Source organism: Tursiops truncatus, chromosome 10 (genome assembly GCF_011762595.2).
Source record: "Tursiops truncatus isolate mTurTru1 chromosome 10, mTurTru1.mat.Y, whole genome shotgun sequence".
Lineage (NCBI taxonomy): Eukaryota > Metazoa > Chordata > Mammalia > Artiodactyla > Delphinidae > Tursiops > Tursiops truncatus.
In genome coordinates this window covers 5,637,291-5,866,989 of record NC_047043.1, presented here as the reverse complement: position 1 = coordinate 5,866,989, position 229,699 = coordinate 5,637,291, and the positions used below count along the sequence as shown (strand labels likewise).

The 229,699-nt window shown below is 41.7% G+C and overlaps 2 protein-coding genes and 1 non-coding gene across 19 annotated transcripts; 2 read left to right on the top strand and 1 right to left on the bottom strand.

Moving 5' to 3' along the window:
- The first annotated feature begins 76,623 nt into the window (after positions 1 to 76,623).
- On the top strand, positions 76,624 to 105,550 carry EEF1E1 (eukaryotic translation elongation factor 1 epsilon 1). 8 transcript variants are annotated; one of them, XR_012334316.1, is made up of 6 exons: positions 76,624 to 76,756; positions 80,312 to 80,512; positions 86,488 to 86,583; positions 101,500 to 101,605; positions 104,153 to 104,354; positions 104,595 to 105,550. XR_012334316.1 is itself a non-coding variant. In XM_019945199.3 (4 exons), the coding sequence occupies exons 1-4, from the start codon at positions 76,670 to 76,672 to the stop codon at positions 92,171 to 92,173; spliced, it is 525 nt and encodes a 174-aa protein (XP_019800758.1). In that variant the 5' UTR covers positions 76,625 to 76,669; the 3' UTR covers positions 92,174 to 92,777. The 8 variants fall into 8 exon arrangements, 1 of the variants encoding a protein (XP_019800758.1); XR_012334318.1 differs by having other exon boundaries at positions 101,500 to 104,354; positions 104,595 to 104,703; positions 105,210 to 105,550; XR_012334317.1 differs by having other exon boundaries at positions 101,500 to 104,354; positions 104,595 to 104,703; positions 105,119 to 105,550.
- Positions 93,959 to 94,031, bottom strand: TRNAE-UUC (transfer RNA glutamic acid (anticodon UUC)). The gene has a single exon. It is a non-coding gene; the product is annotated as a tRNA-Glu (tRNA).
- Positions 105,551 to 108,051: 2,501 nt separating the features above from the next.
- On the top strand, positions 108,052 to 228,745 carry BLOC1S5 (biogenesis of lysosomal organelles complex 1 subunit 5). Of its 10 annotated transcripts, none has more exons than XM_073810302.1 (6): positions 108,058 to 108,366; positions 112,758 to 112,840; positions 129,680 to 129,809; positions 135,951 to 136,066; positions 144,873 to 144,940; positions 146,215 to 146,376. In XM_073810302.1, the coding sequence occupies exons 1-6, from the start codon at positions 108,246 to 108,248 to the stop codon at positions 146,231 to 146,233; spliced, it is 537 nt and encodes a 178-aa protein (XP_073666403.1). In that variant the 5' UTR covers positions 108,058 to 108,245; the 3' UTR covers positions 146,234 to 146,376. The 10 variants fall into 10 exon arrangements, 9 of the variants coding, with proteins under 9 accessions (XP_073666401.1, XP_073666403.1, XP_073666402.1 ...); XR_012334314.1 differs by lacking the exons at positions 144,873 to 144,940; positions 146,215 to 146,376 and adding exons at positions 162,010 to 162,262; positions 164,388 to 166,338 and having other exon boundaries at positions 108,059 to 108,366; XM_073810304.1 differs by having other exon boundaries at positions 108,071 to 108,366; positions 136,008 to 136,066.
- Positions 228,746 to 229,699: the final 954 nt, after the last annotated feature.

The following is a 229,699-nucleotide window of genomic DNA, read 5'->3' as shown; positions in this document are numbered from 1 at the left end:
GTGGTTTTGCATCTCTTGCACCAGCAGCTCTGGAGCTTCTCTGCACCAACATTCGGGACCCAGAGAGAAAATCTCGTTTGGACGTTAGCAGTCAGAAAACACGATCAGGACAACACAATAGTGGCAGAGCTTCCGACAGTGGTGTGTACAAACCCCATAGCTCTGCATGGAACAATTTTGTCCCCACCAAGCAATGTGAGACAAGGGAACTCTTTTTTCTTTAAAGCCGAACTTTTTTTTTTTTTTTTTTTTTGCTATACGCGGGCCTCTCACTGCCGTGGTCTCTCCCGTTGCGGAGCACAGGCTCCGGACGCGCGGGCTCAGCGGCCATGGCTCACGGGCCCAGCCGCTCCGCGGCATGTGGGATCTTCCCAGACCGGGGCACGAACCCGTGTCCCCTGCATCAGCAGGCGGACTCTCAACCACTGTGCCACCAGGGAAGCCCTGAACTATTTTTTTTAATTTATTTATTGAAGTATAGTTGATTTACAATGTTGTGTTAATTTCTGCTGTACAGCAAAGTGACTCAGTTATACCAATACAGTTAAGTCCCCTACATACAAAGTTTCAAGCTGTGAACTTTCAAAGATGCGAACATGCATGCCAGCCCCTGTCTGCCAGCTGTTGTACTGTACTAGTGTACTTTTCAAGGTACTGTACTATAAGATTTAAAATGTTTATTTTTTGTGTTTTTTTTATGTACATATTATTTGTGTGAAAAGTATTATAAACCTATTACAGCACAGTACTATATAGCCGATTGTGTTAGTTGGGTCCCTAGACTAACTTTGTTGGACTTACAAACAAATTGGACTTAGGAACGCGCTCTCGGAATGGAACTTGTTCATATGTAGGGGACTTACTGTACATACATTCTTTTTCATATTCTTTTCCATTATTGTTTATCACAGGATATTGAATATAGTTCCCTGTGCTATACGGTAGGACCTTGTTGTTTATCCACCCTATATGTAATCATTTGCATCTGCTCATCCCAAACTCCCAGTCCATCCCTCCCTCACCCCCCTCCCCAACAAGAGAATTCTTTCTGCCCCAGGCACCTCCCTTTGCTAAGCGGCACCGTCTTTAACTTTTAGTTAAATCCCATGTTCTCCCAGATTTTATCCACCCCCATACACCTCAGCCTGTTCCCCTCAACCTGGTGGAGATGATTTAAAACTTAAATTTAAGAGAAAAAGCAGATGTTTTAGGATAACAAGGGAAAGTTATCCTCAAATATGCCTGTGATGCTATAAATGGAATTAAGATAAGCTTCTTTGGGCAACTCTGATACACTGGTCTCATTTTGCTGGAAGAAATGCTGGGGAACACGCCCTTACTCTCATGTACAGGGAGCAGGGCAAGGGTGTGTGCTGCTAGGCACCCTCAGAGGAGGGAGCTTGTTGAGACCCCAGCGGCAATCTCCATGGCAACCAGAAGTCTCCAACCAGGGATTCTCAAACTTCAACGTGCATAGGAGTCACCCAGGACTACCTTGCGACGAGGCAGCTTCTGATTCAGCAGGTCTGGAACGGGGCAGAGACCGGTGGTCCTCAAACCTCACAGGAGTAGTGGGGACCTTCTCCCCTCCATGAAGCTTGAAGCCAGACTAGCCTTTGTCCAGTAAAGGCAAGGAAGAGCAGAGCTAGACTGAGGCTAAAGGATTATATTTAATGCAAATCAGTGATGTATTATAATTAGAAGATTCTCAGTCACTTTTTAAAATCTCTGTCATTACAATATCATCTGTATAATAAATAAGAATTTTTAAATCTTTTTAAAATTTTTTAAACAACTTGAAAAATGACTGACGATCCCAAGGTGCTGTTTCAGCCCCCTCTTTCTTTTTCAGACTCTTCAATATTTATCCATTGGCTTCTTTACTTTCAAACTTGAACAAGGCTAGAGTTTTAATTTTTCCCCTGATTAACAATTTATTTTATCCTTTAAAATTATAACACAGTAAAACTGTTTTTTTTTTTTTGGTTTATAGGTCTCTGAATTTTAATACACGAATAGATGCGTTCACACACCACTACAATCAGGGCATAGCCCCCCAAAAAATTTGGGGCATTACCCCCCAAAAAAAGACTTATAGGATTTTGGTTCCCAAATTTCTACAGCTTTTTCATCTTTCCCCCTTTCTCTAGTTCCTCTCTTTGCTCCCAGGTTGGCAGGCAATCTTATATGAGTTTGATTTTTTTAATAAAAGTAAAATGATATTAAGTTTTGAGAAAATGTTCAGAAAATTCACACTCTTCTTGAAGTAACAGGAGACAGAAGAGGGTTGACACTCTGAGGTTCAGAACGACTGTGATGAAAGGAAGGTCACTGAACCCCGAGTGGGAAGCAAACACATCCCCCTGACTTGAGCTCCCTCTGGACCAATTGGGCGGCTGCGTGTTGCCCATGGACCTTCCTGAGGATGGAGATTCTCATCAACGTTCTCTTTGTTGTATTGCCGAGTCAACTCAGAAGAGAGTGCAGGCTGTCTCAGAGCCCTCAGTGACCTGTAAGCTCTGATCCTCAAGGCTGGAGGGCAAAGCACCCTGCTAAATGCGGGCGGCATTGGAGGGCCCCAAAATAGGCCACTGGCAGAGGCGGAAAGGAGTGAGCTCATTTATGCTGTTTCAGCGTGTAGGGCACTGGAGACTGTCGAATCTGTGTCCCACAAAAAAAGTTTCAAATCACAGAAAAAACTCAGATCCTTCCATGATTCATATTAAATACAGATAAAAGAATAAACCTGCAGGAGATGACAAAAATGCTATAATCTGGGAGGCTATTTCCAACCCCTGTAAACTTTTAACTCCACTCATGCCACAAAACTGAAGGTCTTGGAATATCGCCTTTGATTTACAGAAGGAAAAAAAAATGATGACATTACTGAAAAGACCCGTCACTCCTGTGTCTCCTCATGTAGTTCAATGTTAAGTACTCTACAAAACTGATTCCTTGGTGGAAAGTGATTCTGTAATTCAATCGAGAGATCTTGCTAATGTCCCAGACTGCAAGAACATAGCTTAAGGGTTTAGGTTTAGCAGGAAACCTTGCAAACCAGAGACGGAATTAGAGCCTGCCTCCTCAATCAGGGATGAGCGAGGGTGTTGGCAATGTACTATTAAATAACGAGTAAGAGTTTTAAAAGGAAGTGTAAGAATTGTAAGGTTAAGTTGGTCTAGAGATGGAAGGTTGGAAGGTAAAGGATAAGACGAGACAGGACACCAGATGAACAAAAGGTGAAGGTTGGTAATCGGATGATTAGTAAACAGGAACAGAGTAGACCTTTCTCTCTACTTTTGTGTATGTTTGAAAGTGTCCAAAATAAAAAGTTTAAGAGAAAAAAAAAAAGATGCCATCAAAAGGACTGTGATGGGAAATTAAGGCTTCTTGAAACTCATGGAATTTGTAGATGTTTCTCATTTTTGTATCAAAGGTAAATATAAATAAAAATGTGATGACTTCTGTAAGATTACAGGTCAATTAATCAGTGCAAATGGGAACTTTTTGTAAAGGCAGGAGTAAGACACCTTCTCAGTGCAGTAAGTGAGCTTTCTTGTGCGACGATGTCTGTAAAGTTTTGTCATTCGTGTATTATTCATACACACATGCACACACAATATTATATATACATACATAGTCAGACTTCTGAATGGAAAATTACGGTGGTGGGAACACTGACTATTCGTGTCCCAAAAAGGTCATGGCAGTATTTCTTCATGCATCAGTGTATATCAATAGTATGGCTCAAGAATTTCTATCTACGTCACAAGCCGTTTCTAAGCTCTAGCTACAGTTATAATCAGTTGGGGACTATCTGAAAAAATACTCACGACCTGATACTCATCCAGACCAGTCAATTAAGTTCTCCAGGTTTCTTAATGTATCCAGAATTGAGGGCTACTAACCTACTGCTCTCAGGAACACAGCTAAGGTCTAAAGGACAAATTGTCTTCAAAACTCGTCAGAATAGATCCAGCGGATCAGGACGGTGGAGTAGGAAAACTCTCAAGCTTATCTCCTCCCACAGACACACTGAAACTACAGCTACATATAGAACAACCACCTCTGAGAAGGACCTGAAGGCTAGCAGAACGGATGTGCTACAAATAAGGATGTTAGAAGAGGCCACCTTGAGATGGCAAGGAGGGCAGAGAGTTGGTCTTGTCAGTATCCACACCCCCGGTGCTGCAACCCACAAGAGGGAGGGGTTTCACAGCTGTGGGAGGCCCCCTGAGGAGTGAGGGATCTGAGCCCCACATGGGTTCCCCAGCCCAGGGGACCTACATCAAGAAGACAAGCCCCACGCAAAAATAAATAAATAAATAAATCCAAAGTTTCCACTTTAGGGCTTCCCTAAAGTGGTGCAGTGGTTTCTGCCGATGCAGGGGACACGGGTTCGTGCCCCAGTCCGGGAGGATCCCACGTGCCACAGAGCGGCTGGGCCCGTGAGCCATGGCCGCTGGGCCTGCGCGTCCGGAGCCTGTGCTCCGCAGCGGGAGGGGCCACAGCAGTGAGAGGCCCGCGTACCGAAAAAAAAAAAAAAAAAAGAAGACAAGCCCCCATAACTAACATCTGGCTTTGAAAACCAACGGGGCTTCTGTCTGGGAGAACCGGAGGGCAGTGGGAAACGGAGACTCTGCTCTTGAAGGGCTCAGACACAAACTCACCTGTGCTGGGTCCCAGGGCAGGTGCAGCAGCTTGAAAAGCACCAAGTTAAAGATAAAGAGAGAAGCTTAAAAGCACCGAACACAACTAGTCACACACAGGGGAGCCCCATAAGATGATCAGCTGATTTTTCAGTGGAAATACTACAGGTCGTGGATAAAGAAGATGTGGCACATATATACAATGGAATATTACTCAGTCATAAAAAAGAACAAAATAATGCCATTTCCAGCAACATGGATGGACCTAGAGACTGTCATACTGAGTGAAGTAAGTCAGACATCTATCATATATGTATCATGTATTGCTTATATGTGGAATCTTAAAAAAATGGTACAAATGAACCTATTTATGAAACAGAAATAGAGTCACAGATGTAGAAAACAAACTTATGGTTACCAAGGGGGAAAGGTAGGGGGAGGGATAAATTGGAAGATTGGGATTGACATATACACACTACTGTATATAAAATAGATAACTAATAGGGACCTACGGTACAGCACAGGGAACTCTACTCAGTACTCCGTAATGACTTATGTGGGAATAGAATCTAAAAAAGAGTGGCTATATCATATGTATATGTATAACTGATTCACTTTGCTGTACAGCAGAAACTAACACAGCATTGTAAATCAACTATATGCCAATAAAAATTAATTTTAAAAAAGGAAATACTACAGGTCAGAAAGACTGGCACAGTATAGTCAAAGTGCTGAAAGAAAAAAACTTACAACCAAGAATTCTCAACCCTGTAAGGTTATCGTTCAGAATTGGAGGAGAGATAAAGTTTCCCAGACAAACAAAAGCTAAAGGAGTTCATCACTGCTAAGAAGGCCTTACTAGAAAGTTAAAGGACTTCTTTAAACAGGAAAGAAAAGGTTGTAACTAGAAACAAGAAAATTAAGAAAGAAAACGTCTCACTGGTAAAGGCAAACATATAGTAAAGGTAGTGGATGAACCACCTACAAAGCTAGTATAAAGGTTAAAAGACAAGAGTGGTAAAAATCATCTATACCTAAAATAGTTCAGCAATACACAAAATAAAAAGATGTAAAATAGGGCTTCCCTGGTGGCGCAGTGGTTGAGAGTCCACCTGCCAATGCAGGGGACACGGGTTCGTGCCCCGGTCCGGGAAGATCCCACATGCCGCGGATCAGCGGGCCCGTGAGCCATGGCCGCTGAGCCTGCGCGTCCGGAGCCTGTGCTCTGCAACGGGAGAGGCTACGACAGTGAGAGGCCCGCGTATCGCTAAAAAAAAAAAAATGTAAAATAGGTGGTCAAAAACATGGCGGGGAGAGGGGATTAAAGACATAGTTCTTTTAGAATGCACTCAAACTTCAGCAGCCATCAACTTAAAATAGACTGCTATAGCTGAGCAGTATTCCATTATATAAATATACCACACCTCCTTTATCCATTTATCTGTTGATGGACACTTAGGTTGCTTCCATGTCTTGGCTATTGTAAATAGTGCTGCAGTGAACACTGGAATGCATGTATCTTTTCAAACTAGTGTTTTTGTTTTTTCCAGATACAAACCCAGGAGTGGGATTGCTGGGTCATATGGTACTTCTATTTTAGTTTTTTTGAGACACTTTCGTACTGTTCTCCACAGTGGCTGCACCAGTTTACATCCCCGCCGACAGTGCACAGGGTTCCCTTTCCTCCACAGCTTCGCCAACATTTGTTCTATGTGTTCATTCTGATGATGGCCGTTGTGACCACCAGGTGTGAGGTGATGTCTCACTGTGGTTTTGACTTGCCTTTCCCTGAGGATTAGCAACGTTGAGCATCTTTTCACGTGCCTGTTGGCCATTTCCTCTTTGGAAAAATGCCATTTGCTGCAACGTGGATGGACCTGAAGAATATCATTCTAAGCGAAGTAAGTCAGACAGAGAAAGACAAATACTGTATGATGTCATTTATACGTGGAAAATAAAAAATGTAACAAATAGGGCTTTCCTGGTGGCGCAGTGGTTGGGGGTCCGCCTGCCGATGCAGGGGACACGGGTTCGTGTCCTGGTCCGGGAAGATCCCACATGCCGCAGAGCGGCTGGGCCCGTGAGCCATGGCCGCTGAGCCTGCGCGTCCGGAGCCTGTGCTCCGGAGAGTGAGAGGCCCGCGTACCGCAAAAAAAGAAAAGAAAAGAAAAGAAAAGCAACAAACTAGTGAATAAAACAAAAAAGAAACAGACTCGTTGATATAAAGAACAAACTAGTAGTTATCAGTGGGGAAAGAGAAGGGGGAGAGGCAATCTAAGGGTAAGGGAAAAAAGGGTTTTTATGGGATTGTATGAACTCATGTGTGTGAAACTTCTGAAAATTGAAAAGCCCTATAGAATTTTAAAAACTGTTTCATTCGATCAAATAAATAAATAATAGAATATTGGCAACTAAAAAAAATAGACTGCTATATAAATAGGTTGCTATATATGAACCTCATGGTAACCACAAAGCAAAAACCTATAACAGATGCACAAAAAACTAAAAAGAAAGGCATACAAACACTTTATTATAAAGTAAATAAGTCATGGGGAAGTAATGTATAGCTTAGGGAATACAGTCAATAATATGGCAATAACTTTGTATGGTGACAGATGGTTACTGGGTATATGGTGGTGATCAGTTCGTAATGTATTTAAATGTCGAATCACTACATTGTACACCTCAAACTAATATAATACTGTAAATCAACTATACTTCAATTAAAAAAAAGACAAAGTCAAAACTCGTCTGGATAGGCCATCAAGATTACCCTATTGTTTGGATAACCTCAACCATCTATGCTAAGTAAGGAAGTGTCGGCCGTGGAGAAGTTAAATTACAATGAAAATCATGGTATGCTCAATTGTAATTAGAATAAAATGAAGTAAGCTGGATAAAAATGTCCTGAACTGTGGTAATTGGCCAATGGTGGGTCAGTGCTGGATTGGGGACCCACTAGTAAAGAGTAGCAGGAGGGGAACCAGACTATGCTAAAAACCATTGGAAAATTCACCCAATGGCTAACTGAGCAAACTGTCCATTTTAAACCTCACCCTCCAATCATTCTTTATGTTACCAACAACTTCAAGAAACTCCTTGCCCAGAACTTTTTTCTAACTCTGCCAAGGCATCCCATGCCTCTTTTTCCCTATCCTCAGTATAAACTCTTCTTATATTCTTATGAGATGTTCGTATGCTCAGGGGTGTCTGATCTTGAATGAACAGTCTCATCTACCGCATAATATCAGAGGGGAAGACAAGGCATCCTGGCTTTGGACTAGCCTGATTCCAGTGGCGATTAGGTCATAAAACAGTATTAGTTCACCTCTATTCCATTAGGGCTCCCAAGGATCAGTTCTTTCCCATTCTAAGGACTCCAGGAAGGACCGTGTACAGGTAGTACCATCACAGCTAAATTTAAGAAGTAGCTGGAATACCTTAGCAGACAGTAATTTATTTGATCCTTACAAATCCAATTTATTTGATCCTGTTATACAGGCAGGACATGAATTATTATTCATACTTTACATATGATCAAACTGAGGCTCAAAGAGATTATGGTTTACTCACTTTCATGCTGCCCGTCAGAGTACAGACAAAGCTGATTTTCTGATTGTTAATCAAGGGCCTGTTCCACAAGATCAGTTGCCCTCCACTGTCACTAACGATCACATACAGGTATTGAGCAAAGCATTACGCTGGATGCTGCGAAAAAGACAAGAGCAAAAGGTCCCCATCCCTCAGCAGCTTGAAATCTAATTGCGAGAACAAGGCATTTCAATTTTTGAACAAAATGAAAGAAAAAAACTATAATACCTGTGTTAAATGTTGGAAAATAGATAGTGAAAGACAGTACAGGCAATAAAAGCTGCAGGACCTGGTGTTTCAAACTGAACAAAAGGAAAGATTCTTTTAACAAATACTTCTTCGCAATATTTATTGAGCACCTACTACGTCTCAGGCACTTTTCTCTAAGATCGAAGACCTTTTACTTTTCTTACCTAACCTCTCACAGCATTTGGAGAATCTGGGTGGGAAAGAGACTCCAGAAAGCACCCAGATGACTTTGGGGGGGGCCTGGGGTGCAGAATTGATGGGGCCTTCCAGGGCCGGTGAGTGGCACTGGGCCGGGACCCAGGACGTCATGCCAAATTACACATGGCCAGATGGGCCTCTCGTGCCCCTACCCCACCCCTGTCTTGTCAAGCAATCCGTACTTTGATAAAACCACTGATAAAACATTCATGGGACCAGATTAGATTTTAAATCTAATGAGCCGTGAAATGTGTTGTGTCAGCTCCAGCCATCAGAGGCCGTGTGACCCATTCTGCTTTGTAGCCATGCTGACCCATCAGGCTCTGGAGCATATTCTTCTGGTTTTTACCCTTTCAAGTCACTGGGGGAAAAGAAATCTCCCTGCCACTCCTTCCGGCTTGTCTGCCTGCCCACACACACGTCTTTTATTTTTCTGTTTTAGTGGGGAGGTTTCTTCCACACATCCCAATCTAAGCCAACTCCCAAACAGAACAGCTGATGAGGGATATTATTTTTAAGAAGAACTGTGTTTATTTTAATAAAATATGTTTTATATGATTTGTTTCTTAGTGATAATACTTACTACACAGAAAGTTGCATGCTTCACACTGGCCCGGAGCTGGTTTTGTTTTTTGGGGGTTTTTTTAATTTAATTTTTTTTTCATTGAAGAATAGCTGATTTACAATGTTGTGTTAATTTCTGCTGTACAGCAAAGTGACTCAGTTATACACATGTATACATTCTTTTTTTTAATATTCTTTTCCATTATGGTTTATCCCAGGAGACTGGATATAGTTCCCTGTGCTCTACAGTAGGACTTCGTTGTTTATCCTGAGTTGGTTTTTAAGTTAATGTAATTAAGTCCAATTAAATTAACTTAATTTATTCATGTGATGAAACAAATGCTATCTGTCTGCCTACTATGTGCCAGGAATGCAGAAAGAAAAAAATTGATTTCTTTATTCCATAATAATTTTTCAAGGCAGTTATTATTCAATCCATTAAAGCAAAGATTGAAAGAGGTTGATATCTGCCTTGGGTGTCATTACCCCATTTTATCTTTACCTCCCACCAACTCAGTCTAGACCCTCTGTTCTGCCAGGCCAGTCTCCTCACACACAGCCCCTCGACCCCCAAGTCCTGGGCTCCGTCACCCTGGCTGCAATGTTTTCTTGGCCACTCCATCCTCAAAGTTCTGTCTCTCCTCTGAACCCTCTTCTACAGCAGTCGTAGGGATAATCGGTACCATTTCTTCCAAAGGTCGTTTGCAGGAACTTTGACAGCTGGTGTCAGATGCTACATTTGGTGCCACTCCCAGCGTCATGCATGCAGGTGACGGAGTGACTGATGGACTGTTTGGGAGCAAATCAGTCTCCTGTATTGTTAGAGAATCTAGAAAGAAAAGGTAGGTCCTAGAAATGTTTGTTTTCCAATCAGTCCATTTTTATAGCCTTACCTTAGGAGGTAGTGATTTAATCTTTCTCCTTTGTGCACTCTGCACAGTTTGGCACACTTGCCCCAAAAGTTAACCATTTTCATGTCTTGAACAAAATGTAAAACCTGAACTTGGTGATTCCAATTAATGAGAGGCTGTTCTTACTAAGAAAATCAGGGATTCTCTATCCAGGAACAAAAAGCTGGTAAAAGTCTTGAAATCCACTGAACAGACCTGCAATTGCTTACACTGCCCAGTCCCTTGTCACATCTCAGCTACAATCAGAGCTGAATTGTCTTGGTTCCCTTAGAAATCGTCAGCTGACCCCCCGTCGGATGCGCTAACATGTACGCAGGGTTAGGTAAACCAGGACCTGGAAGATTTCTGCACGCTACTCTTTGTGCAGCAAAACTCGACATGATTTTCACGATCTTAACTCACCTCTCCTTCTCCCTGCCCCCAGAACTAATCTATATGCTAATTTGCACTTGATCATGCCGCCCCACAGTATGGTAATTGCTGTAATGTTTTCCAGGGAGAAAAAAAAGTAGAAATCCATCTCTGAAGTCTGTGCATTCACAAGAACCTCGGCACAAATGGCAAGTAAGAAAGCCTGAGCTCACGTCGGTGCTTTGCTCATGGAGGTCAACGTGAGATCGTTCTAGAAGAATTGGAGATGTTCTCCTAGGCTACCCTACTTTGAAATGATCCCCAGAAGTACCGTGTGTCTGCAGAGGCAGCAACCTGCAGCCCATCGTAGATGAGTCAGGATGACTGCCTTCCCCATCCTGAGAGGGTCTCTAGATTTACAAGAGACCTAAAAGCCCTGACTTCACAGTTCATCCTCTGAAGGGTGATGGCGAAGTTGTCCAGGCTTCCGGCTTCTCCACATCATCTGTATCCGCTCAGGGGTCCCTCCCTTCTTGCCCTATTTCACGCCATGTGCCCTCCAACGCTATTAAGATATCAAATGCGGGAGTGACACCAAGAGAGCCCTAATTAAACAGCAGCAAAGAGGGCCCTCGAAGGAACAGCCTGAACCCAAACAAGAGGAGCCTGGGACTGGAAACGGGGAAGAAAGACGATGGGGGCTTGGAAATCAGCTGGGTTTAAAGCAACCGGTTTGTTGTGTGTATTTAAAGGGCCAGATGACACAAAGAGCTCCCTGTGCTGTCAGGCCAGAGACCAAGCTCGGATGCACCAGGATGGAAGGGATAATACTCCCTGAGTCCTGTGACCAGCATCACATTGTAATTGGCCTCCAGATCACTTATGGCAATTAGGGAAGTAATATGCTTCTGAATAATTATGAATAATTAGGCACATTTATGAATAATTACATTGATAATAACTATCCAACTCATTCCATTTTAAAATTGTAACTCAGTCGTTATGCATTGGGTAGTCATTCCCTCCATCCTGCCTTCTGCATATCCCTGACCTGATCCACCTGCCAGTCTTACAGGGTCTGGAGCTTCTCTCCAGGTCAGCGTTGGTTACAGCAACAGCCTGGTCCTGGACCCGCCCTGGGGACCACAGAACATACTGGTGGGCAGAGCTGGAGCTTCATAACATTGACTTGAAAGAATCTGAACAGTAGAAAGCGGCAGAAAGGACATAAGGAAACACCTTCCTAAAACACTGGAGCTTTGCCAACTCATGACTCATTTATCAACGTGCAAATGACTTAAAAGTAACAGCCTGGAGCTCACTGCTGTTTTCAATACTGATGGTAAAAAAGAAGCTGTTGTTTCCACGTGTCACTGTAAAGAACACCAGTAAATTGTACAAGAGCCATCTTTTCATAGTGTCTTCTTATCGGAGCACTGGGCTGCTTAGAAATCAGAGGTCCAAACTAGAAGACGGAGTCCAAATCATGCGTGCTTCCGCGGGCTTTAAAACAAAATGTGCACTTGCTTTCTTGCTTTATTCTTTACCCCCTCATGTCCCACTTTCACTTTTTCTTTTCTTCTTTCTTTCTCTCTCTCTCTCTCTCTCTCTCCCACCGCCCCCTCGCTTACACCTTTGCCAATTTTTCTATCACCTTCAGACCTCTTTCTGTTCCAGTCCTAACAATGACAATCATAAAAGTAAGCTTGTATTTTCCCGATTCCAAAAGTAATATCCGTTAACTCAGAAATTTGGAAAGTATCAAGAGCAGAAATAAAAATAGAATTTAAAAAATCAATAATCTCAACACCTGAGAGAACCAATATGAACTTAGTATTCTGAGGTTTCTTTTTCCATGCATATTTTGCACAACTGAGATGTTACAAAAGCAATTTTGCATACTGAAATTGTCTTTAACATTTTCCATAGTATTTCATTTTCCATATTATTCAACAATAAGCATTTTCCATGTTATTAAAACTTATGTTTTAAAAGTTTCATGTTTGATATGACCAAATGAAATTACATGCAAGTGTACATGATAATCATTCCCTGACATTTAGGGTACCCATGTTTCCCATTTTTGCTAGTTTGCCATATAATCTTGTGGGGAAGTCTTTTGTTCTTATCTCTCATCCTATTATTTCCATGTTCCCCTCCTCTTCAATTAAGACTTGACATGGGTGTACGGAGGTACGCAGCTCCAGAAACAAGACAGTGGAATAATGTCACTGGTTCAGTGCACTGCCAGGCTTACAACATACAATCTTTTTAGGGGTGAGGAACATTAATAAGTATTCTGCAGTCTAACTCTAAACAAAACTTTTTATGCAGAATTAACAATAATCGGATTCCATCTCGGACCTACACCAAGGGGGCTTGGTACCTGAAATACCTTCTTATGCATCCTTTCCTGAGACTTGATGACAGAAAAATGGAGGCATAAATGACATCTTGCTGAGCTTCCGGAAGAGTCATTTTCAGAGGACGGTTTCAGATGCATCAGAATTGCCAGGTGAGCTTTGTGAAAATAGATTTTCCTGGAGTCCACCAATTGATATTCTGATTCAGTAGAGTCAGGAGTGAGGATCGAGCTGGGGAGGGAAGCAGGTGGCAGAGATGAGGTACCGTGTGTGTTGTCCCAAGAACCTTGGACTTCAGTGTAGGAGCAACATGGTTCATGAGTGGATGAGTGACCTGGACAAGTGGACACAGGAGAAAGGTGAACCCAGTGCCAACGAACAGAGTAAACTGAGTGGTTGTGAGATGGGGCAGGATGAGGGACAAAGAGAAGGACAGAAGGACATTGGACTAGTGGGACTACTGTGGTGACCCAGAAATCTGGTCAACCATTGATGAGACTGTGAATCGAGGTAGGACAGTGGGAGTGGGAGAGTGCAACAGGAGATGGATATGAAAGTCATATACAGCAGAACTAATAAGATCGTGTGAATGTTGAATGTGAGAGTTAAAAGACAAAGCTAAGGTGACTCCCAATTATCCGGGTCGGATAGAAATATGCAGGGGGAGCAGCAGTTGGGCGTCGTGTGGTAAGGGGAGGGGGAAGGGTGGTATTGAAGGGCCATGATGAATCCACTTGGAAACAATGGTTTCCCAAAGAAAGAGGGAAATACTGTTCAAAAATAATCACTTTCTGAAGTTGTTGTTTGGATATTTAATCATGAAAATAAAGGTTTTGCTTTCTTCCCCACACCCCCGCCCCTTGTGAATGTTTTTGGACTGCAGTGTGACCACACCCCAGGAATGAAAAGCCAGTGGTCTAGGTGGTTGGCCTTTCATGGGGAAGCCAACCAAGAGAGGCGCTCTCGTAGTACAGATGCTTTGCGTCACTTGCTTACTCGACGGTCTGGAGAGTAATCAAGCATCCCTGAGACTCTCTCCCCAGGTAACCTGAGGACAGAAAAAGCCGGACATCTGGTCCAAGTGTACCCCAGTTGTAGGTCTTTGCAAGTGTTCTCCCTGCAGAGTAGGACACCTGTAGTTCCTTGCATGAGGCAGCTCTACACAGATTCCAGGCCCCAGTCTCTGTGTCCCAGCAGCATTTCCTGTGGGCTTTGAGGGGAGTTGACATCCCAAAGGATTTATCGGCTGTCCTAGGAGGAAAGCTCAAGGAATGCTCATTGGGATATATTAATCCAAATGTTGGAAGAATTGATTGCTATACTTTGAGTACATGGGCACACTAACTTTAAAGAATTATCAACCAGTTTTTTGGTTTTGTCTTTGTCTGGACGTTTTATCTCCAAAGCACTGGCTAGTTTCCTATCATAAACAAAGAGACCACCAGATATTTCAAAGGGCACTCATGGGAGGAAATCCTGGTAAAATTTTTCAGTGGAAAAACTGTATCTCAATTCCAGTATCTTTTCTGGGTGGAATAAATAGAAAAGACTGAGAAATATGTCTTGATATTACAAAGCATTTAAAAATCATGGTTATGAAGACAATTTAGCAACATAGGAAGATGCACAAAAACAAGCTAGAAAATTAAATATTCACTATGAATTCAACTATATATATATATATATATACATATATATATATATATATATATATATTTTTTTTTTTTTTTTTTTTTTGCGGTACGCGGACCTCTCACTCTTGCGGCCTCTCCCATTGTGGAGCACAGGCTCTGGACAAGCAGGCTCAGCGGCCATGGCTCATGGGCCCAGCCGCTCCGCGGCATGTGGGATCCTCCCGGACCGGGGCACGAACCCATGTCCCCTGCATCGGCAGGCAGACTCACAATCACTGCGCCACCAGGGAAGCCCTCAACTATATTTTTAAAGTGTAAAACAATGGGAAGAAATATGGCGAAATACTAACAAAGATTCTGTTACATTCGTGATAATACTTTTTTTGTCTATTTTACAGTTTATCAAATGGTCACGTCCAATAAACAACAGCAACAACTAAATAAATAAGTAAACAAAGAAACAAACTCTGCTCCAGATGGATGAGGAAAAACTAAGAGGAGGGGGAAAAGAAACCCAGAGAGGTCAAGGGTGCTACCCAAGGTCACACTCTAAATCAGTCGAAGGAGCTAAAACTAGAGGACAGAATTAGCCGTGAGAATCACTCCCTCCCTTGATCCAGCCATAAGAAAAATGCAGCCTACGAGGACTAGACTGAATGCCCCTCACTCAGCTCTCGCCTTGGCTGGAGGCCCCTGCTTCAGCAGAAGCTCTAGAGGCAGCCCCTGAATCAGTCGTGCAGAGGTCTAGCTAGAACGGAGGCCTTTCTTTCCTTAGCAAGGAAGGCAGCACCCACTGCGTGAGCCGCCACTACGCACCATCAACCTCCTGAAAACAGCTTGAGTCTGATGTCTCAGCGAGCCCCCCACCCTCCCTTCCCTCCTGACTTCTCCCTCCACACAAAGAGGCCATTATCTTCTTGTTTTTTTGAAGGAGGTATTTGGATAATGATTCTGCTGCCTAGCCAACCCTTCCTCCGCCCACTTTCCCGCTGCCAGCTAAATTCTAATGATTGATGGGGGCAATACTTTGAAATTTTGAGATATGGGGGACAGGAAGGGAGAGGGAAGGAGACACAGTGGACAAGGAAAGGGGGGCGGCAGTGCTGAAGCACCAGGGACATTAGAACATGTCAGGGCTGGTAAATGATTCATTGAGGTAATGATGATAAACATTTATCTCTGAGCATATATGTGCGTTTTACCTAACGATCTCAAACGTCCATAAGTGAAGAAAGACTCGGAATAAATCATACAAACAGGCCCTAAATGAGAATCCCTTAGGAATGGGATCTGAATTGTAAATGCCTGCCGGAAGCTCACGCAGCAAATTACAATAAACGGAATGATATTTTAAGCAGCTTGGTACTTAAAGGGTAGAGTGTGGAGTCCTGAGGATTTCCTTCTACTTTCAGATCTCTCTCTGTGGCTGGTTGAGGCTTTGCGATGCTCTCTCTCGGGCACTTCTGTTGCGGATTCTAAGCTGAGCTGGAGAGAGATTTCCACCTGTAAACCTGTAAGCTCGTCAGTAGTCCAGGCTTCCTGTTGACCCAGCTGAGTTTCCCTTCTGTCAAGGGCCTTTGCTATCCAAGGGTAAAGCCCACGATTTGTATTTTCTGGACAATTTTACTGAGTAAGAGCCAATGAAGCCAGGGTTTGAGGAGTCAGAGAACATGGTGCAGCCCTGAACCTTTAACTCCAAAGGTTTATTTGAAATGCACATGCCCATGATGACACCTTAGTGACTTACATGTTTTACTTCTGCATTCTTCACTTTGTCTATTCCCTGAGCCTTTGGAGACTGTGCACCTGGAGACATTCTCAGGGCAGTAGCCTCATAGTGTCCCCTGAATTAGTCATTGAAATGAGCCATGGGCTTCCCTGGTGGTGCAGTGGTTGAGAGTCCGCCTGCTGATGCAGGGGACACAGGTTCGTGCCCCGGTCCGGGAGGATCCCACGTGCCGCGGAGCGGCTGGGCCCATGAGCCATGGCCGCTGAGCCTGCGCGTCCGGAGCCTGTGCTCCGCAACGGGAGAGGCCATAGCAGTGAGAGGCCCGTGTACTACAAAAAAAAAAAAGAAATGAACCAGATCTGGCTCAACTAACACCATAAAGTAATTGCATTCTTAGCTACAGTTCAGCTCTGATCTTTGTTCTGTATCATAATCCTTTATCATCAACATCAAGCACATTAAAGAGAATGTTTTAATTGCATCGAAGTATAGTTGAATTACAACGTTGTGTTAATTTCTGCTGTACAGCAAAGTGACCCAGCTATACATATATATACTTTTTCATGTTTTTTCATTATGGTTTATCACAAGGTGTTGAATAGAGTTCCCTGTGCTGTACATAGGACCTTGCTGTTTATCCATCCTGTATAAAAGAGAATTCTTGTGTAATGACTAGTAAGAGTGGCCTTACATATTTTGATTTTAGGGGTACTAGGAAGGCTACTTTGAGCCCCAAGTTATCTCCTCCACTGGCCTGTCACCATGTCTGGATTTTGCTCACAAGACACAGATTTCTTTAGGGAAAGTGCTATTTGAGTCTACAGAGCAAACAGACTGGCAACACATCAGAACAACTTGGAAAGTTTTTATAAAAGATTGTTTCTCCACTTTATACCAGATCTATTATCTCTCCCAGGATGTGGTCTAAGAAACTATACTTTTTGAACCCCAGTGTGTAATTCCAACGTGTAAACAGGTTTGGAAACTAGACTTCCCCACCTCCAAAGTGTGGGTGAATGTTATTTATCTAGGATTCCCTATGGCCAGCTAATGTGCTCAGGACATAGTATGCTTTCAATACATGTTTTGAACTTAACTGAGAGAGGAAACGTCCGTCAATAACATTTTCCTGGGAAATAGCATCATCCAATTGCTCTCTTTTGCAAAAGAGGGAGGAAGATGCCGTATGAGTGTCTGGGAGGGAAGGAGAAACTGGAAAGGACAGGCAGAAAGGGCGAGTCAGAGCAGAGAGAACGGGAGACCAGCACCGTCTTACGTGATACTTTTGTCCAGAGTTTCAATGGCCTTCATGGTAAACATCACTTGTCAACTAAAATTTAAGACAAAACACAAGACTAACCATTTTTATGTTCACAGAGACAATGAATAAGCACAGTCTTGTGCATATACATTTTCAAACATAATGGTGTCTATGGGCCACACCTGTGCCGCAGGCTAATGTCTTAAGTTGGGCTCCCCCAGAAGGTGATTCCCTCCACTGCTGATTTGCCTGATGACGCGCACAATATAGGAGACTTAAAATTATTCAGCCTTGGGCTTCCCTGGTGGCGCAGTGGTTGAGAATCTGCCTGCAGATACAGGGCACACGGGTTCGAGCCCTGGTCTGGGAGGATCCCACATGCCGCGGAGCAACTAGGCCCGTGAGCCACAACTACTGAGCCTGCGCGTCTGGAGCCTGTGCTCCGCCACAAGAGAGGCCGGGACAGTGAGAGGCCCGCGCACCGCGATGAAGAGGGGCCCCCGCTTGCCACAACTAGAGAAAGCCCTCGCACAGAAACGAAGACCCAACACAGCCTAAATAAATAAATTAATAAACTCCTACCCCCAGCATCTAAAAAAAAAAAAAAAAAAAAAAAAATTATTCAGCCTCGTCGGATGCTTGATCAAAACTCCCAGTAGACCAAGGGTCATTTTAGATACATAAATAATTTTTAAGAATTAGAATATACGATAGTCAAACAATCCCTTCTATCATTTTTCTCTGAGAATTCAAGGTGGTTCTGAATTTTCCAATAGCTTGTGATCGTCATTTTGAACGTCACTTATTTTAGGGAGATTCATCATTTTTCTGTGATAAAGATTTACAGATGAAAAATATTGAATAACAGAGAGCTTCTCTAGATGAGTAATAATAGTAATAATAGTGAACGTAGCAATGTTATACGGTGACACGGACATGCCAAGCTTGTAACTCATTTTCTCCCCGCAATCATTCTAACAGACTTTTCTATGCTTCGCTTTCACACTTGAATAGAGATTTCAAGAGACCAGGAAGCCTGCCCAGGTCAGGCACCCAGTAAAAGGCAGAGACAGGAATTTGAACCCTGACCTATCTATCTCTTTACCCACAAGCTCTATTATTAAAGGCTCATGAGCTTATAGCAACGTTCAACTTGCCAAGAACTCAAAAAAGAAAAAAAAAAAAACACTATTGATAAACAAGTAGAAAAATGGCCCATTTTACAAGAGGAAAACCACAAGGCTAAAACTTTAAAATATTTTTTCAAAGAAAAAACAGCTAAAAGAAAACCAGGTTCTACTTGAAACAGTGTAAACAAATACTTTATTATCAAGACATTGCAAACATAATATATTATGGACTCTATTTGAAACTGATATGGAATTTATAACTTTATTTTTTGTTATCAAACTGGAGGTGAAAGAGTGGTCAGCACTCTTCGAGTTTATATTTCTAATACAATGGCTAAATTTCATTTTCCTGTAACGTCTATCTTCCTATATTCAGAGGCTGGTGGAAGAAGATGAATTATGATAGGATTGGTAGAACTCTGAGCAATGTCAAACAAAACGTCTTATGCGTTGTTTCAGTTTTAACTGTACGGCATCTTATAGACTTTGGTCTCCACCAGAATGATCAATCTGTCACTCAAGTTAATTTTCAGAAATGTGTTGACATAAGTCTTACTGTAAAAAGAAAACCAGCTTCCCTTCCTCCTGCCACCAGGATTCCGAGTCTTATGTCTTGGCCTTTTTGCATGATTAATGTTGTTCTGAGAAACCTACAGAATCAATAAGCATTTTCTGCAGCAGAGATATCTACATCCCCAAAGAGGGTTGCCTATTTAGTTTCCTACTCAATCTACAAAATGCATTACCCTTTGGAATGGAAGAGTCAGGCATGGCTGCTTGATGAGAACCAGGAATTTTGTTGGGATTTTCTTACCCTTTTCAGTGTGAAAGTCCTATGGCTAGGAGGACCCCATTAGTCTCCCGGGTGGCCTGGGAGACTAACCACGCTTACTCTGGTTTACACACACCCCTGAATGACCCAAATTAAACATTGGAGCGATCTGACCCTTTGGGGCTTCTATTTTGAAGTCTTCTTAAAAGAACAAAACTGAGAAAAGAAATCTCTCTTCCTCTCTCTCTCTCTCTCTCCAGAATATAAGATTCTCTGGACTAGACAGCATCACCTCCAAGGGTTTAGAAATCTACCTTGTTGTACCAGACGTCATTCCCTTAGATTGAGAAAAACCCTCTTCTCTACTGAGGCCGTATAGTTTGACTCCCCTGCTGAAGAGGCAGGGGAGATGTATATAAACACAACTGCTACAGATGAACACAACTGTGTCCAACACACAGGAGTCCAGCAAAGCACAGAGTAACAGAGCAGCAGGTGTGGAAGAGGTAAGAGAGGAGCTTGTCTGGAATTCTCTTCTCTCCCACACCGTTACATAGAATTGTCATCAAAGAGAAAGTCTTGTCCTCACATCTTTTCAAGATGTGGGCTCCTTTCTAAGAAAAATGAATGAAATAATTTGGAAGCGAGATTCAAAGGTATAAGGGGGAAAAAGGAACTCCCCACAAATGTCAAGTACTTTGGCTCCACCCACCTCCACTTCCGCATACTCAATCCCACTACCCCCGTGGCCAGGAGGTCCGACCTTGAGTAATATCCGACACAGAGCCCCTGTCTCACTCCATGTCACTCCGGACCCAGGGAAGGATAAGGAAAACTGGAGGAAGGAAGGCACAGAGGAGCCCTTTGTCTAGTGCAAACGGGATTCTTGTTGGGATTCTGGCCTCTTGAGTTGGAGCTGACTCGAAAAAGAAAGCAAGACGAGGGGATGCGATCTGATAAGCCGGGAAAAGACTGCCAGTTCACTCAGTCTCAGTGAGGCTGGGGCCAGAACCTTGTCAGCCCGTTGGATTTGAGCTCAGAGTTGCAAGAAGAGACTTTTCCTGGGTGCTCAGTTGGGGTCACCAGCTCAGAGAGGAAGAATGGGAAGCCTAAACTTTCTTAAAGAGGATGCCATGGGGCTTCCTGCTGCACAGCAAGGATTCCCAGATCAGCAAGTTTCTAAGGCTATTTGTGGTACAGATCTTCAGTGAGAATTTTCTGTGCCTGGAAAGAATGAAAATTAGCAGTCCAACCATGTCATGGAAACAACCTGGGACATTACTTAATAGATCTAATTACATGAGAATAATTTCATTAGCACCAGCTTTCACTTGAATATGCTACAAATGGTCCCCAAAAATGTGCCTTTCCTTCCTGGAACCTATCCATAATGAGATTCTTGTGGCTGACGATTTACTCCATAAGACAATTCCAAGGCATCCAATTTTAAGTTAAATGAACACATTAAGCAACCAGACAGTACTTCTTGGGTTTGTAATTATCGTTATTTACAAAGTACTCTTATAACCACCAGGATAATGTCACTGAAGTCATGTGCAATGCTAGAGAGAGGATCTAAGTGATGGATACCTTTGCAGAGGCCAGGGATCCTGACTCCCTGTTGACCACCCACGTCTCCCAAAGTGGGAACTAGGATTAGGATGCAGGAGAGCCCTGTGCATCCTCCTGGGCCCCTCACAGGGCCAGGGAAGCACTTTCTCTCCTTAGGGTGCGGTGACCTGACTTTCCTGCTGTGGACAGGCTCCAAGTGAAATCTGACCAATAAGGCTTTCCTTCATTTCCTCCTTCATTTCCTCCCTCCTCCTGCCTTTCCTATCTTCCTTCCTTCTTTTCAATCTCTCTCTCCCTCTCTCTCTTCCTATTTTCCTTTCCTTCACTTCTTCTCTCCTCTTACACACTCCAACTCTCAACACACCAGCAAGTAAACATTCAATAATGAATCTTGTACGTATATATGATGAAATATTACTCAGCCATGAAAAAGAATGAAATAATGCCATTTGCAGCGACACGGATGGACCTAGAGATTATCATACTAAGTGAAGTAAGTCAGACAGAGAAAGACAAAATCATATGATATCGCTTACATGTGGAATCTAAAAAAATGGTACAAATGAACTTCTTTACAAAACAGAAATAGAGTCACAGATGTAGAAAACAAACTATGGTTACCAGGAAAGAAGGGGGGGAGGGATAAATTGGGAGACTGGGATTAACATATACACACTATTATATATAAAATATAATAACAACTAATAATGACCTACTGTATAGCACAGGGAACTCTACTCAATGCTCTGTAATGACCTATGTGGGAAAAGAATCTTTAAAAAGTGGATGTATATGTATAAGTATAACTGATTCACTTTGCTGTATGCCTGAAACTAACACAACATTGCAAATCAACTATACTTCAGTAAAAGTTAATTTTTAAAAAGATACAAAAAAATAATGACTCACCCCCTGATAATATAAGCATTCTGATTTGAATTTCAACACTGTCCAGAGTCTCGGGATATTCAGCTAAGCGTTATTTACGGAGAGTTAGATCATCCCAGAACACCTTCAAGACTAACCAATAAATACGTAAAAATACAGCTTCGGCAACATCAGATTGCCAGCCTGGGAAGTTGGCATTAAGGTCATTTTTCATTAACTTTCCATGACTCGGCAGAACCGCCATCGGCCCCTTCTATTACCAGTGTCCCTCTGTGTTTTATTTTTCTTTTACACCAAGTGCGAGCACGGTCTCTATAAATTGCTACCAAGTCCCTAATTACTTAACCATATCCTGTATCCAGTAGCACTGAAACGCCATTCTATTGGAATCAGCAGGAAGGGGACTGCTGTTCCAGATGAAAGCAGGCCACCAATAAAACCTCATTAATACCTGCAGCTTCAGAGGAAGAACACGAGCTGCGGCCATGCTTCAAAAATATCAAGAGTACAAGATGACAAAGGAAGCTCCCTCCCCCTCCCCAAACCCACCCCCAAGAACAGATAATGTTCTATCCAGATTGAGTGAGAGAGAAAAGGCATCCCCAGAAAGAAACCCAAAGGGGAAAGAATGCACTGAATTTGGCCTTTTTCCCCCCATAAGTTTTCTGCCACCATAAGCATGTTCATTCCCACACTGGTAGAGAATAAGAAAGAGAGCTTCAGGTGAAAAGTTACCTACATTTATAATGTCAGGCACTGGGCCTGCCTAGGTAAAAGGTAAATGGTAATTTTATCATTAGCATGCCTGACCCCTTGGCCGCCCCATATCTCACAGGAAACATTACGAACAGCTCACCTGTCAGGACGCAAACGCTTAAAGGTCAATGAGCACAGAAATCTTCCAGAGCTCACAGCTGAATTGCTGACACCTTTTATTATTGCCGCTTAAATAAATGATTCAAGGAACAAGACAAGGAAAGACTGGCTTCATGGGGAGATTTCCATGATGGATTCTTGGGGGTTTTGTTTCAAAACTCTATAAAAAGACTTTGCTGTGCCTTGGTATCAAGGGGCAAGGCAGGCCTCGAGGATTCATAAATATTCCTGGACTTGAAGGATTTTCAGTATTCCTCAAGATATACCATCCATCTGTAATGGAATTTGGCAAGGAATTTCCCTTCCTGTTTCGCTTTTTATTCTACGTGAATTCGACATTTTATCGTCCTTTCCAGTAGCAGTAGGAGGGCAGATAGTAAGGATGATTTTCACAGCACCGTGTGAACATTGCGCAATTCGAAAAGCAAGAGGGGTGAATGGAGATTTGAAAGAGTGTTCCACTTCTTAATTTTTCACAATTAAAATCATAGGTAAAAATATGTCATTTAAAAATAAGAAAAAATTTTAGGGCTTCCCTGGTGGCGCAGTGGTTGGGAGTCCGCCTGCCAATGCAGGGACACGGGTTCATGCTCCGGTCCAGGAAGATCCCACATGCCGCGGAGCGGCTGGGCCCGTGAGACATGGCCGCTGGGTCTGCGCGTCCGGAGCCTGTGCTCCGCGGCGGGAGAGGCCACAGCAGTGAGAGGTCCGCGTACCGCAAAAAAAAAAAAAAAAAAGAAAAAGAAAAAATTTTAAAAATAAGCATGGCAGGGACTGCCCAGGAGGTCCCGTGGTTAAGACTCCATGCTTCCAATGCAGGGGGAACAGTTTGATCCCAGGTTGGGGAGCTAAGATCCCGCAAGCTGCACAGCGTGGCCAAAAAAAAAAAAGTAAGCGTGGCAGTTCCTCACATGGTTCAACATGGAGTTGCCACGTGGCCCAGCAACACATACCACTTCTGGGTTTCTACCCAAGAGAATCGAAAGCCGAGGCTCAGACAGATACTTATACACCCACGTTCACAGCAGCGTGATTCCCAGTAGCCAAGAGGTACAGCTCAAGTGTCCATTCGTGAATGAATGGATAAACACAATGTGGTATGCACATACAATGGAATATTATTCAGCCTTAAAAAGGAATTAAATTCTGATACGTGCTACAACGTGGATGAATCTTGAACACGTTATGCAAAGTGAAAGCCGTCAGACACAAAAAGACAAATGTTGTATCATTCCGCTTGTATGATATGTCCAGAATAGGGCGCTCTGTAGGGACAGAAAGTAGATTAGTGGTAACTTAAGACCAGAGAGGAAGGAGGGAATTAGGGAGATGATCGCTCAGGGTTGGGGAGCACCTCCTTGGGCTGATGAAAATGCTCTAAAATTGGATGCACAATCCCTTAAACATAATAAAAGCCTGAAATTGTGTACTTTAAGCGGGTGAATGGACAGTATGTGAGTCCTATCTCAAAAGTTTTTTAAAAGAAAGCAAGATATATTTGGATGGAAATGCTAATGTTACTGATGAGATAAAGGTAGAATTGACAGATAAAATACTGGTCTTTTTTATTTGCTAAATCTCATTACCCTAAGTTGTTCTAAGTGCTGCCAAAAATACCTTGAAATTATATTCATAGTATTGCCTGTTTGATTCATTCTCCACGTGGATCAGAATTTTCTTCCCTGACCCTTAGAATTTCTCCATTTATTGTTAGTAGAGAACTGAGAATCCCTCTGAATTTGTGCCTACGTAACAATCGCCAGCACGACTACACAGGTAGACAGACCATGGCAGTCACGTGTCACGGAAGCCAGATCAGAGGGATGGATGTTTCCAGCTCTCCTCCAAGGCTAAGTTGCAGGCTCTGGTTAGGTGTTTTCCCTCTGCAAGTGTTCCTGCTAAGCCATAAAAAGTTGTGGTTTCCAGCCTTCTTGAAGTTCGGAGGAAACTTAGCTCCTTTTCACTAGCCCCACCAAGGAAGGAGTGACTTATCTGAATGGGGAGACTGGGGACGGTGTCCTGAGCATCTCAGCCCCCTCTGAGCTCACTTTCTCAGTCTCACCTGCCTACAACCCATGCAGTCTTCCCCAAGTAGAAAGCAGCTGCACCTGCCAGGATGCCTGTAGCTCCCCAGGTGTCCAGCACACAACTGGCTAGTTAAACCCATACAATTCAAAGAGGAGAACTAGAAAACTCCTTCTTGCTTTTTACTTGCAATAAAGCTGATACAGTGGCCTTTATCAGACCCCTGTGTCTCACCTGGTTCAGAACCAACATGGGAAAGGATAGTGACCGCTTGTCACCTCCAAAACCCAACAGACCTTACTGGTCAGGCAAACTAATCATCACACCTCGAGTAGTCCCCCACCTTGTATTTAAATAAAACCTTAATCTCTTTCAAGCTACTTTATCACAGCCACATTGCTGGAGCCTGAGGCCATGCTAAGAAAGAGATCACCAGAATGCCAAGTGAAAGATGGGGTTGGTCATTCCGAGGTTTATTTTTCAAGCTTCAAAGGACCATAAAAATGGGCTCAGGGAAAGAAAATACACAGAAGGGAAATCTAAAAATGGTCTTAAATATAAAGTTATTAAAAATTGATTTTTATGGAGGCCAGAATTTTATCTTCTAATTTTATCTTGAAAAACTGACCTAAAGCAGAAGGAAATACCAACTGTAAACCTTCCATCTGAGCACCTTTCTGCAAACTTTCGAGAGGATCTACTGGCAGCATCTACCTTCACAGACGTCAGTGGCCGTTTCACAGTGCATCACCTGGATGCATTACAGTCTAGATGACTTGGGGGAAGGATGGCATGCATGTGGCTTTTTTTACGTTCTTTTTTTATTGAAGTATAGGTGATTTACAGTGTTGTATTAATTTCTGTTGTACAACAAAGCGACTCCCTTACACCTATATATACATTCTTTTATATATTCTTTTCCATTATGGTTTATCCCAGGACATTAAAGATAGTTCTCTGTGCTATACAATAGGACCTTGTTGTCCATCCATTTTATATGTAATAGTTTGCATCTACTAACCCCAGACTCCCACTCCATCCCTCCCCCACCCCTCTCCCCCTTGGCAACCACAAGTCTGTTCTCTATGTCTGTGAGTCTGTTTCTGCTTCGTAGGTAGGTTCGTTCGTGTCATATTTTACATTCCACAGATAAGTGATATCATATGGTATTTGTCCTTCTCTGTCTGACTTACTTCACTTAGTGTGATAATCTCTGGGTCGATCCATGTTGCTTCAAATGGCGTTATTTCACTCTCCTTTACGGCTGAGTAGTATTCAGTGCGTGTGTTTTTAAGGGAGCAAGTGATCCCAGCCCGAAAGGCATCAGCCTAAGTCTTCTCAGGGATTTTTCCCCCCAGAGAAGTTGTTCTTTGCTCTACTAACTGCTTCACCCTCACCTACCAGACCATCCCATGGATATTATAACTTCCTCTGGACCCTCCCATCAGCTGCGCTTTCTGTCTCCACTTTTCACACAGGTCATTTCCAAAACTAAGCTGAAGACTCTTACCATCCCCATGATTGCAGGGTCCAGAGGAAGACTCTACTCCAGCAGGAGATGGCGTTCTAGGCAGGTCTCATCCTATCCTTCTTCCTCTTCCTCCCATTCTTCCCCACTTCCTCCATCATTCTCCCCTCTCTCCCTCCATCCAGCCCTCCACTCTACTAACCCAAATTCCCACACAACTTATGTTGTTCCCCAAGAACCATTTGTAAAGAAGCTACGGGATGAAGTGGCAGTTAAGACAAGATACTCCGACAACTTAGCATTTTACCCCAAATTCTTACAGCTGTTGGGGGTACCAACAGCTTGCGAATAAAATGAATTTTTTATAGACCCTCTCAAGATTTTCCTCATTCTGTTAGCTGTGCAACTGACCACCAGGCACCAAGAAATGGGAGACCCCGTTTGTAAGCAGCATGGGAAAGTTTGGGCTCTTGTAAAGTTCTGCGGAGTACCCAAGGCTGAAATGCCAGGATGGGCCTCATCAAGTTCACTTTTCTCTCTCCACACCCCCTTACCTGGGATGATAAGGAAGACGCGTTAAGACTTCATTGGGCTGGTGTTTGAGTGGATCTGCTTGTTTTTGACATGTTACGGAGTGCTCTCAAAGAAGCAGGCAAAAATGTTCCTCACTCTCTACTAAGCTTGCTAGTTACCGTTGGAATCAACATGCAAAGCAACAAACCACTGAAAAGACACGACCAAATCTGAGCATCATTAATCCTGAGCAATGAAGATGCCATTGTCATCTGTCCGAGGGGTAGGATAGTCCCAGCTAAATCTGGGGTTTATTCCCCACCTGTCTACAAGGGCATCAGAACCACTTAGATAACTTCTAGAGAATGTCAATACAATCAATCGATTCAGTCAAATTTCGAACAAAAATTTATCAGTCCAACTAGGCAGCATGTAGATCAAGGGAGAAAACAAGGTCTTCTCTTTTTTAATCACCAGTTTTCACAATAATTGAACATACTTTGATCTTTATTTTATCTCTTCTGTTTGAATGAATGAAATAAAAGTTATCAGAGATTATTCCATGCTAGATGAAATAAGTTTCACCTATTATTCCATGCTGAGAATAAGTTTCCTAATTCAATTTTTAAGATCAGATCAAATCATATTACGGCCTATCTCCCTATAATCTATCTCTATATAACCCAATGATCAAAACCCCTACTTTTCTATATGTTATATTTATAGCTGTGTAAATATATGTTTGTATACAACTATTTGAGCATGGAGAAAAATTAAGATACATTCTAGGTTGTAAACATCGGTTGGGGTATGATTTGGGAGAAAAAGAGGCAGAGAGAAGGATTTGTGAGTCAAGCAAAAAGACAAAAGAAAAAATGAGCTCACAAAATATTAACGTATGTGATATCATTCCATTCATATAATTTTAAAGTTTTTAATTCAATTTTTTTAAATGTGTATAATTTTAAAATGAAACAATAATGCAAAGGAAATTTTTAAGGAGAGAGACTATGGCCTTTCTATATTTGGGTACAATTCCTGTGTTCCCCCCGCACCCCCTATTCCTGCCATCACAGAATTTGTAGGACTGAATCATGATCGCTTCTCCACTTGCCTTAAGAACTTCTCAGTGTGTCAGTAACATGAGGGTAGGGGCTGTATTATATTGTTCCTCTAACACACCATGAGGAGACAGGTGGGTTATCCCACTTAACTTAAAAAAGACCGGAGAATGATGTCACAGAAAGATTGTGAATTCTAAGAGCGCACCACAGATCAGTAACATAACATACAAATCTGAAAATTTTTTTTCTTTCCACCAAATGTGGAGTGATTTTTTCCCCTTTTTTATTGAAGTATAGTTGCTTTATGGAAAAAATTTAATATTTTTCCCTTTTCTAATTTCAGATCTGATGGAGATATTACCGTCCTGCTTTAAGAAGCAAATGACTTGATAATGCAAACATGAGCAAAAAGTCCACATCACTTCGCTTTGGACCGGTTAAACTTTCTCGTCTTTTCCCCCTTAGTACCGCCATTGTCTGGTGTGATAAAAAAGCTCAGAGGTGAACTCTTCCTCTGAACATAGAGTAAGAAGTCAGATTTTCTATTTCATGCCACCATTCCTAACTTCATCATTCAGGGTTTGTGCACTAATCTTAATACAGATGAGAAAAGAATTGTAGTAGCCCTCCTTCATTTAAAAGAACTTGCTGAAATAGACTCACAGACATAGAAAACAAACTCCTTTTTACCAAAGGGGATTGGGAAGGAGACAAATTTGGAGTTTGGGATTCACATATACACGCTACTATATATAAAGTAGGTAAACAACAAGGACCTACTGTGTAGCACAGGGAACTATACTCAATATCTCGTAAAAACCTATAATGGAAAAAAGAATAGATAGGTAGATAGATCGATAGATAGATGATAGATAGATAAATAGATGTATAACTGAATCACTTTGCTGTACGCTTGAAACTAACACAAATTGTAAATTAACTATACTTCAATTTAAAAAAAGAAAAAAAGAACTTCTGCCAAATTGTAATCATCTCTCAATATTGGTTGTGGGTGTCTATTTAATGAGAACCTCCTTATAATTTTTTAGCACATTGTTAATTCACAAGAATTTATATCATTAAGGTCATTGAACTCTGTTATTTCCTATCAGCTATTAAAGAGAATGCTAATAATTTAAATTACTCCATGATCCTGCAAAAAGAAACAAAAAAAGTTGATGTGTCTCATTTCATTATATTTTCATTCTTTTGCCTTTTTAAAAACTGGACATCTTTATCTTCCATTAATTTTTTCAAGTTTTCAGTTGTTGAATTTTTCTGTGTAAAAAGTTACCATTTGATTGGGAAAAAAACTTTCAAGTTAAACGAAAAATTTTCCCAAAACATTCATGATATTGTTTTATTTCATGCCATAATTATTTAAAAGGTGATATTTATACCTCCACTCCCCTGGTCATCTTCCCTCTGTCAGGAAGTGAATGCAACATCATAAACACAGTTCACAGAAGCAAATATGTTTAGCTGTGTCAGATTCCATTGCTTTCCAGAGAGCTTCAGACGAGGAACATAAAAAAAGGCGACAATTTCAGAAGCCACTAAAATTTTATACTTAGCTTTGTGAGTAGGATTAACACATTTTAGCAAAACTCCATAAGAAATGCTGGCTGCTCTGCTGTGTGTCTGTCACAGCCACGAAAACTCCCAATATGTTGGCCTTCCTCATAAAGAGTAAGTATATTGTAAAACCGTTTACAGCCACTATAAAAATGTTTTGACTATTTTACCGAACTACCTGAGCAGGACACATGAAACTAGTTAAGGGGGAAAAAAAAAAAAGATTCGCCTTTCCAGTCAAGCTTTCTAGAATTCAGGGGAGGGTGGAGAAGAGGAAAGGCCGTTTGCTATTAAAGTGGCATGAGCATCGTGTCTGCTATCATGTCTCATCAGAACGGAGTCTCCGTGGTGGTGGGCATTGTGCAGTGTATGCAGACATTAAACTATAATGCTGTACACCTGAACTTGATAGAGTAAAAACATTTTTTATGTCTCTTTGCTTCTCATGGTTTATTTCCAACAGCAACTATAAGGGATCCAGCTCCTGGCTCCCATCTGAGAGAAGCCAAACATTTTACTGAGATGGTGTCCACACTACTATCTCTCGAAAGGAATGTGGAAGCCAACACTCCATCTAGGACACTTCCAGGGATGTTCTAACCACATCCTGAGCCTTAAGAAGGTGTCCCTTTCTCCAGAGGATGCAGCCCCTCTCCAGCCCCGACAGCCGAGCATCCTCGTGAGCATCTGGCCGACCTTGGCCTCGCACATTTCCAGCCTTATACAGCTCCTCCTACGCCTTTCCTATCCCATACGCTTGTGTGTTTACCAAACAGACTCTATTCTTAGTGCCAACCAGGAATCCAGAAGCCAGTTCTTATTTCATGTATATGGACTGAGAGCCAGTATATACAAGTGGACAATGTCCAGACCATATATAAGAATAGCACTGCAGCAATCAGCCCAGGACACCAGCCTGCCATCTGTAAGAGACTCATAAGAAATCAGACTGGGGGCTTCCCTGGTGGCGCAGTGGTTGAGAGTCCGCCTGCCGATGCGGGGGACGCGGGTTCGTGTCCCGGTCCGGGAAGATCCCACATGCCGCAGGGTGGCTGGGCCCGTGAGCCATGGCCGCTGAGCCTGCGCGTCCGGAGCCTGCGCGTCCGGAGCCTGTGCTCCGCAACAGGAGGGGCCACAACAGTGAGAGGCCCGCGTACCACAAAAAAAAAAAAAAAAGAAGGAAGGAAAAAGAGGGAGAGAGAGAGAGGAAGGAAGAAGGAGGGAGCGAAAAGAGAAAAAGAAAGGAGGGAAGGAAGGAAGACTTTATATCAGTTCTATTTTCTATATAAACCCTCCTCTCTTTCGGGTACCATTTCTGTTCACACGTACCTAATAACTCTGCAGTCAGATTACAGTGTGTATAAATTGCTCTTATTGAACCAAATGTGCCTACTTCCCCCAAATCAGCAGGATATCAACCCTTTTTCTCAGCACAGCAGAGGGTCAGATGTATTTGGTTTGAAACCCGACTCCACCTAGTGCTCGGCTTCTGAACTCCCTGAACCCTCACTTTGGCATCTGTGGTCACATGAGAACAGCGACCCCCACTCAGAGGGCCATTAGTGTATGATTAAATGAAACAAGTAGGTAAAATTCTGGCATATAAAGGGCAGTCGATATGTGTTCATTTCTTTCTCCACTCTGATTTTCTCACTTGATGTAGGCTTCCAAGGTCAGAATCCAGTAGCCCTGGTGGTGCAGGTCCTGCCTCACTGCAGGCATCCAGTCACACAAATTAATGATAATGTTTCCTCTAGAGGAGCTCAAAGCTTAAAAGCTTTGATATTTTTGATCAACACCTCCAAAACAGGAAGCTACATTTTTAGGCAAATCCACCTCCGAGGATGAGGTGAGGCTACCTGACCTCCGAGAGGAAAGCTTGGCTCAGGGCTGTAGTCTTAGAAGCCCACTTCTCCCTGTGGACTTGATGTGTCGCCCCCCTTCCTTCCTTCCTTCCTCCCCTACTCCTCTCTCCGTGTGGGGACAAAGGCGACCCAGACACAGCTGGACAGATACAAGCCTCCGAAAGAGCTCAGCATTCCAGGGAGCTAAAGGACAGTAAAAGCAAAAATACCGCCCGAGGTGAGGATAACAGCGAAGGGCTGTCAGGGCATGAAATAGGCTGTTCATGTGATTTCCAGAGAAGAGAGCCCAGAGGCTCAAAGAACAGCTTCTCTGACCTCGCCCCTCTCCTGGAGGACCTGCCGCCTCCCGGCTTTATTTACAGTGGCTGCCAGCAAAGGAAAGGATGAAAAATGGTTTAGGCAGTTTGGGGGGTGGGAAGGGAACGTGTGAGGAGGCAGAAGAGAGCGGAGAGAGAGCAACAGTGGAGAGAAAAGGAATTAAACTTTCATTAAATCAGAGAAGGGGGAGCTCTGCTAGAAAACCATTTAAGTGAGGCCATGAAGGCTCCAGAGAGAAGCTTGAAGTTAGTTTGAGCAGGCAGTTCATCCAGCGTCCTTTCCAAATTCTCTGTCCATAGAATTAGCTCAGCGAGGCAGAAGGACCGAGGGCTCAAAGGAGGCGTGATCACAGGTCAGTGAACGCTGGCATCAGTCTCTCTGACATTTGCACACCTGGGAGCAGAGCTGCAAATACGCGAGCAGCCTTCTTAGAACCCTGAAGAAGTGCACTGTGAGATCTGTCCGCTTCCATCCTGAGCACTGCCTTCCTGCCGCTCTACCCGCGAGAGGGGTGCGTGCAGCTCAGAGCCCACCCATCTGGCTCAGGCTAAGCGGACTGCATCTTCAGATGCTCCCCAGGAAGTGATACGTGTGGGAGGCTCGGGAGGCGGAGACAGCAAACCGTTTCACTCGGATTCTGAGCGACACTTGTCTTTTGAGTGGACCCTGCAGGGAAAGCGACCCTGAAGTTGTCAAGGCAATGCCGAGCGAAGCCGGAGACTCACTAACCTCCAGAAACCCTAGGCAAGGCCCTGCATCGCCTTTTGAAGTCTGCCTTGACCCGATAGAGTTGAATCTTCCCTCTTCTGTGTTCCCATACCCTGTAATCCATACCCCAATTATATCATAGATCACGTTTATTATAACCTGTAGATTTGCATATCTGTCTGCCCAATAGACTGTGAGCCTCTCAAAGGCAAGGCGTATGCCTCGTTCAATGTTTTACCCTAGAGTTTAGCACAGTGCCTGATACGTTACAGATATTCAGTAAATGTCTGGTGTATAAATGAATTAAATCCAACAAATTCTAAAAGAGAGAGCCTCTTCCTCAGTCGGTCCCCACTGACGCCAAAAGTGATAGGACTGGGCTTCCCTGGTGGCACAGTGGTTGGGAGTCCGCCTGCCGATGCAGGGGACACGGGTTCGTGCCCCGGTCCGGGAAGGTCCCACATGCCGCGGAGCAGCTGGGCCCGTGAGCCATGGCCGCTGGGCCTGCGCGTCCGGAGCCTGTGCTCCGCGGCGGGAGAGGCCACAGCAGTGAGAGGCCCGCGTACCGCAAAAAAAAAAAAAAAAAAAGTGATAGGACTGAAGAGGCCAATAATTAATCCACCTTTATATTTCCACTTTATATCTTTCGTTATACTTATTAAAGACTCCCAACGTAATTTTTAAAAGTAAACTACAAATAGCAACAACTTTTGAAAAACAGGTAGCAGATTTTTTTCACTTAAATTTATTTGTGCAGCTCCAAAGCAGCTGGGATTCCTAGAACTTAAATCAAGAGTCCCAGTGTAGGAAGATGGGTGAAACAAGTAAAGGAGAGTAAGAGGTACAAACTTCCAGTTATAAAATAAATAAGTCACGGGGATGTAATGTACAGCATAAGAAATACAGTCAATAATATTGCAGTAACTTTGTATGGTGACAGACGCTAACTAGATTTATCGCGGTGATTATTTTGTAATGTGTAAAAATATTGAATCACTGTGTTGTACACCTGAAGCTAGTATAATATTGTAAGTCAATTATACTTCAATTTTTTTTAATTCCAAAATAATTTTCAAATCCGATAGTCCCTACTAATTTTCTAAGGCTGGTCTTAAAACTACAGAGTCCTGGGTTCCGCTCCAGCCTCACTGCGTTAGAATTGACAAGAGAAGGGTTTAGGAATCTACACGTTTTTAAAAAGACCAGCTGGCAGGGTCATTGTTAGGATCAGATGCGAAGCTATGAAAAAAGTGATAACGTGCTGGAAAAGTGCCTCAACCCTAATCATCCAGCTTATTCAGAAATACACCTTCCTCTGGCTCCAAGAGAGCATAATCTCTCCAAGCTGAGACTAAATGGGCATTTCGGTGCCTAGCAATACAGTCGGGAATCCCCCCCAAAACTTGCAAATGGAATGGTTTCCCAGTAGGCAACCCAGGAGCCATGTGTGGGGTTGTAAATCTCATTAACACAGAACAGGGACAGCTGAAGAAGGCCAGTGAGAGGTCCCACCCTTCTAGAACCTTCCCGGGGCCTCATGAGCACCACCTGCCAAGCTGAGAAGTGAAGGACCAACTCTGCCATGGTGGAAAGTGCAGCATCTGTGCACCCGCAGATGTGGGAGAAAGGGGAGAGGTCCTTTCTGTGTTCTCTTTCCACGAACTGGTCATCTTAGACACAGTTCTAACTGAATCATCCAGTTCGTTATCTCACTTAGTCTGGTTGGAGAAAATGTAAAACACGGTGCTCATGCTTCTCTCTTTGGGTTTCAATTGCATCCCATATAAATGGTTGATATTGTGAAATTAATCCCTCCAGCTTTCGTTCTCTGTGCAGCTCTCCACAGGCTGTGTCAACTGCTTGCTCCTAGGTTTGCCTGCTTACGGCTGACACCCTGTCACGTTGTGTGGGTTCTTCTGTAATGGCACCAGACGTTCCGGTTCTGAGAAAGTTGTTTTCATGGGACAGTCAGAGCTGCACTGGCAGCTGGAGGGACCAGCAGAGCTCAGCACAGCAAGGGCGACATTGCACGGGACCAGGATGTCTCAGGGAGGGATAAAGGTAACTTGCAGACAAAGATTCTAACAAGGTTAGTGTGTGAAGAATAATTTTATAGTGACTAGGCTTGCCAGATTCAGCAAATAAAAATACAGGGCACCCAGTGGAATTTGAATTTCTTTTTTTAAAAAATATTTATTTATTTGGCTGCACCGGGCACACAGGATCTTCATTGCCACGTACGGGGTCTTTAGTTACGGCATGTGCGATCTACTTCCCTGACCAGGGTTCAAACCCGGGCCTCCTGCATTAGGAGCACGGAGTCTAAGCCACTGGACCACCAGAGAAGTCCCAAAATTTGAACTTCCGATAAACGTGTAAATATTTAGCTTGGGTATGCTCCAAGCCATATTTGGAACAGACTTATACTAAAAATTTATTTGTCTGCATTTTATCTGGACCATCACGATAGTCACAGTGAGCTCTCGCTATTTCTTTTCCTGGCGATTCTCAGGCTTGGCCACCCTTTAAAAAAAAACTAAAGAAATTTGAAAAATCTTGATGCCAGACCAATAAAACAGAAGAATCCTTAGAGGTGGGACCCAGGCTTCTGTGTTTTTAAAACTTCCCATGGGACCACTGTCAGACTTTTGGTTTTTAGCTAAAGAAACTGTAAGAGGGATAGACTAATCATTGCTGAGAGTTGTGTTTTGTTTTGTTTTGTTTTGCAAGCTTTCTTGAATTGGGATAAAGTTTGAGCATCTCATCGAATTCCATCTTACCAGGAAGGTATGAGCTACGATGTCTTCAATAAATAAACACTGATCGAGCACGGCGCATGGCACTAGAGAAGCAGAAATGGACAAGACACGGTTCCTGCCATCCTGTAGTGGACTTTTATCAAAAATCTTCCCAGGGAAAACTCTTTCCTTCCAAGGAAGAGTTAGGAAGTTCAGAATGGAATCTGAAGCATGATAGAATGATGTCCCCATGTATTTGTGGACACTCGATTTATGATAGAGATGACACGGAAGAGCAGCGAGAAAGAAAAAGAAGGAGAGAGAGAAAGAGAAAGAGAGACAGAGAGAGAGAAAAGAACAGAAACTGTCACTTATACACCAAAATCCAGCACTCCTCCCTTCAGTCTGGACTGGAATGGCCTCAAAGGAAAAGGGAAGCAGGGATTGTGCAAGGAAAAGAGAAGAGAAATAAGTACCTCTTGCTGTCTCTGTGTCTAAAGAGGTACACGCAGCTGATCCCTGAAAAACACCCGGATGTAAGTTACTGCTTAGCTGGGGAGCAGCCATTTCTAGAAATGGTCCTAACTCTCTCAGACACTGGAGCAACCCTTCCTGAATGATTGCTTCTCTGCACTAATGTTGCCTTCACAGCCTGCAAAAGTGCAGCTTCCGAGAAGCTCTCACTTAACTAGGGCTCTTATGGGAAGTATGCCCCAACTCAAGTTACACTAATATGTATAGGGGTTTTGTGTAGCAGCTACTCACATGATAGGCTCTCAGAGGTTGTGGTCAGACAGACACACACCCTCAAATATCTCCTTGCGTCTAGCAGATGCCTCAGATTAGACTTCATTTCTCCAGCTGAAGGTTTGGTCAATTCCGCTCAAGTTTAATGCCATATTCGAGAGTAACATTTTTAGCCTAACATTTTAGCCTAAAATTAGCCGAACGTTTAGCCTGTATTTCTCACCAAGAATCATGGAGATGAAAGTGTTCCTAGAAATTACACTTCCTAGTTCAACCCTTTTATTGTATAAACGAGGATGTTGAAGCCCAAAGAGGTGACAGGGTTTCCCTGACACCTACCCCAGGACCAACTTGTAACCAACCCAGCACCAGTCTCCTGATTCCCTCCCACGGCTTTTTCTACTGTGAATGTCTTGGCTTCGGTGTAAATAAATTTAATGAGATATTTCCTAAGAGCAGAGTGAGGGAGATGGCAAGTAAGTGGGTATTGGATTCCTGAAATAGGTAGAGAGTCACAGAGAGAAAATGAGTAGACCCAATTCACAAATTTTGCCTAGGGCTAGACCTTTATACATTTAATATATGATCATAATAATAATAGATCCACTCAGTCGTTCTTTTCTTCCAAGGGACTAAATTCGCCAGTTCTTTTCGATGGTCAGATAGGAATGATATTTGAGGGCAATGACATTCCATATACATCATGCCCTTGACGTCCCAGGGTGCATCTTCCTTGAGGGTTTTAATTCTTTAGCTGACTTCTAGTCTACTCCTGATTCTCACACCAATGACTTACACCCAAGAGTGTATATCTATTATAATTGCTACCTAAAGAGAATAAGAATTACAGATAAGTAATTTTCTTTTTCTAATCTAACCCCCTGGAGGCATTTTAGCAGCTAATACGGGTGATGACAGGCATTTCTGCTATAATTTATACAATTTCATTTTTCTTAATCATGGGTTTTAGTTCTCTTACGTCACCCACTTGAAATGGAAGCAGATTTTTTTTTGTCACTGCTTTTACATGTGTAGGCTCTCTTGCAAAGTGCTTAAAATGTCCACACGATTATGAGAAATTTGGATTAGCATCATTTCTGAGAAAGCTTTCCTCTAATTACTTGCAAATCCTCTTAAAACAATTTATAAGGCATGAATTTAGGTGCTTCCATGGGACACCATATTTTCAGTACTTAAGAATACATGAGAAAAGTTACTAAGTGGGCCTAAGGTCCACTTATAAACCGCTATTTGCCTTGGCAAAGAAATTGGTGATTAAGAATGTATGTTTAACGTAATTTGTGTGGTACAACATAGAAGAGAATTTAGGGAATGCCTGGTGTGGGTTTGAATAATTCATTTTTGTGGTTCTCATATCTAGCACAATGCCTGATGCATAGAAAGATGTAAGTATTGATAATTTGCATGTAATATAATTAAGTGGTCATCAAATAAGGTAGTATTCTGATCATACCCTTAACCTTCACACCCACTCCTTCAAAGCCAATTCAGTTCAGTCAGCCTGACAAATCCAAGACAAGTTAGTGTTCTCCAATCAAGAGAGTCCAGACCTGCTACAGCCCAGGATCATCTGAGACCTAGAACTGGGGACGGCAGCACCATTAATGGGTCATGAGATCAATTTAGTAGCTCAGCAAACAGGATTTTGTTGGCGTGGAATGCGATAGCATAGAACGGAATAGGACAGATTACATCTCACTCTGGTAAGAGAAAGTACTGGTTTGTAAAACTCTGATTCCCTGAATACAATCGAGCTAGGTTATGTTGTAAAAGTATTTCTTCCTGTGGTTCAAAACAAGTTGAAAGCCACTGTTGTAAGTTGAATGGAAGCACCTGAAAAGATTAGCCCACATCCTAATCCCTAGAACCTGTGAATGCTACGTTATTTGGAGAAAGGGTCTTTGCAGAGATAATCAAGGTGAGAATCTCAAGATGAGGGCATCATTCTGGATTATACTTGTGGACCCAAAATCCAATGACAACTGTCCTTATAAGAGAAAGGCCAAAGGAGATTTGAGACAGAATCAAGAGGCGGAGTCAGTGTGACCATGGAGGCAGAGACTGGAGTGATGTGGCCACAAGTCAGTGAACACCGGGAGCCGCTAGAAGGGGAAGGAATGGATTCTCCCTGGAGACTCTGCAGGGAGCAGGGCCCAGCCGACACATCGATTTCAGACTTCCGGCCTCCAGAACTGTGACAGAATAATTTCTGCTATTTTAAGCTGCCCAGTTGGTGGTAAGTTGTTAACAGCAGGCCACAGGAAACTAATACAGCCGTTGATCTAAAAGACGCAAAGCCCTGGGTTTTTTCAACAACTCTAGAGCCAGCCCTGTCCCATCCCAGTCTACACAGAAACCCCAAAGTTACCCAGAGAAATAAGTTCATTCTTTGGTTACGCAAAACTCACCAATAGGGCTTCCCTGGTGGCGCAGTGGTTGAGAGTCTGCCTGCCGATGCAGGGGACACGGGTTCGTGCCCCGGTCGGGGAAGATCCCACATGCCGCGGAGCGGCTGGGCCCGTGAGGCATGGCCGCTGAGCCTGCGCGTCCGGAGCCTGTGCTCCGCAACGGGAGAGGCTGCAACAGTGAGAGGCCTGCATACCGCAAAAAAAAAAAAAAAAAAAAGAACTCACCAGTATATTTTTTTAAGCCATGGCCCTTTATGAGAAACATAAAAATTCAAGGCCCCACCATCTGATCTAGCCCAAGGGTGGGAAAAAGAACCATATACAATCAGTCACCAAAGCCAAATAAAGACAACCGTCAACCTGCTTGTTTCAGACAAGGAAATTGTATCAAGCTTAATTTACTGTACAGTAGGTGTTTTGTTTAATTTTCCTAATATAAATTTATAATAATAGCTATGCTTTTTCAAACTTAAAGAATGTATTAGAAAATCACTATTTTTCTCTCCTTAGTCACTAGAGCCAGAAACGGAATTTGTCAAGAATGAGGAAAGATGGCTCCTTTAATAACAATATAATTCTTACTCCCCCTATACTCTTTCCAAGATTGGCCAAAAGAAGCGTTATTTCTAGGAATGTCTGGATATCAATCACCATAGGGCATGCTATCCACTGTTGATCTCACCCCTGGGCCCCGAGCAACTGTAAGATATCCAAGCTATATGGTACATACTTTAATTGGAGCATGCTAAAATGGAATTTTAAGTGTTTATGATGAATCCATATTTGTATCAGCGGTAATTAGCGCTGTGAACTGCCAAGGACCTACCCTAGTTGTAAGCTCCTGGCTTTCTTTGGATCTTTCCCAGATTTACATGAGGACTGCAGTGCATGTCGTTTCGAGGAACCAACACCTACTTGAAAGACGCAGGAGGCAAGACAGTCCAAATGTCATTGGTTCACTTAGTCATCACTATCTTTCCATCGCCTTGTTAATGACTCTTTGCACTCGTTAGGACACCTAGCCTAATGCTCTGTACATAGTAGTCACTGCATAAACATATCAAACCCAATTGAATTATATATTCTGAGATGATAGTATGAACTAAATATTAGGGATAATTATCAAGTGGGGGAAAAATAGAAGTGGATGTAAGATTAATTATGGCAAAACCATCAACCAGCTCACTGCATGTCTGGCTAGCGTGCTCTTTTCCCCTTATATCTAAGAGAAAAATCGAGATAAACAAGATTTTCAAACCATCATAGGCCTCCCTCAATAATAGGTTGGTTGAACTTCAAAGCCTCTCACCGACCCTAATCCCTCCATCCCCAGCAAGCCATGGCAAATTGAAACTCACTGAGACTCTGAGGCCTCATAGAGACAAACCACCCTCCATCAGGGAAATGTCACCGCTGGTGGCTTGTTCTCCTCATACTCGTGACACTGTCTGTAAAAGTGATTTGTGGACATTAGGATGGCTGTAAAGACGACATGAGAAACCCTTAGGAGTGAACTAAGACAAAGAGGAGGAGAGGGGGCCGGTAAGAGCTAAGGAGTTAGTAGGGGCAAGGGACAGTCACTCTAGTCCAGGAGGAAGCCACCTTCCCAGATGGCAGATATGAGTGAAACCATTTTTTAAATGACTACTCTTTTGACTTTTTAGACAAATAGCAGGAGATAGAACAGTGCAAAGTTACAGGAACAGACAGCCCTGAACTTGAAGATTGTACCCTGGATTCAAAGATTAAAGATGAACTCGAACCTTGAACAGGTGAATTAATTTCTCTAAGCCTCAGTTTTCCTTTCTGTGAACTTAAGACCACTGAGCTTCAGGTTGTTATTATTATTCATTGAGCTAACGTCTGTAATATGCTTAGCACAGTCATTGACACTGCACTTGCCGAAGCGTTTGTAAATGCAACCCTGTTCTTAGATATCCTGGGTTCAGTCTATCCTAGTGGCATCTAGGAAAAGTTGTATTATTAAGTTTTATCTGGACACAAATCAGCACATTTCTTCAGTGAGGATGAAGTGGCTAAACCGTATTTTCTCCAGCCCAGCCGACACACTGCCACCAGCTTCCTGAACAAAGAGCTCTAACACTGCCTTTCTTCGGCTCAAAACATTCTCAGGGCTTCCCTGGTGGCGCAGTGGTTGAGAGTCCGCCTGCCGATGCAGGGGACATGGGTTCGTGCCCCGGTCCGGGAAGATCCCACATGCCGCGGAGCGGCTGGGCCCGTGAGCCATGGCCGCTGAGCCTGCGCGTCCGGAGCCTGTGCTCCACAACGGGAGAGGCCACAACAGTGAGAGGCCCGTGTACCGCTAAAAAAAAAAAAAAAAATTCTCAGAGTCCCTCACCCCTACCCTCCTTCACCCTCCCCCTCCTCATTGCATTAGAATTTCATTCAAGACAACATGGCAGGCTGGAGAAAGTGTCCCTCGGCTTAAATGTCAGTCCTGCCACTTAGTAAGAGGCCATCTCTAGCAAGTTCCTTAAGTTCTCACTGCCTCAGTTTCCCCATCTGTAGAAAAGGAACAATAACACTTTACAAAAAGGGAAAATAACACTTATTTGGGGACAGCTGTTTCAGGGATTAAAAACTAGGACATCCTCAAAAGCAACTATCAACACCTGATCTAAAGCAAGCACTGGATGAATTTTCACGCTTTCGCTCTGTTCCAGCTTCACTCCGCATCACCCGCCTTCCATCCCACTTTCCACTCAGACTGAGGGCTCCACTTCAACCTCTCATCACCTCTCCTTGGCTTTGCTTGCAGGATGCATTCTGCCTGGAGTACCCTTTTCCGTTCCTCAATATCCACATCCTGCCCGTTCCTCAAAACTCAAGTTAAACACCGTCTTTCCCACAAAGGCTTGCCTCTACCCAGAAGAAATAATCACCTCCCCTCTGAGCTTCCTGGACGGTGGCCTTTGGCCTTATTGAAAACCTTCACGTTGTCTTAACGATCATTGCTCTCAGTTCAATCACCCCAGTCTCTAAGGGCAAAGTATCATCTGCATCTTCTTCCTGGGCACACCTCAAGTGCTCGAAAACTATTTGTTGAATGAATGAATCAATAAAAAATTATGTGCATAGAAAGAAAAATTTATATGAAATATCTATGCTTAATTGATAAATGAGAAAGTGGGATGAGCTATCTTCACGGAAGCAAAGATTCTGCCTTCCACTTTCTTTGTGTGTGTAATTAAAAGAATTGCATGTGTTTACAAGCAAGTTTAAGAAGGTTCCCAATGCCTGCCTTGAATATTCCCAATAGTTTACGACCTCTCATTTCCTGTAAAACAGCAAATGAATTTAACTGTGCAACTTTCCAGCGTATGACAGCTTTGGGGCTTTGTGTAAGAGAAATCAAAGCAATCAGTTATTTCATTAATTCAACAGTGGAAAATGTCAAAATATCACCTGTCTTTGCATACACTAGTGAATTGAATGAACTTTTCTCTTCTAATGTGTTCGGGGGTCACATAAACAACACTTCAAACACAACTAAATATCCAGTTTTCTGAAAATTTATCTCTATGATTTCCTTAAATTTTGGGGGGTTTTATAATTTTTTTAAAATCTTTAGCATTTAAAAAATGAATAAATGTGACTATATCAAAGTTGTGAATCAAAAATAATACTTTTGCGTCTCCCACCCTCCCTATCCCACCCCTCTAGGTGGTCACAGAGGAGATATGGGGATATATGTATATGTATAGCTGATTCACTTTGTTATACAGCAGAAACTAACACACCATTGTAAAGCAATTATACTCCAATAAAGATGTCTAAAAAAAAGAAAGAAAGAAAAGTAATAATAATACTTTTTCTGGGACTTCCCTGGTGGTCCAGTGGTTAGGACTCTGTGCTTCCACTGCAGGGGGGGCGTGGATTCAATCCCTGGTCAGGGAACTAAGATTCCCACAAGCCTCACAGTGTGGCCAAAAAAACATGTATGAATTTGCAGAATTTTTAGTAAGTGGAATCATGGGAATTAAGGAAAGTAAGCACTATAAGAATCAAAATGAACAGACCATTCTACGAAGAAAAGCCAGAATCAAGTTTTAAAGAATGTGACATGGGCGCGTGGAGCACTGTGGAAATGTTTTTCATGTGATTGTGGCGGTGGTTACATGAATTTATTGATATGTTAAAATTCATAGAACAATCACCGAAAAGGAGTCAGTAAATTTTTTTTTTTCAGCAGCGCAGAGCCCATGTTTCATTTAATTATTTCTGTCTTTGTTCATTTTCTCTCAGTTTTAGAACTCACATCCTAGGCTCTCCACTGGCCACTAGAGTGATACTTGTCTTTTTTTTTTTTTTTTGCGGTACACGGGCCTCTCACTGTTGCGGCCTCTCCCATTGCAGAGCACAGGCTCCGGACGCGCAGGCTCAGCGGCCACGGCTCACGGGCCCAGCCGCTCCGCGGCATGTGGGATCTTCCCGGACCGGGGCACGAACCCGCGTCCCCTGCATCGGCAGGTGGACTCTCAACCACTGCGCCACCAGGGAAGCTCTGATACTTGTACTTTTAGAGGTTGAGAAAAATAGCTAATATCCATCTTCGAGTGTTAAACAAACACTGAACAACATCTTTAAGCAACTGAAAGAACGTTCCTCTAAATTAAGCACCTGAAAACGACATTCCACGCTTGGTCTGTCCTGGTTCCACTACTGATCTCTTCCAAGTTTTCAGAGAAGTGAACACCCAATAAACATTAACCACCAGACAAAGACAAGCATTTCTCTGTTCCAGAATATGCCTCTCGTCAGCTCTCCCTAGGATATAATCAGACCTACATTTAATATACCTGTAACAATAGCAAAGCACCTCCAGGTTATGATGTGAAAAGTATAAGTCAGAAATCATTCCAGCTTTATTTATTATGCTGTCATTTACTGTCGTGTGGTAAAGCCCAAAGAATCTAATTCCCTTTGCTACTGGGATTGTAGCAGCGTGTCTTTTTTATGCAGATTTCATCTTCGAAAGACGCTTAAGCAGGCTCTCATTGTTACCCGGTGTCACTGATCTGGTCTCCCCACTGAGTTCTCACGTGAAAAAAAGTGAATTCAACCCAAGATGTCTTACTGGGACCTTGTCATCTCTTTTGGTGTCTGTCTGAGATAAATTGAAATACAGTGTTGTTTATGTGAATCTGTTTACATCTATCCTTTATTACATACATTTTTAAACTTACTTGTGTTATTCACATGTTGACATCAGTGCCATGCCAGACCATATGAGGCAAAAGGAAAACTTAATAACACTGATCCTGTTTAAAATTTTGATATTTTGTTCATCCTGGATTTTTTGGCATTAATTCAAATTTTTTAAGATGTTGCCTTAGAACATTATTTATCTTAATTACTGAGTGTTTTGGCAGCTCCTAACATTTGCAGCTGAAGAGAATGCCTCGCTCACCTCAACCTCGTCCCAGTACAAAAAATTTAAATGGAAAGTAATGGAATCACCTTAAGAAAAAATTCACAAGACTGAAAAATGTAACTTATTGATTCTGCCATTCAGAATTGTGTTTTGCCAATTGTATTCATTTCCTAAGGCTGCCGTTACAAAGTATTACAACCTAAGTGGCTTAAAAACAACAGAAATCTGGAGGCCGGGAGTCTGAAATCAAGGTGTCGTCATCACCTCGCTCTCTCTGAAGGCACTGGAGAGCGAGTCCTTCCTTGTCTTTTCCTGGCTTCTAGTTGGGCCGGCAATCTTGAGCATTCCTGGGCCTGCAGCTGCATCATTTCACTTTCTGCCTCTATCATCACATGGCTTCTCCCTCCGTGTCTTCCCGACATCTTCTTAGAAGGACACCAGGCCTATTAAGGTCCTACCCTTCCCCAGTATGACCTCATCTTACTGAGCCAGTGGGGCTTAAGCCTTCAACACATCTTTCTGGAGGATGTAATTCAACTCCTAATACCAACCAAAACAGGTGATAACTCTTCTTGGAAGAGTTGGCCTGCCCGCATATCAAGTTGCTTGCATGGGATTGGTGTGGGGTATGGCCATGTGTTGTGACAAAGAAAGGTCTCTCTAGCCACCTGATGACCCCACCCTGCTCTCTCCATCACCCAATACCTTCCCTTCAGAACCCTCCTACTCACGTACTCCTCCTCTACTCTTACCTGTTGCCTGTTAACACCTGTCCCCTCTCACTCTGTTCTTACCTCCAGCACAGCTTCCTAATCCCCTGCCTCTTCTCAGTTCCACTCCATATCCATCTGCCCCGTGGATGAAGAGCCTGTGGCCTCAATAGCCCATCAGTCTTTGACCAGCTCCATCCTGTTCTCATTCAGTTCATCTGAGCCTCCTATTCAACTCATCTGCCTAAACTTTGCTAAAGTTGGGTTGCGGAAAACTCATGTGAGATTCTCATGCCTTATATCCATCTTCTGATGGCTTATTTTCCTACTTCCATGGGGAAAATTTCCAAAACTCCTAATGCGAGCTACCATCAGACTCAAGATTCCATGAGGGATGCAGGGAGCAGGAAAAGAGAGAGGGTTAAGACTTAGAAACTCAGCATTTGCCCATCAACCCCACACCCTGGCTTTCCATTCTTACCGGACAGCCACCACCTTTGAGCAGTAAACCATTTGTTTAATCACTTCACTTTTTCCTGACTGCTAGCAATGAAATGCTGCACTCTCTAAAATAATTTCCTGACTATTTGCTAAGATTCATCTCTGACATTTCATTAAATATGATCATTTAACTGTACAAGTACAAATGCATTTTTAATTTAGCTTACTGCAGATATTACAGATGTGGGGAAATGAATTCACATTGCTCTAGGACAAATATATCATTCATACATGCATGCGACAAAAGAACAAATTATTAAAAATTACTGAAACTTCCACGAAGATTTATATTTAACTTTCCCATTTTCAACCTCTGTGTGACTGTGAAAACAGATAGCATGTCACTCTGTCAGCCATGATTCTATGAAGAATGTGTGGGTGATCCCATAAGGATCTCCATCAATAGCCTTGTCTCTGTCATTGACACTCTGTGGCAGGAAAAGAGCTGCAGACGGTTTCAAGTGCAAAGTTAGGAGGTTAGCAGTCTTATCACTGAAGCAGTAGGTAATGTGCCTACCCTACAAAAGCCAAACAGCAATAGGATGTGTGCCTTCTCTGCCGTGTGCTGTAAAGCCCGTCATAACAAATGCCAAAGTTTTATTTCATAGGAAAGTGCTCAGATGTGAACTGACATTCTTGAATGTCTTCCTGGGATCTGTTGTCATTGAATTCAAAGCTGACTGACTGAGGAAAGAGCGAGCTTGGTTTGGGGCCTTGAGCTATGAAATCAAGAACTGACGAGTCATGAGCTAACACGTACTATCTCATAGGGTGTCAGGTGTTCCCACAGAATGTCCTTTTATTACTGTGGAAAGAAATAGGCTCCTTTTCAAAAATCTTTATGATATGTTTTGGACAGAGGACAAAAGCAATATAATAGAGGTTTGAAGCAGTTACCTAGAAGAAAATGTATCCCCAAAGTGGCAGTGAGAAGCTTGTTATTTCCAGATATCAAGAAACTAAAAGAATTCAAATATCCTTCACATTTAAGACACCAATATAATAAAAATAGTAGTGTCCAAGACATCTACTAATTACTTTCCAAGTCATCTACTAGTGATAAGATTTGAGGTTTGGATGGGACCTTGGACATCATGTGGATTATACCGAATTCAGTTAGCGTACAAACAAGAAAAAAGAGGCTCAAATAATTCGCATAGACACATACGAAATTGGTAGCCAAACCCAAACTAAAAGCCAGGGCACCCAATTTCATCATCACGTGATCCTCAAGGAATTTCTAAAGGCCAGGTAGGCAGGGAATGTAAGCCTCCCTGCTATGAGGATATTAGCCAGCTGAGCAATTAGCCATCAGCTGAATGACCTGCGGCTCACCTGCCCACATGGGCAGGGATATGAAGGGTTAAGTGACCATAGGGCGTTAGAGGAATTTGCTTCATCAGACCTGTGGGAAAAAAAAAAATCTAACCTCACAGACATCCGCACTCCCAGTTTAAGCACTCTGTTAGCTGATGTCTCTGATGGTTAATTTTAAGTGTCGATTTGACTTCGGGGCATCCAATATGCCATGGGGTGCCCAAGTATTCGGTCAAACATTATTCCGGGTGTGTCTGTGAATGTGTTTCCGATGAGATTAACATTTGATTCAGTAGACTGAGTAGAGCAGGTTGCCCTCTCTGATGTGGGTGGGTCTCATCCAATCAGGTGGCAGCCTGAATAGACAAAAAGGTTGACCCTCCTCTGAGTTACAGGGAATTCCTCCCGCCTGGCTGCCTTTGAACCAAGACATTGGCTTTTTCCTGCCTTCAGACTCAAAGTGAAATATGGGCTCTTCCTTCAGTCTCAGCCTAGAACTTCATCATTGGCTCTCCTGCATCTCCAGCTTGGCAACGGCAGATTTTAGGACTTATTCCTATAATCCCATGAGCCAATCCCTTATGATAAATCTCTTTCTCTATGGAAATGCATCCCATTGGTTCTGTCTCTCTGGAGAAACAACAATGTCCCTGTAATCTTTTTTTTTTAATATTTATTTATTTGGCTGTGCCAGTCTTTAGTTGCAGCAATGCGGGATCTTTAGTTACAGCATGTAGGATCTTTAGTTGTGACATGTGAGATCTAGTCCCCTGACCAGGGATCGAACCTGGGCCCCCTGCATTGGGAGTGTGGAGTCTTAGCCACTAGACCACCAGGGGAGAACCCCGGCATCTTTAAATTTCACATCTTTTATAATTGCTTTTTTTTTAAACATCTTTATTGGAGTATAATTGCTTTACAATGGTGTGTTAGTTTCTGCTTTATAATTGCTTTTTTTAAATTTCCAACTCAGGAGAAACTTTAACTCAGGCAAACATTGTAGACACCCAAAGCCCAAAAGCGGTTTCAGAAATAGAAAACTTGCATGCCAGAGTTATTGGATGATGGTTCTAAAATTGATGCCACATAAATATCACAGATAAAAATCTTCTCACTGTGTCACAATAAGAAGGCTGTCATTTCCAGGCTCAGTTTACCGTGAAGCTGACCATCGCAATCATCTTCTTTTCCCAACAGAGGTGGTTTTGAAATATCACAGTGAGTGATCACACCACTTGCAGGATGCCTGGCACTGCCTCGGTCATTCACATTTCGTTTGGACTTTCTCTCTTCTGATGAACCAAAAGTCCTTCTCCCTCACCAAGCTGTGAAGGGGGATGTTTCTAGGCACAGTGTGTTAAAATACAATTGGGGAGAGGTGGTGGCCCCCAAGTTCTCTTACTTTTGAGTGGTGGCAGCATTGCCTTGCTGCGTGATGAAGCAATTAGGCCAGCCAATAAGTGCTCTAATTCCTGTGATCCAGGCTTGTAAAATCCCACCATTTACAAGCATTATTATTCTGCTTACAAGTGATGGCACTGAGTGAGGCTGTATGCCTGTGAAGTTTCTGCTCGTCCACAGTGAGGGGGAAAGGCTCGCGTACCGCAAAGAAAACAAAAAAACAGGTAACTATTTTCTTTTCAGGAAAGAAAAATAATAACGACAATAATAATAATAATAAATAATCCAATTCCAATTTGCATCACAGTTTTCCTCAAATCTTTTTTTTTCATTGAAGCAGAGTTGATTGACAATATTGTGTTAGTTTCTGGTGTACAGCAAAGGGATTCATTTATATAGACATATAGATTTTCTTTTTCAGATTCTTTTCCATTATAGGTTATTAAAGGCATTGACTCTAGTTCCCTGTGCTATACAATATGACCTTGTTGTTTAGGTAAAAGGTAACAATTAAATGCTGTTGCTGGGCCACAAATAAGAGATGTGCCCACTGAGTTCTACAGCGTGTTGGTACTTATGATAGACAGAAATCAGCAGGAGAAGAAAAAATTTTCACTTACCCCGATCAAGTCAAATACCTTGTCATGTATCCACGGCTATATTTGATCACCAAAGAAATGACTGGCCCAGTCTTCTCATGACTGTTGTCCGGGAATCAGCCAAACAAAATAATCCTACTTTCATAAAAATTACTAAGATAATTTTTCTTTTTTTTTTTTTGCGGTACGGGGGCCTCTCACTGTTGTGACCTCTCCCGTTGCGGAGCACAGGCTCCGGACGCACAGGCTCAGCAGCCATGGCTCACGGGCCCAGACGCTCCGCGGCATGTGGGATCTTCCCGGACCGGGGTACGAACCCGTGTCTCCTGCATCGGCAGGCGGACTCTCAACCACTGCGCCACCAGGGAAGCCCCCTACTAAGATAATTTTAATACAGGTGTTAGTACAGCTGAAATACCCTATAGCGAGCAAGACATCTGTTTTCCTTTTTTAAAGTAATTCCTAATATAGTGTCGCAACTCTTCCTTAATTCTCTCTCTGACAAACTGGAGGAGGGGGTAAAAACGTTCTCCTGACCTGCTCTGGAAGAGGCACACAGCATTTGTAGCTTTCCTTCACTTCTCATATTTTTTTAAGAAGTGTTATATGTAATAGCAACGTTTCAATTATTTTTGCAATCCAAGCTCTTATTTATTCTTCACCCAAAAGTTCATATTTTAGTTTATCATATGTGTGAATCTTAGTTGCCTTAAGTTGAATGACTTAGAGAGGCAAGACCGTGTACATTTAATTCCATTTTTATGGTATTCTCATGCCACTTCACATATACACAGGTACCTAATGGCAGTGGAAACAGGGAGAATGCTGGTGAAGATGATGTTGATGAAGATGATGATGAGGATGATGAGGATGAGGATGAGGATGGTGGGGATGAAAATGCTGATAAGGTTCACGGTGATGAATGATCAATTCTTCCTCTCCAGCATCTTCCACAAGCCATTTTTCTATGGCCTTCAAATGTCTTTCCTCCTCGGTGACACCAAGTTTCTCTAAAAGGCTTTAACTGGCCCTTCAGGATGATTTGGGATGAAAGAAAAGGAGAAGTTTTCCATAGCTCAGAAAAACTCTTGCATTATCGCAAGGAAGTTTGGCAATCAAACATCAGGTGGGGTAAAGGAGAAATTGCAGAAGAAAGATAAATCGTAACAAGCCTCAGATGACCTCCTCTGAGTAGAAGGACTGTTAAAATAGAACAGAGACATAAAGGTAAGAAGGTGAGGTTTTGCCAGTAAGTGTTCGAAACTTGAGTGTATCTGCGGAGATGCTGACGACACCGTCCGACAACAATGCTCTTGGCCTGAGAAGGCAGGGCTGGGCTACCTCTTCCCATCAGGCTGGTCAGAGCTGATTAGCCATGACAGGCAGCTCTGAATAATTGCTCTAATTGCTTCAGTGAGCCCTTTACCTCGTCCTAAGAAAGGAATCATGCCTCAGCCAGCTTCAGAGGCCAGACACCCCTAACCTGACATCTCTAACAAAGATGCGTTTATTTCCATGGAAGCATCATTTGATGTTGTTCGCCAGAAGCAGAGATGCGAGAGTTCAACCGAGACCTCAAAGTTGGCCGTAGGTAAGGCCCTTGTTAAATGGCTCGGGAGTTTGTATTTGCAGGTTGACTTGGTGTGATGAACAGTTAGTGGAGACTGCTAATCCCAAGAAGGGCAAACATATGTCACCCTGAATTGGGTTGTGGATTCCACTCTCCCGGAGAGCAGGAGATAATGAGTGCAGTGTGTCATCAAAACTTTTCATGTCAACTGTAGAACACATTCTCTCTAAATAGGAAACTGTCAGATCCGCTTAAAGCCGTGAGTGACAGGGACCTCTTTCCAGCCTATACCTTCTCATTGGAGATGCCAACTTACTTTAGACGGCTAAGTGGTGAGAGGCTTCACTTGAGTCTTGGTCTCTTATGCATTTGTTTGTTTTGCTACAAAATGAAACATAAATGATAAAACTTCTCAACCCTTGAGGAAATTTTCTGTGGCCTTCCCTAATACTTGAGCATTTTTACCTCACTACTCAGATAATTTCTACAGAAGACAAAATAATTTCTTCTGAGTCTAAGCGATGCGTTACCCTAACTGTCCATCTAATGGCAAGGAATTTTCATGGAAGGAAGCATTGCATAAAAATATCTGTAATGTGTTAGAGACTACGGGAGCTCAAAGAGGTCAATCAAAGTAATCTTTTTGTGTAATGAGATCACCCGTCCATTCACCAATGTGCAGACTTCTCTTTATTATGGAATTTAGCATATCTTGTTCGAGATAATTATTTTTGTACCAGTGCCACCACATGAATTTGAGGTCCAAGAGGGCTGGAACCAGTTTGCTCACTGTATAATCCTAGTGCCTATCCTAGTACCTGGCAATCAGTTAAATTAACAATTAACTAAAGTTGTGCTTTTGAACTAATTTTCTTATTATATTGATACCATTCCTTTACGCTTTTTTATTCTCTTTCTTTCTCCCTTCCTTTTTTCCATTCTTCATTCACTCTATTGCATTTACTATGAGGTTAACGTAAGATTTTCCTTGAGTATGTCAGAGAAAAAAAGTGAAAGAGAATGGATATTTATTGAGGGACTTACTATATGTTTGGTGGGTGCTAATTTTTTTCCACACAGTATCTCATTCAGCACTCACCAAAAATACTGAGAGGCAGCTAATATTATCTCAGTTGAGGAACTGGGGCTCAAAAAAGTAGGGACTTTCCCCTATGCCTACTCAAACTCCAAATTGCATAAGCTTTTCCCTGTACCAAACTGTGAGAAAAAAATAGGAAAGTTGTTCAACTGGAGTAAGGTAGAATATCTTCTAAAAATGTTTCAAAACTTCACCTCGATGCCAACCAACCTGAGAATTGAGTACAAGCTGATCACACACCCTGCAGTCCCCTCCCTCACACTGCCTTTAAAAACCTTCCCTGTATATATATAACTGAATCAATTTGCTGTTCACCTGAAACTAACACAATGTTGTTAATCAACTATACTCCAATATAAAATAAAAAGTTAAACAAACAAACAAACAAACCTTCCCTGAACCCTTCTACACTGTTGGTGGGAATGTAAATTGGTGCAGTCACTATGGAAAACAGTATGCAGTTTCCTCAGAAAACTAAAAACAGAATTACAATGTGACCCAGCAATCCCAGTCCTGGGCATATAACCAGACAAAATTATAATCAAAAAGATACATGGGGCTTCCCTGGTGGCGCAGTGGTTGAGAGTCCGCCTGCCGATGCAGGGGACACGGGTTCATGCCCCGGTCCGGGAAGATCCCACATGCCGCGGAGCGGCTGGGCCCGTGAGCCATGGCTGCTGGGCCTGCATGTCTGGAACCTGTGCTCTGCAGCGGGAGAGGCCGCAGCAGTGAGAGGCCCATGTACCACACACACACAAAAAAGATACATGCACCGCAACGTTCATTGCAGCAATATTTACAATAGTCAAGACATGGAAACAGCCTAAATGTCCATTGACGGATGAATGGATAAAGAAGATGTGGTATACATATTCAATGGAATATTACTAAGCCATAAAAAAAGAATGAAATAATGCCATTTGCAGCAACATGGATGGATCTAGAGATTATCATACTAAGTGAAGTAAGTCAGACAGAGAAAGACAAATACCACATGACATCACTTATATGTGGAATCTAAAACAAGACACAAATGAACATATCTACGAAAGAGAAACAGATGGAAAGAAAACACTCCCCAGAAGGGTGTTAGCAAAGGGAAGTGAGGGCAGGGTGAACCTTAATTTGAATCTTGTTTTAGAGAACAGACTTGTGATTGCCACGGGGTGGTGGGGGTGAGGAAGGGAAGGATTGGGAGTTTGGGTTAGCAGATGCAAAGTAGTAACAAAAAAACCCCCAAACCTTCCCTCAAAGCCATAAGGGAGTTTGGGTCTTTTGAGCATGAGCTGCCCATTCTCCTTGCATGGCTCCCTATAGTAAACGCTGTACTCTCCTTTATCACAACCTGGTGTCAGTAGATTGGCTTTGCTGTGTGTCCAGCAAGCGGACCCAAATCCAGATTGGGTAACACTTGCATGGGGCTGTGTGTTCACTGTGGCTGGCATGACAAGATTGCTTCCCATTTGAACATGGTCAGGTCTCAGATCCCACTGGAGCATTTGGTTGACAATCTGACAGTTATCTCAAGAAAAGGACATTAAAAAACATAAATTGACATGAAGTAATTGCATTTTTTCTTCAGCACAGAAAGACTGCCTGGAAACCCCCTGCAGCTGCAAGACACAAAAGTAACATGAGCTTGTGCTTCTACATAAACCAATACCTTTTCATCGGGATTTTACTCCAGTCAGTGCCCAGTGCTCTGACTTCCACGCTGTGTCACGTGGGGAATGCACAATGTCATAAGCCACTCCAACAGGGAATCTGATGAATTGATTGCAAGATATTCTGCCTTTTGAAGGAAGCAGTTGGCTGTATTCATCTATGGATGAGAACCCTAGGCAAATTCCATTAACGTTTGAAATGATATTAATGTACCTTCTGTGCATACGTTGAGTGGCTAAAGCTGATTGAGTTCAGCAAGAAGCTAGAAAGTTTGGACTCTCACTTATAATTCATATGCCATGACTGTGCAGGGTTTTCATTTTTTATTTTTTTTATGTATACACCCAGTATTCATAAACTGCTTCAAATAGATTGGCAATAATAAATAAATAAACAAATAAATTAAATATCTAAAAATTTGGAAAGTGGAAAGCAAGCTTTCTAGGGGAAAACATGCTTCTCTATGATATGGGAAAGTTGATTCTTTGGGGGCATTAGTTAGTAACTTTCCATTTCATACTTAACTATAAACCTCCCTCTAAAGAACTTAAAGAAACCATTCAATCTCCCTTATAAATCTAGGTAATTATAAGTAACATGTAGCAGTAAGTGTCATTCCTCTAATTTACTTGTTTACTTACTGGGACTAGTGATGTTTGTAGGAAAGACAACTAAGCCTTTCTCCTTAGCATAAAGAATCATCATCCAAAGTCCTCTTTTCTGATTCTTTCAGCATCAAATGTTTTGGCCTCTTTTGTGTCCGCCTTCTCTATTTTTCTGATCAAAGTACCAGTTGTGCAGACCTTGCTTTATAAACTTACAATTACTGCTATCATAGGAACTACACCCATATCACATGATCAAAGCCCATTTCTTTAGCTGCTACTTCCTTCAATAGCTATTCCATCAGCATTCTAGAGACAAAACAACACAGCATGTTACTAGGAATAAACTAGATAACTAATGAGAACCTACTGTATAGCACAGGAAACTCTACTCAATGCTCTGTGGTGACCTAAATGGAAAGGAAATCCAAAAAAGAGGGGATATATGTATACGTATAGCTGTTTCACTTTGCTGTAAAGTAGAAACTAACACGACATTGTAATGCAGCTATATATGTAATGCAACTCCAATAAAAATTAATTTTAAAAATAAAATAAATTGGGCTTCCCTGGTGGTGCAGTGGTTGAGAGTCCGCCTGATGATGCAAGGGACACGGGTTCGTGTCCTGGTCCGGGAAGATCCCACATGCCGCGGAGCAGCTGGGCCCATGAGCCATGGCTGCTGAGCCTGTGCGTCTGGAGCCTGTGCTCCAGAACGGGAGAGGCCACAACAGTGAGAGGCCCATGTACCGCAAAAAAAAAATAAATAAATAAAATAAAATAAAATAAAATAAAATAAATTTAGAAAAACAGCATAGCATGAGGATGCATGCAAAGGAACAAAAGAGCACGAAATATCAATAAGAAGGAAGCATTTTATAATCACTACCGAGAACCAACTCATATAAGATAGTAATGAATAACATGCAGGGAATTTTAACTAACAGGCCTCCAGAGCATACACTGATACAAGTAGATGCCAGGATCTAAATATTACAGCTCCTTAAATAGGACAAATATATTGATACATGCTACTTAAAAAAAAAAAAAAGATTTTGTTTGCTTGAGTTTTGCAGACTTTTACTGAACTTTCTGTTCAGTGTCACGAAATGTCATAATTGTGTCCGCCAAGCTCCTGTAAACTGGATTCAGCGATTCCCACTCATATCTTGCACAGAACTTGTAATCAGATCAGTTCAAGTTGATAAGCATCTTAAAGCTAATTGTCCAGGTGCTAAATTCATCTCCATCTATTTATTGCAAAGCAATGAGTTAATGCATCTTGTTGGGGGATTCTTAACATGTCTCCCACTGAGCTTGATGAGGTTGAGATAAAAAGTTGGAGAAGGGAGACAGATGGGGCCAAATACAAGAAGAGATCTGAGAGGGAAGTTCCCGGGGACAGATCTCTGTCTGGAGAAAGCCATCTCTCCTTTTTCTCCTGGCTGCCTTCTTATCCTCAGTTTTCTTATGTTACCTAAAAGCCTGGGAAGCATCCGTTTCCACCCAGAAATCACTTGGATGCCGAAAAACCAAATTAATTACTGTTTTCAGGTTTTCCATTTCTATGGAAAGTTGAGATATTTTTAAATCCCATGTTTGGCATAATATTATTTTATGACATAATAGACACATTCATCAGACCAGGTTATGCTGGGTAACAAACTGTCCCCCAACCTCAGTGTCTTAAAGTATCACATGTGCCTTCTGATCATTTCTATTGTCCAAAACATGTCACATGAACATGGGGAAATTATGATTTCACCCCCAGAAGGGCTGTGCATATTTGTGTATAATAATAAGATCTACCACAGTGATGGACCACTTGATAAAATTTTAAATGTATGTGTTTTAATCTTTAAGTTGAGATTTTTTGGTATCATAATTTATTTTTAATGGAGTGTGGGTATGAAAGAGTCCATAGAATATACTGAATTTCTCATTAAGTTAAAATAGAATATATGCCTTTGAGAGAAAATTTTAGTGTATATTACCGATTTCTATTTTTTAACAAAAAAAAAAAGCAAGTCCGCATAATGATCTTGGATGCCCACTTATGGCATAAAAAAAGGATTTTGCTGTGCTAGTCGTATCTTTCTTCTAACAAATACCTGGATGACTGTAATAGACCCCTCTGAGCCATCCTCTGCAGCACAGCTGAGTCACCTGCTCAAAAGGCAATCTAACTGGATCATTCCTCTGCTTACAAACTTCCGGTGGCTTCCCATTGACCGGCTGCAGTTACCATGGTTACTGTGGTTTCTCCAGCCCATCTGATGTGGTCCCAGCTTCCTCCTCAGCCTCATCTTTTGATGCTTCCAGCTCCACCTAAGCACACCTTACCCCTACCTTTAGTTTCTCAAATAAGCCTGCCACTGGGCCCCTCACATGCTGTTCCTCGTCTGAAACACACACTCCTCTTTTCCACCCCCAACTCTCAAAACCCTCTCTGCCTTGGCCTGGCCGACTCCTTCCTACACATCCTTCAGGTTGTAGTTTGAGAGAAACTTTTCACAGGAAGCCTTTCTCAGGAACCGGAGACTAGGTTCAGAGCCTCTGGTTTACATACCTCTAGCACTCGGTAATAAGTGCTCTCCCACCGCACTTAATACACTTTAGGCTAATTGCTTGTTTAATTGTTCAGCTCCTTCAACAGACTCTTAGGTGAAAGTACTGACAGAACCAATGGCCCATGCAGGTCTGGGGTCAGTTCAAAGAGATCTCAGAATTCAGGGACCACAGCATCCCCCAGCAGGCCCTGGGAGGATGCCCGAGACCCATGCGGGACCTACCATACTTCAGCAGATCCCTCTCAAGGTAAAAAGTGACCAAGGAGTGGACATCTCAGCTCCCAAGAGGATTCATGAGCGTTTCCCTTCATTCACATGCCATCCTGAGCAGAGTGAGTGGGAGGAAGTCTGTCAAAGGTCACTGTCTGAAGGGCCGTACCATCTTGGCCTTCTTCATATATACCCCCAGCACCAAGCACAGACCTAGGGCGTGGTCCTCAGTAACTCTTTGTTAAATGACTGACCCTATGAATAAATATCAGGTGACAGGGCTTCCCTGGTGGTGCAGTGTTTGGGAGTCCGCCTGCCGATGCAGGGGACACAGGTTCATGCCCCGGTCCAGGAAGATCCCACATGCCGCGGAGCGGCTGGGCCCGTGAGCCATGGTCGCTGAGCCTGCGCTTCCGGAGCCTGTGCTCCGCAACAGGAGAGGCCACAACAGTGAGAGGCCCGCATACTGCAAAAAAAAAAAAAAAAAATCAGGTGACAATTGTTAAACCCCTATGAAATACGCAGGGCACATATCATTTGGCCAATGAGGAAGCTGAGCATGAAAGAAGTTAAGGGATTGCCCCAAAGTCACAAAGGACAAAAATACAGGGGCTCCTGGTTACTCCTGCAAACCAATTCTGTCCAGCTGGATGCCTCTCTTAACAGACTGAATGTTTATATCCTCACAAAATTCTTATGCTGAAGCTCTAACCCCCCACTGTGATGGTATTTAGAGGTGGGGCCCTTGGGAGAAAATTAGTTTAGATGAGATCATGAGAGTGGCATTCCCATGATAGAATTAATGACCAGAACTAACTCTCTCTCTCCATCTCTCTGTCTGTCTGTCTGTCTGTCTCTCTCTCTCTCTTTCTCTCCCTGCCATGTGAGGAGATGACAAGTAGGCAGCATTTTCCAAGCCAGGAAAAGGACCCTCCTTACCAGAAAGTAACCAAACCTGCAGCATTTAGACTTCCCAGCCTCCAGAACTGCGAAAAATAAATGTCTGTTGTTTAAGCCACCCCCCTATGGTATTTCGTTATAGCAGCCTGAGCTAACTAATACAGCCTTCAAGTTTACCTTTAATTTACTTGAGTTATCACCACGTGATATAGCACCATATTTCATAGAATCTAAAACGTTATCTATTGGCGACATGCACCTGTATTTTGTGTGTATCACTAAGGGGAAAACTACTTCCAATTCCACTGGGACACAATGCTTCCTTATCACATACAAAATAATTTTTTGCTCATTAACAGAGCTTTTTTAGACAGAATTAGGCATAGATTTCATCATGGATCCTCTTTGCCCAAACATTTTTAATAAGTGAAATAAATCAGTTAAGATTTTCCTAAAACTGGGACTTCCCTGGTGGCACAGTGGTTAAGAATCTGCTTGCCAATGCAGGGGACATGGGTTCGAGCCCTGGTCCGGGAAGATCCCACATGCCGCAGAGCAACTAAGCCCATGCACCACAACTGCTGAGCCTGCACTCTAGAGCCCACGAGCCACAACTACTGAAGCCCACGTGCCACAACTACTGAAGCCTGTGCTCCGCAACAAGAGAAGCCACCACTGTGAGAAGCCTGCGCACCGCAATGAAGAGTAGCCCCCGCTCACCGCAGCGAGAGAAACCCTGCGTGCAGCAATGAAGACCCAACACAGCCAAAACAAAAATGAAAACAAAAGAGAAAAAAAAGAAGAGTTACAGTGAACTGATTTTTCTTCCTTTCATTTATCTGTACTTTCTAAAATTTTAACATGACATTATTATGTCATTAATTTTATAATAAAAGTATAATATCTGCACATTTGCTTTCTTTTTATGTAGTTGAAGGCTAAAGCTATCCATACGGCAGAGGAAAAGCCAAATAATTCAATTATTTTTGCATTAACCCTATTTTCAATAATTTAACTTTTAAAGTGTCTTGGTATAAGGTTTCTTAAAAATGCTATCTACAGCCTGAGGATCCATGGAAGGAGACCACATTAAGGTACTTTGGGATCCACCATAATCTCTCTCTGCAGCCGAGGCCTGGGCCCTGGCTCTGTGGGCTTGTGCAGACTTTGTTCTCCCAGGCTCCGTGGTCTTCAGGGAGGCTCCCTGGACATCCCCAAATTCTCTATCATCTCATGGTTCTGAAGAGGGGAACTACAGGCCATCAGTGAGTCTATCCCATGCTATTCAAAAATGCATAAGGAAGTTAAGGAAATTGAGGGATATATTTCAGTCAAATAAATCAGCATCCCAGACTGCTCAACTTCAATCTAGACCAGGGAGGGGGTGGAAGGGGTGTTATGGGCTGAATCATGTCCCCCTCCAAATCACATGTCAAGGCCCTAACCCCCAGAGCCTCCAAATGTGACTGCATTTGGAGGTAGGATCTTTAAAGGTGATTAAATTAAAATGAGGCCTTTAGGGTGGGTCCTAATCCAATCTGACTAGTGTCCTTATAAGAAAAGGAATTTAGACATAAAGGCATACACCAGGGATGCACACATGCACAGAGGGATGGCCGTGTGAGGACACAGGGAGAAGACAACTGTCTACAAGCTGAGGCGGAGAGAAGTCTCAGAAGGAAGCAATCCTGCCGACACCTTCCGACACCTTGATCTTGAACTTCCAGCCTCCAGAACTGTGAGAAAATAAATTTCTGTTGCTTAAGGAACCCAGTCTGATATTCTGTTATGGCAGCCGGAGCAGACCAATGCAGGGGGTACACAGTAAGTGACCCCATGTCAGCAGGACTCTTCTTTTAACACTTTATTTTTTGTTTGTTTTTAGCAACTTTATGCACTTTTATGACTCCAAACAAACTGCTTTGTATGTACATATACGGTTTTTAATTGAAGTACAGTTGATTTGCAATGTTTCTTGTTAATACAACCTTAAGCTCAGGAAGTTTCATCTGTGGCCTCTGAGAGCCTGTGCATGACAGCAAGTGGTGGCGTAAGTGCCTTCTACCTACGGATGGTTCCAAGGTTCTTTTCTAGCTCTTACTCTTAACCTTCCCCCCCCATACCACACCTCCAGGATTTGCTAAAACTTTGTGACCAAGAGACTGATTTGAAATCTCAAGTCCAGCTGGGACTCTGCGATGGCCCGAACAGATCAAGAGTAGGCACAGAAAAGGATACAGGGAATAGGAGGTCTAGAAAATAGCCCACCCAATTAATCCCATTTATAGATACTGTAGTTCTAAGTTAGTTGTACCTAAGAAAATGAAAGTGAAAGCTTATAGCACTGGAAAAAGAAACTGACAGATTATTAGCCTGACACTCACCATTTGCGAAACAGAGATAATAGATTCATTATCTCGAGTCCCGCCCCGCCCCCATCCTTAACAGTGTGGGTTTGATTGCCCTCTTGCCTACAGGTAATACTCCATCAAAATTAAATCTGTCAGCTAGTTCTCAATTTTATAAACTACACAGGCAGGGGAAGAGAGGAGGCTGGGCGGAGGCTGGCGCTGGGTCTGAGGGAGGTTGTCTTTCCCCAGGCTACCAGGACGCTAATCCAAAGTCCCTCTGAACCAAGGGTTTGGAAATACGCTTACATTCACGGTCCCATAGTGACATCAGCTGGTCAGTTCCCAAACAACAGCCTAGCCAGGGAGGAACAGGCCCAAAAACAGTCATCTACAGCCAAGAATCACTGGGTAAATGTATTTTTTAAGCAGCTGCACAATAGCTAGATTTTCAAAGTGTCTTTTACAATGATTCTTCCAAATATGTAATATCGATAGCTGATGGTAAGTACAAATTTAGAAGTAAGCTTTCAGAAATGGGAGTTTAAAACCTTCCAGTGGCAACAAGTACGATAATCAACCCCAATAAAGTATATGCATTTTGTAGATCATGAATGGATTTTAATTTTGAAATATAAGGTCGAAACCAAACACAGTTTGAGATGGATTCTCAGACAATATTAAGACGTAAAGTGACTTTTTTTGGAGAGTTACAGCTATGCCAATTAGCCCGGGCCCAGCATGAAGTACAAGAAGATTAACAATTCAGGAGAGTGGGCATAAGAAAGTACAGTCAAGTCTATGTCAGTTAGACCTCTTTTGTTGGGTCACCAGAAGGAGGGCTTTGGGTAGGGATTTCAGCATGGTGCTCATAATTCCATAACCCTGTGGTTTGCACTTTCTTTTAACAATACAGGAGATTCTGCGGTTGAAGCCAAACAAGAATGCAGGTATAGAAGATTGAGAAGGGGGTGAAGAAGGCTCTGAGCATCATGCCTCTACTTCACAGTGGGGAGCAGAGCAGAGATGAAGACGTATCCTTGGGATCCACAGAGCACAGTTTGAAAGCAACTGTCTATAACCTAATGGTCTTCTGAAGAGGAGAAATCGGAGGACCAAATATTAAACGAGATAATCTAGATGCTCGGGAAATGATTTCTTTCTTAATTCAAGGTAAACTCATTTTAAAGCTAAAGGAAATATTAATATATTGGTAAAGAAAGAATAAGAAGGTTGATTAAAACTGAAGAAGCCTTAAAAATTTAGATATTAGAATTAGATATTGGCTGTTGGAATGTATGATCACAAAAACACAACCAATTACTCAATATTTCAAGTTGATTTGCTCACGTAGAGAAGCTCTTATGTGTAACTACTGCCCACAATAACAAAGATTTCTTACTCATTATCCGTATCAGCTGTAGGTCAGCAGTTGTTCTATGTGCCTTGTTCGTTCAGATTCAGGCTGAAGAAATGCCCCATGTCTGGGGCACAGTAATCCTGTGGCAAAGAAAAGAGCTAAGACCAAACCATTCAATGGCTCTTGAAGCTTCCGCTCACATTTCATTGACCAAAATAAGTCAAACGTCCACCCCTGACATCAGTGGGGTAGAGAAGTATAATCCTCATGTAGGGAGGCACTGCAAGCCACATGGCTACAGACAGGGCTGAATAATGCTCTTATAGAGAGGGCAGAAAACAACCAGGGACAATAATACAATCGACCAGTCCACTAAACTCCCAGTGACTAGCACAATGTCTTGTACAAAGTAGATGCTCAATAAATGATTAAAATAGTTTGTGAAATGACAATGTTGGCCATGAATTCACATTAAATGTAGATCAGTCCATCTGTTCTGCTGCAGAGTTTTTCTTCCTTGGAGTGTTAACACAGTGATTTCCACTTTGCTACCGTAAATATCCTACTAAGAATGAATCTCACCAACATCATGTTGAGCCAAAAAAGCCCAGATGCCAAAAAATACTAACAGGCGAATGGATAAAGAAATTGTGGTGCATCCGTCCAGAGAACGACTACCAGCACTAAAAAGGAATGACCTAGTGATACACACAACAGCATGGGCGAGTCTCAAAATAATTACGGGGAACGAAAGACAAAAAAAAGAGTACACTCTGTATGATTCCATTTATAGAAAATTCTAGGAAATGCAAAGTAATCCATGGTGACAGAAAGTGGTGGCCTAGGGAGAGGAGAGGTAGGGCTGGGGGAGAGGGTAGATAAGGGAACTTTGAAGGCGATGAACATGTTAATTATCTTGATTGTGGTGATGGTTTCATGGGTGTATTCATCTGTCAAAACCCATCAAATTGTACACTCCAAATATATGCAATCTACTGTATGTCAATTATGCCTCAATAAAGCATACAAAGTACTTTTTAAGGCGTGCTTACCGGGCTTCCCTGGTGGTGCAGTGGTTAAGAATCCGCCTGCCAATGCAGGGGGCACGGGTTCGAACCCTGGTCCCGGAAGATCCCACATGCCGCAGAGCAACTAAGTTTGTGTGCCACAACTACTGAGCCTGCGCTCTAGAGTCTGTGAGCCACAACTACTGAGCCCGCGTGCTGCTACTACTGAAGCCCATGCACCCTAAGGCCCGTGCTCCGCAACAAGAGAAGCCACCGCAATGAGAAGCCTGCACTGCAACGAAGAGTAACCCCCACTCGCCACAACTAGAGAGAGCCCGCGCACAGCAACGAAGACCCAATGTAGCCCAAAATAAGTAAATAAAATAAATAAATTTATTTTTTTAAAAAAAGCGTGCTTACCTCATGATTTATATGAAGTTCAACAACAGGCAAAACCAATCTCTGGTGGTTACTCTTAGGCTAGGCGCTGACTGGAAAGATTACAAAGGATTCAGGTGATGTTACCTTGAGCTGGATGCAAGTCAGTTACACAGGTGTGTTCTATTGGTGAAATTTCACTGAGATGTATGTTTATGCCGGATGAGCTTTTCTGTAGGCAAGTGATATTGCAATAAAAAGTTTTTAAATATGTCACTATTTTTAAAATACATACTGATCATCTTAACAGTATTAAAGAAAGCCATCCTCATAGACAATTTATGACAGAAAAATAATAGTTATGTGATTGCCTTATTTATCACCTCCTTTGGAAATTCGAGGGCTGTGAGTGGATTTTTGTCCTGCAAGTCTCCATGACTGAGGACAGACCACAGAGACTAGAGACTCGTAGACTGTAGACCCTGGGAGGGAGCAGTCACAGGGACAATGGGGGCAAGTGTCAACACAGTCACCACGAGACCAGTGTCTGTCCACAAAAATGTGCCAATGCTGACGCTTCTGCTCTCTTTTGTGTCCCTAATTCTAATTACTCTTACCTTTATTGTCATCTTAGGCAGGGATGCAGGGAGATGCCACGTATACACACAAGGGGTTCACGTGTACCCAAGAGCAAGCCAGCTATGCCAAAGCCCCACCGATGGGATAACACGATTGCAGACAGCTGAGCGAAGATAAGAAATGAAAATTCCTAAACATTTTTATGAACCCATCTTTTTCACTATTTAATATATTTTTTAAAAAAAGAAAACCTTATTCCCATTGACCGATTACTTTAATGAATAAATATAATGTGCTGTCAATGGTTGGACGGTTGAAGTGGATTATATTTCCCTTGCTGGCAAGCATGGTCTTAAATAAAAACGAATTGAAGTTTCAACAACCCTCTGCCCCCCAAAAAAGAGAGAAAATCAGTCTGAGTTTCAAATGACTTTGATCTTTGTGTTTATTTTATAAATTACTACCTGGTCCCTATGAATGTCCCTATGGATAAAAAACAAATCCAAGTGTCTCCAATTGTGTGTTTAAGTAATTTTAAAAGACAAATTTTCAAAATGCCATTGATCTATGGTAAAAACTAGTACTCTCTTCTCATGCATAAAACTTTAAGATTCCCCACTAAGCTCCAACTAATCAAAGAAAAATGAAAATAACCATAACCACTTATGATCACTATTTAAAATGTGAAAAAAAAGGAGACGAAAAGAACGAACTGAAAATCGAATTCCGCATCAAACAGCCACTCTACCCCGTGCTGTGCTACAAACCACATAGATAAATAAAGACCTGATTTGGGTACGAGAAAGTGGGGTGCTGCCCTAACTAAATCCTAGAACATATGGCAGTTTTCAGGACAGAGTGTTGGTAGAAGGCCTGAGGGCCTTCAAGAGACTGTTGGCAGAACCCTGATGATGGCCCCCAGGAGGCTGTTGGTGAGCTTAAAGGAAAAGAAAAATGTTCTAGGAAACTAGAGGAAAGGGGATCATTGTGATGCCGTAGCCGAAAATGTAGTAACACTCTTGTTGTGGGAATGTGGAAATAGAAAATGTACTTCTGGAAGGGATAATCTAGCTAAGGAGACGTCCAAGCATAGTATGGAAGGTGCCACCGGCCTCCATTTGCTGCTACAGAAAAGGCGAGTAGAGAAATAAACTCAATAAACTAAAGAACTGCTAGATATAAAGGAACCAGGGCTTGCTAGGCTCAAAAATAAAACTTTCTCATTCCCAGCCTTTCCAGGTAGCAAACAGTGCTAAGATTAAGAAATACCTTTCGGACGAAGATCAAATCCAAAGTATGTCAGGAAAATATGGTCTAAAAATGAAGCCAAAGGTGTGATTGTAAAAGTCTTTGTTAAGATCTCAGAAGGCAGCACCCATTTCAAAAAGAAAAAAAAAGTCTAAGGGTCTTAAAGCCACTGTTCCTTGGCTGCTTTCCAGGGAATCTAAGCTGCAGAAGGGTTTATTCAAGAGATTTCAAGTGTTTCTTTTAGCTAATGGAATGGATTTCAAATCAATTCACCGAAAAACCTGTGAATTTTTAAAGTTACGTTAGATTGAATTGAGAGCATAGACGGTACAACATGAAATGATGCCTTCAAATGCTCAAATTTCTATGGTTAGAAACCAGATAGAGAAATTATTCGAACGCTTCAAACATGGGCCACATTTTAGGGAAAGGAAGGGTATTTCAGAGGGTGGAGGAAAGAGCCGCAGTGAATCTTTCCCAGGCGTTCGAATTGAGCCCTAATCATGGAACTGCCAACACATGCCCAGCTGGACTTGGGAATTGTTACAAACCTGTAACTGCTGTGTGCCTTCACCTGTTTTGAACAGAAATGTCTAAAATGGTTATCCCATGCCTATCCCATCGTTGGGTGTTGGCTAAGTGGGGTCCAGATAACTTAGCTCACAGGTCTTTCTGTCAAAAGGAACAGTTCTCAATGAGTTGTTCCAGAAGAATAATGTTCAAACATCCTCATCTTCACCTGGACCATATTTAAATGACAGGATACTGGACACTGACTTGGAGCCTAGTGTCATAATGGGATGATGCTTCCGGGCAAGTATAGTTTCCATGTAGGAAGGACTTGCATTGCTGTGACCAGAATGCAATCTGTGGAGACTCCAGCAGATTGCCTTTTCCAAAAATAACTGCAGCAATAGTTTTGGTCCCACATGGTCTTCAGAACCTTGCAACTACTCTTCAAGAGGTAGAGTCTATTTCCCCTGCCCTTGAATCAGGGCAGCCTTGATCAATAGAATGTGATGAAAGTAATACTGTGAGATTTCCAAGGCTTGGTAATTTTAGAAGGAAATTTTTCAAAATATCATTGATCTGTATGAAAGCTACAACTCTCTTCTGATTCATTGTAGAAACGAAATGTCATGCAGTGGAATTTCCAAAGTGGATTCTGCTTTTGACAAACACTCGTAACCAATATCATAGTTTCCTGATAAAAGGGAAAGACTCAGTTGGCAAGTGATTTTTTTCCTTTTGCCCTTCTTCCTACCTGGAATGCAGATGCAATGGAGACATGGCAGCCACCTTTCAACCATGAAGACAAGGGCAACATGTTGGAATAACAGAACAGGAAAACAGAAAGAGCCTGGGCTTTTGGAGGCATGGTAGGGTGGCTATGTACTTCCATCAGCTGCTTGCAGACAGACTTCTTCTTATATGAGAGACTGAAACCCTGAAGAGAAATGGGCTGGTTGCAAGATGATAAATAGTCACTACTTTGCTGCCTTAGTTTTAGGGGATACTTGAGAGAGGGTGAGTCTATGTTGAACCAGAGAGAGAATGCCCTCCCTCCAAAGGGAGCAGCAGCTACTCAACTCCAGATATGTGTCCCCAAGCAGGAAAGGATGTTGAGTGTTGCCAGATTTTCCTGTTCTTAAAGGAAAGCCAGAAATCTGGATTTCTATGTAAAATTTCTTGATTTTAAATGTCGGCAACTAATTCAAGTTTTTGAAGCTGTGTAGTTCAACATCGTGCTGGATAAACAAACACATCTATAGACTGAGGAAGATTCACTGGCTGCAAATTTGTGGCCCTGTCGTTTCAACTACACAGCTTACACTAGGATGAAAGTTTGGCCTTAGGAAATGGATAATTGTATTTGCTTTATCAACGACTCATCGAAAAAAAATGGAGAATAGAGACGTGTAGTGGCCAACCTGGTGAGCATTGAACTTGGAGCCCTGGTATCTCCCTTGAACTACTCCCTGGAATTAGCGATGCAAAGCCAAAATGTACTGTCTTCCTGGAGCCCTTCTCCCTGGAATGGTGTTCTAGACTGAATAACTCAGACTCGGGGAAATATGCTGGTCAGAAGAGAAGGACCAATCTCAGTGACTATAGGATGGAGTTTTCTGGCAGGTCGACGGACAGACACATCATGGAAGTTTAAAAAAGAGGGGCACCTTTGCGAAATTGTATAAATGTGCGGATGGAAGAAATGAGATGAAGATCTGGGAATATCCATGAGGGTACCCTGAGCATCCTTCTGGGATAGGGACCAGTTCTTGAACTAAATGAAACAGTCAAATTTGGAACATAATTTGAGGCTTCTTTCTCTTGTAATTCCCTGTAGTTGCCTTGACCCTTTAGGAGATGTATAAGAAAACAAAGGAAGCGGGCAGAAATGAATGTGGAGCCTCTCAGTGCCAGGAGGCGGCCGCTGTCTTCAGGGGGCGTGCGGTGTCCCCTCCCGGCTCCCTGGACTGGAGTGACGTTGTCCATGGGAGCTCCTATCTGTGCACAGCAGTCACCTGCAAAGTCCCCAGCAGCTGGTCAGCCAAAATGCCACTGCCCAGGTAAAAAAATAAATCTTTACCCCTCCACAGGCACAAGGAGAGCAAGGGACACTTATCAAGGCATCATAACCAGCAGAGAAATGAATAATAGGTCCACTCCAAAGCTGGCAGAGGAGATGAAGAGGGTCAGTGGCCAAGAGGACAGCTCAGGAGGGGCACACATCAAAATCTTCTCTTTCAATTTATACGGAGAGACTGGCCCTTCAAGACAGGGAGGCTTAGCGTTACCTATAAAATGGAATCGTGGGACCTCGGGCATTATCCAGTCCATCAGTTTCTACATCCATTTTTCACAGTAGCACTTCTCTTCAAAAGAAATTGTATAATTGTTGAAGCTGGGTGACTATGAATAGGAATTTATTATATTATTCTCTCTGCCTGTGTGTATGTTTGAAATTTTCCTTATGAACTCCTTTTAAAGAAAGAGTGCATTGAAATTTAAAATACGAAACAAATTGAATGCATGCAGTTTAAACACCACCAAATTATTCTGTCAATATTCTGCGTACTTGCTAAGAACCATTTCCTAGGAATTGTTGGCAGATGATCCGTCATTGCTTAAATACCTACGATGACAAGGAGCACACTCACTTGGGACAGAGTTGGATGGCTCTGCTTGTGAGAAATCATGTTGAAATTGATCCAAAATTGGACCCCTTATAACTTCAAATGAGAATCGGACAATTCCTCCACTAACAAAGTATATTTATCCTTTTTGTTTTATTCAGTGTGGTTTCTAATAATCCCCCCCAAACTGACACAGTTCGGTATTCAGTATCACAGTCTTATATGCTACAAAGTCTGCTAGAGAGCTGCTAAGGGCTATGTTTTTCCATCCTCTGGGTTCAAAAAGATGTGAGCAAAATACTTAAGTAAAATTAAGATACCTACAGGCAAAACCTGACAAAGTGTTTCACACTGTGTTGCATAATAGATTGAGATTCTTTTTTTTAATATCATGGCACTCCATATCTTCACCTACCTGTCAGCTCCACATCATTTGTTATTAATTTAACACCAGAGAGCCTGGAAAGAGCTTCAAGCTAGTGAGAGCACACAAATCAGGAGCAAAGACAGCAAACCTCCTTGGAGGTTCTTGTTCACAAACTAACGGAGTTTAAAAAATGCCCCTCAATTTGGAGGATGCTTGATATGAAATCAAACGAAGTAGAAACGTGAGTTTCAGTTGCCTAATTTAAACCAAAAACTGAGAATAATACATGGGCAGCCAGGTCATCTATGGAATTCCAAGCAGCACTGGAGGAGAAATTCTTCTCTTTCTGATTTTCTTTAGCATGTCAATTGCATGGACCTATTCCCAGCATCCTCTGATTCTAAGACAGGGACATCCATGGGCATCTCAACAGGATGAGTCGGAGGAAAACATGTGTCTGGTTTGCGGACTGATTTTTACAGCAGTGCTTCCTCACTAAGAACCTCATCTGGCTTTCCACTGAAGCTTTGTATAAAACATGCTCGTCCTATATTAATCAAAGTCCAGTCTCAGGTGAGTAATCTTCATTCCGATACATGTCCAAATGCCATCACAAAAGAGTTAAAGCAAAATGACACTTGAGTGTCAAGTGCATGAAGAAGACGTTCCTCTACTAAATTTCCTAATCAAATCCCATCTCCTTAGGCCGGTGTGCATACATACCCATATCTGTCAAAAGCCAAGGAAAAAATCCAAAGAATGACACTGACTGTAATGTGACAGCAACTAACTAGATGCTCATCAAACTTGTTTCCTCTTCTTCCAGTAGCAACCAGGATGCTTGCAGGAAACAGAATCCAACTCTGATGATTCAAGAGACTTTAAATGAAAGGACTATTTACAGAGGCATGGAAAGGATTGAGAAAACGCAAAAGGGTTGCTGAGGCACGCAGGAACTAGCGAGAAGAGAAAAGTATGACAGCCCCGAGCTTACCAAGGACTCTCAGATAACACAGGCTGTCTTCTGATTATCCCACAAATACGAGATGGACTCCCTCTCAATTAACAGGTTGGCTGTCTCAACGGATGCCACGTCTTCAGGCACCGAGAGAACTTGAAAGAAAGTCTGTTACCCACACGCAAGGGACTCTGGGGAGAGAAGAATAGGTTCAAGCCCATCTGCAATGGCAAGAGCAAAGAGCAGAGCGTGAGTCTGGTCTTCATCGTGCCTGGGGGCTAGAAGAGGGTTCCCATGGCCAGGCTGGGATTGCGAGTTTCAAACTTCCTTTTAGTTTTAAGAGCTCAGGAGGTGTATGGGGTTTTCTTTGGTAAAGTACCAGATTTTGGGGGTGGAGAGCGGCAGTGGTGGAAGCCTAAATGCTATCAATTGTCTAACATCAAAAACAGAGAACAGACTCGTGGTTGCCAAGGGGGTGGGGGAGGGCTGGACTGCGAGTTTGGGGGTGATGCAAACTATTACATATAGAATAGATAAACAACAAGGTCCTACTGTAGAGCACAGGGAACTATATTCCATATCCTGGGATAAAGCATAATGGAAAAGAATATAAAAAAGAATTATATATGTGTATAACTGAGTCCCTTTGCTGTACAGCAGAAATTAACACAACATTTTAAATCAACTATACTTCAATTAAAAAAAATTTTTTATACATCAAAAACAGTTAGATTCTATTGCACAGCCAAATAAAGGAAGGGAACAAAGTATAAAAACTCCAAACTCAGGAATTCCCTGGCTGGCCATTGGTTAGGACTCTGCGCTTCCACTGCCGGGGGTACAGGTTCTATCTTTGGTCTGGTCGGGGAGCTAAGATCCCACAAGACATGCAGCAATGACTGATAAATCCTCCAATAACGAGGACGATGAGGAGGCGGATGCAATGAGATGATAAATGGCCACTTTCTGAGCCCAAAGCTGGTGGTTCAGGAAATCGGTGAACGAGGGACTGGGGGACTGGGGCGAGGAAGTGATTCTTCCTTTAGTAAATTTTTCCTTCTAGTAGTTTTCTGAGTCATTTTCATTCGCACAGACCTACCCAGCAGGCGTGGATTCTCTGCTTTGGGGATTTTCACATTTGCTTTAAGGCAGAATGCTACCACGTCCTCGCAGTGTGCATGTTGGTCTCGGTGACCCATTGACCAGCATCATGTTCATTTTCTCATTCAGCCAATGAAGTGGTCAAGGGCCCACTCTGTTCGGTCTCTCGTGCCAAGTGCTGATGACTCAGTAATAAACGGGACGCCGTCCACATCCTCAGCAAAAGCTTGCAATGGGCACAGAGGGAGAAGAAGGCAGTTTCAATACAGTGGAGCACTTCTTATGTGAGGAGCATTCCCAAGGCTGCTGGGAGAGCTCAGGCTCAGCCCCAAGAGAGGACCTGGGGCGGGGCGGGGGTGTCTGGGGAAGGAGCATAAGAGATACTATAGTGAGTTCAGTGCAGACACGTTGAGTTTGAGGCGCCTCAGAGACTTTGGAGAAAAGCCTTTTTTTTTTTTTTTGCGGTACACGGGCCTCTCACTGTTGTGGCCTCTCCCATTGCGGAGCACAGGCTCCGGACGCGCAGGCCCAGCGGCCATGGCTCACGAGCCCAGCCGCCCCGCGCCATGTGGGATCCTCCCAGACTGGGGCACGAACCCGCGTCCCCTGCATCGGCAGGCGGACTCTCAACCACTGCACCACCAGGGAAGCGCAAGACTTTTTTTTTTTAAGTGAAGTATAGTTGATTTACAATGTTCTGTTAGTTTCTGGTGTACAGCAAAGTGATTCAGTTATACATATATATACATTCTTTTACATATTCTTTTCCATTATAGCTTATTATAAGATTATTTAATATAGTTCCCTGTGCTGTACAGTAGGACCTTGTTTATCTGTTTTATGTGTAGTAGTGTGTATCTGTTAAGCCCAAACTCCTAACTTATCCCTCTCCTTGCCCCATCCCCTTGGTAACCATAAGTTTGTTTTCTATGTCTGTGAGTCTATTTCTGTTTTGTAAATAAGTTCATTTGTATCATTTTTTTAGATTCCACATATAGGTGATATCACCTGATATTTATTTGTCTTTCTCTGTCCAACTTACTTCACTTAATATGACAATTTTTTTTTTTTTTTGGCCATTCCAGGAGGCTTAGTTCCCCAACCAGGGATTGAAACCGGGCCCTAGCAGTGGAAATGCTGAGTCCTAACCACTGGACTGCCAGGGAGCCCCCCTAGTAGGATAATCTTGAGGTCCATCTTTGTTGCTGCAAACGGCATTACTTAATTCTTTTTTATGGCTGAGTAATATTCCATTGTATATATGCACCACATCTTCTTTACCCATTCCTCTGTCGATGGACATTTACGTTGCTCCCATGTCCTGGTTATTGTAAATAGTGCTGCTGTAAACATTGGGGTGAATGTAACTTTTCAAATTAGAGTTTTCTCTGGATATATGCCCAGGAGTGGAATTGCTAGATCATATGGTAACTCTATTTTTAGGTTTTTAAGGAACCTCCATACTCTTCTCCATGGTGGCTGCACCAATTTACATTCCCACTAGCAGGGTAGGAGGCTTCCCTTGGAGCAAAGACTTCTTAACGCAGCTGACAAGACGCCTTCTGGGCTTCCCTGGTGGTGCAGTGGTTAAGAATCTGCCTGCCAATGCAGGCGACGCGGGTTCGAGCCCTGGTCCGGGAAGATCCCACATGCCACAGAGCAACTGAGCCTGTGCGCCACAACTACTGAGCCTGTGCTCTAGAGCCCGCGCACCTAGAGCCAGTGCTCCGCAACAAGAGAAGCCACTGCAATGGGAAGCCCGCACACCGCAACTAGAGAAAGCCCTCACAAAGCAATGAAGACCCAATGCAGCCAAAAATAAAAATAAATTAATTAAAAAAAAAAAAAGAGACTCCTTCTGATCCAGCACCTACTTGCTTGCCCAGCTTCCCTCTCCCCTACTGACCCGGGACAGTTCCTGCAAGAATCGCGTTCTCCTCAATTTACAGCCTCTGTATGTGCAATCCCCACCCCACCCCCACCCCTAGAACTTCCATTCCATCTCACCCCTCACCTGAAAAACACCTTTTCCTCCCTCTGGTCTCAGCTCAGACACCTTGACCCCCCAGGGAACCTTCCCTGACCTTCCCCAGTTCTCTGTGCTCCTGCCCTTCTCTCTGCTTCCTGCTCTTTGCCTCTCACATGATTCTAATGGTCTGTTTTCAAGCTTCCTCCCTCCAGACACCCTACACCTGAGGGATCGTTTGTCCATGTGACCCTACCGCTTAATTCAGTGCCTGGTGCATAATAATGACTTAAAGAACCCTTGGGATAAATGCAGGACAAACGTAGATATGAGAGGTACCTGCAACAAAGAAATCAAAGCACGCATTGCACATGTATCACCTTATTTAGCACGCGGTTGATGGCAATGAAACCTGGGTTTAAAATCCCAACATCTTCTTCTAAAATAAAGTTCCCCTAGAACTGAACATTTTCAGATAGGCGCTGCTGAGAGCAATCTGATACAATCACGGTTTCTGGCATATGCGGCTCATTTTAACAGATGCCGATATGACATACAGAAAGCTGTCAGGCCTGCTCCAGAAAAGAAAATCAGCTGGTTTGTGTTCCACTTGACAAATTAATTTCCTTTGACATTTAATTTGTATCCCCAGGTACTGTGGATTTAAAACTTGACTAGGACAACAGCAGATTAGAGAAGTGTTCCATTTGACAAAATCAAATCATCAAGTTATTTTTATTATGAGCAAGGAGGTCTTCGCATGGATATTTCCAAGTCAAATATGCAGATCATCTAAAAATACGCATATTGACTATTGTAAGTAAAATACAACATTTCTCCTCATTCTTATGCCTAATATTGAGTGAAGGAAATACAGCATGCGTCAGCTCACCATAAAAACAGGGAAAGGAGGACTTCCCTGGTGGCGCAGTGGTTGAGAGTCCGCCTGCCGATGCAGGGGACACGGGTTCGTGCCCCGGTCCGGGAAGATCCCACATGCTGCGGAGCGGCTGGGTCCGTGAGCCATGGCCACTGGGCCTGCGCGTCCGGAGCCTGTGCACCACAACAGGAGAGGCCACAACAGTGAGAGGCCCGCGTACCGCAAAAAAAATAAAAATAAAAAATAAAGTACCAATTGTGGGCTTCCCTGGTGGCGCAGTGGTTGAGAGTCTGCCTGCCAATGCAGGGGATAACGGGTTCGAGCCCTGGTCTGGGAAGATCCCACATGCCGCGGAGCAACTGGGCCCGTGAGCCACAACTACTGAGCCTGCGCGTCTGGAGCCTGTGCTCCGCAACAAGAGAGGCTACGACAGTGAGAGGACTGCGCACCGCGATGAAGAGTGGCCCCCGCTTGCCACAACTAGAGAAAGCCCTCGCACAGAAACGAAGACCCAACACAGCCAAAAATAAATAAATAAATACATAAATTTATTTTAAAAAATAAAAAACAAATAAAGTACCATTTGTATTGTTTTGGATGTGCTCGTGTAAACGACATAATGTGAATTTTGCTTTGTTAGCCAATTCGAAAACCCTTTTCTTTTTATAGGTCAGTTAAACCCATATATATTTATTAATATAATCGATATACTTGGCCTCAGCTCTGTCATATTGATTTTATGTTATATAAATTATATACACTTATGAAGATTACAGTAATCCACTTACGTGTTCTGTTGTTTCTTTTTTTGCTTGAGTGTTCTCTTCCCCTTGGCGTTTAGGAAAGTTAGTATTTTTGTTCTAAGGTTAGCTTTATATAATAACTCTAATCCCCTCTTCTTTGGGATGCTGCCTATCAGTTACCATTTATGAACAATATTAGAGTTCGCTAGTAATCTTTTATTTCACCTTCTCCCCTGTTCTTCCAGCATCTACATGGAAACAACAGCTTTTTTTCTTCTAATTAATACCAGTAAGGCAATCACAAGTTGTTTTCATTTCCATGTGCTCTTTACACAACATTGTAAATCAACTGTACTTCAAAAAAAAAAGAAGAAAACGTGAGTAATGCTCGGAAAGACACCGTGCATGGAGATGCCCTCTTTGAGGGAATAGCTGGTAGCCAAGGCAACCAACTTCCAAAGGCAACAGTGAGAGAGACGCAGTTTCCCAATGATTTTAAGGTCATGTTCCTGATGCGGAAGTGGCATTGGTGCTGGTAGCAGCAGTGGCTGCAGAAAAATCTAATTTCTTATGTTTGTAGCAATACTTTGTAGCCATGACATCAGCGGTAGAACTTTCCTCATCAGGCCACTTCTCCAGCTTGGTTTTGGAGAAACCTAGCTTTGAGATTGTTCCTGTAGGCTTCCTAACATTATTGTGAGCTTCCTAATATCCTTTAAATTAATCAGAGTAGATACTGTCCTTTGCATCCAAAAGCCCTGACTGATAACTGGAGGCCACACATCTCCCATCGTTGTGAAGGACTGAATGAAATAACTTATGCTTAAAGCACCTAACACACAATAGTGCTCAGCAAGCACTAGTTTCCTTCTGGATTCCCTATAGAGGAGAATAATGTACACAGAGGCAGCCAAGCTAGATCTTGTCCAAGTTTCTGAAATAGATTTGCATTCATGAAAGATATATTCAGTTACCTTTGTCTGGACACTGAATGTCAAAGCCTCACATGTTTCTTGGAATCTTTTTAGCCTGTAAAATCAGAGAGCAAAGGTAATAAGCTTTACATGCAGGACTGGCTATATAAGTCATTGGGCCCAGTGCAAAAAGACAAGGCAGGGCCCCTTTTTAAAAGCTATTAAGAGTTTCAAGATGGAGACTGCAGAGTGTTATACCAAGCACAGGGTCCTTCTAAGCATGCCCTTGAAAGCAACCCTGTCTACGTGTACTTCTCATCCTCTTTCTCATACGTTGGTATTAAGACTAGAGGGTATGACAGGAACATCTAGACCCCCCCTCCCTATGGCCACCCCCAAAGTCTGTTCAAACAAGCAAGCATTTTATCTATACACCACAGGTGGCCACAATAAAAGGCCCTTCCAGCCAACAGTACAAAACTGCATTAGTAGCATAGTTACATTACAAATTTACAATGACAAAATTACATTAGTGGTACAAAAATACCTATTCACTTTCAGGCAAAAGTCTCGAAGTATTGAAAAAACTTGGATGTCAACACCAAAAGGAACCAGAGAGGATATCTAATCCAAGCCCATTGTTTTATACTTGGGGAAACTGAGTCCCAAGGGGGTTAACTGCCTTCCCAGAATGACACAACTTGTCCATGCTAATCAGAAACCAGAATGCCTGACTCCTGAAATCTGGTTTAAATTTGCCCTTTTTTATGTGACACCACCTGCTTTCCTTTTCAGCTCAGAAGCACTGCAGTGGTCAACCAATTTTATTCCCCAGTCATGCACATCCACAACAAAAGGAGGAATACCAGGGAAGAAAAGGAAATTCAAGGTTAAAAACCTTCAAGGCCCGCCCCCTGCACACCAACTGTCTCGACAGGCCATGCTCTGACATTAATTCTTCTCTGAAGAATGGAGTAATCCTCTCCCCTTCTCCACTCCACTCTGGGAGACCTTGAAGCCTGATCTACGGTAGCAAGACCCATGCACTAGAGAAACTCTTGCATACGTACACAGGAGACTGATCAAGGATCTTACGGCAGCAGTGACGTAAGGGCAAGAAATTGGAAACAACCTAAATATCCATCAAGAGGATGACGGATGGTGAAACCATGACAGCTCTTGTCTGAAGTGCTGAGTAGCAGCTAAAAAGAATGAGGTGTGTAAGTGGCATGAAAGAAGTCTCCAACACATTATTGAGTAAAAGGAAATTGCCAAACGATACATAGGGTATGAAAAAAATCAAGGAGACACCCAAGGTACCATATACATGTGTGTACATGCCCAGTAAAAGGTCTTGAAAAATCCACTCCAAACTCACTGCAGGGGTTGCCAGTAGGATACAGAATGGGATCGTGGAGAGTCTGATGGTCATAATTTCAAGCCTCAACTTGAAAATGCCGGGTTCAATCCTGCCTCTAGGCTTTCACACTGGCTGTTCCTTTTGCCTTGGGACACTCTTCCCTGGGGTTTTTGCATGGCTGGCGAGTTCTCTGTTAGGTTCCTGCTCAGTTTTCCCCTCCTCAGAGGTGTCACTGATGCCCTGTCTAAAGCAACCATCCCCAGGCTGTGGGTGAGGGATTGAGAGAGACTTTTCATTGTATACTGTTTTGTGCCCTTGAATTTCAAACCAAGTGAACTTCTCACCCATTCAAGAAATAAATAACAATGTAAAAACCTTCAGGACTTGAAGGGCAGAAATAAACTTATAACTACTTTAAAACAAACAACTTTCTTTTAAATTACAAAATCTATCTATAATATTTCAAATCGAAGTGCATAAATTAAAAAGTGATATTCCACCCATATATCCAATCTTACTCTCCCAGAGTTATCACTTTTACCATTGGGTGCATGTCTTTTCTGATACTTTATATTGGAATTCAAATCAAATCTCAGAAATATAATGCCTATTGGAATTAGATAACTGTACAGATGTTTTTAAATATTTTATTGCAAGCAAAACGTGTAAATAGATGAGTGAATTCTCTCAGAGGACTGGCCTTTTTGGAAGGAGTGAAATAGTTATTCAACTCTCTGTATAAGGAAAATAAACAGATAATAAATGCACAATAATCCACTTATACTGGAATATCCTTTGTCTTTTGTTTATGTCGACTTGGCCAAATTTTCTTTTCTTTACATTTATGTCTGCTGCCGTAATTAACTCTTTAAGTATTTTAGGGTAGGGAAGGTGTCACACAGTGACAGCATTCCCCACTAAACTATATCTCTGACTTAGTGATGAACTACCTTGTGTTTCCTTTCCATTTCTCTCAGACTAATACACACGTTGTTTTTTCATTCTTCAATGTGGAAATCATTTTTCATAAAACTTCTGGAAATATTCTAAGTTCAACATATACTACCCATTTTCTACTTTGAAGATGTTAGAATATCTTAGGGAGAAAGCGTTTTGTGCATTGTTTATTTATATACCAAAAGCTACATAAATTGTATCACTATCACACACAAATTAAACATAAATATACATAAAACACATACATATATCTACATAAATTATATCGCTATTATATCTTTTGGTATTGCAAATAAAGATCATTAAAACTAGTAATGGCTGAATGGGCTATACAAATTACTTGACACTATCTAACACACCCAGTGTTCTTTGATAATCTTTAAATTCAGAATTCTACTGCTAGCCCTGAACTGGAGCGCTGAGGTCTTCTAGTTCCTTCTCCAGCTGTCACACCACCCCCGACCCGCCTTCGGCCCCGCCCCTCACTTAGCCCCGCCTCTGCGCACGGCGCACCTTCCACGCCCCCTCCGTTCAGCCAGTAGCCGCTGACGTTTGTGAGAGTAGAACGTCCCTCTCAGCCAATGCAGGAGACCCTTGCTGACCTGGTCCCGCCCCTGCCGAGAGCTCGGCCGGAAGATGGCGGCGGCCGCTGAGTTGACGCTGCTGGAGAAGTGTCTGGGGCTGAGTAAAGGGAACAAGTACAGCGCTCAGGGCGAGCGCCAGGTGAGAAGCTGAGGCAGCGCGGAGGGGGAGAGGTGGGCGGGAGCGCGGCCTGCTGAGCCGGGGTGGGACCGGGCCGGCGGGCGGAGGCGGCGGAGCGAGGATGCCACGCGTCTCCTCCCCACAACGTGTCTGCGCCGCCGGCTCTCCAACTGCGGCCCTGGCTCCCGGAGGGAGGAGGGGGCACCTGCTCCTCTCGGGCTTGGCCTGAACTTTTCCTCCTGCGAAGTTGTCATCATCATCCCATTCTGGGAAAGCGAGGGGGTCCTCAGAGAGCCCTCGGGTAGACCGAGCTGGAGGCCCCGCGTGTGCGTTCAGTGACAGCATTTGCTGTAACAGTACTTTTCATTCAGAATTACGCAGCGACTGCGGAGAGCAAACGGCGTGCCGAGTACACCGTGTTAGGCCGGGGGATACGGAGGTGGTCGAGGCGGACATGCCCCTCCCCTCAGGAAGCTTGATTTTTAGCTAGGTGGACAAGCATTGCAGCTGTGTTAGTTACAGTACTGAAAAGTGCTGCATTGCAGCGTAGACGTATGAGAGATCACGTAGTGAGTCCTGGCGCAATCTGGGAGATTCGGTTTTTCTGAGGCCTTGTGAGGTCAAGTTCAGTGTGCAGCGTGCAGAGATCGAGGGGGGAAGTTCCGCGGTTGGAGATTGCCTGGTGGGGTGTAGGGACTCGGATTTCTGAGGGCTTTGAAGGACGTTTGTGTTTTATTAGGTGGGTGGTTGCGGTGGAGGAATCAATGTATCAGAGGAAACTGTAGGAAGACAACTTTGGATTATGTACGTTTTTTGCCCCTTTGAGATTTTTTTCTAGATGATACTTGGTTTTTGTTGGGACTTTTTCTGTTCCTCATTTGGTCCATCTTAAAATCTTGTCTCCAGAGCAGTCGTATTGTAGTTTTTACACGTCAGTTAGATTGAAGTCTGGAAAGGATAACATGACTTGCCTGAGACCAGCCCACTGATGCGTGCAGAGTAGGCACTGGAGCCAGAGTGGCCGAGTGGCCAGCTTGTGCTTTTGCCTCTGTACTCCTGCTGATTCCTCCCCTTCTGCCCCTACTCCCTGGTTTGCTTTCTATTTTTAGGGGACGTTGCCAAACACGAGTCTTGCCTTCAGAGAGCTTATGATCCAGTATGAGAAGTAGTCATCGACAGTTCATGTTAATCAGAACAGCAGAGCTGCTAAATGGAGGAGAGCGTTGTTGAGTGTGGAAGAGAAAGTTAATTCTGACTCTAAAAATGAGTTTGTAAACTATGTGAAAAGCTGGTGTTTGAAGTGTGTAAGACCAGTAAATTACGAAAGATGGGGTAATTGGGGGTAACAAGTAGAGCAATAGGGTGGATGATGCAATGCAAAGTAAACCCAGAGTTGTAGTTTGAGGCCCAATTGTGAGGGCTGTGGAGTTCAGAGTGTGGTTTCTTATTTTATTTTAATTAAACCTTTGTTCTCCTTTTTCTTTCTTTTTTTTAAAGCAGAGGACAGCTATTGAAGGTTTTCGTTGATGTGTTTGGGGAAAGGGATGAGGATATATGGTAAGATTTATTCATTTTGGGGGGAAGACAACTGACAGCAATAGCCAGCAATAAGGCATCGCTGCAATATTATCGATAATAAAAATTTGAAAACAATCCAGGAATCCAGCTCTAGGAGAGTGGTTATTAAATTATGTACATCAGCACATGGGAACATTATTCATGTAGCCATTGAAAGTGATCACTTTGAAGACCATGGAACCGTAAGGTGAATGTGAAGTGGTGTGTGTCCCGTGACTGCAGCTGCATGAGGTTTGTCTACTTAGGCTGCGTAAAGGAAGGAGAATGAACTTTCCAGCCAAATGTACTTTACTGAAACCCTGACTCTGCCGTTACAAACCTGGTGACCTTGGTTCTTTATCTGTAAACTAAGGAGGAAATTACTTACCTGTCTTAAGAGATATAATGATTAGATGAGAAAGTAACCGGAAATTTTTTGAATTCCTGTGATGGGATTGTGGATAATTTGTTTTTCAAAATAGTTTTCTAGAATTGTCATTTTACCCCCACAGTCAGCAGTTGTGAGTCCTTTTCTTTCCTCTTTCTTTCTCTCTTTTCTCCCTTTCTCCCTCTCCCTCTCTTTTTTTTCTCCCTCCCTTCCTTCCTTTCTTTCCTCCCTCCTTCCCTCCTTCCCCTCCTCCCCCCACCCCCTCTCTCTCTCCCCCTTCCTTCCTTCCTTCCACCCTTCCTCCCTCCCTCCCTTCCTCCCTCCCTCCCTCCCTCCCTTCCTCCCTTCCTTCCCCTACCTAAAAGCACACGCATCTCAGTGAGTTACCTGCCATAAAATGCACACAAACACAGTCAAGGAATGGAACACTGGCAGCATCCCCAGTGAGTTGCTATTGTTTTCTTTTAATGCGTTTTTTTAAAGGAGGTTATTGGTGATCTTAGAAGTAATGGTTTCATTTGAGGGTGAAGGCAAAAGTCAAAGTTCAAGGAGCTAAGTAATGAATGGAAAGTAGCTGGTGAGGAAGTGGAAAGCTGAGACTACCTCTGGTTGCTTCCTTTACCGTTTAGGAGGTAACCTTTGAATCTGTATCCATAAAATGTTAATCTCCCCGTATACTTCACATGGTCTTATTGACCTAGATGTAAGTGTGAAAGGGCCCTCAACAGTGAAAATCGCTATCCGAGTTCAGTATGCTATTTGAACTGAACAGATGGCTGAAGAGAGCAGCCGTCTTCCAGGGGAAATATTCTCTTTTGATTTCCTGAGGTCCTTTAGATTGTATACTTGTTTATAATTGATCAGTCTCCCCATTGGTGATACTTTCCATTTTCTTTTAAATTTCTCAAAATGCTTCGCTTAGTTGCGCATCAAGAACAATTAAATTAATTAGCAATTTCTTATAATCTGAGCCTTCGGATTGCTGTTACAGTAGGGGAAACTTAGAAAGTAGGATTGTTTTTCAGGTGATTACCTGAAGCCCATACTTTATTATTAGACTTTTATAATCAGTGACCTCACTCTAAATGACGCCAAAATGGATGAATATGCAATCCATGGCAAGGAAATCACCATCGCAGTCCACACCTAGTTAATGAGATAACTATATTAGATCACATATCACTTAAACCAGGATAGAACTCATTTGGTGGTTCTAGCTGTATCAACATGAATTCAGTGTTCACTATAACTGTTTCTTACTTTTGTTATTACAGAAGTTGGGTTTATTTAAGCATGTTCATTCACCTTGCTAAATAAGGTATGGGTAATCTTGATCAAAATTAATGTGATATTATTAGGATTTCCATTTTCTCTTTTTGTACATATGTAGTTATAAATTATGCAGAAGCATCATTACTAATTTTTGCAATGTTATTACCAGTTTCATAGCATCAAGCATCTATTATCAAATGTAAATTATGTAACTCTTATTTTCCTGACTCATTTGTAGGTAATTTAATATCTTAAGGGTATTTGAAAAGACAGTTTGGGAATTAGCGATTACTTAGAACTTACAGTCGTGATGGTATTTGTTTTTAAAATTTATCTGAAGAATTTTTTTTCTTTTTAAGATTCCAGTTCTTCAGACGAACAATGGTCCAAGTCTAACGGGATTGACTACCATAGCAGCTCACCTAGTCCAGCAGGCCAACAAGGAATATTTGCTGGGGAGCACCGCAGAGGAAAAAGCAGTGGTTCAACAGTGGTTAGAATACAGGGTAACTCAAGTAGATGGACACTCCAGTAAAGACGACATCCGCACTGTTCTGAAGGTATCGCCACGTCTCTTTATAGGCTGAAATGTGTGAACTCTTAATAACAGGATGTCTCTTCCCTGAGATTCAGTAACTGAAGTTGTTGGCTTTCTTTACTTGTTTCCTTCTGCCTCATGTTAGTCTGTACAAACTAACAAGGAGCACCTTGTTACATAGGTACCTCCTTGCCTGGAACAGCCTCTGCCAGCCCCTCAGCTCACATACCCCTTCCTCAGCTCGTCCTTGGCTACTCTCTCTCAGACAGATGCACTTCCTTGTTCTCAGTGATTTTCTTTCCTAACACAGCACCCTGTGTTTTTCCTTTGCAGCACTAATCATAGTTAATAATAATAGCTTTGTATGATTTTTTAATGTGATGGCTTGATATTCATTTCCCCCACTCTGCAGTCCTGATTCCCTAACCAGTAAAGTACTTTCTTAAAGCCAAGGGGGAATCAAAGTTTTGGGGGTTGTAGTTTGTAAAAATCTGTCCCTTTGATCTGAGAAAGCCCACATTGCCCGCCTTTGAGACTGATTGCTTTGGGATTTGTATTTTCTTTCTAAAGAGGTCAAGTTAGAATTAAAGAATCTATTGATATAAAATATAAACCAAATATGGCTCCAGAATCACTAAGAATAAAAAATCTTTATAAATAAAATTATTTTTGTTAATTATATAAAAATAAAGCATTGTTTTGTTTTTTTTGTTTGTTTTTAAGCTTAAAATTTGAAGGAACCTTAGAGATCACCCAGACAACCACATGTCATTGTAGGAATCCCTTCTGTTTCCTAATTTTATTCCAATTATAATATAAATTGGTAATATAAGTTGTACAAGAAGATCTTATGGTACTGAAAGTTTTTCATTTATCATTCTGGGAGAAATGGTTTAAACTGTATTCCTGACAGATACCATCAATAGAACTGGTAGAAAATAAATTTCAGGTCTCTTTCGTTTATAGGTCTGTCCTGATCAACTACTCTTTTTTAATATCCACGAGTGGCAGCGCTCCCAAAGGAAAGCAAGCATGTCTTCCCTCTAAGTGAATGGGAGCTTTCAGGCAAATAAGAAGTAAATACAACTCTCTCTTACAGTTTTCCAAAAGAAAGCATTAGTAGTAAAGTATTTAATTCTGAAGTATTTCATTGAAATTGGGTGTGTAAGTTCAAAAGTCGTATTCAGAGATTTGGTATTAGGAGCTTAGAAGTATAAAACATTATGTCTGGGATATGTCAGTATTATTATCTGAAATCTCAACTGGGAGAATCCAGCTGGCGATATGACCATCTTTGAAATGTACAAGGCACTGGATGATTTGGGTGGTCGCCCTTGCTCTGCCACTGTTTGCTCATCTGTCCCTACAGTGATGAGTAGGATACGGTCCTAGGGGCTGATGATACAGTGACCCACTAGGCACAGCCCCTGCCCTTACAGAACTCAGACCAGTGGGGGAGACAGATGTGTGTGTGATTTGGGGCTAGATGAGAAAGGGTTGTTTACTGTTTTACTTTGCTTTTTGCTATTTCATGATAGTGTTTTTATTTTAAAGGCAGTATCCGTTGTAGAACTTTAAGAAATATAAGTAAGCAAATAAGAGAAATTTCAAACATTTGTGGTCCCACCATCGAGCGAGAACTGTTAGCAACACTTATGTTTGGTCCTCAGGTAGTGGACTGTTGACTCCCTTTTGTGTTCTTCACATGCTTTTTCTTTTCTCATATATATATGTGTGTTGTATTTTAAAAACGGGCCACTCTTGGACACTGTAACTTGTTTTTTTTTGTTCACTGACAGTATGTCGGGAGCATCTTTTCAAGTCCGTAAATACTCGCTTATACGGTCTCTGATAACCTGTTAGTACTCCGTCACATAGCTGTGCCAAGATTTAGTCTGTCCTCACGTAGTGTTGGATTGTTGCTGAATATTTTCACACATTCCCATTGGTTTCCTTAGGCAAATCCCTACAAGGGAAGTGGTTGGGCCAAAGCTGTATATGTCTAAGGCTATGTTGCTCCTCTGCCTTCCAGAAAAGTGTATTGACAGTGGCTTCTTCCACAAAACCCTTGCTGCCCTGGGTGTTACCCCTTTTCCTTCTTTACCACCCCAGTTTCATAACCAGAACAAACCAAAAAGTGATCTCTTTGTTTACTTTGCACTTTTTTCCTTGACATATTAATGCCGTGGCATTGTTTTCATAATGCTTATGAGCATCTTCATTATTTTTAAAAATTTGCTTACATGTATTCTTTGCCTGTTTTCATACTGGGCTATTTCCGTTTTTATTACTTATTTTTTAAAATTTTCCTACTAAGGATATTGTGAAAGGATTTCATTTACTTGCAAAAGTTCCATTTCAGAGTTAAAACCACAAAGGCTCATAATTAAGGTGTAATTTCAGAAAGCAGGCATTATGATACACTAACATTTGGATCTAGATGGAGGATATATAGTTGTTTATTATACTGCTTTTTCAATATTATTAGAAGGTTTAATAATAGGTAATTAAGAGGAAAAAGAAAAATCAAGTGGAACTCTATAGAGGGAAATATTTTTTAAAGTTTGGCAATGGCATCAGAAAGACTTGTTTAAAAAAAATGTAATGAACATCAGACATTAGTTCTGTTCCCTGAATATTTTGAATGTGTGAAATTCTGTTTTGAATTTCAGAATTCAGTTTCTGAAAAATTTCTGAATTTCTGAAAAATCAGAATTTAATTTCTGAAAATTTTGATTTAGATCACTAATCAGAAAGATATTACCTATTCATAGTTTTTGAAACTCCATTTCAAAGTCTTTATAACTAAAGAGTATAACTTTAAAAGAGTCTTTATAACTAAAATATAGATATGGATTCTATTTTAAGAATATATATACTATACAAAGCAGTGTTGAATTATTGTTTCAGACCTTTTTAAAAATGCTTAACATTAATTGTAGATATATTTATTTTATTCTTATGCTTTATTAAACTTGTTTCATTTGAAGACATTTGAAGAAAAACCATCTCCATTAAGCAGATTATTATAGAGTTTAAGTGGTAGCCTGTAATATACCAGTGTATTTTACCCTCTTTACCCAATTTTATTTTGATTCTTATGCATTTGCTTCCCTGTTTATGTCCGTGTTCCTTTATGTCATCGTCTGTACCACCCCTAACAGTCCCATATTCAAATACCGTTCTGAAAATTACTGTCTTTAAGTGAAGGCATGGGCAAACTCAAAGAGATCAGATTCAATTCAGCAAACATTTACTGATTACTGAACCACTATGTGCCAAGCATTTGGCATATGATTTGAGAATCAAAACAGACTTCTCTCTCTACAGCTTAAGAAATTTTTCTAGAATGAATGCTGTTGACCTCTGGGGCAGTATTTTATAACTAGTCTTTAGAGGAGCCTGTGAGAATATCTGATATTTATAAATCTTTCTCTGAAGGTGAGATGAATCTTTTGTCTCCTTTCATGTGAATGTAATTTAATGTAAATTCCTGTGCTGTTAAACTACATGTTAATTTCGAGAGGGACCAAAAATATGTATATAATATATTTTCTTTTGTCTAGATTTTTTCTTTTCTCAGGAAACTAATTGATTTTATTTATGCTGGTCTATCAGACAATACTTCTGATTTAGATTAGGATCCTTTAAATTTTTTATTTAATTTTTTTAACATGTACTTAAATTTTTTTTTCCTTCAAAAGTGCCTCTGAGCTGTTTAGGGAGCTCAGTGCTTAACCTTTTAAAAATTGATGGTCATTGTCTGAGGAACAAATGACAGAGAACTTTCTGTAGCTTTAAATGGTGTTTAAAATTGGAGTCTTTAGGGTGTTAGAAAAACTAGATATCCAACTGCAAAAGAACGAAACTGGACTCTTACCTTACACAATATTTAAAAATTAACTCAAAGTGGATCCAAGTCCTAAACATAAGACCAAAAACTGTAGAACTCTTAGAAGAAAACCTGGGGGGAAGGCTTCAGGTCATTTGATTTGGCACCGATTTCTTGGGTATAACACCAAAAGCACAGGCATCAAAAGTAAAAATAGATAAATTGGCCTTCATCAAAATGTGAGGCTTCTTTGCATCAGTAGAAAAAATCAACAGAGTGAAAAGGCAACCCATGGAATGGGAGAGAAATATTTGCAAATCATATATCTGGTAATATCCAGAATATATAAAGAACTACAACTCAACAACAACTAAGAACCCAGTTAAAAGTGAACAAAGGACTCAGGTAGACATTTCTCCAGAGAAGATATACGAAGCTAATAAGCATATGAAAAGATGCTCAACATCACTAATCATTAGGGAAATGTAAATCAAAACCACAATGAGACACCACCTCACATCCATTAGGTTGACTACTACCAAAAATAAACACCAGAATAGCAAGTATTGGTGAGGATGTGCAGAAATTGGAAAACTTGTACACTGTTGGTGGGAATGTAAAATGGTGCAGCTGCTATGAAAAACAGTATGGCGATTCATCAGAAGAGTTAAAATAAAATCATATTTACCGTATGATCCAATAATTCCACTTACGGAAATATACCCAAAAGAATTCACACTAGGTCTCAAAGAGATATTTGTACACCCATGTTCATGCCAGTGTTATTCACAGTAGCAGTTAGGTGGAATCAACCCAAGTGTCTGCTGACAGATGAATGGATGAATAAAATGTGGTCTATACATACAGTGGAATGTTATTCAGCCTTAAGGAAATTCTGACACATTTTACAACATGGATGAACCTTGAGGATATCATGCTCAGTGAAATAAGCCAGACACAAAAGGACAAATAGTATATGATTCTACTTATATACAACGTATAAAATAGTCAAATCCATAGAAACAGAAAGCAGAATGGTGATTGCCAGGGCCTGGGGGATGAGGGAAGGGGGGAGTTGTTTAATAAGTACAGAGCTTTAGTTTTCTGAGATGAAAAAATTCTGAAGATTGATTGCACCACAGTGTGAATACCCTTAACACTTACTGCATTATGCACCTAAAAATGGTTACGGTGGTAAATTAAAATTTGATTAATTTTACGTGTTACATGTATTTACCTCAATTAAAAGTTAAAAATATACATATATTAAAATGCAACAATAATTACAATAATTATTAACAACATTAATTTAATTAATATTAATAAATAATTAATATGATCAATATTATAATTAATAGCATTGATATATTAATATAATTGATATTGATTATACTTATTGTAATTAATAATTATATTATAGTTATTATAATTATAATAAATTATAATTCTCTTAAAACATAGGAATTGTTGGGCTTCCCTGGTGGCACGGTGGTTAAGAATCCACCTGCCGATGCAGGGGACACAGGTTTGAGCCCTGGTCTGGGAAGATCCCACATGCCACAGAGCAACTAAGCCCATGCGCCACAACTACTGAGCCTGCGCTCTAGAGCCCGTGAGCCACAACTACTGAGCCCGTGTGCCACAACTACTGAAGCCGGCGTGCCTAGAGCCCATGCTCCGCAACCTCAATGAGAAGCCCGCACGCCGCAACTAGAGAAAGCCCGCACGAAGCAGTGAAGACCCAACGCAGCCAAAAATAAATAAATAAAATAATTTTTTTTAAAAAATAGGAATTGTTGAGGAGCTTTTTATATGTTAATGGAAAAAATAAATCCAACATGAGCATGATTTACAAAATGCTCCCCCGCAAAAAAATTGGAGTCTTTGAAATGATCAGAGATGGCTGTGAATATCATTTTCTAATGTTTTCTTATTTTTTTAAAATAAGGCTAATAATATTTACCTTATTTTTAAAAATGAGTTGATTGTTATGGGATTTGTGATTTTGAGTGAATTCAAATCTATTATTGTCAAAGATTAAATTTATTAAATTAAATGTCAGTATTGTGTTTTCTAATAGCCTTCTAAATGTTTCAAGTCAAATGTATAGTTAACTTTATTATTACTGATTTGTAAATTAATATTTTTCAATTTTTTTTCCCTAGGATCTTAATTCATATCTTGAAGATAAAGTCTACCTTACAGGATATAACTTCACATTAGCAGATATCCTCTTATACTATGGACTTCATCGCTTTATTGTGAGTATTTGAATAGTTATTGGTGTTTTTGTCTGTGATGTTCAGAATGATTTGTTTTGTCTTGAATTTAAATCAAGTTTGAATTTTCAACTTATCACATGAAAGTGAAAGGAATTATTTTTATACAAGGTACCTTATGCAAATATTCCTTCCATGGATCCATCACACATAGGAGCTTCCTGTTCCTTGACCTGCTTGATTCCTGTTCTTGTTCCTGTTTTTCTTTGGGGCTCCTTCTCTTGCCACCCTTTGTACTCGCTTGTCATCCTCACCTGGACCCCACCATCCCCTTTCTGCTCCAGCTCTACGCCTCGATTTCAGTACTGCACCTTCTGTGCCATCTCTTACCCTAGCTCTTAATCTTACTCCCTAGTTCCATCATTATCCGAAGTAACTCAATTCCTTCCCTCTTTCCAAACCTGTACACTTTCTTCCCCATCCAGCCTAGATCCCCTTTGTGTAACTCAAATCCCCAACTCTTGGTCAGTCCAAATATGTGCCTTCAGTCCTATCTCCTGGCTGAGCTATATCAGAGAAATCACACACAAGCTGTCATTAAGAAGATGAGCATTTCTCCCCTCTAATTAAAAAAAAAAAGATGACAAGGAAGTGTAACTCTTGCACACCAACGTGTATATTTACCTTCTTCCCTCTCTGGCTTATACAGGTCATGCAATAGGGAAAGGAAATACTCGGAGAAGGAGGGAGCTTGTGTGGAATTTCTTTGCCAGCAGAGTGGACAGGGTCCTAATGCACAGCACTTGTAGCACTGGCTGCCAAGCTGTTTCACTGTGAGTCTAGGTGCCCACAAGGGCGTATGGTCTTCAAGCAGGTTAGAAGAGTTTCATTCAATGCTGCGTGTGAAAACTAGACTTCCAGGGAGTTCCCTGGTGGCCTAGTGGTTAGGATTCCAGGCTTTCACTGCCGTGGTCCGGGTTCAATCCCTGGTCAGGGAACTAAGATCCCATAAGCCACGCAGCTCAGCCAAAAAAAGTAAATAAAATAAAACTTAAAAAAAAACTAGGCTTCTGTTAACAATATTCAATGATCTCTGCCTATTTATATTCCCTATTTTGACATGTATATCCTTTTTATATTTAGTGATTAGAGTATTTGATTGAGTATCTCATGCTTATTGTTTTCCAAACAAAATTGAGTGAAATGATACGTAAATCACTGTTCACCGTCCCTTTGGGTTCATAAAATGAGGCCATAACCAAAGCAGCTCTCCCACCCTGGTCCACATGCAGGCAGATTATGGCAGAGAAGTAAACACCTTCTCAAGGAACGGGCCTCACAGACGAGGCCTGTGCTGTGACAGCGTTGCCCTGCGGTGTTAAATGACATTCCTGTTGAGTGAGGTGTAAATATACCCAGGTGAGAAGAAAAGTGATTACTAGGTGTTGAGTTCGGGCAGAGTAGACGGGAGGTTCAGAGTGGCTTCCTGCTTGTGTTCATCAGACAGTTCTAGCGCTTTGTTTGCCATGGCAGTGCATTTATTTTTGCCCTCATACGTTCCTTCATTTACTTGTTCACGTTATTAAATACTTAATATCTAGTCAGCACGATCAGCGCAGTATACAAAGCAGCAGCCAGGGAACCTTGATGGCATCAAGTAGTCCTGCTGTGTTTGGTTTCAGTGTGAGCCCGATTTTAGCGATGGCTGATACTCTGAGATCTGGTCCATCTTAATTCCCTCTGAGCAATATTACATTGTTCTTCCTTTGTTAAACTGCCAGTTACTGTGGCCGTTCATTATCACCCCTGTGACTCATTGCTTTCTTAAAGTGATTTCTTCAGTAGATAGCAGTCCCTGCGAACAGGCTGTTACTCAAGATTATTAAAATCCTTTGTAAATATGTGCTGCTTGACTATAAGATTGTTATCAATGAGATACATTTGTTTCCAAGTTCGGAGCACCAGTGGAGGTGTCATTCTTTTAGAAAGAAAGGAAAAGTAAAAAGAGCTGCAGCACAGTCCAGGAACGCAGGCCATAAAGAATGTCCCAGGGGCAGCATGGTGCCAGTTGGAAAGGTAGCAGACCAGCATTTCACCCTGGTCTGGAATGGGTCACTCAAAGAGTTTCTCACATGTCTTCATGGAAAATTAGTGACTAAGAATGTTATCTGTTTGGCTTTAAAGTTCAGACTAGTTGTAGAGTGCCAGTATAAATAAGAAGGAGTGATTAGGTAGAAGAGCCAAGCACCACTGTAGACTCGCTGGCATTCTGACCAGTAAGAAGCAGGAAACGGTAACTAGAACAATCGCATCGTGTTTCCCGTTGTAAAAAAAAGAAGAAGAAGAAAAAAATAGTCAATTAGAAAGGAATGATGGAAAACCAGTTTTAAGTAAAATATTTGATGGGGATCCCATCCCAAAAGTTCTAAAAAAATGTAAGTTTGGTGAGGATAAAATCTTTCTGTTTGTTTGTTTCTGTTTACAGTATGTTCAGAAATAGAATGTCTACCAAAAAAGTAGTGGCGGTAACAAAGCGAGGTCAGTCATAATTTTCTCAGACTCGAGGGGCAAGCTCCAAAGTTTAAACCAGAAGGTTAAGCATAACCTGATCCGTCTGAAAAAGTGCTGCATTTCTAGCAAAATGTTCTGAGGGAAAATGAACAAATTTACATTGTCTAAACTAGATCATCTAGTTAAAAATTATCGGAATAAATTAGGAAATGTTAGAAGAAACTTTAGAAGTTCCTGAAATAACAGTTATTTTGTGCTGTGGGTCTGTTGTAATCCTTACACTAGAGACCAAAAAAGTGAAATTTTTAAGTTGGAGAATATCGATTTTGCCATGTGTTGTAGTTTGTTGCTGTTGTTAAAATCTTCAGTGATAGGCCTGGTGGCAGCATATGCTAGGCCCGGTGATACCAAATGCTGTTCTGAAGTGTAAATAGTAAATAGACACTGCCCTTTTTCCCTGTGTCAAAATCTGAGTGAACAACTTGAACGTAGATCAAACAAGCATCAGTACTTTATTGTTCGGAAATGCTTTCTTGGTGCATTTTAATTCATTCTGAAAAATAACATCTCACAAAACGGCTGAGTAGAGACTTTTTAAAATGAAAGAGTTCTGAAATTAGTCAAATTTGTAAGCAGTCAGATTGGATTCATCATGTATTTCAACAGCTGACATGAAATCAAGTTGCAGTGATACTTGCTACTTCTTGCTTTAACTGTCAGTAAAGAGGTTTGTTGAAGTTGGTTTTGAATTTTATTTACATATGTAAATATGTACGTATGTATTTATGTATGAAGGGAGGGAAGGAAGGAGGAAGGAAGGAAGGAAAACTCACCCCCACTTCCTGTTAGAGTTGCAGCTATGTTTACTAGTAGTTGAACTTTTTAAAAATCTTGTATTTTCTTTAGAAGTCAGTGGTGAAGTTCACCTATGGTAAAGATTTAGAAAAAGAACAAAAAGTTAGCTCTTTTACAAAATGTGTTTTACCTTTTGAAATATGGACTGATACTCGGTTTATTCCGCAATTGTTGTTTAAGTGCCTTCTATGTACAGTACAAGATAGTTAGGAATAATATGATTCTTTACATGTGAAACCATGAATTCTCTTTTAATAAAAGTAACTTTTACACTAAAAAAAAGACTTTCTTGACCAATTTTCTTGACTATTGTGTTAATTTTTTTTTTTTTCTCGATGCGCGGGCCTCCCACTGTTGTGGCCTCTCCCATTGCGGAGCACAGGCTCCGGACGCATGGCTCACGGGCCCAGCCGCTCCGCGGCATGTAGGATCTTCCCAGACCAGGGCACGAACCCGTGTCCCCTGTATCGGCAGGCGGACTCTCAACCACTGCGCCACTGTGTTAATTTTTTAATCTGCTTGCCATGGCCTAACTGTGTTATAGGTGAACAGTCCTAGTCACATGTTTCTGATAACTGGATGCAGCCCTCCACCCCCGTAAACAAGATGAGTGTATTTTTGTAATTTGCTGTAGCAGCTTGCTGTGTAGGATTTAGACCAGAAACTTAAATTTTACATAACAGTAGCAGTGAGACCCCCCTGCTAGTAAACTGGTCCTACAGAGATAGACATTTGACACCAAAGATGTTAACAGATCAGATGTTGATACAGTTGTATCCTAATGTCATAAAGGAAAAAAGGAAGGCAGGATGACTTCTATCACTTTCTCTTTTTAGACTGCATTATAGTAAATGTGAAATGAAAATACAAGTTCAATTAAACATTTATTGAGAAAATGCTATATGTCTACCTTTTAATTTTATTGCTAATAATATTTTACATTCTGTAATAATTATTAGATACCAGAGTGATTTGTCCTTCAGTGTTGTTGACCTGGTGACTTAGCAGAGTGTTTGCCTGTAGGCACAAGTATATGCTAAATTCTGAACAGCCATCGGGCATCCATCGCTATAAGTGCCTTCCAACAAGCAGACTGCCAATGGGTTTGAAGTAGTGAGGGTGACTGAGATTTTTGGTGTGGATGAACATTCCTTGTCAGTTTTACGGAGACTTGCAATATGTTAAACAAATGAATTAACAACAGGAGAAGGAACTACACTAATCTTACCTGGTCCATGGCCGTCCTACTGGCTTCTTCTTACCTGACACCTCTTCATGATTCTAATCCAAGATTTGGCTCAAAGAAAAGGTTTCAAGTCACCTACTTTGGGATCTGAGCCCAGTGAAATGATAGGCACCCACTGTTTTGATTGCATCTTTCCCTAACCAAATCTCTGGGCATACTTGGAGCTTGACAGTAAATTCTGTGAAGTACTACATCCTCTAAAGATTGAGTGCAGCTTTATTGCAAACAGAATTCAGAAGGTCTGTTGTTCATCTGAGACATACACCCCAGAAACAGCCCTTCCTTCTTGTATTAAGCAGTAACCCCCTAACATTAAATGAGTCAGTGTCTTCTTCAGTAAAAATTTCCCCCAGAGTTTAGTAGAAAGAAGCAGTTGTCTACACATACATATACACCAGCCATCTACAAATATATATATATATATATATATATATATGTATTTGAGTTTACATTGTATTCCCTTGTTAAGTATGTTAGATGCCAATAAACCTTTCTTATTTTAGGTTTGCGAAAAATATTGGAGAAAGAACCATGTCTTAGTCTCTCAGAAGCTATTCTCTTCCTTTATTCTATTTTCCTTTACAATAAAGTAAAAAAACAAACTTTAGTCCTCCAGGTCCTGTGTTAATGTAAATTTTTCATTTGTTGAAAACTTCAGATTTCGCCCCTAAGCACATCTGGTTTTGAACTGAACATGAAATCATTAAACAAATGGTGGGCTCGTCCAAGTGGCTGAAGTGGTTCACTCCTATCTGAATATGTTGGCTTTGAGAACTGTGGGGGTTTTTTCCCCCCAATTTCTATCTCCTACTCAAATGGTATTAATAGTTGCACTTATGTAATGTCTGTGTTGTGTGTGTGTTTTTAATCTCTACTTAGGTTGACCTGACAGTTCAAGAAAAGGAGAAATATCTTAACGTGTCTCGCTGGTTTTGTCACATTCAGCATTATCCAGGCATCAGGCAACATCTGTCTAGTGTTGTCTTCATCAAGAACAGACTCTATACTAATTCCCACTAGAAGCCATCTGCGCTGTACAGAAGAGTGATTAAGATATTTTAAATGGAAAGTGTATTCTGGACCAGAGGACTGACATGAATTGATAGGCAGCCATTCTTTATTCATTGAAGTTGGTAGAATTTTTAAAGTATAAACTTGTGTCCCAACATTTTATTTGTTCTTTAGTTGAAATTTTGCAGTTTTTTTAATGTAAAACTTCAAGTGCTGTCAAAACTTGAGATCAAGGTATCAATTATCTTATTTTTAGAGATGAAATTTATTTTAATAAAAGTTGCAAATCAGTGGCTTAATCTTAAAAAAAATAGTCATTCTGATGGTTGACAATATTTGGCTATTTATTGACCTCTTTCATCTTATAAATTAATTTTACCCTTCTGAATATTTATAGTAGTTTGTTTTTTAAGAACTAGGGTAAATTGTGCCAAGGAGACAAAAAAGGGAAGACAGATGGATTTGTTTTCAAATATTTATGTGAGCCAGTAAACGTGGTTGAAAAATTGAAAAAGTCATTTTTTTGTTTGTTTCTTTCCTGCTGTCGGTATTCATTGAGGTGAAACTACTGCACTGCCCTAGAGGGAAGTGGAATAAAACACATTCCCTTGAATTCATGGTTCTTTTGTTGTCTTTGGGCTCATTGGAATATGCAGTAGCTAAAAAGCAATGGGAAATTCCCACTATCCCACTAATTTTGGACTTGGTAACTACTAGATTTTTCTAAACTAAAACCAACATAGAAAGGCTGCTGTTGACATTCTGTGTAAAGAACGAAGACTCATACTGTATTAAAACAAACCTATACAGTTTATAACTCTTAGTGGCTGAGTAAATAAATAATCAATGATTGAGAGCTAAAGAGCTTATATTTACAAATAATAGGAAAAATTGTCTTTGAACACTTCACTGTTAATGCTGTGCAACATTTTGGTGCTAACTCTGAGTCTCAGTAGAGTACAATTCAAAGCTCAAGTGCAAAGAGCAGAGACTTGGGAAGGGTCCATCCCTTTGGCCCAGTCCTGCTTTGATCACATACTAGCTGAATGCATGACCTAAAACAAATCAGTTAACCAATTTTCTTAATCTCTAAACATAAAAATAAAATGTAAAAGTAAAGATAACTCTAAATGTTGAGGATTTGTGGAGACAAACAAGCCTAACATACAGCCCATGGCTGTCAGTAAAGGTTTCTCTTTGTAAGAGGCCCCCCACTCCCGCTTTTGTTCTTCACGTTACTGAGTCAAGAGATTTAATAGGCCAAGGGTATTGAGTATATTGTGATAGATCAAGACAATTTTTACAGGATTGGATTTCACAATTCATTGCTATTGGGAGCATTTTTAATTTTTACAAAGTAGCCTTTATATTAGAAACTCTGAACTTGTGTTTGCATGTTCAGAGACTAAAGGGCTCAAGTTCCCCTTGGGAGTTAGTACGTGTGCCACAGAGGCAGGCCCAGTCTGACTTCTCATGCATGCCGCTGCCCCCCGCTGGCTCTGCTGTAAGGCTTCCACCTTAAAGTCCACTGCTGCAAATTACTCCTTCCCCTAACACTTCTCTGGTCTCCCCTAGACCGGGGAGGTAAGCAGGATAGACAGGATAGGCAAGAGATGGGCTAGCCAGTCCTTCCGTCCCAGCCATTTCACTCTTTTCCTTCAGTGTAGGTCAGCTGTGAGGAAGCGGGGGACAGAGGATACCGGATACCTCTTTGCCAAATGTATCCTCTTCCCACTTCCACATGGTGAGTCTTTTTTTTTTTTTGGCCACGCCCCGTGGCTTGCTGGATCTTAGTTCCCTGACCAGGGATTGAACCCGGGCCCACGGCAGTGAAAGCGCCATGTCCTAACCACTGGACCACCAGGGAAGTCCCCCTTGTGAATCTCATATCTGCTAGTCAGTCCTTCATTGCAGAGCATATCATTGCTTCCATAGGTTATCACCTACTACGTGCCAGGATGATCTTGGAAGATGCAGGGGTGGCAGATAGAGAAAATCCTGGCTCCCGTAGGCAAAGGTTAGATAAGGTTAGATGTTCTCAGCGTCTAAATCGAAACAGTTCATTTCCCCTTAGAAAGGCTGCGGGGCGTCCTGGGTCATTTCCATCATGTACTTCTCTACCTGAAATGCCCTATCTTTCTCACTTGATGACCTCTTCAGTATTCAACTTTGTCGTGTCCTGGAAGTCAAGTCCACGCTGACCAACCCATCTCCCCCTGCCTCCCATCTGGCACTGACGTCATTGTGCTATTTTTGATCACTAGTCTCTTCCACCAGATGTTTAATTCCTTGGTTTCAGAGACTGTCTTTTCGCAGCTGTCCAAACAATAACTGACACATAACAGTAAATGCTCGATGTGTGTTGAAAGAATGTAGTATTAAGTGCATTTTGAGCTAACCAAGAAAAGTGTAAGTGTGAATTGCAGTTAGGTACAGATGTATAGCAGAAAAACCACATAACATTAAACTGGGTTGTTTCTTATGTGAAAGAAGACAGTCCACAGTTGGTATTAGGCATCTAGCTGCTTTCCACTTGAAGGACCTTTCCGGGAAGCCCTATTCAGCAAAATCTATTTACATGTCTTTGGCCATCCCAGCTGGGAGAAAGGCCAGAAGTGGAGTCCTTTAGCACACACATTGCCAGCCAGAACAAAACTTGTGCTATGAATGAGGAAGAAGGAAGAAAGGATACAGCTAGGTAGGCAGCTAGCTATCTCTATCACGGTAAGTAGTGTTTAAGTGGGAAAATACTTTCTGAATGCTAAATAATCCAGTTGTAAAATAATTTTTGTGAGTAAATTGTTGACGTTCCATGGATCATCAGTTTGCAAAGAATTCGAATACCATAGAATAAATACTTTTCACTGATCACGGTTTTCAAGGTTCACAAGCTATTTTAGGATCCTGCAATACTGAGTTATGAGGATCTGTGAATGCACTTTTAATAACAGCGCTAACAGCTAAACACTTCTTGAGCATTCAGTATGTGTTCGGCACCACTCTAAGTGTTTTAAGTGAATTCACTCCTTTAATTCTTATCCCCTTTTGCCAGATAATGAAACTGAGGCACAGATTGGTTAAGGAACTTCCCCGGGTCACAGCCAGTATCCAGGGGTTGGGATTCAGTCGAGTGTCTGGCTCAAACTCAGTCTGTAAGCACCAGTGTGCCTGGCAACTTCTGCTTAACCAACTTGTGAAATTCGTTTTTGCCAACCTTAGAAAAAGCTGCCCTAGGCATTGGATAAAACAAAACTGTACATAACTTTGAGAATAAATTAGATGTTTCCACAGTTCTGGATATACTAAATATGCCTGACTCGTACACTTTAAATGGGTAAATTTTGTGATATGTGAATTATAGCTTAATAAAGCAGGCTTTTGCTGTTGGTTTTGGCTGCACCACGTGGCATGTGGGATCTTAGTTCCCCAACCAGGGATCCAACCCACGCCCCTGCATTGGAAGCGCAGAGTCTTAACCACTGGACCGCAAAGGAAGTCCTAAAGCAGCTTGCTTGCTTGCTTGCTTCCTTCCTTCCTTCCTTCCTTTCTCGCTCTCTCCCTCCCTCCCTCCCTCTATCTCTCTCTTTCTTTTTCTTTCTTTCTTTTTGAGTCAAATACATTAGCCTTACCGTACATTAATTACGAGACCTTGGATAAGTCACTGCATGTGAAATTCCTCTTATGAAACAGAGGTGAAGATGACTGATCTCATTTAATTTGCAATAAGAAGGTATAAAAATTACCTAGCACAGTGCCTGGCACACACAAAGTGATCAGTGAAGGACAAACTGCTATGGAAGATTGTAGAATCATAACCCACAATTTTGTAAAGTCGAATTCTTAACTAATCCATAAGCCTCTTCCCACCGGCCATCTCTGAGGCACCTGCTCAACAAGATCAGGTAAGATAACTAGGCAGAGCATCTTGTGGTTTTAATATTCAGTTGTTTATTTACTTTGGCTGCGCCAGTCTTAGTTGCAGCATGCAGGATCTAGTTCCCTGATCAGGGATTGAACCCGGGCCCTCTGCATCGGGAGCACGGAGTCTTACCCACTGGGTCGCCAGGGAAGTACCCATCTTGTGATTTTGGTAAAACATCAATCCATTGTATTACTCACCAGCTTAAAAATCTCTGGTCCTCATATCTTTCAAGCCATTGAACAAAGGGTGCATACTATTTTTCTTTTTTTTTTTTTCCCCTAAAAGATCAACGAAACTCCTCTAAAATAAAGTGTATGCCATTCCTTCTGAAAAGCAGATGCCCCTTTTCACCATTTCCTTTCTGTAATTCCCAGAAGCCTAGAGCACTCATCATTCAATAATCCCTCTGGGGCTTCCCTGGTGGCGCAGTGGTTAAGAATCCGCCTGCCAATGCAGGGGACACGGGTTCGAGCCCTGGTCTGGGAATATCCCACATGCCGCGGAGCAACTAGGCCCGTGTGCCACAACTACTGGGGCCCGCGTGCCTAGAGCCCATGCTCCTCAACAAGAGAAGCCACTGCAGTGAGAAACCCACTCGCTACAACTAGAGAAAGCCCACGCACAGCAACAAAGACCCAATACAGCCAAAAATAAAATAAATTTTTAAAAAATTAATAAATTTAATAATCCCTCTACATTCAATATCTTGTAATAACCTATAATGAAAAAGAATATGTGTATATGTATAACTGAATCACTTTGTTGTACACCAGAATCTAACACAACATGGTAAATCAACTACACTTCAATTTTTAAAAAAATAGCCCTCAAATATTTCTTTAGCACCTACTGTGTGTCGACAGTCGACTAGGCCCTGTGGACAACACAGGTACACACTTGCCCTCATAGGGTTTCCAATCCAATGGTCTGTAAACAGATTCCTGACACAGCAGGTAAAGCATCCTTGGGAAGGCAACCAGCTGCTCAGCATTCTTTGAAAGTAAATAAAAATAATCAGATACCATTTACTGAGTGTCTACTGTGTCTGGGCTCTGTACCAGACACTTTACAACCTTCACATTATCTCATGTTACTCTAGGAGGTAGGGCAGAGGCAGAGACTAACCCACATGCTGACCACCCAGTTAGACCATGGCTGGAGTGAATGGGAACTGTACAACTGCAGAACTGGAGGACATCACCCATCACCATTTTATGCACTGGGGTTTGATTTGACGGCCGTGACTAGGTACTGGCCCTGTCTCCCTACGCCCTGTGCAACTTTCAAGAACAGGTCAAAAATTCCAAGTAGGGAAGGATCATTCTTCAGTCGAGGATACACAAATTTTCCACTAATTACAATAAATAATGGTTTTAAACCAAATAGAGGGGAATTCCCCAGGGTCCAGTGGTTAGGACACTGCAGTGGAGGGCCTGGGTTCAATCCCTGGTTGGGGAACTAAGATCCCACAAGCCACGGCGCTGCCCCCAAAATAAAAATCAATAAGTAAACAAACCAAATAGAAATAATAGAACTGGAAGCAGTATCAAAAGGCCATTTGTGGGACTTCCCTGGTGGCCCAGTGGTTAAGACTGCACACTTCCAGTGCAGGGGGTGTGGGTTCGATCTCTGGTCAGGGAACTAGGTCCCGCATGCATGCCGCAACTAAGACCCAGCACAGCCAAATAAATAAATATTTAAAAAAAAGATCGTTTGTCTTTCGGCCCACTTATACCCAAAGCATCCAAGATGTCACGAAGTGATTTGTGGAGTTCCGTCACAAGATGGTAGAAAAAGTGACCTAACTTAAACTCTCCTCCATCCCCATCCAGATTCAGCATAACATTACTGCATGGAGGTTTTTAACAGATGTGTGGGCAAGCTCATTTTTACTCCCTGTTAAGCATATAGGTCCCCCATTGGCTCCCCCAAGTTAAACCTGAATCTGTAGTCACCACAGTCTGTAATGGGCACATTAGGTTTACCGCAGGGACCAAGGTAGGAAGGTAGGAGTGGAGAGAATGGGCAGATCACCCGCTGCTGGTGCGTCGTGTGAGAGCCCTGCTAAAAGTCCTTCCAGCATAGCTTCAAGACGTGTTGATAAAAATTTAAGCAGAGATATTGTTAGGAAAGAATAGAACTCTATTGCAATCAGGTACACGTACATCACACCGAGAGATAAAATACACAACCCTTGACGAGGAGTCAAATTAGAATGATGGTGAAGTACAGCTTTTTCATTTATGTATGTTTTTTTCTATCAGTTCACTTCATTCCTTTAAAAAAAAAAGTCAGATGTTACACAAACTTTAATATTAATCTAGCTTTGGCAGAGATGTGGTGGTTTTGTGGATTCGAGCATTTAGCTTTTTAGCTCCAGAGAGCCATATTTCTTCTTTCTCTCCATGATGAGATAACCTGCTTCTACCCATTACCAGGGCACTAAATTTGAAATTCTCCATACACCTGAGTAGGCTGCTACATATCTGGCCATCTTAATTTTAGTCTTGATTTATTGAAGCTGAATTACATTCCCAACTCTTCCTGGAGCTCTGGGTGAATTTTATTGAAAAAGCAGTGGGGAGAAATTTGCTATCATATATCGCTCTTGCTGGCCAGAGCCTTTCGATACACAAGGGGATCTATCTGCTCCATGTCTTGTATGCTGGATTTATAACACTGAAGCCCAGCTCTAGGGTTACATACAGGCATATCAGAGATGAGATGGGGAATTTGATTTTGTAATAATGATTACTTGTTGCTGGAGCCCATATTCCTGCAGGCTCTTCCTTTATTCTCCCTGCCGCCGATGAATAAAACTAATTCCAACTGCTACCTTATCTAGCAAAACTCATCTTTCACTTACGAGAGAGGCCAAAAGAAGGGAGACAGGAAGTCAGGAGAATTTGAAATGCTGGCCATTTTTGCTATTATGTCTCAAGGGTTTCTTCTTCCATTATCGTGATTCCTTTAGGAATATTTTCATCTTTTAAACTTTCGTTTCTTTGTGGGGAGAATGAAAGCGTCACATGTCTTCCAGCCTGGCGAGTTCATTTGATGGCTCATCTGTGCTGTCTGTTCCACTTCAGAGAGGCTGGGTCCCTAGGGCTAGCCGGTTGTATTAGAGATCCTGCGGACTTGGCTTGCCATTTCTGCTAAGGGTCATCGGTCCTCGCGGTCTTGCCATGGATAATTTTTGCCTTCCCGAACATCATCTGCTTGAGAAATTTGTGCCTGGCAGGCCTGTCTGTCCAAGTTAAGCTTGAAATACAGTAGCCACACAACTAACCTGACAAAGCATCGCTCTACACAGCAAGGCCCCAGGCCTGCTTTGACCAAGACCACAAACTTCCAGCCATCTGATTACAAATTCCAGAGTTTCTTTGGTGCAGTCCATGAAACAGTCTGTTCATGCAACGTGGGTTATCCTTCCTCCACTGCCCCAGTTTTCCCAATCTCCTGCAACACACACACACACACACACACACAGATACACACACACCCTTATCTTAAAAACCCTTAGAAATGCTTCACCCTCTGGTTGACCTTACCAGTTCCTGACTGTTCGGCACTTGACTTGAACCCTGAGACTTAGATGAAAGAAATGTAGAGCTGACTGTCATTGTCTGAAGTTTGAGGCACGTGTGACAGACATTACATGAAAGCAGTGGTTCTCAGACTTGAGCATGAGTGGTAATCACCTGAGCCTTCTCAAAACACAGATTGCTGGGTCCCCGTTGGAGTTTCTGATTCAAGAGGTCTGGTGTGGTGACCCCACCATGAGAACCGTTATACTACACCTGTCCGAAGCTTGGGTGACGATCAGACACAGAGCAGCTGCGCTCATCCAAAAACTCTTGCTCCTGTCTTTTTGCGTAGCTAAGTCCAGTTTTCTGGAGGTGGGCCTCGCCTGGTGATGGAGCATCCTGAGTTCTGATTGGTTGGCTCTGTCCCAGGAGTTTCTCTCTGTAGCAGCTCTCGCGGGAAAGCACTGCATGTTCTCCAAGTGATGGAGCTACGCTGGAAGCAGCTCTAAGAAGCATCAAGCAGGATTCAGTCCAAGAAGGATCAGTCCAGGACTGTAAAGTCGTTGCCTAGTCTCTGCCAATGCCAATACCCAGCGCGTTATTTCATACCACACAGCCTCTGGGCTTAGCATGCCAGAGGCATTTCCAAAACTTCATATGATTAACACACAGTAATATTGAGTATTTTACCCCAAAAGACTGTCTAATCTTTTCCCCTCCTTTATTTTCATCAGTTTCTTCCATTTTTAATTTTTTAACCCACTTCAAAAATAGGTTAGACAGGGCTTCCCTGGTGGGGCAGTGGTTGACAGTCCCCCTGCCGATGCAGGGGACACGGGTTCGTGCCCCGGTCCGGGAAGATCCCACATGCCGCGGAGCAGCTGGGCCCGTGAGCCATGGCCGCTGAGCCTGTGAGTCCGGAGCCTGTGCTCCGCAACGGGAGAGGCCACAACAGTGAGAGGCCCGCGTACCGCAAAAAAAAAAAAAAAAAAAAAAAAAAAGGTTAGACAAAAAAGGATAAACAGTAACGCCAATAGAAAATATTCAGAGGAAATCTCATGAAGTGGATTTGATAAAAAGCAAAATAAATTTAGGAGCGCACTCCCTCAGCTATGCTTATCCATCATGGGCTTATACTAAGAAATGAGTTTTAATTTTGTTCTCAAGAGGCATGTAATTAAATACACATTTTATTTTTATTTTCTAACTTTTATAAGGTTCAATAAGGAGTTAGCAAATAATTTACCCTGAAGTCAGAAATTTACATCTTCTAAATTAGCATTATTTCCATGTTTTAGATGCCTTAACTCTCAAGAAGCACAATAATTGGCAAAATCCCTTTACCGTTCCATGGTTTAGAAGTGTCTGATACTGAGAGTCTCTAAAAAGGGATCAAGCATAGAGCGCTGTGCAGGGGAGAAGAGCTACTCTTAAGACAGGAGAAGTGCTTTGTGTATGATCCCATTTAGGTGATGTTTTTGAAATGACAACGATTTAGAAATGGAGGGTACATCATAGGTTGCCAGGGGATGGCGTAGGGCAGGGAGGAATGTAAGTGTGGGTACAAAAAGGTGCCAAGGGGGATCTTTGTGGCTCTGGAGCTGTGCAATATCTTGACTGTGCTGACAGGTACATAAACCCACACATGTGATAAAATTATATAGGACATAATACACACACACAATGAGTACAGGTAAAACTAGGGAAATCTAAATAAGATTGATGGACTGTATCAATGTCAATATCTTGGTTATGATATTCACATTTACAAAATGTTACCAGTGGAGGGAAATCAGGCAAAGTGTATGACGAATCTCTGTATTATGTCTTACAACTGTATGAGAATCTACAATTATCTCAATAAAAGTTTTATTTAAATAATACAGGAAACGTCTTATCAATCCAGAGACAACTAGAGATAACACAAGCCCTTCAGGGAGATTCCACGGGTCAAAGAGCAAGGACACAGAGCAGCCCGGACCCCAGCCCAAGGTATCTGTCAGGAGGGCTCTGCCACTGGAACTTTTCTTTCAGTTGCTCTTTGCTGTCTGAGCTGCAGCTGAAAGATTTGTGTAAAAGAGGAGAAAGAAACAGAGGTGTACTCTGGACCTGACCATCCCAGAGAACAACGCAACGCAGTACTGGGCGGAAGAAAACAATCAAACAGCTGGAACGTGTATCTACAGGCTGTAAGCAACAGAATTGCAGGAAAGTCATTGCATAGGGATTTAATATTGTCCCCTCTGGTAGATGTCCCCTCCGTGAGGGGAGGAAAAGGCTGGGTCAGCGCTATATCCCAGCCCTTAGCACTGCGCTTGGCACACGGAAAGTGCTCAATCCATATTTGTTAAATGTGTTTGAATGAGGAAATGAAAAGGCCAGTTAGAGGTAGTATGGCTTCCCTCTTCCTTCTCTCCAGATCACCCTCCCCTACTTTCTCTTTATCCACCACCTACACTTAAACACGTACGCAGGGACCAGGCTGTTTCTGCCCCAAACCAGCTGGGCATTTAGCCTCTCTGCTTCAGCCTCTGCACCTGTCAAATGAGGAGAATAATAATGCTACCAACTTCAGAGGACTGCCATGAGCCCTAACTGGGTCAGCACGTACAGAGCACTTACAACATTAGCTGGCCTGTCATAAGTGCCACGTAAGTGTTCGTTCAATTGCAGCAAGTTCTGACACTGACTCCCGGAGTTAGCCCAGACCTCATAGACTCCAGAAGGCTCCACAGCTCTGGCGGTTCCCAGGCGACCTGAGCTTCTGGCCAGCTGTCTACAAATGTCAGGAGGTCTCACTTTACCCTTTCAGGTTCAATAATTCACTAGAATGACTCACAGAGCTAAGGAAAGTGCTGTGCTTATGATTACAATTTTATTGTAAATGATACAAGTCAAGACCAGCCTAATGAATAGATGCGTAGGGTGAGGTCTGGGAGGGTCCCAAACGCTAAGCTTCTGGGTCCTCATGTTTGCCTCACCCTCTTGGCACATTAAAGTACGGCTACCAACCAGGAAGGTCACCCGGGCTGTCCGGAAGGTTTTTACCGGGGTTGCACTGTGAAGACATGGTTGATGTATCATTGCCTGAATGACTGAACTCAATCCCCAGCCCGCCCTGCTCGCCAGAAGTCAAGCTGATATTACATGGCTCAAAGCCTCAACCCTTTAATCACGTGGTGGTCTTTCATGCATGGCCAGCCCCCATCCTGGAACCATCCAGGGACCCACGTGAGTGAGCACTTTAGCATAACTTCCGGCCCACCAAGAATAACAAAGCCACTCCCCTCACTTGGGAAATTCCAAGGATTTAGAGGTTATCTTCCAGGAACCAGGGATACGGATCAGCCAAGTTCTTTGTCATACAAGAAAAATAAAGTATATTCAACTCATTGAACAGGCAGAAGGGGCAAGGAAAACATTCCAGGAAGGGGGTGTCTAAAAAGAAAGAGGCAGGGCTTCCCTGGTGGCACAGTGATTGAAAGACCGCCTGCCGATGCAGGAGACAAGGGTTCGTGCCCCGGTCCGGGAAGATCCCACATGCCGCGGAGCGGCTGGGCCCGTGAGCCATGGCCGCTGAGCCTGCGCGTCCGGAGCCTGTGCTCCGCAACGGGAGAGGCCACAACGGTGAGAGGCCCGCGTACCGCAAAAAAAAAAAAAAAGAAAGAGGCAGAAATAATGTCTGGCACAGTCATGACACAGTGGAGAGACCACATCGCCACCCCACCCCACCCCCAGCTGGTGGAGCTCTGCTGTTTTAGAATGCACCAGCCTTGAAGTCCATAGACCAGGGCTCTGACCATGGTTCTGCTATTTGATAACTATGGTACCATGTTGTGGGAGTACATTTACAGATCATTGTAAGCCATGTGAAATCCTTTCTATAAGAGGTGGGCATAATTTACACACACACACCTACCTTAGTGGATTAAAACAACAAAAATTTATTATTTCTCATAGTGAAACTGCACAATTCAGATTGGGACGTGGAACCCACTGTCTTTTAATTGAAATCACACACCTGGTCTCAGGACTTAATGAAGCTCAGGTTCTTTATGTCTCAGCATAGAAAGAATTCAGTGAGAGACAAAGTGATAGGTAAGAAATGAATTTATTTAGGGAGATACACATTCCATACAATGCGGGCTGTCTCAAACGGCTAGAGTGGCCCTGGGAGAAAAACATTTCACAGACGGTGTGGGCCATCTCAGAAGTTGAGAGGCCCCAAAATATGGGGTGGTTAGTTTTCATGGGCTGGGTAATTTCATAGGCTAATGAGCGGGAGGATTATTCCAACTATTTTGGGGAAGGGGCGGGGATTTCCAGGACTTGGGCCACCGCCCACTTTTTGGCCTTTTATAGTCAGCCTCAGAACTGTCATGGCGCTGGTGCGTGTGTTATTTAGCTGATGTATTACAATGAGCGTATAATGAGACTCAAGGTCCCCTGGAAGTCGAATCTTCCGCCGTCTTTGACCTAATGGTTTCTAGCCAGTTTTTGTCATATCCTCGGTGGCTATGTCATTCTTTTTTTTTGCAGTACGCGGTTCTCTGTTGTGGCCTCTCCCGTTGCGGAGCACAGGCTCCGGACGCGCAGGCTCAGCGGCCATAGCTCACGGGTCCAGCCGCTCCGCGGCATGTGGGATCTTCCCGGACCGAGGCAGGAACCCATGTCCCCTGCATCGGCAGGCGGACTCTCAACCACTGCGCCACCAGGGAAGCCCTATGTCCTTCTTTTAGAGGTTGTGCCCTGCCCCCTTCCCTCCTGTTTCCATAACACTGTGGGTTGATTAGGCAGTTTTCTGGCTTCATGTGGTGGTATCCACTCCACTGCAGTTCATGGGACTGCGTTCAGCTGGCTGATGGCTGGGCTGAAAGACCCAAGAAGGCCTCCCTCACACTTGGCGGCTAGGGGGCCTCCGTTCTCACCTATAAAGCCTCTCTCTACAGGGGATGTCTCATCTTCCCGTGCTTCTCCACAGCACGGCCTCTCCCCAGCAGGACAGCCTAGACTTCCTGACAGGAGCAAAAGCAGAAACTGCCAGGTGACTTAAGGCCCACCATGTTCTACCCATCAAAGCAATTCACAAGGTCAGTTCAGACTCCAGGGGAGGGGAAACAAACTCCGTCTCTTGATGGGCAGCAAGGGAGGAAACATGGCAGCCATCTTAGAGACCCTCCCACGTTCTCTGATCCTTCGCTTCTGTATCTGAAAATGGGTATTTTAATATCTATCCTAACTAGAATAATGAGAAGATGGTATGTTATGTGTGATGACATTTTATAAATTGTAAAGCGCCAAACACGTGCAAGACATTATAGTGGTGGCAAATAAAGGTGAATTGGGAGAAAGAGATTATACAGGGCTTTAAAAGGAGATAGAGGTGGTTATTGAAATAGTATTTATTGAGCATTTGCTGTGCCAAGCACTGTTCTAAGTACTTTACAGGTATTAACTTCTTTAATCATCACTTTATAATATGGATATCTTATTGCTATTCTGTAGAAAAGGAACATCAGGCAAGTGGCACAGTCAGAATTTGAACCCAGTTCTGTCTGATTCCAAAGTCTTAACTACTGCACCTGGAATTTGTAAGGCCGGCAGGTCCGGGGAAGGGCCCAGGGAGCCAGACGGAACCCCAGCCAAAGTGGCTGATGCAACCGACACCGGACATTGCCACACCACTCCGCCCCGGTCTTCCCGCTCCCCGAGGGGCGGAACCAACGGCTCTGAGGCTGATGCAACTGACACCTGACATTGCCACAACACCTGAGAGATTACCAAAAAAGGGCTGCTTCACACAGCAAGACCTCCCCTGTGTCCACCCCTATACATTTTGTTAGCGCCCGCACCCCGGGCGAGACTTCTCTGGCCCCTTTCTCTCGGACCAGTGAACCTCTTCCTGGAGCGTTCCCAAATAAAGCTTGTTTAAGCTCTCCTCCGTTTTTGGTGCCGTTCCTTACAGAATTCTTATATCATAATCAACTGGCAATTGGGTACGGGGAGGTAGCAGCGACCCCAGAACTACTGAAACAGAATTTGGGGAGGCAGAACCCAGAATCTGCAATTTTAACAGCCATGTTAATGTGGGGGGACTATCAATCTCACTGTACTAGAGGGAGCCTGAAGCCGAATCTGGCTTCTGTACCCCGACACCAAATTAAATCTTGGAGACAGAGTTTTGGGTGAAGTAGAAGAGAACAGCTTTATTGCTTTACCAGGCAAAGGAGGCCACAGCTGACTCCTGCTCTCAGAACTGTGTATCCCAATCTAGAGGGGATAGTGAGAAGTTTTATAGTAATGATTCAAAGAGGGCGTGATCAGCTCGTGGACATTCTTCTGATTGGTTGGTGGGGAAGTAAGTGGGAGTCAGCATCGTCAACCTTCTGGTTCTAACCGGTCTGGGGTCACCGTGCTTATTATGGTTAATTTCTCCCACCTGGTAGGGGTTTCAGTATCTGAAAAGGTATTGTTATGTATCCCTGCCCCAAGGCTGCACTATTATTTTTTTTTTTTTTGGCCACACTGCGTGGCTTGCAGGATCTTAGTTCCCAGACCAGGGGAACCTGGGATTGAACCCCAGGCCACTGAAGTGAAAGCACCGAGTCCTATCCACTGGACCATTAAGGAACTTCTGACACTACTGTTTCTTTTCACTGTTCCTCCCTTGTCTCCGCATCCCCGCCCTTCCCTAATTAGCAACTGTTTGAACCTGCTAGTTGGAACTCCGGGAAGGTCATGGAGGCTGAATGAAGCCTATTTTCTGTAATCGAGTAATGAGGGACACAGAATTTTGTGCCCAGGAGCCCCACAGTGTCCTGTTCAGTATCAAGTCTTCCCAGGTTTTTCAGTAGTTCAAAGAAACTAAGCTTAGAGAAGATTTAGTCTGGCAGATGCAGAAGAAAACTTGAATACGAAAAGTGCCTAGAAGTGGGGAGGATAATGAGGGGCTTTAAAAATAATTACGTTTTCTAGAGGTTAATGCCAAAGCGAGGGAAATAAAAGGTTAGAAGCCAGACCCAATAACATGCAATTAACCAAGTTCACATTCTACTTATGAATTCATCTATTTTATGCCTCTTTGTTCTTCCTGTGCTAGAAAACCCCAAGTTCCATCTTCACCGCACCCCACATGACTTACACAACATTTCAGGTCTGAAGACAAAATATACCTCCTCTGGGAAGTCGTTGCTGGCCACCTCCTGCCCCCAGGTGTCCCACACATGTGCTGCACTTAACTTCATCCTATCACATACAAGGCCCTAGACTGTAAATGTTGGTGACTGAGAGACCCTTGAGGGTAAGGACAGTGCAGGAAGAGAGGAGGGAGAAGGGAGAGATTAAGAGATGATTCTTAGAAAGAACCGCTGGGTGAACACAGGAGATGACGGAGTCACTGAAAAGTTGCACCGTCTGTCGTTTGAACAGGCACAAATATTAACGCAAGTTCATGTGCCCGACGAAACGTCCGCGTTTGGAGCAGAGAAAGGTTTATTGCAAGGCCATGCAAGGAGACAAGGTGGCTCATGTCCTAAAAAGCCTCCTGCACTCTGAAGGGTTTCGGCAAAGCATCTTTAAAGGCCAAGGGCAAGGTGGGGGGAGGGGTCTGCAGAATATGCGATCAGATCGTGCACAATACTCTGGCTGTTGATGAAGGAACAGGGTGGTGTCACAGGTGTTAACTTTATCAGTCCTTAGGCTCCGGGAGGCCTGGGGCTACGTGCTCATAGTCATCAAGTAGTTAACATCCTCCATTTGGTGGGGGTGGGTTCACATCTTCGAAACACCTCAGGAAAATTTCATCAATTGCTATTATCTAGGTACTTCCGAGAGGAGCTAAAGCAGAGGCTATGGGGGAAGGCCTGTGCCAGGAAGGGAATGACAACTTGTTGAGAATACAAGATCAACTCTAAGGAGTTTACCAAACAGTAGCACTAGATACAAATGTCAGCACCAGATTTGTCTCTTCATGGCTACGAATCAAAGCAGCCTAGCAAATTATGGTCCCTTCCATAATTGCATGCATCTATTTTATCTTAGCCCCTATAACAACTGGTTGAGATTTTGTAAATACAAATGCTAGGAACAGACATTTTTGCTCTTTACATGGGCATGAATGAGTCTGAGAGGTGATTTGGGCAAATTACTTAATCTCTAATCCTGTTTCTTCTTTTGTTAGAAAGAAATGACAAAACTGTTTCCCGCAGTTGCCATGATGAGCAAATGTGGCAAAGCACGCACGTCAACAACCTCCATTAAATACTGGTGGCAGGTAATAATATAGATGATGTATTTACCCCACTATTATTCATATTCATCTATGACTAGATCCCCTCTCCGCCAACCTCTCTAAATCACGATAAATTCCAGCAGGTTTAGGGAGGAGTAAATTTAGCTCTAACTTTCAAACACCTTCCTATTCCGGCAGCATCTGCCCTAACCCAGCATGGCGGCACCGGCTTCTTCAAACTCACATCCCTGGCCACACCATAGTGGCTTTATAGGAACCGGCCGCTGGGTAGACTCAGCTTCCCCGATGCCCTTTGATGACGCCTAAACCCCGCGCGGGGAAAGCGGACTGTGTAGGTTTGCGCAGGCGCAGCGCGGCCGCGGGTGGGCGGAGCTGGCCGGGATGAGCGGCGGAGGGACGGAGACCCCCGTGGTTTGTGAGGCCGCCTCGGGCGGCGGCGGCGGCGGCAAGAAGAAGGACTCGCTGGGGACCGCGGGCTCGCCAGCCCATCTCATTATCAAGGGTACGGAGTACTAGGGTTCTCGGCTCGGTGGTCCCAGCGCAGTCCCACCTCCCAGGCGGCGTCCTCTGACCCGGGGCCGAGCCCCAGGTCGACCCCCGGCTCCCGGGCGGCCTGGCGTTTGCGGTGGGTGGGTGGGGGAGGGGTCTGCGCATTGACGCCTGTTTCCCCGCGCCAGGTGCTTCCCAGTAACAGCAAATCGCCCTAGCCCCTCCTGCTTCCTCGTAGAAGCCGCAGCCGAGAGCCGTCGGGCTGCCCTCTCCCCTCCCCCAGCCCGGGACCCTGCGTGGAGCTGCCGTGGACGCGGGCTCGCGACCCACGTGTGACGCCCTGAGCTTGGGAGTCGGGAAGAGCCCGCGCACCCAGGCAGGCCGCTTAGGAGGTGTGTGCCTAGGTCGTTCGCTCTGACCCTTTCTGCTCCTGGGTCGTGCAAGGTGGAAACGAGAGAACATGAAGGCATCTTAAAACACCAAAGGCCCCCAACACGTGTACCGATGTCCACTCGTCCCGTCTGCTTTGAGCTGGGAGAAGGTTACAACCTAGCTACAGCCCTTATTCTCACAGAACCTGAATTGGTTTGATTCTCCAAACTCTCAACAACTGTTTCGTGCAGGAAGATCTTTGCCAGTTAAATACCGCACCGCCTCGTCTCCGTCCTCTCTTAACCCCTCGCTTCTGCCGGCAGCCCTACCGTCTTGCAGTGTTGAAGCCCTTGTAGGATTCCGGCGCCCCTCAGCGCTGCCCAGGGAATGGCATCCTCGTGTTCATGCCTATTGCATTTTAACCGTATCTGTCAGGTTTGTGTAGAATTCAGGGTGTCTCAAATCTAGTTAGTAGTGTGGGCGTAGTGCATGGGTGTTAGCCCTTAATTATAATTGTTTACATGTGCAATCTTAGTGAACTATTACTTAAATTTTTTTTAATTACGGTAAAATACATGGAATATAAAGTTTCCCTCAAATCATATTTTAGCGTACAATTCAGTGGCATTGGTACGTTTCACGTTGTTGTGAAACCGTCACCACCATCCAGCTCCATAACTATTCCATCTTCCCAGACTGCAGCTGTGTACCCATTGAGCACGGACTCCCCAGTCTCCCCTTTCCCCCGCCCCAGCCCCTGGCAGCCACCATTTTGCTTTCTGTTTCTGAATGTGGGTACTTTAGGTACTTCATATAAGTAAAATCGTGCATGTGGCAGAATTTCCTTCCTTTTTAAAGCTGACTATGATTCAAATATTTCATTGTATACACACACACACACACACACACACACTCCACATTTTGGGTATACATTCACCCATGGATGGACACTTGGATTGCTTCCCATTTTTGGCCCTTGTGAGCATGGATGTACAAATATCAAGTTGTTGCTTTCATTTGTTTTGGATATATACCCACAGCTGAATTGCTGGATCAAATGATAAATCTGTTTGTAACTTTGTGAGCAGCCACTCTGCTGTTTTCCGTAGTGGCTGAACCGTTTTACATTCTCACCAACAGTTCACAGGTGTTCCCATTTCTCCACAACCTAAACAATACTTGTTATTTTCTGTTTCTTTGGTAGTGGGTGTGAGGTAGTATCTTGTAGTTTTGTTTTTGTTTTTTAATATTTATTTATTTATTTTGGCTGCGCCAGGTCTTAGTTGCGGCACATGGGATCTAGTTCCCTGACCAGGGATCGAACCCGGGCCCCCTGCCCTGGGAGCTTGGTGTCTTACCCACTGGACCCCCAGGGAAGTCCCAGTAACTTGTAGTTTTGATTTGCATTTCCCTAAGGTTAATCTTCTTTATGTGCCTACTAGACGTTTGTAAATCTTATTTGGAGGAATGTCTATTCAGGTCCTTTGCCCATTTTTAAATCAGGTAGTGTGTTTTGCTGTTGTTGAATTATAGGAGGTCTTTTTCTATTCTGGATATTAGCCACTTTACAGCCATGATTTGCATATATTTTCTCCCATTCCATGGGTTGCCTTTTCACTCTGTTGATTTTGTCCTTTGATGCACAGAAGTTTGTGATTTTGATGTAGTACTTTTTTTTTAATTGAAGTACGGTTGATTTACAATATATTAGTTTCAGATGTAGTACTTTCTTTAAAAGAAGGTAATTCAAAGGAAGTTTTTCAGGTTAATTCAAAATTGAGTTATAATTGAAAATATGTCTAGAACCTTCTTGGGTTTTTTTGTGGAACGATTTACTATTTTCAGTATGAAAATCTGTTTTTAGTTCATCTTACTTGAAGACTATCGATTGTGAAAATATACGTGTCGAGTTTTATTGCCAGGGTCTAGGGAGAGGGAAATATATAAATAAATGATTTCAATACTTAGGCCCCAGGTCTTTGAGGTTTTCTGGGCTGTGGTTGGCTGTTAGGAGATGGGGAGCTTCCTGGGGCATGGAGTGTCTGACCTGAGTCTTGAAGAATAAAGTGTTAGTAGTTGAGAAAAGCGGGCAAGGATATTTTGGACTTAGTTTGGAAGAGCATGAGCAAAGGTGTGGAGGCCTGAGTCAGCACGGCATGTTTGGGAAACTACACGTGGGAATCAGACCGGAGAAGAATTCTTGCCTTTTAAGGAGATTGGACTTCTTGTTGAATGTTCCATATTGTTATGGAACAACAATAAGTACAAGAGTCATGTGGTTAGATCTGTGTTTTAAATAGAACACTCAGGCAGGTACAGTGGATCCTCATCTTGCAGGGTGCCCATTTGTGAACTTGCCTACTTTATAAAGTGAATTTGTAACTGCAGAATCAGAGAATACAAAGGGCCTACTGTCCTGCAGATAAGCAGAATTGACTGTACATGGAGTGGGTTGAAGAGGGGTGTGACTCACTCTGTTGAAACAGTCCAAGACAAGCAAGGATGGAACAGAAGGGGTGGATTTGAGAAGCAGTGAGGTGACAATGGTGACGATGTGGGTGTTATCAGAAAAACTTACTCTGCAGTAAATTGTTCCTTATGATGGGCAAAGAGATCCACATACTACATTAAAGGTCTGCAAATTCAGGGCCAGAACTTCATTAGATAATGAGAGATCTGCAGTTTACTGTGTTTTTTCTTGTCTCATAGTCTGTTGAAGTGCTTATTTCTGTCTTTTGTGTGAAGAGATTGTCTAACTCCCACGTTAGAGTATGCACTTTGGAGAACAAAGGATTGTATCTTTTGTCTTGTTAACAAACAACAAAAGAGTGCTTTGCCTGTAGCAGGGCTAGGATTGAGTTTATGTGGAAATATGTGGCTTACCTTTACATTATTAAACTGAGAGAATTTGTTTGTAATCCTTGGGATACCTGCAACTCTGAATTATTATAATGTGTTTGTTTTGTTGTTTTAATGTTATTACAAAACCAGCTTAATTTCTGTGGTCGTGTGTGTTTCAGAATCTTTTTTCCCCTCATCTCCACATCTTAAGTTCTGGAGCGCAGTCAGGGTTTCAGAAGTGGTGATTATCCACTTCTGAACAGAATTGAATTCTCCAAAGACTAAGAAAATTCCCATTACATCAGGTCACAGACGCAGATATCCCAAGATCAGTGTAATGGCTTCTCAGTCATATAGAAAAATGTATGTTAACCCTCTGTGGATGATACAAACAATTTGGTCTCTGAGATACTCACTGGAGTAGAGAGGAAATTTCAGGACAATATGGTATGTGGTGTGAGAGCAGAATATACCCCGGGATGACTCACCAAAAACAGTTAAAATTCAGAACTTTTTTTCCTTAATTATGACTTATAGTGACTTACAATGAACACTCACCACCCATATTAATAAACACACATGAAGAGCCCCATCGTGCCCTTTGCTCTCATTGCACGGCCCTCCCTCCTCTAAGGTAACCGCTGTCTTGAATTTGGTGTTTATCGTTCTCGTGCATTTCTTTATAGCTTTATGGCTTCTGTATATGTCCCAACAGGAAGTGATTTTGCATATTTTGAAAGTTTATATAAATGGCTTTATCCTTCTGAAAGTTGCTTTTTTGCTTAACATTTTATTTATGGGATTTATCCTTGTTAATAAATGTAACCCCACTGTATTCATTTTCACTCACTGATTTGTAATATCCATCCTATGAGTATGTTAGGTCGTTCCCCCTTTTTCTTTTTGACATTATATTCATGCTGTAGTAAACATTATGCATTTCTCTTTCCTTTGTTTAAGAGTTTTTCTAGGGCACATACTTGGGCATGAAATTGCTAGGTATACGTCTTCGACTTTATCAGATATCGCCAAATTGCTCTCAAAAGTACTTTCCCAATTTACTGACTGGATAATCCATAGTCTGAACTGGATTTTAACCTTCATACGTTTATGGGGACAGGAAGAGTAAAACAAGCTAGAGATTGTGCCACTTAGCGTGGATTGACCGTGAGTTTCATTTTGTCTTTACAGATCTCGGAGAAATTCATTCAAGGCTGTTAGATCACAGACCAGTTATCCAAGGTGAAACCCGTTATTTTGTGAAAGAATTTGAAGTGAGTATTTGAAACCTATTTTGTAAAAAGACTGCCCTAATTGTTAGTGTGTTAATATACGGAAGGGAAATTCCCTAGTTTTAAAATCTATGATTTCTGTTCATGTGTTCATAAAATGTACAAAGCATTCAGAGGCATTGACATGAATGGAGGGAGCACGAGAGTAGGCAGCAGGTGCCTTGGGCTCCAGTTCTGGTGCCTGCTCTGGGGTGTTTACTGTCTGTTGAACTCAGGTTTTCAGGTATAAAATGAGATATAATGAAAAAAATGATTTTACAGATGAATGGGTCAGTTTTGCAGACCCATTTTCTATATTTTTTTTTTCTCATTTGGGGCAGCAGCATCTACTGAAAGCACTCAAGTTAAAACGTGAGAATCGCCCTTGGCTATTCCCTCCCCTTTAGGTTACATTCAATGATCAAGCCTTCCAAATGCTACCTAACAAATCTCTGTCCATTCTGATTGGTATGCCTGCTTTATCAACCCAGTCAAATCCAGTCTTCACCCTGCTGCCAGAGCGCTCTGACATTAACTTTTTCAAAACCTTTGATATCATTTTCTGTCTACAGGACAAAGCCCGGCATCTTTCTATGACCCGGCTCCTATCTTTCTAGCTTTACCGTCTCCCACCCCACCTCGTGTGCTATGTCCCAACAGTCCTGATGGACTAGCCTGCCATTCTGTTTCGTTTGACTGTGATTTTGCACATGTATAATTGATTCACTGTGCGTTGAATAGTAACATCCCAAGCTCCTGTTGGGTAGATGGTAAATGACGTTACACAAGCAGTTTTGTATTTTGTGGAAGTTGGGGTTTTCTTTTTCTTTCTTTTTTGGCCTCGCGGCTTGCAGGATCTTAGTTCCCCGACCCGTGATTGAACCCCCTGGCAGTGAGAGCACCAAGTCCTAACCATTGGACCGTCAGAGAATTCCTGGGGTTTTATTTTCAAATGAGACTCCAACCAAGCAGGAAGTCTAAACCTGCTAAAAGGAGAGAACCTTTCCATAAACATTTTAAAAGTACAGAAAGCCTGTGGTACAGAGCACTCAAAAGAGAAACAGAGCTGCAGCATTAGACACCATTTCTGGGTTCAAGAGACTTAAAATCTGCGTAATATCTGCTTCATGGAGTTATTGTGACGATTAAAGGTGTGTGTATCTTAGAATATTTTCTGGTACCTAGGAATAACTGTTAGTTATCTTTGTCATCATTACTATTGCTGTTGTAGAGTAAGAATAATTATCCCCCAGACAGAAAATTAACCATAGACTATTCCCTTATCATGCTATGTAAAGATTATTAACAATTGAATAGTGAGAATAAAGTAGTGGGAATAAAGTCTGGGCACAGCACGCTGGGTACTCTGCTCACGGTCTGACACGGTTAAAATCAAGGAGCTGTCCAGGCGCCATTCTTATTTGGTGTTCAGGGTCCTCTTTCTGACTTGCAGGATTTTGGCAGGACTCAGTTCCTTGCCCAGGTAGACGAAGTTCCCATTTCCTTGCTTGCTGTCGGCCGGGGCCGCTCTCAGCTCCTAGAGGCCACCCATATTCCCTGCCACACGGCCCCTTCCTTCTTCAAAGACATAAGTGAAGTCTGCCTTTCATGCTTTAAACCTCTCTTACCGAGAAGAGTCCCATCCCTGTTAAGGACTCACCTGATGGAGTCAGGCCCTCTAGGGATAATCTCCTTTTCTTAAAGTCAGCTGATTTGGGGCTTTAAGTAAACCTGCAGAATATCTATACAGCAGCACCTCGGTTAGGGTTTGATTGAATAACTGAGAGGTGTGTATATCCTAGGGGTGGTGCTCTCAGGGACCATCTTGAATTCTGCCTTCCATGAGCTCTTATTACTACCTATATTTTCCTTTTTGCTTAGTTATTGCCTGTTGTCCTTCCTAGAATATAGACACTTACCTTTCTTATGCTCTGTTGTGTTCAAAGTGCCTGAAAGAATGTCTTGTGCATTGTAGGGTAGGTACTTAATATGATTCAAAAGCACAATTAACAGAGCTTGGCCTAAGACCTGGCTTTTCCAACATCCTTTCATAAGTCATCTTTTTTTTTTGGCCAATCTGGTTAATTTGAAATGCTAAATAGCTTTTATTTTTAAAAAGTTTGTAAATGTATCTCTAAAGGCCTACTTTATATTAAAAGAAGCATAGAATTTTGGAATTAAGATGGCTTCTCTAATCTAACCCCACCCCCCCCACCCCCCCTTCACTGAGCCCAGAGATGGAAAGAAATGTGTGGAAGGTCACACAGCTGATTAGTGGCTGAGTGCTCATTAGATAATGTAGGTGGTTCCTGTGAAAGGGCTGTACAAGCAAGACTGAGTCTTGAATGGATGATGAAAGAAGTGTTATTTCATTTATGCTGCGGAATATGTTATATTGAAGAGCTCACTCCCTTTTGAAGCCAACACCTCTGTTAACTGGGGCCGAGAGAAGACGGGCATGTGCTTGAGAGGAGAGCAGTTACCTGGGTTCCGCGTTGTTCAGCCCCCAGGGTCTCTTTGGAGACAGGGCTGTGCTGAAGCATAAAAGAACATGGGCCTTGGAGCTGGACCTGTGACGTATCTGGGCTCAAATCCTGGTATCCCTCTTCCTAGCTGTGATTATTTGCTTTATTAAGGCCTAGTTTCCTCTTTCTTAAAACAGGAACAATAATACATACTGCAGAGTTTTTGTGAGGATTAAGTAATGTATCATTGTTTAAATTCCGTGGTATGTCGATGTTAGGCAGGTGTTGGTAACTTATTATTAAGAGAAAGATGGGAGCAAGTAAAATCATATTAAAATTGTATTCAGAATTTGCAATACTTTGAGTTTTGGTTCCGTTTTTGATATCTTTAGGGAAAACAGCGATTTGTTAAGCAAGTGGTATAGACATCTCAGGAAAATGTTTACTAAAGAATAAAATTTTCACACTGGGTATGACAGATGTAAGCTTATTATAGAAAGTGAAACAAAATGTCTTCAGCACTTATTTTGTGTGAGACCTCATGTCAGGAACCAGTGCTGTATCCCTGAGTAAGACAGACGGGCCCAGCCTTTATGCAGCAGGGTAGGCTCATGTAGTCACTGAAGAATGGTCTCTGAAGGGCTCAAAAATATTTCATCAGCTGTGTTTGCGCTCTCTCCAGCTAATTGGTCACATGACTCCTCTTCTAGAAAAGTACTTGATGCCGTCCTTTCACGCAGTCACCTCCCCAGTCCGTCTTTTTTAGTGTCTCCTGGAAGCTTTCCTGTATGTCAGGCTCGGGTACCTTTTCTGTCTGTTACACACTAACCTTTCCCCTCAAATTATGAGAGAAAAGCTGAAAGCATTTTAGAGATTTAGATTTGAATAGATATGTGCATTACTTACCATTCTTTTCTATCTTGGCCCAAATAAAAACATCCTCTATTTACTAAAAGTGGTCTTTCCCCAGCGTCACACGGCTGGACCGGAGGAACGGGGAGGCAGAGCTGTCAGGGCTTCCTACAAGTTTTGTCTTTTTTTTAAAAATTGAAGTACAGTTGATTTACAATGTTTCAGGTGTACAGCAGAGTGATTCAGTTATATATATACACGCATACTCATACATATATATGTATATTCTTTTTTAGATTCTTTTCCATTACAGGTTATTACATGATATTGTATATGGTTCCATGTGCCACACAGTAGGTCCTTAAGTTTTGTCTTCTCTAGGTCACTTAAATGTGGTTCACTTGAAGAAAAACTGGCTAGCATTTAAAAGGAAACTCGTTTATAGTTTATATATTTTTAAAAGTTAACACACACGGCAACGATAATCCTTTTCTTTATAAAATTTCCTTTCTAAAAGAAGGCAATAAGTGCCACACGGTGGCAGCATTACTTAAATTATCGACCTTCTATTATAATATTTTAAGCTCTCTTTTTGTGATTGTTAGTATTTCAGGACAGTTGACTCTCCTGCTCCCAACTGCACACAGCTCTTTTATTCCCCCCGATTCCAGTAAATACTATGAACAGAGATCCCGGCAGGGCCCCTCCAGTGAGCCTGTCTGGTTGTGTCAGCGAGTAAAGGCATGATCTTCTGCACTGTTATCTTTCCAGCTGCAGAGACGCTGGGGCCTCTCTCGTGTGGGACAGAGGGGAGGCCGTGCAGGTCAGCGTTTATGAAATGCTTAGGGACTGTGCAGTCCTGCACGAACTCATCTTCAGCAAACTTCAGTCTCTGACTGCTTTATTGACTGGTTCCTGAATACCTTGGTGTATCGTAAGGAAGGTGTTTGGTCACTAGTGACAGACACCTGAGGAGAGTGGCTTTCCTAAGTGCTTACTTTCCTCTCATGGCAGCCAGAGCCTGGGGCAGGTGTGGCAGCCCTAGGACGTCAGCTCTTCCTCCAGCTTTTCCTTCTTCCTCACTGCCGTGGTGCCCTCACCCCAGGCTCACGCTCACAGGGTAGCTGTGGGAGCCCAGCCATGGCACGTGCACTTCATGCAGCAGAAAGGACGGCAGGGGGGCGACGGCTAGCTGTGTCTGTTACGCCAGGTTTACCACCACGTGGTATTTGGGTGCGGAGAGGAGGGGGATGGATCCAGAGCTGTCTGTCACACCGGATACGCAAAAATAGATACGAAACAGTCTCTACCTTCAGGAATTTACAGTCTGCGGAGAACAAATTGTAATGGTGAAATTATTATGATAAAATAAGCACAAAGTGATTGAAATCTCAGAAGCGGAGCTAACTCCCAGCTGAGCTGGGAGGGAAATCTTCAGAAGCGGGGCTGATACTTGAACTGAGAAAGAAAAATAGGTGTTAGAGAAATAGGGAAAAAATGGAGGAAATGTTGATTAAAATTGAGGCAAAAAAATTTGTTAAAATAAGTACAGTAGTTATAGGAGGTGTGAGGGTTCTTACTGCTGCGTCTGAATGTGAGTTGTACTGATAAAAAGATAAAGTCCCGGGCTTCCCTGGTGGCGCAGTGGTTGAGAGTCCACCTGCCGGTGCAGGGGACACGGGTTCGTGCTCCGGTCCGGGAGGATCCCACATGCCGCGGAGCGGCTGGGCCCGTGAGCCATGGCCGCTGAGCCTGCGCGTCCGGAGCCTATGCTCCGCAACGGGAGAGGCCGCAACAGTGAGAGGCCCGCATACCGGAAGAAAAAAAAAAGATAAAGTCTCTTAAAAGGCAGGACAGACAAGAATTTCATTTGACATCTGATCTCATTTTTGTTAGGTTGTAAGAGTAGCTGTCAGAGTATTAAATATCAGGAAGAAGTCGATCCCACATGGCATGTAATAGGTTCACGTATGTATGATAACGGTTTTAAAACTTGTGAGAAAAGAAACTTGTGGGACTGACCATTTTGTGATGGAAAGAAAATTTTAAATATTACATCGGCCTCTCATTTCCTCTCTGATACTGTCGTTACATCTTTAATGTAAATATTACAGTGACTGTACTAACATTATGAACAATTGCTAACATTTTGAAGCATTTAGTGCCAGGCACTGTCTTGAAGCACATTACCTGAGCACTTGTTATTAATTTCAACTTGAGAAAAATTAACTGTATATGTAACTTTATGGGGTGTTATACATCAGAAACCAAGCTTCATTGGTGCTGTGCTTTGCTCTGAGAATTTTCACCCCAGAAATAATATTCATATAACAAATAAACAGATGTTGGTTTATAGTCTTCCTTTTTTTTTTTTTTTTTTTTTTTTTTTTGCGGTACGCGGGCCTCTCACTGCTGTGGCCTCTCCCGTTGCGGAGCACAGGCTCCGGACACGCAAGCTCAGTGGCCTTGGCTCACGGGCCCAGCTGCTCCGCGGCATGTGGGATCTTCCCGGACCCAGGCACGAATCCGTGTCCCCTGCATTGGCAGGCGGACTCTCAACCACTGCTCCACCAGGGAAGCCCTATAGTCTTCCTTTTGTAGTAGGTGTCAACCGTATACCTTAGCCAAAAATATCAGCATAAAAACAAGCACATACCAGATGGGCCTATTTGTTGTTTAAATTAATTATTGTCATTAATGGGCTGTTAGAGAGGTGACAGTACAAATTCACTTACTATAACGTGTAATTTAAGGCTAAACAATGGCTATAAGGGAGAGAGCCAACCAGGTCACATGCGGTGGCTCTGTCTTCTGCCCGTGTAGATACAGCCTATCAGAAAACGGAAGGAGAGGGGAGGGCATATGAAAAGGAGACTGTCCTCAGTTGTTGCCTTATCAGTATTAACTGGGAGGGAAAGGATGCTATTGCAGATTAGATTTTGAGGGAGAAGGAAAGGCTAGAGACAGAAGAGGTGACCACCTAATACTAATCTTGCTTAGAGTAGGGAACCAACAGACAGTAGCCAGAGTGGAGACCGGGTTATTGTAAGAAGTATTAGTGTAAACATAACCATGAGAACAAAAACGCCAACTTTTTAAAATACTGAAAGAGATACCCAAAAGAGAGAACAAATAGACCGCGTGACCACATAGAGAAAGATTATATACGTTGTGGGTGTGTGTGTGTTAATCAGCGTGACTCAAAGTGAAATAAGAAAAGTCTGTATATCATGTTTCTGTTTAAGAAGGAGTTGAAATATATTTATACATAATGTGTATATACACACACATATATGTTTATATACGCATCTGTGTATACATACACATACCTATGTATACATGTGGATGTATATCCTTATAGTTAAGACAATGGCAGGATAAAAATAATTAAAGAGTGTTAGAGGGAATAGGATACAAAAGGTAGTGATAGAAGCTAGACTTTCTTGAATATATATATTTTTAGATGTAGTTTGGGAGCCATGTAAATATTTTACATAATTTAAAAGAGAATTAAATTTTAAGGAGCAATCCCTAAAAATCAAGTAACATGTAAAAAAAGCAAACCTATTTTCCTAGAAGGTGGCATTGCCACGCAGAGAAATTCTTCCAGGTAACTTTAAAACGCAGTAATTTGACTGTGTACATTTCTAGTGGAATACCCTTCAGAACAGAAAGTTAAAAAAAAACAAACCTGAAATTATTTTCAGTAATTTTGTTAATTCTGGCACTGGTATTGTTATTTCATTGACTTGGTGATAAAGCAAATGAGTAACTCTGTTGGTATTTTGAGAATTGAAAAAGAAACATAAAGACAGGAGGGTAATTAAAAATCCTGTAGTCCCGAATTTAAGGGTTTTCTTTTTAAAAATAAATTCATTTATTTATTTATTTTTGGCTGTGTTGGGTCTTTGTTGTGGTGCGCGGCTTCCTCTTGTTGTGGTGAGAAGGGGCTTCTCTTCGTTGCGGTGCGCGGGCTCTAGGCGCGCAGTCTCAGTAGTTGTGGCTCGCGGGCTCTAGAGCGCAGGCTCAGTAGTTGTGGCGCACGGCCTTAGTTGCTCCGTGGCATGTGGGATCTTCCCAGACCAGGGCTCGAACCCGTGTCCCCTGCATTGGCAGGCGGATTCTTAACCACTGAGCCACGAAGGAAGTCCCCTGAATTTAAGTTTGATTATGAATGTGAACTTTAGATGTTTCTTTTCTTTTCACAAAAATACCTATTTCCTAGCCTTGTCCACTCAAAGGGCTAGAAATGATGACTGACCCTTAGTGCTCAGTCTCTAAATACCAGTGGTGTTTAGAGACCTGCTGATTCCAAGTCTGGGTCAGGAAATGGACAAGAAGAGCCCGGAGCATCAGGTCGAACTAGAAAGCAAAGAAGCTACTAAGGAGCACTGGGGTTTGGACTGAAGCATTCCAGAGCCAAGGTAAATAGGCTCTCCCTGGAAATAGGATGATTTCAGCATCAGGGAGGACAAATACTGCAATGGGTTAAAAACTTCAGATATTCCTATGAGTCATAGGAATGCGTGGAAACATACAAAAAAGAAACCTTTAGCAGCTTTAGGAAACCAAACCATTATTTTTGAAACTGGTGAATAAAGAGAAATAATCAAATGTTTTATTCTGCCTTTCATATGAGCATATCTCAGAGTAACCAAATAGTTGTCGAGGGGAAATTTCTCTTTATGGAAGTATTCCTGCTGATAAATGAATACGGAATGTTACCAGCATCCTGTTGAAAGTGCACAGCCCACCTCTGAAATATTCCTTTTTTTTTTTAATTTTATTTTACTTTTCTTATACAGCAGGTTCTTATTAGCTATCTATTTTATACATATTAGTGTACATACGTCAATCCCAATCTCCCAATTCATCACACCACCGCACACACACACCCTCCCCACTTTCCCCCCTTGATGTCCATACGTTTGTTCTCTACATCTGTGTCTCAGTTTCTCCCTTGCAAACTGGTCCATTTGTACCATTTTTCTAGATTCCACATGTAAGCGTTAATAAACGATATTTGTTTTTTCTCTTTCTGACTTACTTCACTCTGTATGACAGACTATAGGTCCATCCAGGTCTCTACAAATGACTCAGTTTCGTTCCTTTTTATGGCTGAGTAATATTCCACTGTATATATGTACCACATCTTCTTTATCCATTCGTCTGTCGATGGGCATTTAGGTTGCGTCCATGACCTGGCTATTGTAAATAGTGCTGCAGTGAACATTGGGGTGCATGTGTCTTTTTGAATTATGGTTTTCTCAGGGTATATGCCCAGTAGTGGGATTGCTGGGTTGTATGGTAGTTCTATTTTTAGTTTTTTAAGGAGCCTCCATACTCCATAGTGGCTGTATCAATTTATGTTCCCACGAACAGTGCAAGAGGGTTCCCTTTTCTCCACACCCTCTCCAGCGTTTGCTGTTTGTAGATTTTCTGATGATGCCCATTCTAACTGGTGTGAGGTGACACCTCATTGTAATTTTGATTTGCATTTCTCTAATAACTAGTGATGTTGAGCAGCTTTTCATGTGCTTCTGGGCCATCTGTATGTCTTCTTTGGAGAAATGTCTGTTTAGGTCTTCTGCCCATTTTTGCATTGGGTTGTTTGTTTTTTTAGTATACAGCTGCATGAGCCGGTTTTATATTTTGGAGAGTAATCCTTTGTCTGTTGATTCGTTTGCAAATATTTTCTCCCATTCTGAGGGTTGTCTTTTCGTCTTGTTTATAGTTTCCTTTGCTGTGCAAAAGCTTTGAAGTTTCATTAGGTCCCATTTGTTTATTTTTGTTTTTATTTCCATTATTCTAGGAAGTGGGTCAAAAAATATCTTGCTGTGATTTGTGTCAAAGAGTGTTCTTCGTATGTTTTCCTCTAAGAGTTTTATAGTGTCCAGTCTTACATTTAGGTCCCTAATCCGTTTTGAGTTTATTTTTGTGTATGGTGTTAGGGAGTGTTTCAATTTCATTCTTTTACATGTAGCTGTCCAGTTTTCCCAGCACCACTTATTGAAGAGACTGTCTTTTCTCCAGTGTATATCCTTGCCTCCTTTGTCATAGATTAGTTGACCATAGGTGCATGGGTTTATCTCCGCGCTTTGTATCTTGTTCCATTGATCTATGTTTCTGTTTTTGTGCCACTACCATACTGTCTTGATTACTGTAGCTTTGTAGTATAGTCTGAAGTCAGGTAGTCTGATTCCTCCAGCTCTGTTTTTTTCCCTCAAGACTCCTTTGGCTATTTGGAGTCTTTTGTGTCTCCATACAAATTTTAAGATTTTTTTGTTCTAGTTCTGTAAAAAATGCCATTAGTAATTTGATAGGGGTTGCATTGAATCTGTAGATTGCTTTGGGTAGTATAGTCATTTTCACAATATTGATTCTTCCAATCCAAGAACATGGTATATCTCTCCATCTGTTGGTATCATCTTTAATTTCTTTCATCAGTGTTTTATAGTTTTCTGCATACAGGTCTTTTGTCTCCTTAGGTAGGTTTATTCCTAGGTATTTTATTCTTTTTGTTGCAGTGGTAAATGGGAGTGTTTCCTTAATTTCTCTCTCAGATTTTTCATCATTAGTGTATAGGAATGCAAGAGATTTCTGTGCATTAATTTTGTATCCTGCAACTTTACCAAATTCATTGATTAGCTCTAGTATTTTTCTGGTAGCATCTTTAGGATTCTCTATGTATAGTATCATGTCATCTGCAAACAGTGACAGTTTTACTTTTCTTCTTTTCCAATTTGTATTTCTTTTATTTCTTTTTCTTCTCTGATTGCCGTGGGTAGGACTTCCAAAACTATGTTGAATAGTAATGGTGAGAGTGGACATCTTGTCTTGTTCATGATCTTAGAGGAAATGCTTTTAGTTTTTCTCCATTTGCTGTGGGTTTGTTGTATATGGCCTTTATAATGTTGATGTAGGTTCCCTCTGTGCCCACTTTCTGGAGAGTTTTTATCATAAATAGGTGTTGAATTTTGTCAAAAGCTTTTTCTGCATCTATTGAGATGATCATATGGTTTTTATTCTTCAGTTTGTTAATATGGTGTATCAAATTGATTTGCACATGTTGAAGAATCCTTGCATCCCTGGGATACATCCCTCTTGATCATGGTGTATGATCCTTTTAATGTGTTGTTGGATTCTGTTTGCTAGTATTTTGTTGAGGATTTTTGCATCTGTAGTCATAAGTGATATTGGTCTTCAATTTTCTTTTTTTTTGTAATGTCTGGTTTGGGTATCAGGGTGATGGTGGCCTCATAGAACGAGTTTGGGAGTGTTCCTTTCTCTGCAAGTTTTTGGAAGAGTTTGAGAAGGATGGGTGTTATTAGCTCTTCTCTAAATGTTTGATAGAATTCACCTGTGAAGCCATCTGGTCCTGGACTTTTGTTTGTTGGAAGATTTTTAATCACAGTTTCAATTTCATTACTTGTGATTGGTCTCTTCATATTTTCAATTTCTTCCTGGTTCAGTCTTGGAAGGTTATACCTTTCTAAGAATTTGTCCATTTTTTCCAGGTTGTCCATTTTATTGGCATAGAGTTGCTTGTAGTAGTCTCTTATGATGCTTTGTATTTCTGCGGTGTCTGTTGTAACTTTTCTTTTTTCATTTCTAATTTTATTGATTTGAGTCCTCTCCCTCTTTTTCTTGATGAGTCTGGGTAATGGCTTATCAATTTTGTTTGTCTTCTCAAAGAACCAGCTTTTAGTTTTCTTGATCTTTGCTACTGTTTTCTTTGTTTCTATTTCATTTATTTCTGCTCTGATCTTTATGATTTCTTTCCTTCTGCTGCGTTTGGGTTTTGTTTATTCTTCTTTCTCTAGTTCCTTTAGGTGTCAGGTTAGATTGTTTATTTGAGATTTTTCTTGTTTCTTGAGGTAGGCTTGTATAGCTATAAACTTCCCTCTTAGAACTGCTTTTGCTGCATCCCATAGGTTTTGGATCATTGTGTTTTCATTGTCATTTGTCTCTAGGTATTTTTTTATTTCCTCTTTGATTTCTTCAGTGATCTCTTGATTTTTTAGTAACGTATTGCTTAGCCTCCATGTGTTTGTGTTTTTTACGTTTTTTCCCCTGTAATTCATTTCTAGTCTCATAGCATTGTGGTCAGAAAAGATGCTTGATATGATATCAGTTCTCCTAAATTTACTGAGGTTTGATTTGTGACCCAAGATGTGATCTATCCTGGGGAATGTTCTGTGTGTACTTGAGAAGAAAGTGTAATGCGTTGTTTTTGGATGGAATGTCCTATAAATATCAATTAAATCTATCTGGTCTAGTGTGTCATTTAAAGCTTGGTTTCCTTATTAATTTTCTGTCTGGATGACCTGTCCATTGGTGTAAGTGAGGTGTTAAAGTCCCTCTATTATTGTGTTACTGTCGATATCCTCTTTTATAGCTGTTAGCATTTACCTTATGTATTGAGGTGCTCCTCCTATGTTGGGTGCATATATATTTATAATTGTCCTATCTTCTTCTTGGATTGATTGCTTGATCATTATATAGTGTCCTTCCTTGTCTCTTGTAACATTCTTTATTTTAAAGTCTATTTTATCTGATACGAGTATTGCTACTACAGCTTTCTTTTGATTTCCATTTGCATGGAATATCTTTTCCAGCCCCTCACTTTCAGTCTGTATGTGTCCCTAGGTCTGAAGTGGGTCTATTGTAGACAGTATATATGTGGGTCTTGTTTTTCTATCCATTCAGCAAGCCTGTGTCTTTTGGTTGGAGCACTTAATCCATTCATATTTAAGGTAATTATCGATATGTATGTTCCTATTACTATTTTCTTATTTGTTTTGGGTTTGTTTTTTGTAGGTCATTTTCTTCTCTTGTGTCTCTAGAGAAGTTCCTTTAGCAGTTGTTGTAGAGCTGGTTACGTGGTGCTGAATTCTCTTAGCTTTTGCTTGTCTGTAGAGCTTTTGATTTCTCCGTTGAATCTGAATTAGATCCTTGCCAGGTAGAGTAATCTTGGTTGTAGGTTCTTCCCTTTCATCACTTTAAATATATTGTGCCACCCCCTTCTGGCTTGTAGAGTTTCTGCTGAGAAATCAGCTGTTAACAATATGGGAGTTTCCTTATATGTTATTTGTTGTTTTTCCCTTGTTGCTTTTAATAATTTTTCTTTGTCTTTAATTTTTGTCTATTTGATTACTGTGTGTCTTGGCGTGTTTCCCCTTGGGTTTATATTGCCTGGGACTCTGAGTTTCCTGGACTTGGGTGGCTATTTCCTTTCTCATGTTAGGGAAGGTTTCGACTGTTATCTCTTCATATATTTTCTCGGGTCCTTTCGCTCTCTCCTCTCCTTCTGGGACCCATATAATGCCAATGTTGGTGCATTTAATATTGTCCCAGAGGTCTCTTAGGCTGTCTTCATTTCTTTTCATTCTCTTTATTTTGTTCCACATCCGTGAATTCCAGCATTCTGTCTTCCAGGTCACTTATCCTTTCTTCTGCCTCAGTTATTCTGCTCTTGATTCCATCTAGTGTGTTTTTCATTTCAGTTACTGTATTGTTCATCTCTGTTTTTTAATTCTTCTAGTTGTTTGTTCTTTAATTCTTCTAGGTCTTTGTTAAACATTTCTTGCGTCTTCTCGATCTTTGCCTCCATTCTATTTCCGAGGTCCTGGATCATCTTCACTGTCATTATTCTGAATTCTTTTTCTGGAAGGTTGCCTATCTCCACTTCATTTAGTTGTTTTTCTGGGGTTTATCTTGTTCCTTCATGTGGTACAAAGTCCTCTGCCTTTTCATTTTGTCTATCTTTCTATGAATGTGGTTCTTGTTCCACAAGATGCAGAATTGTAGTTCTCCTTGCTTCTGCTGTCTGCCCTCTGGTGGATGAGGCTATCTAAGAGGTTTGTGCAAGCTTCCTCATGGGAGGGAGTGGTGGTGGGTAGAGCTGGGTGTTGCTCTGGTGGGCAGAGCTCAGTAAAACTTTAATCCACTTGTCTGCTGATGGGTGGGGCTGGGTTCCCTCTCTGTTGGTTGTTTGGCCTGAGGCGACCCAGCACTGGAGCCTACCCAGGGTCTTTGGTGGTGCTAATGGCAGATTCTGGGAGGAGTCACGCCAAGGGGATTACTTCCAAGAACTTCTGCTGCCAGTTTGCTTGTCCCCACAGTGAGCCACAGCCACCCCCTCTGCAGGAGACCTTCCAACACTAGCAGGTAGGTTTGGTTCAGTTTCCTATGGGGTCACTACTTCTGGATCCTGATGCGTACACTACTTTGTGTGTGCCCTCCAAGAGTGGAGTCTCTGTTTCCCCCAGTCCTGTCGAACTACTGCAATCAAATCCCACTAGCCTTCAAAGTCTGATTCTCTGGGAATTTCTCCTTCTGTTGCCGGACTCCCAGGTTGGGAAGCCTGACGTGGGACTCAGAACCTTCACTCCTTTGGGTGGACTTCTGTGTTATAAGTGTTCTCCAGTTTGTTAGTCACCCACTGAGTGGTCATGGGATTTGATTTTATTGTGATTGCGCCCCTCCTACCATCTCATTGCGGCTTCTCCTTTGTCTTTGGATGTGGGGTATCTTTTTTGGTGAGTTCCAGTGTCTTCCTGTTGATGACTGTTCAGCTGTTAGTTGTGATTCCGGTGCTCTCGCAGGAGGGAGCGAGCACACGTCCTTCTGCTCTGCCATCTTGAACCAATCTCTACCTCTGAAATATGCTTGCAAACAATTTAACAAAACAAACCGTGAATCTGATCAACACTCTAGTTCTAACTACTAATTTACAGGAGAGAGAAGAGACAAAAGGATATCTTAAATCACACCATTAGGATTCATTCAGTTAAAAAACAGATTGTGGGAAACTGTGCAGAACAGATGACTCGCTTTTTTTCAATAAGTTGCAAGGTGGACAAAAAATGGAAGGGAAATCTATAGATTAAAAAGAATTTAGGAAACATATTAACCAGTTGCAGTGTATGAATCTTATTTAGATTTTGGTCTAAACGAACTGGGGTATAGAAGGAAACATTGGGATATTTGAGGTAATGTGAGTACTTCGTTGATATTTAGTATTGAAGAATTATTGTTGAGAGAGAGTGAGTGGGCGGGTTGGGGCAAGGGGAGGAGGATATGGGGGAGGGGAAGGGCGCTGTGATTTCATTTATTTTTTATTTTTTATTTTTAAAGAGGAATCCTTGTTTTTTAAAGGTAGATGTTGAAATATTGCTTTAAAAGAATCTAGGATTGTGGGTAGGGGGCTGTACGGAGTGTTACAGGGGGAACAAAGTCAGCCACGAGTTGAAGCTTGGTGATGAGTACATGAGGATTCATTCTTTCATTCTCTCTCAACTTTTGTATAAGTTTAAAATTTTTTATTATGGAAAAATTCGAGTAAAAATCTGACCACAGCTGCTCATAAGAATGGTTCAAAACAAAACCCCCAGTAACTAACATTATTTCCTTACAATCAAGTTTACCACCCTTTCTGAAGTAAACTTTTCGTCTTGTATTATTTTAAGATTTACAGTAAAGTTACTAAGGTAGTACAGAGGTCTCCTATACGTCTCACCCCCCCCTTGTTTTGTTTTGTTTGTTTGTTTGTTTGTTTAGGTTGCATTGGGTTTTTGTTGCTGCGTGTGGGCTTTCTCTAGTTGCGGTGAGCGGGGGCTACTCTTCATTGTGGTGTGAGGGCTTTTCATTGCAGTGGCTTCTCTTGCTGTTGAGTACGGGCTCTAGGTGCACGGGTTTCAGTAGTTGTGGCTCGCGGTCTCTAGAGCGCAGGCTCAGTAGTTGTGGCGCATGGGCTTAGTTGCTCCACGGCATGTGGGATCTTCCTGGACCAGGGCTCGAACGTGTCCCCTGCATTGGCAGGTGGATTCTTAACCACTGCGCCACCAGGGAAGTCCCCTCCCGTTGTTAATGTTTTACATTAATTACTATACTACATTGGTAAAAACTGAGAAAGTGACATTGATACATTACTGCTAATGAAGCACCAGACTTTATTTGGATTTCACCGGTTTCTCCATTGCAGTCCTCTTCCTGCTCCGGGATGTAATCCAGGGCACCACACTGCATTTAATTGTCATGTCTGTCTAGTCCTCTTGGTCTGTGACAGTTTCTCAGTCTTTCCTTGTTTTTCTTGATCTTGACAGTCTTGAGTCCTGGGCAGTATCCTGTAGAATGTCCCCCAATCTGGGTTTGTCTGCTGTTCTTCCTAAGATTATACTGGGTTTCTGGGCTTTGGGAAAGAGTACCAGAGAGGTTAAAGTGCCTTTCTTGTCACATTACATTGGGAGGTGCGTGCTGTCACCATGACATCACTGATGAGGTCACCTTCATTGACTCCACTGTAAAGTTAATATTTTTCTCATTCCCTGCTCTATTCTTTGGAAGCAGGTCACTAAGTCTAGCCCACCCAAGTGGAAGGGTGGTTTAAGCTCAGCTTTCTGAAGGGGGGATGGGCTGGGGGTCCCCAAGACCACCCCCAGGTTCATTGGTTACTCACAGGACTCAGCATGTGGTTGTACTGGTGGCTGAACTCTATTATGGCAAAAGGATGCAGAGCAAAATCAGCAAAGGGAACAGGTGCATGGGGAGGCTCTATAGGAAGCCAGGCAGAAACTTCCAGGGGTGCCCCCAGCAGTGAGTTGTGACAACACGCATGAAATAGTGTCTCCCAGGGAAGCTCGTCTGAACCTGGGGGTCCATGGTTCTTATTGGGGACTGGACAAGTAGGCACACTGCCTAGCGCGTATCAAAATTCCAGACTCCCAGAAGGAAAGAGGTGTCTTACACCTCCATGGGAGCTGTTTTCTGGTCAAGTTCCCAGCCCCCAGCCGAAGGCCAACCTTGCAGGCAGGCCTTTGTAAGGAGGAGGTCTCAGGCACGCAGTGTTAACTCTTTTCTGTACAGGGAAGTTCCCACATACTATTACTTTTACAACACATTTTTAGTTGAGAAATCTGGAATCAGATGAAAAATACAGAGCATAATAATAGAAGCTTTATGATGGTAAGAACAACAAAATCAAATTTAAAACCAGATCATTTCTTTCTTTGCCACAGTTGAAATACATGGAGTCTAGGTCTTTTCCTGTTCTTTTAGTATTTCTCATGCCCATTTTTTTTTTTTTTTTTTTTTTTTTTTGCGGTATGCGGGCCTGTCGTGGCCTCTCCCGTTGCGGAGAACAGGCTCTGGACGCGCAGGCTCAGCAGCCATGGCTCACGGGCCCAGCCGCTCCATGGCATGTGGGATCCTCCCGGACCGGGGCACGAACCCGTGTCCCCTGCATCGGCAGGCGGACTCTCAACCACTGCGCCACCAGGGAAGCCCCCCCATGCCCATTTTTAAACATAGGTATAAAAATATTACATTGCAACTTGTGAAGCATTTCGTAATTTAAAAAAATGCCTCCAGGTTGTGACCTCATTTATTGCCAAATAATTAGAAGAAGGCTGGGTAAATTTCAGTAGTAGGTAATAAGATAACCAAAACCTGGGTGGAAATCCCAGAAAGTAATTACTAAGATTTAAGACACAATATGTACTAGCTGTTTACTTTCTTTTAATAGGAAAAACGTGGTCTTCGAGAAATGCGAGTTCTTGAAAACTTGAAGAATATGATCCATGAGACAAATGAACATACTCTTCCCGCGTGCAGGGAGACCATGCACGACAGCTTGAACCACGTTCTCCAGAGACGTAAGCCGGAGGTTTTCTCATATTGCTTTATTTCAGATGCATGCGCTGCCAAAATGGATGTCCTTGAGTATCTGCTGAGAGATGGAGAGAGAATTCTTAAGCGGGAGCCAGGAGAGGGAAGTCACAGATAAGGTGCTTATCCAGCCGTTAGTGTGTGTTGCCCTTGATGCTAAGAGCATTAATCTCCAAGGCAAGATGGGTGCACAAGATAATCCTTCTAGGATGTAAGACAATCGAAACATTTTTTACCTTAAAAAAAAAAACTTATTCATAAGAAAAAGTTTGATGCCCAGTAATTAGGATATGAAATGAAGCTTCTTTTTCAAACAGGATACTAGAGTTTTTAACTAAAAAAAAAAAAAAAAAAAAACTGTCAAAAACGTTTATGTTTTATCACTTTTTTCATTAAGCAAAATATTTTAAGATGGAGAGATGTTTCCTTAAAAGGATATTTATTAAACATATTAAACTATAAAATAAAAGGAGTTTTATTAGTAACTGAGTTTAAAATTAGAGATGTATCAGAAACTCAGCGCTTCTCGGATCCATATTGACACTGTTCAGTTTGTCCAAGGACAAATGATGCTGGTAGATAACGATGGAGGGCAACATGAAACAATATCTTTCTGGGGAGAAAATGGCAAAACTGGAGGGTAATGTAATGTCCTGTGAGGGAAGGTAGCAGGGGGGCTTGGTTAATGACTGAGTTATGTAAGTGTATGTGTGCAAGTCCAGGTTAGCCTGGGTCCTCTGATGCTCAGAGGAGCTTGGAGAGGACAGACCTCCCACAATCACATTTGGTTTCTTTGAGTAGAAGAGCAAAGAGTCTAGAATTGACTTCAGGCTTTGCATGGTAACTGCAAACACACCCTTGTTCGTTCAACCATCACTTCCTTAACCTTGACAAGCTTTCTAGTCATTACAGTAAAAGTAAAACTCAAATTATTATTGATAGAAATGCTTATGTTTACTTTTGAGATGTACTTATAACTTTCCTTGTACACACTTTGAGTATATAAAAAATATTGGATAAAACTTAGTAAGAAAAAGAAAACTGTGAATGGTTGTTTTGACTTGTTTTGTTCTTGGGCCAAAGCTATTTCTGATGTGAGGCCTCATGCTAAAAGTATAGTCTTCACAATGAAATAGAAAAGTTTTAAAGTAACAGGGAATCCAGACTGTAAATGTATTCTGCTAAAAGAAAGAATTAAAGCACACAGAATGTGAAGTAATAATGAAAGTTTTAACCTCTGAGGACTACCTTATTGTTAGCATTAGAGACATGCGGTGGCTTTGGAGTTAATTTTGTTGCTAGAAGCAGGAATGGCTTCCTCAGTAGGCTCCAGCCTAAGTATTTCCTGGTAGCTATTATCATGAGCCTAACGGGGATAATGGAGATAATTATCTGATTTTAGAGCCAATGTAGTTTTAAAAATTGGCCTGGGCCCAGCTGTTGTTCCTGCAGGATTTCATGTTTAAAAACTTTACATTTTGAGCCATGGTGCTGGCTTGCTTATAAAAGTGAGTTTATCTAGGCAGTATACTCTGATCTAACTAATACTTTACAAGGTTAGTGACAGTTGAGTTTTGTTTTGTGCCTGTTAGTAGATCTGTCTCATTTACCTCTTCTCTGCATGTTTGAGGGCTGAGCTGGGAGTGTGTTGGCTGAGAATCTTAGAACTCAGTGGTGTGGATCTTAAGCTATTGGTCGATCGTTGTGCACAAAACTGAGCAACAGTGGAGCATTAAGGGGGGGACGTCTCGGCTTGTTTGGATGGAGACGGTTACAGAATCCTAGCTGAGTGTCTTAGCATTGGATGAGCAGAGGCTTCAGAACCAAAACTCACCTGTGGTTCCTTAAAAAATACAAAAAGTAAGTGAGAGCTCTAGGAGGGTACATAAGAGTAACCCGTAAAGTACGTTTTTCTCATCCTAGCGTCTATGTTCTCTACTTATTATTTATTTCATAGACTCGTAAACTTCACCATGTTTGTTGTCTCAAGATCTTGCTTAGCATTGAGGACCCAGCCTTTGATTTTAGAGGCTAAGAAGGACAGAAAGCCTTTAGGTTATTCCTCATTTAAATTAACTAAGTTTTAAGAGCAGTGACTTTATTTTTTATTATTTAAACAAAAGGATATATGCCTAAGTAATAAGAAAGTAGAAATAAAGAAGAAAATAAGAAAGAAAAAGAAGCAAGAAATCACTTTAATTGCCTCAAGATAACCATTGCTTTTTAGCTTTGGTGAATATCATTCCCGACATCTTTTTTTTTTTTTTTTTTTTTTGCGGCACGCGGGCCTCTCACTGTTGTGGCCTCTCCCGTTGCGAAGCACAGGCTCCGGATGCATAGGCTCAGCGGCCGTGGCTCACGGGCCCAGCCGCTCCGCGGCATGTGGGATCTTCCCGGACCGGGGTACGAACCCGCGTCCCCTGCATCGGCAGGGGGACTGTCAACCACTGCGCCACCAGGGAAGCCCTGGAAGGTGGATTCTTTACCTCTGGACCACCAGGGAAGTCCCAGTCCATTTTCTTTTTCTCATTTTTTGGGGGTTGGAGTGGTTATGGTGAGGTGAGGAGTCTCAGTTCTTTATAGACTCTGTGTTCCTATTCTTGGCCACCACTTTTTAAAAATATATTTATTTATTTATTTATTTATGGCTGTGTTGGGTCATCGTTGCTGCGTGCAGGCTTTCTCTAGGTGCGGCGAGCGGGGGCTACTCTTCGTTGTGGTGCACGGGCTTCTCATTTCGGTGGCTTCTTGTGGAGCACGGGCTCTAGGTGCGCGGGGCTTCAGTAGTTGTGGCTCGCAGGCTCAGTAGTTGTGGCTCGCAGGCTCTAGAGCACAGGCTCAGTAGTTGTGGCACACAAGCTTAGTTGCTCCACAGCATGTGGGATCTTCCCAGATCAGGACTGGAACTCGTGTCCCCTGCATTGGCAGGTGGATTCTTAACCACTGCACCACCAGGGAAGTCCTTGGCCACCACTTTTCAAAGTTTAAATATGATTATATAATTCCTCATTGTTCAGTAAATGATGGATTTTTTTTTTACCTTTTTAAAAAACTGAATTTATTTTATAAGGTACTTAGGGGGCTAAGTTTGTCTGATTTTGCTTCACTCTCCCTCTGTAGCTAGAAAACTTTAAGAACTCATTATGACTTAAAATACTAATTTTTAATAGCACTTGCCTAGTTAGATTTTTTACCTGTATTTTCCTCATTGACCATCTTAACTGTGTAAAGTAAATATTTATCACCCTCTTCCCAACACATTTATAGTTGAGGAAACTGAAAGTGTTTTAACATCCATGGTTCTCCCTAATAGTTGGAGGAACCGCCATGCAGACTTAGTGCTTCTGCTGCCAGAGCTCAAGCTCTTTGAACTTCAGAATGACGCTTCTGCGGAAGAGGTCATAAGGAGAGTCCGCCTTTTCTCCTGGATTCTCTCCTACAGCACAGGCTCCTCCTTCTCAGTCTGCTTTGTTAGTTTCCACTTCTCTCCTTGACTTTTGACATTGGGGTGCCCTACGGCTTGGTTCTGGGACATCTTTTCCGTCTGTACACACTATTTGTTCATTGAAATGAATGAATGAGAATTCAGCCAACATCTGCTCCTAATACCAAACCAGAGCTACTTTCTTAGGTGTGTATTTGCGGTTTACACATACACACTGTGACACAATGAATTTGTTTCTCTTTTATGTGAGGACACAGGGACACTGCTAGCTGTTGCATGTCACAATTACTGTGTGTGGTGCTAATCTCCTCAAGTAATCTTTTGGTTTAGAGAAAATAATTTGATGAATTCCTAACTCCTTAAAGTCAGTATAGCCTCCTGGGACACTGAGACAGCTGGGGAAGTGGCTTCCTACTGAGTCAGGCATGACCAATATGTGGTATAGAAGTGATAGGGTTAGATAAATGGCCCTTTTCCTCTTGGAGTCTCTACTTGTGAAGAAAGGGGAAGAAAGGGTAGTTAGGTAATTTTCTTAGATTTTAGAAGAGCAGATTTCATTAAATTCAGAAAGCAAAGCTTTTTTATCATGTGGATAAAGAATGAAAAATTTCAGGGACTGAAATTTCTAAAAATGGATATTCTAAGTACAAAGATAATCCTGATAAGGAACTAAAGTGTGCCTTTGTCTGATGTGTTCTAATTAAATTTTTAAAGTATATAACAAATGACAAAATATAAATGTCATAGTCCTGTAACTCTTCTTTTAGATAAAGCCCAGAATGATCTGAAAATGATGAAGCACCCAAAGGCCACAAAATGGGTTTTTTAAGAGTTATGTTCAGAGCCAAGAAAAAAAAAATACAGGAAATGATAGAACCACCACTTGGGAGAGATGATGTAATATTAATATACCACAGAAAGAAGGCAGAGCTCATCAACTCCTATTTTGTTGTGTTTTCAACTTTTCTATTAGAACAAACAATGATTGGGGACCTTAATTTTTAGTACTAAAGTGTTATCTTTGATGTGACTAAAATGAATTGTTACTGATAAAAACATGACTTTTTAAAAGCTGAACCCTCCCCTTTGTCATACCCTCTCAGGGAGGGGCCTAACATTTTTCTGAAAGAGAAGTCACAGCCCCTGCCCTGTATGGAACTTTGAACTTGGGGCTGGGTTGAGTGGGGTAGAAAGGCATAATTGTGAAACAACTGGGTAAAATTGTTTAAGCAAATGCAAGATAAAGTGGTAGGATATACACATACCTAGTTAAAGAATTTCAAATAAGAGAAAATCCTTATAGGGAAAGGATTCAACTGGAGGGCTTTATGAAGGCACTAAACCTTGAACTGGGCTTTTGAAACATGGAAACATTTTAATTAGAGGAAAGGAATAAGGAAAGCACTTTCAGTAGGGAGAGGACAGTGCATAGAATAATAGCAACAGTCACATTTCTTGACTGCTTACCATGTGTGAAGAACTGCTCTGAGTGGCTTTTATTATTAATCTTTCAATTATTTTTAAGCATACTGCGTACTGCATTATCTCATCCTTTTCTCATGTCCATTCTGAAGCCCTCTTATTAGTTGTTACGTTCATTTTACAAATGAGGAACTAAGGTTCTGAGAGATTAGGAGCAGCAGCAGTAGCACCTGGCACATAGCAAACACTCAGTAAATACCTGACAGACGGCTGCATGAACGAGCGAGCACACAAGCCCAAGGGCAGTCACACGCGTAACTAAAGTTCAACTCAAGGTTGACTGAGGAAGGCTGACTCTTAGCCCACACACCAACCAGCGAAGTAAGTGAAAACGTTTGTGTACAGAAATAAAATGGATCCGGTAAAGGAAGAGGCTTGAACAACTGATGGATTAAAACCAGTTTCATTGTTGAGATTATAAGAGAGGTAGAGCCCTGAAGGCAAGAGCCGAGTCTTAGGGTCAGGGGTCTGATTTTAAGTCCTGCTTTCTGTGCCTGTTAGTCATATTACCTCCTTGAGTGACGTTTCACTGCGTTTGTGCCTCAGTTTTTTACAGATGACAAAAATCTGTAAAATGGGATAGTGATACTCACTTAGTAGGAAAGTGGAATTAAGAGGAGTAATACATGGAAAGTACTTAACACACTTCTTGGCACATAGTAATACTCAGCAAATAACTACAATAATTATTACTAGCAATTTTAAGTCATTACAAAAGGGAAATGACTTAAAAGAAAGCAGCCCAGAGAAACCTGAATCTGGCAGTGGCAGACAGGATGAATTAGAAGAGGTGAGAAGAATAGTAGAAAGTCGTCGAAGCATTCTGGGTATCAAGTCCTGCCTGCAAGAGAGCAGGGGTACCAGTGAGGAAGGGGCAGGGGAAGTTAATGAATCAGAGAGACTCTGTAAAGTCTACATCCATCAGAATGGAATGATACATTTATCAGGTGTTTTATATCTTTTTAGAGAATTCTGAGGTCATTGATGACAACTTGTCATTGGAATTAGTACTGAATGCCCTTGGCTTGCAGCTCAAAGCTCACAAATGATAGTGGTTCTCATTATGACATCCTGAATACTTTTCTTTCCCCTTTTAGCCACCCTACCATGACCAAAATAATACCAGCTTTTTTTGCATAGTTTCTTGAGATCTAAAACAGTCCAAGTGTTGTTTTTTGTTTTTGTTTTTGTTTTAATCCAGGTAAGTTTCTCCTTGAACAAGGGCTGCTGATTGAAAACCCACTCTGTTTTATTTCAGTGCAAGCAGCTACGGACTCGGTCTGTAGGCTCCAACAGAGGGAACAGGAGCGAAACAAGGTAAAAGTGGACCATTTGGGTAATGGAGGCTGTAACTCCAGGGCTTTTATTATCATATTATTAGCAGTTGCTTTTGATTTTAAAAAATTCTCTGAATTTGTTTTCTCTTGTGCAGTGATTTTAAAAGATTAAAAAATGGCTAATTCATTGAAGGTGTGTTGAGGAGGTATGGTCACATAATTGCACGATCTGTATTTTTATAATTCATATTGCAGACCTTTTTTTCTCCTTTTCAACTTTTCCCTGAAAGTGGTATTTGTCTCTTAGAGGAGAAAGAATAGGACTGTTACATGGAACAAAAAATACCCACCAGGTTGGAAATATAAATCTTCAGGCCTGAGGCCTTGAGTATATCATGTATATTTCTTCTAGAAAAGGAGGCATTCATGCCTGTGGATGGGTTCTTTAATGAATAGTCATAAGAGTGTGTGAATCACTTGCTGGGTAGTGCTTTGCTTATTTGAATTATATCTTAACTAAATTCAGATGTGGAAAAACAGCACAAGAATTTAAGTTCCTGTAATAATTTGGTGTTTTAACTTACAGTTTTCATGAAGTATTTTTATAACTTTATTGTTCTAAACTAGTGGGGATACACTTGTTAAGAAATGGTGAGTCACTCTGAAAATATGCCTTTTTGTGTGTTTATATCAGCAAGTGTTACTATCTCCATTTGTCCTTAATGTGTGGTTTATCCATAATAATGGTACCGATCTGGCACTGTAAAAAAGAAATAGGGACCTTGCCCAAGTTTAAATTTCTCCACCCTTTGCTCAACTCTTAATGTTGATATAAATTTAAAAACTCAACAATCTGATGGATCAAGCCTTACTGAAAAGACAGTTAAGCCAGGTGGGAAGGCTGCCCGAGAGGAACAGGATCCCAGCGGGCCAGGTTGGGAAACAGGGCTGTTGCGAGACCACTGATAACATGGCAGGGCAGAGCCGTGGGCAGGGAAGTTGGTGTCGGGGTGCAGTGCTTGCACAGTGTCCGGAGAGCACGGTGGGGACAGCTGTGGGGGCTTCAGTGCGCCATGCCCAGCTGGACAGCAGATTTTTTTTTAGTCTCTACTTGGCTAGGTGCCACTGAAGGTGAAAGATTTTAATTTAAGTTTAAGGCAGCTCATACATGTAGGAGCTAAAAGTCTAGGAGTCCCAAACCACTAACGAGAATATAATGTAGGATAAAGTAAGGGCTGTGATAGTTACAAAGAACTTTGCAGGATCTTGGCAAAAAGTGTAATTACCCAGGAAGATAGTGACATCCGAGCCCAACCTTGATCAGTGAGTAGGAATTCGAGTGATAGAAGATGGGAAGAAAGATACTGTAGGATAAAGGATATAGTGGAAGCAAAGGCAAAAGATGGGAGAAGTCGGTGGTCTCACGGAGCTGGTAGGTAGACTGTCTAGATGGATGTTTCCAGAGAAGAATGTAGAGAATCAAGCATTCAACGTTAAGCAATTTGTTGTGGAAGCACCAGGAACATTCCTGTGTTTGAGAATCAGAAAGACTTTTTCTGATAGAACACTGGCTGTGCTGGCTGTTACTGGCTGTAACTTATGCAGTTCTCTTGGCTTTCAAAATAAAAATGAAAAAGGGTTTTTTTTTACGTGAATATGCACTCACATGATATTGGTCTTTATTTCTAAGACATTCTCAGGGCAGTTATGATTCTGATAAAATGGCAATCCCTGTCATTCTTAAGCAGAACTAACCTAACATTAAATTATAATTGGGATAGATGGTTCCTCTTGTCACTTTGAACTTTTTTCATGTTTGGTGTATTAACTGTATGTAAGTAGGAAAATTACCAGATTGGGTAAAAAATATCTGGTGTCTTCTATTTCTGGTACTTGCCTTTATTAGCTAACTGTGTGCCCTTGGACAAGTCCTTGAGCTTCAAAGCAAATACTTGTTCTACTTACCTGATAGATTGATGTTCTACTTACCTGATATATTGTGTTACATAATTTATGTGAAATAGCTTTACTTTCCAAATGTCAGGTGGCTTTTTTTCCCCTACCACCTCGATCGTTTGTTTAAGATGCAGGCAATCACTCTGGATAAGAGCCCTGCTGTGGTCTGTAGGGTTGGTGAAGCACTTGATTTTCTAAATTGAAAGATACTGTCCCTTGGTTTAAAAAAAAATGGCCTCAAGAAATAATAAAGCCCTTGGGGTATTTTGGTCTTAAATATATTTCTTCCAGGTACTATCTCAGAGAATGTTATTGAACTTTTTTTTTTAATGGAATACACATTAAAAATCAGTATTTTAGAATATATTGAAATGTAGTCTTTATTTCTTTTATTAGTGCGTGTCTAGTTAGCGGAACATTTGAAATATGGATCCTTAAGGTCTTTCTTTTTTTCTGAAGTGCCATATCTGATTTTGCCAAAACTTGGTGTGGCGGAGGCTTCAGACGACATACATATGACAGACTACATACATATGACAGACTACATACATATGACAGACTACATACATATGACAGAGAGGCAAAGCTAACTTCTCCTCTAGCAAATGTGCACAAAGCAAAATTGCCTCTAGCTGCAGTTTACAATCTAATGTTAGTTGTTGCCTCGGTTATTCTATTGGCTACATTTTGTATATTTGAATGGCTCTCAGAACAAAGAAAGATGGGAGTAGTAATGGAATACAATAGACTATTGCCATTAATCATTCTTTTATGTCAAGACAATTTGTGGAATTCTGTGGGAAGTAAGTTATGATAAACGTCATTCATCCAAATCATACTTCTCACAATTGATATCTAAAAGTACATTCAGAAGGACAATAAATGCACATTCCCCAGTTATTTGACATATGTCTTAAAAACTGGTAACTAATACAAACTGCATATTGGGCACTAGCAGTAAGAGTAGTGAAATGAAAATACAATTGGCTTATAAAATTCACTGACTTAAATAAGCTGTCAAAGGCAGATGATGAGCTGATTAATATCTGTCACTGGTTTAAACTTAGGTTCATGCACAGGCATCAACTATTGAAGTTCTGTTCATCCAGACTAGAGATAATAATAAAGTAAACATGAATCCTTTGATTCATCTTGTCCACAAATATTTATTAAATTTAGTTTTCCCTCTATGATTTTTTTTTATGAGAGCAGTGAGATAGCATGGTTTATACATTTTTTCTTGATAGAGTTTGAAAATGTAGGGTAATGGATCAGTACAATTGGCCCTCTGCATCCGCTGGTTCTGCATCCGTGGATTCAACCAAAATGTTTAAAATGTATATTTTTTAAATTCCAGGAAGTTCCAAAAAGGAAAACTTGAATTTGCCACATGCTGGCAGCTGTTTCCAAAGCAGTTACACTGTATTTATATAGCATTTATATGTATTAGGTATTATAAGTAATCTAGAGATGATTTCAAGTATATGGGAGGATTTACAGGTTATATGCAAATACTACACCATTTTATAAGGGACTTGAGCATCCGTGGATTTTGATATCCATAGTGGGGGGGGAGCGCGGTCCTGGAAGCAAAACCCCATGGATACCACGGGATGACTGTACATAATATTCTAAATATTTTAAATAATTACTGGCAGTTGTTATTCTGGTACTTCTTATTGATGTAAATACTTTTTCATTTATCCTTGTAAGGCATATGTAAAATTAAAGGCACATGTATTGCTGACAGATGTTCCAAAGAACCTTTTAGACATTAGTTGCTTTATTCAGAGTTTTCCCTTAGACCAGGGTTTTTCAACCTCTGCGCTGTTGGCGTTTTGGAGCAGATAAATCTTCGTTGTGGAGTCTTTCCTGCATGTTGTAGGATGTTTAGCAGCATCCTTGGCCTCTACCCACTAGATGCCAGTATCACCACCCCCAACCTGTGTTGTGATAACCAAAAACCTGGGGGACAGGAGCCTCAAAATCACCCCCAACCGAGAATTACCCACTTAGACTAATGTGTGCAAAAATGTGTTTTTATTATGTATCCATGAGTTGATTTATAGACCTGGTCCTAGACACAGTTTGCCTTCAGGATTGAGTTTTCTTCAAATGTATCTCCAATGGGACATAAGTAAGCTGGGTTATTACTACTGTTTCTTTCTGTTGTAGAAAGAGACAAAAACCATTACAGCTAATTATTTTTGGTACACAGCTATAGCTCATTAATAAACTTTCTCTTTATTTTCTTTTAAAGTTGGCATTTTCTTTTTTATCTTGGGAAAACAAATGTATCCACTCCTTTGAGTATGCAATTGATTTCATTTAGGCAGAACCCTCTGAAACTTGATTTGAATTATTTTTATTGTGATAAAATACACAGATATGTCATTTGGGGAAGTATTAAACATAAGAATAAGTCTGGAAGAGATTCATAAAAGTCACATTTCACAATGAACTCTAGAAACTGTAATACTGTCTTTATTTCTTTGGAAACCATTTTAGTGGCTCCCAGTGTCCACAGTGTAAAAATTTTAACTACAGAATGAAACATACAAATTTAAGTAAAAAAAAAAAGTAATGTAGAATGATAGATTTGAACTAATTCAGGTTTTATTTCTGCAGTTGCTGTGCTGGATCATTTTTTATTTTTTTTAGTTTTATTTTTTGACTGTGTCGTGTCTTCATTGCTGCGCGTGGGCTTTCTCTAGTTGTGGTGAGCGGGGGCTACTCTTCATTGCAGTGCATGGGCTTCTCATTGTGGTCGCTCCTCTTGTTGTGGAGCCAAGCTCTAGGCGCGCTCGCTTCAGTAGTTGCGGCGCATGGGCTCAGTAGTTGTGGCTCGCGGGCTTAGTTGCTCCTTGGCATGTGGGATCTTCCCAGACCAGGGATTGAACTAGTGTCGTCTGCATTGGCAGGCGGACTCTTAATCACTGTGCCACTGGGGAAGTGCTGGATCATTTTTTAAATGCAAGGACATTTAGTAATTCAGGGATTAGAGGGGCTGAGCATCTAAAGAAAGCTGACATGATTCTGAACTGTTAGGAATTTACTTTTGGAAATGAACGTGTGTAGCTGACTCACTTTGTTCAGGACTGGCTCTGTAACTGGAAGTCCTTTAAATTAACTTCAAGGTTTATTAAAGGATAAACAATGAAAATGTGTTAATTTGAAACTTATGTATTACTAAACTTCAACAGTAACCTCAATAATCGTTTAGAACTCAGACCAAAGAAGGATTTGGGGGTTAAGAGTATTTTATCACTGACATTACTCAGTATATTGCCAGCACCTGGTGGTAATAAAAACCAGTCTTTCAGTTGTGTGTGTCATCGGTTTAAATTCTGTTCAGACAGTGCACCCCCTTGTTGCTTGCACCTAGGGCAGAGCTCTCCCACCCTCGTGCTGTTGGTATGCCATTAGTACATATTGTATCGTTATTGAAAAAAGAAAGCTGCAGACCATCATGTGTCGTATGACTACATTTTGTTGTAATTAAGTAAATAGGTTTGTATGAACAAAGGAAAAAGCGTAAGTGTACCCATCAAACTAGTAATAATACTAGGAAAAAGGAAACAAGGGACAGGATTTGTATGTGTATGTTGGGGGGGGAACTGTCCCTTTATATTCTTGTATTTGAATTTGTTTCTAAGATCTGTGATACTTCTTTAATAAAAATTAAGGGAAAATGCTAATATGAGGAATTACTGAGCCTTAAGTGTTTATACTTTCTATTTTGATAGATTTTTGCAAATTGCTCACCAGAGACCCTAATTACTGCCACCACCATGAATATCAAGTTTTAAACGTATAATTTAGTATGTACTCTTTTGGTAGCTGCTAGAAATTTAACTGCTAACCGTAATTACCTATTACAGGTAATTTTAAGCTTTAAATGGTAAGTAGTTCCATTATTATGTTGTGTTCCTTCTGTTAGTCTTGTGTGAATCTGTTGCACATAACGATAGTTAGATATGATCGTTATTTTTCAAACGCATTTCAACTGTAGAGGAATCCTTTCAGACTAAATCTGACGTAGAGCCCCCTATATTGAACGTGAAAGCCGAATTACTGTGCACAGGCGATGACGGTCTGCGGTTAGCTCACTGTTTATAAAAGACTGTTCCTTATTTCTGAGAGTTCTTTTTAGTTGTAAACAGACTCATTGGCATGTTAGGCTAAATCTTTGGCGTTTATAACTTGCTCTGCGTGAACTGGAGGCGCGCTGCCCTTAGGACGGGCTTGGTTCTCGAGGAGGTGGCGCCTTTGCTGCTTCAGATCAAGGAGCAGTTCAGCTCCTTGTTGTTCTGTTCTGGTGAGGTTACCGCTGCCCAGACTGTATTTCCTGACATTTTGAATAGATTTGCTCTGAGGTAACCTTCACTCCTGTTGGCTTAAATAGTTTTTAACTTGCTTCTGGGTGATGATATGTGAGATATAGCTAACTCGGGATTTTTCTGCTGTTATATACAATGAAACCTCACGTGTCTAGAAGTCTTAGAACACAAATCATTCCATATAGCCAGGTCAACCACAAAGCTGAGATTTTTATCATCTTGAAGCATGGTACTTTTATCACTTTAATTATTTTGGATGGAAATCTTTAAAAATATATTCCACACTTTTCTGGTTTTTATAAAAAGTTTATTAAATGTTACAGGTTAATTTTCTTTATGAATTAGGAATTACTGAGAATGTAAAATTTTATGCTGTGGTGAAAATGGTGATGTCCTCAGGGAATTAGAGAGAAAAACGTGTTTCTCTATTTCAGACGCCCTCAGATACTGTCTGTTTCTAAGTTTCTGTATCTGTCTTCTTTTTTGTAAGGCTGATGCCTATCATTTCTTTCTATCTCATTTATCAGCATTTTCTTTAATTTGACTTTTAATATGGTATAGCTTTAGAAAACAGTTAACTAACCTGGTTAGAATTGTGTGTAAGGTAGGGCAAATAAATTCAGAATCAGAAGAGTTTTTCATGAATACTGCAGTATTTTTAAATGGACTTTGTGTTATGTTATTTTGGGCTGGTGTGTGTGTGTGTGTGTGTGTGTGTGTGTGTGTGCGCGCGTGCACGCGTGTGCGTTTTTTTTTTTTTTTTGACCGCTTAAAGTTCTTACCATAAAGTTTTCAACTAAGTTTCAGGTAGATGTTATTTTCTGGTAGCTGACTTTTGTTTATAGGTAAAGATTACAGTGTTGTCAGTACAGGAATATACAAGCTACCCCTCCCTTTTTTTCCTTACTAATTGTGGAGAATGCAAGATTTCAAAGCAGTCATTGTTATTAAAGGTGGGAGACTGAGAAAGGATAGATAAAGTAGAGTGGCTTCCAGACCTTTTTTAAAAAATTTTCTTGAGGTATAGTTGATTTACAATGTTGTGTTTAATTTCTGCCTAAGCAAAGTGACTCAGTTATACATATACATATATTCTTTTTCCTATTCTTTTCCACTGTGGTTTCACAGCATATTGAATATAGTTCCCTGTGCTACACAGGACCTTGGTGTTTATCCAACACACACACACACACACACACACACACACACACACACACACACACACGCACGCACGCACGCACGCGCGTTTGCATCTGCTAATCCCACACTCCCAATCATTCCTTCCCCTAACCCCCTTCCCCCTTGGCAACCACAAGTCTGCAGAACTCCTTGATATGAAAGCAAGACTGGATTTTCAACTCGGTTAGGGAATTGTCAGTCTTCACCTTCACCTGGACTCGGAGGCCAAGCAGTGATATGTGTCATATGAAAAAGCTACTTGGATGTATATGTCTTTGGTAATAATATTCTGAAGCTACAAAATAGAGAAACTGGTCTTTGGCAATGTCTTAATTAAAGTCTTGTCTTACAGCCAAATGGTAAATGGTGGAATCACGGGAAGATTGAGTTGAGTATGGGATTGGGAGGCGAGAACTATTACTTTTATTCGAGTTGCCTTGTATTGTTTGAATTATAAAAATCTGTTGCTAAAATCAGATTATTAAAATTAAAGATTTAAAACCCTAAATTGAAGAGGATTAAAAAGTGGTTTGATCTGCCTTCTAGATGCATTGCTCATATCTGTATAATAATGCTTACCTTCTATTAAGCACTGTAGACACCGAGCTAGGAACTTGACATGATACAGATTTATTTATGAATGTAAATATTCTTTTCCTCATTTTAAAATTAAAATTTAACGCGGCCAGAATCATGCAACTGGTAACAGGTGAACCAGAATTTGAAGCCAGGTTTATCCACTTCCCAAATCTTCATTTTTCTCTGTTGAGCTGTATGGCAACATGCTGCCTGGTGGGAAGTCGAACCTGGGCTGTTGCCTCATGGCACAGATCACAGGGTCAGCCAAGCTAATGACAGTGCTTCAATTAAAAAGAGAAGACTAATCTGTTAAACAGCTTCTGAGCATGCAGGGTTAGTATCCTCTGTACTTATTAGAAATTAATTTTCAGCCAAAGCAAGGCATCATTTTGATGAAATTTATTTGCATTTTTCTTCTCTATGACTTTTCTCTTAAAATAGTTTTGTAAAAGTTCCATGAAAAGAATTTAATGAACTCTTCATGTTTTATTCATCTTTTGAAGAATTACCGTCCATGAGGCCGAAAGGTTAAGAAGAAATGTTTTGAATTTTGTTTAACCTGTTTCCCAAACTTACTGGATCAGCAAACCCCATCCTAACCCTCTCTCCCCCACACTGTACTGCCTGCACAGATCACATGGGTCTGCGGGACATATTTTAGGGGAATGTTTCACTATAACTGAAACTTCAGATTCACTTCTAACCTCTCGCCTTGGTGCTGAGGAACTTTAGATCAGATTGGCAGAAAAAACTCTTGCAGTAGTGTTTTTTTTTTTTTTTTTTGTCTTGCAGAAGACCTTTAGCCATCTATGTAAAACTTCCCTGGAAAGATCTGATCTGCACTTCGTGATAGAAAAGCCGTAGGTTTGGGTGTCAGCAAGTCCTAAGTTTGAGTCTACGATGTAGTAGCTCAGTGACCATGGAGAAGTAAACTTAGTGTTCTTAAGCCTTAATTTCTTCATCTGTAAAATGAGAATCCTGTAACCTCAGAAGTAGATAAGATATACAAAACAACTAGCAGAAATACACCTTTCATAGATACTTAGAGCACCATGGCTTCTCCACCTTGCTTCTCATCATGGCCCAGATGAGAGAGAAGATAATGGGCGGCATTATGGGTGGTGGGAAAACACGGCTTCCATCTTTTTCCTGATAGCTCTCTCAGCATCTGAGTTACCAGTATTCTGAGTAACCAGGTGTCCTCCTGCTTTCATTAGGGCTCTGGGATTAGTAAGCCTTTTGGTGCTTTGTAGGTTTTGATGGTTTGCATCTGTCACAGTGCTTGTTTTTTAAACAGGACTTAGTCTGTGGCAACACTTCTAGACACATATGTAGAATACTGAGGCAGAGATAGAAAGTTTTTTTTATACTGTCTTTTTGTATTTAGCTCTTTGTGGGTTGACCAAAAGTTTCGTTCAGTTTTTCTGTAAGATGTTACGGGAAAATCCGAACGAACTTTTTGGCCAACCCAATACCTATTCAAAGATAATAAATTATATTAAATTTATGCCTTTTAATTTATATATTGTTTCATCTTTATTGTTGTGTTACTCAAAAGAAAAAATTTGTCCTCATATAGAAATACTAAGGGACATCTCAAGATGAACTTAGATATTTGACACAGATGCTTTTGCCTTTTATTTGCTTTAAGTTTTGGAACTGAACCAAGAGAGAGTTCTTGAGTTGTCTTCCAGTGATTAATAATCTGTGATTCTTTTAATGTGGCCAAAAATATTTATGTGAGACATGCATTTTAATTTCTTAAAATAACAATTCTTTTGGCATGTATTCTTTAAACTTAATTTTTAAATTATATGCGATTAAATGGAATTTGTGGAGAAATAGAGGTGTGAAAATTTACCTGGATTATGTTTGATTCTGTCATTTAAAATACTAGACATTTTTGAAATTTCAGAAATGTGAATGCCCATGTTCAGGCATAGTAAGAGAAGCCTTAGATGTTTCTAATATGTCATGTTCTTGTTGGACATTAAAACTATAAAGCAGTTTTGTCACTGTGACTTATAAGCCGATTGTTACACTGTAGTGAGCAAATATCAAAATATTTGTCTCTCTGCATAGAAAAATAATTGTCTGCAAAACGTCCCATGACTTTCAAATTTTCTTTTCTCAGATGCGTAATGACCATTTAATAGCTAGTGAGAAACAGCATATAATGCAGTGGGAGGATTTCATGAAAGAACAACACAGCAAACAGGCTGAAGTGGACGAAGAGCACAGAACAGCCATGGAGAGGCTGAAAGAACAATACGCCGAGATGGAGAGGGGCCTGGCAAAATACCCAGCCTTTGGAGAACTTGAGCCATAACAGTGACAGACTGATGAGAAAATACTGCCTCCCCTCAGAAACCGCTCAGCCTCTGCCTCAAGTTGAGCAGTGTATTCAGTGTCACTCTTCTGCAGAAAAAAGAAACTGCTACCGGAGTCTTAGCTGTTTCCTAGAAGAATGCCACATCTTCCCAGTTTTAATTTCCTGTATCTGCCTGTATCTCTAAATGGGGAGAAGTAGGAGGAAAATGGTATAAACACGCTCTTTGTTAATGAGGATTGGTCTTAGTTTCCATTGATTATCTCGGAGAACTGTAAATACAGACTTCTTAGAAAAGTAATTTAATTCATTCTTATGCAGGGTTAATGTTACTTTATTATTGTGGCTCAGAAGGCCGATATGGTGGCTGCCTGTCAGAGCCTCCCTGGCTCTTGGAAGAGTGTGTACAGTGTTATTCCATGAGTAATGTACTGAGAAACAACTGTCCTGGGAGCAGAGACCACATTGAAGAGAGTCAAAACTTTGTCTCTGCTCTTCAAAGAGAGCCACATTGGTCTCTGAATTGGCCTGTTAGGAGAAGTTGCAGATTTTGCATGGCAGCGTAGTGCCGTGTTTCACTGGATGACAAGACATGCTTGTTAAGTTTGTGGCCTTCCAGCACTTCATATTTTCAGCTTTTAAAATGTGCTCACAAGGAAAAGCTTACCAAATACAGAGTTGACTTTTAACCTTTCCAAGAACCATAATCTTGCCCATAGATTTACCTCATTTTTACGCGTGTTTTGCTGTGGGTAAGCTTTGTAAGATAAATAATGTCCATACATGTTTCAGCTGTTTAATGAGTGATCAGCAAAATCTGCCAAGGCGGCCCTCCGGAACCATATAAAGATTCTGGCTCTGAGTACACCAGAAGTATCTGCCCACATGGCAAATGATCCATGTTAAATGGAAATCCTTTTTAGTGCTTAATGTCTGTTCTCATCAGCAGGTGTATTAAGATGAAACATGTACCAGTTCTGTCATCACTGCGATCTTTAAAAATCTGCATTTACCAATCTAATTGAGGAACTAAGTTGATTTTTTATTTGCCATAAACCAAGCAGAATTAAATGCAATAATTTCAAGAGATTTATGGCAAATGAATTTGAGGTATGGATAAATCTTTCAGGTCTTTTTTTTTTTTTATTGCTCTTCAGTAAAGAAAGGCACAAGAAAGAAAATACTCAACTCTTGTGTTATCTCAGTGTTGCTACTGCAGAAAAGTGACAATGCTTGCTTGTGTAAATTTATGGCTTGCTGTCAAAGCTTCATTCTTGGCTGCATGTTGAAAATGTGATTAAAGTTAATAGAGGAGATGAAATAAGTATTTGAGATTTCTTTCAGTAACACTGAACTTCTGCCAACTCCCTCTGTCCGCTACTGTAGGCTTGACAGGTTCATCCATCATCCTCCGGTACCTGGACGAAAAAGAGCACTTGCTGACATTCAGGCATGTTGGAATTTTCTTAATTCTCTTTCAGTGGATGGAAAAAGAAAACATACTTCCCAAAATATCCCACACATGAAAAGGGAGGGGAACCTTAAATGAAAATTCCTTTTGTACCATAGGCAGTTTGGGGAGAGCCATTAATTGCCAATGCACCATTGAACAGATGCTGGAACCAGGAGATCAGGACTTTGTGTGATTAGGAATGGTTCCTCAACTTGTGCAGAGATTTCTGACAGTGTTTGTTCATCTCATATGAATAATAAATACTTTACCATATGAGTTTGTATATACTATAGGAGGATCTAAGAGACTTCTTAAACCAAAATGATTTAATGGACTTTTCGAGCTTTAAACATTGATACTAAATTCTTTCTTTGTGACTTTTTTAGCTGTTCAGTATAGCTTCTAAAAGAGAGGGTTGCTTTTCTTTCCCTTTACTATTTTTAGTAGTGAACACTTTCACTTATATTTCCCAGTTTTTAAATCACTTTTGATATGTGTTTTATTTATATATAAAAAGTAGCTTTAGTCGTTACATAACATACAGCGTTTCTGCTGCTCTGCTGTCAAGCAGAGAGAATATGGATTCTGTGTGCCTCACAGGATTAGTTTCTAATGATCCAACGAAATAATGTTTGTCAACTTAAAGTGCTATAGAAATATTTGTTTTTAAATTCTAAGTATTTTTTATTTTTCATCATGATTTCTTTTTTGACTTATATATGTGGATTCTTTTTTCCATTTCCTAACATGTAGTTTTTTGCTTTTTTTTTTTTATTTGCGGTACGCGGGCGTCTCACCGCCGCAGCCTCTCCCGTCGCGGAGCGCAGGCTCCGGACTCGCAGGCCCAGCGGCCAAGGCCCACGGGCCCAGCCGCTCCGCAGCACGCGGGACCCTCCCGGACCAGGGCACGAACCTGTGTCCCCTGCATCAGCAGGCGGACTCCCAACCACTGCGCCACCAGGGAAGCCCTAACATGTAGATTTTTAAGTTCTGTTCTTATTATTGATTTCTGCTTTTATTGGATTGTGGTCCAAGGATAGATTCATATAAGACTTGAGATGTTAAAATTTGTTGAGATTTGCCATCTTACCTAAAATATGCTAAGTTTTTGTAAATGTTGTGTTAGTGCTTAAAAGTATGCATATTTTCCAACTGTTGGGTATTCATTAGACCAAACTTGTTAATTGTGTTGGTTAAATTATCTGTTTTACTGTTCTTTTTTTCTTCTACTTGATCTTCCAGATTCTGATATGTGTTAAAATTTCCTACTCTAGTGGATTTTCTGATTTCTCCCTGTAATTCTTTCAGTTTTTATTTCATATATTTTGAAGCTTTGTTATTAGGTACATACAAGTTTAGAATTATCTTCCAAGTTTAGAATTGAATCTTATATTTGTAGTCACAGCCTCTATTTCTAGTAATGTTTTTGTATCAGTTTATATTGCTTTAAAATCTGTTTCTAAAAGAGAGATTTATACAGGCCACACCAGCTGGTTCATAATTTGTAGGGTATATATTTCTTTATTCTTCTGTTGGACCTTTATATCATGTTTTCATGTGCCCCTTAAAAACTGTAACTGGATTTTTTTTTCTTTCTAATTATCTTTTAACTGGAGACTTTAATCCATTTTACATTTGTTGAAATTACTTATATATTAGGATTTATTTATACAGTAAGTCCACTACATATGAACCTTCAAGTTGCGAATTTTCAAAGATGCGAACGTGCATTCACCTGTCCAATCACATAAGCTAGTTCACATGTCTTTCATACATTGAACACCTTGCTGTGCAACACGAGGAGCTTACTAATAAAGACCTGACAGAATTGGAGGCCCAGAGAAAGGACGAAGAGAGACAAGAGGAAGAAGAAGAACAGAAGAGATTCACAACACAGGAAATGACAAGGGGATTGTCTTTATTTGAGGAGGCACTGTTAGTTTTTGAGCACAGAACCCGAATGTAGAACGGTACACGAGGGTTGCAGCAGCCATTCAGAATGCGATCCAGTGCTACCGTGTCATCTGTGACAGCAAAAAAAAAAGAGAGCTCCTACCCGGACATCACTGGATCGTTTTTACAGGAGGGTAGGTAGAATTGAATCCAGCAAGGAACCAGAACCTGTGCCATCAGTGTCAGGCATGAGTGAAATTGCAGCTTGCCCTCCGTCTCCTATTGCTGACGATCCTTCAGCTCTACCGTCTCCCACCTCCTCTCCCTCCTCCAGTCAGTAACTCTTCTTGCCTGTTCACTCGATGCCAGCCCCGGTATCCCAGCTATTGTACTGTACTACTGTACTTTTCAAGGTACTGTACTGTGAGATTAAAAATGTTTTCTTTATTTTTTGTGTTTGTTTTTTATGTATTATTTGTGTGAAAAGTATTGTAAACCTATTACAGTACAGTACTGTGTAGCTGATTGTGTTAATTGGGTACCTAGGCTAACTCTGTCAGACTTACAAACAAATTGGACTTAAAAATGCGCTCTCAGAATGGAACTTGTTCACCTGTAGGGGATTTGCTGTACCATCTTACTGTGCTTTTTGTCCCACCATTTTGTTTCCTCACTGCCTTTGGGTTTTTTTTTCTTTTCTTTTTCCACACTGAGTTTTGGTTTTGTTTTGTTTTACAATTTTCCTCTACTAGTTTGAAAGGTAAAACTCAATTTTTATCTTTTTAGTGCTTACCATGAAATTTAGTTTGCATAGTTAACAGAATCTAAAGTTTATGTCTTTACTCTTATTTGAATATTAGACTTCTGAACAAAGTGATTGCTTCCCCTTAACTAATAAGTGTCTAGAATTTTAGTTTTATCTCAGTTTAACTCCAAAAACAGTTATTTTTTACAGTCAGTATTTGCTTATTATCCTTGAAAGTTATCTGGGTATACAATTCTAGATAGACAGTTATTTTCTCTCAGTATTTAAAGATATTGTTCCACTGTCATCTTGCTTCCACTGTTGCTACTGAAATGACACTTGTCAGTCTGATCAGTATTCCTTTGTAGATAATCTGTCTTCTCCTTCAGGTTATGTTTAAGTTCTTATCTTTCGCATTCTACAATCAAATGTCATTATACTACAGCATGTCTACTGTGGATTTCTTTTCATTGATCTATTCAGATTCACTGAGCTTCTTGAATCTGAGAATTAGTGCCTTTCATGAATTATGAGAAATTCTCAACTTTTACCTCTTTGAATATTGTACCTTTACATTCTTTGGATTCTCTCCTTTAGGAGATCAAGTTAGACTTAAGTGTTCCCATCTCACTCTGTTCTCCATATTGCTTTATCTCCATTTCGTATTTTCTATCTCATTGTCTCTATGTGTTGAATTCTGGATGATTTGTTTAAATGTGTCTTCTCACTGTCTTTAACGTATCAAGTTTTTAATTATGGGTATATTTTTTTCATTTCCAAAAGTGTTGTTTGGTTCTTCTTCAAACTTCCTTCATCATTTGGGGTAGTTCCATTATTCCCTCTTTTTCTTTTCTTTGAACATATTAAATGTACTTATTTTGCATTCTGCATATGATGATTTCTGTATTTTTCTCCTTTTTTGTGAATCTGAATCTATAGTTTGTTGTTTTGTCTGAAACAAGTTTATGGTGACTTGTTTTCTGATGTGATCAGTGAATTTTCATTGTGAGTTTACATTCCTCTGAACTTTCTTTTCGGGAATTTTTGGTATGTTTTGTGTGTTTTGGTTTTTGGGTTTTTTTCCTAGGACCTCCATTTTGTTTCTTCTGGCCCTCTAACCCTGGACCACTTCGAAGTCAGTTTTCACCTTGAGTTTCCCTCCACCCCCACCCTGTCACTCAGTGTGTGTGTACTCACAGACACTTACTCACAGGCAGTGTGAATTTCTTCCTCAAATGTATGCCAGTGTCAGGCTGTGATAAGACATTCCTAGAGATTTTTTTCATCCTTCACAGCTCTACTTGGAATAAAGAAGAGAAACTTTAGGTGTTTTCCTAGTTCCCTCACTGAGAGTGGTGCCCTTTGGGGATTCACCAATTGTACTGCAGTCCAGCTCAGTCCCTGTTGTGAGCTGAATTGTGTCCCCCAAAATTCATACGTTAAAGTCCTAACCAGTGCGACTGTATTTGGAGACAAGGCCTATGAGGAGGTAATTAAGGTTGAGTGGGGTCAGAAGGGTGGGACCCTGATCTGATAGCACGGGTGTCCTTATAAGAAGAGGAAGAGACAGTAGAGCACCCTTTCTCCACGTGCACACAGAGAAAAGATCATATGGTCGCAGCAGAAAAGGTGGCCATCGGCAAACCAGGAAGAGAGGCCTCAACAGGATGGAATTTTCCAGCATCTTGATCTTGGACTTCTTACCTCCTGAACTGTGAGAAGATAAATTTCTTTTGTGTAAGCTACCCCATCTGTGGTGTTTTGTTACAGTGGCCCAAGCAGACTAACACAGTCCCAGACCGTGATTCCTGCCCCCATGCAGGCACAGGTCCTTAAAACTGGGGTTCTTCTAGGCCACAGGGATGGGGACCTAGGACAGTTATCAGTTCCAGAGCCAAATTATCCTGTAGAATTTCACTTTTTCCCGATCTGCCTTCAGTTGTTTTCATTAATTTGCGATGAACTTAGCCATGAATAAAAAATACAGTTAACTAACACAACATTGTAAAGCAATTATACTCCAATAAGAAAAAAATAATAAAGTAAAAATAAATACAGTTAAACTTTTTTTCTAGCATTTTTGGTGTTCAGTAGCTATTGGAGATTTCTCTGTTCAGAAAGGTATGTTAGGTATATGTTGATTTTATTATATTCAAATTTCCCTCCCAAAAGACCTTGTCCATATTCTAGTATAAAGGATGATACCTTTTCTTTCAATCATTGTGCCTAATGTTCAATAGTTTCTATTTTGTGTTTTCTTATTATTATCTGTGAACTAATTTGATTGTTTCCATTACTTCTATTGGATTCTTTTTACTATTCATGAGCTAATAAAAGCAAATAAGAGTATAGCAGTCTCATTTTGAACCTGTATAACTCTTATCTGTATATTTCATTTTGGATTTCTTTTTTTTTTTTTCTTTTTAGGGCATTGTTGTATATAGTTTGTGAAAACATCCCGGGTCCCTATTATGAGTATATAGATAGAAGTAGATTTGTGGTATTAAACCCAAGGTTTCATGAAAATCTGGAGGAATCACAAATGCCTCCAATATACATTGTGAATTCTCTTTTTTGTTTCTGTCACACATAGGCTTTCAATCTGAACACTTCCAGTCTCCATAGAGGTATTATTTATGAGTGAAACTTTTGACTATAAGAGAAGTCAGTGTCATCTGCAAATAGTTTTACTTCTATGATATTGTTTATCATAGACTCCATCGAAGAAACTTACAACTAATAAATTCAGTAAACTTGCAGGTTTCAAAATCAATATACAAGGACCTGCTGTGTTTCTATTCACTAACAATGAACGATTGAAAAGAGAAATTAAGAAAACAATGTCGTTTACAATTGCATCAAAAAGAGTAAAATACCTAGAAATAGAGGTGAAAGATTTGTACACCAAAAACTACAATATATTGATGAAAGATATTAAAGAAATAAATGGAAGATATTTCATGCTCATGGATTGGAAGGATTAATATTGTTAACATGTTCATACTACCCAAAGCAATCTACAGATTTAGTGAAATCCCTATCAAAATTTCAATGGCATTTTTCACAGAAATAAACAATACTGAAGTTTGGAACCACAAAAGAGCCCAAATAGCCAAAGCAATCTTGAGAAAGAAGAACAAAGCTGGAGGTGCTTCCTGATTTCAAACTATATTACTAAGCTACAGTAATCAAAACAGTATGGTATTGGCATAAAAACACATAGACCAATGGAACAGAGCCCAGAAATAAACTCATATGTATATGGTCAGTTAATTTATGACAGAGGAGCCAAGAATATACAGTGGGGAAAGGACAGTTTCTATAATAAATGGTGCTGGGAAAAGTGGACAGCCACATGGAAAGGTTGAAACGACACCTCCATCTTACACCATAAAACTAGTAGAAGAAAACGGGGTGAGCTCCTTGACATTCGTCTTAGCAGTGATTTTTTGGTTATGAAACCAAAAGCAAAGGCAACAAAAGCAAAAATAAACAAGTGGGACTATAGCAAATAAAAAGCTTCTGCACAGCAAAGGAAACATCAACAAAATGGAAAGGTAACCTACAGAGTGGAAGAAAATATTTGCAAATTATATATGTAATAAGGGGTTAATATCCAAAAAATATAAAGAACTTGTATAACTGAATAGACACTTTTCCAAGGGAGATAAACAAATGGCCGACAGGTACATGAAACATGCTCAACATCACTAATCATCAGGGAAATGCAAATCAAAACCATGATGAGATATCACCTCACCCCTGTTGGGATGACTGTCATCAAAAAGAAAAGAGATAGCAAGTACTGGTGAGGATGTAGAGAAAAAGGAGCCCTCATACACTGTTGGTGGGATTGTATTGGTGTAGCCTCTATGGAAAACATTGTGGAGGGTCCTCAAAAAATTTAAAACTATAACTGGTATATGATCGAACAGTTTCACTTCTGAGTATATATCCAAAAGAAACAATCACTATCTGGAAGAGATCATCTGTACCCCCATGTTCATTGCAGCATTATTTACAATAGCCAAGACATGGTAACAACCTAAGTGTCCATCAGTGGATGAATGGATAAAGAAGATGTGATGTGTGTATATATACACATACAACGGAATATTACTCAGCCACGAGAAGGAAGGAAACCCTGCCATTTGCAACAACATGGATGGACCTTGAAGGCATTATGCTAAGTGAAATCTGTCAGAGAAAGAGAAATACTAAATGATGTCACTTCTATTTAGAACCTAAAACAAACAAAAACCTCATAGAAACAACAGATTGGTGATTGCCAGCGGCAGGGGTGGGTGTGGGTAAAATGGGTTGGGGGGTGGTCAAAGGATACAAGATTTCAGTTATAAGTTCTGGGGATGTAATGTGCAGCATGGTGACTGTAGTTAACAATATTGTATATTTGAAAAGTACTGAGAGCGGATCTTAAAGTTCTCATCACAAGAAAAGAATTCTAGATCAAATTCTTGACTTTTATGAAATCGTCCATATTTTTTAAATTACAGTTCTTCAGAGAAACAATTTTGTAAATATTTTTAAGGCTTCTATAGTGAGTCCCTTAAAACAGAATTTGTAGAGAATCTGAATAGAAAGCCATAAGTTAAATTTTTTTTTTTTTTTTAATTTCATGTACTCTGAAATGCTTAAGCAGCTTTGGAGATGTATCTTTTTTAGAAAAATAGTTCATAAAATTACAGTGAGGTTGTGATCACACACACAAACCTTATGCGGTCCATTGTATATTGAATAAATTTATTTTAAAATTAATTATATATCAAATAATTTATTAAGATGGAAACTATTTAATTTTACTAAGAAAAATGTTGACGCTAAAGAATTTGTTTTTTTCTCGGGATCTAAAATTTGTAGCTAAAAACCAGCAGGTGTCACTGTGATAACAGATTTTTTTTTTTTTCCCCACTAAGCAGTTTTGTGTAGATGGGTGCATACCATCTGTGAACAAAAATGTGTAAGAAATAATGAAAGTGAGTTATATCCTGAGCAAAATTGTCAAAATTTAAGAAAGCATATATATAGTATCCCTGGAGAGTTAGGAGTACTTTTGAGAATTGTTATTTTTTCCTAACTTTCTTCATGTTTCATACATACAGATTTATAAATTATATTATTGATGTGAAGGTATTATTAGCAGTAAAAGTACAGTAAAAACCCCTGGTGAGGCTTTGGACTTTATCCTGAAGTGTAGAATAGTACACAATTCATTAGGTTACATCTTGTGTAGCCAAAATCAAGTCAAGAAACAGCGCATTCCCCATAATGTTTTTAAATGGATTTGGAAAAAAACCTTGGTCCTTTCCTCCAAATTATAGTTTTATAACTTCCAAATTAATTTTTAGAGACAAAAATACGGTAATTGGTGGAAAATAATAGTAGGAATTAAAGAGCTGGTTGTCAGGGTATCTTTTTCCCACCAACTATGGACGCCAAAGTAGAATTTAATACACATTTATTCATCGAAGCATTGTGCTGTGCTGGATTGTATTCCAAGAGAACTATAGTCAATAATAGCACTCCATCTTAATGGAATTTATGATCAGTTTTGCACATGTAATAACGAAATAGAAGAACCAGGACAATAGTATTACACAGTATCATATCAAAGACGATGCTCTACCAGGAAAACAGTTTATGATTAAGCGAATTCCTAGTAGGAACTATCTTTGTAAGTTATAATCAGAGAATCATTAGTAATAAAGATAAAATTTGAATTCAGTAGGATTTGGAGAGTGAGAAGAATGGCAGAATATCCGGTTCAGTTTAGTTCATTAAGCATTTATGAAGCACCTGTGGTCCAGCCACTTTGTATTCCTAGATAAATTGTAGGGATTTTTAAAAAATGCATAAAGCTCAGTTTCTGCCCTTGTTTATCAAAAACACAAATGAAAATACTGGCAAGTTCATACAATAATTACTAGACTTCTTTGGTGTTGAAAATATCAGAGAAGACTGGAAATTGGAAAGTGCACTTGTTTGAGAGTCAAAAGACCTAAGTTTCAGTTATGCTTCCATCGCTAAATTTACATCACTTAGACAATTTTCACATCACTTCCAACTTTATTAATTTGTGCATAGCCTGTAGGTTAATGAGACTGTGTGGCACAATGACAGTGTGACAGGAAGGTTGCGCTATAGACTCAGATGTGTGATTGATAGAGGAAATTGCTACCCTGCGCGTGGGTTTTTGAGAATGTGACTGAAAATAGCAATTCCTAGTCTAGACAGGGCAGGGATAGCGATGAAGATCTCAGTTTGGAATTTAAGATTGTGAGAATTTTTAACATCCATATATAGGTATGTCTATGCACTGTTTATATTTCTTATGACAACAAAATTTAGATAATCAGCCCTGTTGCTTTTTTATATATAATCATAATTGTTAGCCCAAGTGACTGAATTTTTTTGCTTTTGAGAACAGCATCACTATTAGGAAGATCAAAAAGATGTTAAGATATCTTTATCTTCTAGATAAATATTTTGCTTTTATACATTAGTGAGAAAATACTATGGGCTTTTATTAGGCAGCTAGGCCTATTTAAGGATTTCCCATTTCCTTTCCCAGAAGATTAAGTTATTCAAGGACAAAGAATGTGTTTTGTGCTGTTCTCTATCCCATGCTTAGAACATGTGCTGTGTGTTAAAAAAAAAAAAAAGTTCTCTCCATAGTATAAGGCTAGTAATGAGTTTGATTAAGTGAGGTTTGAATTACCCTTGCTATTTTTGTTACATTTGTGTTTCACAGTGGATGAATATGAAGGTAAAGACTAGATGAACATGTTCTGTTATTTTTAGTCTACACCATCAGGTTTCTGGTCTGTCATCTAGCTTATAATATTTGCTATTTCTCTCAGGAAAGCTTTTAAGATAAACTATATACTGTGAAAGTAGAAAGTTGACATCTTTTGGAAAATACAGTGACTCCCAATTACCAAATAGATATCTGTTTGGGAATGAATCTTCAGATAGAAACAATGATGTACATAGTGATCAGGCTTTTCTAGCCACAAAGACTGTTGTGTCTCAAAGTATTATAGTACCAGCAGCAGGACCAGTGATGTAAGCTAGTAATCAGCCACTATATTGAAGGCCTTTTTTTTTTTTTTTTTTTTTTTTGAGAGATGTATTTAGAGTTTCATCTTGTGGGAACTGGACTGCAGCTCTGGAAGCAGTATTGCCGGCTAGGAACGGGGGTGGAAGAATCCATTCCTGAAGGGAGGCTTCTTTGGTAGAGGCCGAATCCTCCCTCATCCCCAGTTCCGGCCTCTCTCCAGTCTGCTTTCCTTGCTGTTGTTACACTTACTGCCTTGAAACAGAAAGTTCTCCATCCCACTTCCCAATGAAGTATCACCGTTTCTTATCTGGTGCTAAAGAGATGTTCAAGTTTTTTAAATGACTTGTTGAGATTAAGTAGTAGATGAGAGAAGAGAAGCATCCCTCTTCACCACCAACACACACACACGTTTTTAACGTACTTAGGTGACAGTGATAGTTCTTTAAACGCACCACCGGGTAAAAGGAACCTCCATTTGCAGGTTCAGTGAGCTCCCATAACGTTTTGTCCCTGGCCCTCTTAAGGTGGGACGTCCTGTGAGCCGACCAGTTGGCTGTGAGTTTGCTTCCCATAGGCTTCCACTGGGGCTGGAGAAGTGACGGGGGCTGGGGGGAGCAGCCCCCAGGGTTTATTTTCATTTCTTTTCTTCTTTCTTGCCTGAACTGATCCCGCCATCCCAGACATGGGTTACCATGAAGTGAGTCAGTGCTGTTGGAGGTGCCGGGTCCCACTGGTGTCTACACGCCGGAGAGGATGACAAAACGCCTTCCTCTCGTCCGTATCGGATACACGTGTTTGTGTGTATCGATTCTGGGTTTATTCTCTTATCATCTCATGGAGGTATTTCATTAGGGACACAGTAAGACAACACTTGAATCCTGGAATGTGTGGACATTCCTAATGTTAATCACCCGAAAAAGTGGTGATTCTTAGGACCAGGCAGGTGTGGAAACCTCTCTCTCCCCTCCTGTCCCCATAATGTTTTTAAATGCCTGTTCATCTGGAATTTCGGAAGTCTAGGCACACTTGATAGCAGCCTTAGTGGGTAGGGGTTACAGATGACCTCTGCCTCGTATGGAGGTGGTCAGGGAGTCTTTGTAGGAGGGCCTGGGCCAAAGTTGAGTGAGTTACGCTTTATAAACCAGATTATCTGGTTATATTTTGTGACTCGTAACATTTTGTGACCCCCAGTCTTTAGTGAAACCCTTTTTTTTTAATGTTCCAACATGATCTCCGCTGTGTGGAGGGAATTAAGGAAGGAGCTGACCCCCAGTCTCAAACATGCTTGGTGGTGACAGCAGGGAGAGGGGAGAGAGCCCCAAGGGGGAGGCGGGTGACGCACCTGTGAGGTCTGGTTTCCATTGCCCACCTAGATTCAATTTTAGTAAAGAAAAGGACAAGTTCCTTTTTAAGTGTTCGGAAAAGGAAAACTCAAGGCTACAGCAAGTGAAAAGTAAGAGGCAATATGCATAGTTGCTGTGGCCAGCGGACTGGCTGAGCCAAGTCTAGGTCCCCATCGTGTCTTAAACACAAAACAAAACAAAACTTTGATTAATTGTGTACAGAAGAAAAATGCGTGTTTCAAACATTAGTTATAATCAATTAAACTAGTTTTATTTCCATTTTTTAGAAGATGAAAAATAAAAACTTAAAAGATTATGCAAAATCCTTCATTTAACATATTACAAGCGTGTTAGAACTGCCTCCTAAACCCGGGACGCCCCCCATCCGCCAGGCTCCACATTTACCCTTTAACTGCTGCTCTGCCCCTCTGCTCACATTTATAGCAGAATGCCTGGAAAGAACTTACCTTACCTTGTATTCTCCCCTGAGCCCATCCCAGCCCCTCCTTCAGTACCGCTCCTCCACTGAAGCCCCTCTTACCGAGGTCACCAGAAGCCTCCGTCAGGCCAAATCCAGTGCTTGGTCCTCGGTTCATGTTACTCTATCAGCAGCTGACACAGTTGATCCCTCCCTCCTTCTAGAGACGCTGTCTTCACCTGGGTCCCTGACGGCCACACAGTCCTGCTTTGCCTTCTCCCCTCTGTGGGCCTCCTCTTCCAGGCTCTGATTGTTGCTGTGCCTCAGATTTCCAGCCTGTTCTCTTCCCTGCAGCCCCATCCCATGCTTTTCTCGACACCCAGTTTATATCTCCAGCCCTGACTTTCGCCCTCATATATTCAGCTGCCCGATTAGCACCTCCACGTAGGTCTCTAGAATGTACGTCAGACTTCGGTGTCTGAAGAGATCTTGCTGCCTCTTCCTCTCAGACCTGCTCCCCCAGGCTTCCCAGCTCTGTGTACAGCACCACTGTTTATCCAGTTGCTTGGGTCAAAATCCAGGCATCAGTACTCACCCCACGCCCCACATCCAATCCATCAGTTAGCAACTTGGCTCTGCCTTCGTTATCCCGGGTCTAACCACCAATTCTTACCACCTCTACGCCTGCAATTCTGGTCTCAGCCACCGCGGTGTTCTCCGTGCACCGCTGGTTCTTACCGTCTCCTTGCTCATCCTCTTGCTTCCCCCAGCCCTACCCAATCCATTTTCCACGCAGCAGCCATGGATCCTTTAGAAAGCACGGAGCAGATCTTGTCACTCACCGACTTAAACCCTCTAATGACACCCTCTCCCGCTCAATTAAATCCAAGCCCCTTTGCATGGCCTGCGAGGTCCTGTTGCTGTCACGTTTCATCTCCCTCCCCGTACACCTCGCTTAGTTCCATCTGGCCACGCTGGCTTTCTTGCTGATCTTCAAACACACCTGAGCTCATTTCCACCTGGGAGCCTTTGCCTGACGTGCTCTTCCCTCAGATCCCACCGAGATTCCCTCCCTCTCTTTCCTTAGCTCTCTGTTCAAACGCTCCCTCCTCCAAGAGGCCTTCCCTGACCACTCAAGCCTTAAATAGCGCCCTCCCATTGGTATTTAATGTTTCGCTGACTAGAACATAAGCCCATGAAGGCAGGAACCTTGTCTGCCTTATCCATTCTATATTCCCAGTACCTGGCATGTGGGACTTACTCATTGAATGGATGGATGGATGGATAGATATGCTATAGTCTTTGAACCTGTATTTCTTTACACCTGATTTTTTTAAGGTATAATATGAAAGAACTGAGGTATTTCTTAAACTTAATTCTACATTTAGTAATGGATTTTTAAAAATCATTTAAAGATCCTTAAGCTTTTGAATGACAATGCTAGGCATTAGACATTCCATAGAAATAGTTTCCTCTTTATTGAAGTAACATATATAGCACTGCAGCATACTGTTCCAGGGAAAAATAAAATCTCTCTACAGAAACTACTGGAAACTAAAGTTGAATTATAATAGAACTATGGTGTTTCTATTAAAAATATTTAGACTCTAACCAGAAAATGTTTGGTGCTTCTCATTTCATTACCAAACCATCCAAATAATAATCTCTATGAAGAGGAGATAAGATCATTGTATCGTAACTGAATCGGACAGAAGTGTCTGAGAACCACCAGAGGTTCCCAGAGGTGGGATAGTTGAGGGGTAAGAGTGTCCACTACGAGTTCAAATTCCACCTCTGCTACTTATTAGCTAGGTGACCGTGGGCAAGTTACCTAAGCTCTCTGTGCCTCACTGTCCGCATCTGTAAAATATGGGTAGTAAAAGTACCAAAACCTACCTAGTTTGTTCTGAGGATTAACTTCGTTAACTTACGTCATATATTTTAAACAGAGCCTGACGTATAAGTGCTGTATTTAACGTTTGCTTTTATAACAGTTGTATTATCATCACCATCTCTTCTAGATGTCCATTTAGGAACTTACTCTTTGTAATCCACCCATAGAAAGGTTGATAGGTCATGATCATAAGTAGCTTAAGCTTCTTAAAGAGAAGTCCATAGCAGCTCTCTCTTCTTGGAGCACTTAGCTAGATCAGACTGCTTTCTGTGATCCTAAAATACATATTAAAGCCAAAGAAATACTAGTTTTCTAAACCCTTAGATGGCACATCCATACAGCTGGTACCACAAATGATGTCACATGTCAGGAAAACCAGCTAATATATTCCACAGACTCATAGGTACTTCTCAGGATGAAATGTGTTTTACTTCTAGTTCCCAGGCTGGTCTTTGATTTAGACCCAAATGAGAGAAAAATCAAGCCTTTCACATAGGTCTCTGCTGAACCCATTTTGATAGCACTTAATTTATTGGAGTTATTCATTTGCCACATTTAGTAGTATTGGTGAAATTCCTCATTTCTCAAAACAAGTTTTGCTTACACCCTTTCAAAAGCATGTTATTGGGATGTGGGTAGGTTGTCTGGGGCCAGTCTCTTATCTAGAGACCAGATTCAAAAAGTCTGAGTTCAGCGAAGTGACTTAGGCTGCACGCTCTTGTTTTGTTTAATAAGCATGTACGGGTCTGGCTGAAACGCAGTGCTCTCCCCACTAGGAACAATGCCATACACATCATTTCCTGCAATAATGGAGTTGGAAGGCGATTATCTACTCACAAAACAGGCTGAAACAACAGTTCCTGATATTCTTCTCAAATACTTTAACTTCCCAAGGAATCCGGAAAAAATAATTCCATGAGACAGTGTTGTGAATGAAGGTATGACATTTCAGTTTCCTTCACTGGAACCCAGTGACCAGCAGAAATGAATTACTACCCACTTGGCGTTACTGAGAGGGGCTCTGGCTGGGTGAGTTGTCTATCTTTGCTTTGGGACCCCTGTACTTGTGAGAGGATGGCCATGGGTTCCTTTTTGTCCATTTATGGGAACCATCCTAGAGATTACCTGCAGTTTCTGGAACTAATTTTATGACATTGTTTCCTTTTACTCCTAAAGAGAATTTGAGACTTCTGTTTCAGACTTTCTGGACAAGAAATGTATACTTTCTAGCAAGAATGAGGCTACATGTTTTATAGTAGTGTGAGAGCTTTTTAAACCCTGCGGCTCCTTTATCTTAAATATGGGTTGGTAAATATTCATAATAAGAGCCTTCTTCTCTGTGACCCTTAACCATCCAGGCATCGCCCAGGTAGCCTAATGATGTGCATATGGCAGAAAGGAGTGATTAGGATGAAAGGTTTAGACACTGTCTTCTGGAATTTTCATGTGAAGGAAAACTGCAACAAATTATTTCATCAGGGATGCACACATAGGTTTTCTTCACATCCTGAGACGAAATTGGGCACAGTCATTTGGCTGCCAATGTAGGATGCCAATTGTAAAACTCTGAAAACTTCCAGGAGATTGCCTGCTTTGAATTTCATCTGCATATTTGACTTTGTGTTGACATACCCTCCCTACTAAATAAAAGGTATAATATATTGTGTGCAAGTGTCACTGGGAGGGACAGTCAGCAGAATGAAGAGAAACCTGAGACACTGTAATTACCCAGGGAGGTTATAGAAGCTCCGGAAGTTTGTCACAGAAACGTAGACTGTCTTCAGGCCGCTTGTTTGGGTTTCATAAATCCTCTGGCTGCCTGGAAGCTTAGGTATTGATTTAGTGTCTTTTCATTCAGATACATCAAGTCAAAGTGTTTGACATATTTCTCTAAGGAAATAGATAACTTTTTAAAACGTAGTATGAAATTGGCATTTAAAATTGTTTCTTTCTGATTGTATCAGAAATTGGCCAGTTCTTCACAAATAGTGGAAATAGCTAACCTGAGACTTTCTTCCTTTAAGACATCTTTCCCTTTAGCCCGGCCCTTACTTGACAGTGTAGTTGGCACCCTCCATCCGGCTCCTGAAGTCCACATGTCCACACCACCCTCCATCCGGCTCCTGAAGTCCACATGTCCACACTGTGGACTTTCCTTTTGACTCCCACCAGCGCTGTTCAAGTCAAGAGACTCAAATTGAGAAACTGTAGGTGGAAATGGGTCAGATTGTTTTGGTAAAAAGGTAACAGGTAAAACTCAAGGTCTAGCGAAGGGTCCAGGATGAAGCTAAGCCTGACAGGAGGACTTGGGCCCTCACGTGGCGATGGACGGGAAGCAGCCATGTGCAGTTCTGGGACGTGGTTAAGGTAGGCCCTGCGGGTGGAAAAGGGCCAGGCGAGGTCTTGGCACCCTCTTCCTTCTGTGGCGTCTGCTGGGCCGGATTTCAGTGGTCTTAGGCATAGTTCAGGAGCTTACGGAGAATAGACCGTGTCTGGAGCCTTAAGTCAGTTGCCTTGGCTGTTTGGCTCTCGTTCGTATCAGTGGAGTCATTTCTGGCTTCTTATCTTGGCTCACTCCCAGGACTGGCTTAACACAATAGTTAGCCAATTCTATAAATCCCAGTTACCTTCATCGTCTTTCTAACGACCGCAGAGGGAAATCACCAGCTGTGAAAAATCAACACATGGATGGAACACTTAAATCCTAACGGCTGCGGTATATATCTAAGGATGGACGCTATTAATGTTTTCTAGTATCAACATGATTTCCTTGGTAATAGAGCAGTTCAGTAAGATGTATCAGTTAAGTTCCAGTTTGTTCCTCGTTTTCAATTCATTTTTACCCGTCGTGCTGGATAAACAATAGATTAAGAATCTGCATTTACCATGATACCGTTTTTATAAGCACTTGGAAATACAGAATGAAATTTTTCTAAAGCAAAATCTGTCTTAGACTGTATCCAGGGGCTGCATCGCTAATCCAGTCCACATTTATCTCGTTCTTGCGATGTACTTTGCAGAGAACAGGGGATGTAACTGAAGTATATGTGGCTGCTACTTATGAAAGACTTCAGGTGAAAAAACAAAAACTAACTTACATGAAATGGTTGGAAAACAATTTGAAACTAAATTTTAGACCTCTTGGGTTGTACAGGAGGAAGAGACCACGGTGGGCTGACGCAGTTCATTCCGTCTTTCAAGGACCCTTCATGGAAGAGGCAGGATGTAAAAGATGAGGGGAATGTCATTGGACAGAAAAGAGAGAGAGAAACATTTAGAAGCCTCTTTTGGACGCCAGGCTCTTTGATAGTAGCGTCGTATACGTGATCTCATTAATCCTGCTGAGTAGACATTTATATCCCTGTTTATACATGAGAATATTAAGGATTAGAGAGGTTACATAGCTTGCTTAAGCTCATATAACTAGAGGGTTGCTAATGAGTAGCGGTTAAGGTTATTGGCTCTGAATTCCAGGCCTTTTTGAATTTGTATCCCATCCCGTCTGCCGACTGGCTATGCTTAATGTCTGAACTGCAGATTTTTTTTCACCTGTAAACTGGAGACAATAACAACAGCTGCCTCATAGATTTAGTGTGATGAAAAAACTAATGAGACGAAGAACTTGGCGGTTTCTGACACACTGTACCTGCTCAATAAATGTTTTAAAAATATATATAGAAAGAATGTGAGTGAGATTCATACCTACTCTTGTCTGACTCCAAAGCCTATATACCCTGTATTATGTGACCCTGCAGAGGGAGCAGGTAGAAAATTCCAGAGAGGAGAAGAAGTACAAGCAATGTGTCTGCTAAAGAAAGGTGAAGTCCTCTTCATGCCTGACGTAAGGTCGCGTTGGTGAAGTAATGGCACAGCGATGGGATAAATCGGGTGGACGCTGATTCTGTAGGACCTCAGAAGCTGGGCAGAGGGTTGAGGCTGGAGGCCACAGAGATCCCGAAGGCCGGCGAGCTGGCGGATGGGGCTGAGGGTTGGCTCTCAGCAGTGTGGGTGGCAAGGGGGGCAGTTCTGGGACTCCGCTTGTGACGCCACCAAGGAAGGCGTGAGGTCACATGGCCCCGCACTGGGGGAATAAAGAACAGGAAGAAGGGCCACGTGGGAGGATGCTGGCCCGGGTGTCACCACCTCGCACAGCTGGCAGCACAAATGGGGGGCGCTCAGTGCCGCCCTCCCTGCTGGGAGACCCCATCCTGCTGCCAGTGCCCTGGCCCTGGCGTCCCTGCTGTGGACCTGACCTCCCTGATGACCTCCCTGACCTCTCTGACCTCCCTGACCTTCTTCACCTACCTGACCTCTCTGACCTACCAACGCTACAGTCAGCTTTAACTAGAGATGATTTTGTCTTGATTAAGAGAAAAAGTCAACAGTGTTTTATTCTAGATAATCACAAAATTGAATGAATGAGAAAAATATAGTATACCAGAGAGTCCCTTTGAGTATGATCTTTTGCCTTCAGCGAGCTCACGTACTGTTTTGTTTTGTTTGTTTTGTTTTAAGCCTCACATTACTGTTTTAATGCCTACCTGTAATTTATGGAAGATTTAGTAAAGTGACTACACTGCTCAAAAGACCTGACATTTCTAATTTTACATCCCATTTTTTACATTTTCACCAGATAAGTTCAGTTTGAGTACAGTGATGCTCAGCCTTTCCTTAGCAGTGTAGCCGAGTGGTTCTACCTAATAGGTCTTACTACAAAGGTTAATATCTGAAGATAAAAAGAAATCAATGTTTCCTGAGCAAATCCTTTGTTAATTAGACTAAAAGCTGGCATCTGTAGGCACAGGTATTGCTAACATATCAAAGGAGCCCAAGTCTTGCAAATTAATAACTATTGTATGTTCAGCCAGTGGTTGGAATGAAAACATATAAGAATTGTAGTAATAACAGTAATAATTATATCATGTTAGGAAAGAGTATATCCTAATGATTAAGAATATGGGATCCTGGGCTTCCCTGGTGGCGCAGTGGTTGAGAGTCCGCCTGCCGATGCAGGGGACACGGGTTCGTGCCCCGGTCCGGGAAGATCCCACATGCCGCGGAGCGGCTGGGCCTATGAGCCATGGCCGCTGAGCCTGCACGTCCAGAGCCTGTGCTCTGCAACAGGAGAGGCCACAACAGTGAGAGGCCCGTGTACCGCAAAAAAAAAAAAAAAAAGAATATGGGATCCCCAGAGAGTCATGGGGTCGAGTCCTGACCTCACTCCTCTTTAGCTGAATAAACTTTGCATGTCGTATCATAAATCATAGTTTACAGAAAACCTTGCTCACATGTTTATTTATCTGAACCGGTCAGTTCTGGGAGGTAGGCAGGAAATGGGTTAGTATTCTCATCTGACGTAAGAACTGAAGTTCAAAGAGGCATTAAGTAACTTAACTTAATGCCTCTTTGGAAGTTAATTAATGGCAAATCCAAGACTCAAAATCTGGTGCTTTTTTCTCTACATCGTTCAGCTGCACAGACCAAAAACAAGACAGTGAAGGAGCCCCGACTTTCCTGAATATAAGAGCAGGTCCCTCAAAGTGAGAGAGTGGCATGGACGTATATACACTACCAAACGTAAAATAGATAGCTAGTGGGAAGCAGCCGCATAGCACAGGGAGATCAGCTCGGTGCTTTGTGACCACCTAGAGGAGTGGGATGGGGGGGTGGGAGGGAGCGAGACGCAAGAGGGAAGAGATATGGGAACATATGTATATGTATAACTGATTCACTTTGTTATAAAGCAGAAACTAACACACCATTGTAAAGCAATTATACTCCAGTAAAGGTGTTTAAAAAAAAACAAACAGGTCCCTGATAGCAGTAGTTTCTGAGGGCCGGCCCACAGACAGTGATGATGCATGACAGCATTTTCCTGTCTGTGTCATTCAGACTTGAGGGCTGATGGTGAAGTGAGAAAATGTGGGGCAGAGTAGGGAGCTTTAAAGAGTTAAACTTATTCAATTTAAAGGACTGCCTTTTACTCTAAGGTTTCATCTTTCCTACTTCTGGGTGTTAAAATAGTCTTATAAAATGATGACAGAACATAGTAATTTTTTTGTTGTTGTTGTTAACATCTCCACTTGATGTAATAGAACTTTGGCAAAACCATATTGGTTGACAAACTTTGTTTTAGAAATTTTTTGAGTCCAGAATTTGAGAATCAATGCTCTAGCGTGATTGCATTATTTTATGTGTTAAGAGTGTAAGTTTACAGTGTTATTTAGTTATCTACATTAAGCCATAAAATCAGGCACTTGGATTTTTATACACATTGAATTTTCTCTTTCTTTTTTATTGTCTAAGTCAGTGATTCTTAGCTTTTTTGGCAGCAGACCACTTTGAGAATCTGATGAAAACTACGGCTTCCTCTCACTACCCCACCCTCAAAAAGCACACGCACAATTACCAGTGCAAAGTAGTTTGCAAACTTGGCAGTACTGAAAATAAGGAGCCTCTAGGCGGCGCTAGTCTGTTTGATCATATATCCCATTCTGTTTTTTTCATCTTGTTTGTTTTGCTCTGTTAGGTATTAGGGCTTATACAGGGGACGTTGGTTTCACAAGAGACAGGGTAGGGCTTCCCTGGTGGCACAGTGGTTAAGAATCCACCTGCCAAGGCAGGGGACACGGGTTCAAGCCCTGGTCCAGGAAGATCCCACATGCCCCAGAGTAACTAAGCCCGTGCGCCATAACTACTGAGCCCACGAGCCACAACTACTGAAGCCCACGTGCCTAAGCCCGTGCTCCACAACAAGAGAAGCTACCACAGTGAGAAGCCCACGCACTGCAATGAAGAGTAGCCCCTGCTTGGTGCAACTAAAGAAAGCCCGTGTGCAGCAATGAAGACCCAAAAATAAAAAAAAATAAATAAATAAATTTATATATAAATATATAAATTGATATAAAAAAAGAGATAGGGTAGAAGGCTCAGTGTCAGGACCCAGTGTTTATTTGGAGGTCCCTATATCTCGTGTGGTTTTTCAGGTAGAGCTGTCATTTGATGGAAGATAGTAAATATTATTAGATGGTTTTGGCAAGGAAGTGGGGAGCAAGGGTTCTTATATACAGTCGTGATGGTATAAGTTGATGTAATTTCTTTGGAGGGCAATCTGGAAATATCTATCAGCATTTAAAGTGCACATACTTGTATGTGAAGACATGTATACCAAGGTCTTTGTTGGAGCTTTTCATATATGAGTAAACAACTGGAAACATACATATCCATTGGTATGAGACTGGTTATATAAATTATGTATTCAAACTGGAATACGATGCAGCCATGAAAAAGGATGAAGCAGCACTACTGATGATAAAATGGAATGCCCTCCAAAATATATTGTTATGTGAAAATGCATTTTAAAAGGAGGAAATGCACACACACATGGGTTTGGCTGTTTCTGGAGTTTACACAGCAGCTGGTAATAATGACTGGCTTGGAGGTGAGGCCTGGGGAGACAAGGGTCTGCAGTGGGAGAGATACTTACTTTTTCTATATATTGTGGTGCCTGAATAATTTTAACTGGGTCCTGGTATTTTTTAAAAAGCTAGTTTTTTTGTTTTTTAATTAATTAATTAATTTATTTATTTTTTGGCTGTGTTGGGTCTTTGTTTCTGTGCGAGGGCTTTCTCTAGTTGTAGCAAGCAGGGGCCACTGTTCATCGCGGTGCACAGGCCTCTCACTGTCGCGGCCCCTCTTGTTGCGGAGCACAAGGCCCAGACGCACAGGCTCAGTAGTTGTGGCACACGGGCCTAGTTGCTCCATGGCATGTGGGGTCTTCCCAGACCAGGGCTCGAACCCATGTCCCCTGCATTGGCAGGCAGATTCTCAACCACTGTGCCACCAGGGAAGCCCCTAAAAACCTAGTTTTTAAAAAGAACAAATTTTTAAAATCAGTATGCAATATGAGAAAAAGAGATGAAAGGGTATTTACATCAGATGAAATCTGCCTAAATGAAAGGGATGATGCAACACCAACAGACTTTTCTTTTTTTTTTTTTTTTATTATTTGTTTTGCGGTACGCGGGCCTCTCACTGTTGTGGCCTCTCCCGTTGCGGAGCACAGGCTCCGGACGCGCTGGCTCAGCGGCCATGGCTCACGGGCCCAGCCGCTCCACGGCATGTGGGATCTTCCCGGACCGGGGCACGAACCCGTGTCCCCTGCATCGGCAGGCGGACTCTCAACCACTGCACCACCAGGGAAGCCCCAGACTTTTCTTTTTTAAAAATTTTATTGAAGTAGAATTGATTTACAATGTTGCATTAATTTCTGCTGTACAGGAAAGTGATTCAGTTATACATATGTATACATTCTTTTCCATTATGGTTTATCCCAGGATACTGACTATGTATCCCTGTGCTATACAGTAAGACCTGGTTGTTTATCCATCCTGTGTATACTAGGTTGCATCTGTTAATCCCAAACTCCCAATCCACCCCTCCCCCTTGGTAACCACATGTCTGTTCTCTATGTCTGTGAGTCGAACAGACTTTTCTTTTTGCCTCGTTCGCTAATGTAAGAACAGGGGACACCTGATGGAGGTGAGAACTGGTAAATGAGTAAATCAAAGGAAATAGCTTCTCATGCAGCGTGTGGCCAGTGTTAAGGGATTTACCGCCAGAGGCATAGAGTCAAATATTGTGGCTGGAGTTTCTTTTTTTTTTTTGGAAGTCTGGTCACTTCTGTGCAGTCATAACACTGTCGTTACGCAAGAAAAGATAAGGGTAATCAGACCTGGTGGTGCAGGGTGTAAGCTGATCATTGCAAAGGAAGGAATTTCTCCCCAACCTCCCTTCTTTTTTGGCTTCTTCCAGTGCCTCAGAATAAACATTACACAATTGGCTAGGTCTGCTTTGCAGAATGGACAGTACTTCCTCTGAATCATTAGATATCACCCACAGCCAAAGGAAGGATTCCAGACCTGCCAGGGCAGCAAAGCTCGTCATTCTCTTTTTTCTTTTTCTGCACCCAGAGTGATGGGCCCTTCAGCTCGGAATGAAGAGTTTTGGCAGAGCCCTCCTGCTGCTGTCCTGCTCCTTCTTTTTCCAGGAAAGCACAGGCTCAAAGGGAAGGAATGGATTTCGGCTCCCCTTCTGTGGAGCTGGCAATCTCGTATAAACAACAAACCCCAGATGATTGAGGGAGGGACTGAATAGATACTCAGGAAATAATTCATGCTGTTTTCTCTTTCTCTTTCCTTCTGTGGCTCCAGCTAGTAATGAATCCCTCCACCAGGGGGTAGACAGAAGACATAAACTAGTGCTGACCAATCTCATTAAGCCCCGGTTACCTATTGGACATCGTTACAGGTCTCGTTTACCCACATGACTCAAGAAATACTGCACCCATGTACCTCTGTCTTATGTTTTAAGATTGAGAGTAATGTGTATCATCAGGTTGACCTGGATTTGAGCCGGTAAATAGGGTGTAAAATGGAATATCATGTCAGGGTGAGCAAGATAGTTGCACTTAACAAAACCCACTGCCAAAGGCTCCATTCTGTCCCTCCCATGTGATCACGTCAAGGGCAAACCTTCAGGTGTCCAGTCACATGAATAAGAGGACCCTCTCATTAAAGGCATTTCACCCCCATTGTGGAATACAGTTGCAGGCAGACAGAGCATTTGTTCAGTGTGCAGGATGAATGCGTTTCCCTTTTTCTTTCTTTCTTTCTTTCTTTTTTGGCTGTGCCGCATGCCTTGCAGGATCTTAGTTCCCCAGCCGGGGCTCGAACCTGGGTCCCCTGCAGTGGAAGCGCGGATTCCTAACCCCTGGACCGCCAGGGAATTCCCCGCTTGCCTTTTTCAGGGCTTTGCATTGCAGGGCCTTTGCTGTCAGCCAGTAGCTGGATGGTGTCTACACAATTAGTGATCCTGGGCCCACCTGGTGGCCAAACACAGGGGCACGGCGTCTTGTATGTCCTACAGACAAGATTCAAAGCAGTCGGTATCCAAACACCCAAAGCCAGGAGACACTTGTTTCGGTCATTATTCTTTGGCTTAATTACATGCTAGAAAGTTCCAGCTGAACTTTTAAAAGAAGATCTCTCATTATATTTAACTAGAATTCCTTTTTTGCTAGCCAAACCCACTGGCACCATGTGCAATCCCAACTTTCCACCGTTTTAGGAGACTCAGTCCATTTCCAACATTGTCCAATAGAACTTTCTGTGGTGAAGGAAGTGTTATGTATCTGAGCTGTCCAATATGGCAGCCACCAGCCCCCCATGTGAGGACTGAGCACTCAGAGTGTGGCTGGTGTAACCAAGGAACTGGGTGTCTGATCTGATCTGCTTTTCATTGACTAGTAAACAACGATGCCACCCCAGCTTCAGTGTCCCTTAACGTCTGAGCCTATTTGGACATTAGCGTCCTAGCAAATATACAGAAGTGGTGCAGCTATTTTCTTCCTTCCTGGGCAGAGCACTGACTCTCTTTTTTTTGCCATGAAGATTTAAAAGCAATGTTAAGATACTGTTTCTCTGTTTTCACACAGTTTTAGGGAAAGGAGTGCAGTCTTGTCACTGTGCAGAGGCTGCCGTTGTGACTCAGGTGCTGTAACAGGACCTGTGATCCCACCTTACACCGGAATGACAACCTCAGCGAACAGTAGTGAGGCCTCGTTTTCTAAGTGGAATAACCTTGAGTAGAAATCTAAGAATCTAATGTTTGCATGGCCAAGAGCAACATGGGGTACTGGGAAATTCCATCGGTAAGGCAAGCAACTTCTTGGCAGCAGGAACCATGTCTTTTATCTGTTTCCTTCATTCCTAGCATAAATTTTAATAACTGCTTCTCCAATGAGTGACATAGTATGTGAATGAAAAAATGAATATGGCTCAAAAGGGATGCTAGTAACATAACCTCCCAGGAGTCTCTCATTAAAGTCCCCAGCACCCTAGCAGGTATGTTTACTAGCAGAGATGTTATGGAAACACACGATGTAACTAATAATGTTTTGGACTTTTGCAGCAACTGATACAAAACCACTGCAAGCTCCTCTATGACTACTTTGAGTACTGTACAGTTAAATGATAACCTACATTTATAAAATCTATGAGTCCAGAAAAAAGTTCCATTTTCTACAAAACTTTTGTTTCTCTTTGAATGTGTTTTGTACGATGGCCCCTCCTCCGTCCTCCCTTCCTGGCCATTCCTTTTCATCTTGACCTGCATTTTACCATAGCACTGACTGATAGACGTGATGTGGCCCACTGCCTCCCTTCGGTGAATCCTGCTCAGTTTCACCATTATTATGGTCAGTTGCATGAAACTGCTTTGTAGGGACTTCCCTGGTGGTCCAGTGGTTAAGACTCTGCACTTCCACTGCAGGGGGTGCGGGTTCCATCCCTGGTCGGGGAACTAAGATCCCACATACTGAGATCACACACGCTGCTCAGCGCTCGGCCAGAAAAAAAAAAAAATTGCTTTGTAAACTAAAGCACAGGGTAGTTCCATTTGCAGATGGCAAAACAAGAGCCTCGCTTTTCTTTTCTAAGATGCTTCCTTAACAGCGTTCACCGTCTGCATGTTTTTTAAGAGCTGGGCAGCCTGTCTGCTTTCTTCATTGTTCTCATCAAAACAAATCCATCAGTTTCTTCACCTGATCAACCTATTTCTGCCTTTAAGCCTTTTTTTTTTTTTTCAAGTTGTACCTAATGATTGGAATGTCCTATCAAGTCAAGTGCTCTAACCTCATTTCCTTCCTAATATCAACATACTTGAAATTCCAACTCAGAAGTAGACGCTTTCAAACAGCAAACCAGGTTGTTATGGAAGGAAGAACTCAGAGCTCTAGGAAGTGTGATAACTGATCTAAAAAATCTACTTGTGCACTAGCTGGTTGTATGATCTTGGATAAATTACTCACCTTGCCTGGGGTCATTTACTACCTCTGTAATATGGGGAGAAAGAATGATCCCTCCATACTGTAAAGTCTGTGGGATTAAGGTACACTGTCTGCTCCGTTCCATCCTGTCAATCCCACAGTGATGACATGCTCTCTAACAAGTGATGCTGCAAATATATTCTGTAGTGAATTAGAAATAATTGCACACGTCATTTACGTGAAATGTATTGTGTACACTGCTATACTCAGCATAGTACCATGGATGGATAGGCATGTAATATGTGGCGGTGATGAAACATTTTATGATAGAGATTTGCTTCGGTGAAGGGCAGACTCGTCAATTCAGATCAACCCCCCTCAGAGAACAAAAAAATATGTTTTTAGTTGGTTGAATATATGGAGTGCAAACAAGTTAGTGAATAATTATAGTGCCAAGATCAGGGAAAAGAAAATTACAGAGAAATGAGCATTTGGGCCCATTTTTTCCTTAGGGACCTCTGCCTGTTCCATAAGTGGTAGCTGAGAGATTGAAAAGCTGAGCAAAGTTTTTGACAAACTCACAGGACTGGGGATCCAGAAATTGAGTTTGGGGTCCATCATGGCAGCAGGCTGGCATACCTCAAACACTCTAGATTGGAAAGGAGTCAGTATGTACTGAAATAGACCATTCCTCACGGACACTGTAGTTCATCTGTGGATCACCTCAATCCCAGCTTGGATTAAGATCATTGAAACTGCTATAGCCCTAGATGTCTGTTGAGAGCAAATTTATATTCCTCTTTGGAGAAGTATAGCCATCATCCGAGGCCTTAAATTCTCTCTACAACATTTCATATAAAATTTCCATAATTCAGTCAAATATTATCATTCACATAGGAGTTAAGACAATGTGATGAAATCCCAAGAGAGACAATACACAATAGAAATGGACTCACAGGGGATCTGGATAACGACATTATCTTACACAGACTTTAAAATAACTAACTAATATGTTTAAGGAAATAAGGTAGGCTTTCTAGCAGATTAGATACAGCTGAAGCAAGAACTTGTGGAGTGAAAGAAACATCTTAAGAAAATATCCAGAATGAAGCATGGAAAAAATAAAAGTTTAGAAAATACAGAAAAGGGTGAGGGGCAGGGGATATCATGAAAAATGTAACAGTAGGAAACAGTACAGTCTTTCCAATTATTGGCTCTGGGTGAATTGAATACCCACATGGAAAATAAAATGTGGCCCCAACTTCCATACCATGCAAAAAATAATTAATCCCACATGGGCTGCAGGTTTAAATATGAAAGGTAAAATTATAAAGCTTCTAGAAGATAATTTAAGAGCATATTTTCATGAGTTTTGAAGGGAAAGATTTCTTACACAGGATCCCAGAAGTTTAACCATGAATGACAAGGCTTCCTTAAAATCTACAACTTTTGTTTTCAAACAATAACATTAGAAAGTGAAAAGGCAAGCCACAGAGTGGGAGAACATATTTATAACATGTATAACAAGGGATTTGTAGCCAGACAGATTAGTCATGGAGCCCATAAAGAGAATATCCAAATAGCCGATAAACATGAAAAAGTGCCCACTCACATTAGTCACGGGGAAATGCAGATTAAACTAGAGTGCAACGCTATTACACACACACACCAGAATGGCTGCAGGTTAAAGGACGGGCCCCACCAAGTGCTGGTCAAGATGTGAAGAAATAGGAATTTATATATTGCAGGTAGGAGTATAAACTGGCACATTCTGGAAAGACTTGGGCATTATCTACCAAAACTGAACACAGATCTGCTCAAAGACCTAGCAAGTCCATTCCCAACAGAACTGTGAGCCCAGGTGTACCGTAAGACACACACAGGACTATTTATCAGAGCATGGTTTGTAAGACACCAAACTGGAAGGAACCCAAATAAACATCAACAGAATGGGTACATAAACTGTGGTCTATGTTCATGCAGTGAGGTAATATACTGCCCCCCAGATGAACTAACTCAGCTACATATAATAGTGTGGATGGACCTCAAAACGTAATGTGAGTGAAACAAGCTAAATATAAAATTATATACACGATACGACTCCATTGATATCATGTTCAAAACAGTAAAACTAATACCTGGTGGTGATAGAAGTCGAAATAGTGGTATCCTTGGGGAGGTGGGAGAATGTAGGGATTGGGGCTTGTGGGGTGGCGGTAATGTTCTAATTCTTGACCGGGTGATAGTCATGCAGGACTGTTCTCTCTGGATGATTCACTGAGCTGTACACTTTTAAAAGATAAAACCCTATGATTGTGTTTATTCAAACTAGGATTTATCATTTGCTGAACTCTAGGCTAAATGCTAGAATTGGAAAGGTGACTTGGAGACAGAGTCGGGTGTCCTGGAATTTGGAGTCTAGCTGTGGACTCGGGATTGCCTTCTGTCAGGAGTCGACATATGCATTGGGTCTTAAAGTGTGATCAGCTTTTCAACAAATGAAGGAGACGGTTAAGGACGTTCTACGTAGAAAGGGTGAACGTAAGCAACGTTTAAAAGTGCAGGCATGATGGACATATATATACACTACCACACGTAAAATAGACAGCTAGTGGGAAGCAGCCGCATAGCACAGGGAGATCAGCTCGGTGCTCTGTGACCACCTAGAGGGGTGGGATAGGGAGGGTGGGAGGGAGGGAGACGCAAGAGGGAAGAGATGTGGGGATATATATATATGTATAACTGATTCACTTTGTTATAAAGCAGAAACTAACACACCATTGTAAAGCAATTACACTCCAATAAAGATGTTAAAAAATAAACTTTATATGGAGACACACACACAAATAATATAAAATCCTGAAAAAAAAAAGTGCAGGCACGTTCACTCAGCCACTGAAAAGATAATGAGAAAAACCCATACGTGTTCAGTGTTGCATCAGTGCTGACGGCTGATGAGAACGCCAGGAGGATGGTCTGCTGCCAGTGGGAATGAGGAAGGACGAGAGAGGGAGAAGTGTCCCATGTTGATCTTCAGTCGTAAAGAAGAGTGGACTGACTTTATTTACTTGGTAGTAGCCAAGCACCGACAGAAGTAAATATTGAAAATAAAAATTGTGCATATCTTTAGGGGAAAATGCAGGGGCTCCTGTGCCCCTGTTTACGCTCTGCCCTCCAGTGCTGATGAGGCTCCCGGGGCACAGCAAGAAACACGTGTGCCCCACGGATTTATGGTTTTCTCTCTGGTCCCACCACTCACGCCACCACCGCCACCCCACCTGTGGGCCGGCATGTGCCCCAGCTGATTCTCCAAGTGGGCGGGCAGCTCTTCCCTAAGCTGACGCCTCAGCAGCGCCCAGGTCCTATTTTGTGCGTCCCTCGGCTGTGCATTTCACACAGGGTGGTCATCTACCCTGCATCTGTCTCACATTCATGTCCTTATCCCTCCGCCTGGCACAGCGGCTGGTGTGCCGCTGGTGTACCCCGTGGTGCTGAACAAATGTTTGTTGAAACGACATTAAATAAAAGCCCAGGTGGTGAGTGGCCCTAATATTGCAGCTGTGGCATTAGGAGAGCTTATCTTGAGCCCCGATAGGGTGTGGACTGACGGGAGGGCTCACCATACAAATAAAGACACTTTGGAGTGAGAAAAATGGTATTATGAATACATATGCCAGGGTCAACCCAGGATTTTCTGGAGGAAACTGAGAGATTTGGTCACCCTCATATGACGGTACCACTAGAGGGTGACATGAGGTGTCCCTGAGTCCCTCAAGGAAGTCCCATCTCTCCTGTGATCCCAATCCTGTGTGACACCACTCTTGTCCATCCTAGACCTCTGAGAGGAAGGTGGTCCTGGGACTAGAGCAGGCTTCGTCCCCCTGCATGTCCTCACGAGTTCCACTTGTGACACGCCACACCTTCAAGGTTGAACGCTCATCTCCCACGGGCCCACGGGGTTCCTGCTGAGTCTCTGAAGCCTGGTGTTTGGCCCCCGTGTGACACGTGCAGAGGCCAAGAGGTGCTTGGTCCCTGTGGCCAGCGATGGAATCCAGCATCGTGCCGTGTTTGTAGGGACACGCGACGTGCACCCACTCTGCCCTGTGCTTCTGCCTCAGAGACAGAGCCTTCCCCAGAGCAAGGGTTCCTGCGTGCCGTTTTTATCTCACCACAGGCACTTCCGAGGCCACAGTCAGGATGGTTTCGCTGATTTCAGGGGGATCAGTCCAGGAGACAGTAAACGTCTTGATAGACTGAGGACTTCCTAGAATATGGGGTCCGACCAAAGGGGAGATGAATGACGAAGATATAAATTCGCCATGGAAGAAAACAGCACTCCCCAGCACCAAAAAATACTTTCCGTGCTATGTAAGTAACGCACAAACATTACAGCCAATTCGCACTTGATACACGATGAACTTCCCCATTTCTCCGATAGGAAGGCTGTGAAGCGAGATAAAGCAGAGGCACGCTGTGGAGGACAAACATCTCGGCATCCAGTAAACCTCCACGTGTTTCTTTTTCTGTTTTCAAGACTGGTTGCTATTTCCTCCGTGCCCCTTGTTTATTAGTGTATTGACTCATCCAGAGTCGAGCTCCCTGTTTCCACACCAGAGAGACGGAGTCGCACATCTGCCAAGCAGAGCCGGCAAGAGATAACAGCCAGCAACAACAATGGTCTTCCTCAGCCTGTCGGCCAAAAAAACTTCTGGCAGAGCGGGCTGAGAATAACTTATCACCGGTGCCTGTTCTGGAAGCACGGAGTAGTTGTTTGCCAGACAGAGATAACAGGCAGGATGCGACCAAGAGCCAGAATCGCCCTGGAAGTCGGGGCTCCACCTGGCAGACGCTGAAGAGGAAAGAGGGATAGAGCAGCCAGTTAGCACATGGTTTCCTGGTGCCGGGACCCGGCCGTCAACACGTGCCAGTGTTCCTAAGTCAGCCAGAAGGATTGAGTTCATTCCTGAGTCCTGTAAAGGATCCTTAATGGTTTATGCTGCAGGGAGGAATTTCCAGAGATGTGATTTTTTTAAAAAACCACCACCAACAAAAAAACTATTAATGCAAGCAACTCATCTGAAAGAGAGAATCTGTTCATTTTCAGTTGCTTTGGTTAAAAACTACATGATGGTGTGATGAGATGAGTGTTTGATTGTCTTACAAATCACCCTCTCCGTGTCTGACACATCCTTCATTCTCAAGGGGTGGCTTTGATTACCTAGAGATGTAGTTGAGGGTTTCTAGGAGGCTGGACCTGCTTATCCTGAGCTGCCGGAAGGGCATCTGAAACTAGACTCACCTCCCTTGTTGTTAAATGTCGGGATGGTACACGTTGCTCTGCAGGCTGTTTCAGCTTCAGAGGTTAGATGCACGAAGTGGCACCACCCTTGCCAGTTTCTGTTGTCAATTTCTGATGAAAATTTCCTTCCTTGTCTCCCAGAGCTTTTTAGAGTGATAATTAAAACAGCAATAAAGGAATGATTGTTTTAGTAATAAGTTCAACACTGTACTGTAAATCACTTAAACTACAAGTCCTGTGTAGCGTGAGAGTGCCAATAAGCTTTATTCATTTGAGAGAGGGCAGTGGAGAGCAAGGCATCTGAGTTCTCTTTCAAAGTCACAGAGCTTGTTCTTCAACAAGGACTCAAAAGCAGATGTCAGAGCTGCGTTATAGGAGTCTTGATACATAATTGATATTTACAGAGTGATTCAAGATTCCAACGTGAAAGCTCCCTTGTCAATGGTAAGTAACTTAATGACACTGTCTGTAAATATAGTATACTCTTTCCCCTCACCTAACACCCACTCTTGTTCTGTCAGTTACTGTAAACTAATCAGCATCATCTCCAGGGGTTGTGCTAGGTCACCTAAAAATATCCCTCTGGATTTTACAGCACTCCTTTCTTCTTAATATGTGGATGGGTTTGTTTTTGTACGTTGGTCATTTAAATCCCCTGAAGAGAGGGATCTCAGAGTAGGAGTCTTACCTCAATGAAAGCCATGTTTCCTGGCTCCTCTGCAAAATATTTTCAGTAAGATTTTGGCAGGTGAAGATAAGGTTTAGCTACAGATTGCTTCGGTTTGGGTAAGGACCACACATCTTTTTTTTTTTTTTAGGTAATTTTTTAAAAATTTATCTTTTTAACATCTTTATTGGAGTATAATTGCTTTACAATGTTGTGTTAGTTTCTGCTGTATAACAGAGTGAATCAGCCATGTGTATACATATATCCCCATATCCCCTTCTCTTGCGTCTAGGACCACACATCTTGGTTGAAGCATTTTTGTCATTAGCCTGTTGGTCTGTTTAAGATTGTGGTTAGCTATCTGATATCAATAGCAGTGCATTTCTTGCACTGGGCATTTCACTAACTTCATATAGATAACTCAGAAATGTCAAGGTCAGAAAGGTGTAGCACTGACTGACTTGTTAGGAGGGGATTTCAGTGCACAGAGCCCTAAAAAGAGAATTCTGAATCTTATGGCTCTACCTCCCTTGGGCCGGCCACCTGGAGGGCAGGTGGGAAAGGAGGTAGCAATCCAGAAGCCCTAGGGCTGTCTTCTGAGTCATCTTCTCCATATAGAAAAATAGGACCTAGTGGGGAAATGATACCTGCTCCCTCCATGGAAGGCCTGCAGTTTATGTGTGTATATGAGACAAAGCTGGTTTCTGTCAGTACAGAAGATACTAACGGGTAATTGGTGAAGAATTATTTTCCAAAATTCAGTTAATGTGATAAGTTAATTTTTCTTTGATTTTCAGAATGCTTGTAATGGAGTGAAATAGGCCCTTGTTTTATCTCAGCCACATCATCCCCCATCTAGACAGTTTTTTTTAATAAACAATTATGTTTTGAGACAGTAATATTTTAGAACAGAAAATGGATAAGGGAAAAGTGATGACACTGAACACCTTTAAGGCAAATCATCTGAAAGTTAAAGGGAAGCAAAGACAATCCTAATTACTACTATATTGCCACATTTTCTCAAATCTGAGATGCACTTGATTATTTTCTTACATATTACATTTCTGAAATGAATAGCATCTTACAGTGGATCTCTGTATTTAATGTGACGGTGTTACTTTCCTTCCCCATCTCCCCCAAAGTCTGTTACAAACTCATCATCTTAAAAATCAGTGGCATCCTAACATTAATGGAATAAAGAGGCCCAGAATTAAGCAGAGATAAATTTTCCTATTTCCTCAGAGTCTGTCATTTTACATATTAAAGTTGGAAGATTAAGTTTTTTCCTTTCTGATTTCCTGATTGTCCTCAGTGGAGTGTCCCATATGAGGGTGATCGTCTTAACTCTGTATTTCTTGGATAAAATGTATGCAAAATCATCACCCATTGCGACATTTAGTATTTCTTAATTATTGTCAGTTAATGGCTCAGAATGGTGAGAGAGAAAATATAAAATTCAGTAACGTTTCCATTTGGAGCTGGGCTTCTAAAAATCCCTGGACACCTTCACAACCGTTGTGTAATACATGCGGCAACTCGGACATGCTCTGTTTGCACGCCAAGCGTGCGTCCTGCAACACAGTCTGACACCAGCTACCTGGAGTGAGTGTCACACTCCACAGGGTTAAGGGCTCAGTCTCTCAAGCCTGCCCTCTCTTCTGACACCAACCCCAAGTCTCAGGCACCTGCGATTCTGACAGACTGGCAATAAATGTAAAGGGTTCCCCTAGAATAAGTCATAGAACGCAGGAAAGCACTGTACTTATGATTACAGTTTTATTATAAGGGATACAAATGGAAGAGACACCCAGGGCCAGGTCTGGGAGGGTCTTAGACACAGAGCCTTTGTGCCTCTCCACGTGGAATCTGGGTGGGCCCCCTCCCTGCACATCAGGGTGTTCACCAACCAGGAAGCCCCAGGGTTTAGGGGGTGGTCTTCTTAAGTAGGTGCGATTGATTAAATCATTGGCCACATGATTGAACTCCATCTCCAGTCCCCCTTCCTGGAGGTTGAGCTGGTTCTCAGTTCCAACCCTCTGATCAAGTGATTGGTCCTTCCGCAACCTGAAGCTCTCTAGGGACCCCCCCTTGAGTCATCTCATTAGCATAACAAAGACACTTCTGTCACTCTGGAAATTTCAAGGATTTCTGGATCTCTGGGCCAGGAACTAGGGACAAAGACCATATGTATATATTCTGGTACCACGGGGCATGGTCCAGATTCTGTATAAGGTTCTAGCTTGTGTCTCTAGCTCTGTCCTTCTCACTGGCTTACTTACATTCCACTGCAGGCTCCTCAGGATGTCCTCCTGCCATTTGCAGCTCAGCAAATTCCAAATTATGCTTAGCTTCATCCCCTGGATTAGCTTGTCCTAAATCCCCCATCATGGTTTATAGAAACCACTGTCCTGTGCGTTGAAACTCCAAGTTTCGGGTTCATCCTCGACTCTCTCTGGTTATTAAGATTTTCTGTTAAGTCTTGTCCGATCCCATTGTTTAGGTCACTTTACAGCTTTTTTTGAACATAGGCTCCCTGATAATGTGTTAAAAGATCCAAAAGTGAACAAGTCATGAGAACCCAGACCGTGTTAAACTCCACACACTTCCTCACTTTGTCTTTTGCCCCAGAGATGCCGGGAGGTCCCCTCTGGTTGAGAATTTCGGGGCTAGATTATAGCCGGATCACAGTCATCCTCAGCCCTTCAGAATCAAAGGTCATCAGTCATGTTCCAAGGGAACCTCCTCCCTGTGCCCTTGACCACACTGCCGCTAGGTATCTCTCAAGGCAGGTTTGGGGACTGAACCCTGAGGTGGGGCTGGGTGGCTTGGGAGTGGCAGGGAGAGCTGGCAAGCAGTAGGTGATTGTAGGTTGCAAACAGACTAATCTCAATTTTCCTTTCCTTTTCCTTGGTATTTCTATTTTATACATCCCACCAATCAAAATTTCCTACCCCACTTCTTTAGTGCATCCATTCATTCACTTGATCGTTCACTGATTCACTCGTCCCCGATCTCTTGAGCACTTCCTCTAGGCCAGGCACTGTTCTAGCATCAGGATAGAGCAGCATTTAACAAAGCACAGCCCCTTCCCTCTGGGAGATCCCAGTCTGGTGGTAGGAGAGGTAAGTAGACGGATATACAAGAGAATTTCAAGATGTGCTAAGTGCTATGAAAACAGTATTAAACTAGGCTAACATGATAGAGAGTGCTGGGGGGACGGGTGGTTGGGTGCTCAGGGAGGATTCTAGGATTACACTGCGCAGAAGCCAGGGAAGTGTGGTAGTTGAGAACATGGGATTTGGAGGCGAACAGACCTGTTTCAGGACCACAAAGGACCACTTGCCCGTAACTCTGAAGTTAGAGAAATTGGGCCCAACTTTGTTCAGCTTGATTGGCTCCTGGTTCCCATGAGGGAAGCTCTGTGCTTTGAGGGAGCCCAGCATTCTTTCCTGGAGGCTCAGTGTGATAAGGCCACACAATCGGGTTGCTGTGTCCTCCTGCGTCCCCTTCCTTACTGTCCCTAAGAGAGCCTCCAGGGGCCCATACTGGCTCCCTACTAAAGTGAGGGCTCAGGAATGAACCTCTCCGCTTCTGCTCCTTCAGATTCCGTGGCCCCCCTCCCTCGCTCCATAAATAAACCTTCCTTCTGTTTATCTAGGGTGGTGAGTCTCTATTTCCACACAAGGCCGCAGTCAGCCTCAGGGCCCTCCTTGAGGTCTTCTGCATTCAGGGGTCTTGGTAGGGAGCACCCCTCTTGGGATTAATAGGAACCGGCAGGGCAGTGACAGTGAAATGTGAAGAATGTTTGGGGGTGGGGAGCGCCCTGCAAGGCCCGTGGTGCTTTTCCACAGGCAGGCAGCCCCCGGATGACTGAATGCCTTATTATTAAATCATGCAGGGGGGAAAAAGTCACTTTTGGCCTGAAACCAAATATGGGAACTTTCAACACCAAAGGCAACTTTCTCAGAATGTTTTATAAGGAGCTCTGTTTGAAGTCTCAAGTCAATGTAATATCCAGCTCAAAGATACACTTCTGTTGTAGTTCTTAATCATAACTCACTTGAAATAACAGGTATGTCAGTTTCCAGTCGTCTGCTCTGATTCATCAGGACAATGCTGTATTTCATCCAAATTAATGTAATAGATTATAAAATACCTTTTTATCTATACTTGTACCCAGAAGGTCTGGAAATTCATTCTGCCTCCCTATTCTTTTCCTTCTACCCAGTCCATGCCCACTATGCACCCACATCCCTCTGCATGGCCTGGTAAGGATCTCTCGCTTTTTCTCCATCTCATTCTGATCTCTGAGCAATAGAAGTAGAAGGAAACAGAAATTAAAAGAGCTTTTCTCATAGAACTACCATACGACCCAGCAATCCCACTACTGGGCATATACCCTGAGAAAACCATAATTCAAAAAACGTCATGTACCACAATGTTCATTGCAGCTCTATTTACAATAGCCAGGACATGGAAGCAACCTAAATGTCCATCACCAGATGAATGGATAAGGAAGATGTGGCACATATATACAATGGAATATTACTCAGCCATAAAAAGAAATGAAATTGAGTTATTTGTAGTGAGGTGGATGGACCTAGAGTCTGTCATACAGAGTGAAGTAAGCCAGAAAGAGAAAAACAAATACCGTATGCTAACCCATATATATGGAATCTAAAAAAAAAAGATGGTTCTGAAGAACCTAAGTGCAGGACAGGAATAAAGATGCAGACGTAGAGAATGGACTTGAGGACATGGGAAGGGGAAGGGGTAAGCTGGGACGAAGTGAGATAGTGGCATGGACTAATATATACTACCAAATGTAAAATAAATAGCTAGTGGGAAGCAGCTGCATAGCACAGGGAGATCAGCTCCGTGGTTTGCGTCCACCTAGAGGGGTGGGATAGGGAGGGTGGGAGGGAGGGAGACGCAAGAGGGAAGAGATATGGGAACATATGTATATGTATAACTGATTCACTTTGTTATAAAGTGGAAAGTAACACACCATTGTAAAGAATTATACTCCAATAAAAACGTTAGGAATAAATAAGTAAAAGTCTAAAAACAGAAAAATAAATAAATAAGTGAAAGAGCTTTCTCACTGATGTTTCCTAGGGATAAAGTGGAGTGTTTCCCCTTCTAGCTACTGCTGAATTGATGGCCGTGCCCTGTGTGAATCCACAGAGAGAGAAAGTCAGCAGAGGAATTGAGTCCAAACCAGAACACTGGTATCCACCTAGCTATACTAGAGCCGATTTTGTAAAGACTTCATTAAATATCAGGAAAAGCCTGCTCACGGGTAATTAAATTTAAAGCTGCCCAGAAGACTGCATTACATTCAAGAGCATAAGTGGTAGCGGTGCTCCAGGTAGAAACAAACAAGCCAGCAATTCCCAAGACCTCTCTGTCAACAGCGCCTTAAGCCTCTGAGAATGCAGAGGCCTCTGGGGTTCATTAGCTCCTGAAGCTCTGTCCCAGTACTGGATGGCCCTCACTGTTAGACCGTTTTCTCTTATTGAACTGAAATTTCTCTCTGCCCACTGGAAATAGCTCTGCATCTGGGGAGAAGGGAAGGGACGTACAGAAAAGGTCCAATTTTTCTTTTGGGTTGAAAACACCCTTCTATCTTATCTCTGGGTTAAACAAACACATGGATTTAAGGAAATGATTTTCTTTCTTTCTTTTTGTTTCTTAGCCACCCTGCGAGGCTTGTGGGATCTTAGTTCCCCGACCAAGGATCGAACCCCAACCCTCGGCAGTGAAAGCGCCGAATCCTACCACCTGCACCACCAGGGAATTCCCAGGGAATAATTTTCACATGAAGTTTCTTCAGGTCCCCTCAGCAACTTGCTTTTCCTCCTCCTGAATTTTTGGAAGTTGTCTCTGTGTCTCTCACACTGTCGCATCCTAAACCCCTTCCTTCAGTGTGCTCTCTCCTCCCATCGTGACCTTTTCCCCTGATGAAACCTGGGATGGTATCCACCACATGCTACCCCAACCTTTTAAATTTGCTTTTATGGCTCTACTCTCTATAAAAACAACCACTTATGTTCCTAAAAACATGTGGAATGTGTGTGAATGTGTGTGAATGGGAATATATATTCTTGGTGTTACTGGTAATTCACACGTATTTCTGTGTCTATGCAGCCTGGGAAAGGCGGCTATGTGGAAAACAGACAGAACACTCATCCGAAGGTCCTGTGACACTAATAATAGCATTTTGTGTTTACACTGAGTATTATTTGATAACGGCCACTGTTCTAAAAGCTTTACATGGATTCTCTCATGTACCTTAACCCTCAAAAACTTACCAGGTAGATGAAGAGAAGGCTTAGGAAGATTACCTAACTCATCCAAGCTTCACAGGCTGGTAGAGCCAGGAATCAATCCACCCTCATGCCGACTGCGGTATCCTCCAGCCACCTCTGTGGTGTTTGTCAGTATCCGATAAATACTCATAGGTTGCATTCATCAAAACCTAACCCAATTTTGCCCTTTTTTTTTTTTTTTTTTTTGCGTTACGCGGGCCTCTCCCTGCTGTGGGCTCTCCTGTTGCGGAGCACAGGCTCCGGACGCGCAGGCTCAGCGGCCATGGCTCACGGGCCCAGCCGCTCCGCGGCATGTGGGATCTTCCCGGACCGGGGCACGAACCCGCGTCCCCTGCATCGGCAGGCGGACTCTCAACCACTGCGCCACCAGGGAAGCCCAGAACTTCATCCATTTTATGGCTGGGTTGTCTGTTCATTATTTTTCTGCACCTTCCACTTGTGGACAGCAACTGTGTCTTGTCTCTAAATGAATGAATACCTAGAAGACCCTGAAATATTTGCAGAAAGACTAGTGCAATACCACGCATAGGCACTTTAACTGAAGGTATGTATTTGTTTCACTGTCTAAAATATTTAGCTTTATTAATCTGTCTCAGTGTTCCAGGCTATAGAAGTAAACTCCAGTCCTTCCCGCCCAGCCCCTGCCCTTCCTCCTTAGTGGGACAGCATGTTTGGGGTGGGAGCGGGTGGAGGGTGGGAACAGGAGAGGGATGGTATCCCATAGACCAGACTCCACTGCAGCCTGGAGTGAGACACTTCATGACTTCTCACTTTTGTGTTCCTGGTTCATTTGATGTCTTGATTCTTGGTCTTGGGGCTGTTTCTGCTTTGCTCTGACAGTTCACCTGAGAACCTGGCCCCCGTGGTACCTCTGCGGGGCTCCTGGTGCCCCAGGTTCCCGGGCAGCCCCCCACTGCGTCCGCATTGCTCAAAACAGTCTGCAGTGCCCGCTTCCCTTCCTAGAGCATAGACGTCTGACATCTGAATGTTAGGTTTCATTTTCTGGGGACTCCCGTTTGCATTCCATTTTAATGTGCCCTAATTTTTCCTTGTCTTCCATCTGAGAGGATATTCTTTCTCTCTTGGGTGAATTACTTTCTCGTTTACGTGAGGGGTCTGCAAAGGATGGCAATATCGTATGTCTTAGAATTGCTCTAAATATGACATTCTGAAATACAGACTCTGATAGTGAGATTAAAACTGTTTTAGGATTGTAACTTCTCCCTGGAGAAAGTGATTTAGTGGTCAAAGCCTCTGCTTGATGAGAGATCGTGACCCTCTAGAACCCCAGAGTTGGGTCCTTACTACTTATACTCACCTTTAGCTGGCTGCTGCCCTTCTTCTAAAGACCGCGATACCTTCTTTTGTACCTTAAAGCCACCAGCATTTATATGGGTGAACACAACCATCTGGGAAAGAACTCACTACTTAAACTAATACTCAGGACTGCACTTCGTGGAACTTGGAGTTAACTCCATTAACAATAGACAGATCAGTCTGTTTTATTTTTACTATTTTTCAATAATAATAATTTTAACATGAGTGTTACCTTTGCTTTCTGGACATGAATAAATAGCTTTCTATCTTCCATATTTGGGAGCAGCTTTTATACTACAGGATTTTTTTTCTTTGTGACTTGGATAAGATTCACCAGTAGAAATATAGAGCCGATTGGGAGGACTCTTTGATGACTGTCTACATTTTTTCTTGATATTTGGCCTATTCAGAATTTCATCAGTTTTGGTAACATTTTTTCTAGAAATGTTTTCCATCTCAATGAGTTTGTTGAATCTGTAAGCATGCAGTTATATAGACTCCTCTTATAATTTTAGTGAATTTTCTGATTATTTTTAGGAAGTGAAAAAAAAATCAGGGAGATGGTTTTTAAGATTGTTTTAATATTTTATTTGGCTGGGAAACCCAGAAATCTCCAAATCGGGCTGTGGTTCAGTCAGCCCTCTTTTCTGAAGAGACTCCAATGGAAATATAAGAACAGGGTGCAACAGCAAAGTGAAACAAAGGAAAGTCAAGTTTAATTTCATCTGGGACTTTGCCCTGCAGGGTGGAATGGCAGTAGGCCGAGCTGGGTCTGGGTTGCGCATCATCTCCTGGGTAATTGAGAATGGGTAGAACCGAGCAAGTTTCCCATCGTCCCACTCCAGTGATCCAGAAGAGGAGGAAGAGCAGGCAGGAAGCACTGGCCCCGGTGACGAGCACTGAGCGGGTCCAGGGTTCCGCCCCAGGACGTTTCTAACAGACCAGCAGTGGCCTGCCTAGCTGCCACATTGGCGAGAAGACAGAGGAGAGAGAGTGAGCAAGTGATACATCGGGAGAAATAAGAAGCCCTGAATTGTATTTTTTATCTTCATGTTTTTACTTAGTGCAACTTTATTTTTTTAAATTTATTTTATTGAAGTATAGTTGATTTACAATGTTGTGTTAATTTCTGCTGTACAGCAAAGTGACTCAGTTATACATACATACATATATATATATTCTTCTTCATGTTCTTTTCCATTATGGTTTATCCCAGTATATGGAATATAGTTCCCTGTGCTCTACAGTAGGCCCTTGTTCCCTGTGCGCTACAGTAGGCCCATCAGTTCTATATGTAATAGTTTGCATCTTCTAACCCCAAACTCCCACTCCACCCCTCCCCCAACACCCTCTCCCTCTTGGCAACCACAAGTCTGTTATCTGTGTCTGTGAGTCTGTTTCTGTTTCATAGGTAAGTTCATTTGTTTCATATCTTAGATTCCACATATACGGGATATCATATGATATTTGTCTTTCTCTGACTTACTTCACTTAGTATGATACTTCATACTACTTACTACATACTTCATACTACTTACTACATACTACATACTTCACTTGGTAAGATAATCTCTAGGTCCACCCATGTTGCTGCAAATGGCATCATTTCATTCTTTTTCAAGGCTGAGTAATATTCCATTGTATATATGTACCACATCTTCTTTATCCATTCATCTGTCGACGGACATTTAGGTTGCTTCCCTGTCTTGGCTATTGTGAATAGTGCTGCTATGAACATAGGGGTGCATGTATCTTTTTGAATTGTAGTTTTGTCCAGGTATATGCCCAGGAGTGAGATTACTGCATCACATGGCAAGTCTGTTTTCAGTTTTCTGAGGAACCTCAGTACTGTTCTCCATAGTGGCTGTACCAATTTACATTCCCACCAACTGTGTAGGAGGGTTCCCTTTTCTCCACACCCTCTCCAGCATTTGCTATTTAGTACAACTTTATTATTATACATTTCTCTGTTGACAAATGTTAATACTGACATTATAGTGGAAGCACCATCACTTCTCAGCCCTGTCAGCCACTGGTTTTCTCCTGAGTCACTGTGATGCATATTTGCAGTATGAAATGGACACGTACTTTCAAGAGAGGCCAAAGAAAAGGCAGAGATTTGCGGGTCCAACATTTTGCTCTAACGCTTTCCTCTTTTCTTCATTTCTTATATTCTTTATTTTATCTGGTTCGAATAGGATTTACCATGGGTGATATTGTACATGATTTAAGTGTTTTTCCTCCTTGTGAAAATCTGATGGGGTGAAAATGGACATTCTGTTTTTAATTCATCTTCGTAAGATGTGAAGAATTGCCAGATAGGATTTTCTCTTTGGCCAAAATGAAATTTAAAACAAACAAACATATTGATATATATTTTTTAATTATAAATACTAACTTTTATTCAGAAAATAGGCTGATGATCTAATCTCCATTATATTCTTCTTGAAAATTTTATGAAATGGGTTGGCTAAAAGAAAATTAATGTTTTCCCAATATCTACCTAGTCCACTCTCTTCCACAACTGTTTCGATTGCCAGCTTTGTTCTCTATGTATTTAACTATTTGAGCGTCATTTTGTTCTTTTTTGTACATAAATCAATGGTTTTCATGGACATCATTAATTATACCATTTTACTCTTGCATAGCAAATATACGTTTATATTTTAACTGACCAGTAGAATTTCAACCTATGAAGTACACAAAATTTTCATCTAAGTTTTATTAAGTGAGTAATCAGATATTACCAATAACTTGCACTGACACTGACATGTCTTATTTTACTTTATAAATTTATTTCATTTATTTATTTCTGGCTGCATTGGGTCTTCATTGCTGTGCGGGTGCTTTCTCTAGTTGCGGCGAGCGGGGTCTACTCTTCGTTGTGATGCGCGGGCGTCTCATTGCAGTGGCTTCTCATGTTGCGGAGCACGGGCTCTAGGCGCATGGGCTTCAGTAGTTGTGGCTCGCGGGCTCTAGAGCGCAGGCTCAGTAGTTGTGGCGCACAGGCTTAGTTGCTCCGCGGCATGTGGGAATCTTCCCGGACCAGGGACTGAACCCATGGCCCCTGCATTGGCAGGTGGATTCTTAACCACTGAGCCACCAGGGAAGTCCCTGACATGTCTTATTTTAAATTGATGTGATGCTAATTAGAAATTTGGGGCACATGGTCATTGATATCATTCTCAAGTCAAGGAAGAGTAAAAATGAAATAGAATTCAGCTCTTTGGCCTTCCATATGCCCAGGAGCAAAGCTGAAGTGGAAGAGCACACTTTTGCCACATTGGAAGCTGCAGCTGAAATCTGGTGCGTCTTAACATTTAACTTCCTCTTTTTTAGATGTTTTTCGGAATAGTTATAATTATGGTGTTATATTGTTTTAACCACTTGTTAAAGTCATTCGGGAGAATGACTTTTGGAATTTCCAAATAGTTCTTTTTAATGCAAACTAGTACTTATTGTATCCTCTTTAGGTATTTTGCATTTTTTCAAAGACACTTTTTATTCTCTTTGATGCATTTTGAATTCTGCCTGGTGTCAAATTCATATTGTTGTCCCTGATTTCTTTTGGTTTTTGTATGCCTGAAATATCATCTCCCCGTTGTTGTTGTTGTTTAATTGTAGTAAGATATACATAACATAAAATTTGCCGTTTTAACCATTTTTAAGTGTAGAAGTTATTGGTATTAAGTACATTCATAATGTTGTAAACCGTCACCACTATCCATCTTCATAATCCCACACAGAAACTCTGTCCCCATGAAACACTAACTCCCCATTCCCTCTCCTTCCAGCCGCTGGTAACCTCTGTTCTACTTTCTGTCTCTATGAACTTGCCTTTTCTCGGTATCTCATAGAAGCGGACTCATACAGTATTTGTCCTTTTGTGTCTGTTTCACTTAGCATAATGTTTTCCAGGGCCATCCATGATGTAGCGTATGTCAAAATTTCATTCCTTTTTATGGATAAATAATATTCCATTGTATGTATATTTATATTTTGTTCATCCATTCATCTGTCAGTGGACGCTTGGGTTGTTTCCACCATTGGCTCTTGTGAATTATGGTGCTATGAACACTGGTATACAAGTATCTGTTTGAGTCCCTGCTTTGAATTTTTGGGGTATCTGCCTGGAATTGCTGGAACATACAAAGTTCTATGTTTAACTTTTGGAGGAACTGCCACACTTTTCCACAGCGGCTGCTCTATCCTTTTATTTTTAACGGTGCTGTGTGGGTCCATTTTAGTTGTGTTTCTTGTAAGCAGTGTATGGTTGACTTTTACTTTTTAACCTCAAACTTTCTTTGACTTTAACTATCCCAGTCATTTGGCAGATATATACTCTTTTCGTTTTATTAGGGCTTGTCTTTTAATGTTTTTCAAAACATAGTCTCCAATCTGTATTTTCTGACTGTAAAATTTAAAAATTAAAAAGATGCTTTTTGACCTACCTTCCTGCCTATAATTCCCATGTAAGACTTGAAATTTAAATTATTTTTGCTTCTTCATCTTTACCCTGTACTTTCACCTCAGATACTGATCTTCTTTAATATAAATAGGAGTTTGAAATTGAGGTTATTGTTACTATTTTATAGTTTTTGTAGGTGAATGCATGTTAATTTTCAGATGTTATGTTTCACATTGGCCTTGAGTTTAGCAACCATATTTGTGACAGTATTTTCTACAACTCTACCTTTAACTGACTTAGTGCTCACAGCTGATGCTTTTAGTCTCGTTTTCAGCATTTTTGGTTTCATTTCTTAAGCATCTCCAAATAATTTTTCAAGAGAAAATGAGTGCCATGTATATTCAGACCAGAATTAGCTTTTCCAGGACGCTTGTGTATTTTATGTTTCAGGTTTTCTCACTCATAACACCCCCGCCAGTGCCTCATCCCTAAACTTGCATTCATAACACTACATACTTTTGAAAGTTCCCCAGATTGTACTTTAGAATCCACAAAGCCTGGATCCGCCCTTGATTCTTACTGATTAATCTCTGAGTATATTCATTTTTTGCCTTCTCATGGGAAACGATTACAGAGCTAAAGTCAGATTTTTTACTCTTTCTAGGAAATATATTTTTCCTATCCAGAATTCAAGTGAGGTTGTTTTCGTTTGTTTGTTTTGTAATTCAAACATTTCTCTAGACTATATCACCCCCACCACCCATCAATTCCTGTGCTGAGTTTCTTCTTCCAGTTGTTACTGTCTTTGGATGACTGTAGAAAGAGAGCTGCGGGATGAGAAGGGGGACTTTGCTCAGCTATTCTGAAGCATGACAACCAAAGAGGAGATGACCAGATGCGAGAGTTCAGGCTTCTATTCCAGGTTTCAGACAGTGAAGTAGGAATGACATATTGGCCTGTCTTCTTCCAAACATGATAGAGCTGTCATAATTTGAGAGAGGCATGGGTTATTTTTCTCAGTCCAGTTCCACTAGTCTTATAATTTGTGGCAAGATCAGCCAGATTGTTTTTTAAATAACAGTGTTATTGACATATAGTTCACATACCGTATGACTCACCCTTTTAAAGTGCCCAATTCGTTTTTTTGTATATTCACAGATATGTGCGGCCATCACCACAATCAATTTTAGAACATTTTCATCACCTCTAAGAGAAAACCTGCACTCCTTAGCTGCCACCACCCCCAATCCCCTTATCCATTCATTCCCCTGCATCCCTAAGCAACCACTCATCTACTTTCTGTCTCTGTAGATTTGCCTGTTTGGGACATTTTCTGTAAATGGTATCATATAATATGAAGTCTTTCGTGATTGACTTCTTTCCTTTCACAGAATGTTTTCAAGGGTCATTCATGTTGTAACACATACCAGTATTTTGTTCCTTTTTTGTCCAAATAACATTGCACTGTATGAATATTACATTTTATTTATCCATTCGTCTGTTGATAGCCATTTGGGTTGTTTCCACCTTTTGGCTTTTACAAACAATGCTGATATAAGCATTTATGAAAGAGTTTTTGTGGGCGTATGTTTTCATTTCTCTTGGATAGATACCTAGGAGTGGGATTTCTGAGTTATATTCTACCTCTACATTTAACCCTTTGAGGAACTACCACACTGTTTTCCAAAGTAGCTGCACCGTTTTACATTTGCATTAGCAGTTTAGGAGGGTTCTGATTTCTCCACATCCTCGTCAACACTTGTTGTCTTCTGACTTTTTCTTTATAGCGATTCTTGTGGATGTGAAGTAGTATCTTATCGTGGGTTTGATTTGTATTTTCCTAGTGACTAATGATGTTCAGCATCTTTTCATGTGTTTATGAGCCATTGTATGTATTCTTAGGAGAAATGTATATTCAGATACCTTGCCTATTTTTATATTGGATTTTTTTGTGTTTTTATTGTTAAGTTCTTATTAAGAGTTCCTTATATGTTCTGGATACTAGCCCCTTATAAAATATGTGATTTGCAAATATTTTCTCTCGTTCTTTGTGTCAGCTTTTCACCTTCTTGATATTGTCCTTTGAAGTTTTTTATTTTGATAAAGTCCTATTTATCTCATTTTTCTTTTGTTGCCTGTGTTCTTGGTATCGTATCTAAGAACCATTGCCTAACCCAAGTCATGAAGGTTTATGCCTATGCTTTCTTCTAAGAGTTTCATAGTTTTAGTTTCTACATTTAGGTCTCTGATCCATTTTGAATTAATATTTTTATATGGTGTGAGGTAAGGGTCCCGCCTCATTCTTTTGCATGTGGAAATCCAGCTGTCCCAATACCATATGTTGAAAAAAACTATTCTTTTCCTAGTGAACTGTCTTGGAACGCTTGTCAGAAATCAATTGACCTTAAATATAAGGGGTTATTTCTGGACTTTCTATTCTCTTTCATTGATCTATATGTTTGACTTTCTGCCACTGTCACACAGTCTTGATTTCTGTAGCTTTGTAATAATTTTCGAAATCGAGAAGTATTAGTCTTCCAACTTTATTCTTTTTCAAGATTGTTCTGGCTAGTCAGGGTCCCTTGCAATTCCATATGAATTTTAGGACCAACTTGTCTATTTCTGCAGAAAAGCCAGCTGCAATCTTAATAGGGGTTGCATTCAATCTATAGATAATTTGTGGAGTGTTGCCATTTTACCAATATTAAATTTTCTAATCCAGGAACACAAATGTCTTTCCATGCATTTAGGTCTTGTGAAATTTCTTTCAGCAGTGTTTTGTAGTTTTCAGTGTACAGGACTTACACGTCTTTTGTTAAGTTTATCCCTAAGTATTTTTTATGCTATTGTAAATATAATCATTTTCTTAATTTTATTTTTAGATTGTTCATTGCTGGTGTATAGAACTACAATTGGTTTTGTATATCAACCGTGTATTCTGCAACCTTGCTGAACTTGTTTATTAGTTCTAATACTTTTTAAAAGATTCTTTAGGATTCTCTTGGTGCAAATGGGTTAATATTACTTCTTTCCTCCTTTCTGGATGCATATTTTTTCTTTGGATTGGCTAACTGCCCCAGCTAGAATCTCCAGTTCAATCTTGAATACAGGTGGTGAAAGCAGACATCCTTGTCTTGTTCCTGATCTTAGGGGGAGGTTTTCAGGCTTTTGGCACTAAGTATGATGTTTGCTGTGGGTTTTTCATAGGTGCCCTTAACTGGATTTCAGAAGCTCCCGTCTATTCCTCGTTTGTTGAGTGTTATCATGAAAAGGGGTTGGAATTTTTCAAATGCTTTTTCTGGATCTATTGAGATGATCATATGGTTTTGTTCTTTATTCTATTAATATGGTGTATTACATTGATTAATTTTCATATGTTGAATCAATCTTCCATTACTGGAAAAAATCTCACTTTATCATGGTTTCTAATCTGATTTATACATTACTAGATTTGGTTGCTAGTATTTTCATAGGTATTTTTGCATCTATACTTATAAGAGATTTGGGCCTCTAGTCTTCTTTTCTTGTGAGATGTTTTTCTGGTTTTACTATCAGGGTAATACTGGCCTCTTAGAATGAATTGAGAAGGGTTCTCTCATCTTCTATCTTTTGGAAGTGTTTGTGAAGGACTGGTGTTAATTCTTCGTTATACATTTGTCAGAATTCACCTGTGCAGGCATCTCATTCTGAGCTTTTCTTTGTGAGTAATTTTTGATTAATAATTTAATGTGTTTACTGCTATAGGTCTGTTCAGATTTTCTGTTTCTTCTTGAGTCAGTTTCAGTAATTTGTATCTCTCTAAGTTTTTGTACATTTCATCTAGGCATACAGTTGTTCATAGTATTCCCTTAAAATCCTTTTTATTTCTGTAATGTCAGTAGTAATGTCTCCTCTTTCATTTCTAATTTAATAATTTGAATCTTCTCACTTTTTTCTTGGTCAGTCTTCTAGCCAGATTTCTAATTTCATTTCACTGTGGTCAGAGAATTGTGTTTCATTTCAATCCTTTTACATTTATTGAGACTTGTTTCCAACCTGATATATTGTTTATCCTGGGTAATGTTCTTTGTGTACTTGAGAAGAATATGTATCCTATTGTTATTGGGTAGAATGTTCCATAGATATCCATTAGGTCTAGTTGGTTTATAGTGTTATTCAAGTCTTCTATTTCCTTGTTGATCTTCTGTTTTGTTGTTTTATTCATTAGTTAACATAGGGTATTGAAGTCTTCAACTATTAACTGTTCGAAGTTCTGTTTCTTTCATCAGTTCTGTCAGTTTTTGCTTCATATATTTTTGGGTCTCTTTATTAGGTACACACATGTTTATAATTCTTATATTTTCTCGATACCTTGACCCTTTTATCTTGACTCTTTTATTAAATGTTCTTCTTTGTCTCTGGTCTTAATGTCTACTTTGTATGATAGTAGGATAGCCATCCCAGTTCTTTTGTGTTTAATATTTGCATAGTATCTTTTTCCACTCTTTTTCTTTCAACTGATTTGTATCTTTGAATCTAAAAGGTGTCTCTTGCAGACAGCATATAGTTGGGTCATTTTTTTAAAATTTTACTTTATTTATTTATTTTTGGCTGTGTTGGATCTTCGTTGCTGCGTGTGGGCTTTCTCTAGTTGTGACGAGTGGGGGCTACTCTTTGTTGCGGTGCTCGGGCTTCTCGTTGCGGTGGCTTCTCTTGTTGCGGAGCACGGGCTCTAGGCACGTGGGCTTCAGTAGTTGTGGCATGCAGATTCAGTAGTTGTGGCTCCCAGGCTCTAGAGTGCAGGCTCAATAGTGTGGCACATGGGCTTAGTTGCTCCGCAGCATGTGGGATCTTCCTGGACCAGAGCTCGAACCCGTGTCCCCTGCATTGGCAGGTGGATTCTTGACCACTGCGTCACCAGGGAAGCCCATTTGGGTCATTTTTCTTTTTATTTCTTATCCATTCTGCAAGTCTCTGCATTTCGATTGAAGTGTTTAATCCATTTAAATTTAATATAATTACCAATAAAGTAAATTTTACGTATGCCATTTTCTATTTGTTTTCTATATGTCTGTGTCTTTTTTTTTTTTTAATTCCTGTATTCCTCGATTACTGCCTCCTTTTGTGTTAAGTAGATAATTCCACCCTTTAGGAATGGGCCTTTGGAGGAACTCCAACCCCATCTGCCTCCTCCAGTGACTCCCAGTCTTATTTTCACTGTGATTGTGGAGCTGTTGGTTTACAAGATTATCACAGAGGCTGGCAAGAGGGATGGGAACATGGGAAGTTAAAACATCTCAAAGTTTGCTCTTACTGAAATTCAGGTCTTTTTCTTAAACAAATGCTTCTCAGATTGTTGCAAGTCTTTAGTTAATTTCCAGAGTTTGGAAAAAGTTGATTTGGACAAATTTTTAGTGTTCTTATTGTTTTTATGAAGGGAGATGATTGTTAGGAGTTTTTACTCCACCATTCCTGCCCATGTCACCCCTTTTAAAATCTTTAAGCAGATTATATCACAACCTCCTTAAAATCTTCCAAAGACTTCTCTTTACAGTTAAAATTCCAGTCCCTAGCAGGGCCTATCAGGTCCTGCATGATTTTGCCCCTGCAGCCCCTCTCACCTCACCTGCCTGTTGCTCTCGCCCTTCTCACTAGATAGCCTCTCTGTCCCTTCTATTGCTTGAATACACTGGGCTGGTTCCTTCTGCAACTAATGTCTCAGCTCATTGTCACCTCCTCACAGAGGTTATTCCTTACCTCACCCTTTCCCTCTTTATCCCATTACCCTGGTTTATTTTATTTTTAACATTTAGCACTATCTGAAAACATTTAGCACCACCTGAAAAGATCTTGTACTTGTTATGTACTTGTACATAACCTCCTCATAGAGGTTATGCCTTACCTCACCCTTTCCCTCTTTATCCCATTACCCTGGTTTATTTTATTTTTAACATTTAGCACTATCTGAAAAGATCTTGTACTTTATTGTATCTTATCCAATAAGATTTGCCTATCCAATAAGATTTCCCTCACTAGACTGTAAACCCGATGAGAGCAAAGGCCCAGTTTGTCATCTTCTCTGCCACATCCTCACTGTGTAGAACACTCTTTGGCATATAGTTAGGTATTCATTGTTGAATGAATTAAGACCTAAGCTCATGGTTTACAGGCAACAAAAAGGGACCCACTTCAATTCTTAAAAAGGATTAGAACTTTATTTTTCTCCCTTGAAATTTCTCCAGTCTATAGTCTGGCTGTTAAAATGAAGTTACTAAACTTTCCCTTAAAATAAGTTAAAACAGTTTTTTTTTTATTACCTATTCTTTTCCTTTCTTTTTTTGTTTAAAGTTTACTTTTTCTGGGAAGTATTAGTTCGAATGTAGTATGGGTAATACTGGAATACTAGAGCCTCTTTTTTTTTTTTTTTTTTTTACATCTTTATTGGAGTATAATTGCTTTACAATGGTGTGTTAGTTTCTGCTTTATAACAAAGTGAATCAGTTATACATATACATATGTTCCCATATCTCTTCCCTCTTGCGTCTCCCTCCCTCCCACCCTCCCTATCCCACCCCTCTAGGTGGTCACAAAGCACCGAGCTGATCTCCCTGTGCTATGCGGCTGCTTCCCACTAACTATCTATTTTACGTTTGGTAGTGTATATATGTCCATTCCACTCTCTCACTTTGTCACAGCTTACCCATCCCCCTCCCCATATCCTCAAGTCCATTCTCTAGTAGGTCTGTGTCTTTATTCCTGTCTTACCCCTAGGTTCTTCATGACATTTTTTTTTCTTAAATTCCATATATATGTGTTAGCATACGGTATTTGCCTTTCTCTTTCTGACTTACTTCACTCTGTATGACAGACTCTAGGTCCATCCACCTCATTACAAATAGCTCAATTTCGTTTTGTTTTATGGTTGAATAATATTCCATTGTATATATGTGCCACATCTTCTTTATCCATTCATCCAATGATGGACACTTAGGTTGTTTCCATCTCCTGGCTATTGTAAATAGAGCTGCAATGAACATTGTGGTACATGACTCTTTTTGAATTATGGTTTTCTCAGGGTATATGCCCAGTAGTGGGATTGCTGGGTCATATGGTAGTTCTATTTGTAGTTTTTTAAGGAAACTCCATACTGTTCTCCATAGTGACTGTACCAATTCACATTCCCACCAGCAGTGAAAGAGGGTTCCCTTTTCTCCACACCCTCTCCAGCATTTATTGTTTCTAGATTTTTTGATGATGGCCATTCTGACTGGTGTGAGATGATATCTCATTGTAGTTTTGATTTGCATTTCTCTAATGATTAATGATGTTGAGCATTCTTTCATGTGTTTTTGGCAGTCTGTATATCTTTGGAGAAATGTCTATTTAGGTCTTCTGCCCATTTTTGGATTGGGTTGTTTGTTTTTTTGTTATTGAGCTGCATGAGCTGCTTGTAAATTTTGGAGATTAATCCTTTGTCAGTTGCTTCATTTGCAAATATTTCCTCCCATTCTGAGGGTTGTCTTTTGGTCTTGTTTATGGTTTCCTTTGCTGTGCAAAAGCTTTGAAGTTTCATTAGGTCCCATTTGTTTATTTTTGTTTTTATTTCCATTTCTCTAGGAGGTGGGTCAAAAGGATCTTGCTGTGATTTATGTCATAGAGTGTTCTGCCTATGTTTTCCTCTAAGAGTTTGATAGTTTCTGGCCTTACATTTAGGTCTTTAATCCATTTTGAGCTTATTTTTGTGTATGGTGTTAGGGAGTGTTCTAATCTCATACTTTTATATGTACCTGTCCAGTTTTCCCAGCACCACTTATTGAAGAGGCTGTCCTTTCTCCACTGTACATTCCTGCCTCCTTTATCAAAGATAAGGTGAACGTATGTGCATGGGTTTATCTCTGGGCTTTCTATCCTGTTCCATTGATCTATCTTTCTGTTTTTGTGCCAGTACCATACTGTCTTGATTACTGTAGCTTTGTAGTATAGTCTGAAGTCAAGGAGCCTGATTCCTCCAGCTCTGTTTTTCGATCTCAAGATTTCTTTGGCTATTCGGGGTCTTTTGTGTTTCCATACAAATTGTGAAATTTTTTGTTCTAGTTCTTTGAAAAATGCCAGTGGTAGTTTGATAGGGATTGCATTGAATCTGTAGATTGCTTTGGGTAGTAGAGTCATTTTCACAATATTGAATCTTGCAATCCAAGAATATGGTATATCTCTCCATCTATTTGTATCATCTTTAATTTCTTTCATCAGTGTCTTATAATTTTCTGCATACAGGTCTTTTGTCTCCTTAGGTAGGTTTATTCCTAGATATTTTATTCTTTTTGTTGCAATGGTAAATGGGAGTGTTTTCTTGATTTCACTTTCAGATTTTTCATCATTAGTGTATAGGAATCCCAGAGATTTCTGTGCATTAATTTTGTATCCTGCTACTTTACCATATTCATTGACTAGCTCTAGTAGTTTTCTGGTAGCGTCTTTAGGATTCTCTATGTATAGTATCATGTCATCTGCAAACAATGATAGCTTTACTTCTTCTATTCTGATTTGGATTCCTTTTATTTCCTTTTATTCTCTGATTGCTGTGGCTAAAACTTCCAAAACTATATTGAATAAGAGTGGTGAGAGTGGGCAACCTTGTCTTGTTCCTGATCTTAGTGGAAATGCTTTCAGTTTTTCACCATGGAGAACGATGTTGGCTGTGGGTTTGTCATATATGGCCTTTATTATGTTGAGGAAAGTTCCCTCTATGCCTACTTTCTGCAGGGTTTTTATCATAAATGGGTGTTGAATTTTGTCGAAAGCTTTCTCTGCATCTATTGAGATGACCATATGGTTTTTCTCCTTCAATTTGTTAATATGGTATATCACATTGATTGATTTGCGTATATTGAAGAATCCTTGCATTCCTGGAATAAACCCCACTTGATCATGGTGTATGATCCTTTTAATGTGCTGTTGGATTCTGTTTGCTAGTATTTTGTTGAGGATTTTTGCATCTATGTTCATCAGTGATATTGGTCCGTAGTTTTCTTTCTTTGTGACATCTTTGTCTGGTTTTGGTATCAGGGTGATGGTGGCCTCGTAGAATGAGTTTGGGAGTGTTCCCCCCTCTGCTATATTTTGGAAGAGTTTGAGAAGGATAGGTGTTAGCTCTTCTCGAAATGTTTGATAGTATTTGCCTGTGAAGCCATCTGATCCTGGGCTTTTGTTTGTTGGAAGATTTGTAATCAGTTTCAATTTCAGAGCTTGTGATTGGTCTGTTCATATTTTCTATTTCTTCCTGATTCAGTCTTGGCAGGTTGTGCATTTCTCAGAATTTGTCCATTTCTTCCAGGTTGTCCATTTTATTGGCATAGAGTTGCTTGTAGTAATCTCTCATGATCTTTTGTATTTCTGCAGTGTCAGTTGTTACTTCTCCTTTTTCATTTCTAATTCTATTGATTTGAGTCTTCTCCCTTTTTTTCTTGATGAGTCTGGCTAATGGTTTATCAATTTTGTTTATCTTCTCAAAGAACCAGCTTTTAGTTTTACTGATCTTTGCTATCGTTTCCTTCATTTCTTTTTCATTTATTTCTGATCTGATCTTCATGATTTCTTTCCTTCTGATAACTTTGAGGTTTTTTTGTTCTTCTTTCTCTTATTGCTTTAGGTGCAAGGTTAGGTTGTTTATTCGAGATGTTTCCTGTTTCTTAAGGTAGGATTGTATTGCTATAAACTTCCCTCTTAGAACTGCTTTTGCAGCATCCAGTAGGTTTTGGGTTGTCGTGTCTCCATTGTCATTTGTTTCTAGGTATTTTTTTATTTCCTCTTTGATTTCTTCAGTGATCACTTCGTTTTAAGTAGTGTATTGTTTAGCCTCCATGTGTTTGTATTTTTTACAGATCTTTTCCTGTAATTGATATCTAGTCTCATAGCATTGTGGTCGCAAAAGATACTTGATACAATTTCAATTTTCTTAAATTTACCAAGGCTTCATTTGTGACCCAAGATACGATCTATCCTGCAGAATGTTCCATGAGCACTTGAGAAAAATGTGTATTCTGTTGTCTTTGGATGGCATGTCCTATAAATATCAATTAAGTCCATCTTGTTTAATGCATCATTTAAAGCTTGTGTTTCCTTATTTATTTTCATTTTGGATGATCTGTCCATTGGTGAAAATGGGGTGTTAAAGTCCCCTTCTATGAATGTGTTACTGTCCATTTCCCATTTTATGGCTGTTAGTATTTGCCTTATGTATTCAGGTGCTCCTATGTTGGGTGCATAAATATTTACGATTGTTATATCTTCTTCTTGGATCGATCCCTTGATCGTTATGTAGTGTCCTTCTTTCTCTCTTTTAATAGTCTTTATTTTAAAGTCTATTTTGTCTGATATGAGACTTGCTACTCCAGCTTTCTTTTGGTTTCCATTTGCATGGAATATCTTTTTCCATCCCCTCACTTTCAGTCTGTATGTGTCTCCAGGTCTGGAGTGGGTCTCTTGTAGACAGCATACATATGGGTCTTGTTTGTTTTGTTTTGTTTTGTTTTGTTTTGTTTTTGCGGTACATGGGCCTCTCCCTGCTGTGGCCTCTCCCGTTGCGGAGCGCAGGCTCCGGACGCGCAGGCTCAGCGGCCATGGCTCACGGGCCCAGCCGCTCCGCGGCATGTGGGATCTCCTGGTACCGGGGCATGAACCCGTGTCCCCTGCATCGGCAGGTGGACTCTCAACCACTGCGCCAGCAGGGAAGCCAAGGGTCTTGTTTTTGTATCCATTCAGCCAGTCTGTGTCTTTTGGTGGCAGCATTTAATCCATTTACATTTAAGGTAATTATCGATATGTGTGTTCCTATTCCCATTTTCTTAATTGTTTTAGTTTTGTTCTTATAGGTCTTTTCCTTCTCTTGTGTTTCTTGCCTAGAGAAGATCCTTTAGCATTTGTTGTAAAGCTGGTTTGGTGGTGCTGAACTCTCTCAGCTTTTGCATGTCTGTAAAGGTTTTAATTTCTCCATCAAATCTGAATGAGATCCTTGCTGGGTAGAGTAATCTTGGTTGTAGGTTTTTCTCCTTCATCACTTTAAATATGTCCTGCCACTCCCTTCTGGCTTGCAGAGTTTCTCCTGAAAGATCAGCTGTTAACCTTATGGGGATTCCCTTGTGTGTTATTTGTTGTTCTTCCTTTGCTGCTTTTAATATGTTTTCTTTGTATTTAATTTTTGACAGTTTGATTAATATGTGTCTTGATGTGTTTCTCCTTGGATTTATCCTGTATGGGACTCTCTGTGCTTCCTGGACTTGATTAACTATTTCCTTTCCCATATTAGGGAAGTTTTCAACTATAATCTCTTCAAATGTTTTCTCAGTCCCTTTCTTTTTCACTTCTTCTACTGGAACCCCTATAATTCGAACGTTGGTGCGTTTAATGTTGTCCCAGAGGTCTCTGAGACTGTCCTCAGTTCTTTTCATGCTTTTTTCTTTATTCTGCTCTGCAGTAGTTATTTCCACTATTTTATCTTCTAGGTCACTTATCCGTTCCTCTGCCTCAGTTATTCTGCTATTGATCCCTTCTAGAGTATTTTTAATTTCATTTATTGTGTTGTTCATCATTGCTTGTTTCCTCTTTAGTTCTTCTTGATCCTTGATAAATGTTTCTTGCATTTTCTCTATTCTATTTCCATGATTTTGGATCATCTTTACTATCATTATTCTGAATTCTTTTTCAGGTAGACTGCCTATCTCCTCTTCATTTGTTAGGTCTGGTGGGTTTTTATCTTGCTCCTTTATCTGCTGTGTGTTTTTCTGTCTTCTCATTTTGCTTATCTTACTGTGTTTCGAGTCTCCTTTTTGCAGGCTGCAGGTTCGTAGTTCCCATTGTTTTTGGTGTCTGTCCCCAGTGGCTAAGGTTGGTTCAGTGGGTTGTGCAGGCTTCCTGGTGTAGGGGACTAGTGCCTGTGTTCTGGTGGATGAGGCTGGATCTTCTTTCTGGTGGGCAAGTCCACGTTTGGTGGTGTGTTTTGGGGTGTCTGTGGCCTTATTATGATTTTAGGCAGCCTCTCTGCTAGTGGGTGGGGTTGTGTTCCTGTCTTGCTAGTTGTTTGGCATAGGGTGTCCAGCACTGTAGCTTGCTGGTCGTTGAGTGAAGCTGGGTGTTGGTGTTGAGATGGAGATCTCTGGGAGATTTTTGCCATTTGATATTATGTGGAGCTGGGAGGTCTCTTGTGGACCAGTGTCCTGAAGTTGGCTCTCCCAGCTCAGAGGCACAGCATTGACTTCTGTCTGCAGCACCAAGAGCCTTTCATCCACACGGTTCAGAATAAAAGGGAGATAAAGTAGAAAGAGAGAGAGAGAGAGAGAGGAAGAAAGGAAGGAAGAAAGAGAAAAGAAACTAAAGTAAGGTAAAATAAAGTTATTAAATAAAAAAATTATTAAGAAAAAAAATTTTTTTAAGTAAAAAACAAAAAATGGACGGATAGAACCCTAGGACAAATGGTGAAAGCAAAGCTACACAGACAAAATCTCACACAGAAGCATACACATACACACTCACAAAAAGAGGAAAAGAGGGAAAGATAATAAATCTTGCTCTCAAAGTCCACCTCCTTAATTTGGGATGATTCGTTGTCTATTCATGTATTCCACAGATGCAGGGTTCATCAAGTTGATTGTGGAGCTTTAATCCGCTGCTTCTGAGGCTGCTGGGAGAGATTTCCCTTTCTCTTCTTTGTTCTCACAGCTCCCGGGGCTCAGCTTTGGATGTGGCCCCGCCTCTGCGCGTAGGTTGCTGGAGGGCGTCTGTTCTTCGCTCAGACAGGACGGGGTTAAAGGAGCCGCTGATTCGGTGGCTCTGGCTCACTCAGGCCGGGGGAGGGAGGGGCACTGCGTGCGGGGCGGGCCTGCGGCGGCAGAGGCCCGCGTGACGTTGCAGCAGCCTGAGGCGCACCGTGCGTTCTCCCGGGGGAGTTGTCCCTGGATCCCGGGACCCTGGCCGTGGGGGGCTGCACAGGCTCCCGGGAAGGGGGTGTGGAGAGTGACCTGTGGTCGCACACAGGCTTCTTGGTGGCGGCAGCAGCAGCCTTAGCGTCTCCTGCCGGTCTCTGGGGTCCGTGCTATTAGCCGCGGCTCGCGCCCGTCTCTTGAGCTCCTTTAAGCGGCGCTCTGAATCCCCTCTCCTCGCACACCAGGAAACAAAGAGGGAAGAAAAAGTCTCTTGCCTCTTCGGCAGCTCCAGACCTTTTCCCGGACTCCCTCCCGGCTAGCCGTGGTGCACTAACCCCCTTCAGGCTGTGTTCACGCCGCCGACCCCAGTCCTCTCCCTGCGCTCCGACCGAAGCCCGAGCCTCAGCTCCCAGCCCCGCCCGCCCCGGCGGGTGAGCAGACAAGCCTCTCGGGCTGGTGAGTGCCGGTCGGCCCTGATCCTCTGTGCGGGAATCTCCCCGCTTTGCCCTCCGCACCCCTGTGGCTGTGCTCTCCTCCACGGCTCCGAAGCTCCCGCCTCCGTCACCCGCAGTCTCCGCCCGCGAAGGGGCTCCTAGTGTGTGGAAACCTTTCCTCCTTCACGGCTCCCTCCCACTGGTGCAGGTCCCATCCCTATCCTTTTGTCTCTGTTTATTCTTTTTTCTTTTGCCCTACCCAGGTACGTGGGGAGTTTCTTGCCTTTTGGGAGGTCTGAGGTCTTCTGCCAGCGTTCAGTAGGTGTTCTGTAGGAGTTGTTCCACGTGTAGATGTATTTCTGATGTATCTGTGGGGAGGAAGGTGATCTCCACATCTTACTCTTCCGCCATCTTTCCCCTCTCTGAGTTTTTTTTTTTTAAATGTTTTAATTTCAGTCTTTTACATGTAGCTGTCCAGTTTTCCCAGCATTAAAACAGTTTTAACACTTGTTTTTTGAAACTAGTTATAATCTACATTAATTATGCCCGATATATATTCTTAATCCCTGTTCACTCCTGGCCTCATATCTTAAGACCTCTGTTTATTTTAGAATTCAACTTTGTATATTATATAACCCCAAAGATCACTTTCCTTCCCTTAACACTAGGAAAAATATCACAGGAAATTCTGAAGAATTTCAGTCTCTAAAGTGGGAAACCTTAAGATCTGAAAGTAAATTTAACTATAGTAAGCTGTAGGAGGTAAGATCTGTGGAAGTTTGGGTTGTAAATTAGGCTCTTCAGAATATGATTCCTCATGCTATCACTTAATTTACTCCATGCTAAATTATTCCCACAGAGTAACCAAACCCAATCTGTGTTTAATATAAGGCTATGCAACATTTCCCTGCCATTTTTATGTTTAAGAACCATTTTTCCTCTTGTGGCATTCCTTGCAGAAATGAAATCTGTGAAATTATTGTGAGCCCTTTCTTAGGGTCCTTGTGGTGAGTACAGTGAGGTGTGGCCTGATGACTCATCCTGTGTAACTAGCGCCACTCTATCCAGGAACCGAGCCGTATCCATAAATGTATGAGCTCCATCCAACACCAGATGTCAAAAAGTCAGCATTTATTTAGGAAAGGAAATATGTCATTGAGTGATTAACTCCTAGAAGCAACAGTTAAACTTTTGAATCATTTGAATTTATTTTAAAGTGCCACTATTCTTCTTTACTTCGTAGTTGGAATTATTTACTAGACACTTGGGTTTTCAATGAGAAAATAACATGGACACCTGTCCACATCAAGAGTTTTCTCTTTGTGGTTAGTCTGTAAAATTAGCTGGAGAAACTCAGCAGTTAATAATTTCCTGCTTTGAGAGGAGCTTTTGAACCTTTCCAGGATTGTACCTGGGTGGATTCCATTCAGGTGTGCATTCCCTGAGTCAGAGAGCCGCCTGTACACGTGGAAGGATGCTGGGAGCCATATGCAGGTGGCATAGTGACATGGCGGTGTAGACTGGTTCTAAGAAGTTTCATTCAAGGAACATGTGGCCCCAAAAATCTTTCTCAGTGGGCTTCCCTGGTGGCGCAGTGGTTGAGAGTCCGCCTGCCGATGCAGGGGACACGGGTTCGTGCCCCGGTCCGGGAGGATCCCACATGCCGCGGAGCGGCTGAGCCCTTGAGCCATGGCTGCTGGGCCTGTGCGTCCGGAGCCTGTGCTCCACAATGGGAGAGGCCACAACAGTGAGAGGCCCGCGTACTGCAAAAAAAAGAAACACAAAAAAATCTTTCCCAGTGGTTAGGATTCGACGCTTTCACTGCCATGGCCCGGGTTCAGTCCCTGGTTGGGAAACTAAGATTCCACATGCTGCACAGTGTAGCCAAAATAAATGGAGAGCAAACGGTGGCTCTGTCCTTCCACTGTACACAAGTCACGGGATATCTCGTTGACTTGCACACCGCAGCCTGAGAGGCACAGGCAAGCCTGCTCGGTTGGTTTGGTTGGTTACAGCACGATGATAACAGGGCCCAAGGATGCCCTGTCTGGTTTCTCTCAGGTCAGCTTGCCTGGTTCAGGGAAACAGAGTCTAACCCAAGGCCACAAACATTACCCTTGGCCATTCACCTAAACCCAAGCCACTCACAATTCTCTTACACAGTTACATTCTTGGTTCCACAGAAGGAGATAATGGTAAACAGGCTGTAGAAGTCATTTTCTAAATGTTTTCTTGTTAGTTTGTCCGAGTTCCAGGTTTAACTCTAGAAATGTTTCTTCATGTGGGTGAAGGCTTTTTTTTTTTTAAAGGAGGTAATGGCTCTTTAAAAAAGTCCATTGTTTTTTTGGCTGCGTTTTGGGTCTTTGTTGCTGCGTGCAGGCTTTCTCTAGTTGTGGCGAGCGGGGGCTACGCTTCGTTGCGGTGCGTAGGCTTCTCATTGCGGTGGCTTCTCTTGTTGCGGAGCACAGGCTCTAGGTGCGTGGGCTTCAGTAGTTGCAGCACGTGAGCTCAGTAGTTGTGGCTCGCGGGCTCTAGAGTGCGGGCTCTAGAGTGTGGGCTCAGTAGTTGTGGCGCACGGTCTTAGCTGCTCCGTGGCATGTGGGATCTTCCCGGTCCAGGGACTGAACCCGTGTCCCCGGCATTGGCAGGTGGATTCTTAACCACTGTGCCACCAGGGACGTCCCAAAAGCATTTTAATAGATACATAATGGGAGAATTATACAGATTGTATAAGACATATTTAAACATTTGTTAGCCTATTCATTTAACGTATACAGAGTATGTGTTTGGGACCAGGTTCTGAGAATACAAAAGCCAGAAAGAAATTCCTGCCTGCCCTCAAAAAACTTACAGTGTAATTAATACTGAGTTAATTGGAAGTTCGAGTTATTAGGAAGGCAGGGGGAGGAAAACTATAGGGGAGGGAAACAGTAATATGTGGTCACATGAAATTCAAATATTCTCACGTAGTCCTAAAGGTAAGCTTTTTATTTCTTTTCTTCTCATTAAAACTATCAAACCTATTTCTCTTGCTGCTGAAAAATAAATAGTAAATAACTACTCTGAAACTTTATTTCTGATAAACATAATATACTCACATAATAATATATAAAAATTAATGCCAGGTACTTTTAAAAAGGAATATAAGTTGAGTATCCTATTTAAGAATATAGTTCTTGTGGGCTTCCCTGGTGGCTCAGTGGTTGAGAGTCCACCTGCCGATGCAGGGGACGCGGGTTCGTGCCCCGGTCCGGGAGGATCCGGCATGCCGCGGAGCGGCTGGGCCCGTGAGCCATGGCCGCTGAGCCTGCGCATCCGGAGCCTGTGCTCTGCAACGGGAGAGGCCACAACAGTGAGAGGCCCGCATACCACACACACAAAAAAGAATATAGTTCTTAAAAAACCTAATTTTTATTAGTTTTTCATTCTTACATATTCATCGTAGAAAATTTAGACTACACAAACCAAAAAGAAGAAAATAAAAATTATCCATCATCCTATTACTCAGATATAACCAGATACCACTTAGATATATGTTTCAGAAGGTACCTTCCAGCCTTTTAATTATATAATAATAATGAACATTTATTGTGTATATAACAATAGTTAACATGTTAGCATGCTGCTAGGCCTATCACTTGCAGCATCTCATTTAATAAATGGCCTCAGGCTTTGCATGTGTTTCGTGGCAGTTTTTATTTTATTATTTTTTTTTTGCGTTACGCGGGCCTCTCACTCTTGTGGCCTCTCCCGTTGCGGAGCACAGGCTCCGGACGCGCAGGCTCAGCGGCCATGGCTCACGGGCCCAGCCGCTCCGCAGCATGTGAGATCTTCCCGGACTGGGGCACGAACCTGTGTCCCCTGCATCGGCAGGCGGACTCTCAACCACTGTGCCACCAGGGAAGCCCAGTTTTTAATTTAATATATTGTGTGATGCTTTCCTTTTCACTAAATATTCTACTAAGGCATCATTTTAAATGGCTGCATGGTGTTTTAACATATGATGTATTTAACATAGATGTATTTAATCAAATGTTTAAAATTTTTGAACTTTTTCCTATTATGATAAATGCTAGTGATGAGCATATTGTTTATAATAGCAAACAAAACAAAATAAAACCCGACAAGCAAGAAAATATTTGTAACCTCCAAAATTATTTCCTTAGGATAAATTCTTAAAAACAGTTCTGAAAACAAGCACTTGGATAATTTTAAGACTTTTTTTTTTTTTTTTTTTTTTTTGCGGTACTCGGGCCTCTCACTGTTGTGGCCACTCCCGTTGCTGAGCACAGGCTCCGGACGCGCAGGCTCAGCGGCCATGGCTCATGGGCCCAGCCGCTTCGCGGCATGTGGGATCTTCCCGGACCGGGGCACGAACCCATGTCCCCTGCATCGGCAGGCGGACTCTCAACCACTGCACCACCAGGGAAGCCCAATTTTAAGACTTTTAATAGGTATTGCCAAGAGAATATCCCTTTTTGCATTCAGCATCCGTATTTCCAGAACATAAGGATGGGCTGGTATTTTTCCATCATGTAAACAATCTGTTAATTTAGGACACAATGAACTGCTACTCCTCTTGGTCTGTCCCTTCAGCAGCTGCAGCTTTGGAGTTGCCAGGAAGTCGCCTGACTGGCCAAATCATGGACATCTTGGCCATCATCAGAAAGAACACAAATAGCCGATGTTGGTGAGGGTGTGGAGAAAAGGGAGCCCTGCTGCACTGTCGGTGGGAATGCCAGTTGGTGCACACACTATGGAGAACAGTATGAATGCTTCTCAAAAAACTAAAAATAGAACTACCGTATGACCCAGCAATTCCACTGCTGGGTATATATCTGAAAAAAACCAAGAACACTAATTTGAAAAGATACACACACCCCAATGCTCATAGCAGCATTGTTTACAATTGCCAGTATATGGAATCAGCCTGAGTGTCCATCAACAGATGGATGGATAAAGAAGATGTGGTGTATATGTACAATGGAATACTACTCAGCCATAAAAAAGAATGAAATTTTGCCATTTGCAGCAACATGGATGGACTTGGAGGGCATTAAGCTAAGTGAAATAAGTCAGACAGAGAAAGACAAATACTGTATGATATCACATGTGGAATCTAAAAAATACAAGAAACTAGTGAATACAACAAAAAAGAAGCAGACTCACATATATAGAGAACAAACTAGTGGTTACCAGTGGGGAGGGGCATTACATGGACAGGAGAGTGGGAGGTACAAACTGTTGGGTGTAAGATGGGCTCAAGGATGTACTGTACAACATGGGGAACATAGCCAATATTTCATCATAACTATAAATGGAAAGTAACCTTCAGATGTTGTATAAAAAATTTTTAAACTTTTTTAAAATAAAAAAAATTATCATGGACATGCTACTGGGCTCATGGTACCTACTTGTAACAGTAGGGGAGGCAACACAGTTGCCTTTCTTTCAATTCAGAGAAATGAATCCTAATAAGTTTGTATAAATTCAAATACCTAGTGAAAGTTTTTATAGGTTAAAACATACACTGCAACTTTTTTTTCCATAGTCCCTCCTATCAGCATAACATCCAGTTTCTGAGATGTGGCTGAGGAATTATCAAGAAAGGTTAGAGGGCTTCCCTGATGGCGCAGTGGTTGAGAGTCCGCCTGCCGATGCAGGGGACACGGGTTCGTGCCCCGGTCCGGGAAGATCCCACGTGCCGCGGAGCGGCTGGGCCCGTGAGCCATGGCCGCTGAGCCTGCGCGTCCGGAGCCTGTGCTCCGCAACAGGAGAGGCCACAACAGTGAGAGGCCCGCGTACAGGAAAAAAAAAAAAAAAAGAAAGGTTAGAAGGAGGTGGAAGTCTAGCCAAGCAATGTGGGGATACTTGAACTTGGAGATCACATCGGATAATCTTACACCCTTCTGGGTTCTGGGCATCTTGAGACATGCAGTATCTACCATCAGCCCTGGAAAAGTCCCCCAAAGGTTCTGGATGTTCTCAACTAAGGCACTAAGGAGATCGCTTAGATCCTCTATATGACCTCACCAGTGTCCTGCAACAATTGATAAAATAAATGTGAAGATGCTATGTAATATTCACATCAAATAGTAGAGACATTAAGAGGTCAACTCTAATAGACCCTTAACACAAAAGAAGTTTATAATTTTCTTTTAAGACCAAAGAGGATGCCAGTATTGGTTAAACATTAGAGAACTGTAAAAATTCCATCTCGGGAGACAAAAAGAATAATAGTGTTCAAGGAAATTTGACCTCAAACCTCTCCCCCACTTATATGCTTCCCAGTTGCCTCCTTGGTTTAGATTTTATTCTGAAACTTTCTCTCTGGCATCATCTGGTACTATGCTTGTGACTTCATTTTGTCCCCTAGAGAAAATGGTGTAATGTAATTAGAAACCTTAAAAAAATTTTTTACTCACAAAAATACCAAGCACAAAAGTTAAAAACAAAACAAAAAAAACCCTAAGTAATTATGAGTCTTTCCCCCTCCAAATAAATAATTAGACTCAAGTGTGGGTTATTCAGAAAAGGAATTCACTGATAAATGACTAGTAATAATGGTTCCTTTTTCTTTGCAGAATCAAACTGTAAAAAAAATAGTTAAATATCATTTGCACGTGGGTGGGCTTATCAGTACTTCCTGTGTTAGGTTAGAAGGTGGGAAGTAGTAACATATTTACTTTGGTCACAGTGGCTGCTGGTTGAGAGTTCTGGTTTGTTCCAAATTATTTTACTCACCAATCATTTATAATAGGCTTCCTGCATTCATACTCTACCTACACCTTTCAAAGAAGCACTTAAAGTCAGTCCAGAACTATTTCTTAGGTTATAGTATTTTTAAGGCTAAAACAACTTCTTGTATCGTCAATGGTACACTTAATACATGTTCACTGATAAGCATGTGGTTTAAAAAATGAACGTTTTGCCTTGAGGGAGAAGTAAAATCATGAATTTAAAGTAGGATACTCTTCTGGCTTCTGTTAGATTTAGCTAAGCCCCAAAGAATATAATTCCTGGTTTAACATTTTAAGTCTCAATATTATACATTGAGTTTAAATATTGATGTTGCTTTCCAAACAAGTTTTCCATTGAAAGTGTTACTATTTCAAATTTGCATACTTCTTCACTATGGTATTTATTGCATGTTGGAATATACCTTCAATTTTATAAGGAAAGTTAACGATGATAAAATAAGCATAAGCTTATGTTCTCACCAACTTTCCAAAAAGAGCTCTACCCAATAAATGAGATATGACTTGGCTGGTGTGAAACCTATTAAAATGTACTGTAGCTTAAGTGATTATATGTAGTATTTAACGACATCTTTTACTGAATTCAGTAGACTTAAGCATTATTACGGTTGTTTATAGCCTGTATGTATGTATACACATGCACACACTTCTTAAAACTGGGCACGATATTTAAAAAAGAAAACATGATTCTTATATATTCAACAAGGACGTTTACTAATCATGTGTCAAACACTTATACGCCATGTCATTACAATAATTTTTTGTTGTTGTTAGAGGTCATAGTTACTGTGCCCTTTTTCATGGCAATTAAACATTCATCTTTACAATGGCACTTATGGCTACTTTAGTTATTTGTGGATGCTTCCAGTTTTAAAGACAGCTTTACTAAAAGTTTTCAAGATACGTGGAGATGCTTAATATAGGATCCTCAAATTCTTTTTTTTTCAGTCACACCACGCAGGGTCTTAGTTCCCTGATCCCGACCAGGAATTGAACCCAGGCCCCCTGCAGTGGAAGCTCGGAGTCCTAACCACTTGACCGCCAGAGAAGTCCCTCAAATTCTTAATGATGCCCTCTTATTATTTTGCCTGTGTGTGTGTGTTTGCCTTTCCTTAAGCTCCTTCATTTCCCCCCCAAACTCCCATCGTGTGGCTGGATCATGAGAAATTTTATGCCTTTGAATACACCCAGAGTTGCTGCAAAATCCCTCTTCATGACAATTCTTCCTTCTCTGATGAATTTCCTTTCAGACTCTCTCCTTAAAAGATGCCCATACCTGACTTTATTAAAACTAGGACTTCCAAGAAACGTTTGGGTAATTGAAACAATATAGAATTTAAAAATGGGGGCAGAGGAGACCAGCGTCCAGGAACTTGGCTCTCCCCTGAGTCCGCCTCTGGCTGGACTTTCACGTGAGCTCAAGAGATGGGCTGGGCATCCTCCCTGCTCCTCACTGCTGATTTTCACAAGGAAGAGGAAAAGTAGTAAACTAGAAGCAGCTTTTCCACCCTCAAGCAAAAGACGTTTTCTCCTTTGAAATGGAAGAAATGTCATCTTTGTCATTAATTCACAAATCTTTATGGAGGTCCCCAGAATTGTGTTAGGCCTTGGGGAAACAGAAATGCAGAAAAGACAACCTTTGACATCTCTGAGCTTCTGGTTTTGGGAGGGAGGGAGATCATCAACGGGTAATGACGCGATGAATAGTCTCCAGAAAAGAAGTGTCCTTGACTGTGGAGGGCAGAAAATCAGGAATGTTCCCAGAAGTCAACACCTGAGTCTCAGGGAAGGAGTTGGCCAGCTCCCAACTCTACTAGCAGACTCTGCTCGATACCAGTTGAGTAAAACAAACCCTCATCTCTCATGATAACCCTTTGTTCCTGAGAACTTTCTGTACTTGCCTCAAGGATGTTATGTGGAGAGATTTCTAGAATATGTCTGGAAATGTTCTTCCTTGAATGGGAAAGGCTTTCTTGATTCCTGACCAGATGTGTTTCAGGAAGAAGGAGGCATTGACTGAAAGCCGTAGAAGCCAACCATAGAAGAAGAGAAAGCATGCCTAGTCCTTCTTTGTAGAATTCAGTTTAAAGACAAACAGACAATATGTGAAGTTATTTGCACTCTTTGTTGGGAGTCATGATCCAAGTATGATCGTGGAAAGGTGATTTTCGAGGACCAGAATTGGTGAATCACACACATTTGTAAGAACACGGCAGTAATTTTAGATCAAGTGAAACGGCCAGTTGAGGAGCTGCTGGGGGGATCGGATGGGCCATTATTGAAATCGGGCAGAGCGCCCCAGAACTCCCAGGAATTGGTGAAGCTCCTAGGCTAACCTGGGGCAGGAGCCGGGGGAATAGGTGGGTCCCCAGCAACCTGGGAGACTTGGTCTACCTTGATTTAGGTGAAAGCATGTCTACCCTCCAATGACCCCTGACCCTTGACAAGGTATTAAGAATCTGCATGGGGCTTCCGTGGTGGCTCAGTGGTTAAGAATCCACCTGCCAATGCAGGGGACACGGGTTCAAGCCCTGGTTTGGGAGGATTCCACATGCCACACAGCAACTAAGCCCATGCGCCACAACTACTGAACCTGCGCTCTAGAGCCCGCGAGCCATAACTACTGAGCCCGTGTGCCACAAGCCCGTGCTCTGCAACAAGAGAAGCCACCGCAGTGAAAAGCCCGCACACCGCAACGAAGAGTAGCCCCCACTCGCCACAACTAGAGAAAGCCCACGTGCAGCAACAAAGACCCAACGCAGCCAAAAATAAATAAATAAATTTATTTTGCAGAAAAGAATCTGCATGATGGTGGCAACTGTTATGAAGGCAAAAAAGACAAAGAATGTTGAGACTGAGGACACTTGGGTGCTCATCCCGTCTTTGCCATTTGCTAACTCTCTATCACACGCAGCACAAACCTTAGTGTCCTTAACTGCTTTTTCCCATTTCTAAACATGGGGGATACATCAAGGTATATCATCAAGAATGCGTTAAGGAAGGGTCAAGGGAGAAAAAGGAGGTGAGGCACCGCACAAGAGGGCTTTCTGCAGACAAGGTATTGCTTTGTGCCTTGGGGTGCATCTGTGGAGCTTCTAAGAAGGCCAAGGGCATCCTATGAAAGGAAAATCACGCTGAGAAGGTAAGTCATTTAGGAAAACTGTTGCTTTATCTCTATTAGAATTTTAAGATTCTCCAACAATAAATATTAATAGGTTACTTATAAAATGTTAAAAACTGGAAGAGTACAGAAGTAGAACTGTGTTTTTTAAAGGAATATTTTGTCAGTTAAGGAAATTTAATGTAAAAGAAACAACTTACTTGTTTTCCTCTTTGAATACAGGTCCATAATCCTTCATTGTTCTGAAATCCAAAGAACTTTCAAAACAAATAATTTTTAGAATAAGTTTTCAGCAAGCTTGTTTGATGGTAAAACATAACCTGAGGGCTTCCCTGGTGGCGCAGTGGTTGAGAGTCTGCCTGCCGATGCAGGGGACACGGGTTCGTGCCCCGGTCCGGGAAGATCCCACATGCTGCGGAGCGGCTGGGCCTGTGAACTGTGGCCGTTGAGCCTGCGTGTCTGGAGCCTGTGCTCCACAGCGGGAGAGGCCACAACAGTGAGAGGCCCGCATACCGCAAAAAAAAAAAAAAAAAAAAAAAAAACCATAACCTGTTTTTTAGGCTAATCTTTATTTATTGCTTTACTTACACTTTTTGTAATTGTACCGACTGATAGCATGCTACATAATACATAATACAAGAACCATTTTAACTTTTTTTTTTATTGAAGTATAGTCGATTTACAATGTTGTGTTTGTCTCAGGTGTAGAGCAAAGTGATTCAGTTTTATATCTATCTATCTGTATTCTTTTTCAGATTCTTTTCCCATATAGGTAATTACAAAATATTGAGTTTAGTTCCCTGTGCTATACAGTAGGTCCTTGTTGTTTATTTATTATATATATAGTAGTGTGTATATGTCAATCCTAATCTCCCAATTTATCCCTCCCACCACCCCCTTTCCCCTTTGGTAACCATAAGTTTTCTGTGTCTGTGAGTTTGTTTCTGTTTTGTAAATAAATTCATTTGTATCATTTTTTTTTTAGATTTCACATATAAATGATATCATATGATATTTGTCTTTCTCTGACTTACTTCACTTGTATGATAATCTCTAGGTCCATCCATGTTGCTGCAGATGGCATTATTTCATTCTTTTTTATGGCTGAGTAATATTCCATTGTATATATGTACCACATCTTCTTTATCCGTTCCTCTGTCAGATGGAAACTTATGTTGTTTCCATGTCTTGGCTATTGTAAATAATGTTTCAGTGAACATTGGGGTGCATGTATCTTTTCAAATTATGGTTTTCTCCAGGTGCATGCCCAGGAGTGGGATTGCCGAGGAATGGGATTGCAGTGGGATCATATGGTAGCTCTATTTTTAGTTTTTTAAGGAACCTCCATACTGTACTCCATAGTGGCTGTACCGATTTACATTCCCACCAATGCTGTAGGAGGTTTCCCTTTTCTCCACACCCTCTCCAGCATTTATTATTTGTAGCCTTCTTCATGGTGGCCATTCTGACTGGTGTGAGGTGATACCTCATTGTAGTTTCGATTTGCATTTCTCTAGTAATTAGTGATGTTTAGCATTTTTTCATGTGCCTATTGGCCATCTGTATGTCTTCTTTGGAGAAATGTCTGTTTAGATCTTCTGCCCATTTTTTGATTGGGTTGTTTGTTTTTTCGATATTGAGCAGTTTGTATAGTTTGGAAGTTAATCCCTTGTCAAGAACCATTTTAACTTTTGACGATCTGAAAAATTCTGATATATCTTGACCCCAGAGGTTTCATATAAGGAATGGTGTACCTGAATGTGCATATTAAACTCATGAATAAAACAAATACTCCAGTGGCTCTTTCTAGAGATTTAGTCAGGATAAATGCAAGGACCTCAGGTCTGGTAACTTTTCTGAGGGCATCATTCAATACAGCAGACACTTATTGAATTGGTACTTTGAGGAGAATATCAAGATTAACAAGAAGTGATTGCTGCCCCCAAGGAATTTGAATTATAGTGGGGAATGTATTTCCACTTAAAGTTAATGCAAATTACATTGAAATCAATGCTGTAACAGGACTATAATCAGAGAGCAGAGATGGGTGAGGGTCTGGGAACCCTGCGGGGGAAGGAGGGGTCCAGACTGCCTGGGGGAGGTTGAGAGACAACTGTCTTAGGTCCTGACATTTGCATTCCTTTTTCTAAGTAATACATTGTGTTGTTGACACCTTTCTGTGAGATCTAAGAGGCCCTAAGGAATGAGCATTCCCAAAATATTCCCCAGGGTTCTGAGATGCACTTTAAGGGCTACCACTCCTTTAGAATTAGGGCGAGCAGTAGTGAAGAGTCTTCTGAACCAGAGGGGGCGCTGTTGCATGGAGGCTGTCTCACCCAGATCTGGTGTTCCCAAATTCGTTACCTGAAACGGTAATGTTACAGCCCCCTTCCTTTTCCCCCTTTGGTGGTTGATATTAAAACACATGGGTTGTAAAGCCATGCAAAAAAAGTAGTGGATAGTGAAGGAATATTTTATTAGTTAAGGAAATTTAATGTAAAAGAAGTTATTTGTAACTTCTCTTTGAATATAGGTAAGTTATTTGCTTTTCTCTTTGAATATAGGTCCACAACCCTTCATTGTTCTGTTTTATTGTTTGAAATCCAAAGAGCTTTCAAAACAATTTTTAGAATAAGTTGGATTAAAACATAATTAAAATCAGTTTTACCACTGAATCCTAAATGCACGAGACCAAGCCCTGAAAGTGAATAAAAGGGAGCACAGGAAATGTTTTCCCCCCAAAGCCTCATTTGTGTCCAGGTGCCTTATGGTTCTGGTGCCGTTTGTTCCTTTGAAATTGTACCCTTTTGATTTCTTTCCACTTTTATGATTACAGCATATACAGCTCCATAATATGGATAGAATAGCATTTCCAGAATCACATGTAAAGGTGTGTGTCCTTTAATGGAAGAGAATTTGAGCATAGAAAAATGTGTCCAGCATTCCTTCAAACACAGGGGAGCAGCTGCAGAGTTAGCAGGCAGGAAGCACCCTCTTTCTGACCTTTGACAACTTTGGTCTATACGTGGCATGTTTGAGTTCTGGCAGCCTCACTGAAAAGTCCCTGTGATTAGCGAGATAGCAGGAATAGTTAGCAGAAGGCTAACAGCACAATCGCACATGTACTCTCAAACTCATAATTCCTCGCAGAGGGAGGGCTCATCATGGCTCTGGGGGAAGCTAATGGCTTGTTGTCATGGTCCTAATTTCATGGTACCGACAGTTGCAAAACCAAAAAAGAACACGGAGAAGAGAATAACTGTTATGAAAATGTTTCCTCTCAAATCCTCAGAACCTGTCAGTTTCATTGGAGTTGTCTTCCTTGGAGTGTACGCCGTCTTCCGGACTGTCAGACTCCTAAGATTTGTGGGTGGCAAGATGACGTCATTTGTATTCAGCAGCTTGTAGTAATTTCCACTCCCAGCCCTGCTCAAAGGTAGAGATTGTTGCAGTTAATGGGATCCGAGCCTGCAGCTGAAAGCTTCACTTTCCTTTTCCATTGAGATCACAATACTCTTCTCTTTAGCAGGATGACAATTGTGCTGTCACCAGCATTACATCAGTCTGTCTCCCTTGAAACGGCATCATAGAAGCGTGGGAGCACAGCTGTGAAAACAAAACATATTTTACTGGGAGTCTGGTAAATCCTCAAGGCACAGATTAATTCATTTGCCTTTTTAAAGTAATATCGAAAATGTAATGTAAGAGAGATGGCTGCGACAGGTAGTCAAGAGCAGGATTCAGGAGCTCAGAAGGCCGGAGAGATCAGACCTGGGTGCAGTGGCCGGGCCCGGCGGATGGTGTTCGCATCACGGGTCTTGCTTCTGCATGCGAGTGAGGGTTCCGCTGCAGGCTGGGGAGAAGTGGTCCTCGACAGCCCAGTAGAAACCACCTACCCGCTATGCAGATTCATGCTTAGACCACAAAATGGGGGCCACGTACACCACCGGCTTATCACCAGGTGGTAACCGTAAGGGGGATCACTGATTCCTGCGTATTCTAGAGACAATGTTTACTGTACTGCTATTGAAATCTGAAGAGGTGGGTACCCTTTACAACTAGTGATCCCACATCTAGAGACACGTCACCAGGTAAGTAGAACAAACATACAGGGATCGGATGTTGTCACCCAGCTGTGCAAAGCAAAAGAGGTTCCTGGTGTTGGAAATCAGCTTCAGCCGACCAGCTGTTACGTTGATGGATGGGAGAGGATTAGAAACGGCTGAATGTGAATTGAAATGTGAACCAAAGGAAGGTTCGCGTCCCATATTCCATTGATAGCAAAAGCTGTCTACCTCACCGCCAATGCCTGCTCCGTGGTTACATGGAAGCAGCGGCTTCACCCATACTGTTACCGAGTCCAAGCTCAGACTGCTTGCCGCACGACAGGCCAATACCTCGAGACACGAGTTTTGGGGGCCAGGAATGGCGACTTCATTCAGAAGCCAGCAGACTGAGACGATGTCAGACTAGTGTTCCAAAGAACCACCTTGCCCAGGTTTGATGCTAGTTTCTTTTAAATAACAAAGAGCGGGGAAGCGAGGAAGTAAAGTAAGAAAGGTGGTCAGTTGTTGCAGATACGTCCTGGCTCCAGCCAGACTCCGGAGGGTATGTGGCAATTTCTTCTTTCCTGCAGCCACTCACAGGTGGACCTGATCAGGGCTAAACGAAGGTATTCTAGCGTAATGCTCAGGCATGGGAGGCCCGAGCCTGGGAGGGTTCCAGGAGATGGGCCACTATGTATATCTTAAGTTATAGGCAACATCCCTTTAGTGATTAACTTGTAGCAAAAGCAATAGAATACAAATGTCCAAGTAAAAGAAACAGATCCAGTACGGAGTCAGATTTGTTCTTCCCCATTTACAATACTTTGTGGGGAAAGGGCTCCTCCTGAGAGCCCTGGGCCATGCCTGTACAGGCACAGATGGAGCGGGCTGTGAGCAGGGGTGGGGGCCGCAGGCTGTCCCCCTTCCCAGACAGCCGGCACCGCGGCTGGAGCTTTCTTAGTGGCTTTGCTGGGTTTACCTCTCACTGGTCTCATATTTTGCTGTTAAGAAGCACGGAGAGGAAGATCAGAAAAGGGAGTTCACTGTGACACCAGAGAAGAGATGGCTCCTTAAAGAGCTGTGCTCCAAGGGGCAGAAGCCATCTAGGCAGCTGGCACTGTTCCCAGGATGCAGGTCTCCTTCCGAAACAGAAGGATATTCTGAGACTCAGTCTCACCCAGTGAAGGGAAGACTTGGATGGTGTTTGACTCTGCTCAGGCCGCCACAGCAAAGGACCACAGACCGCGGGGCTTAAACCACAGAATTTTGTTTTCTCGTAGTTCTGGAGGCTGGAAGTCCAAGATCAAGGTGCCAGCAGTGTTGGTGTCTTCTGAGGCGTCTCTCCCTGGTTTGCAGACGGTTGTCTTCTCCCTGTGTCCTCACATGGTCTATCCTCTGTGTGCATCTGTCCTAATCTCTTCATCTTATAAGGACGCCAATTATATTAGATCAAGGCCAATCCATATGACCTCATTTAACTTAATTACCTCTTTAAAGTTCTCATTAACTTAAATACGGTCACATTCCAAGGTACTGGGTGTTAGGACTTCGACATATGAAGCGGAGGGGGGCGGATTCAGCCCATAGATAACAAACGGCACCTTAGAGTCTGTGTCTCTCACCAGCTAAACCCAGGCACGCTTACTGGCCGGACAGGATGGGATGGCAGTGGTGTAACTAGGAAGGACACCTCAAGGACCTCCAAGACAGCCCCATTTGGACTTAGCTTTAGAGCTCTAGTGTCAAGTGCTGTCACTAGGCCTTTTTTTTGCATTTACAAAAACAGCTATTGTCTTATATGGGGACCAAATTTAGAGCTGCTTTGGAAACACTTTCTTCTGAGAAAAGAGTGGATTTCTTCCTTCACTTCTTCCAAAACAAGAAGGGTGTAGGGCATTTCTTAAAAATCCATATGAGTCCCTTGCTATTGTGTCTGTTTTGCAGACAAAACACTTTGCCAGGAAGTCTTTGGCAGACAGCCCCCTAACTCAGAAATTCCAGGCTCCATGACAGATGTGAGCAGCTACCCTGCTGACGGGAGCTGCCCAACTGCACGTAGCAGGACAACGCCCCCAAGATGCCCGGTGTCTTCGTTGATAGGAAAGGATGCTGCTGTGGCTGTTGGGATTTGGCTGGAAGAACAGGAATAACACCACTATGTTAATGAAAAATGCAAAGGGAGTTTTAATGGAGCAGAGAAGTTACAGTTACATCACTGGGGTTTGCCCATCATGAAATACATTTGGTTTATTTTATATTATGTCTGACCTACGTGTGTGGGGCTGTAGATTCTTCCATGTTTAGTAAAGTTGTGCAAGAAGGCACAACTGACTAAATACTAGATATTCAAGACCTGGTTTTTGGTGTTGCTCAAAAGGTTCACGGTTCTCCCATTATTTGTAAGCATGGAGACTGAAGACCTGATTTTGTTGCCTTAATGGAATCAGTTATTAAAGTGTCTTAAACTTTGGTCTTCTTTACACACATGGATTTAAAAAAAGAGAGAATTAAAAAATAGAAGATAATGACATAACTAGAAGAAATTAAATTTGGACTAAAATTCTTTAAAAGGAGATTTTTATTTCTATGGAGATATAATTTTACTAAAAATTTTAAAAGAAGTAGATGAAAATGTACTTGTTAACACAAGTGTTTATAAACAACTTTAAAATTAATTTCATTGCCTTAAGTGTCAGAAATTTTGAGTCAAACAAAGGAAATTTGGACCTGCTTATTAAATGAAATAGGTACGCTGAATGAGGCATCATTCTTTAAAGAGGAATAAACTGATGCTAATTCTTTAGACACTTGAAGGCACCAGCACTGAGAGGTTTTGTTGTTTTTTCACAGATGGGTGTTAATTCACTCTGAATTGGCATACATATAATAAATGTTAACAATATTTCTAAATCAGCTGTTCATAAAATAAAATACAATAAAGGCTGAGGAATCTCTCATTGGACAGCGAGGGCATTAACTTTCATTTGAACTTCTCAATTCAAAGGAAACAAATTCATGAATAGATTCTCTTTAATCATGAAGGCAGTGTCTAATTTACTGTCTATTTATCTATGATGCAAAAAGGGAATGAAAGTTATAATTTTTCAAGTTTAAAAAGTGCTTTTTAGGAAAACCATGTTGTTTAAAAGCAAAAGAAGGGGAAGAAAGCCCTGCTATAATCGCTACACCTAAAGTAATTATGCTCTCATTAAAAAAAAAAAGTCCCTGGGCTTCCCTGGTGACGCAGTGGTTGAGAGCCCGCCTGCCGATGCAGGAGACACGGGTTTGTGCCCCAGTCCGGGAGGATCCCACATGCCGCGGAGCGGCTGGGCCCACGAGCCATGGCCGCTGAGCCTGCGTGTCCGGAGCCTGTGCTCCGCAACGGGAGAGGCCACAACAGTAAGAGGCCCGCATACCGCCAAAAAAAAAAAAAAAAAAAGTCCCAGATTGCTATAGACTGAGTATTCATATCTCCCCAAATTTCATTTGTTGAGAGCCTAACTCCCAATGCGATGCTGCTACCAGGTGAGGCCCTTGGGTTCTGATTAGGTCATGAGGGTGGAGCCCTCATGAATGGGATTTGTGCCCTTATAAAAGAGACCCCAGAGAGCTCCCTTCCCCCTTCTGCCATGTGAGAACACATGGAAAAGACAGTTGTCTATGAACTAGGAAGCAGGCACTCCTCATAGGACACCAAATCTACTGACACTTTGGTTTTGAACTTACCAGCCTCCAGAACTGGGAGAAATAAATTTCTCTTGCTTATAAGCCACCCAGGCTCCGGTACTCTGTCGTAGCAGCCTGAATGGACTACGACAGGGACTTGCAGATAAAGAGGCCTGGCTTTTGGATACAATTTATTTCTAAACACTCATCCGCCACCAGTTCCTAAAGAAATAATCTAAGAAGTATATAATTGGGGAAAGCATCCATTTATACAGAAAGCTAAGGAATCAAATCATCAAAATGGCAGAAATAAACCCCTCCTGAAGGTATGGCATGGCCTTCTGGGGAGTAAGTGGGTAAAGTGCTGGCCCCCAGGAGTCACTGGGCTTGGAGGGCTGAGCTCTGGAGGGGAGGGTGGGCTGTGAGACTAACCTGGAAAGCGCCCTGTGAAGGCCGTGGGTGTGTGGACCGTGGGGCTTCCCCACTGACAGTGTCAGTGCAGGACTCAGAGATCTAGGCTGCTGTCATTAGTGGAGAGCTGTGGTTCCCTGCTCTGGAGAGGAAGTTGCCCGAAGTGCAAAGGTGATTGTAATTGTAGTGATAAGCAGCCTGGTGAAATTGGGCTGGAGACCCCGGCGGGGAAAGGACCACTTCCTTGAACAAGAGGCTGCTGGCAGCATCCCAGGATGGTGGCCAACCTTTGCTGACACAGTAACAGCTGTTTAGAAAAATTGGGCTGAAGAGGCAGAATTTCATAGGAGTTCCAGCCATAAGCCTGCGGCCAGGCGAAGTGGCTTCTCTATAGATAGAGGAGGAATTACAGAGACCAGACTCCCTCGTCAGCATAGCGTGTGGCTCTTTGCTACCCTCAGACTGGATCACTGGATTAGCAACAATCAGTAAGCAAGAATAAAACCAATGTGGTGTCTGTGAAAAGATTGTTTATCAGGAAATCCTACCAGGAAGATTCAGAGAAAGTGTACATTTCTAGAAAATATTTGTGGCAAAAAACCCCAATGAATTTCAGATACCATCTGCTCTTTACTCTCAATAATATTAAAAAATGCTCCGCATAAAATTAGATAAACTGTAAAATGACGTGACAGTGGAAGATAATGCTGAGATGCAAGCAGCACTTAAAGGGAAATAAATGAGGTGTGAAGAAATGATTTAAAACTAAGCAGATAACAGCAGTGTTTCAAAACGCATTAGAAGCAGTAAAGAGCAGACTCAACCCTGCCAAAAATTATTTCAGTGATACAGAAGGCAAGCCAGAAAAAATATATGTATATATAATGCAAGAAAAGAGGAAAAAGTTGGGGGGATTTCATGGTCATACATGGAGATCCAACATGTGGAAAACTGTATTTCTGAAGATGAGACCAAGAACAGATGGAAGAAAAACAATATTTGAACATATATAAAACTTCCTAAGGACTGAAATCTCCCAATTAAAATGGCCCACTGGGTACTAGGCAAAATGAAGAGATTCAAACACTTAACATACCCCGGTGAAAGTTCTGAAATTTATGTAAAAGTAAAGAACCCTATTAATGCCATGAAAGAAGGTATACACAAAAAGGAAAAAAAAAAAGGAAGGAAGGAAGAGAAAGAAAGATAAGAAAGAAAGAAAGAAAGAAACAGAAAAAAAGAAATACAAACTGGCCTCAGGATTTTTTTTTAATAATATGATGCTAAAATCAATGACGCAGTCAATGTCTAGAGTTTTGAGGGAGAAACTTTGTGACCCCAAATTCCTTATGTAGCCAATCTGTCTTTCACCTGTCAAGAACAGAAAAAAACATTTTCAGAGATTCAAGGGCTCATAAACTTACAGTCCATGTGCAGCCCCTTGCTACTCAAAGTGTGGCTCACAGCAGCATTGTATCATCTGGGACCTTGCTGGGAAGCAGAAGCTCTTCTCAGGCCCCACATCAGACCTTCTGAATCAGAATCTGCATTTTAACAAGATCTCCATGTAATTTCTATGCACATTAAAGTTCCAGAAGTACTGCTCTAGTAAACCAAGTAATTAATCAAAATGTAAATTGCACCCCCTCCCCCAATAGTGAATCACAGTTGAGGACCACAGTGAACATTTAAATTAAGTACCGTAGAATCAAATCTTAATAAGCGTATATTGAAAGTCTACCTATACATTTATATAACATAAAATAATAACCTGAAAATAAATGTCTAAAATCTAATATAAATAGGGAAAGAGAATAGGTGACAGAAAATAAAAAGCCTGTTGCATCATATGGTTCAGCAACATTCAATAAAATTCTTAACTTTTGGGATGTTTTATCCTTGGAATTGGTAAACAAGTATGTATATGTATGTGTGTGTGTATGTGTGTATGTATATATAATATATATATATATTAAATACGTTAAAGACAAATGATACCCAAACTATAAACTAGCTTTAAACAGAGGGCAAAAATTCACATAATGTAAAAGAAAAAAAATCAGAACATATTCTTTGTGAAAATAAATGTAAGTGGGATAAACTCCCCTATTCACAAAAGTAGGCAGATTTCTGTCAGTGAAAATAGCTTTATTACTTATCTTCAAATCAAAGAAAATATAAAGTACAGAGCAGGCACAAAAACTCTCCTGAGCTGCCATTATACACAAATAATCATTATAAATGTTCTGATGATCATTTTTCCAGAAAACAAATCCATTTGGGTTTTACAAATGGGACAATACGATGCATGTAGTTTTTTAACTGCCCATTAAATATGATGTGTCTGGGTGTATTTGTAGCTGTTGTTTGTTTGTTTGTTTCATATTTTCATGCTAGGGTTCTCTGGATCTGTGGTTTAATGTATTTCATTCATTTTGAAAATTTCATTTAAAATATTTTTTTCTGCATAGTTATCTCTCTCCTCTTCTTCTGGGAAACTAATTACCCATTGTTACTTCTTTTTCCAGCTCTCGAAGCTCTGTTATGTTTTGTTTTTCACTCTTTTGTTTTCTTTTTGTGTTTCAGTTTGGGTAATTTCTATTAACCGATTTTCAAGTTTATTGATTCTTTTCTCAGCTCTCAAGTCTGCTGAAGAGCCTGTTGAAGGCATTTTTCATCTACAGTACCACAGTTTTCTTTCCCCTAATATTTCCTTTTAACTTTCCCTTCTCACTCCCACTTCTCTGCTGAAGTTTCCCATCTCTTTATGCACGTCATATGGTTTTTTCCCCTAAGCGTCTAACATATGAATGATAGTTATTTTAAATTCCTTGTCTGATAGCTCCAATACACGGGTTACCTCTGAATCTGGTTGTGTTGATTGCTTTGTCTCGACTTTGGTTTTGCTTTGTTTTTTTTTAAATTTTGTTTTGTGTGTATGTCTTTATTTTATTTTATTTTTTTTTTGCGATACGCAGGCCTCTCACTGTTGTGGCCCCTCCCATTGTGGAGCACAGGCTCCAGATGCGCAGGCTCAGCGGCCATGGCTCACGGGCCCAGCCGCTCCGCGGCATGTGGGATCTTCCCGGACCGGGGCACGAACCCATGTCCCCTGCGTCAGCAGGCGGACTCTCAACCACTGCGCCACCAGGGAAGCCCTGTCTTTAATTTTTGATTGAACGTTAGACATCATGTATAGACCAGTCGGCCCTGAGGTAAATAGTATTTACACATGTAAGTGGGCATACCTGTTCGGTTAGACCTTTAGTGTGGGTGTTGAGTAAATACATTCAGGAGTTGAAGTGGGTTTGAGTTTTCTTGTTATGGTTCCCTTCCATGAAAACTGGCTTCAATTCCTCTAGCATTAGCTTGTGCTTAGGGGCTGGGGTTCCAGAGGGTCTTTCTCAATGTTCCTGCTCTACCCTCAACTTCCAGTCTTCCCTGTGTACCTGTGCCAAAGAGGGGGAGGTCTCTCTTCATGCTCTTGCCCCCTTTCCAGAAGTAGACCGTTCTTGCGTACCACTTGGTGCTTGCTAGCCCTGTGGTGGGGATAGGGAAGGTTGTCCTGGTCCAGCTTCAGTCTTAGGCTGGTCCTCTCTGCCTGGGTCTTAGGGTGGGGCTTTCACAGTGATCCCGCCCCTTTTCCCATGATAGCCAAAATGCCTCGTATCTGTGGTGAGTCTTGTATGCGGTAGTTCCTGCCCCTGCCCTGGATGTACGAGACTTCTATTCAGTCCCGAACCAAGAATTGTCTCCTGCTCCTTCTCCAGGGGTAAAGGATGTTCCTTTTTTTTCTTTTTCCTTTTTTTTTTTTTAACTTTTCCCCAGCCGCCCCAGCTTACCAGTGTCCCAGCAAACTAAAACTTTTTTTTGTTTTTTAATAGGGGATTAGGGTCCAATCAGAGTTTTGTGCCTTTCCTACAAAAGCAGCCACTCCCATTTTCAAGGTCTACACAATCAAAGGAGTTTCTCTTGGTCTCCTGCTTTGCTCCCGATCTTTCTTGTGAGCATTCAGTGGAGGTCCCTGTAAAAGACCCTGAATGTGAGTGCAAACTCCCTCTGTGTCTGTGCTCTCAGGGGTTCTGTACTCTACGGCTAGCCCACACTTGGCCCTATGCAACTCATTTTAAAATCTAGCTGAATTCTTCTTACTCACGTGTATGGTCCCAGCATCTCTTCCTCCTGTGCCCTGCCGTAGATGAGTCAGTACTTGTGTCCCATTTTTCCTTGGAGGGGCCTGACTTTCCTTGCATTTAAGGATACTTTTTTTGTGCTGTGGCCTCCGCTCTCTAATAAGTTCATGAAAGTTAAAATGTTGCCATTTTTCTGGATTTTTCCCCCATTGTTAGAGTGAGGCGGTACTTCTTCCTGCTTTCCCCGTCTGAGGTGGAATCAGGCATGGTTTACAAGTGCTTTACAAGTAATAACTCGTCACTTTCTTTCAACAAATCTATAAGGTAGATATTATTATAGTCTGCATTGAACAGATGAAGAAACTTAAGCACAGACATTTAAATTATCCAAAATCACATAGCCAGAAGGGCGAGAACTGAAATTCAAACTTAAGCAGTCCGACGCAGAGGCTGCACCATTCACCACTAAAATGCAACTGCCGTGCATATTGTAAATGGTCTGAATATACCATTTTTTAAAACCCAGTCCTCTCCTAAGGAATATTGGGTTGTTTCCAATAGTTTTCTATTATAAACAATGCTGCAATTAACTTGTGAAGTTATCTCCCAAAGATAAGGTCCTCAACCTGTTGTGGGTCAAGGGGTATACATGTACTTATTTGAATTTAAAATACCTACTGTCAAATTGCAATAATTTCATTCGTTAAAATTAAATTTAAAGTTTTTTTTCAATTACAGAGTTATAAAAGTGATATAACTTTTTTATAACGTGCTTACCGAAAAAAATTCAGATGAAAAATATTATATATATACACCCATATACTTACTATATATGTATACACACACAGAGCTCACACCAGTCCTTCTCCAATCCCACTCCTTTCTTGTACCTACCACTATCACAGTGTAGCATGTACAGCGGTAGAATTTTGAAAAGCGGAGAGAGCATTTCATTCAGAAAGCATAGCACGAGCAACATCTGGCCGGGGCAATCAGGAAACCAGCCTTTCTGGAGCAGAGTTACACAGTATAAGAAACAAGTTTGTGAAAGCAGAGGGAGCTATCGAAGCCATGCAGAGGATTTGTGATTCGATGTAATAAGAAATAATAGAGCTGTTCTTTCTTGGGGGCAAAGAAGTGACTTACTAAACCTGTTATCTCAAGATGATCTTGGCAAAAGGAGTTGCACGTGGTTTGGATGGGAATACGTGGAACTGGTCATAATAGCCAAGATACTAGAAAGACAATCCAGGCAGGAAGCGTGGAATATGACTTCCCGATAAGCTGACACGTGACCTACTGGAACTTATTAACTTATCAAAGATGTAACGAACTTGTGCATTATAGGTAGACATGACTATTACAACTTCGTAGGATAACTGTTTGATTAATTTAGCCTGCTTCAATTCCATAGTCAAGTACTATCATTTCTCCCCTACATACGCTCTCACTCTGCTGCCTCATTTCTTTGCTCCCTCCCTTGGCGAAACCCAACTCCTCGTCTGCTCTGTGGCTGCCTGCACAGTGGAACATACCTGGAGGAAGCCCAGGGGTGTCCCATTGGCTTCAGGTGGGTCCCCAGGCCAGCAGGCAGTCATGCCAAACCGCACTGGTCCATCACTCTCCCATGCTTTTCTGAACCTCAGACTTCCTCTTCCCTCTCCAAACTCCAGTACTTCTTCCCCCATCTTCAGCCTCAGCTCACGATACTGGCTCCCGTTACGGTGACAAAATGGAAGCCACAAGAAGAGAACGGATACAAGGGAGGGGGGAGGGACGGTGGTGGTGGGATGCGTTGGGAGACTAGGATTGACATGTAGACAATACTATGTATAAAATGGATAACGAATAAGAACCTGCTGTACAGAAGAATAAAATAAAATAAAAGTTAATTCTCTCCAAAAAAAAAAAAGAACAGATACAAGCTCTCACCACCAACCACAGGCACGCACCTCTCCAGATCAGTGCTCACCCCCCGTGCAGCCCTTCTCTTCTTACAGACAACGGTTCGTACTCCTTGGGCCAGCCAACCTCTCCTCCTGTGCACCTAGTAACATCCCCCCACACTCACTCAGGGGCATTGCCCCCCCAAATTCTCCCTTCTCTCTCCTACAGCATCAATGTTGCCTTCTTTCCTGGATCATCCCCATCAGCTTAGAAACAGGCTGATTCTTCTTTCAGGTTAAAAAAATCAAAACCCTCTTGCCGCATTCTCCCCTCCAGTTACTGTGTGTGCCTTTCCTTTTCTTTACAAGAGAAGTTTTGGAACGTGCTGTTTGCACCCATTGTCCCCGTTTCCTCCCTTCCTGCCCCCTCGAAGCCACTCCAACCAGCCTTTGCTGCCACCCCTCCACCCAGACTACCACGATCAAGGTCCCCGGTAACGTACACACTGCCAAATCCAGGGGTAAGTGTGAATTCTCTTATCAGTAGGAGGACCTGTCACTTGTCATCCAAACTGGGGCACATTTGAGGGTGAATAGGGTTGTAGCAATGATTAAACCCAGTCCGGGAGTATAAGCTGGGATGGTCCAGGGCAAACCAAGACAAGTCAGCAGATACCAAACAGCTGCTCACCCCCTCCTGTTTGCTCCTGGCCTTCAGGCCAACAGTTAGCAGGCGGCCCTCCTGCCTTCCTGGCTGCTCCTTGTCTGTCTCTTTTTTCTATTCCTCCTCATTGGCTGGTCGTCTTTTTTTTTTTTTTCCTCTTTATTGGAGTACAATTGCTTTACAATGGTGTGTTAGTTTCTGCTTTATAACAAAGTGAATCAGTTATACATATACATATGTTCCCATTATCTCTTCCCTCTTGCGTCTCCCTCCCTCCCACCCCTCCCTATCCCACCCATTTAGGCGGTCACAAAGCACCGAGTTGATCTCCCTGTGCTATGCGGCTGCTTCCCACTAGCTAGCTATTTTACGTTTGGTAGTGTATATATGTCCATGCCACTCTCTCACTTCGTCCAACTTACCCTTCCCCCTCCCTATGTCCTCAAGTCCATGCTCCAGTAGGTCTGTGTCTTTATTCTCGTCCTGCCCCTAGGTTCTTCATGACATTTTTTTTTTTTTTTTAGATTCCATATATATGGGTTAGCATACGGTATTTGTCTTTCTCTTTCTGACTTACTTCACTCTGTATGACAGACTCTAG

Excerpts from the sequence above, each read along its gene's own strand:
- EEF1E1 (XM_019945199.3), top strand. The coding sequence starts at position 76,670 with ATGGCGGCGGCCGCTGAGTTGACGCTGCTGGAGAAGTGTCTGGGGCTG. Across the intron at positions 76,757-80,311 it reads GCGCTCAGGGCGAGCGCCAG|ATTCCAGTTCTTCAGACGAA; the intron begins GTGAGAAGCTGA and ends TTTCTTTTTAAG. Across the intron at positions 86,584-92,032 it reads ATGGACTTCATCGCTTTATT|GTTGACCTGACAGTTCAAGA; the intron begins GTGAGTATTTGA and ends ATCTCTACTTAG.
- BLOC1S5 (XM_073810299.1), top strand. The coding sequence starts at position 108,246 with ATGAGCGGCGGAGGGACGGAGACCCCCGTGGTTTGTGAGGCCGCCTCG. Across the intron at positions 112,841-129,679 it reads ATTTTGTGAAAGAATTTGAA|GAAAAACGTGGTCTTCGAGA; the intron begins GTGAGTATTTGA and ends TTCTTTTAATAG. Across the intron at positions 136,067-146,214 it reads GGGAACAGGAGCGAAACAAG|ATGCGTAATGACCATTTAAT; the intron begins GTAAAAGTGGAC and ends TTCTTTTCTCAG.